Genomic DNA, 287713 nt, shown 5'->3' with positions numbered 1-287713 from the left:
CCGTGTAGCTCCTCTAACGGGCGCTGTTTGTAAAGCAGCACATGTCGAAAATTTTCTCACATTTAGCGCCACACATTGTTAAAAATGTGGTGTGAAATATTTACAGTCACTTTTTTTTGCACATTTACAACATTATTTAGCAACTTAAATATTTATTTTTAAATAATAAGTATTGGACTTGAATATTTAAATCCAGAACTAAATATATTTTTTAAATCTTAAATGTAAATCTTCAATTTATATTCTTTATATATATATTAAATTTATATCCTAAATATATATCCTAATCGGAATTTTATCTTAAATCCTAAATGTAAATGTTATATTTAGCGTAATATGCAAATTCGCATGACTGGAGACCGGAATTAACAAAATAAAATCTGGAGCAGCTCATTGGACTTGAATATTTAAATCCAGAACTAAATTTTTTATTTTTTCTTAAATGTAAATCTTCAATTTATATTATATATATATATATATTACATTTATATCCTAAATATATATCCTCATCTGAATTTTATCTTAAATCCTAAATGTAAATGTTATCTTTAGCGTAATATGCAAATTCGCATGACTGTAGACCGGAAGTAACTAAGTAAAAGCTGGAGCAGCTGAGACATTTGTTTACGTTGCTTGAAAATGAATAAAACCTACTTAATGGTGGCAGTCGGCTCTTGGACATGATTTATTGTGATAATAACAATATCTAAGTAAAATACACATTTAGGAGAAACCATTTAAGGAGTATTTTGTGCTTTTAGTGATACTCCCATGTTTCTCACTGGGAAACCCTTGTATTGCAGTCAGAATAGCTCTGCCAATAGTCTCGGCTAAAATTGACTCGCCTGACATATTTTCTTACAGCCCACCTTCACCGACTGTGAGAAACACAGGATTTTTGCAGTTGAAGTTAGAAAAGTCAACCTTGCTCTACAGTCCAGTCCAACAGAGACCCTTCATGGCTATTCTTAGTAACTTTACTGGGCTCATGCGTAAAAGTATCACTAAAAGCACAAAATACTCCTTAAATGGTTTCTGCTAAATGTGTATTATACCTAGAAATTGTTATTATCACAATAAATCATGTCCAGGAGCTGACTGCCACCGTTGAGTAGGTTCTATTCATTTTCAAGCAATGTAAACAAACAGTCTGAGCTGCTCCAGCTTTTATTTTGTTACTTCTGGTCTCCAGTCATGTGAATTTGCATATTACGCTAAATATTTAGTTTCAACTGTTTCCAGATTTAAGATTTAAATATAGCATTTAGATATAACATTTACATTTAGGATTTACCATAATTTCCCGAATATAACGCACACTTTTTTTCCCCCAAAATCCACTTGTAAAATCATGGTGCGCATTATACACGGGTACAGGGATGGAGACATTCATTCATTTTCCATGCAGCTTTAGAAATATATATATATAATATATATATAAACCAATTTTTTTTATTGACACGGCCATGTTGTGTTGAAGAAATGTATGCGGCGATCCGTTGCCGACCATTACGTTACGTGACGTTACCATTTTGTTTCGGTAATACTTCACTCTGATCGGTCGGATGATTTCGTCTGTGTTAAATTCTGCTTTTTATCACTCTTCATAAAGCACAATCCATCAATCCATGGAGGAAACATTTATTCATCATGATGAAACGAGCAAGTTATACAGCAGCCTTTAAAAGAAAAGTCACATCCATTTTGTTTTCTCCTGGATTCTGGTAAGTTGAAGAAGTTATCAGATCATATTATTACCGTACATATTGTCAGTTTACAGTAATGTTTTGAACGACCAATGTGCTATGCTTGTGCTGTGTTTCACCAGTCAGTAAAATGACATTTCTGACAGCTCTGTTTTGTTGTATTCTTCTATTTATCGGTGCTAAAATTAGGGTGCGCGTTATACACGGGTACAATAACTTTCCCTAGATTTTACAAGTAAATTTGGGGTGCGCGTTATACACGGGTGCGCCTTATATTCGAGAAATTACGGTAATATAAATTTCAGATTTAGGATATATATTTTGGATATAAATTTCATATATATATTTAGGATATAAATTTAAAATATATATATACAATATAAATTTAAGATTTACATTTAAGATTTAAATAAATATTTAGTTCTGGATTTAAAAATTCAAGTCCAATACTTATTATTTAAAAATAAATATTTAAGTTGCTAAATAATGTTGTAAATGTGCAAAAAAAAAAAAAAAAAAAAGTGACTGTAAACATTTCACACCACATTTTTAATACTGCGTGGCGCTAAATGTGAGAAAATGTTGTCGTAATTTTCGGTATGTGCTGTTTTACAAACGGCGCCCCATACTCCTCCTATCATTATAGCGCTCTGGCGCCTCCATATGGGTGATGATGTCGGTGGAGTAGTGATTTCAGCGGATTTAAATTTCAGCCCAATGGAGCGGGAAGCAATTTTCAGCGATTCTGGTTCAAGTGTGGATCTTCCAAGTGATATTGTCGATCCAGAGGAAGCCTGTGGCATATAGCCGTATATGTTTCAGTCGTGTTTGGAGGAGGAGGAGGAAGATTCAGAACGACAACAAACACGAGGCTGATGACTATGGTATACTGTAAATACATTCTGACTCAACAAGACATGGAAAAACTTGTGCATGCATTCATTTTCAGCAGATTGGACTATTGCAACGGTATATTTACAGGTCTTGATAAAAAATCAGTCAGGAAGCTGCAGCTAGTACAGAATGCTGCAGCCAGAGTCCTCACGAATACAAGGAAGCTGGACCACATTACACCGGTTTTGAAATCGCTACACTGGCTTCCAGTGAGTCAAAGGATAGACTATAAAATACTACTGCTCGTCTACAAAACACTTAATGGCCTTAGACCAAAATACATGCTTGACTTGTTAGATTCCTATGAGACATCTAGACCCCTAAGGTCGTCTGGAGCCGGTCTTCTGCATGTTCCAAGAACAAGAACCAAGCAGGGTGAGGCAGCATTTAGTTATTATGCTCCTCACCTCTGGAACAAGTTACCCGAACGTCTGAAGTATGCTCAAATTGTTAGCTCTTTTAAATCAGGGCTAAAAACACTTTTGTTTAGCACTGCATATCCATAACTGTCTATATATTTCAATCTACCTGCTTTCTATTCCATTTGTGCTTATCTCCATTGCTGATTTTAATAATTATTAGTAGTAGTAGTTTTTGTTTTATTTTTGTTTTATTTTTATTTATTTATTTTTATTCTGTGATTAAATGCGATCTTTTGTCTTGAGTTTTACGTTGTGTTGATTTAAATGTGATTTTTATGATCTTCATGTGATGTAAAGCACTTTTAATTGCCTTGTGTTGAATTGTGCTATATAAATAAATTTGCCTTGCCTTGCCTGTAAAATGTCAGTGTTTTTTCTCTCTACTCCGATATTTTTACAGGATATTTTTTGTATCAAATTATTTTTCCCCGAATGCTAAATTGTATGGTCATGACAAAAAACAGTGTTGTGCTAAATGAAATATTAAAAATGCATTTATTCAGTACGACAGGGCTAAATTAATGCATAATGGTCAAAACTGCCAACTTCTTAAACCTCCCGAATGGTATTTTATGCCACCAGAGTTAGTCCAGCTCTTGTCTTGTCTTGTCCCAGCGGGAACTCGAAGACGGAGGAAAGAGTGTGAACAAAAGAGGAGTGTGAGAGCTTTGCAACATGCTAACCCGAACCCAATGGCTCTTCCAAGTCTCTTCCTCGCTTTTTGAACACGAAAAATCACACAAAACTACCCCGACCTATGTCGCAAACGTCGGCGAGGGTCATTGTCTTCACCGATCAGCCAGCCTCCGGCGGTAAGCAAGTTTCATTTCGTAATTCCCCTGCTGCAGCCCCGGCAGGCAGGCAGTGCCCGTCGCGGGGACACAACAGGGGAATGAATACCAAAAATAGCACATTTTCAGTAGACAAACCGGCCGACGTCGGAGCGCATGGCTGCTTGAGCCCAAGCCGAGGATAGAGCTCTCTCAGCGGGCACACGAAAAGGGCCGAGAGGGGTGGAAGTCTCTACATATTCGAGAACCGCAGGCAAGAGCGCGTGGCTGCCTGAGCATGGGCGCTCATTGGCTGGCGACCATGGTGTGCGACAAGCCGCTGGTTGTCGGCCGATGTAGGCTGCCACTCCCGCCTTCTCGGTGGACAGGGACCATTGTCACCCAGAAAATGCAAGCCACCTCTTTATTAAAACCTGTGCCATGATCCCAGTATTCGACATAATATAACCCACATAGCTTACTCACTTCCTCGTCTGTCCAATAGTCACTCCATTGTCATAGTTGTTTAGCCTATTCTTTGTGATTTTGAAACCCAGAAAGGCTCACACCACTCTCCCCTGTGTAGCAACAAAAGCCTGCAGTATATTGGGCTGGCATGATGCAAAAAACAAATGAATAAATCTGCAAAATCAGCTGGATCTGCAGTCCTTTTTTATATAACAGTACGGATATATAGTGAAGATGATGTCTCCCATTAACGTCACATTCGCCTTCTTCCTCAATCCAAGACCGTGGCCGGAAGTCTCTCATTTTCATAGCGCGGACTTCAACAAATTGAATAAGTATATCTATCACTCCTGCACACATCCAAGTGGTCCATTTCATTCAGAAGCATAAAATACCACGGTAACACTTTATAATAACTATCCGTTCATGATAGCACTTTATAATAACTATCTGTTTTACTAGTTAATAGATTATTAGTAAACTGTTGATAAATGATTTATTGTTGATTTGTGAAGTATTTGTTTACAGTTTGTTAAGCATTTACAGGGTGTTCTTAACCTGAAACACAGTTTGTGTAGAAACGTTTCAGGTTTTGTGTGATATGTTTGGCATTTTGTATCTTTTCAGGTTAAGAAATGCCGTTCACTTCAAAAGAAAAGGCATTTTGATAAGACATTTTGCAGGCAGCGCTCATGTTGCACATTTATGAAAATCTGTCATAGAACCAACACATACAGTGCCTTGCAAAAGTATTCGGCCCCCTTGAACCTTGCAACCTTTCGCCACATTTCAGGCTTAAAACATAAAGATATAAAATTTTAATTTTTTGTCAAGAATCAACAACAAGTGGGACACAATCGTGAAGTGGAACAAAATTTATTGGGTAATTTAAACTTTTTTAACAAATAAAAAAACTGAAAAGTGGGGCGTGCAATATTATTCGGCCCCCTTGCGTTAATACTTTGTAGCGCCACCTTTTGCTCCAATTACAGCTGCAAGTCGCTTGGGGTATGTTTCTTTCAGTTTTGCACATCGAGAGACTGACATTCTTGCCCATTCTTCCTTATAAAACAGCTCGAGCTCAGTGAGGTTGGATGGAGAGTGTTTGTGAACAGCAGTCTTCAGCTCTTTCCACAGATTCTCGATTGGATTCAGGTCTGGACTTTGACTTGGCCATTCTAACACCTGGATACGTTTATTTTTTAACCATTCCATTGTAGATTTGGCTGTATGTTTTGGATCATTGTCCTGTTGGAAGATAAATCTCCGTCCCAGTCTCAGGTCTTGTGCAGATACCAACAGGTTTTCTTCCAGAATGTTCCTGTATTTGGCTGCATCCATCTTCCCGTCAATTTGAACCATCTTCCTTGTCCCTGCTGAAGAAAAGCAGGCCCAAACCATGATGCTGCCACCACCATGTTTGACAGTGGGGATGGTGTGTTCAGGGTGATAAGCTGTGTTGCTTTTACGCCAAACATATCGTTTTGCATTGTGGCCAAAAAGTTCAATTATGGTTTCATCTGACCAGAGCACCTTCTTCCACATGTTTGGTGTGTCTCCCAGGTGGCTTGTGGCAAACTTTAAACGAGACTTTTTATGGATATCTTTGAGAAATGGCTTTCTTCTTGCCACTCTTCCGTAAAGGCCAGTTTTGTGCAGTGTACGACTGATTGTTGTCCTATGGACAGACTCTCCCACCTCAGCTGTAGATTTCTGCAGTTCATCCAGAGTGATCATGGGCCTCTTGGCTGCATGTCTGATCAGTTTTCTCCTTGTTTGAGAAGAAAGTTTGGAAGGACGGCCGGGCCTTGGTAGATTTGCAGTGGTCTGATGCTCCTTCCATTTCAATATGATGGCTTGCACAGTGCTCCTTGAGATGTTTAAAGCTTGGGAAATCTTTTTGTATCCAAATCCGGCTTTAAACTTCTCCACAACAGTATCTCGGACCTGCCCGGTGTGTTCCTTGGTTTTCATAATGCTCTCTGCGCTTTAAACAGAACTCTGAGACTATCACAGAGCAGGTGCATTTATACGGAGACTTGATTACACACAGGTGGATTCTATTTATCATCATCGGTTATTTAGGACAACACTGGATCATTCAGAGATCCTCACTGAACTTCTGGAGTGAGTTTGCTGCACTGAAAGTAAAGGGGCTGAATAATATTGCACGCCCCACTTTTCAGTTTTTTATTTGTTAAAAAAGTTTAAATTATCCAATAAATGTTGTTCCACTTCACGATTGTGTCCCACTTGTTGTTGATTCTTGACAAAAAAATTCAATTTCATATCTTTATGTTTGAAGCCTGAAATGTGGCGAAAGGTTGCAAGATTCAAGGAGGCCGAATACTTTTGCAAGGCACTGTATTTGTACTTTTCTTTGTATATTTAGCCAATAAAACTTATGACCTTCAACATAAAGTATATATAGTTTTATTAAGATCCATCAACTAGAATGGGCATTTAGAATGGGGTCAACCATATTGGAACACCCTAAATCGGACATGTCCAAAGTCCGGCCCAGGGGCCAAATGCGGCCCTTGGTAAAATTTCATCCGGCCCCAGGCCTCTGTCATAAAATCAATAACGTCTAGCCCGCACACAGACTTAATAAATTGGTCAGCAGTACTGCTACCAGCATATGAAGTAGCTTACACACTAAATGCTGCTCCTTATTTACCCACCAAAAGGCAGCAGCACTCGAAGAAGCATTATCCCGGGTGACCCTTTATTCCCAATTTTCTAAAATGGCGACAATCAACAAAAAAAAGAAAGTTGACTGCGACGGCTGATGCTTCAAGGATAGGTAGAAACTGGAATATTTCTTCACTGAAATACGCAACAACTGTGTCTGCCTCATTTGCAAAGAGACAGTCACTGTTTTTAAAGAGTTCAATGTGAGGCGATATTACCAAACAAGACACGCTGACATGTACGACACGATTACAGAGAAGATACGTAGCGAGAAATTCAAGCAACTTGAAGCTAGTTTAATTTTACAGGTACAGTATTTCACAAGGGCCCGGGAGTCGAAAGAGAACGCCACAAAGGCTATTTGCGAGATTATTGAAATTATTAATTAAAAAATAATAATAATGCAAATGTGACACACGGAATGGCTTGCTAAAATTTGCTTAAATATATTGTTCCACGTAAAGGACGTCAGCCAAGGTCGGCCCCCAACATTTTTACCACACCAAATCTGGCCCCCTTCGCAAAAAGTTTGGACACCCCTGCCCTAAATGCTGAATGCTTAACAAACTGTTAACAACTACTTCACAAATCAACAATAAATCATTTATCAACAGTTTACTAATGATCTATTAACTAGTTAAACGGATAGTTATTATAAAGTGTTAACAATACCACATGTAATAAGGAATACACATGTTTTTATGTGTCACAGGCACTTCAATGTCACCTCAAAATAACTCAGACGTTAATGTCTCAACCGCTTGCAGCAAAAGTGAGTATACGCTCAAGTGAAAATTGGGCCTAAAGTGTCAATGTAAAATATCAGTCAGCCTTTTGGTCTGAAGAGAGTGACAAAGAGGCAGCTGTGTCCATTGTCCACTAGGAAGAGTGGAAAAACTGATCTTGCCTGACAGCAACAATGTCAGCTGAGCTTATGCAACGTGACTGTGTTTACAGTTGTAATAAGAGACACTAGTGTTACACACCATAATTTTGTGTTCAGAGCAAGTGGGACAGAGACCCAGTAGACTCGAGAGATTGGATTTATTACTGTTAATGTCATTGTTATATATATTGTATCTTTTTGGTAGTATAGAATTGATAAAAAGTAGTGAATCAAATGTAATGTATAAATAGAAGGTGCCATGAGATGTTAAAGTTAAATGAGTTTACTGGCTACACAATAAATTCAAAACGCTTGTGTCAAACAAATTTTCCAGAATAAAACGAAAGAAAATGCTGTTAATACTTTTGAACTCTCCTAATAAAAAAAAACTTCTTATTTTCTTAAAGGAAAAAACAACACTATGTTTTTGTATTGTTTTAAAAAAGCATTTATGTAATTAGTTAAAAATATATATATCATTGCGCGGACCATTTTGGTGTACGTGTTGTTGCCACCTGGCGGCAGAAGAGGACAAATAGATAAATTTGAGTCGTCTCTATACCACTCAGCTCATCAGTGCAGCACTAATACAAATAGTCATGATTCGCAGAGGGTAAGAATTGATTGTATGCCTGTGCTTGCTTTATATGCACGTGGAACCGGCTACGCCAGTTACTTTCAGAGATCTATTGCTTACAGAGTAAAAACACCACACAACACTAATTGCTAGAGTTTTATATAGTAAACCACAACTGAGAGTGGTTCTCTCAGTTGAACCTTCTTTTTTGAAGAATGATTGCTCATAATTACATGTACCAAACTGGTATTTATCAAAAGAGTTGTCTGCTGCTTTACCACAACATATAGTCTAGATGAGAATATTCTTGCAAATGACAGTTGTGGGATTTAAGGTATTATGCACACATTATTTCTTTAATTAAAATAAAGTGTCATCGTCTTTTGACACTCTCCGATGATAATACAAGCTAATAGCTGTACAAATACCAAATAAAAAAATTGCTATAACCAAAAATTTGAACAGTGTATGAATACACTACTTATGTTTTATAATAATCTAAATTATTTTGCAATCAAATACGTAGATGTGAATAATACAAGTACAGTATCCTTATCCTTTCGCCTGTTTTTCTTCATTTCTACACCATCTTCATGTTCCATGAGACTAATTAAGCTTTTATTCTGTGCCCTCTACCACCTCCACACACTCCCACTTCAATAGTGTACCACTCTAAACTCAGTATAATTATCACGTTTTTGATCATTAGCAAATGAGGCAAGTAGACACATAAGGATGAAGAACTTATTTTTTTTAAAACTGTATTAACATTATACAGTGAGGCAAATAAGTATTTAGTCAACCACTAATTGTGCAAGTTGTCCCACTTGAAAATATTAGTGAGGCCTGTAATTGTCAACATGGGTAAACCTCAACCATGAGAGACACATTGTGGAAAAAAAAACAAAAAACTGATAAATCACATTGTTTAATTTTTAAAGAATTTATTTGGAAATCATGATGGAAAATAAGTATTTGGTCCCTAACCCTAATACCAAAAGTTCATCTCAATACTTTGTTATGTACCCTTTGTTGGCAATAACGGAGGCCAAACGTTTTCTGTAACTCTTCACAAGCTTTTCACACACTGTTGGTGGTTTTTTGGCCCATTCTTCCATGCAGATCCCCACTAGAGCAGTGGTGTTTTGGGGCTGTCGTTAGGCAACTCCAGGACCTTGAAATGCTTCTTACTAAGCCACTCCTTTGTCGCCCTGGCTGTGTGTTTGGGATCAATGTCATGCTGAAAGACCTAGCCACATCTCATCTTCAATGCCCTTGCTGATGGAAGGAGATTTTCACCCAAAATCTCTCGATACATGGCCCCATTCATTCTTTTCTTTACACAGATCAGTCATCCTGGTCCCTTTACAGAAAAACACCCCCAAAGCATGATGTTTCCACCCTCATGCTTCATAGTGGGTATGGTGTTCTTCGGATGCAATTCAGTATTCTTTCTCCTCCAAACACGAGAACCTGTGTTTCTACCAAAAAGTTCTATTTTGGTTTCATCTGACCATAACACATTCTCCTAGTCCTCTTCTGGATCATCCAAATGCTCTCTAGCAAACTGCAGACGGGCCTGGACTTGTACTTCCTTCAGCAGGGGGAAACGTCTGGCAGTGCAGGATTTGAGTCCCTGGCGGGGCATTGTGTTACTGATAGTAGCCTTTGTTACTGTGGTCCCAGCTCCCCGTAAGTCATTCACTAGGTCCCCCTGTGTGGTTCTGGGATTTTTGCTCACCGTTCTTGTTATCATTTTGACGCCACGGGGTGAGATCTTGCATGGAGCCCCAGATCAAGGGAGTTTATCAGTGCTCTTGTATGTCTTCCATTTTCTAACAATTGCTCCCACAGTTGATTTCTTTACAACAAGTGTTTTACCTACGTATTGCAGATTCAGTCTTCCCAGCCTGGTGCAGGTCTACAATTTTGTTTCTGGTGTCCTTCGACAGCTATTTTGTCTTGGCCATAGTGGAGTTTGGAATGTGACTGATTAAGATTGTGGACAGATGTCTTTTGTACCGATAATGAGTTAAAACAGGTGCCATTAATACAGGTAACGAGTGGAGCCTCGTTAGACCTCGTTAGAAGAAGTTAGACCTCTTTGACAGCCAGAAATCTTGCTTGTTTGTAGGTGACCAAATACTTATTTTCCACTCTAATTTGGAAATAAATGGGGGGGAAAATCAGACAATGTGATTTTCTGTTTTTTTTTCTACATTCTGTCTCTAATGGTTGAGGTTTACCCATGTTGACAATTACAGACCTCTCTAATCTTTTCAAGTGGGAGAACTTGCACAATTGGTGGTTGACTAAATACTTATTTGCCCCACTGTATTCACCTATGACTAAAACTGCTGTAAAATCCATGGTGTGTCTTTTTCTCATCTCGTGCACATAAGATGAAATCATCCTAGTATTTAGTGAACTTTAACGAGAACACTCTTTTTATTTCATCTGGCTCTATAGCAGCAATAATTAAGCCAGTGATCAGTTTCCAGCCCTCAGGGACTGTCCTGCTCCTATTTAAGACCAATGTGGTGGCCTACATTTCCCACTAAAGCCCAACGTTATTATCACTAACGATCTAAACCCACTTAAATGCTGAAAGGCACATTAAGAATTTTCAATAGAAAATGTTCTCCCATTTTCACCTATTTTCTTTTTCTACTAACAACGAATACTTTTTTCCCCCAGAAGAAAAATATTTTAAATAACAAAATACACAATTAGTTTCTATAACTATAAATGACAATGACAACTATAAGATAAGAACGTTTTGTTGAACTATTCTTTGTAGAATCGAATTGGCGTTAATTGCTCTTAGCAGAAAAAAGCTACAAAGGCTATTTTTAGTTCACTAAAAGATCCCTGGGAAAACTGGTTATATTCTGCCCCAGTTTTTAAATAGAACCGCCAAAGGGCTAAAAGCATTTGTGTTGGTGTGTGCGTACGTCTGTATGGATTTGAACGTTTTTCTATTCTGGTGAGCCTAACAAACAGATCGTCATAGGCTCCAGGGAACAAACTTTGGACCAAATATGCAATCAATAGAAAACTGAATCCCCAGGCAGTCACTGTTCACAATTTAGTATATGCGTGTCCATGGGTGTGTGTTTGTGTGCATATGTATGTGCATGATTCTCACAATGTGGCACATATTTCATAATCCCCAGCACACTGACTTACACGCACACTTCACAGTATAAATTAATTAAATACCTATCCTAACGTAACTTTAACAATTCAGTTCATACTCAAAATATTATGAAAATCACTTCCAGCTAACACCTTGAAGCTCTTTAGTCTCCTAATTTTATGGCATGAAATTGATCACCCAACACTTTGCAGCCTCTAGTAATTCCATCTAAATTAAGCACCTGTTTGCATCTTGGCAGTCAACTCAGCGCTGTGCATGCAAACTTGCGCCAAATCATTTTCTCTGACTTACAGCTACATGCGTGTTGAATCAATGTCAATTTTAGATGAAAAACATCACTATAGTACTTCCCTTTACTATTTATTTACTGTACTTTTTTAAACACTAAATAGGTCATCTATTTGAAATGTTATATATTTCTTTGTCACATTCTTTCTTGTTTACCATAGCTATCAGGCAGAAAATACTAACCTCCAGGGGTGAAAAGAGTATCCAAAAAATCTACCGTAATTTTCGGAATATAAGCCACCACCCACCAAATTTGACATGAAAATGGCATTTGTTCTTACATAAACTGCACTAAGCTACAAGCCGTGGCTGTCCTCACTGTATTATGGGATATTTACACCAAAAGATATTAACGGGTAAAACTTTATTTGACAGTGGCATCATAAGACTGTCTAAGACCAAATGAACCACCGTGAAGCTTTGAACCAATGGGCTGCGAAGCTTCATTGGTTCAAGAACCTTCATTTGGCCATCACTGCTCGCTTGGCGGAGACAGTCAACCTCTGTTGCCACCTGCTGTCAATACTGTTGTCATCTAACATGCCTCCTTGCATGCATTGCAGCACTACAGATGTAAATAACAATCAACATTCATGTTCAGTGCTAAAAATTCTTCAGTTACTGTTCCAGTTGTTTCATTAATTGCCAGCTATAGTATTCAGCAACAGTTTATTTGACAGTGGCGCCATAGAACTGTCATAAGACCATCATAAATATGATATGACACTGCCATGAGCATTATTGAATGCTTATGACAGATGTCATTTTGTGTCATCCAGCAAATTATCTCACTTTTGAATGAATGTAAAACATTCTGAGCTGGACATTAATGGAGTTAGTGACATAATTTGCTGGATGATATTTAATGACCTCCGTCATAAGCATTCATTAATGCCTATGATAGTGTCACGTCATAATTATGAATGTCTATTGGCAGTGTTATGATGCTGCCGTCAAATAATTAAGTGTTACATATGAACCCAAATTAATCAAAAAATAAGCTGCAATGGACAATAAGCCGCAGGATTCAAAATGAGGGGAAAATGTTGAGGCTTATAGTCAGAAAATTACGATACTCAAGAAAAAGTACAGTACAGTTAAACTGGTGGGATTTCACTGAAGTGCTGCTGTAAAAATCTATCCAGTGTAAAAAGTACAGTAGCTCGTTTAAACTGTACTCAAAGTAAATGTTTTTTTAATTAATTTTTTGTGTGGCTGTATGTGTGGGGCTACAAAATTTTATTTTCTTCAAAGTGGAGAAGACAAACAAGATAACACACGTTTTAGCAACTATTTATGATATGAGCACAGTAGTAACAGCACTCATGTCAGTGTTGCAGCTAGACATTAATCATTTGAGTGCTAAGCCCCTCTCAACTTATATTAATGGGACACTGAGAGATTTGCAACAAGAAATAGAGTGTGAGAAGAAGGGCAGGAACATGGTATCTAGGAGTGGGGAACAAAGAGAGGGGATAATGACCATTTTCCCAAAATCCACAAGTCAAGGTTGTGATCACTATCTCAAAAGTGACGTCACCATGGGTGCTTCTTTGTGTGCCGTTCCCACACTCCCACAAACCTCCGTATGTTTTGTCGCCATGGTGGTAAGGCAACGTCAACACAGTCAAATGCAACGGGACATATGCTGCCTATTAGCATTAGAGCGAGATCAGGTGACACAATCTTAAGTCGGGTTGGACTTTCGCGACACACAACACTCACATATGTAACGATGGGCTTGGAGAGGAAACACTTTTCATCGCTGACAGCCTTGCCCAAAAATACTTTGATAATCTGTAAGCTAAAGTAGGGTAAGCACATGCTGACAATCTGGCAACATTTGAGCATTTTTCAAATAAAATGATGAAGGACCCTTTATGAATTTCTGTAACAGATTGTTCTTAGTGATTATTGCTTTGATGTGTCAGCAATACACAAATTAAGGAACAATTCATGACAAAAAAATTGTAATTTACAACCACCTTGTAGTTATCAACAGAAGCTAACCAACCGTTCACCTAGTTTCTACTTTTACTGCCATTCTATTTCTTATTTGTATTATCTGGTATGCCGTGGAGCAGCGTGCTTCTTGACGAAACAGATGAGTCTTAAACTGCTATTTTAAAGTGTCAGCTGAAGAAGTACCGATGTCACTATCAGTTGACGGGACACGGGAAGCAAAGCCGATCCATAGGGGGCCGATTTTCATAAAATATTTTCAAAACCAAAGCCGCTTGCGACCTAAAACCAAAACAGGCACCTCCCTTAGGCATATATGAGTCTCCATGAGCAGCGACATAAAAAAATCCAGTCTTTCCCTAATAAAATCCCAATTCTTTTTTTATATAAGTATAACAAAACTTAAAATGGCTATAAAATTTTACACTAGATGCACAAAAATCACCAAATGTAGAGATAATCACACATCAAAGTTTTTTTCCCGAAACAGCAACTTAGTTTTTTTTTATATTTAGTGCGTTCGTTCGTTTTATGGCTGGGTTGAAACAAAAGCGGTTGCGCGACATCTGTAAACGGGGGTTTCCAGGGTAAAACGGACAAATTAAAAATAATTATGGGGCTTAATGCGCCATGAATATGTTATGGCAGCATATAGACATATTGTTCTATCCAACACAACAGTTCTTTTGGCTTAAAATACAAGTTTATTTTAAAAAGGAGTGCAAGAGCAAAAACTGCTTTTTCAGTCTTGTCTGTTTTCCGCCATAAGTATTAACAAAACTTAAAATGACTATGAAATTTTCAAATATTACACTAGATGCACAAAAATCACCAAATGCAGAGATAATCACCTATATTTTCAGGATCAATAGCAATATTTATCATATCATATAGGTTTTTGCCTGAAATAGCATCTTAGGGTTTTTTTATTTAGTGCAAGTTTTCAACAGCTAATAAATCACTCAATTTTCACATCAGAAACTTCAACTTCATCAGAGTCATCTTAATTTTACTCAACAAAAACAAAATTTGCACTTTTCTATATACAATCACAAATTATTTTGGTTAGATTCCGATGTTACTATTGCCTCAGCGCGTCTTGCGGGCTATCTGGCCCTCATCAATTTTAGATTTAAATGTTTCATAAAATAAAACCCTTGAAATGCGATTTTATTTTGTATCGACGCAGAAATGTCTAAATTACTCATTTTTTGCCAAAAAAACACAGGCAGTTGGGCGAAAATTACCTGCTCATTTGAATGTAAAGTTACGCTATTGTATTTGAAGAATTTTGTTAAAAAGGCCCAGATGGACCAGTGCTTCAGCAATGTTTGTCGCAGCTCGGGTGAATACCCTCCAGTCTATTTTAAGGATATACATGTTTAAGTTTATCAGTCGTCTGAATGGTTCAGAAAATGTGATTGTGTTGGGCCTGACCAACATTTTGTACAGCTTTACACGCTACTTGTCTCGGTTTTGGAAGCACTGGTATACGTGCCTTTTAAATGTGGGTCGTTAGGAGACCCAGTGCTGTGTTATTGTTTTACCATTTCTTTATTTTATTTTGTCTTTTAATCTATTGTTGTGTTGTGTTGTTGGACCTTGAGTCTGTTAATAAAAATCTATCTATCTATCTTTCTATTTGGATACAGCATGGCAACCATCACAAAACAAAAAGCTTTTTAAGTTGAAAATTCTTGTAAATAAATGCGTACTTCACGGACTTTTAATAGATATAAACATAAAGCAGTCTAGATTATTGGTTAAAAGCAAAAAAACGGGCAGTTACCATTCATTTCACGTAAATATTTCAAACTAAAGTTATGCAAATTTTTTTCCCATTCATTTTTTTTCACGTTTCAAAGTGCATGCATGGTGCGATTTTTTATAACAATTACCTTGAATCCTCAACCAAATCACTCTTGAGAAACTCCTGCCTGCTTGTATACAGTGAAACTTTCGTCATTTTCCACCTAAATTCGGCGTTTGAATGCAGCGTGTTTGAGTTTATAGCAGTGAAACCTGCACGGCGTTCTGCCTGACCCGGCCCCCGATGGGAAGGTGTGGCGGATTTTCTGGAGGAGCTGTCGAGTCAACTGGTGCTGAAGTCTATGGAAGAAGTAACTTATCCAACAACTTGGGAGTAATATTTTGAATCTTAGAGCTTGTTAATATTGTGTGAGAGAGAATAAGTGAAAGGTGATCAATAGAACACAATCAAATAACGTGACAATGAAATGACACTCAATCCACCAAGTCATTATCGAGGAGCCTGACCATTGATGGTTGACGACTGAACCATTGAGGGTTTTGTAAAAGTGAAATGTTCTTGTGCAGTGGCGGACTTGGTAATTTTGGGGCCTAAGGCGAACATATCCAGGGGCCCTCTTCATGGGTCATGTGTTAAAAAGGTGAGAAGGGTGTGGAGGAAATATGTTCCGGTACACTAGGGCTGTCCTAAACGACAAATTTTCTCCTGATTATTCAGCCGACTAGTTTTACGATTACACTGACTTTGCCTTTCCAACATTATTTAAAACAATTCTTTAAAAAAAATTCTAGCACTATTATTGTAGTATACTACTATATATAATAGTAGTATAATAATTATAATAATTTTTCATTGCCAATCATATTTGTCATAAAGAGTGTCATTTGAAAGCTATTCTTAGTATAGAATCTGTATTCTGTAGTATTTACTCAACATATCATAATATTAATTCTGAAGTATGTGGGATTCACTCCAGAAATCGTTACTTATATGACGAACGTGACGTGCTTTTTTTTTTTTTTTTTTTTTAATGTTCACTGGAGGTAAGCTTTACACTGCGTAAAAAAACATTCTTTGTCATTGCTTGTGGTGTCACTAATAGATTTTATAAAAAATGTCGTTAGCAAATGCTGTTAATCAGCTGTTGAGTATTATTGTATGACTGATTGGAACTGTACTGCATTGTTTCACCACAAGGTGTGCTGTCGTGTATTTTATGTTCGGTGTGAAGAAGAAGAAGAAAGTTTAAAGAGGCATTAGCAGCCTGTTCTCAACTTCTCCCTCACTGCACTTTGGCTTTCATGGAGAGCACGTTTGCTCATGTATTCAAAATAAACGATAGCCGACGAGCAAAGCAGCAAGTGAGCTGTAAAAATAGCGAGCTTAGTGGCGTGAAAAACGCGGGAGTGCTAAGTAAAGCTAACGAACAGCTAAGCAGAGCTAAGCGAAGCTAAACGGCGCTAAATGAAGCTAAGCGACTGATACTCAGTCCATCGTCGTGGAACAGTCCATTGTGGTGTGTGTGTGTGGGGGAGAGATAATATGAATGCAGCATTCAAATGGCTTTCTTTTTTGTTTTGTTATTTGTTCGTTTGGTATGCTGCCATATAATAGCTGGGGGTGCTGCTGGCTCCGGTGGCCCAAGCCCTTGCTCATTGGGGCAAGGGCAGCTGGTTGGGGGCCCCCTACTGGTTGGGGGCCTAAGGTGATCGCCCACTTCGCCTGAATAGTAGATCCGCCTATGTTCTTGTGTATCCTAATTTGAACAGGTAGCCAGTGTGAGGACAACAAAATGAGGGGGATGCAATGTGGCTTACACATACAGTGGACACATAACTCGTTGTTTAGGGACTCACCTGTAGGGCATACCCGTCTTATGGGTGACGGTTTCATCTTTACCCAGTCCAAACATTTTCAGATACCAGTTGCTCTCCATCTCTCTAAGCAGCGCTGCTCTGTTTTGATGAAGCGTCCCCTGCCTTCCAGTGCAGGCGTTGCACCTGACCTCGGTGGAGTTTGCGTGGCCATGACCTTTCGTCCCGCCGGTCGAGCTCACCGAGTGTTCTCTGTGTACCAGGGGAGGCTGATGTCCCCCGACCCCTCCTCCACTGCTCCGGGCGGATAACATGACCCCAGGCAGTGCCCACTTTGACAACTCAAGTAAGGATTAAATTGGGTTTGACACAGCACTCTTGCCTACTCTTTTACCATCCTCTGTTGTCCTCAAACTCCCAACTTCCCGGGATTTGTTTGGCACATTCGTTGTCTTATTCTCCTCTTAGTATGTTACTGCAGAGTGCACTCAGGCCTCTTATAGCCTCGTCCACCCTGAAACAGGATCCCCGTTTTCTTGTCTCGTCACTGCTCTGTGCTGACCTCAAAGGAGGGAGACGAACATGCCAGGGTGTCGACAATACACACATACATAAACACACACACGCATGTGCCAGTTTAAGTGTACACAGGCAGTCAAGTGTTTTAACTTTTAACAACCATAGGTCTTACTTTAGTGACATGGAAAGACACACTTAAAGGTCTATAAATGATTATCGTTCTTGTTGGATTACGTTGTACACGACACGTACATTGACACACTTTTTTTTCCCAATGGTGACTCTATATATACACACCTTCTAGACTTCTTAGGGGTCTTGAGCTTTAAACACCATTCTTCATGTCATGAGACTCTGTGCCGGTATAAGTAGTAATGTGACATCACGCTACTGCATCTTGAAAAATTAAGGACTCTTTTGACTTTTAAACCCATCCCTCTGTAGAAAAGATATCATACCATAAACCAGTATTTCGTGTTGTCATAGATTACGTGAAAAAAGTCATTTAATTACTGATTATGCCTCAAAACGTAATCTAGTTACTTTACTGATTACTTTATTATCAAAGTAAGTTACTTTAAAAGTAATTTATCGGTTACTTTTTACCAATTTTTCTCCCTTTGCCGTCTCAACATAAGAATGACAACAGAAAAATGTCATTGCATGTAACTGACTTTCTGATCATTTAATTTAAAGAAGATCAGAATTTTTCACATAAAGCTTAATCTTCGAATTAGCGTAGGTTTAATTTGTCGATGGAGTTGGTTTCAACCACCATGGACTCGCACAAGCTTAGCCACTACGGAGCCCTGAAACTAACAAATAACTGACAAACTGCATGGAATTTGTTGAAATCAACTCCGCCGACTAATTAAACCTTGCTAACTCGAAGATTAACCCTATTGTCAAGAATTCTGAATGTCGGGTTAGGGTTAACAGCATATCAGTGTCAATGTAAAACAATGCAAATTGACTGCACAATAATCAACAACACACAAATGAATTGCACAGTGGAATAAACACAACGGTGGGGGCAGTAGAGGATGCGTGCGCACAATCCGGAAGTATGCCATACACACGCGGGGTCAATTTGGCCACAAAACGTGGCGGCAACTAAGCACTTTACACTGATCCGGACTCTCAACACATCCCAAAGATGCTAATCAAAAAAACACGTCACCTCACGGCATACAATAAATGTGCAACAAGAATGTAAAGCAAACAATGGTCACCGACTTAGCAGGTGCGACGACTACCCGCCATTGCATTGGAAAAGCTACGAAATGGCCATGCAAGTAGCGGCTCCAACCTATCGCTGGAGCCCTCCAGAATGAAGGAAAAATACTCAGGTTCATTCATGGACGCACACAGATCAACACTCCCTCTCACTGGGCTGTCAAAATTATCGCGTCAACGGGCGGTAATTAATTTTTTTAATTAATCAAGTTAAAATATTTTACGCAATTAACGCACATGCCATGCTCAAACAGATTAAAATGACAGCACAGTGCAATGTCCACTTGTTACTTGTGTTTTTTGGAGTTTTGTCGCCCTCTGCTGGCGCTTGGGTGCAACTGATTTTATGGGCTTCAGCACCCATGAGCATTGTGTAATTATTGACATCAACAATGGGGGGCTACTAGTTTATTTTTTGATTGAAAATTTTACAAATTTTATTAAAACGAAAACATTAAGAGGGGTTTTAATATAAAATTTCTATAACTTGTACTAACATTTATCTTTTAAGAACTACAAGTCTTTCTATCCATGGATCGCTTTAATAGAATGTCAATAATGCTAATGCCATCTTGTTGATTTATTGTTATAATAAACAAATACAGTACTTATGTACCGTATGTTGAATGTATACAGTATATCCATCTTATGTCTAATCTTTCCATTCCAACAATAATTTACAGAAAAATATGGCATATTTTATAGATGGTTTGAATTGCGATTAATTACAATTAATTAATTTTTAAGCTGTAATTAACTCTATTAAAAATTTTAATCGTTTGACAGCCCTACCTCTCACATCTCAACATGTGGCTGCACTCGGCTCGAATGTGCACCCACGTTGGCACACGCTAAGTGTCCCAAAACACTTAGCGTGTGTGACATGAGACCAAAACAGGAAGTAACTGTGAGCAGTTACCATGGAAACGAACACGTAATTGGAACCTTTCTAACATTTTCTATTCAAAATGCTCTTCGTACATGACTACAAGCTTCTTTATTCTACATACTGTACATTATGAGGCAATAACAAAATAGTAACTCACAGACACGAAGTAAACTAATTTTAATCAGATTACTGGTTTGGAAAAATGAACGCGTTAGATTACTCGTTACTGAAAGAAAGTAATCCAGATTACAGTAACGCGTTACTTAGTAAGTGTAAGTGACAACACTGCCAGTAATAAACCTGAAGGCAGAAGCTGAAGAATATCAGGATAAAGGTGCCATTAGTAAGACAACATGGTGGAATAATTGGTTAGGATGACTGCCTCACAGTTCTGAGGTTTTGGGTTTGAATACTGGCTTGAGCCTTTTGTGAAGGTCACAGTGCCTGTTCGGCCTGTATTTACGGTGTATTTCTTGGGGATATTCCAGCTTTCTTCCACATTCTTAAAACATGCATATGGTTTCAGTGAATACCCTTAACTCTTGATTCAGTAGGTGTTAATGTGGGTGTGAATGTTTTTTTTGTCTAAATGGGCCATATGATTGGCATGTTTACTATAAAGTGCATACAAAAAAAAAGAGAAAAAAGCAGTTACAGCAAAGAAGTTCATCTGTCAATTTACATGTTATAAAACCCAGTTTCTACTATTTAAGCTTAAAGTGCATATGACACCAAAAAGCATGTTTATTTCATATTTCACGCGGTATTTTATGCTTCTGAATGAAATGGACCGCTTGGATGTGTGTGGATGAGATGGTTTTATTTCTTCAATTTTTTTTATCCCGCGCCATGACAATGAATAACTTCCTCTTTTGAAGAGGAATGTGAATGTGACGTCACCCAGGTCAGCATCTCACAACACAGCATTCAATATAGCATTCAGATGGACTGCGGATTCAGCTGATTTTGCGGATTAATTTGTTTATTTTTCGCATCAAGCCAGCCAAATGTGCTGCAGAAAATTGTTGCTGCACCAGGGAGAGGCATGTGAGCCTTTTTGAGTTTGAAAAGGTTCCCATTCACCGCAGATATTGGCCAAAACAAGCCCTATTACTGTGGGACACTTGGACTTACGAGGACGTGAGTAAACATCGTATTTTGTATTATGTCAAATACTGGGATCATGGCACATGTTTTGATATGGCATTTTGTGGCTAGTTGTCCACCGAGAATGCCACTCGGCCGACGACCGCCCCCATCGGTCCTTCGTGTACCCGCCGGGAAAGTGCTACACTTGGCTTATTGCTTCTTCGTATGCCGGTGTTCTGTCAAATTTTCAGCCCCATCAGAAATTTCAACTTTGTGTTAAAATGGCCACGAATACAGTGATTACAAAGTAAACACTACAAACTTTATTTAAATAAAGGACTATTTACGTTTGATCATAGACGGACATGTAGAAATATTCTCAGACAAATCCTGCCATGTTAGCTGTACAACAACTGCACGCCACTCTCTCACTGTTTACGTCTTCGCCATGTAGTAAAGCAATACCTTACGCCATATTCATGGTGACCCTGTGGCAGCTACGCACTCCTCCGACGTCGGCCGGTTTTTCCAGCTGCTTCCCCGGCAAACGAGCTGTCCTACCTGCAGCAGGGGAATGAGTCCGACGAGCTGTAACTTGCTCGCTGCCGGGCGGGTTGCCGATTCGGCGAAGACAATCGGCAACTCCGCCGCTGTAGTTTTGTGTGATTTTTCGCTTCGAAAGCCGTGAATAAGACTTTGAAACATCACTCGGTTCGGGTTAGCATGTCAGCTAGCTGGCTCCTGGTTTGTTTACACTTTCTGAAGCCGGGGCAGGGAAATGACAAAAGCCGGATTAACTCTGGTGGTATAGAATATAGTTTGGGAGATGCAAGAAGTGTACAGTTTTGACGATTATGAAATAATTTTGCCACGTCGCACTGAATAAATGTATTTTTAATATTTCATATTTCATTTAGCACAAGACTTATTTGTCATGACCATACAATTCATTTATGATTATGATATACAATTAGGGAAAAGTACTTCGATAAAAATGAATATTCTGTAAAAAATATTGGAGTGGCGAGACTGCTGCTCTCTTCGTTGCATTTTCCGCGTTCTGAATAATTCTCCCTCAGTGGGCTGAATTCTATATCCGATGAAACCATGACCCTGCTGACATCATCCTCTTGTTGGGGACGCTAGAGCCCTATAATGGTAGGCGTGGCTAAACGGCAGATTAAAAGACTAATTCTCGTCATCTGCGCTTTGCCAAATTGTTATATATAGTCAAATCGTCTCAAAATATGATTTTAATTCACATAATAATGCTATTTAAAACTTTTTATATCCTGTCGTAGGCACATTAAACATTAACATTTTCTTCAGAACTTTTTTGGAACAAAGTGGAAAACAAAATTTACATCTCATTAAATGAAGCACATTGTCCCTGCAGCACAAGCTTGTGAAACATTGAAACACTGAGCATTGTAAACATAAACAAGTTTTGGTCTTTAGGTTGCACATCCCAGTAAACAAAACCACTCACCCACTAAGTCCAGGGCTCAAAAGATTCTTTACACTGTTGAGCCACGGAGAACACAGTATAAACGAAGCGTTACAACATGCCGCTGCACTGTGTTCGACGTGACCACTTTCACATTGAGCCCTTGATCTTGTTTACAGAGTGCTTGAGCATGCAAACAGGTGAGGATATTTTTTGTCATAACTCATCTTGTTCTGTAACTTGAACAAATGAGCGAAGGAACAAATTTGGATGAATCCAAGCAAGGCGTGAACGTTCTCCATGTGACTTCACCAGAATTAAAAACGTATTGAAATGAGTTGTTTTGACATTCATAGTCAAAAGTGTTGAACCCAACTGGGTATGCGTATAGGGGCGACGGTGGCACAGGTGTTTCAGCGGGTTGCCCTGACAGTAGGATCGGGAGTTCGATTTCAGCTCCCACCTGTACCCATTGTTGTTGTAGCCATGGGCAAGATATTTCACACTACTTGCCTGTGAGAACAAGTGGTCGGAAGGGCCGATGGCGCTGATTGGCTGCCTCGCTTCTGTAAGACTGCCCCAGGGCAGTTGTGGCTACAGTTAGGGTGGCTACCTGTCTGGTTTTAGGATGGACACTCAGCCTTTGTGCCCGGATTTTAAAGAAAATGGGCAATTTGTGAAGTTCTTCCTCTTATACCAAGTGTACTGATTTTCCCTATAAAATTCTTGTTCTTAAGAATTTTGTTTGGTACAAATGTTCCTTGTTAATACAGTTGTTCTGCCAAAATATCCTACGTAGGCAAAATGTCTATCAATAGCAAATTTGACACCCTAAGTACTACCGGGTGCTTTTAGCTTGTTTTGTTTTGATGCATACAGGAAGAAAGTACTAAAAAAATGCCTTAAGAAAATAGTGTACTACCAGGCGCTTTCAACTTGTTTTGTTTTGATGCATACAGAAAGAACATACTTTAAAAAATGCCTTAAGAAAACACTTAAACATAATAACATCAAATAAGCGTGGTTTAAATACACTACATGACTAAAGTGGTCAACAGATAAACACTCTGCTTTAAAGCTACAGCAAGAAACCATAATGCCAAAGCTATCAGAGGAAAACACGCCACAAGTGTTTTGAGGCAATGGGGGGAATCAATAAAAACGAAAATAATAAGTACTCGCTGCTTCTAACTGATGTGCGCAAGCACACTGGGCATTGGTAGGCATTTCGCCGTGTAGCATATTTTGACAGAACACCGATTCAAAATAAGATTCATTTTTGGGGACGTTGCAATTTGAAAAAACGGTACTGTAAATGAAATAAATTGTCAAAAAAAGTTTGACCTTTAATTGGTATTTTTTATTTGCCTGGCTTTGCCAGACTATTCTCCCTGTATTTTTCAAACACTGAGAGTATAGTCTGGGAACCAGCCCATTAAAGGCCTCTCGAGCAGGTACAAAATCAATCGACAAATCAGATTCGTTTATTTGCGTGACATGTTCTTAACGAGCAACGTCACTCTTGCGCGTCGAAAGTCGTCTCCACAACACAGATGGTGAACGGGAGAGCCAAGAATATGTTCCAATCCACGGTAAAATCAGTTTTAAATGACCAAAAACACATCGACACGAGTCATTGACAACAGTCTGTCTCGCGCTAGCCATGTTGAATAAACTCCGCTCTCTTCGTATGTTTACTTCCGCGCGCAAGTCCCTCGTCCTTCCCTCTTCATTTTACTAACGTCACGTCTGCCCGTCGCTGATTTGTTCACTCCGCTGTCTGTTTGCTGTGGCTTGCTCTGCCCTGGAAATACAGTGCCTTGCAAAAGTATTCGGCCCCCTTGAACCTTGCAACCTTTCGCCACATTTCAGGCTTCAAACATAAAGATATAAAATTTTAATTTTTTGTCAAGAATCAACAACAAGTGGGACACAATCGTGAAGTGGAACAAAATTTATTGGATAATTTAAACTTTTTTAACAAATAAAAAACTGAAAAGTGGGGCGTGCAATATTATTCGGCCCCCTTGCGTTAATACTTTGTAGCGCCACCTTTTGCTCCAATTACAGCTGCAAGTCGCTTGGGGTATGTTTCTATCAGTTTTGCACATCGAGAGACTGACATTCTTGCCCATTCTTCCTTGCAAAACAGCTCGAGCTCAGTGAGGTTGGATGGAGAGTGTTTGTGAACAGCAGTCCTCAGCTCTTTCCACAGATTCTCCATTGGATTAAGGTCTGGACTTTGACTTGGCCATTCGAACACCTGGATATGTTTATTTTTGAACCATTCCATTGTAGATTTGGCTTTATGTTTTGGATCATTGTCCTGTTGGAAGATAAATCTCCGTCCCAGTCTCAGGTCTTGTGCAGATACCAACAGGTTTTCTTCCAGAATGTTCCTGTATTTGGCTGCATCCATCTTCCCGTCAATTTTAACCATCTTCCCTGTCCCTGCTGAAGAAAAGCAGGCCCAAACCATGATGCTGCCACCACCATGTTTGACAGTGGGGATGGTGTGTTCAGGGTGATGAGCTGTGTTGCTTTTACGCCAAACATATCGTTTTGCATTGTGGCCAAAAAGTTCAATTTTGGTTTCATTTGACCAGAGCACCTTCTTCCACATGTTTGGTGTGTCTCCCAGGTGGCTTGTGGCAAACTTTAAACGAGACTTTTTATGGATATCTTTGAGAAATGGCTTTCTTCTTGCCACTCTTCCATAAAGGCCAGATTTGTGGTAAATGGTAAATGGTGTTACACTTATATAGCGCTTTTCCACCTTTCAAGGTGCTCAAAGCGCTTTACACTATCACGCCATTCACCTACTGGTGACGCAGCACCAGGAGCAACATGGGGTTCAGTATCTTGCTCAAGGATACTTAGGCGAGTTCATCAGGGCGAAGAATCGAACCCACAACCTCTGGGTTGGGGGGGCGACTACTCTACCAATGAGCCACGCCACCCCTGTGCAGTGTACGACTGATTGTTGTCCTATGGACAGACTCTCCCACCTCAGCTGTAGATCTCTGCAGTTCATCTAGAGTGATCATGGGCCTCTTGGCTGCATCTCTGATCAGTTTTCTCCTTGTTTGAGAAGAAAGTTTGGAAGGACGGCCGGGCCTTGGTAGATTTGCAGTGGTCTGATGCTCCTTCCATTTCAATATGATGGCTTGCACAGTGCTCCTTGAGATGTTTAAAGCTTGGGAAATCTTTCTGTATCCAAATCCGGCTTTAAACTTCTCCACAACAGTATCTCGGACCTGCCTGGTGTGTTCCTTGGTTTTCATAATGCTCTCTGCGCTTTAAACAGAACCCTGAGACTATCACAAAGCAGGTGCATTTATACGGAGACTTGATTACACACAGGTGGATTCTATTTATCATCATCGGTCATTTAGGACAACATTGGATCATTCAGAGATCCTCACTGAACTTCTGGAGTGAGTTTGCTGCACTGAAAGTAAAGGGGCCGAATAATATTGCACGCCCCACTTTTCAGTTTTTTATTTGTTAAAAAAGTTTAAATTATCCAATAAATGTTGTTCCACTTCACGATTGTGTCCCACTTGTTGTTGATTCTTGACAAAAAAAATAAATTTCCTATCTTTATGTTTGAAGCCTAAAATGTGGCGAAAGGTTGCAAGATTCAAGGGGGCCGAATACTTTTGCAAGGCACTGTAGTATCCGCATGAATGGTGGCCAGACTCAATAGCTGGAACAGCGGTGAGTCTGGTGTACCAGGCAAATTTTTTAATGTTTAGTAACACAAATATTTGATCTATAAACCGTGCAAAACTTTATTGTTGATGAAAATACACCGCAAGTCTGATGTTTATTTTTTTTTATTTTATTTTATTTTATTTTTTTTATATGTCCTCCCTTTTGACCTTATGGAAGTGGTCACACTAGCTACAGACAAGTAAGGGCTTACCACCATCGAGTGTGGAGTGAAAGAATAATGTAATGTAAAGCGTCTGTCAGTATCCAGAAAAGAGTACTATGTAAATCCAAGGCATAATTTTTTTTTTTTTTTTTTTGGGGGGGGGGGGGGGGGGGGGCAGGCCAGTGGCCATTCTCTGCTAGTACCAATGTTAATATAATGCATGTCTCAGCATTTTCTTATTTTCTTCTTGAGAAATGTAGAGCATTGTAAGTTAATTAATAATTACAAAGCTAATTCAAATGATAATTCAGGTGAACATAAAGACTTGTATACAGTAAGCAATGATCTCCCTGTGTTACATATACATCCCCTAACAGACACTAGTAGGCAGTGCTGTCGCGTAAATAACACAGCAATGACAGTCGCAAGAGCACTCTTGGTGGTGCATATGTACACCTTTAAATTTGAATTAGCAGCTGCCCCAACATGTCAGCGAGCCGTAAATTCAAAACACATTCCTTCAGCTCTCTGTCACCCATCGAATTTATTATTGTGCACACTGACAACTTTGATTGGGCACATTCACAGCTTTGCAGATTCTCAGAAAGCCAGATGCTCATGAACACGTGAACGTACTAATGTACTGTGGCAGTGGCACACAGTGAAAAACATTGGGGGAAAAAGTCCGGACTGGCAACACACATGAAGGCAGTTACAAATACAAGGTTCTAAGGCTGTAAAATATTGTAGTTTTAAATAAATGTAAGGTCTATTTATATAGCATTATAATGGTATATCCTGTCATTGTTTGTTCTTTAGGGCGCTTTCACACTAGAGCAAGAGGACGAGGGTCCGGTTGGAGAGCTACCTTGCAGCAACACTTGCAAATGAGTTGTTGAAAAAGTTCAGCATTCAAACTGCGGCAACTGAACTTTCCATGTAGCATCACGTAGACGAAAGACGCACTTGATTGGACTAATAGAATAATAAATACCTCCCTCTTGGAAGGGGAGGGAGCGTGGAGCATCACAGCGTCGTGTTGTGATGCTTTACGTAGTGAAGCAAAGCATTATTTTTACATTGTAAACTGTATATAGGGTTGTTTTTTTTTAGTGTCTTTCATTTTGCAATGATAATATAACAGTGCATCTGTATGTGTAAATTTTTTCTTCCTCCCGACTTAATGCAGAGCAAACTGACATATTTTAAAAATTCCAAGGGGAAAATTAAACCACGAAAGGGAAATACGTGGTACACCAAGTCACACAAGCACACAAGCACTCTCACTTTCATGACTTTTTGGTCTGTCAAGTTATCACTACTTCCAGGAGAGCGAGACTCACGAAACGGCTGCCTCGAGAGGCTCCGCTTGTCTAGACAAGTCACTTTCATACGGTATGGCATGTAAAACACAATCACCACATTAGAACCCGCTTCTGTGAATCAAATGCAACTGCTTAGCGCAGCACAACAACATTTGGCCATGGTTAATCGTCTGTCATCTTGCCATTGTTGATTTTTAAAAGCATCTGCGCTGTCGTTCCGCTTCCAGGACATATACGTGGCACCACACCATTTTTCTATTTGTTATTTTCCTTGTGGTGAGTGCACAACTGCGCAACGAATGTAACAACCCAAGTAACAATGTTAGACTTTCTTTGTCGTTTTCGCAAGTTTTATTTCAATCGCAACTCAGCGACTGCTCTTAAAAGCAGAGCGTGTCCACCTTCTACCTCCCATGTAATGCATTCAAATTCTTTTGGACTCGGACAAGCTGGCAAAAGAACATAGAAAATACAGTGCGTGTTTATATACATACAGTGGAGCAATTAAGTATTTAGTCAACCACCAACTGTGCAAGTTCTCCTACTTGAAAAGATTAGAGAGGCCTGTAATTGTCAACTAGGGTAAACCTCAACCATGAGAGACAGAATGTGAAAAAACGAAAATCACATTGTTTGATTTTTAAATAATTTACAGTATTTCCAAATCAGAGTGGAAAATAAGTATTTGGTCACATACAAACAAGCAAGGTTTCTGGCTGTCAAAGAGGTGTGACTTCGTCTGTCAAGGTCTAAAGAGGCTCCACTCATTACCTGTATTAATGACACCTGATTTAACTCATTATCGGAATAAAAGACACCTGTCCACAACCACAGTCAGTCACACCCCAAATTCCACTATGGCCAAGACCAAAGAGCTGTTGAAGGACACCAGAGACAAAAGTGTAGACCTGCAGCAGGCTGGGAAGACTGAATCTGCAATAGGTAAAACGCTTGGTGTAAAGAAATTAACTGTGGAAGCAATTATTAGAAAATGGAAGACATACAATACCACTGATAATCTCCCTCGATCTGGGGCTCCATGCAAGATCTCACCCTGTGGTGTCAAAATGATAACAAGAACGGTGAGCAAAAATCCCAGAATCACACGGGGGGACCTAGTGAATGACCTACAGAGAGCTGGGACCACAGGAACAAAGCTATCATTGTGTGTACTATCAGTAACACAATGCGCCGCCACGGACTCAAATCCTGCACTGCCAAACGTGTCCCCCTGCTGAAGAAAGTACACATCCAGGCCCGTCTGCGGTTCGCTAGAGAGCATTTGGATGATCCAGAAGAGGACTAGGAGAATGTGTTATGGTCAGATGAAACCAAAATATAACTTTTTGGTGGAAACACAGGTTCTCGTGTTTAGAGGAGAAAGAATACTGAATTGCATCCGAAGAACACCATACCCACTGTGAAGCATGGGGGTGGAAACATCATGCTTTGGGTCTGTTTTTCTGCAAAGGGACCAAGACGACTGATTTGTGTAAAGGAAAGAATGAATGGGGTCATGTATCGAGAGATTTTGAGTGAAAGTCTCCTTCCATCTGCAAGGGCATTGAAGATGAGACGTGGCTGGGTCTTTCAGCATGACACTGATCCCAAACACACGGTCAGAGCAACAAAGGAGTGGCTTCGTAAGAAGCATTTCAAGGTCCTGGAGTGGCCTAGCCAGTCTCCAGATCTCAACCCCATAGAAAATCTGTGGAGGGAGTTGAAAGTCTGTGTTGCCCAACGACAGCCCCAAAACATCATTGCTCTAGAGGAGATCTGCATGGAGGAATGGGCCAAAATACCAGCAACAGTGTGTGAAAAGCTTGTGAAGAGTTACAGAAAACGTTTGGCCTCCGTTATTGACAACAAAATACTTATTTTCCCCCATGATTTGCAAATAAATTCTTTAAAAATAAAACAATGTGATTTTCTGGGGGCGGGGGGGGGGGGGGGGGGGGTCCCACATTCTGTCTCTCATGGTTGAGGTTTACCCATGTCGACAATTACAGGCCTCTCTAATATTTTCAAGTGGGAGAACTTGCACAATTAGTGGTTGACTAAATACTTATTTACCCCACTGTACATACATACAGACAGACACACACTGTATGGCTCTTGTGGAATCACATTTTAAAATATGTTGGGTTTTGGCTCTCTCTGTATAAAAAGTTCCCGACCCCCGGCCCAGAGCATCACAGCTCTACGCTGTGACGCTGCACATAAAGTAGCAAAAGCGCACCCTGCTCCGGTTGCATTCACAAGCGAATCAGGGTGCGCTTGAAGCAGAACAAGACCCACAATTTTTGAGCGGACCAAAATTCGGTTGTTGGGTCCAAACTAGGGTTCCGAAGCGCGTGGACATCTACAAAATGACGCGGGCTATCTGAGAAAAAGAACTTTGGTCCGTTTGAAATGGGGCAAACAGTGCTAGTGTGAAAACGCCCTTAGTCATCCATACACCCCTTTTAATGGATATATTTGAAATTATCTTATAACACTTGCACAGAATAAGACGACAATATAAATCTGTAAAGTATACATTAACAAATGCAGTGCAAATTAAATAGAAGTCGAGCCACTTCATTTCATTGTCTTTATTGTTAACATTATGTTATGTAACATACAATCTAATGTCTCCTTGTCTATCTAAACCCTATTACTTGTCACCTATTCATCAATAGTGGTTGGTGCAATCGTAGCGTTGACTTCTGTAGCGGCAGTAGCGAGCGACGCCGAGGTCCCCGTTAAGGTTCCATCACGTGGTTTGTCGTGGGGTCTCATCATCTCCTCAGTATTTTGTTCAGGTTTTAGAAGAAGAATATAGCACTTTGGCAGGAAGATGCAGGTGAGCAGGCCAAAGCTAGAGGCCAGGATAGCAAAAATCTGAACGGCCACCATGAACTTGCCTCGTGTGCTGAGGTAAGCTGGGACAAAGGAGATCCAAACGATGAAAAAGACAAGCATGCCAAAGGTCACACACTTGGCCTCACTGGAACACAGCATTGGACATTTGGATAAAAGAAAATTGTTAAGAAAGGTCTGCATTTCCTGCTTTACATTAATGACTCTCCCACCTGAAGTGGTCTTCCAGTTTTCGGGCCAGGAAAGCGAAGATGAAGGCTAGCAGAGCCAGAAGGATGTCATAGGCAAAGATACAACAGATGAAGACAACAGAACCTTCATTGCACTCCAGAATGATTTTTATATTCTGAGCAGAGGTGTTCTTCACTGGATAGGGCGGCAGGATGATGAGCCACACAGTACAAGCTATAGCCTGAGTAAAGAGGTGTGTAGTCACAATTGCAAACTCGCTAACAATACAAGATCACAGTTAAGACTGACGATTTGCCCATCATCTAAATTGGACATGGCTTACTTTGTAGTGGTTTGTCAGAGTGAAACACTGCTACACTAGGGTGACCAAACGTCCTCTTTTGCCCGGACATGTCCACTTTTCACATCCAGTTTGGGGCATCCGTCCGGTTTTATAAATTCATGAAAATGTCCGGTTTTCATTATTTTTCGCGAGATCAATTAGCATGTGTTAAAATTGACTGACGCTTTGCACAGAATGCTATGGTACAGTGCTGCCTGTGACGTGTTCCCAGAGAGCCTCCCCTGTTGTTAATACTTTTATTACGACCAATACATATATCATCAAATGCTCATGCACCCAAAAGAGTAATTAAGTCGAAAATACCTTTATTCTACTTTGAATACAAATTTGCGCATGGATGCGCAGTCACAGACTGGCTTTATCATGGCATTAACTGTCATTTCTCATTCACAAATAAACCTTCGTTACAACTCATGACAGGAGCTCACAGGCTACCAGTATGTAGACTTGCTAAACTTACTTTTCGGCAACTGTTGACTTCTGTCGGAAATTTTTACTAGTGTGATCTGTAAAATCCCGTTTGGTGTCGCATCGTCGAGCTGCCGATGATTGTAAACTTTTATAGCAATGTTTGATTTTGTCTCGGCTACCGGTTTCTCGCTAATAGGGTATCTGTCAGTGAGCTAAGCAGCGCTAGGCATTATGGGAAATGTAGTTTTGAACTGCTGCGTTTGGAAACATGCTGGTTGAATCGTTCGTCAGTTTATTTTGGTTATTGTTTGCATGCAATCTTGAACATTTAATGAGAATAACAATTGAGTGGGAATAAAAATGTGTCAACGACAATTGTCATGATAGTGAGTTATGCAAATGTTGGCACATAGCCTACTGTGTGTGTGTATGGACTGGACTACTATTTCCATGCGTCTGTATTACATTATTTTTTTTAATCATTACTTTATTTATTTTACTTATTTATTTAATATTTTGTTGTTGTTGTTGTTTTTTTTTTTTTTTCGTTTTTATTGTTCTCTTAATTTTTAGGAATAATAAAGCCTGTTGAGTAACCTCTGAGAATTTTGAATCGTCTTCGGTTATATGCTATAGACCCTACTCACCTACGTCACAAAATGACGTGTCGCTGTATCCGTCCGCCATATTGTCCGTATTTTTTAGACCTATTCTCATTGTTTTCAATTAGTCGTGCAAGTTATAGAGCAATTCATGGAAGCCCCGGTGTTATCTGACGCTGTAAACTCATTGGATGCGTTGCATAAAAGGCGTTATGTGGAAAAGCTTCAGTTTATCCATTCGCCAGATCCATATTTGATGCCTAAATCGATGTTTTTCGACCCGCTGTCTTCGCCGTCTTTGCCTGACATTTGCTAACCTGATATTTACAACTATCTTGTCCACACAAAATCAGCCTATTCTCACGAAAGTTTGAAAAACTTTAAGAGCTTGGAGGCTTATAAATACTTCGTTGCTGGTTGGGTGAAACAGGTCCTCGTCCACGAAAATTCGGCAGGAATCTATCTTGTGCTCGGGAAGGTGAGTTACGAAATTTTCAATTCAAAATCTTTTGTTCTTGCTAACATCCACTGTCAAGTCTAATGTATTTCATGTCATTTGTCAATGGAGCTAGGGCTTTTAAAGTTTATATGGCTTAGCGATAGCACTCTCACTACATACATATATAATATGTAATAAATATGAAGTGCGATAGCACTACTCCAGATTGTCCCTAGTTGAATTTATTTTTTGGCTTTTGACCTCAATAGTGAAATTGTAAATTAATTGTATGACAACTGTCTTATTATCCTCTTATAATTATATATTTTCAGGTAGTTCATTCACAACGTCTGAGTGTATGTTGTCGGCGATTAGCCTAGCAATGATCTTAATTGTCAGCCCAAACCCCTCTAAATATATATTAAATGCATCTTACCAGATATAAAATGACTACTACATAATCTGTGGTAGTCGTTTGGAGCCCAATTTTCTCGTCAAATTGCAGCAGTCCATCTCGCTCTCCTCTCCGGGTCTCTCGGAATACGGTAAAACTTCAAGTCTCTCCGTCTATCTTCTCTGTTTTTGCAACCGACCGCCACACACGACTTCACCATTTTGATTATTAATGTTAACGAGCAGAAAAACACGCCATAATAGGAGGAATTTACGAAGCGCTAATGCATTAACATGACGAGTAGACGGACAACATGGCGCGGGGGCGTGGCTGTGACGTCACGTGAGTAGGGTCTATATGGCTATAGACCCCAATCACGTGACGTCACAACTCCGCCCCCCTGACTGGTGTCACCATATTGTCCGTCAGCTCATCGTGTTTACATATTACCGCTAGTACATTCCTCCTATTCGGCGTGTTTTTCTGCTTGTCCAAGGAATCACCGCCGAGTAAACGAACCCAAAAACCTTCCTGACAATCGTTAACATTGATTAATCAAAATGGTGAAGGCATGTGTGGCAGTTTGTTGCAGTAACAGAGAAGATAAACTGTCATTTTAGTAGTTGCTGTGTGCCCATTCTTAAAAGGGCCAATCTGGAAAGCAGCACCGTTTGTTTTATCTCGGTCCATGATGCGTTTGTATTGACAGCCGTTAGACAGCGGCGAAAACATCAATACGATGCCAACACGATCGCAGACATCATCAGACGGAGACAACGAAGCTCGTCGCCACGGCGAGCAGCAAGAAGGTGAGCGCAACAACAGGTGTTGTTCCGAAAGACAGACGCCCTGCGTGAAATGTCCCCCTTGACGGGAGCGCCCACACGGAAACGACTTTCTTGTACCGTGAATATGTATTATTTTACTCCGCTAATCTAACTCTAAACTCTAACTAATAAATGTCATACCTGTGTGATTGTCATTGGGATATGGTGGTGAAAACCTGTAGACTAATACATTTCTGTTCAAAGATGGTTATGTGACCCAGTCCACGATTTGTTACTAAAATACAGTACTAATATTTTGTGTGATTTAATTATTTAAAACTGATTTTACGGTCATAAATCCATTACTGTCCATTACTACATTTCACGCGGGGCAGCTATTTTTCGGCGCACACCGGCCCGTTGTCGATCAAGTTTCATTTTACAATCGTGACAACGGTGACGCTCAGCTGACCAAATGTCGGTTTATATTCGGGCCGGTGCCGATTTTGGGTACCCGACTCCTCATCGTGACATAAACTGGAGTATGATTGGAAATTGTGTGGTCTCAGGACGAGCTCTGACGCACGGGACGGGACCGGACGGGAGGAAACATCGGTTTGGGCATCAAATATGGATCTGGCGACTGGATCGACCGAAGCTTTTCCAAATAATGGCTTTTATGCAACTCATCCAATTAGTTTACAACGTCTGAAAGCACCGGGGCTTCCATAATTTGCAAGTGAATCCACCTTTAGAAACTACGATCAATGACAATACAGACACACAATGACGGACAATATGGCGGCACAGCACAGCGATCACGTGATTGTGTGACGGTGATTGGAGTCTATAATTCCTTCTATTAAACTGAATTTTTCTATCCAGACACAGGAGTTACGCTTTAAATATATTAAAGTTATATAGGCATCTTTGAGTGAAAATTCAAGTATCTCAATGCCGGGCCGATTGTCCTCTTTTTTTTTTTTTTTTTTTTCTTTTTCTAAATCAAAATATGGTCACCCTGTGCTACACCCTTTTTGTTCATCACCTGAATCAACGTTGCCACAGCTACTATCGCCCTCTGGTGTGCAAAGGTGAGACTGTCAGGCTTCAGCCAAGCAGCGGCGTCACTGAAGCTTGTTGAGTTGGTTGCTATGACATCTGGGCTACCACTGTTGGCAGCTGCTTCAGCTGCAGCTTTGGCAGCTTTGGCAGCGGCCTTGACCCTGGCACGGCACGCTTTCATAGCCTGTGCTCTCAACATCAGCAGCGCAGCCTTGCCTGGGGTAGAACGATAGTGGTATTAGAATACAGATAATCTGTCACACAAGAGACAGTACTGCTGTTGGCCCTAAAACGTCATGCATGCATTTTCTCTTCCCTTACCCAGAAGAGAGGAAAGGCACAAAGCGAAGCCCACAGCAAGAGCTACTTGGCTGGTCATGCAGCTCCACTGCTGCGGTTCTCCCAGGAAGACGATTGAGCAGAGGAAGGTCACCATCAGTGAGAAGAGCAGCGAGAAACTCAGCAGAGCATCATTGGCTTTAACAAGAGGAGTGGTGACGTGCAAAACAAACACCACCTAAAAATCAGCAGCATACTGTACATTTACAACTGCAGCCATTAAGTAAACATTATGTACTATATATAAAATGCTGGGTTTACATTGCAGTTCTTAATAGGGATTTTATGACAAACTAACTAGTATACAAATATTTAGAAATCACTCAAAGCATTGTTCCTCATTCGCATATCATCATTTACATACATAAGACTGACACTGTGATGGAATAAAAAATGAGTTACTTGTGAGAAAAAAATTTTAAATTTATTTTTCAGATTATAAATCACACTTTTTTCATAGGCTGGGCCTGCAATTTGTACTCATGTACAATGCTGGCCAAAAGTATCGGCACCCCTGCAATTCTGTCAGATAATGCTCAATTTCTCCCAGAAAATGATTGCAATTACAAATGCTTTGGTAGTAATATATTCATTTATTTGTCTTGCAATAAAAAATAAAAAAAACACACACACAAAAGAGAATGGGGGAAAAAATCATTATCATTTTACACAAAACTCCAAAAATGGCCCTGAAAAAAGTATTGGCACCCTTAAAAAAAAATCATGTTTGATGCTTCTCTAATTTGTGTAATTAACAGCACCTGTTACTTACCTCTGGCACATAACAGGTGGTGGCAATAACTGAACACTTGCAGCCAGTTAAAATGGATTAAAGTTGACTCAACCTCTGTCCTGTGTCCTTGTGTTTACCAAAAACTGTCTGAGGACTTGAAAAGCAAAATTGTGACAGTGTCATCAGTAAGTGTAAAGCCATGGCACTGTGGCTAACCTCCCTTGATGTGGACGGAAAAGAAAAATTGAGAAGAGATTTCAATGAAAGATTGTGCGGATGGTGGATAAAGATTCTCGACTAACATCCAAGCAAGTTCAAGCTGTCCTGCCATCTGAGGGTACAACAGTGTCAACCCGTACTATCCTTCGGCGCTGAATGAAAAGGACTCTATGGTAGGATAACCAGTAAGACACCACTTCTGACCCAGAAACATAAAAAGCCAGGCTGAAGTTTGCCAAAACTAATCTGAGAAAGCCAAAAACGTTTTGGAAGAATGTTCTCTGGTCAGATGAGACAAAAGTAGAGCTTTTTGGGGAAAGGCATCAAGTTTACAGGGGGAAAAAATGAGTCCTTCAAAGAAAAGGACACGGTCCCCACAGTCAAACATGGCAGAGGTTCCCTGATGTTTTGGGGTTGCTTAGCTGCCTCTGGCACTGGATTGCTTGACCGTCTGCATGGCATTATGAAGTCTGAAGACTACTAACAAATTTTGCAGCATAATGTAGGCCCCAGTGTGAGAGAGCTGAGTCTCCCTTTGAAAAGAACACGATCCCCACAGTCAAAGGTGGCGGCGGTTCCCTGATGTTTTGGGGTTGCTTTGCTGCCTCTGGCACTGGCACTGTACTGCTTGACCGTGTGCATGGCATTATGAAGTCTGAAGACTACCAACAAATTTTGCAGCATAATGTAGGGCCCAGTGCGAGAAACCTGGGTCTCCCTCAGAGGTCATAGGTTTTGCAGGGCAATGACCCAAAACACTTCATAAAGCACTAGAAAATGGTTTGAGATAAAGCACTGGTGACTTCTAAAGTGGCCAGCAATGAGTCCAGACCTGAATCCCATAGAACACCTATGGAGAGATCTGAAAATGGCAGTTTGGAGAAGGCACCCTTCAAATCTCAGAGACCTGGAGCAGTTGACCGAAGAAGAATGGTCTAAAATTCGTGCAGAGCATTGTGAGAATCTCATTGATGGATACTGGAAGCGGTTGTTTGCAGTTATTTTGACTTAAGGTTGTTTCAAAAGTATTGGCGCCCTCAGCCTAATACTTACGTAGCAGTATTAGGCTGAGGGTGCCAATACTTTTGTCCGGCCCTTGTTTGGAGTTCTGTGTAAAATGATTTAAAAAAAAATTTTTTTTTTTCATTCTCTTTTGTGTTTTTTCATTGCAAGCAAAATAGATAAAGATATTATTACCAAAGCATTTTGTAATTGCAATCATTTTCTGGGAGAAATTGAGCATTATCTGACAGAACTGCAGGGGTACCATTACTTTTGGCCAGCAGTATATACTCACGTATACTTTTTTTTTTTTTTTTTTTCACACTGGCATCCAAGAGAAGAATGCTTTAGGTGCCGATTTAGCCTGCTGTTCTCCATTTAATTGTTTTTTTCTATAGTGTTAATCAAGTATTCTGGGTCTCTGATAAAACAAAATTCTCCCTATCCTAGTATATGTAACTTATAATTCAGTCTGACTCGTATTATTTCTTCCTCTCTTCATTGTACATTTTATCCCTAATGCAATTTATACTTCAGTGTGAGTTATAGTCCAAAAAAATATGGTAAATCCAACTCTGTGGCTAATATATAGTTGTCTTGTATAGTTGTGTGATTCTCACGGCTACTGCAAAGGTGACAATCGCTCCAAAGGCAGAGATGACGATGAGAGTAATTCCCAGTGGCTCGCCAAAGGCCAGGAACTCAATGATCTTTGGCACACAGGCGTCATGAGCGTCATTGGACCAGTGATCACCGCTGCACAAGACACACTTACGAGCATCTGTATATGACAACAACGTAAATAGTACAAGATAATTGCAGAAAAAAACAAATTTTAGTTTGCAAAAAAATGCCACAGAGTTAAAACCTTAATAATGTCAGTTTTCTGAATAAGTGGCTTTTTATTTTTCAACAAAGACAGTAAAGAAAAGGGTAGACATCAGACAAAAGAGTGAAATTCCGAAGCAAACAAACCCATACTGTGAGTCTACAGAAATTACAGTGTATCACAAAAGTGAGTACACCCCTCGCATTTCTGCAGATATTTTAGTACAGTATATCTTTTCATGGGACAACACTGACAAAATGACACTTTGACACAATGAAAAGTAGTCTGTGTGTAGCTTATATGATAGAGTTAATTTATTTTCCTTTCAAAATAACTCAAAATATAGCCATTATTATCTAAACCCCTAGCAACAAAAGTGAGTACACCGCATGAGAACTACGTACATCCCTAAATGTCCAAATTGAGTACTGCTTGTCATTTTCCCTCCAAAATGTCATGTGACTCGTTACAGGAGTGCTGTCAGCATTGCTGCAGAGATTTGAAGAGGTGGGGGTGTCATTCCCACCACCATGCTTGACTGTAGGCATGACACACTTATCTTTTTATTCCTCACCTGGTCGCCGCCATGCATGCTTGAGACCATCGGAACCAAACAAATTAATCTTCGTCTCATCAGACCATAGGACATGGTTCCAGTAATCCATGCACTTTGTTGACATGTCTTCAGCAAACTGTTTGTGGGCTTTCTTGTGTACCGTCTTCAGAAGAGGCTTCCTCCTAAAAGGCAGACCCCCCAACTCTTCAATCTCTGCAGCAATGCTGACAGCACTCCTGTAATGAGTCACATGACATTTTGGAGGGAAAATGAGCCCACATCTGCGCCACCAAATCTCGCAAATAGCTCTTCTGGACAGTCCAGAACAAATGGCGAGACACCCTGTTTTGCCACAAGGAACACCTGACAACAAGAAGACTCCTCGCTCAGCGCTGAGGCTGACAAAATCTCCAACTCTGGTTGCCATGGCAACAGTGACACACGGACTTATCGGCCCAACCTGCAACGGAAAATTACCCTAAACAACGCCCAAACACACCCTTCTTCCGGACCATAGCCCATCTCACCAGAGCCTTCAAAAGACCGAACTCTTTAGCTAGCGCGGTCGTTTCTAGGAAAACTTTTGATGACTTGTGATATGGTGACCCTGGAGCCAACTTTCCTCCTCATCTGGGTCTATTTGCTGTTTTGCCTTGCTGTCTGACTGCTGTTGACTTGGAATAAATTGTCAACATGTGTTTCAAAGCCTTTTTTCAGCTTTTGGAATGGAGTCAATACAAGGGGCTTAAAACTAAGGTGAACACGCGGAGTTTGCCTTTTTGGCTGGGTTGTTGGGCTTGTGTCGGCCCGGGGCGTTGGGGTTGCGCTAGCGTGGTTCGGGCTGTTTGGCTGGCGTGATTCCGGCAATCTGATTATATGGTCAGATTCCAACAAAACCCAAATTGAGATTGAATATATCATATAATATGTACATGTATATTTATTAAACAGTCCGTATTTATGGTTTTACTTCCCCTCCGGAAAAGAAAAAAACATGTTCATTTGTACAGGTTATTGGTCCTATTAATAGTGGGAGTAAATTATATAACGAAAACTTTTGCATTTGCATTCAAACTAGGGCATGTAGACCTTTTACATCCCCTAATTTTCATATTTTTAGGACAGTGGCGATTGTATACAGACTTGTCATGTTGCTAATCTCGCCATCAGCACAGGGGATGCAGTCAAAGCAGCAGACCGGCTCTCCCTGTCGGATCCCTTTCCTGGTGCCAGGTTTGCAGTTCTCACTGCACACGGAACGAGGAGGCTGAAGAGTACAGATGCGCATATGTGACTTTCCACTACCACTTTGAACAAATTAAACTGTGATTGTGGCTAATTGAAACTATGTGCTACTAACCTCTAATGCGTCATTATTCCAGACAATAGAATCATTTATTATGGTCATTCGATCTTCTAGGGCCGCAGAACCATTGTAGTGCCCCACAGTCACATAAGCTATTTCCCCATTTCCTTCGACTACCCAGTTGATGATGTCGTAAAATCCCTCCACGTCTCCATCAGTGAAGTAGACCTCCTCGTCCGTGTGTGGCACTTTAAAGCGCACGTTCTTCAGGTAGTACATCAGCTGCAAATAAGTGTCGGGTTCATTTAAACACACACACAATGCCATCTCACTGTGAAAGAACCATGGAGGGGAAGGTGTTTACCACCCAATTAAAACATGTTTCATTACATCATGTGTTTACATTTCTGTCTATCTCTGTCAAAATGGGGACATCTTCAACTTTCCTTGAAATTCACAATGGGCCATGACGGGTGGGCTACGTAGTCGGCAAACTTTGAGATTTTCATAAGGAAACACTTTCATTTTGACTTGATCGATTTGAAATGAGCAAATACTGCACCTGCCACGGTTCAAAATTGGTGATGTCAGCACAGCCGATCCCAATGAACGGCCCTTGTCCCGGTTCGCAGTGCTCCAGATTGTGCAAGGCGTGGGCAACAGCGTAAACTGCTTTGTACACACTGTGGGGAGACATTACAGTCTACTATTACAATTCCACATACAAAATAGCAACTACATTGGGTGAAAAAATGCATTTGCCAAAACATTAAAAAATTAAGTGTTGGTATAAATGTATAGCGACCTGTAAGTGATTCGCAACTGGGAGATGTCAGAGTAGGTGTTGTTGAGCTGAGCCACGGACTCACTGCCAGTACACAAACCAACAGGAATAGCCAGTCCTTCTTCCTTAGACATTGTGCCGTTGAACACCATGGCCTGCTCTTTGGCCTTTTTGAGCGCTTTGCCATAGTCTAATGTGCAGTTGAACAGCTGTAAGACATATGTACATATAGTAGTAATCATTGTAAGGGGCATGGTAGTCACACCGTGAATCTAAGTAAATTCATTAATTTTTGATACTGCTTAAACTGACAAGGGCGCAGGGCTGTTGAAGCCTATCCCAACTATTGGCAGGAAGTTAAGAATTTGGAGTGTCCAATTAGCCTACCACAAATACTTCTGGGATGTGACAGGAAGTCAGAGCAACTGGAGAAAACCCATACAGGAACAGGGAGAACGTGCAAACTCCATACAAGAAGGCCAGAGCCCAGGATTGAACCATCGATCCCAGAACTGTGAGGAGGATGTGGTCATCCACCACTCTCGTCCTGCTTAAATTGAAGTTCAAATCCATAGACTTCACTATCAGTTGACGGGACATGGGGCTCGAGGCTGATCCGTAGGGAGCCTATTTTCAAAAACTTAAAATTCAAATATTTTAAAAACCAAAGCCGCTAGCGACCTAAAACCAAAACAGGTACATCACTTAGGCATATATGAGTCTCCATGAGCAGCGACACAAAAAATTCAAAGTCGTTCCCTAATGAAATCCCAATTCTTTTTTATATGAGGCGGAAAACACTCAGGCAAACTTTCAAATTTTTCCGATATGCGTGTGTGATACATCATTGGAAAGCTTAAAATCTCAATTTTCTGGGGGAAGAAAAATTTTAAACAGGAGAACTTTTAAAAAAATAAATAAAAATAAAAAATAAACAGCAAAACCCTATTTGGAGGTGAGAGCATGAAAGAGCAGAATTAAAGAGGCCATGACTTCTCTTGTTTCGATCCAAAAACTCCATGTACCATGTATCACTGAGTGTCAAGACACAGCTGTGAATGGCCACAGCTGGATTTTTGGGGGATTTTATGGGTGAAACATGGTAATATAACAAGGGTCGCGATGCAGAAATCGCATCATCAGACATCATCCTCACCCTTTTAAACGTTGTTTTTCAATTTTTCTTAGTTTGGATCGATTATTTATCATCTAACATATCGGAGAAAATGCGACAGTAACAAAAAACAAAAAAAATTAAGCAATAGTTATGAGGTAGATATCTGACTTTTTTGCAAACACAAATTATGGGGAAGATCTGATTTAGAGGTTTCTTATGTGTCGGTTTAACAAACCTTAGCCCCAACAACACAGCACAAGTAGTATGCACGGCAACTATTTGTTTTTCATACAGACGTACAATTAAAAATCATCATTTATGGAAATACAGGGATTCCCTTTCTCAAGTCACTGTTTTTTTGTTGGTCAAAAACAAAGATGGGCTGATAGAGGAGCTAGATTTCTCATTAATGTTAATAATGTAATTAAGTTTAGATCCAATTAGATCACTGTTCATCTTAAATTGAATATGGAAAAGAGTTATGTGCTGATTAGTTGTATGCACCATCTTGCCATCATGCATTCCAACCATACTATGTCAGCTATTAATTTCATTATGAAGTAGGATTCAACAAGTGTTGGATTGTTTGTCCATTAATATTGAACGTGACCTGCTATGACTTTACTGATAGACCTTATTGGTTGACTGTTGATTTTAGTGAGGGCAAATATACAAGCATTCATACGTTAGGAGCAGTTAACTGTGCCTCAAAATATAAACACTTAACTCTCAAGTTCGCTCCGATACCTAATAAATCTACTTCAGTACAGTTACCAAGCATTTGCCCATGCACCACTTTGTCTGATTGACTTAACATAACTCAGTATCTCTTATTGCACTGACCGTCTCCCAGAATTCCTCAGTTAGGGGGTCAGCATAAGGGTCAAGATCAAGTAAATGTTGGTGAAGACCCGGAATGTCGCCCCTCTTCACACCAAAACCAATGGCGCCACCCAACACAGAGCTAGCCTGGGAAAAAAAATAGTCGAGCCCATGTCAAATTAAAATAATAACTGGGATTCGTCTAACAAATTCCGGCTCTTACTCCAGGTTGGTTAATGAGCGCTGAAGTGATCCAGGCCTCACTAGCGATCCAAGTGCGGTTGGCCACGTTGTTTTTTATTAGTTCCAGCACCAGAGGACTGAGGTCTACGTCTGATGAAAAGATTACAACGATCATGGCTGTGGACTCAACAATGGTTTGGACAATTCGCTGGATGTCTTCAGGTGAATTCACCTAAAATTTTAAGACAAAATCATTAAAAAAAAGAAAACTAAACGGATACAAATGACAGCAAACTAAAGGTGAACTCAATCACAGATGCATACCTTCGGTAGGGTTTCAGAGAAGGAGATACAGACACCAGCCTCTTCTACCTGCTCCTTGAAGTCTTTGATACCGTACTTGCCATAGTCATCATCTGCGGCTATTGTGCCGACCCAGGTCCAGCCGAAGTGTAGCACTAGCTGGGCCATGGCGGTCGACTGGTGTTTGTCGTTGGGGATAGTCCTCAGGAAGGTCGGGAACTGGAACTTGCTGTTTAGGGCTGAGCAGGTTGAGGAGTAGCTGACCTGACAAACAGAGGGATAAACATAAGCTTGTACTTTCAAAGGTCGACCACAGCTTTGTCAAAACTTAGCCATTTTAAATACACAAAAACCCATGTTGTTTTGCATTCTGTATAAGGCATTTCTCTGTATTGTCATCTCTCTCTTACAATACCTGTGGGAAATGGTAGAGTCCCAGGATCCTGGCAGTGGCAATGGACAGGTCAGAGCCACCCGCACCCACGAGTGCAGCTAGGGGAGCCCCAGTGCCACAGCGGTAATTGGGCACTGCCTCATCTTGGCCTGTCAGATATGTGAGAGTGCCCTCCACGGCCTTAGAGATGGTGAAGCAAGAGTCATAGATGACGTAACCCAGGTTGGTGTTAGGTAGAAGATCATCCATGTTGTTTATTTCATTGATGGCAAACAGCATGGTCTGCGTCCAGCGGAAGGTGCGGTAATTCATTCTAACGTAATGGAAGGAAGAAGCCCATGTTATGGAAGAATTTGACCATGCCAAAAAACTTATCCTTCCATTCATGAAAACAAACATACTGTAGCTCGACTCACCCCTCACACCCTGAGGACGCAGGCAGCCTTGAAGTGTTACCATCATTGAAAGCAATGCTCATATGGACAGGAAACATTCCACCGATGATGACCTTCTTCTTCTCTACATTTTTGTAGCCGCTCAGGTTGAACTTTGCCTTCAACTTGCATGTGGCCTCCGCAGAGACAGAGATGTAAAACTGGAAAAAGACGCTTAATCCAAGCAAAAAAACACGGGACTCCATGCTAAGGCGACACAGACGAGATTAAGAGATGGTTTGCCGTGTCAATATGGTGAGGGAAGCGAGGTGCATCAGGTGTATCTTGGATCCTCTGGGGACTAGTGGTGGCTGGAGAACTTGCAAACGGTGGATAGAAGTCAAGAGAATTGTGTCTACGAATGTAGCTCTATTGTATCTTGCAAGAGGTCAAAAGGAGAATATTGGAGTCCAACATGAGTAATTTGGGGCAAAGGACAACCATATCCACTATTCAAATAACATACAGTAACTCAAGTGAGGCACACACATAAGGAAGCTGCGCATCAAGCTTTAATTGGCCGCATTTTGCCTCTACATGCGCATGGAGTCAAGCAACTGTTCCAAACGTGTCCCCTGAGTTTGACGGTGTGTTGTGGTGACTGACAAAACTTGTCTGCTCTTGTCTCTCAGTCAGCTGGGACAAAGATACACCTGTCACTACACACAAACACTTCCACTGGGTAAGACAAATTTCAGTTTCAAGTTAGGAAATGTACATGGATATTTTTTTAATACACATTATTAACTGCTTTGAGATGCACTGACATTCCAAAAAAATATTATGTTTACTAAAGAGTCTAAATCGATTGTACTCAAATATCATCCACCAAAAATATACAATGAGGAAAATAAGAATGTGAATACCCTGTGATTTTGCAAGTTCTCTCACTTGGGAATGATGGGCGGGTTTGAAATGTTCATGGTAGGCGCTTGTCCACTGTGAGAGACAATCTATTTTAAAAAATCCAGTAATCACTGTGAACGATTTTAAACAATTTATTTGCATTATACTGCTGCAAATAAGTATTTGAACACCTGAGAAGATCAATGTCAAGATTTGGTTCAGTAGCTTTTGTTTACAGTTATAAAGGTCAAACATTTCCTGTAACTTTTCTCCAGGTTTGTTCGCATGCAGCAGGGATTTTGCTCCACTGCTCCACACTAGATCAATCAGGTTTCTGGACAACCACTGAGAAACGTGGAGTTTGAGCTTCCTCCAAAGATTTTCTATTGGGTTTAGCTCTGGAGACTGGCTAGGCCCCCTTCAGAACCTTGATATGATTTTTACGAAGCCACTCCTTGGTTATTCTGGCTATCTGCGTCGGGCCATTGTCATGTTGGAAGACCCAGTCACGACCCATTTTCAATGCTCTAACTCACAGGTGTCAAACCGATTCCAGAAAGGGCCAAGTGGGCGCTGGATTTTGTTCCAACCGATACCGTGCTGAGAGTTTAACCAATGAACTTCCTACTGAAACAAGCAGCACCTGACAAAGTTTAACTGATTACACATGTAAAAGATCTGATTGGTGAAAAGGTGTCCTCTTCATTGGTTTGAAAGCAAACCTGCACCCACTTGGCCCTTTCTGGAATCGGTTTGACACCTGTGCTCTAACTGAACTGAAGGTTATTCCCCAAAATCTTACAATACATGGCCCTGGTCATCCTCTCCTTAATACAGTGCAGTCGGCCGGTCCCATGAGAAGAACACCCCCCCCAAAGCATGATCCTACCACCCCCATGCTTCACAGTCGGGATGGTGTTCTTGGGATGGTACTCTTCCTAGAACACTGAGAGGAAAAAAAGTTTTGATCTCATGACCAAATGACTTTCTCCCATGACATGATCATTCAAATGGTCATTGGCAAACTTAAAACTGGCCTGGACATGTGCTGGTTTAAGCAGGGGAACTTTCCGTGCCATGCATGATTTTAAACCATGACGTCTTTAGTGTATTACCACCAGTAACCTTGGAAACGGTGGTCCCAGCTCCTTGACCAGCTCCTCCTGTGTAGTTCTTGGCTGATTCCTAATAATTCTTAGGTTCGTTGAGACCCTACGAGGTAGATCTTGCATGGATCCCCAGTCCGAGGTGGATTGACAGTCATGCTTAGCTTCTTCTATTTTCTACTAATAAGTCTAAGGGTGCTTGGGAATTGCCCCGTAACTCTTTCCAGCCTTGTAGAGGTCTACAATTCTGTCTCTGGTGTCTTTGGACAGCTCTTTAAGGTGCATGGTGTGGACAGGTCCTAATATGTAGCTAACCGTCTCGAACAGGTCAAAAAGTCAGACTGAAAAAGTCCACCTACACTCCTTATTTTGGAGAATAAGTGGAGTGGAGGTGGACTTTTTTTAAAGGCGACTAACAGGTCTGACAATTCTAGCTAATAGACAGGTATTCAAATACTTATTTGCAGCAGTAAAATACAAATAGTTAAAAAAAAATTTTTTTTTTTTTTTTTTAAATCATACAATGTGATTTTTACATAGTCTCTCAGAGTAGACAAGCACCTACCATTAAATTTCAAACCCGCCCATCATTTCTAAGTTGGAGAACTTGCAAAATCGCAGGGTGTTAAAATACTTATTTTCCTCACTGTATATACAGCACCTGTCCAAGTGCCACCATTATGACCAAAGTACCGGTACAGTTGCATAGTAGGCAGTAGTGCTTATCTACATCAAGTCTGGCCTAAATTCCACGCGCCCGAAGTTTGCCAAGTCCAGGATAGAAAATGAATGCAATAATGATAACCTTGAATCGGTAGTGCAAGTTGTATTCCTCTATGACATGTGTTAAAACCATGAGGTAGGAATTAAATATGCAGATTAGAACAAGGTTACTGCACCCTACAAGGTGATAGTCAATAACTGATTTTTGACAAAATATACTTTTGACAATATTGTTCAATTATTTTTGCCCCATTGCAAATTTGTGCCAGTTCCAGCTAAAAGACCTCAAAATTAAACCATATGCAATGCACCATTACTGCATCTGGTTCGATATAGTATATGCATATACAATATACTGCAGATAAAAGAACAGAGGATCCATATGATAGGTTTCAACACAGAGGTCTTTATTAAAGCTCAGTTTTTATAGTATAAATTTCATCACTGTTGAAACTGCATGCAAGAGGCTTGTTTTGAGGCACATTACTAAGGAAAGAATGAGCATGATGAATTTGAAAAATAATCCCCAGACATAGGATTGCATAACTTAACCATTTGGATATTGCAATTTAATTCAAACTACAAAAGTATGTTAAAGATATCAAGCCACTCTTTTTCATGGGGGCATAAGACAAAAATATACATTTAAAGGCAAGTAACAGAGACAATAAGAAACAAAATGTCATCAAACCATTTGCTTTAAGGTAACATTGCAATTTAAAGTAGAGGCACATAAATGCCTTGAGCTTGTGTTTTTGCTCCAACTCAGTTAAACCTGAGCCAGGTGACATTTAGATGGCAAGATTGATATATAATAATTCAGAGTAGAAAAACATTTAGAGTTAAAAATGGAGCAGGAGACACCACTCAGTGAAGCGTTTGATATGGCCACACCTCCCAATGACTGGGTTATCTTTATAAAGCTCTGAGGCTCTATGTTAAAAAAGAACAATATGTGCAAAGACGCACTCTTGCTCAAAACAAGAGCAGCAACAAAAGACAACCACAATTTACAAGTGATTATGTACTAGTTCTGTCGTTATGGTTTAAAAAGCATACATATTGCAGCATGAGAAATTGTTATACTATGTTCTGGAAATATCGAGGTCCAGAACTTGTCACATTAAAGAGGAAAAAAACAGGCACATACAAAGTTATATATGATTTTGGCCTCCTGCACAGTTTAACACCAGCCATAAAAGTTAGAATAACAGTTGTCCGTGATGACCACTAGGAGACGCCAAAGACAAGAGCGTCTACTTTTGGCAAACCATAAAGTTTACAAAATTGGTCACTCGAGGTTGTCTGAGCTGCTCCACTTCGAAGAGGCAACAGTCTTCATAGCACAGTATGCAGGTAGGAGGTGAAAAAAGGTGGATGAACACATTCAGACTCCCTACTGTTAGACACAACCTTTGCCCAAAGGGATGAGGAGGAATAATCCCGCTTTCTGTTCTTCTCACGGGTATTCCGTGTTTATCCCGCAATGCACCGTTGCACAACAATCTAAAAATGTTCACAACATCTCAAAATGACTCAAAATGAAAGTTAACCGTTAGCTTCTTTTTAAATTCGTTTTTGAAATTGGACAAAAAATTAAGTATCTATAATCAATCTCTGTCACCAAAATAATTAAGACAAGGGGATGTAGGGCACTGTACAGAGCCTAGTCTGTCGTCCATGGGAATGTTGACGAAAAAAAGGGGTGAAAGGGTGTATGGAGGAGATGAAAGGTTGGGAGGAGTTCACCAACCTTTTGAAAAGTTGTTTGTGTGGATGTGTGTCTCCTGTCACTGCTGTGTGTTTTTTACTCCCACTCTGTGGTGCCTGGTGGCTTGGAAGTCAAGTCGTACATAACTCTTGAGATACCTGGGATCTTTCTGATCTCGTTGACCATCTTTAGCACCACCTGGGAAGGGAAAGATATCAGGTTACTAGGTTACCATAAACCTGTGCGTAATGTGTCGCTACTCCTTGTCTGTCACAAAGTAGCAAATTTCGAGTCCGTTTGTAACCCTAAACCTTGCTGTACCTCCTCTGGGATATGATTCCCTGGTGTGGCGGGGATGCCGGTCATGAAGTCGCTGGTGATGAATGTGCGGATCACAACAGAACGTCGGCAGGAAGGCTGCTTTTGCAATGGGTCGCGATCAAAGTGCAGGGGAGTCAGGATAACTGGCATCTGGCTGATCTTTCCAGAGTAGCCTGAAAGGAGTAGTACTGGTTTTGCATTCTAAAGATTTGGTGGTGGACTAGAAGTAACCTGACTGATCTGAACTAATCTGACTCAGTACAGTGGCACATGCATGTTCAGGTTATTCTCATGTATAAACAAAATATCTATTGAACCATGCAACTCAACACAACCATTCAGGGCAATTTAGTGGAAAATGAAAAGAACGTTTGGAGTCTGGAAATTCACATTATGATTTCTCTGCCTTGCTGTGTATATGCAGTGATTTCTCCAGATTCTGGACCTTTTGAGGATGTACTAGACATCATATGATGAAATCCATAAAGTCCCAGCAGTTGTACTTTGAGAAACATTGACTTTAAACTGTTTGACTATTTTCAACGCATTGGTTCATAAGCAGGGTTTCCACTACACATAAAAGATTGTAGCGCACCGCAACAGCAAACTAAAAGCCGCCACGCCTTGCAAATGAGATGTTTTTTTTGTTTTTTTTTTGTTTTTGTTTTTTTAAGATTTAAAGACACATTCTAATTTATAATTTGTATAATTTAACAATACGTCTAAATGAATACATACAGTGTAGCGCATTATTTAGCACTATTTGTCAGAAGTTGTCTGAAATAGCACGTCAAATACAAATTCTTCCTTTACACACTTTATTTCGAAAATCACATCGGTTCTCCTGTTGCAAACTTGTGCCTGACTACTACGGCACAGAGTTGGAAATTGGGAGAAAAATCCGCAGAAAGGTATTTCAAGTTAATGAATGTAATTCTGGTTTAAGCCTATGAAAACAGCCTTAATATTGACATTGACATAACGTTTAAGTCCTTTACGTGTAGTGGTTGACCTGAATAGTCACGTCCTAGCATAGCATTCGTTCGTTGCTGATGTCACTGGTTGTAATTTCAGATGAGTATTTTGATGCATTTAGAAAGGATTTAAGTTGTCAACGGACAAGGGTCCGTTAACAGGAGGACTATTATTGTTGTGGTAATTTAGTACGTATTAGGGCCAAATATCGAAAAAGAAAAAAAGGGGAAAAAGGACTACGAGATGGAACTTGTACAATTGCTATGAGGGAAAAAAAAAAAGTATTATTACGTAGGGGTAATATAGCTGTAATCAGGTACCGTATTTTCACGACCATAAGGCGCACCTAAAAGTCTTTTTTTTTTTTCAAAAATGGGCGGGGCGCCTAATAATGCGGTGTGCCCAATGTGTGTACCGAAGGCAGACGTGAGTGAAAGCAGCATGAGAACCATGAGAGGTGTGAATGGTGCTCGTCATAGGGGGTGGGCCGCCATTAGGTACCGTATAAAACTGAGTTGCGTGCATTGGGCAAATCAACTTCTGTTTGAATCAAGACACCCGAAAATGGCAACTCCGACGAAAAGACGCTTACAAAGCCCAGTTCAAACTCCAAGCTATCAGCTACGCGAAGCAACATGGAAATCGAGCCGCGGCGAGACAATTCAGCATCAACGATTCAATGGTTCGCAACTGGAGAAAGCTGGAAAACGAGCTAAGCCAAGTCAAGAAAACAAAACTGAGTTTCCGCGGAAATAAAGCGAAGTGGCCTCACCTGGAAGACTAACTCGAGAGGTGGATTCACAACCAAAGAGCAGCCGGGAGAAGCGTCTCGACAGTCACCATGCGAATGAAGGCACACATGCTGGCGCAAGAGATGAAAATTGAACATTTTCGAGGAGGTCCGTCGTAGTGCTTTCGACTCATGAAACGGCGTCATCTTTCCATCCGGACAAGAACTACATTGGCGCAGCAACTTCCAGCTGATTACAAGGAAAACTGACCATCTTTCGCTCCTACTACAGCAAAAAGATTGCCGACAAACGCATCCAGCCGAAGCATATCACGAACATGGACGAGGTGCCACTCACTTTCGACATCCTGGTGAGCCACAGCGTGGAGAAGAAAGGGGCCAGCACGGTAGCGATACGCACAACGGACCACGAGAAGTCATCTTTTACTGTTGTGCTTAGCTGCCATGCTAATGGACAGAAACTGCCACCGCTGGTGATTTTCAAAAGGAAGACGTTGCCGAAAGAAAAGTTTCCTGCCGGAGTTGTCGTGAAAGTCAATCAAAAGGGCTGGATGGACGAGGAGATAATGAGAGAGTGGCTGAGGGAAGTTTACGTGAAGCGACCGGATGGTTTTTTCCATGTTTCGCCGTCCCTATTGATCTGTGACTCCATGCGCGCACATCTCACACCCGCTGTGAAAAACGAAGTCCGCCTGATGAGCTCGGAGCTTGCCATCATTCCGGAAGGCTTGACAAAGGAACTATAACCGCTGGACATCGGTGTAAACAGGGCGTTTAAAGTCAAGTTGCGTGCGGCGTGGGAGCAATGGATGACGAATGGCGAACACAGTTTTACAAAGACTAGAAGGCAACGCCGGGCAAGTTACGCCACAATTTGCGAATGGATTGTGGATGCTTGGGCTAATGTGTCGGCCTGCACTGTTATTCGAGCTTTCGCCAAAGCCGCCATTATTTCCGAGGAGGAGCCTCATGGCAACGAAACTGACTCGGACAACGAAGAGGGGTAACCTGGCGTGTTTGATGGAGACCTAGCCCAGCTGTTTATGTCAGATACAGAAGATGGGGACTTTGATGGCTTTGTGGATTGACAAAAATGTGAGTGCTTATTAAAATTCTTTAATAAGGTACAGTCGAACTCAGTTTTGCTTCCGCTGCCTTTTTTTAATACGTTCGTGTGTATGCTAGCGTGCAAGCTAGCGTGAATGCTACTGTATGTTTTAGCGTGAATGCATGCATGCACGCCCACGCGCCCAATAATCCGGTGCGCCCTGTGTGTCTGTTAAATACAAAAATAGCACACAAGAATTAGAATGCGCCCTTTAATACGGTACGCCGTATAGTCGTGAAAATACGGTATGTATTTTACGTACATGTACTGTAGCTGAGAGCTACGACGAAGCATTAGTATAAATCCTTCTACTGATTATAATTTGATGTAGATGAGGCATAATACTAAGGATTTCCTGATTTGTTAAATCGATTTTAAAACTTACTATTAATATTGTTGATTTTAACGGAGGCGGCAAGGCACTACATAAAGTACGAAGCTGCTTATTCAGCTACAATAGCACTAAGAAATATACGTTTTTTTCTCTTACTATTAACTCGACATTCATTCACGCAGTAATAGTTTGACTTTTTTCATGTATTACTATTGGGATTTATTGATAATTAAGAAAAAAATGAAACCAAGAAAAATTGAGAAATGATTTCATGCATACAATAATTAAATTAAAACATTAGCAATAGTACGACTTTAATCTCATAGTCCTTTTTTTATTTTTTATTTTTTTAATTTGGCCCCAATACTCCATCGTAAATGTACACCATCAGGTTTAGTTTAGTTTATTGAGTTTGAAGATTAAATACCATGTCTTAGTAAAAATAAGTTGAGCTTGATTTGCAAATCGTAGTATTTCCGTTTTTAGTTAAAACAGTTCCAACTTTATTTGTTCTATATTAATTATTTTTTATTGCATTGTATTCTAATTTTGTGTAATTATTAAATGTTATATCATTTGTGACATTAACAGTAGATGATTAAAACAAAGTTTCCTTGTTACACAATGCTTACTGTATAACGAAAATATTGCAGGTCAGTGATTATGTAAAACAACGATCCCGCAAAGCGGAGAAACATTTTTTCACATAAGTTGTTCGCTTGCGTGGTTATGAGACATTCCCCTTGTGGGTGCAAATATGCTGCAAGTCAAGTTACAGATCTCCTCAAAGCCAAACTTTAATGTCTCTGCACACATTCCTGGGCAAGTACTGTATATGCTCCACTACGTACAGTCATCTCTATACTAACCTATAACGCACAGTTTCAAAGAGCTACCGCAGACACTCACCAGACTCTCTGAGTATAGAATGAGCAACAAAGTCCGCCTGTCTGAGGGTGCCTAGGACGCCTGTGGTCAGGAAAGTTGGAGTTATGTCTATTGGTGGCTCTTTCACATGGGACCCAAACACATAGACAACTCTGAAAAGGGGGAAGAGTAATAAAAAACATGGTGTAAGTATGCCACTTATAACAGAAGATTAATCATATAAGAAATCCGTTCAGTTGCTTTGTGTGTTACCTATTGATGCTATGGCACATGCGTGGGATCAGTCTGGCTAGGAACATTAGAGATTCCCAATGAGGTGATTCTTTGCTTGTGACACCACACACATAACTGTAAGAGCGGCAATCTCCCTGTATGAAAAAAGCTCTCATTTAGTCATGAAGGAACACACACACACACACACGCGCACACACACACACACACACACACACAAAAACATAGCATGTGTTAAAGAGGTATACGAGCTAAAACTGAGTGTTTGTCTACTGTCTCACCACACTTTTGAGGTTTACGCTAGAAACAAAACAAGTGAGAAAACAGGACGTAAAAGGGAAAACACCCAAAAAGTGTCAGACTTAAAAAAAGTTTTTTTTTCAATATTGCTAAAAACATTTAACGATGATGAGGTTTTTAGAAAAGTAACATTTCAGCATGATTTCCACTCTTTGCGACAAAGAAAATGTTAACCACACCTCTCTCAGTCTTCAAAGGTGGAGTTGGAACATAAAAACACTGAAAGAATTTGTGTGTGGAAGAGACATGTACATAGGTCATCAACCACAAGATGAACAAGAAGAAGCAATGAATATTTTCAGACTTAACTACAGAACACCTGGCTGTGACCGAACAAATGACAAACTGATCACCTGGACGCCAACAGTTTTGATGGGCAGCAGGAAGGCATTTAGTGAATGAAGGCTGGTGATGTGCATGAGCTTCTCTTCTTCTTCGTCTGATATGCACGACTTGACTCTCTGCAGCAAGGCATGTGGCTGGAGATGAAAGAAACAACATGAGATCCATGAAAAGTATAATTAGGCATAACAATTTACATGGAAGACATTTTAAAGAGGCATATATTTTATATGGCTTTGTCTTTTTATTACTAATGTCGTTGTGAGAAAATGTATAGAACACTGACCTTTTTGACACTAGCAGAGAAGTCTGTTATGATTTTGAGGATGTTGTTCGTTTCAGCAAAGTCTTTGCAGATGTATGGCTCCTCTGCACAAATAACTCTGATTGACAGACCAGGACCTATGTGTGAAGGAAGGGGAAGGAGATATCATAGCAAATAAAGTTGGGAAAAACATTCTATCGTTTTCATGACTCCCAATGACCTAAATTTAAATGTGCTATAATTTATTACCAACCCAAGCTAATGTTGTTCTTAAGTAATAATTACAGTAAATATTTAGATGAGCTATAAAACAAATCTCAAAACGCAAGTAATGCTCAAAACGTCAGGATAGTTGAAAACCAAGGACCCTCTGTAAACATCTTAAGTCTAAAAAAATTGATAGTAGGATGGGTGCGTCTAAGTGCACGAGCGTATGCATTAACATTCTTACCGGGGAAAGGGTGTCGTGAGACTATTTCCTCTGGCAGACCCAATTCTCTCCCGAGTGCTCGAACCTCATCTTTATGAAAATCTTTCAACGGTTCGATTACTTTCCCCTGGGGATCATAAACCAGTAAAATCAGCAGTGATAGAAAGAAAATGCACTTAGATTTAAAAAGGGTGGAAAAAAGATGAGCAGTAAAAAGAAAATAATGTTTGTCCGAGCGACACTGTTAATCTTCTACTTACAGGCTTGTAAATTAACCTCAGGGTCAAGGCAACACAATGGTTGTTATTTGACAAAGTCTCCATGTAATAAGTGCTCTTGCATTACTTTCTCCTTTATATATGCGGTATATACACATTACGCAACAAAGTATACGTTAAAACATTCTTTATCTCCAGGTTACCTCATCTCTAAGCTTGCGGATGAGCTCGGTGTCATTATGATGTGTTTTGATGACCTCTGCCTTTCCACTGGCAAGATGAGAAGCACTCTCTATGAGATCAGGTCGCAGTGTACCCTGTGCTAAGAGAACCTCTTCTGGTTTTAGATTCATCTCTCCGATCACCTCATTTGCCACCTACAAAACAACAATCCACAAAATGTCAAAGTAATAACCAATTAAAAGTAACAGCAAGCGGTAAACAAAAACAAAAAAAAATCAAGAAAGTCAGACTGTTTAATGTGTAAATTAGACTAAAACAATTAAACCAACTTGAAAACCCACCTTAACAAATGTATCACCAATTATCTTCCTTTTCTCTTCGGGGTTGGTGGTCATATTCAAGGTCTTACTGATCCGTTTCCGGGGAGTCCTGTCCTCCTCTGAGATGGGAAGTGTTGTTGTTCCATTGTAGAAAGTGTGTGATGCATTCACCACTGAACATATTAGAAAAGTGTATTCGACACGTAAGGTTAAATGACAAAACATCCATCTTTCAGACAACCACTACCTTTGAGTTTGATGCCCAATTTGGTGAGGGCCTCCTCAACGCTCTGGCTCTCTCTTTTCCTCATGAAACCATTGTCAATGTGAACTGCAATCACTTGGTCCTGGTTCAAAGCTTTGTTGAGGAGGGCCGTGCACACGGTTGAGTCGACGCCACCGCTCAACAGCACCTGACACAAACAAGGATGCACGTATAGAAAGACTTGTAGTTCTTAAAAGATAAACATTATTACACCATTGGCCCAAATATAAGACGGTGTTTTTTGCATTGAAATAACACTAAAAAAGAAAGGTTCATCTTATATTCGCGGTCTTGTCATTATACCCATTTACGACGCTAGATAGCGCCAGATATCAGTGAAGCGATGTTCTGTCATGACAGATCTCACCTACTCGCAAGTTTAACCAGTTTGCATTACTTTATTGCAGTGTTTTTCCTTATTCAGATTTGTTTCAAGACTACAGTTATAGTTAGACTTCACTTTGATGGTTAATGCAGTTATTGCAATTTTGTTGTTTTATCACAATAGATTGGTTTATTTACATTTCAAAAACCAGAAGCCATTCATTTACGAATGTGATTGCACTTTAATTTACATATTTAAATGTCCAGATATGTCCAGAAGATTTGAATGAGGTAAAATAACATGCTTTTTCTCTCAAATATATTGTTATAATCATTTGTTTCAAATGTACGGTAATTATTTTGTGTATAAAAACAAATTTGGTGTTCAAAAAGTCTTTTGTCAAACTCGAATCTTGAAAAAGAGGGGGTTGTCTTATAATCAGGGCCGTCTTATATTTGGGCCGATACGGTAATAGTTAAAATAATTTGATATTGAAACACTTCTTGATGTTTTCGTTTGTAAAATTTAACTTGTAGGTCGCCATCTCGCCATTGTTGTTGACGTCACAGGGTGGTGATGTCACATGGTTATGCTGTCGGGCTTCCAGACTATCACAATAGTGCAATATTTTATGTGTTTCAAATAACATATTTTAGTAAAAGAGAACAATTGTGGCTTATTAGAGCCTACTAGTCTTTAAATCTGAGGTTCTCTTTCAGACAGTGTTTTCTGTTCACCTGCTTGGGCACACAGAATGACGGATGTGAGCACCTCCAAATGCTGCAAGTTTTTATGTGCCACAGAGGAGTTTAGAAAAAATTGTACAAAACATAACATTTTATGGGAGAGCATTTCACTGTGCTGCCTGCTATGCGTAACAAAGACATTATTTGTAGTAAATCACTATGCTTAACAAAGACATTATTTGTAGTAAGTAACCATTTTCAGAACAATTAAGAGGGATTGGATAATTTCCCACTGCGTACTTAGTGATTAATCACACCAATATACTGTGAGAGTGGTTGGGTTGGGAATTGTTGCCTTAAGACACTAACACCAACTAATGCCTTATACCACGATTGTTCTGAAACTACGGTACATTAGATTCAAGCAATACAAACAATAACAGTACAAACATACCTAACATTAATCAAGAAATATGACAAACTTATTTAAGTGGAAACCTTACTTTTAGCATGCCTTTATTTTAATAAAAACAACCAGCAGTAGGGTCCCTGATTGTGTCATGGTAAACTAATCTGACTTTGATACAAATAAGGTTCAGTTCCCTAAGCCCCTTCTGGGAAAAAAAAAAAACCAAACCTTGAGATGTGACCTCAGATGGGGGGATCCCCACCTTCCAAGCTGCAATGGATGCCAAGTGGGAAACATTTCTCACAGTGAAAGTTGCTATTCAATGTTAACCAAAACACCATAAAAGTCAACCTAGCAAGACAGCCCACTTGTCTGAATAGTGAGGGTACTCTTTAAAACAAACGTTATGAGCTGCTCTCATCTCACTCCCCAGAGATGAAGCCTAGTTTATAAAGGCACTTAGGAAGTCACCAAGCACTTTTCAGAAAGAACAGTTTCATCTGAGTGTTTAATTGGCTCCACTGATACTGTCACTACACCCAAGTGGTTATAACACCTCACACGCACACTGCCTTGCCAGTGGGATTGTCTAGTGTTTTCCTTTTTAACCCATTTCTGAACTTTTCACAATGGTTACACTCACCAAAACCTTTGACTTGCCAACTCTTTCTATGATATCACTGATGCAAGCCTGCTGGCGGTTCTGGACAGTAAAGTTACTGGTGCATCCTGCAATCTCAAAGAGGAAGTTGCGAAGCATCTCCATACCACGCTCTGTCAAGTCCACCTCAGGGTGAAACTGAGTTCCATACAGCTTCTTCTGCTCATTGGCAATACCTGGAAGCCAAAAATACATGCAGAGTCTGTTAGAGATATGTATTATCTAAGAACACCCTGAAGTTCTTGAAAACACGACAAAGTACTATTTGCCTCTCATTGTAATATTGGCCCCCATTCACTGTCAGTGTGTATACAGATCTGTGCGTTCCTTAAATTTGTGCATGCTACTTAGACCGCGTGTAAACACGAACAACCAGCTACAGAAAAAAACATTGAGAACACATCTGTTACCAAAGGTGCACAACGCGTTGAAATGAACCATTTATATATATAAAAAAAAATTAAATACAAAGCTAATAGGTAGAAATGGAAATTTGCTTGTGATTGCTGAATGTTTTGAACAACTAAGAAATGGACACACATTGCTTGTGTATGTGCATATGTATAAACAGTTGAAAAAAGAAATATATTACACAATGAGAGTGAACCTTTATTATTTAGGTTCATTACGATTAGCCAGACTACTGATTAATGACTTTTTAAAGACCGCTATTACTACAATTTGAGTTTGGATTTTAAGATCATTAACATTTTTATTATATGTTCACAATTACAGTGCAATCATTCTGATACAACCAACCTTTAGAAAAATAATCATGTGCCTCGAGTCTGAGAGGGATTTTGCATTACACCTGTAATTGCTCTACCTTTATGCGCAGAGTAAGAACATGCAATATTTATTAGAGGATGAGGCCTCATTGTCCTTATCCTTAAATCAAACAGCATTTGTGAAAAAGATCAAATTTGGATTAAGTATAAGCTTCTCACACTCACCTGCGATTATTTGTCCCGATTGGGCCACCACTTTAAAGCCATCAGCTACTTTATCAACACTGTCTCCATGAGTCAGGAGAACCACTTCTTCCTTCTGAAGACCTCTGATTAAATACACAGGAACAGGTAATGATACAGTCTGCAAACTTTTCATGAAAAGCATCAATGTGAGTCTTTTCAAACTCCAATCAGCACAGCAAGCGGTCAAACAACTTTTTTTTGTCAGCCGCAAAAGAGTGAATACATTGGAAGGAAAAGCAAGGCAGAGGGCAATCGGAATAGATGGCGCACCGCAAATCTATCGCGTAAACCTATCACAAGACATTAAAATAAGTGAAATAAGAGAAAATAATGGAACAGCTAAGAAGCAAATTAAGAAATAAAAAAAAAACAGGAAACAAATAAATAAGGATTAATCTCAAGTCTCATAATGGAAACGTTCCTTTCTCATTGCGCCTCAAATCATTGAAAGCGACCCGTAAGTTGCTCTCAAGCTTCTATAATAAGGAGCGCAATAATTCTCCTAATACGCATCAAAGAGAGAGAATCGAAGAGCTTCAACAGGGTAGCTTTTATTGTGCAAAATCAAAAAAAAAAAAAAAAAAAAGGAAAACTTACCTGAAAAGTGAGCAGCCGTTATCCACTCCAATACTGAAGACCCCATCTTCCCTTACACATTTTTTGTGAACCGTACCACCAAAAACTTTATTCATCATCTAGAAATAAAACACATACCATTAATTGTCACCATTTTAGTTTGATGAGACAACTGCATGTGGTGTGGAGAAATATGACACAGCAGATGGTTTAGACCTCCAAGCTGCCTGGGAAAAGAGAACTAATGATGCTTTTATGTTCCTCAGTTAGTCTCAATGTGCCCTTGAAGCAGGATGATGAAATCCCAGCTGGGCCATGACAGCAGAACACCAGCCAGGAAATCATGGTCAAGGAGAAGGAACTCAGATATTTAGCGTGAGCATATAGAAAATCTCCCAACTTCATAAACAAATGCTTAAGCATGTTGATTTTCAGTGTAATATGCATAGAACTATTCAAAATGACAGCCTCCCTTGGTTGGCACGCAAAAGAAACACTGTAGAGTTCAGTTGTTTATAACTCTTAAATTCTGTAAATTTGGATTTAATCTTTGGTAACAAATCTTCAACAGTTCTGTTATACAATCACTTATCTGCTACAGTGTTAAAATTCAAACTGTTTAATGTTGGTCATGAAGATGATACAGTGGGGCAAATAAGTATTTAGTCAACCCCCAATTGTGCAAGTTCTCCTACTTGAAAAGATTAGAGAGGCCTGTTATTGTTAACATGGGTAAACCTCAACCATGAGAGACAGAATGTGAAAAAAACAGAAAATGACCGTTTGATTTTTAAATAATTTATTTCCAAATTAGAGTGGAAAATAAGTATTTGGTCACCTACAAACAAGCAAGATTTCTGGCTGTCAAAGAGGTCTAACTTCTTCTAACGAGGTCTAACGAGGCTCCACTCGTTACCTGTATTAATGGCACCTGTTTTAACACATTATCGGTATAAAAGACACCTGTTCACAACCTCATTCAGTCACACTCCAAACTCCACTATGGCCAAGACCAAAGAGCCGTCGAAGGACACCAGAGACAAAATTGTAGACCTGCACCAGGCTGGGAAGACTGAATCTGCAATAGGTAAAATGCTTGGTGTAAAGAAATCAACTGTGGGAGCAATTATTAGAAAATGGAAGACAAACAAGACCACTGATAATCTCATTCGATCTGGGGCTCCATGCAAGATCTCACCCCGTGGCGTCAAAATGATAACAATAACGGTGAGAAAAATCCCAGAATCACACGGGGGCAGTGAATGACCTACAGAGAGCTGGGACTACAGTAACAAAGGCTACTATGAGTAACCCAATGCGCCGCCAGGGACTCAAATCCTGCACTGCCAGACGTGTCCCCCTGCTGAAGAAAGTACATGTCCAGGCCAGTCTGCGGTGAGCTAGAGAGCATTTGGATGATCCAGAAGAGGACTGGGAGAATGTGTTATGGTCAGATGAAACCAAAATAGAACTTTTTGGTAGAAACACAGGTTCTCGTGTTTGGAGGAGAAAGAATACTGAATTGCATCCGAAGAACACCATACCCACTGTGAAGCATAGGGGTGGAAACCTCATGCTTCGGGGCTGTTTTTCTGCAAAGGGACCAGGACGACTGATCAGTGTAAAGGAAAGAATGAATGGGGCCACGTATCGAGAGATTTTGTGAAAAAATCTCCTTCCATCAGCAAGGACATTGAAGGTGAGACGTTGGTTGGGTCTTTCAGCATGACAATGATCCCTAACACACAGCCAGGGCAACAAAGGAGTGGCTTCGTAAGAAGCATTTCAAGGTCCTGGAGTGGCCTAGCCAGTCTCCAGATCTCAACCCCATAGAAAATCTGTGGAGGGAGTTGAAAGTCTGTGTTGCCCAACGACAGTCCCAAAACATCACTGCTCTAGAGGTGATCTGCATTGAGGAATGGGCCAAAATACCAGCAACAGTCTGTGAAAAGCTTGTCAAGAGTTACAGAAAACATTTGGCCTCAGTTATTGCCAACAAAGGGCACATAACAAAGTATTGAGATGAACTTTTAGTATTGACCAAATACTTATTTTCCACCATGATTTGCAAATAAATTCTTTAAAAATCAAACTGTGATTTTCTGGGGGGGGGGGTCCACATTCTGTCTCTCATGGTTGAGGTTTACCCATGTTGACAATTACAGGCCTCTCTAATATTTTCAAGTGGGAGAACTTGCACAATTAGTGGTTGACTAAATACTTATTTGCCCCACTGTATATGGGGACCTACATTCTTTTTTTATTAGGTGAAAAGTGTAAAAAGTTTTCCATGCCTCTTCACCAATCATTTAATAGTCTGACAAAAGACTTGTACAGTACTATGTTTAATCATGGGGAAAAACACCGTACCGTGGTGTTGCGATTGCAGCACTAAAATGTATTTTTAAATATGTGGGTAAATAAATGGTAAACCAATTTTCCTCATTGAACAAATTTTTCATTTTTCATTTTAAACAGAAAAAAATCTTTGCTACAGCAAAAGTATGTTAGTTGAATATAAATAAATGTATATATGGAAAAACAAATCTTATGAACCTTGTACAGGCTGCAAATTCCGCTCCAGCAAATTTGAGTGGTTTTACCAACCGTGATTTTTAAAAACCACGGTAAACCTTCAAACCAGTAAGATGTACATGCCTACCTGCATTCCATAGCAAATCCCCAGGACAGGCTTTCCTATAGTGAATATAGCAGGGTCAAACCGTGGTGCATCCTCTGCATACACAGAAGCAGGGCCTCCTGAAATGATGATTGCCCTGAACAAAAAGGCAAATGGCTAATTGTGGCATAGCAACAAAATTACAGTGGACGTTACAACAAAAATTAAGACTGCCTCTGAAGTAGAACAATTCTAAATTAGTTCAATCAGAATCCATCAATTAATACCATCAAATTAAGTTTATACACGTATTGTATACATAATACGTTGGTTGTGCTTTAATAAAATATTTATTTAAATTTTCTTTAACTGTGGTGTGGATTGACTAGTGAAGCATTGCCACCACAATGTGTGTGAAAGATATTCTAGGTGGTAATGTCAAGTGATTACATGTGAGCCACCGCTACAGGGTTTCTACAGGTATCAGCAAATCTTATTGAATGCTTTTTAATGCCACTTTTAAAGCCACATAAAACAAATTTAATGCCCATGCCCAACTGCAGATAGTTTCTCACACATAACTAATGACTTTTTAACCGATAACCCAATATTGTCCAGCTCCAAAAATCTGATACCGGTATCAAACCGATACAGATATATGAAGTCATAGACTTGACATATTATGGCTAATTGTATTGTGATGCCTCACTGGATACTTTGACAATAAAAAAACGTAACAACTTCAAGGTTTTTCAATAAGCATTCTGTGAAACATAAGGGAGCAACTTCAACTGAAGTTATAGAAAAAAGTGCCTATATTGCACTACTATATTAATTGTTGAAATCAAAATAGTGCAAACATCATTACACAACAACATTATTTTCCTCTAATAAATTATGTACAAAAATAAAAATAAAGTTTTTTTAACTGTCACATTCACATATTTTTGAATGCCTCGAATATTTTGTGTAATGCTTTTTGAAGCCTGAATTTTGACAAAATCCATTTAATGACTTTTAGTGCTTTTTAATGAACCACATAAACCCTGCTCTAAAAACTTGTGAGCAGTGGGGGAAAACTTGGTTACGTAATTATGTTTCCCAATTGCAACACCACTACTAATACCCCACACCAAATGATCAAAATGAGACGTTATAAACACATGCAATTTCTGCAAAGATCTCACCAACAACAAATCAGAGCAAAGTGTTTTCTTAAATTTAGGTTCCATCTTGTCAGTTGTAGTCTTGAACTTTGTCAAAAAATTACCACAAGAATAAAAACAAGGTTTAAGAGGGCAATTGTTTGACCCTTATTACTGAGTCTAATTACAGGTAATTATATTATCAATATTTTGAAGATATCGGTGCTGCACTGTCCAAGCAAAATCCTACTACTGCAAGTAATAGATTAGACAAAGAGAAAGACATAAACTTATTCACCTGTAACCTTGTTCTCTAATAGCAAAGGCAGGGGTCTCCAACGGGAGGATCTCTGAGCGCACGCACAGCTCTCGCACACGTCTGTCAATGACTTTGCCATACTGGGCGCCAGCATCCAGGATGGCCACGGCGCCCTCATACGACCCATTCTGCTCCACGCTGCCAATCTGCAGCTGAGTAGAGGTTACAAAATTACACATTTATCCTTGAAACCCAAGTCTCCATTATTGGTCACTTAATGGATATGTTCTACCCTTACCAGAGTCAGTTGACTCTTTTAAGATTCAGCTCATCAATGACATGTGACTGGCAAGCACTTAATAAACGTGCTCAAGCTATTTAGCTCATCAGGGTAATCACATGCAACTCATGTGAGTGGTCATCAAAAATATTACTTGGAATTTAAGATGCATTTTCTTCAAAATTGAGAATGGGATTAAATGCTTTAGATTTTTGTTAAAATGATTGAAATAGACAGTATTTTTGAACGCTCCACACAATCTCTTTTTGCTTTTGTATTGTTTCGAGCTACCCATGATTCAACAAGCACATCCCCTTGAAATGTGCTAACATTGTTGATTTCTTAACCTGTAGTTACATTTAGCTCAGAACCATTTCCAATGTCTAATAAGTTAATAACTGTATTGTGCATGAAAAAGTAAGAAATGTGACTTTTTTAACAGCTGACCATTGTAAGAACCGTACTGGTTGTAATAATGACTCAAAATAGCTACTGTGAAAATGTTTGTAACCTTTTCTTGGACTAAGGTTTTTTCTTTTTTTTAACCCTTACAGGGCACTCATTTAAACCATTGCCTGCCATTGATGGCGCTGGATGTCCAATATATTCAGCGGGGCCTCCCAGTCAATATGGATTGGCATGAGTATTCATAGCCAGTCTTCCCAGTTTAAATGAATTGGACACCTATGGCCGGCAACGGCAAGCAATACATATAAATACGATGAAGAAAAAAAACAACTTTATTGTTACTTCAGCCGTAGCCAGTGTGTATTTTTTTATTATTCATTTTCATTGTATTAATTATGGTTTTATTAAAATTACATTAATTTATTTGCAATTACTTAAAAAGAATTAAATAAATACAATGATTTACAGTATATACAAGATATATGGCGGAAAATAAAGACAAGGCTGAAAAAGCAGTTTCTGCTCTTGCATCCCTCTTTAAAATAAACTGCTGTATTTTAAGCCAAAAGAACTGTTGTGTTTGATAGAACAATATGTCTATATGCTGGCAAAGCAAATTCATGGCGCATTAAGCCTTCAAACTATTTTTAATTTGTCCGTTTTACCCTGGAGATCAGACAGACGTCGCGCAACCACTTTTGTTTCAACCAAGCCATAAAAAGGTAAGAAATTATAGTTATTATTCGAAATGTCTTTCATTTTTAGCTTAGAATCATTAATTGATGTCTAATATTCAGTTTAAAAAGAAAAAAAAAGTCTTCACTCGCATATTTTAAAATTTTAAATTAAGTCACAATGAAAAAAACAGTGTCTGCAAATACTTTTTTTTTTCTCCAATTTTTCTTTGTTGTGACTGATTATCAGCTAAAATATTTGGGGAAAATGCGACAGTAACAAAAAAAATAAAAATAAATACAATTAAGCGATAGTTATGAGGTACATATCTGACTTTTTTACAGACGCCATTTTTTTCATTGTGACATAATTTGTTTAAAAGTTTAAAATATGTGAGTGAATAATTTTTAAAGTCGTTTTTTTTTTCAAATGAAATATGAAACATCAATTAATGATTCTAAGCTAAAAATGACAGACATTTTGAATAATAATATAGTTAATAACCTTCGTGTTATGGCTGGGTTGAAACAAAAGCGGTTGCCCAACGTCTGTAAAAGGGGGTTTTCACGGTAAAACGGCCAAATTAAAAATAGTTCGGGGACTTAATGCGCCATGAATCTGCTATGGCAGCATATAGACATTTTGTTCTATCAAACACAAAAGTTGTTTTGGCTTAAAATACAGCAGTTTCTTTTAAGGAGGAGTGCAAAAGCAGAAACTGCTTTTTCAGTCTTGTCTTGTGTTTTCCGCCATATATATATATATACATTTTTTTAATAACCCCAAAAAAGTCACTTGCTCTATAAAGGGTTAAACGTCTTCAGTGTCAACTTTTGAATAGTTGTCCACTGTAGTGACCACCTCTTTGAGAGGGTTAAACCTCACTCGCTGCCATTAACAACGAGAGACATCCAATCCATTTGATCTGGATACTGCCAAGTGCCAACCATTCCAATTAAAATGGGTTAAGGCGTCTATCACCTTCAATGTCAACCAATGAAAAACAATATTCGACTAAATGTCAATGTTATGAAATGGCTGATGTATTTCACTCTTTCTCAGTCTCCAACAGGAAACATTTGGGAAGCTTTTCACAGATGAGATGCTCGAATCGATTAACCTTAAACAGCATATGCCTGCGTTTGACAAATGACATACTGTTCGGTAATTCGATTAAAATAGGGGGGAAATATGAGCGAGAATAGGGAAGTGACATGAACCCACGTGGGTTATTACTACGCTCAGTTTTCTCATTATTTGAGAAGTGTCCTCCAAAACACAATCATTAACAACGATAAGGGACAGCCCGCTTTGGACAGGGATACAAAGATAAATAGTAGAACGGCGATGAGTGTGTATTTACCTCTATCAAACCCGCAAACCACATAAAATAGCTGTGGACTCAGAATGCTTACATTTCCTCCAAGTTTCACAGTGGCCAAACGAAATCATTTAGCTAGCTAAACGTCACGATCAAAGGAGTAGATGCAATGCTTTCTTATTATATATTTGTTCGCAAACGGTTATTTAATTCATGTCGCTACTCGACGTAACACATAATGCCAGTGTCGCATCCCTGCGGGCGCTCAAAAGAGCCGACCAGCAATGAGCTTTTAGCATGTTAGCACGTACTGGAAGGAGCGGAGCTAAATTAGCGGAGCTATGCTAAACCCACGCGGTGACTTCATCCGGTGGGGGTCCGGCGTTGAAGTAAACTAAGCGCCGTGGAGTATGGAGTGTCAAATAGCCATATGTGCTGGACCTCGGCTAGTAGACGACCCTCGGTTTGAGCAACCGAGCGCGACATGTTCACTAAAAGCGGCAACAGGCGCAGGTCACCGAATACATTCCTCCCACCGATGGTCAATGTTAACACATCTCCTAACTTTCTACGCAAATCAACACAGGCCGTAGTTCAAGCGAAGGGGAGTGAAATAACGATACTAGAGCTCCTTATGTCACAGCAGCAGCGGATGCTATACCGGCTTCACCGACCTTGCTGTCTCCGTTGCACATAGCCATGGAGGACCGCCGTGTGGTGGAATGAGCGCTCGCCTTTCGCCTTGCTTTCCTCGGTCGGACGGAGGGAGGGAGGGGAAAAGAGAGAGACTCACTGCTTAGTCCCTGGCTGAACACAACACACGCCGACTGACTGGTGAAAACCAACACACTGGCTTCTGTGGCTGGGAAGACTGAAGACTGGGACTGACAGCGTCTCTCCTCCACCTCCTCCTGAGGACTCATTTAATTGTGGCCAAAAGAAATGCGCGTGCGTGTTTATTGAGTTGTTGTACAAATGCGCTTGAATGAACTACTGAAGACTCAAAGCGTGCTAGTTTTTAAATGACTATAAAGAATGTTAAATAAATGCTTAACCCATTTATAGGGCTTGTGACTATTTTTGGTAATGCACAGTCACTTAACTTCAATAAGACATGGCGTAGACTTGGACATCACATTTTGGGTCGGATAAGATACAGTATTATTTGGTGTACAAGTTTAGCCTACAAGGCCCAAAATGTGATAGCCAAATATGGACGCTAGGTTTCAGTTATAAAGATACATTTTAAATAATAATGTTAATTGTTATATATGGCGGAAAACACTCAGGTGACTTGAAGTTCTGCTCTGAGACCCCCAACTTGGCCAAATTTCAAATTTGTCCCTTTTGCATGAGTGATACATCATATCTCTATTTTCAGCGAGAAGAAACATTTTGAACAGGAGGGCATTTTTTTGACACCTTAAAAGTGGGTCAAATCAGGTAAGTGAAATAGACAATTTTGAGACCTTTGAAATTTTCTTTAAGTTTCTCTTTAAAAAAAAAAAAAGTTTTGGACACCCAACCTTGTACATAATAAATAACAAACACTTGAAGATGATCCCCCTTTTCCCACTGCCGGGATTGGCGATGGGGTGGCATAGGGTCGGTTGCCGACGGACTTACACTCACACGGGATTCACACGATTACTGGTTTCTAGCTCACAGAGCTGATTTGTGTACACCCCACCCCTCCCAATCAATTAGCTTATAGACTCCCTCACCCCCTCCCCTTCTTTCCCGGGTCAACGCCCCCCCCCCCCCCACCACCACATGATGTCAACCGGAAATGCATCTAGCTGACGATAGCACCAACATATTCATAGTTAGTGTAGGTGTTCAATGTATTTCTTGCTGTGGTGTTTATTTTCTTTATTTTCTTGTGTTTCTTTTCTTCATTTCCCCCATAACCCCTCTCTGTTTGCTGCTTTGTCATAATGAGGTATGCTGAATTATCACAATGGGAGTATGTCATACTCTCAATGTGAAACATTAAAACTGTTCAACTGTTCACCAACCGGACACTTAGACTTCCATTCTCCATGTCAAACAGCTGAACAGGACAGGTTTAAAAAAAAAAAAAAAAAAATCCCCTTTATCTACTCCAGTCTTTAAAAATAGTAATATCATTATGTATGCACTAGGACATGTGGGTGGATGTAAAATAATAAAGGAAATTGGTGTGTGAGTAAATGTAGATTTAATTTAGACCTGTGTTTTGTTTTGTAAATAAACATGGCTAAACGGGGAGTTGGCTGTATAGTTAATGATAACGTTACTGCATACAGTTTTTTGATTTGGCTTGATTTTAATCTGTGCAAAGAAAAAACTGTTCCAAGGCAATATTAGGGGTAATTCCAATACCATAATATTTAAATTTTTGTAGTGGGCTTTTAAAAAATGTTTTCAATTATGATTAAAGAATGTGAATTTGAGATACTGAGAATAAAAGGCTTAATATCGATAAAGGAAACATATAATGTGAGTACATAACACTATATTATTTTATTCATGCCTTGAAGCCTAGGACCTAGGCTTTAAGATTTAAGCATCTAATGTATCTCATACATCAATATCATCCCATAATAAGCAATTCAACAAGGGTCAAAAATATAATGGATAGCATGATAGGAAGTTAGCTTGCTGTGTCCATAATTCTTGCCCTCTCGTTCAACTGCAATGTATGTCTTTTTGTGGCTTTCCAGTAACCCGCGGTGCGAGCATGAGAGACTATAATTAAAGGATACGATGATTTTAACGAGATGTTATCGGGTACTTAGCTTATTTCGATCCAAAAACTCAGTGTAGCATGTATTACCGAGTGTCAAGACACAGCTGTGAATGGCCACAGCCGGACTTTTGGGGGATTTTATGGGTGAAAAATGGTAATACAGCAACGGTCGAGATGCAGAAATCTAAGACATCAAGGACTGTTCGAGATTTTCTTTTTCAAAAATTTACCCTATTAAACTTTTTTTTCCCCCTTTGGATGGATTATATATTAAGTAAAATATCAGGGGAAATGCGACAGTAACAAAGAAAAATACAATTAAGCGATAGTTATGAGGTAGATATCCATGACCTCTTTACGGACACTATTTTTTCATTGTGAAGTAATTTGTTTAAAAGTTTATCATATGCGAGTGAATAATTTTTTAAAGTTTTTTTTTTAAATTAAATATTAGACATCAATTAATGATTCTAAGCTAAAGATCATATACATTTTAAATCATAAATACTAGTATAATTATTTACCTTCTTTTTATAGCTGGGTTGAAACAAAAAGCGGTTGTGCAGTGTCTGTAAACGGGGGTCTCCAGGGTAAAATGGACAAATTAAAAATAGTCCAGGGGCATAATGCGCCATGAGACTTATGGCAATATATAAATATATTGTTCTATCAAACACAACAGTTCTTTTGGCTTAAAACACAGCAGTTTATTTTAAAGACGGGTGCAAGAGCAAAAACTGTTTTGTCAGTCTTGTGTGTGTTTTCTGCCACATATATAAAATTAATAAACAAATGGTAACAAAAATTAATACAATTTAAATAAATAAAAATAGAAAACACACTGGTTATGGCCCCCAACAACACGCTAAAGTTTTTTTTTCATAGTGCTGTACTTAACTCATTGCCTGCCATTGAAAACGATAGATGTCCAATTCATCTAAACTGGGAGGCGTGGCTGTAAATGCTCATATTTCAGTGTCACTAACAGCGCTAGGCATCCAATTCATTTTGAATGGGAGGGTTGGCAGCAATCATTCAAAATGGATTCAACATCGAATGCTGACGATGTCAGCCAATGATTGCCCAAAGGGTTCAAACACCTTCCACACACTACTGTTTTCTACTGATGTATGACTTTTCTGCATGTGTTTGTACAGTAGTTGAACCTTGGCAACCTAATAGAACAGCTACATCACCTACATGTTACTCAGGTTGGGGAAATTTGTGAGCTACTGTAGTCCATGTACTACTAGTGATAATTTTTTTCTAGTCACACCCAGTCAAAATGAGTAAAAATTTATTTGGGTCGCTCAACATAATGGCCCCCTAAATGTAACCACAGCTACGATGTGGCCCATGACATAGATGAGTTTGACACCCTTGGTGTAAATGTTACCTCGCCTTGCTGCCATGGACAGCGATAGATGTCCAATCCATTTTGACTAGGATCATTATCATCCTAACGCTGACAGCTGTGGCGCCTTGAGAATTTTTCACATGTGTGGCCAGATAGGGACATATAAAATCTTAAGGTTCCACTTGCACAATAAAACTAAAAGCAATAATGCAAATTCAGTATATTAGAATAGTTTTATGCCATTGTCATGTTATATTGGGAAGCAATTCAAGGAGTCAGTTGGAAATGGGCAAAGAACATTGGAGACAAGTTTACTTCGAAGCAGAATGTTCTAAAAATCCCATTTTACTCAGAAGTGCGGCAACGTGTCAGTGCAAAGAACTCGATGCACTCTAACACATTGCAGTCAAATGACACAAATTACAGAGCGAGGGAGAGGTAATCACTTGATCGCTAGCTGAATTTTCAAGTTAGCCAACTTACATAAAAATGAACAGTTCTCTACATTTATTAGATATATCAATTTTATCATGAACAATATCAGTCAAAAACACAATTCAAAATTTTGTTTAACATTTCTTTGCTGTAGAAACTTTTAAACCCCTTTCGCATCCACCTAAACACTGTTTAAATGCAAGGATCCCTTGTCTATAGATGTAACTTTTTCTTAAAAGTGTTTGCATGAGGAGACCAGAGGCGAAATTCAAATACCAAATTTTAAACTTGTATGGTAATGTAAGTTCTATTTTTAAATAATTATTAATAATATATTAATAATTTTAACAAAAAATGAGGGTAGCAAAATACGTAATCATTTCCCACCATTTTAAAATGGGTCAATTGAACTCAAAACATACTAGGAGGAATAAACAGTAGGCATTAAAACAACATAAAGCACTCCATGTCCTGTATTTAATGTAGCACTGATTATAGGTAAAATACACATGGCCACATGGTTACAATTGAGCTTGTTCCCATATCACATGGTGATCTTCAATTATGCCTGCGACTTGTCACATGCCATCTGTGGTGATAAGCAGCTTCACAAGCACTCATGGAAACCACAAGGCAGAGCGTGCTGCCGTTAATTTCCTCCGCCTTAAGCATGGTGACAAGGCTACGTATATCGCTGTGCCTTGTAAAAACCCTTTCAATACTGAGAATGTTTCTACGGACTCCGGACTACGGAGCCGTTTCTGCTTGGAATTAAACCTGGTGTGATAATATTCTATAGGATGGCATTGTTAGTTTGGAAAATATAAGCATGCATATATTCACCAGAGGCAACACACAATTTATACATGCTCACTATGTCTTACCTCAGAATTGAAATCTCAGATTGGGTATAATTTCTTATCTTTATGCAATGTTATTCAACAGTCACATTAAATTTGTTACCTGAGTTGACCTTAAAAATGGAAAAGGAATGTTAAATAAGTGTAATATACAAAAATAAAAAATGTAATGGTATTTCAACAACTAAACTATAGCTATAGGCGTCAAATGAATAAAAAGTATACATTCAGATGAAAACGGGGGGGAATTATCACCACAAAGTTGAAGAAGGGGGTTTCAAACTTTTCCACGCTTATTCAACAACAGCAAAAATCATTATGCTCTCGCCAGTCATAGTGGCAATGCTGTCAGTGTCAGCTGAGGAGGATGCAGTTGAGATGAGGTAAAGAGCAACCCGAGTGACATTTTCGTCATGAAGCTGTAATTAATAAAGTTGTCGAAATGGTAAAATATATTAAATTGTGCTCAACATTCTCGTGATTCACCTGTTGGGTAATGGGAAAAAGGTAAATTTTCACGCTTCACATTTTAGCTGAAGTAACTTGAAGACTAGAAGGTGATTGTAATGTATACTGTATCAGTGGTTCAGAGTGTGGGCCTTCAAGGGTAGGCCTTGTGATTGTTTTAACATCATCACAGATGAAAAACTAAAGGAACAACGAAACATTTTAGAAGATAGAGGAAAGTGACATTTACAGCTTTGGAATGAATGTGCATTTTGTTACCAACAGAGGAAATACTGAAGTGCATGTGTTTCATGGCCACAATTGTGAGGGCATTAGATAATTTCGAAGCAATTAAATAAGCTGTGAATGTTTTTTTTTTCTTTTCATTTTTGTAAACTATAACTCTTATCTTTAACCCTTTTAGGGACAGTGGTCACTGCAGTGGACATCTATTTATCTTATCATTAGCTTGACTCATTTACTATACCCACTGCCTAAGTTATAGAGCAGTGGTTCTTAACCTTGCTAAAGTTACCGAACCCTACTAGTTTCCACATGTGCATTCACTGAACCCTTTGAAAGTTAATTAAAAAAAGCATTATTTTCAATTCAAAACCAATACAACTAAGCAAGCAAGCCAATATTTAAGTAAATTCCCGTTTAAATTTATTCAAATTTCCACTAAAAATGTTCAATTGAATAATAAAGATACAAATGTCTTAGCCAAAATTTGGCCCAAACGCAAAAAATTACCTCAATCAAAAGAGTTGTTTCAATAGAAAAAAAAAAACTTGACTTCAATCAAAAAAATTCAAAGAAAAAGTACTTTTTTCGTTTCAAATTTATTTTTGCATTCAAACATTTTTATTGAAGTGACTTTTTTTTTAAATTGAAAATATATACTAGTATTTTGATTCAAGCAACTTTTTTTTTTTTTTTTTTGATTGAAGCAACTTTTTTTTTTTGATACAAACCTACCTCCATATTAGTCATCCAACATTTTACTCAGGTACTTGTAAAAAAAGTATTTGCTGAAAAGAACACTCAAGTTAGGAGTAACATTGTGAGTAACTGCATACAATCAGGGCTGATTTTTTAAAAATACAGTAATGGTATTTTTTTTCTCAGAACAACTTCATCTTTATGAACTGTTATTATTATACTGTAGTATAGTTGATAACCAATTACATGACCATATTAGGCCAAAATGATTACACAAAAATCATCGAATTCAGGCCAGAACAACACAATACGGTGCCCTCTAGTGGAGAAAAAATATTGTTACTTCTGAATGGTACAACGGAGTCATGTGGTAATTATTGTGACGTCTCATTGACAGGCACTGTCTAACGTAGAGGACTGTTTCTTCTTCACAAATCTACTCAAGTAAAAGTAAAAATTATTGTGTGGTAGAACTACTCAAAAAATTACTCAAGTAAATGTAACGGAGTAAATCTAATGCGTTACTACCCACCTCTGCTAATTGGTTGTCAAACGGGGGCCACAAATAATTGTCCCGTGGGCTGAATTTGGCCCATTGGCCAGACCTCTGTGCTGTATGAATGTAATAGACAATTTTCCTGAGCGAAATATGGGTGGCGCCATCTTTGAAAATGTCTGCTCCTAACTTCCGGTTTAGAAAGAACATGAGTTGCGGTTGAAGTAAGGAGTGTGATGACAAAGTTAAAATGGCAAAATCAAGCCAGAAGAACCCACTGAATCTCCAAAAATGGATTCAGCACGACATAGATGAGATTGCATGACTGTTCTTACCACTTCGTTGATCATTCGTGGACAAAATTATAACAACCTGTCAGCCTCTGTTGACATGAGGTATAGATTGATACGCCGGCAACTTCAGTCACCAAAATGAGGTGAAATTACAAATTCTATTACATTTGCCGATTGCAGAAGGTCTGACACGGATTTTGTTGTTACAAGGAAATACTACAAGGTATGTACAATGGGGCAAATAAGTATTTAGTCAACCACTAATTGTTCAAGTTCTGCCACTTGAAAATATTAGGGAGGCCTGCAATTGTCAAAATGGGTAAACCTCAACCATGAGAGACAGAATGTGGAAAAAAACAGAAAATCACATTGTTTTGATTTTTAAATAATCTATTTGCAAATCATGGTGAAAAATAAGTATTTGGTCAATACCAAAAGTTCCTCTCAATACATTGTTATGTACCCTTTGTTAGCAATAACGGAGGCCAAACGTTTTCTGTAACTCTTCACAAGCTTTTCACACACTGTTGCTGGTATTTTGGCCCATTCCTCCATGCAGATCTCCTCTATAGCAGGGATGTTTTGGGGCTGTCGTTGGGCAACACGGACTTTCAACTCCCTCCGCAGATTTTCTATGGGGTTGAGATCTGGAGACTGATTAGGCCACTCCAGGACCTTGAAATGCTTCTTACGAAGCCACTCCTTTGTTGCCCTTGCTGTGTGTTTGGGATCATTGTCATGCTGAAAGACCCAGCCATGTCTCATCTTCAATGCCCTTGCTGATGGAAGGAGATTTTCACTCAAAATCTATCGATACATGGCCGCATTCATTCTTTCCTTTACACAGATCAGTCGTCCTGGTCCTTTTGCAGAAAAACAGCCCCAAAGCATAATGTTTCCACCCCCATGCTTCACAGTGGGTATGGTGTTCTTCAGATGCAATTCAGTATTCTTTCTCCTGCAAACATGAGAAGCTGTGTTTCTACCAAACAGTTCTGTTTTGGTTTCATCTGACCATAACACATTCTCCCAGTCCTCCTCTGGATCATTCAAATGCTCTCTAGCGAACCGCAGACGGGCCTGGACGTGTACTTTCTTCAGCAGGGGGACACATCTGGCAGTGCAGGATTTGAGTCCCTGGCGGCGCATTGTGTTACTGATAGTAGCCTTTGTTACTGTGGTCCCAGCTCTCTGTAGGTCCCCCCGTTTTGTTCTGGGATTTTTGCTCACCGTTCTTGTTATCATTTTGACACCACGGGGTGAGATCTTCCATGGAGCCTCAGATCAAGGGAAATTATGTCTTGTATGTCTTCCATTTTCTAATAATTGCTCCCACAGTTGATTTCTTTCCACTTAGTGTTTTACCTATTGGAGATTCAGTCTTCCCAGCCTGGTGCAGGTCTACAATTTTGTCTCTGGTGTCCTTCGACAGCTCTTTGGTCTTGGCCATAGTGGAGTTTGGAGTGTGACTGACTGACATTGTGGACAGGTGTCTTGTATACCGATAATGAGTTAAAACAAGTGCCATTAATGCAGTTAACGAGTGGAGCCTCGTTAGAAGAAGTTAGACCTCTTTGACAGCCAGAAATCTTGCTTGTTTGTAGGTGACCAAATACTTATTTTCCACTCTAATTTGGAAATAAATTTTTTAAAAATCAATGTGATTTTCCGTTTTTTTCCCCACATTCTGTCTTTCATGGTTGAGGTTTACCCATGTTGACAATTACAGGCCTCTCTAATCTTTTCAAGTAGGAGAACTTGCACAATTGGTGGTTGACTAAATACTTATTTGCCTCACTGTACATATAAACAAAAATAGTACGTCATTCTTTTTTATTTCAGATATTGATCACAATAAAACATTTGGACAAGATGATTCCATTTCTTGTTTTATTTAAAACGATCTGTGCATGTGCAAAACAGGTCAATATATAACAATTTATAAAATTATTAGATAAATATTAATGAAGGTTGAGCATACGAGGAATGTGTTATCAGACAGCAGAGCTTCCGACATTACAGAGACCCTTGGCGGCATCTAGACGGACTTTCTCCCGCTGTCCTCGGTAATTCCAGCTCTCATAGTGTATCTTAAAGTTGCTGGGGTTAAAAAGCTCGTCGTTGGATCTCGGGATCGAGCTGACAGTCTGCCGCGAGGCGAGCCAAAGCCTTCAGTCCTTGCCTCTCGGCCGCCCCGGGTAGAACGACGTAGTGTCAATATATGTCCATCATCGTACAGTAAGTGTTGCTGTGAGGCACATCAACTTATCTTTCGTTGCCTAACAGGGTTTTCCACCTGTAAACAAACTAACAAAAAACATGTAAAACTTGACATAGTTGTGACATATACACGTACTGATTAGCAACAGGCTAGGAGCAGATACAGTAGTTGTAGTGAACAGAGGCGTAGCAAGGGTACCCGGGGGCCCCAGGCAACAAGCAACATGGGGCCCTTCGAGCGTGTGCAATTAAGGGGGACAGTTGGACTTGGAGCAATAGCATATTTAATAAAAGTATAATAACGCCTCTGTCTCATAGAGCGCTTTTTAGGACACTCAAAGTGCCTGGCTTTTACTACATTAGGACATAAAACTACAGTAACATAGTACACTCACCGCTGTTTTGCTTCCTTTTCTCCTCTTCTTTTTTCTTTCTTTTGTCGCTTCCAGAAGGATAACTTCTCTTCATTTTGGATATATGCCAATTTAAAAAAAGCCAAATCGCCGCTCACTCTCACTCTGACCAACATGAGGGGGATGGGGTGTAGAGCAAGTGAAGGGGCCTCTTCAGGGAACTCAGACACAAGGCTTTCACTGGCACTGTCGCACTTGTCGCTGCGACAGTGCAGTAAAACTGCATGTGATAAATCTGTTGGCCCGTCTGGGGTCCCCTGCTGGCTGGGGGCCCTAGGCAATTGCCTGGTTTGCCTGGTATTCGACTCTGGTAGTGAATAATATTAAAGATCAATTCCAATCATCATCGTGATAACAATATGAAAGGCAACAAGTCGTTTCATGCGCAAGATTTTAGCTTTAGTATTTTTTGAGCACCAGACACTTGAAAATGCAGGGATAAGAAGACTAAACATTCAAGAGCACAACGGCAGCATGGCCACAAAAACACCTGGTCTTTGTGGTGGCACGAGCTTGGTTCCACATCTGCCTTCATGAACATTTTGTCCTCTCCTGTCGTGATGATGGCAGATGGATGCGGTATTTCAAATTGTCTTTTTAAGGTATCTTGATGAGTAATGTTACTCCAGCTCCACTGTTGTTTTGGATGGAGAAATTCGAAAACGGAAGTTGCTTGCAGACATAAGGAAGTAAAGCGGAAGTACCTCGGAAACTTGTCTGTACAAAAAGAAAGAAAGAAAAAAAACAACTATAATTCGTGCACGAACGGGTTAATATTCATTCTATAATTTATCAATTCTTGAAACAAGTAAAATTTTCTGTATCACCTTATGGATTTTATTTGCTGTAAACTGTACTGTACGTAGAACTACAGTTATTACAGCACTGTCCGCACCCGGAATAGCAACAAAACGGAACAAAATATTCAGCAATGTTTTGACACGTCAGCTGTAGTGAATCGGACATATTTGAATGTTGCGCACAGGTTTACTTCCTGGAATATCCGACGTCCGCCTTGTAAAGTTTTTGCCTAATGTGACTTGTCGTACGTTCACGGTAGACTTTTTATGATTCGTGTGTGTCTGACACCGCTTTTTTTTTTTTTTAAATCGCCAACAAATTGACATTCAACCGCTATGTATAATATCGCTTCTCGTGGCTGCTTTTTTGTTTAGCATGACGCTTCACTGTCGTCACAATCAGGTACGCATGCTGTCATTTAAACGACCTTAGGTTTCTCATGATTATGGATTTGGTCACCATTCCTTGTTTTGCTGTCAATCCACGTGTTCCGTTATGTGTCATATGATTGCATGCCGTGTGTGCTTCCGATTTACTGTACTTTACTGATGGGAGCGTGGATTTTGGTTACTTTTTCTTTTCGTTTATTCGCAAGCTCATTATTCATATTACTTAATTTATTATTCAAGCGAATTTAGATTAATTTTTATGACTAAAATGTAATTATTTTAAATTCTCTTTCAGATTTCTTGAGGGCACCGCACCCTTCAAGGCTGACGGTGTTATTATGGATATCTACGATCCAATCATACATAGGAATGGGCGGCAGAGAAAGCAATTAGATGGAAGCCGGTACAGTCCTGAAAGTATGAAAGATAGTGACAGAACAGACCTGCTGGACATTTCTGACCCTGAAGTAGATGGGGTAGCAGACAACCTTATCGCAGGGTCTGACTCCGAGGAAAGGATGCATCCTAAAGTCTACCGAAGTATTCGTGCTGAATTGGGGAACGTGTCGCTCCTTCTCTTCCTTTATGTGCTGCAAGGAATTCCACTTGGACTAGCTGGTAGCATTCCATTGATTTTACAGAGTAGAAATGTAAGCTACAAGGACCAAGCCGTCTTTAGTTTTGTATTTTGGCCATTCAGCCTCAAACTTTTATGGGCGCCTTTGGTGGATGCGCTCTACTTCAGCAAGTTTGGTAGAAGGTAATAGGACAGCTTGGATTTGATCATGTGGTATACAGTGAGGAGCAGAAGTATTTGCACCCCTTGGGATTTTTGCAAGTTCACCCACTTAGAAAATACAGTGGGGAGAACAAGTATTTGATACACTGCCGATTTTGCTGGTTTGCCCACTTGCAAAGCATGTAGAGGTCTGTAATTTGTATCATAAGTTCTCTTCAACTGTGAGGGACGGAATCTAATACAAAAAAACAGAAAATCATGTTGTATGATTTTTAACTAATAAATTTGCATTTAATTGCATGAAATAAGTATTTGATACATCACAAAAATCGAACTTAATATTTGGTACAGAAACCTTTGTTTGCTATTACAGATACCAAACGTTTCCTGTAGTCCTTGACAAGGTTTGCACACACTGCAGCAGGGATTTTGGCCCACTCCTCCATGCAGATCTTCTCCAGAGCCTTCAGGTTTCAGGGCTGCTGCCGGGCAACACGGACTTTCAGCTCCCTCCATAGATTTTCTATCTGGTTCAGATCTGGTGACTGGCTAGGCCAGTCCAGGACCTTAAGATGCTTCTTACGGAGCCACTCTTTAGTTGCCTTGGCTGTGTGCTTTGGGTCGTTGTCATGCTGGAAGACCCAGCCACGACCCATCTTCAGGGCTCTCACTGAAGGAACGAGGTTGTCAGCCAAGATCTGGCGATACATAGCCCCATCCATCCTCCTCTCAATACGGTGCAGTCGTCCTGTAGCCTTGGCAGAGAAGCAGCCCCCAAAAAATATTTCCTCCTCCATGTTTCACGGTTGGGATGGTGTTCTTGGGGTTGTACTCATCCTTCTTTTTCCTCCAAACACGACGAGCCGAGTTTAGACCAAAAAGTTGAATTTTGGTCTCATCCGACCACATGAACCTTCTCCCAATGCTCCTCTGGATCATCCAGATGGCCAGTGGCAAACTTCAGACGTGTCTGGACATGCACTGGCTTCAGCAGCGGGACTTTGCGTACGCTGTAGGATTTTAATCCATGACGGCGTAATGTGTTTCCGATGGTTTTTTTTCGAGACTGTGGTTCCAGCTCTCTTCAGGTCATTGACCAGTTCCTGCCGTGTAGTTCTGGGCTGATCCCTCACCTTCCTCATGATCAGTGATGCCCCACGAGGTGAGATCTTGCATGGATCCCCAGAACGAGGCAGATTGACCGTCAACTTGAATTTCTTCCATTTTCTAATAATCGCTCCAACAGTTGTTACCTTCTCACCAAGCCGCTTGCTTATTTTCCTGTAGCCCATCCCAGCCTTGTGCAGGTCTATTATTTTATCCCTGATGTCCTTACACAGCTCCTCTTTGGTCTTGGCCATTGTGAAGAGGTTGGAGTTTGTTTGAGCATGTGCACAGGTGTCTTTTATACAGGTAACAAGTTCAAACAGGTGCAGTTACCTCCGGTAATGAGTGGAGAACAGTAGGGGTTCTTAAAAAACAACTAAGAGCTGAAATATTTACTAGTTAGTAATGTATCAAATACTTATTTCATGCAGTTAAATACAAATTTATCATTTAAAAATTATACAATGTGATTTTCTGGATTTTTGTATTAGATTCCGTCTCTCACAGTTGAAGAGAATTTATGATACAAATTACAGACCTCTACATGGCTTGCAAGTGGGAAAACCAGCAAAATCGGCAGTGTATCAAATACTTGTTCTCCCCACTGTAAGTAGAGGTCTGAAATTACAATCATAGATGCATTTCCACTTACAGAGACGTAATCTAAAAAAACCCGGAACTCACATTGTATGATTTTTCAATAATTTGTAATTTACTTGGGTTCATAAGTGCAACTCGGATTCGGTTGAAGTTGGGAAATTGTGTAAAATGTAAATAAAAACAAAATACAATGATTTGAAAATCCTTATCAACCTACATTCAATTGAATACACTACTAAACAACATATTTAATGCTCAAACTTATAAACATTTTATTTTTCAAATAATAATTAACTTTGAATTTCATGTAGGAGTGGGAACCTCTTGGTACCTCACGATACGATACGATACGATACCAAGCTCACGATAATGATCTGACAATATGGCGATACAACGATTATCAATACATTGGTCAGGAAATCATTCTAGAATATTCTAAAAACAACTAATAAACAGAAAAACAAGCTTCTGTTGTGAATTGGAATGAGTTTATCACGAGTAGACGTCCAATCCACTTGAACTGGGAGGGATCCCTCCCACTTCAAACGGATTGAACGTCTATGGCCCTCAGTGGAAGCCAATGCCAGGCAATAAGGTAATTTTGGGCTATTTAAGGTCATTTACCCGTTGCTTTTCAGTTACTTCCTGTTGATTTTGGGGTATTTTACAGGTCATTTCCTTTTTATTTTGAGTTACAGAACAGGAAGTGACCTGGGAATCACCCAATTGAATAGGCAGTGACTCAAGCTCAATGGAAATGACCTGTAAATGCCCTGAAAATTGGACAGAATGACTGAATGCTCTGGATTGGGCGTCGTGCACCGTTAATGCAGCCTTAGAGTTAACTGAGACATTATTATGGTGGAAGATTTTGGTAGCAACTGGAGCATATCGTTAACCTTTTGTGATAGAAAGTATCACGATATATCACCATTTCGATATTTTGTCACACCCCTATTTTCATGGCAACACGTGCAGTAAAAGTTGGGAAAGAGCATGTTTACCACTTCGTTACATCGCCATTCAACATGACTTCTGAATTTTTTTAGATTGTCTCTGTGAGTGGAAATGTATCAATGATTGAATTTTCAGACCTCTACCTATTTTCTAAGTTGGTGAACTTGCAAAATGACAAGCGGTGCAAATACTTCTGCTCCTCACTGTACATGTGAGTTTATGCAAACAAGTTCAGCCTCTCACTTTCTCTGCAGAAAATCCTGGCTGGTACCGACGCAGTACCTGTTGGGCCTCTTCATGCTCTGCCTTTCTGCTAAAGTTGACTCTCTGCTGCAGAGAGAGGAAGGTCCTAACATCATTGCATTGACCTCGGTCTTTTTTATGCTGACCTTTTTAGCAGCAACGCAGGTAGGCATCCATGAATGTCATGACTTGACTCTTTATTGGGCAAGTGACTATTTGTGGTAACTTAAAACACTCATAAAGATCACGTAGGTCAATATAGAAACATTTTGTATCGTACAAGTGTTGCCTATGTGACCCAAAACCTGATGTTCTCCTCACTCTTCCTTGTCAGGACATTGCTGTGGACGGCTGGGCTCTAACGATGCTATCTAAAGAGAACGTAGGCTATGCATCAACGTGCAACTCTGTGGGCCAAACAGCTGGCTATTTCCTCGGCAATGTGCTCTTTTTGGCCCTGGAGTCTGCCGATGTCTGCAACAAACTCTTTAGAACGGAGCCCAAGGAGACCGGAATCATCACCTTGTCAGGTTTGTCGGTCACACATACATTTCATAATGATATTGACGGGACACATTCCACAGATACTGCGCCACACCTTCAAGTAGGGGGCCGTCCCACACTCCGCTTCAGTCGGTCGCAGTTATTCTCAAACACATGCAGCGATCCAACGCCAGATTTAGGTTGAAAAAGTACGAAAGCTGTACCGCATACAAATAGGAAGGATTGTATCAGGAGTGATTTGTTCGAGGATTTAAGGTAATTATTATATTGTTCGTACCATGCCTGCATTTTGAAATGTAAAAAAAAAATCAATGGGAGAAATTAACCGCTACGGCATTGGCGTCATAATTCGCAATACTTACGTAAAACAAATGCTAACTGCCTGTTTTTTTTTTTTTTTTTTTTGCTTTTAACCGCAACTCGAGTAACTCGAGTTTAAAAACTGATCCGAGTAATTTTATTCACCTAGAGGAATCGTTTAATTTTGCCAGCTCTAAGCATCACGTTTTGCCCGGACTACTTTTAATGCGGGACAACGCGCTGACGTCACGTGCGTAGAGGAAGAAGCAATAAAAAAATGCCTTATTGCAGCCGACAGCCGTTACAAACTGCGCCGACATTGCTAAAAACTACGCCCGCATGTTGCTACTGTGGTAGCAGCCTAGCTGGTAGCGTCTGATGCGTGTCATAGATATCACATGTGCGTAGAACTAGATACGAAATGACCGACTCGGCGGCTTTAATAAAACAGCCGCCATCATAAAGCAGTACACTTCTCGGCGCTCATAAATAAGATTAACGTTACTTTCACTCGCTCACGTAACGTTATCCCTGCGGAGGGCTAGGTTTCTATTCATTATGACCACTGTCGATGCGTGGCTAACTCTTACATACAGGCTTTATTTAATCTGTGAAAACAGCGCTGTAGAGTTATTAGGGTGTAAAATAAAAACATAATAATGCTAACTGTCAATTTTAGCTCAGTAGTCATTGCTGGATAAAACACCAAGTAGCACTGGTGCCTAATGTGCTCCAATACAGCACAGCATTTATTTTGAACACTGCAAAATCTCAAAATCCTATCAGGACTTACAGTTTAGACTAACTTAAAACTTAACTAGAACTTATAGCTTGACACAAGTGAAAATTCAATTGAAACACGTAGGAAAAACACATAACTTTTAAGTCATGTGTGTTATCAAGCGTAATGACATTTTTAGGTAAGAAATATATATATATATATATGTTTTTTTTTTTTTTTTTTTTTTTTTTTTTTTTACAAGATCTAAAAGTTTTTGGAGTGAAAGCAGTGAATTAGTCTTTTTTTTTTTTTTTTGTCACATTTGAGATGAATTTGTTGGCTGTTTTCAACAATGTACATCGAAAATAAAGACATTGATTGACTGAAAATGGTTCAATATTACATGAAATGTCGTTTTCTCATCTATATGTATATTTGCTCTTTACCTAAAAAAAATGTTTTATCCGATTACTCGATTAATCGATAGAATTTTCAGTCGATTACTCGATTACTAAAATATTCGATAGCTGCAGCCCTACTTTTAACCAAGAATCGCGATTGTCTTACGTCCATATCTATAAAGAATTCAGGGATTTAAGCATTTACAAAAATTTTCAACGGAAAAAGCTCTTTGTGGTGATAAGGTGGCGCCACAGTGGCTTACAGACGAGCAGCACATTTGACATATTTACACAGAAGAAATGCTAACTGCCCTTTTTTTTTGCTTTTAACTAAGAATCGAGACTGTTTTACATCCATATCTATAAAGAATTCAGTGATTTAAGCATTTATTCACAAGAATTTTCAACGTAAAAAGCTCTTTGGCTGTGTTTCCACTCGTTCAGTTTTGATGGATAGGTCCCCTATTAATCGGCCCCGCGCCCCGTGTCCCGTCAATATATTATGAAGTATATGGGTCACCATTTCTCTGAAGGACACACAGCTGCGATTTTCAACATATAGTGTTTGTTCTTTGTCGATAGACTTCTTGTTTTTCTGGGGCGTGGTGTTTCTCATCACCACAACGCTGGTGGCCATCTTGAAAAGCGAGAAGGCGGATGGCAAAGGCAAGGGAAAAGACCCAGAGAAGACGCAGGGTGTTTTGCAAACCTACAAGTTGCTCTTGAATATTGTCAAGATGCCCGCAGTCCTCACCTTTTGTGTCCTGCTTCTCACTGCCAAAGTAGACCCTCTTTAAACACATTTGGAGGAATTAGCCTTTTTCAAACGCGCCGCTTACTTTCTTTGCTGCTTGTTTCAGATCGGCTTCTCCGCTGCCGATGCAGTGACAGGTCTAAAGTTGGTGGAGGGTGGTGTTCCTAAGGCACAATTGGCATTGCTTGCAGTGCCAATGGTACCTCTACAGATTCTTCTACCGGTGGTCATCAGTAAATACACGGCGGGGCCCAGACCACTGGATGTTTTCTACAAGGCCTTCCCTATAAGGTTGTAACGCACACACAAACGCAACATGCTATGGTTTGCAGATTTTGTTGAGTGTTACATTTTTGCAGGTTAATTTTTGGCCTGGAGTTTGTTCTTCTTGTTTGGTGGACCCCGAGTGTAAAACATGAAGGAGAGTTCCCTGTTTACTACTATATCATTGTGCTGCTTAGCTACGCCATGCATCAGGTGAGCTGTTTCTCAGATGTGATTCCTTGAAGAATTTCGCACATTTCCTGTGTAGGCCAACAGATGTCACCGTTGACTAGTTCTAGTCCAGCAACATGGATTTCGTATTGTGCGTTATTTTTGAATCACTTACATTTGAGCAGTATTGGTAATCTTACTTAAAAAGTCATTAGTTAATTACAAATTACTTCCCAAAAGTAATTGCAGGCATTAAAATTTCTCACCTTTCGGCGAAATTCGCCATTTTGAAGTCAAAAAGGTTGACCTACGTAAATTGTGTAGATCCGAGAAAATGTTTAAGGGGGGGGCGGTAGATTTTTTTAATGTCGGACGCTTGGCGTGCAAGCGGGGAAAGCGGCACAAAGCCAAAAAAGCGCTCCAGAGTAGAGCAGGGCGGTAAACCGAAAATTTACCGTTACCGAAATTCTTCACGATGACCGACGTAATTTTGACCATGTCGGTAAATTCGGTAATTTAATAAAAGCAGAAAATATAGTCTTTTCATCCCGCTTTGACTCTGTGTTGTTCGGCTATGTTCATTCCCCTTTAAGAAAGCAGACAGTGTGCTTACGTTTGGAGTCACATGGTTGTCAGGAAGCCAATCAAACAGAAGCCCAGTAGGCTAACGCTAGCAGCTAACGCTAGCGGCTAACGCTACAAAGTAAACGGGATGAAGTCGGGCTTAAGTTAGCTTCGCCAAACTTTCACCCGACATTAAGTAAACTTTTGACGGGTTCCAGATAGGGATGGAAAAACCGAGGCTTTCTGAAACAATGAACCACTTTTAAGACAATTGCCCTAAATTGAATCACTGTTTGACACACTGCAAGAGCCCCATCTACTGGATAAACAGTGCACGTTTCTTTTTAAAAGTAAAGTTGACAAATTGCCTCAGCATTACATATCTTCAATAGAATTAAGTGGATGTCGTCTATTTCAACCAGGAGATCGTGTCGTTATTAAGTGTGATTTACACAATTAAAGTTGACCTCTTTAAGCCTGTGTCATTGCTTTTGTCTGTGAAGATGTGTTCAAAGCAGTATTTGTAATACACGACAGTGCTAGTCTTGTAAGTGGCTCGTCCTAGATGACGGGGATTAACTATGTATTGTTTATTTTTTGTAAAAATTACAGTACAGTAAGCACAGTGGTTGGGAACAGGAATATTATTTATTGCATACTGTAAGGATTTCCAAAATCATAAGATGTAAATAATTGAGCCGAATAAAAGAAATGAAAGGTTTGTGAAACATTTTATTTTCTAATTAAGTATAATTTCTGGGGGGCGGGTGGATGTGTCGTATTTGTATCTATTCTAAATATCTAAACGTATGCCACTATCTAGTGTATAACAATGCGGAATGAATTTAATGAAATTCAAGTGATGATATTTTTCAAGTCATACAAGCTGTTATAAATGTTCACACAAGAATTCTTATTGTTTACAAGATTTTTTTTTAATACTTAATGTTTAGACTGCATGTGCAATTGTTAAATTGAAAGCTGGTAAATAAATTTAATGAGAAACTTAATTTGTATTCCATGCATTGATTCAAATGTTCAAATTATATAACAGTTTGCTTGGGCGAATTTATCGTCATTTATCGTTATCGAGGTAAATCTGCTCAATTTATCGTGATACGTACTTAAGGCCATATCGCCCAGCCCTACTCCAGAGTGGCCAAAACATTGACTTATTTCAATAAAACAAGGGAGGGTTCACTGTTGTGTCCTGTCTCTTCAATGCCAAGCTTGGCTGCACGTCGGCCGTGAATAAACACATAAAGCGCAGTCATCCAGATGTAATTTTGGAAGACGACAGGAGACCGTTACAACCTGGCAGATTGTAAGTCCATCTAACTAACTAACGAAATGTTTTATGGAAGTTGCTAAGCCTGTCGCGATATGCAGTGAGTCAATTTATCGCACGATAAATAAAAATGAGGGTGGTAATTCTCACGGCTGTGTGCGCGTGCATACATTTGTGCATGCTGATGGCACATGACAGTTCCTTTAACAGATGTTTATTCGTCATCAACACGCTGTAGAATTAAAGTCCAGACATACAATTTAAGGAAACAGATCTATATTAAACACTGTTAGCATTGCTACATTGAGGCTAATGGGGGGAAAAAGACAACCTACTTTAGCGTGCTATTAAAACATTGGCAGTCGTCTCCAAAACGCAAACTTGTAGTTAAAATGTGACACTTCAAACATGAAAAGTCGCTGGTTAACAGCATTTGCAAATGAAGAAAAAAGGATTACTGACACCACATGCAATTGCCAAAAGAGCTTTTTTTTGCGGAGTGTAAAGCCTGCGGTTAGCAGTTTAGCGAACGTACTTTCGGTGAACATTTCAGAATAAAAGCACGTCACGTTCGTCATATAAATAACGATTTCTGGAGTTAATCCCACATACTTCAGAATTCAGATTCTACACCAAGAATAGCTTCAAAATGACACCCTTTATGAAAAATCTGATTGGCAATGAATAATTATTATAATTATTATAATACTATTATATATAGTAGTATATTATAATATTAATGCTTGATAATTTTTTAAAGAATTGTTTTGAATCATGTTGGAAAGGCGAAGTCAGTGTTCTAAATCTGTTTACATTCCACTCTTTTGCACTAGTTAATGCTATCAGGCTATCAGCATTTGACATAATTGTTTATTTGTTGTTATTTATGTGTTTATTTGTACTTTAATAAAGAATTTAAGTGTTTCAAAATGTTTTTGTGACTTAATAAGCGTCATCAAAAATTTCACCGCTAAATTAGTGGGGGGAAAAAAAAAAAAAAAAGGGAAAAGATTAGATTAGTTGAATAATCGGGAGAAAATTAGTCGTTTGGGACAGCCCTAGTTGTACAGTGTACCGGAACATATTTCCTCCACACCGTTCTCACCTTTTTAACCCCTGACCCATTTTCATGCCTGCAATTGAGTTAGTAATGCAGTTATATCATTGTAAGAGTAATTAGTTACACATGAAAATAACTGATATTAGTTTTCATTTCCACACGTTACTACTTCATACATTCTATAACATCTTTCACATCAAATATGTTTATATTAACTGATTGAATAATAAAAACACCGAATGCAGTATTTATTTCCGTCAAATATATTAGAGTCCCCTAAGAAAACACAAATGTAAACTGACAATTAACCAGTGCAAATCTCTGAAACTGTATGTTAGGCCTACTGCACACTAACTAGAACACTACCCTTATATATTGTATAAAGTAAGAATATTAAATATTAAAAATAATTCAAGTTTGAGAACACTACTACACACTACTTTTGAAATTCATGATCGCTGTCTTATTGTTTTTGCCAGGTGCATGATTTCTCTACCTCCCCACACTCTGCTCTCTCCAGGCAGACAGCTGATGTGTGACAAAACTAGACAACTCACGCTTCATTCAACCAAATTGTAGTAATGTGCCCCTTTATATCCTTAGTAACGGTAACTGCGTTGCAAAGACTAGAAAAGTAATGAATAACTCACTACTAAAAAAATAGTGCCGTTAAAAACGCCGTTATTACCAACACTGTATTTGAGGGCCACAGCTTGACTTCAGAGGCCAAAAAAGTGATTAGAAATGATACGGTACAAATTAAATGAGAGAAAATTGTCTACGTGACATAGTGGTGAGCTTGTATGCTTCACATTTCCATGTTGTTTTGGATTGTTCATATTCCTGGTCATGACCCAAACAAGCATTAGAAAAAAGTTCTAATCAAAGCTTCCTTCCTACAGGTGACCTTGTACAGCATGTACGTCGCCGGAATGGCCTTCCACGCCAAAGTGAGTGACCCGCTCATTGGCGGCACTTACATGACACTGCTGAACACAGTTACTAACCTGGGAGGAAACTGGCCCGCCACTGTGGCGCTGTGGTTAGTAGACGCCCTCACCTGGAAGGAATGTCAGGGTGCTGTTGGGCATACGTGTGCCTCACCAGATGCGGCAGGGGTAAGTTCATATGTGTTAGACCGGTTGCCGTAAACAGCGACTTACTGTAATTTTGGTGCTTTACAGCAGGGGTCCCCATCTGCCGGGCCGCGGACCGGTACTGGTCCGTGACGCATTTGCTACCGGGCCGCATAAAAATAATAATTTAATAACGACCGCATTCTGGCTTAATTAACCCTGTGCCCCCGCTTAACACACCAATATCACTGTCTACTCTAGATATAATACTACGGGATAGATTAGAAAGTCATAGAAATCCATTGATTGGACTGCTAGAAGTACATCTTGTTTGTGTATATAATATATCTATGTGCGCTTGTCCTTGATAATAACGTATTGCTAGGCCGCGGGCGCAGCACATTTGTTCCCGGAAATAATTAGCCCCCACACGAGCGAAGATGACTGGAAAACAGATGTCTTTGGAGATATTTTTACGGCGAAAAGGGCACCTGACGAGCTACAACTTCGAAGACCCATGAACTGCGAAGGAGTGGATTCGTGACCTGTTTGTGAATAAACCGAGTGATTCGAGCATGTCTGTGCAAAAGGAAGATCAACTTGTAGAGATCGCAAATGACGGCGACCTTATTAAACGTACATTTGAGACAACAACTCTACCGAGGTTCTGGATTAAAGTCGTTCTGGAATATCCTGACATTGCTACAAGAGCATTGAAAACGTTGCTACAATTTCCAACATCGTATCTTTGTGAAGCGGGCTTCTTAATAAATGTTTAACGACAAGGTCTTCCATGATCAAATGTAAGTTAATATTCCTATCTTTCAAGAAAGGTTGTAGTGTTTACTTTGGAATCGCTGCATTTGCGCATTTTGCAGCTATGTTTAACGTTGCGCGCATGCGCAGAACCGCATCGTTGCAATTTTTGATGGGTTGCAAAATTTGTCAGAACACCGGTCCGTGAAAAAAAAGGCCCAAATAACACCGGTCCGTGGTGCAAAAAAGGTTGGGGAACCCGGCTTTACAGTAATTGTAAGATTTACTGTGATTAAATATTAGTAGAGCAAACTTTCAACTACACTGGAAAATAAATTATTGACTACGAGTACAGTGGTACCTCGACATACGATTGCTTAACACGATCTTTTTGACACCGGACGTAAAATTTGTATCACCATTTGTTTCTACATTTGACGACAATCTCGAAATACGACGATTTATGACAGAGGCGCAGTTTCTCTGTTTTCCCGCCAGATGGGCGTACGGCAGATTTTCTTGTGAGAGAAATCAACATAGGGTCCAAGAAGGTTAGTGCAGGTGGTGAAAAATGGAAAAGGGCAGGGCCGTGCAGAGACCGATGGAGGGGCAGGTGCTTATAGATCAAAAGGGGCACATAAACAAAAATTGAATACACATTACAACAACATAACTTCCAGTTTAACCAGCTTTACAGTATAGTTGGCTGTGACTGTGACAGACTCTAATTGGTAGGGGGAACAGTGACTATAAATTAACTTTCTGGTTGCGACTCACTCTTTGCCTCTTTTCTTCAACCTCTATAAAAAAAAAAATCCTTAATCAACTTTTTGTTCATCTGAGAACAAACCAAATGAGATGTTCACTGAGCCACCAACAGCAGTTTTTTTTCAAAACCTGTATTTCATTATTAGTGAATTAAGATGTATACCTTTCTAGATAACGTTGTGAAGAGAACGGAAAAATATGGTTGCCTATAGAGAGTAGAGACACAAGGATCGAAATAGTCTTAGAGCGGGGGGGTTATTCATTATTTAAGTAGAAAACTATAAGAGAAAGTTACATTTTAATATTTTTTAAAAATCCCCACAAGAAACCTGATGTAAGGATTTTCACTACAGTATTTGCTCGAACACGGTTTAAGAGTGAAACACAGTTTGTTTTCAACTACCAGAGGTCCTCAGACTCCTCAGCACACACCCAGGTCACAGAGGAACAGCGTGCGCTGGCTTAGCGGCACACAGACGGCTTTTTATTTATTTGTTTATTTAAAGGTGTTTTCGGTGTTTAAAGTACTCAGTGGTGTACCTGCACAGTCGGCCAGCACACACATACGCACAAAAAAAAGCCCAGTCAAAAGGGGCACTTTGGGCATCTAGGGCCAAAGTGGCAAGTGCTCAAGCACCCTCCACCACCCCCGTCTGCACGTGCCTGGAAAAGGGTGACACTTACTGTTGAAATGAAGATGGAAATGATAGAAAAATATGAGCTTAGTGTGCGCATCCGTGAGCTAGCTCAACAGTACGGCCGTAGAATTTCTAGGGTCTCGACGGTCCTCCTCCGACGACCTCTGTTCGCCGGTCTTTGAGTTAAGGTGACAATTATTATTGTGGTAACATCACCAAAGAAACGGCCATCTTCGTCAGGTTTTTAATCATTAATTTCAGCACTTGTGCAACACAACACGTCTACTGTCTGCCGCAGTTGACGCCAACAACAGAACATTAAAAGAGAAAGTAAAATCTCTACCACACCTTTCTCACTCTGTCATGTCATCCACACGGTGCATTCAGGTACAGCACGCAAAACGCATCCGACACATTAGAACCTGGTTTGTTACATTATTACAGGAATTCTAATTAGTAATATTATAACGATTTTTATTTATAATTGAATTGTTTTGCTATGTGTAATTGCCCTTTGTAATAGTACCAGCAGTATTTATGAATGATTTAGTGTAGGTTTCCGGGCTGTAGAACAAATAAATGGAAATATAATGTATTCTTATGGGAAAATCCTGCTCGACATACCACCATTTTGACTTACAAAGTCCTGGAATGAATTAACTTCAAATGTAGAGGTACCACTGTATATTGTTTTACTCTTGCCCCAAATGTGTTAAATATGTGCTGACTGTAGTGTTACTGGTCATCTTTTTCAGCTTTGTAACAAGGAGGGTGGCACCTGTGTCACATGGCTGGATGGCTACTACGTGGAATCGGTGATCTGTGTGCTGATTGGCTTTGTCTGGTGGGTGTGGTTGGGGAAGAAATTGAAGAGGCTGCAGGAGCACAGTCCTGCTGCATGGAGATGCAGAGTCCCACATTATTGACCAGTGCTTTTTTTTTTTTTCTTAAATGTTGTCCAAAGAAATATTTAAAGACTGGAGGGGGTATGTTGCTGTGACTTGTTTCCAATATCTGATACACATCTGCTATCTAATTCTAAATGTCTGGTAAGATACAGTAATTGTATATATATATATATATATATATAAAAAAAGTCATGAAGATAATCACCATCAAAGGTAATATTGGAACGATTTGTTCGTTAATGTGGTTGTAGTTTACAGTGGTATAGAACTGCACTGAATCCTATTGGGTGTCTTAACCCTTTCACGGACAGTGGGCAGCTAGGTAATTATTTCTGATCATGCCTAGAGTTATAAAAACACTTGGGAAAAGAATCCTAATTTAGGGTATCATAATTCGTGCATGAATGGGGTAATATTTCTGTTGCCTCAGCAGCATCAGTAAAACAGAAAAGCTATTGTTCTAAATCAATAAAAATTAAAACCACATTATTAAAAAGTTTCAGTCCAAACTTTATATTACGTATTTTTTCTCAAAATTCTGAACATAAGTGTACTGTATAATCCAATTATAGAAAGTTTGTATTTTAATTTTGCAAACCTAATTTGAGGCTTTTTTACAATTCATAATGTCATAATTGTCATAATTACTTATGACCTGATTGCTTTTGGTACGCTTCACTCAGACCTGATTCAATATGTGATAATGCAGTTTTTCATTTGAAGACATGTGCCTTGCTCAACGTGAAGACTGAACAGGAAGTTATGATGCTACCCATAGGTTTTTGCACCTCACATTACTGCTGAACAGCTGGATTTCTTTTTAATACATACTTGAAACCCTTTGTCAAATACCAGCACTTACCTCTGTTAGAAATGAAGTGATTACAGATTTACACCAATGGAACATCAGTTTAAAATTACGAATCATGACAAAAACTCACTAAAATTACATTTTGCTAGCAAACTGTAATAACCATGTTTTTAATTTCAAAGTGCACCCATGTTAGATCCCCAAATCAAGTACTTATTCCTATTAAACTGTGACTTGACCATGAGTTTGGGCATTAACAGTCCTCTAATCTTCTGAACTATAGTTTTTGCAAGTCATTCCACCAAATTTCTTTTGTCAATAGTTATTTCCATTTCTCCTACAAAGCCTGATGTTTTAACAGCTGTTGACTGCAAAAAAATGTATTTGGGTGGATGTATTTTCAGTTTTTCTGGTTCCTTGGTTAAGCCGTTTAAATTGGCCAATAAATATTTGCCATTTTAAATGTCAAGTATTTCCTAAAGGTTTCTGTATATTTTGAAATGGCATTCAACAAAATACTGTATATAGTTATATTTTGAAAATATGAATATATTAAGGGAATGAGGTTGAGTTGTGGAAATGTATAGCCGATTTGAAACCTGTCAATAAACAAATTGATGAGTTTGAAGTGCAGTCATACACTGAAGACACAACACAATAATTTTTGTTTTATTGTAATTCCCTTTAGTAGGAATTTTTAAATGTCCTCCCAAACAAGTTCGCTTGATGCAAACAGGCTAGCTAATAATGAAGCCCAGCTTTTTGAGAGCATTCAAACAAAGCTGCCCAGATCAACTGGTGGCACTGGGGGCAGGGATAGTGGGGTGGTGTTTTGCATTAATGAAATACAACTCCCGTTGGGGCCTTCAAGCACACGTCACCCATGATGAACCCCCAAAGGTAAAAAGTTCACTTTTTCAAACATTTTTAATTTTGGCTCTCCGATTCATAATTTATGCATAGCATTAGATGAAAGCTGAAGCCATCAATATATCTGTTTTGTACAATAAACGTAATTTATGTTTCCAAGCAACATGAGTAACTTCTTGGATGTCTTCTTGTACAGCAGAATTTTGCACAAATCTCATTTAGCTCCTTAGAACATCTCCAGGTCTGGACATTTGTGGGCTGTGGTGGGAGGGGGTCAAATGTGAAGAAATCTCGCAACGACAATGCGAGACCGTAACACTGTCTAAATGGACCAAGGCACGCTGGCATCCCGGGCCAGCGTTCCACCGCCAGGCTTTGACAGCACGTAGTGTGTGGATGGGTAAGATTTGATTGGCATTGTCTCTAGCCTTTTTGCTTCTTAAAAATATCAACATAATGAAAAAGTCAAGAAATAAACTTAAGGATGTGAGCTGGGTCATAAGTTCATACGTAAATGCTCGGGCCGTTTGGCCACAACAGGGTACGCTTGCTGCTTCATCTGAGCCAGGTTAACCCCAGCAGGCTGGCGAATTGGAAGAGGGGCTGAGGCTTCAGAGTTGGTGGTCACATCCATCTGCTCCGGGGTGGAGACTTCCATGGCCTGTTCCTGAGGAGACTGGAGGACACTCGGCCCACCGCTGGGGAGCAGGGCACTCCGCGGCCAACAGTCCCCGCCTGAAAATTTCACTGGGCTGGAAGAGAAGTAAGAAGATACCCAGTTAAGACAATTTAACCATTAAATCATACCTGAAGAGCTCATTCATTAGGGAAATTAAAAGTTACAATGTACTCTGAAGGCAAAATTGTGTGACGTTTCATTTAGCTTCACCTCTAAAAACAACCTAAATCTCACAAATGGAAAATGCCGTAGAGTACTTCATGTACTGGAGTAATCTTTTTTTTCTCATATTTGTGTGTGAAGGATTTTAAAATCTGTAACATTCATGATAGCAGTTTACTGGCAACAATTTAAAGTTTAACACGAGTACAGTAACTATTTTCACAACTATAAGGCGCTCTTAAAAGTCAACATTTTCATATAATGCATACAATGCATATAATGTAGGGCTGTCAAAATCATCGCGTTAACGGGCGTTAATTAATTTTTTAAATTAATCACGTTAAAATATTTGACGCAATTAACGCATGCACTAAATGACCCGCTTGCACATTGCCTCAAAAAGATTACAATGAGGCCGTTTATGGACATTAAGAGTGAAGAGAACGCCACCGGCCGCTTGGGGGCAGCGCCGTTCCATACTCATGTTATTTCTTCTAAACGCGGGAGAATCAGTAGTTGTGAGACGTTCATGCTGTATTCACAATGCAATGCAAATTGCTATTTGTGCTCCACACATATTTCGGTAAGTTTTCTTTCTTTTAGTGGCAATTATGTGTCTCTTGTTGTATTTTGGGTAAGATAAGCACAACAAAAATAATATTCCCATCTCTCCCCAAAAAATAATGTTCACAAAAAGAAAAGCACTTCAGTCGATAGTAACGAGGCCCTATTCTGACACACAGTTAAACAACAATGCAAAATGAACTGGCATTCCATATCAAAATAGCTATGCAAAATACACGTAAAACTTAGACTTTGGTCACTCTATTTTTATTATTGTTATTTTTATTCTTATTATTATTATATTAACACTACTTTTGATTGAAAATTTTACAAATTTTATTCAAACGAAAACATGAAGAGGGGTTTTAATATAAAATTACTATCACTTGTAACTATAACAATTATCTTTTAAGAACTACAAGTCTTTCTATCCGTGGATCACTTTAACAGAAAGAATGTTAATAATGCCATTTGTGGATTTATTGTTACAATAAACAAATACAGTACTTATGTACAGTATGTTGTATGTATATATTCGTCGTGTGTCTTATCTTTCCATTCCAACAATAATTCACAGAAAAATATGGCATATTTTAGAGATGTTTTGAATTGCGATTAATTAGGATTAATTAATTTTTAAGCTGTAATTAACTCGATTAAAAATTTTAATCGTTTGACAGCCCTAATATAATGTAATATAATTCCTTATAATGCACAGCGCCTTGTGTATGCACCAAATTAAGAACTGCTTGGGTGCATTTCCTGCAGACACGCAACTTTATATAGAAGACCGGCTGACGTAAAAGATGTATGGGTGGGCGTGAAAGGGACGGCCCCAATAGGTACATATAGAGTGCTGGTATGGCACCTGCGAAGAGACTCTTACGAAGCAGTTTAAACTGGAAGCTATCAACCACGCAGAGATAGAAGGGAATCGAGCAGCTGCGGGACAAATTAAGATATACGAATCCATGGTTTGCAAGTGGAGGGAAGCTGGAAAATAAGCTTCGGCAAGTAAAGAAGACAGCTGAGTTTGCGCCGAAATAAGGCAAGGTGGCCTGAGTTGGAAGACCAATTCAAGCAATGGATTGATGATCACAGAACAGCTGGGAGAAACATCTCTACAGTCATGGATAGATGTCCGACGGCGAAAACAGCTTTACCAAGACTTGCAGGTGGCGAGTTATGCCACATTTTGTGGATAGACTGCGGCTGCTTGAGATAACGCTTCTGTTGAGGGAACCTGGCATGTTTGATGGTGAACTTGCCCACTTGGCCGAACTCTTCATGTCAAATACAGTGGTGTAAAAATATATCTGAACCTTTTGGAATTTCTCACATTTCTGCGTGAAATCACCACCAATGTGATCTGATCTTTGTCAAAATCACACAGATGAAAAAACTCTGCTTTAACTAAAACCACCCCAACATCTCGGCCCATTCTTCTCTAAAAAACTTCTGATTCCTGGGATGTCTGGCGTGAATCGCTGTCTTTAGGCCATGCCACAGCTTCTCAATGGGGTTCATGTCTGGACTTTGACTTGGCCACTCTGGAACGTGTATTTTGTTCTTCTGAAACCATTCTGAAGTTGATTTACTTGTGTTTTACATCATTGTCTTGTAGAAGCATCCATCCTCTTTTTAGCTTCAACTGTCTGACAGACGGCCTCTGGTTTTCCAGCAAAACACCCTGATAAACTTTTGAATTCATTCCTCCATTATGATTGCAAGTTGTCCAGGCCCTGAGCTACCCATACAGACCCAAATCATGATGCTCCCTCCACCATGCTTCACGGTGGAGAAGAGGTGTTGATGTTGGTGAGCTGTTCCATTTTTATTCCGCACATGACGTTGTGTCTTACTCGCAAACAATTCAACTTTGGTTTCATCAGTCCACAAAATATTTTGCCAAAACGTCTGCGGCGTGTCCATGTGCCTTTTTGTGAACATTAAACGAGCAACAATGTTTTTTTAGACAGCAGTGGCTTCCTCCGTGGAGTCCTCCCATGAACACCATTCTTGGCCATAGTTTTACATATAGTTGATGTGTGCACAGATATATTGGACTGTGCCAGTCATTTCTGTATGTCTTTAGCAGACACTCTAGGGTTCTTTTTTTACTTCTCTTCTTCTGCTTCTCTCTATTCGGTGCTGAACTCTCGGCGCCATCTTCGGTGGACGGCCACTCCTTGGGAGAGAAGTAACAGTGCCAAACTCTCTCCAATTGTAGACAACTTCTCTGACTGTCGATAGAACATCCAAACTTTTAGAGATACAAATCAACAATCCTTGATCACAGGTCTTCAGACAGCTCTTTTGACCGAGCCATGATGCACATCAGACACTGCTTCTAATCAAGACAATTTTTACCAGGTGTGTGTTTTATAATGGGCAGGGCAGCTTTAAACCGCTCATCGGTGATTGGGCACACACCTGACTTAAATTGTTTGGTAAAAATTGCTTTCAATTGCTCTTTAATCTCCTTAGGCAGAGGGTTCACTAATTTTTCCCCCTTCTCTCATTGTTTGCATGCTACCGTCATTAAAATATGAAAACCTATAAATGTCTGGTTGGTTTTAGTTAAAGCACTGTTTTTACATCTGTGTGATTTTGACAAAGATCAGATCACATTTGATGGTGATTTTATGCAGAAATGTGAGAAATTCCAAAAGGTTAATATACGTTTTCATACCACTGTACAGAAGGTGAGGACTTTGATGGATTTATCGATGATTGATCAAAGAGTACAATAAAGCACATTCAAACCTAGTTTTGAATGAACTGACGCTACCATGCATGCAAGTGTGTGTGCGTACTAGCGCATGTTTCATGCTAGTGTATCATGCTTTAGCGTGTATGCTACCGATTGTTGCGCCAAATAATACAGAGCGCCTTATGTATGTGTCAAATACAGGAATTGGCACCCGCAATTAAGACTGCTTTTTAATACGCTGCACCTTATAGTCGTGAAAATACGGTAATAAAGTTACTCAAAAATCTTAATGACAGATTAGTTTTACATGATGCTTACATTGCATTACGAAAGTATTCAGGCTTACTTTTTCCACATTTTTTTAATAATGTGTTTTGCCTCAAAAAACACCCCATACTGACGTGTACATGTCATTTCTTTTTATCTACTCAATTCAGTACATGACACCAAATAACCTTAGTCATTAGTGTGTAGAATTCAGAGGATTTTTGTAATCCATTTTGGAGTAAAAACGGCAAAAAAAAAAACATTGGATAAATAATGTGTTGTGAATACCCACAAAATCAAACAACTTTAAAGTGCATGTGACAGCATGAAAAAAATCTTAAATAGCATTATTATGTGAATTAGAATCACATTTTGAGACGTTTCGACTGTATACAACAATTTGGCAAAGCGCAGATGACGAGAAATTAGTCCTTTAATCTGCCGTTTAGCCACGCCTACCATTACAGGGCTCCAACGTCCCCAACAGGCGGATGACATCGACAGGGTCATTGTTTCATCTGATTTAGAATTCAGCCCATTGAGGGGGAATTAGAACGAGGAAAATGCGACGAAGCGAGCCGCAAAATGTCATTGTTTCAGTCTCTCTACTCCAATATTTTTACAGGATATTATCTAAGTATGTTTAATAAATGGTATGGTCATTACAAATAACAGTTTTGTGCTAAATGGAATATGAAATATTACAAATTAATTTATTCAGTACGACAGGGCAAAATTACTGCATAATGGTCAAAACTGCCAACTTCTTAAAACCTCACTAACGGTATTTTATGCCACCGGAGTTTGTCAGGCTTTTGTCATTTCCCTGCCCCCGCTTCGGAGACTGAGGAAAGAGCGAAAACAATGGCCCGCTGGCATTCTCGGTGGACAAACTGCCGATGTCGAAGCAGGGAGCTGCGCGTAGCCAAGCCGAGGAAAGCACATTCTCGGCGGGCGCACGAAGAAGACCGAGCGGGCTGGATCAGGCAGCCAAACCGGCCGAGGTCAAAGCGGCGGTCTGCTCGTCGCCAAGCCGAGGTAAGCGCATTCTCGGCGGGCACGGCTTTATCGGCCGGCGACCATGGTGTGCGACAAGGTGCCAGTCGTCTGCAGTGTGGCCCTCTTGGTGGACAGGAGGTATTTTCACCAATGAAATGCAAGCCACCTCCTTATTAAAATGTGTGCCATGATCCTAGTATTTGACACAATATAAAACACGTAGCTTACTCACCGCACAATGGTGCCACAGTTGTCGACTTGTTTTGGCCATTATCCATTAACGGGAACTTTTTGAAACCCAAAAAGGCTCACACGCCTCTCCCTGGCACAATTGGCTGACGTGATGCGAAAAATAAATGAAATAATCCGCAAAATCAGATGAATCCACTGTTATTCTGCATACTGTAGTATTAGCTGTATACGAAAGATGATTATCCTGCTGACGTCACATTCGCAAACCTCTTCAATCCAAAATCAAAGTCGCTCATTTTCATGGCGAGGGATTCAAAAAATTGAATAAATATATCGATCGCTTCCACACACATCCAAGCGGTCCATTTCATTCATGAGCATAAAATACCGTCTGAAATATGAAATAAACATGCTTTTTGCTGTCATATGCACTTTAAGTCACAAGAAAACAACAGGCAAATAGAGAAGCTTAAACGATAATGCAGTTCAGTCCTCATGGGGAATTTGTGCATCAGCTGTTACATTATTACATTATTGTGATAGCATAGCGATAATTCTACATCCAGTCACTTGGGTACACTTATAATGGATCATTGTCATTTTTTTTATCTGCTAATGTTGCTTAGCATTGACAGTGCATGAACGCGTTCATATTTTGGGCTAACGCATTCATAACCTCGTCAATGAGTTCAGAATCAGAGCAGTTCCAACAAAACTACAGATAAAGACTTGGGCTAAAAACACAATAAAAATAAGCCTTAATAGTGGAAACTATCCAACCTGGCAAACCAAGCTGCCTGTCACGGCTGTATTGTTTTAGCAAATACAGCAGCTTTTGCTTTTATTCTTTTACATTCAGTCGGACTCTCAGTATTATCCAAAGGTGCTAAATAAACAAGTTACATTATAAACATTTATGTCATGTGCAACATGAATTTGGTGTAAATAAATGCTTAACGGCACGGGGAAGGCGGCAATAGTGAGCGCTCGGTGTGCAGTCGAGTTGAGCACACCCACATGGTCGGATGTGTGTGAGGAGAACCTTCCTTCGTGTGCGTCAATGGCTAAACATAAGTACATATTTCTTTCTTTATGAAAAGTTTTTGGTGTTTACCTTGGAATCGCTGCATTCGTGGCCGTTTGTAACGAGTTGCCATTAGTGATGGGGTGAAAAATCTGATAAAAGAACTGTGCAGTACAAACATTTAAGTAAGCTTTACGAAGAGGTCAATGCCGACACGGATTTGAAATTAAATATGAATCTGACACAGTTTCGGTGTTAAAGTGGATTAAAAAAATTGCTGTCATTGGTTCTATATCAACTCTGTCAACAATAGCATGCAGCAATTATTGGGGGGGAAGAAAGAACTACAAAAGTACTTTTTGAACCATGAACTTTAGTTAAAAGAACAAAAAGAATTATGAACCAGTATTTTAAAGTTTGTGAACTGCAATTTGCACAATTCATGTAGAAAATTACCTTTCCCAACACTCAGCATCAATACCACACAATGACAAGCATCTACAAATGGTTGGTTTACCTGAGAGGCGTTCTCGGGCTGCCGATGAATCGTCGAGGTGAACGGATTTTTGGCTCAAAGGAGAACTTCTCTTTGATATTTTCCAGGACTGAAGGAGCCACATACGTAAACCCCTGTGGGATAGTATAGAAGACACCAGAGGGAACACACTGAATGATTCCTATTCAACACTCAATGAGTGAAATGAGCAGAACTTACCAGGAAAGCTTGATTGGCACTCTCACTAAGTGTCGAGTCATCAGGGCTGTCTACTGGCGTCTGACTAGTGAATTTAGAGTCAAACTGACTCACATCTTCAGCTGATTGCTACAAAGTCGGAGAGAATTGATTGGATCATATAAAATAATAGTAGAAATAGTCATGACTTGACTAAGCACCAAATCTGGTGCTTTTTCTAATCAACGAGCTGTCTTTGCTCTCTTTGTTTTGTATTGCAAAACAAAGAGAGCAAAAGACAGTTTTGTATTGCAAAACAAAGCTAACTCATGAGACAGGATTGACAATTTATCTATTTCATTGTTTTGTATTCACAGCTCTGACGAAATTGCGGAATTTTAAGGTCATGAATGGTGCACAATGACCTAAATCTTAAACCAAAATTAATACAAACCGATAGGTTTGAAACACATTGTGGTCCTTTGCTTACCAGGAAAGGTTTGAAGGGAGGCTCCACTTTACGAGCCAGCAAATCCTCCCAGTTAATGTGTCGGAAGAAGGGATGTGCCTGTGGGATGACAATGAGGCAAAAGAATGGGTTATATTGCTTCTGTGTATTAATAGAAATACTGTATGGTAAAACCCAATGAGGTTGAAAATTCTTGAAACAACCTCACCATTGTTAAAGCTCATGCAAGTGTAAGAACATTAACTCTAATAGCTAGTTAAATCAACAAAACACTATCTTTGGCTCTTTTTACACTGGCTTGTGAGTACGGCAGGGGTGTAACAGAGTTGGAATTGATTTCAGAGAGAACTCAATGAAGTGGGGGAAACTGTAAGTGAACATTCCCACAAGAAGAGGATGAAAGTAGACAGGCATACAGATGTACAACATGTATCTTATATTCAACATTATGTGCAAAAAGACGCTAACCACTAATGTTAAAAAGGAAATGACTGCCCTTTTGATAACAATTATCATGTGAAGGAGACCATGTCCTCCTCTAGTGAGGTTTATGGCAAGGTCTTCTAACTGGAAGTGTTGCTCACCTGCACCTCTGTGGCATCCCCTGCACCCGCCCCCAACCGCGATGAGGCATTTCTCTTCAGCAACTGCATGCACATTTAAATTAATCAGAAAAGCATATCTAACATCATATGTAACATCAAAGAATAAATTAGGTTGAAAATCGCTACCCGTTTCAGGAGGTCTCTTGCTTCCTGTGTGAGGTAGGGTGGGAGGCTGAGCTTGCACTTCAAGATTTTATCAATGGTCTTTTTTCGGTTTTCGCCAGTGAACGGCGGCTATAAATAGAAGATAGAAAAACAATCGCTCAGACACTGCACGACTAAGATTCCACAAGGATTTTGAAAGATAGGAGAGAAACGATTCTTTGTGCCACACTAACCGCCCCAGTAAGCATGTCATACATCAGAGCACCCAGACTCCACCAGTCTACAGCTCTGTTATGTCCACTTCGCATTAAGATCTCTGGTGCCCTGTATCAATGAGAAGTCATGGCATATCTAAAAAAAAATGCAGAAGTAATTCCGGCAAATTCGGTGTTGAGAAGGGACAACTTACTTACATGTATTCAATGGTACCACAGAAAGTGTGGGTGACTGTACCGTCATGAATCGACTCTTTGCACAGTCCAAAATCTGTTAACTTGACATGACCTGCAGGGGGCATACAAGTGTAGATGGTTCGATTTCATATCATATTGTTTTAGGTTGTATGTTGTAAAACCTGTATTATTGTATAATACAGTAAAGTGTATCCCAAACCTTATTGAGCTATTAACATGACCTGGAGGGGACATACAAGTGTAGATGGTTCGATTTCATTTCATATGATTTTAGGCTTCATGTTGTAAAACTTGTATTATTGTATAATACAGTAAAGTGAATCCCAAACCTTATTGAGCTAAGACAGTGTTTTTCAACTGGTGTGCCCATGAGAGATCGTGAGGTGTGCCACGACAAATTATCCAATATCGCATTTTTATTATTTTTTTTTTTTTTTTACATCGTCGGGCATAGTTGCAGTAGAAAGGAAGGAGTAATTAGAACGTTGCGGTCGTGTGCAGATGAGCGAGGTATTTCTCGTGTCGCGTTCAAGAACTGCTCAGATTTCTAGCTATAAGCCCACCTTGCAGTCTTTACAGAAAAAAAATTTGGTTTGTGGTGTGCCGCGAGTTTTTTTCCCCTAATATAAAAACGTGTCGTGACTCAAAAAAGGTTGAAAAACACTGCTCTACAGGTAAAAGATTTGGACTGCAGGCTGGCCATTTTAATACCTGGAACATTTTTTTGAGTAACAATGATTTTGTTATTATTACTGCATATGGTCCAGCATCATCATGTTGAAAAATGCAAGGTCTTCTCTGAAAGAGACGACGTCTGGATGGGAGCATATGTTGCTGTCGAAACTATATATTCATTTCTGCATTGAAGATGCCTCATCAGATGTGAAAGCTGCCCATGCCACACACACACTCATGCAACTCTATACCATCACAGATGCGGGCTTTTGAACTAAGTGCAGTAGCATTCCTGTTTAAGGGTCTGGAGATCACAGGCATCAAATATGATTTTATGGCCTACATCCCTACACAGAGAGCTTGTCCAAGATTCTCTGAATCTTTGGATGATGTTATGCACTGTAAGTGATGATAACTTCGAACTCTATGCAATTTCTCATGGGGAAACACATTTCTAATATTGTTAGGATATTGTTGTATCTTTCTGCGCAATACTGGGGGAATTGGTGATCCTCTAACCATCTTGGCTTCTTGAAGACACTGACCACTCATGTTATACCGTATGTACAAATTACTTTTTCCAACCTCTTATTCCTAACTTATTTTTAGATTTGTTGACAGCATGAAACTTAAAATCAGTCATGTCTTCTCATCTAACCAATATCTTCGAGCGCTTTCGTTCACGTGATGCTCCTCGTAAAGTTCGGTTGGCGCAGTGTGAATACTGAACCTTTTCACAAGTCATTTGCAAGTGTTGTTGCGAGCTAGCTGTCCAACTGGACCGTGTTCCTCTTGGTCTAATGTGAAAGTGCCCTCAAAGTTCACACAAACCTTGATTGTTTAGCATGATGTTCTCAGGCTTTAGGTCTCTGTAGATGATGCCCTTCTGGTGAAGGTGGCCCAGAGCCATGGAGATCTCTGCTAGGTAGAAACTACAGGACAAGACAATTTCCTGATTGTCAAGTTTCACATTAAAGAACAGCCTAACATCAAAGATTCTTTTTCCCTTCTCACCAGGCTGTGTCTTCCATGAAAATGCCTTCCCTCTCCAGCTGCATGAACAGTTCTCCTCCTGCAAGTAAAAACATTGCAGCATGAGTAAACACATGCCTCATCAGCTAGTGTTTTACCCTTCTGTAGACAAGAACATCTTATTGTTTTTACACCCCAATAGACACTTTTTATGTAAACACAATCTATATTTGAAACTTTAAATCTAAATTTCCCCAAACAAGAACAATTTCTCATCATTGCCCTCATTTGGGTCAGAGGGTAGCTACAGCCTATCCTAGCTGACATGGCACGAAAACACAATGTGCATCCTTGATTGGTCACGAGCACATCGCCGATATGCAACTGAAATGTGAGAGACATGGTGTTTGTTTTGAAAGACATCACGTGTAATATATAACACATAAGTGATGCATGCGAAAAGGTGAAGTAGGCATACCTCCAAACAAAGCAGTGAAACGGCATCTCAAAAATAAATGTTGAGTGTAGGTGGAACTGTAGATGTTGAATAGACACGAGTACGGCTAGCTGTTGTATGCAATGTCACTATAGTTTGTGGGTTTGTGTGTGTGAAAGGTGTGTATAACCTCGCACTGACCGCTCAGGTACTCCAGGATGAGGTACAGCTTCCCGCCTGTCTGAAAGGCATAGATGAGATCGACGATGAAAGGATGCTTCACCTCCTCCAGGATGTTCCTTTCTGCCTTGGTGTGGGCTGTGTCTTTGGCGTTGCGTACAATCATTGCCTGTCACACATCCAACAACAAAAACAAAAAACATTAAACTATATTCTACAACCTAATAAAACCGTTTGTTCACTGGACCAGAAGAGTGAGAGGTGTTTGCCGAGCTAAGTCATTGATCTACCTCCATATAGATAATGATGTTTGTTAATGATTGCTAATGTTGGTGGCAGAACAAATGTTTATCCTTGTTTTGTTTTTTCAACCATTTTACACACCGGTTAAAAAAAATCATATAAGCCTAAAATCAGTATTGCACAACCTTTACTGGGCAAAGTCACATATATTCACACGAGAAAAATCCTCTTACCATTCAAGAAAAATGTCACAAAAGACAAAACGTAAATATACGGAAATATTGGTAGTCGAAGAACATTATTATTATTATTAATATTTTTTTGTAAATACTCACATTTTTGGAGCAATAAAATGACTGCTACTGCACACCTGATGTGTCAACACACAATGGGAGGCACTGAATCATCGGATTATTAGAAAGCAGCTTATGCTATATGATTACAGATATTAAATTGTGGCTCAAAACACTATTTGTGAAGTTATTAAAGTTCTATGATAGCCAAAGTGAAGCCTACGACTGAATATATCTAATTCCATCATTTCCTTTGGAGAAAATTCACTGAACAAATTGGAGGGCCAGCAAAGATTCAATTGATCCATCTCTTTACTGTATTTGAAACGTTGATCTACATGGATGGCATCTTATTGCAGGACAGTGTAAAAATTCCCTGTGTTAAACATTACACAAGAATTTAACATTAGTTGAGTATGTTCATTGAAGGACTGAAACCCAATTTTTTTCCCATCACACTGATATTATGATAAGTTTGGTGGCACAAATGTTCATTAGAAAAAACACTATTTACAGTGGCTTTAATTATTGTATTATTAAAATTAGGGATGAACTAAAAATGTGGTCACCAAAATATTTTGTCTAAAAGTGCATGTTTGGTTTTCAGCCTCTTTTGCCACTGAAGCAACACGGCCAAAACAGTTGACTTAAAAACCTTTTGATAAACCGTGCTTGGTGAGCTAACCAGCTTGAACCATTTTTTTCTTTTTTTACAGTATTATCTTTCTGTACTATTATAATTATGTAAGATTGTTTCTGCCCGTATTGCTGCACAGATTTTTATTTATATCAACCTTCTTCCATAATAGTGCAGTCTGGAGTAAAAGGACTCCCATTCTTCATCTTTACTAAATTTAAGTGTCACTCACAAAAATCTGAGCCAAGTTCTGACCACATTCCAAACAGAGAGGCTTCAAAAATGCAGGCCAAGCTTTTATCGCACACAGCTCCTAAGACTATGCTGCACAAGAATGCTTTGCAACATTACAAATAAGGTCTTCTACAAGTCACTGGGGGTGTTGGGGCCATTGAAGGGGAAACCACTTGAGCATCACGCAGAATCCCTCCTGACGAAAGCGTGTTTACAGTGCCAAGGCTGCAGCACAGCAGCACACATGGCAGATTTCCAAACTTGCCCCAAAGTTTTACCACCACAACAACTGGCCTCAAGGACACAAAAGTGAACCTCAAAAGTTAACACTCGCGATATTGTAATATTTGGAATTTCACATTAGTTTTTTTTTTGTGTGTTTTTTTTTTTGCACAAACAGGTAAAAGTCAAACAGCACCCTATTTGAGACTTCCCTCAACAATGATATCAAACAAAACATGAGAAAATGCTTTAGACCTCAGTTCAACTGTGCACGTATTGCTTCATCCTAGGAATGTGGTAAGGAAATGTAAAAGGAATATATTGTAAATCTAAATTTTACAGCCTAAACTGTCATGCAGTAATACAACAGCATCACCATATACACTGTCACTTGTTCATCAAACTTAAGTTATTTTAAAGTGTGTTTTATTTCTTATTTTATAGTGCTCAACGTCTTTTTACACTTGTGTGACAAGTAATGGAGGCAAAAAGACAAAAACAAAGTCAAATTGTACTTCATTTGTTTTTGTCTGACAACGAATTCCAGCTCTGTATGCGAATATTATGCAATGTTAGACAGCCCCATTTTTTATAGAAGTAAAACTTATTCAAATGTGACTTGAAACATTCCTTATTTAGTTAATATAAGTTTTACGATTGAACCTGGAACAGATTGTTTCTATTTCCAAAAGCAGAAATGAATGCAAAGTCTAAATTAACTGGAAGCCAACCAGCACCTTGAAAAAGATTGTGTTCGGTTACATCTAGAGAAAGAAACTCAATCGTAACTATCCCAAACAAGCAAGCAGTGTTGTTTCTGGCAGCCCTTTTATAATTTAGTCTTAGTCATTTGGACGAAAATACTTAACAGTCTCAGTCATATTTTATTCATTTCAAAATGTGTTCGACTTCGTCTAGTTTTAGACGATGTAATCTTATACAAATTTCTTATAGTTTTAGTCCACAGTTACTCATGATGTTTTCATCTGTAAAATTCAAAAGTTTTTGTCCAAAACTAAAGGTTTCCAACAATTTGAATGAACATAGACAGATGAGCACATATTGTAGCGTCTGCAAGGAGAACGCCAAGTTGGTGATGATAATACAGTACACGCTCAGCAGGAAAAGCAGTACACAATTTTCAATTAAACCCACCCGGAAGCCACGAACTGTATGCAAAATATGTCTGAGTATTTAACACGGGGATGTCAAATTTTTTGGGGGGGGCTATTCTTAGTCTTGCCAGAAGTTGCAAGCAATCAGTATTTCCCAGTAATTGCAACTTTATCAAACAAAACAGCTGAAGTGGGCTATTAGAGCCATTAAGCGAAGTTGCTATGCTTTAGACTTGCTAGTATTTTAAGAGGACGCTCACCATTCTGAAGCGAATGCTACACCAACGCTAGGAGTTATGTACATTCACCGTCTGATGATAATGCAGCAAGACCTTTAAATACTAAAGCAGCATTGCATATGCTCTCTTGCAAAGAAAAGAAAACAAATTTTACCGTGTTTCCAAACAAGCAAGATGGAGCGCAACCTAATTTTAGATGCTACCTACACACCAGTAAGAAGAGAGGGAGGCGCAGCACATCTCACATGAGCGACACGACGCAAACACTCTTAAGATGACGTACTCCACATACCGGTGTTGCTTTTGTCAACAATGACGATGACGAAAATATTTTGTCAACGAACACTTTTTTCATGACAATGACGAGATGATAACAAGCTAAAATGTGTTTCGGGAGACTAAAACGTAATGAGACAGATGCAAGTTTTCGTCTGACGAGACAAGAACGAAATGAAAATGAGGAATCATTTCTGTCATGTTTAGAATGTGTGACATTTTATGTGTAGTTAGCCTGCACCGTAGCAGTGTCTGGTTGTGTCACTTGTGACGATCTGTGCCCCACACCCCACCCCGACTCACCAGTGTCCTCTCTAGTCACTCCAGCTTGCACACACGGTAAGATTTGTTTTCTTATCTTGGCCAGAGAGAATATACAATGTTGCTTTAGCCTTTAAAGTTCTGTACTGAGTGATCATCACACACTAAATGTAACCTCTAGAGTTAGCATAGCATTCGTGTTAGCATTAGACAAATGCTAATGGCGAGCGTCCTCTTATACTCTCGGATAACTTTTTTTTTTTGCATACAGTTCGTGGCGTCCAGGTGGGTATAATTATTTGAACATACTGTACTGTTTTCCTGCTGAGTGTGTATTATCACCAAGTTGGCGTTGTCCTCGCAGAAGCTACAATATGTGCTCGTCTGTCAATGTTCATTCGAAATAGTTGGAAAACTTTATTTTTGGAGTAATTTTTTTTACAGAGGAAAATTATTTTAGTAAAGGTAGACTAGAACTACACTAAGGATGCAAAAATACTCGGTTTTATATTAAACCGTTCGATACGCCCTCTTCGATTCAATACGCAAAAACATTCAATCCGTATGAAAAGCTCCCAAAATATATTTTCCGAATTTATTTTTGTCGTCTCGCTCGTTAAAATGTCCGGCGGAGCTTTGCCTTGATTAACAAACTCTGCCGCTAGCAGCACCTCTCCTCCATTCCACCCCCTAACTACATGAATGGTGGGAGGTGTGATGCACGAGGATCATTGCTCGTGAAGAAAGACCGAAACTTACATATGGCTTGTCAGCTTCAGTATCGCACAGATCCGATGTTTAGCAGCATTTTGTGTGTGCTGTTATACTTCCCCACTCGTACATATTGAACAATAACTGCCTTTACGGATATGTAAAACAAAGTCCGCCACCATATTGTTGCCGACTTGGGTGCTGTGATTAATCTCGCTTTGTCTAAAGACAGCTAAAGACCGTGGGTCACAGAGGGCTAACTCACGGTTAGATGATGAACAATGAGTGGCAAATTAAACTTGTCCTGTCTATGAAAGTTGATTGTCAAATGCTGGTGTTGTGCAGTTATGAGCAGACGTGACTTCTGTGGCATTTGTTAACTTTTTTTAATGCCCGACAACACTTGCGCGCACACACTAGATATCATCAAATAGCAACCTAGATGTGCTACGTTAGATCCCATGCCATTGGCTGCGTGAGCCGAGAGTGATCATGGGACGCGTAGTCCATATACTAACTACATCGATGAATTAAAAACCTCCATGACTGAATGGAAGTTAAGCAGGCAAAATCAATCCATACCAGTGACTATAGATAATGCTGTAAATATTGTTAATTCAGTACGTAACACAGATGGACTCAGACCACAAATAGGATGTTTTTCTTATGTGGTAAACATACCTGCTAAGAGAGTAATAGCAATCAACAGTGTGTCCCGCCTCACTTTACAAACAGTAAAGATTGTTCTCAGCACTTTTATACAAAATTTCTTTAGATCAGTAAGAGGTAAGCACATAAATATTATGCACTATAATGCATGTTTATATGATGGCATTGTTATTTTTGCGTGTTAGCAAAATAAAAAAATAAAAAATAAAAAAAACGTGTATTTTCTATTTCAGAGCATTAAATGTATTGAATCGAATATCGTGTCCCTCGTATCGAAAATCGTACCGAACCGTGACTTAACAGTATCGTTGCATCCCTAAACTACATGGAATTGGACTTGAGTTTTTGTCAACAAAAACTAGACGAAGACAAACACATTGAGATGACTAAGATATGACTAAGACTAATAAGTATTATCGTCCAAATCGTTATCGCCAGACGAAAACTGGCTTTTGTCTTGTTATGTTCTAGTCTCCAAAGCCACGTTTTTAGCTTGTCATCGCGACTTCTGCGTCGTGAAAAAAAATTGTTCGATTAAATATTTTCGTTATCGTCGTCGTTTTTGTCTTAAACAACACTGCAAGCAAGCATATAATAATTATGGCAGTTGTATCTAAATTAAGAGACTCAAGCATACCTTTTTTAAGACTTTCATGGCAAATATTTTGCCTGAAGCAGCGCCGACGACTTTTCGAACTTGAAAAACCTGCAAAAAAGGATTATAAGCTTGGAAAAAAAATAAGTATTTGTGCCTCTGAAAAACATACCTTTCCATAACCGCCTTTACCCAGAACTCTTAACAATTCAAAACACTCTGGCCTAATATTCTCAGTCCCCTGATTGACATTGTCCTCTGATATCTCGATCTTCTCACAACCTTCCATGTTGCTAGAAAGAAACATTTAATCGATAAAAACATGTTGCAGTCATAATCTCTGGTGACATTAAATACTCACAATTCAAATCCGCTGCACTGGTCCATGATGTCATTGATTTGTGCCTGCAAGTAAGTGCAGAAGCTGTTGTCAAACATAAACAAAGGAGCAAGGCAGACAAAATGTATTTTTTCCACAGCATGACTGTCAGACCGTTTTTCTCCATTTCCTCACAACTTTTCATGCACTGGAAAGAAAAACATATGAACCTAATAAACGCAACACGGTATGGGTTTCACTATGGCGAGGCTGGGGTTAGAAGCTTAACACGTTCGTTTGCAGAAGTGTTGCTCTTCACATGATAAAAATGAGCTATTGAGCAGCAACACTGTTTTCTGAACATCACACGTACGAATAGATGAGTAGCAATATTCCAAATCTAAACATCAGTGGAGAAGAAAAAAACAATACAAAATGTGATGTTTTTTAAAACACAAAAAACATTTCCATCACGTTACAACTAGAAATGATAACAATACAGTATGAGGTCTAGAATATAGTATACGCCACACAAACACTCGTATGCAAATTTGTTGTTGTTGTTTTTTTAAGACTTGTGCACTACTAGTTTGAACACCACACACAGAGCCACTCTGTCACAGTACTGCCAAAATAAACTGTTGCACACTGAGACACATTTATCACAACTAACAACTGGCCAAGTAAGGCTGTGCTTGCACAATTCCTACATGACAGCTATGGCATTTAAACGTGACAGCGTTGCAGTTCCAATAGCTGCGGATATCTGGTTGAATAAAAGTAAACTAATTTGGCAGTTCTTAAAGGAGTGCAGTTTAAAAGTGGCGAGCATGTTAGCTTGTGCTAACGGCTCCCGTGAGGAGGCCCTGGAGCAGGGGCTGCCGGTGTAGGCCCGCTGTGGCTGGAAAGCAGACAGGCGGGCAAGCAGGCTAAGCGGCTAACAGCTAGCTCAACACCTACTGTGCAGACAGTTTATGCTGTGACAAGTCGAACGGTTTCGCGCAAACGCTTTCTTTAAATACCTCGTCAGTCTCGTCATCAGAGAGATTTTGCTCCGGCTGGTCCAAATCAATGTCAAACACTCCAGCCATGGCAGCGCCGCGCTCGGTTCGCTCTGTCACAGACGGCAAGAATTATGTCCCTCACCTCATGGACAAACACACACCGCCGCCATGACCGGCTACTACACTGAGCATGCGCAGTGCATTGCACATTCAAAGGGGCGGTAACTCAAGGTTTTTGCCCCATTGTTTGTAACACAACAATAAAGAATAGTACACATTGGTATTAAAATATTTGTATCATACATAAAATGTTACTATCAATATATAAATTGGTAAATACCATATTATCTTTTTTCTTTAATAGGACTTGCACTCTTAACTTACATCATGATGATGATGAAGATGAAGTCATGAAGTGATGATGACGCTCCATTCCGAGAAACAAGAGTCCCCCCATCAAAGGGATGAATGAATGAATAAATTGATCAACAAATAAATAATTTTACATATATAAATAGTAAATTGGCAAATATTTTTACATATATAAAATTCTATAATTGTTTTCATTTATATTTTCTATTGTCATTGGAAGTTTGGATCAGCAACTTTATTTTGCTACATCATAAAAACTGATGGACTTTATTTTTACTTGACCAAAATTAAGACTAAATTCATTCGTCATCAGTGGTAATAAATTACAGAAAAGAAATGAATTTTCATCTGGTGAGAGAACTTAAATTGCGACAGCAGCTATGATGATGCATATACTAGTACGTACCGGTCCTTCTAAAAAAATTTGCATATTATGATAAAGTTCATTCTTTTCTGTAATGTACTGATAAACATTAGACTTTCATATATTTTAGAATTATTACACACAACTGAAGCAGTTCAAGCCTTTTATCGTTTTAATATTGATGATTTTGGAAAAAAGTCAAGAAAAAACAAAAATCCCTATCCCAAAAAATTACCATAACATGAAAAGGTACTCGAAAGAAGCTACTAACCTAATCATCTGAATCAACAAATTATCTCAAAACCCCTGCGAATGATTCCTGAGGCTTTTAAAAACTCCCAGCCTGGTTCATTACTCAAAACCGCAATCATGGGCAAGACTGCTGACCTGACTGCTGTCCAGAAGGCCATCATTGACACCCTCAAGCAAGAGGCTAAGACACAGAAAGAAATTTCTGAACAAATAGGCTGTTCCCAAAGTGCTGTATCAAGGCACCTCAGTGGGAAGTGTGTGGGAAGGAAAAAGTGTGGCAGGAAACGCTGCACAACCAGAAGAGGTGACCGCACCACCGTGAGAAAGATTGTGGAGAAGGGCCGATTCCAGACCTTGGGGGACCTGCAGAAACAGTGGATTGTGTCTGGAGTAGAAACATCCAGAGCCACCAGGCACAGGTGTGTGCTGAAAATGGGCTACAGGTGCCGCATTCCCCAGGTCAAGCCACTTTTGAACCTGAAACAGCGGTAGAAGCGCCTGACCTGGGCTACAGAGAAGCAGCACTGGACTGTTGCTCAGTGGTCCAAAGTACTTTTTTCAGATGAAACCAAATTTTGCATGTCATTCGGAAATCAAGGTGCCAGAGTTTGAGGGAAGACTAGGGAGAAGAAAATGCCAAAAATGCCTGAAGTCCAGTGTCAAGTACCCACAGTCAATGATGGTCTGGGGATCCATGTCAGCTGCTGGTTTTGGTCTACTGTGTTTTATCAAGGACAGGGTCAATGCAGCTAGCCATCAGGAGATTTTGGAGCACTTCATGCTTCCATCTGCTGAAAAGATTTATGGAGAGGAAAATTTCATTTTTCAGCACGACCTGGCACCTGCTCACAGTGCCAAAACCACTGGTAAATGGTTTACTAACCATGGCATTACTGTGCTCAATTGGCCTGCTAACTCTCCTGAAATGAACCCCATAGAGAATCTATGAGATATTGTGAAGAGGAAGTTGAGAGACACCAGACCCAACACTGTGGATGAGCTTTAGGCCGCTATCGAAGCATCCTGGGCCTCCATAACACCTCAGCAGTGCCACAGGCTGATTGCCTCCATGCCACGCCGCAGTAAAGCAATCATTTCTGCAAAAGGATTCCCGACCAGGTATTGAGTGCATAGCTGATATAATTAATTGAAGGTTGACTTTTTTTGTATTATAAAAAGCTTTTTTTGTATTGGTCGGATGAACTATGCAAATTTTTTGAGATAGAGATTTTTGTTTTTTCTTGACTTTTTTGCCAAAATCATCAATATTAAGACAATAAAAGGCTTGAACTACTTCAGTTGTGTGTAATGATCTAAAATATATGAAAGTCTAATGGTTATCAGTACGTGACAGAAAATAATGAACTTTATCAAAATATACAAATTTTTTGAGGACTAGTATACATTAGTATTATCAGTTCTTGTCATCTACGTCATCACGACCACCTGAGCTGCCATCTTTCGTGTATCTCAGTGACCAGGACTACATTCGCCACAGTCATGTTCGTTTTGTTGACAATTTTGCGGGTAAGCAGTCACACGAATGTCACATCAAAATGGAAAAAAGCTAGAAGAACGAAAAGACTCCTTATGTGGAGAAGCTTGAGAAGGAAGAGAAACATCGGTATTTGACAGTTATGACGTCAGTTATGGTGCCACTGCCGTGGTCTGGAGACCAAAAATGACATGGTTGCGTGGGAAAATGAGAACTGCTCCATTATGTGGTACCATTTAACCTGTGTTGGTCTACAGCAGGGGTGGGCAAACCGGTCCTCGAGGGCCGCAGTGGGTCCTGGTCTTTGTTCCAACTGACCCAGCACAGATAGTTTAACCAATGGGGTTAAAATGAGAAGCACCTGACTGCAACTGAGTGATTGCACTTGTAAAACAGCAGATTGGTGAAAAGGTGTCCTCTTATTGGGTTGCAACAAAAACCCGCACCCACTGCGGCCCTTTGTGGAATAGTTTGCCCACCCCTGGTCTACAGCATGACACAGCTAAAGACATGTGTTGGTTCTGCTCTCTGTGCTCCACTTAAGTAAGTGATATTTGGTAGTGTGTGATTTGTTTTACACAAATGTCTGTCAAAATTATCGCGTTAACGGGCGTTAATTAATTTTTTGGATTAATCACGTTAAAATATTTGACGCAATTAACGCAGATGCCCTGCTCAGAGAGATTTAAATGACAGTACACAGTGAAACGCTCACTTGTTGTGTTTTATGGAGTTTTGCCGGCCTCTGCTGGCGCTTGGGTGCGACTGATTTTATAGGCTTCAGCATCCATGAGCATTGTGGAAGTAATTATTGACATCAACAATGGCGGGCTACTAGTTTATTTTTTGATTGAAAATTTTACAAATTTTATTAAAACGAAAACATCAAGAGGGGTTTTAATATAAAATTTCTCTAACTTGTACTAACTTTTTTCTTTTAAGAACTACAAGTGTTTCTATCCATGGATCGCTTTAACAGAATGTTAATAATGTTAATGCCATCTTGTTGATTTATTGTTATAATAAACAAATAGTCCCTATGTACCGTATGTTGAATGTATATATCCATCTTGAGTCTTATCTTTCCATTCCAACAATAATTTACAGAAAAATATGGCATATTTTATAGATGGTTTGAATTGCGATTAACTGCGATTAATTACGATTATTTTAAAGTTGTAATTAACTCGATTAAAATTTTTAATCGTTTGACAGCCCTAATATATATATATATATATATATATATATATATATATATATATATATATATATATTTGGTTTGTATTATTGATTATTGTTTGTCTATTTTAGTGTTTGTATTGTTGTTTATTCTGTAGTGTTGTTGTTGTTAATTAAAAAAAAAAAAGGCAGCAACCGATAAAGCAAATATAGAAGAAAAATATCATCATCTCTAACCATTTCAAAATAAGAGAGTATGTTTTGAGGCAGGTTTAGAATAAAATATTATAAGAGAAAAAAACGAATCGTTACATTTGTAAAGGAATAACTTTTGATACAGCTTTTAAGAATACTCTCCATGATGTACCAAAGTTGTTTTAAAACTTACAAGTCAATTATTTTGAAAGTTAAACACTTGCGTAACGGAAATCCGTTGTCAAGGCGGCCTCATTGAAACGTTTGTCATTAAATAAGATATGACCTGTGCTGGTCAATGTAGGAATGTTCATACTTCGCTTCGAAGAAAATGTCAGTGGTGACTGTCCAATTGGGTCAGTGCGGCAACCAGGTGGGTCTGGATTTGTTTGACACCCTCTACAATGACGCTCAGGCGGGCCAGAAGAAATCATATGCTACTGCCAGCTATGAACGCTTCTTCCACCAAACTAAAGATGGAGGTAACATGAACTTGCATTTTTGTGTCACTACTTGTTTCACATAACACTTAAAATACTTCCCGATAGATACAAAACCGGAATTTACCGAAAGTTACCCAAATTCCACACTCAACTTCTTATGTCATGGTCAATGATATATAAACACAAATTTTCACCACATAGATATTACATTTGGAACAATCAAGATATACTATATCGAAAAAAATCTTTATACATTGAAAGATGGGTCATGAATAAATTTTCTTAGTCAATTATTGAATGATGAAGGTCAACTTTTTACATATGAAGAATGTTGTTTCGCTTATGGTATAGTTGTTACACCTCGTGAATATTCTATTGTGTTTGATGCAATACCAGAGGGATCTCGAAGATTATTACAATGTTCACCTAAAGGTGGTAATTATGACATTCCAATCTTTGATTCAAAGTCCCTGTTTATTGGTAACGTGTGAGGGGACTTCTTCAAAGGGAGATAGTTTCCAAAGCTGCTGCAATTTTTATTGGAATAATTTATACGAAAATATTGAATGGAAACAGACTTTGCTTTTGACTAGAAAATATCTATTGAGAAATACAGTTAAAAGAAATCACTCAAAATACTTCACAGGTGTTATCCTGTAAAAACAACAATGGTGAAATTTAAAATTAATATCGATACGTTATGTTCTTTTTGTGCAACTGCAGAGGAAACTCCCATTTGTTTTGGGAATGTACATACTCTCACATATTTTGGGTTGACTTGAATAATTTTATCAACTCCAAAGTTGAGCCCTCTTTGAAATTACTTTTTAGACATGTTTTGTTTGACCTATCTAACATTGACAAACTAGAAATAGATAAAAGATATGTTATCAATCTTATTTTAATTTTGGCAAAATTTCACATTCACTGTGTAAAATATGCGAAACAAAGACCAAATTTTTATGTTTTGGGGAAAATGTTTTCTTTATATTTGAACGATTTAAGTTCCTCTTTGAACTCAAAGGCTATGAGGACCAAAGGACATTGCAAACAATACAGCTTGTGTTGAAAATAACCCCGACCCTTTTATTTATTTTGTTGTTGTTGTACATTGTTGTTTATATGTGAAATTTCTCGCCCTATGTTTGTATATGTGTATTTGTTGTTAATAAAGTTTGTTTATTAAAAAAATGTGTTAAACATTAACACTAAACTATACCTAACCTAACCTAACATACATACATTGTGGTGACCCTTTATTATGTGACATAATTCACCCACGTAACTTTTTGTGTACATTTGGCCGAGCGCGTTACCGGCTACGTCACAATCACGTGACAGATACTTAACAGCCATGTGCGTTCCGGCTGAGTTCAGAGTTCACAGAGAGTCCCAAGCGGCCGGACACAGCAACTCGTCTGCTCAACGGGCCAACAAGACCCCAGCATCGCATTCGCCACACATTAACTATTACTTTTTTGTTTGTTTGTTTGAATTAGATCTTGTTGCCAGGGCAGTGCTGATTGACATGGAGCCAAAAGTTATCAAACAGAATTTTAGTAAAACTGCCAAATCCGGCGTATGGAAATATGACAGTGCATCGAGTTTCAGTCAAAGCCAGGGGAGTGGCAACAACTGGGCAAATGGGTGAACTGACTTTGATTTCCATGATTTATCTGTAAAATACGCTGAACCCCACACATAGTAACCAATACAATGTTTTGTTACAACAAAAATAGTGTTCATGGTTCTGAAGTGGTTAACCCAAATTTGTCATCAGGTTCTGCATCCATGGCCCCCGACACAGAGAAGTGATGGAAGACCTCATTAGACGAGAGGTAGAACGCTGTGACAAACTGACTGGATTCATGGCCATGATGAGTGTGGCAGGTGGGACTGGCTCTGGAGTGGGCACCTACGTCACTCAGTGTTTGCGGGACGTCTACCCCAAATCTTTCATTGTCAATCACCTCATCTGGCCGTACGAAACTGGCGAGGTATGAAGACTTTTTGTCACACGTGTGAGAAATTTGAGAAATGTATAACTGCTCTCTATGTTCAGGTGACTGTCCAGGACTACAACTCAGTGCTGACGCTGGGTCACATCTACCAGCTGTCAGATGGCATCCTGGTTCATGAGAACGATATGGTAAACAAGATCTGCAGTCAGCTGCTTCATATAAGCGACATCTCCATTGCCGATTTAAACAAGGTGATCGCGCATCAGCTGGGCGCCATCTTTCAGCCAGTGTTCACTGCTGACTCAGATGGACACTACAGCAGGAATTTTCTGGGTGAGAGAGGCCAAGCCACTGCATGATTACCAGCTTTGGGATTAATTAATGCATTAGTCAACCTTTTACAAAATTGCATTTTTTGCCTCGGAAATTTTGCATGCTAAGAAATGTATTTTTGGGAAACTATCCCCTAATATCTGCTGAAAGTTTGTACTTATTTATAGTTTCTCGTCTCATGCCAAAGCAATTAAACTTGTTGCAATCTTGGTGCTGAGGGGAGTATGCTAAAGTGAAGTGCCTCTTTAATACAACAAATGGCGCATATTTTATTGGTCCAAGTGTAAAAAGTTCCTCCAAAACTATGTTGAAATTTTTTTGTAGTCCATCCATTTTGAATGCTGCTCATCCTATTTGTTCACTGTGTGGATAGCGAAAACAAAGATCTCAAACAAGTAGATTATTTTCTGACAATCTACAATCAACAGGTTTAGTGAAGTTATTGTGTTTGGCTGTTGGTATGGATAGGGGCTTTTTAGAATATTTAGAATTGATAAAACTGATGAAATTAGCATTATCAGCTATCAGTCGTCACTAAATTTTAAATAGACAAATTTCCACTGCACTTCTTAACAAATTTCAAAATGATTTCTGTAATTTGAAGGACAGTATCATTCTACACTTCATGTTTGCGTCAACTTCAACGGAGCAGTTTATTTTTATTCCTGGAATGGTTGTCCTTTTTGTCATGTAGTTCAGATCTCCAGACGTCATTTGGAATAGGCGTTAGCCTCCGCCTCTCCCTTATGGAACACTTTTGAAGATGAATGGGATCATTAAAAAAAAAAAAAAAAAAATCTCAAATTGCGTAATTATGATTTCCTTTGATTACTCACTGTTCAACCGTTAATTGCATGCTAATATTGCCCCCTCTCAGGAGAATTTGTGAGTGCCCTCGCATGCCACCCTGAGTACAAGCTGCTCAGCATGAGCACTGTACCTCAGATGCCGAGTTCTTACATTCCATACACCACCTTCGAATGGCCTTCTCTGATCAAGCACCTGCGACGGATGCTCATCTCCAACACCAGGATGGAGGAAGGCAAGTTTAACCATTAATCCTGTAGCATGTTAACTAAAAAAACTTCCCCAGTATGTTAAACACATGAATTATGCTTGAAATAAATACTCCAAAGCAAATGTTCAAAAAGTTCTTGCCATGGATAAGTATAACCCAATGGATTTTAAAACCTTGAGTTTCCTTTCAGAATCAGTATTTTCTGTGGCATCCTATACTTAAAACACCATCAAAACGTTTTGGTAATAAGATTTGTAACACAAAAAAAATCCTAATAATGAACTTGAGTTCCTATCAGGAGTACACGCCAATGGCAGGCTAGTGAAGCTAAATTTTAGATCACTAGATTTAACTCACCCCAAAAATGCACAGGTAAAATCACATTTCAATCACAAGTTTTCTGAGAAATTTTGAGAGAGGACATTTGTTTTACCTAGACATTTATTTTGTTTCATGGGTACAGGGTTTGGTAGAGCCCTCACTTAAACTCATCAACCCTTCGAATTCAGGAAAAGAATCTTGTCAAACATGACTTTAAATATATATATACAGTGGTACCTCTACATACAAAGTTAATCCGTTCCAGGACCTTGTTTGTAAGTCGAAATGGTCGTATGTCGAGCAGAATTTTCCCATAGGAATACATTATAATTCCATTAATTCGTTCCACAGCCCAAAAACCTTCACTAAATCCTTAAAAAATACTACTGGTACTATTACAAATGGCAATTACACATAGCAAAACAAATAAATTATAAATCAAAATCGGAATAATAATTCCTGTATTAATGTAACGAATCGGGTTCTAATGTGGCGGACGTTTTTTGCTGACCCTGAACGCACCGCGGGGCTGACGTGCCAGAGACAGACCGGTGAGCTGGAGTTTCACTTTCACTTTGAATGTTTTCTTGAGAACACCATCAATTGCGGCAGACAGAAGGTGTTTTTGTTTTGAATAAGTTGTGAAATAAATGATAAAAACGTGGCGAAGTTGGCGATTTCTCTGGAGATGTTACCACAATAAGAATTGTCAGCTTAACTTATAAAGACTGGCGAACGATGGTCGTCGGAGGACCGTGGAGATGTATTGTTGAGCCATTTCACGGATGCCCACCCTACGCTCATATTTTTCTGTCATTTGCATCTTCATTTAGAAGGTAAGCGTCAACTTTTTCCTTGTTTCACCACCTGTTCCAACCTTTTCTGAAACCACTGTTGATTTGTCACACAAGAAAATCCGCCGTGCATTCGTCTGCGGTGCTGCCATTGTCGTCGTATTTCGAGCATGTCGTTGGATGTAGAAACAAATGGAGAGTCGAATTTTACGTCGGATGTCGAAAAGTTGGTGTGTCGAAGCGATCGTATGTAGAGGTACCACTGTATATAGACCCTACCCACGTGACGTCACAACTCCGCTCTCCTGAATGGTACCGCCCAATTGTCCGTCAAAACATAGTGTTAACCTGTTACGGCTACGTACATTCCTCCTATTTACGGCGTGTTTTTCTGCTCCTTAACATTAATAATCAAAATGGTGAAGGCGTGTGTGGCTGTTGGTTGCACTAACAGAGAAGATGGAAGGAGAGACTTGAAGTTTTACCGTATTCCGAGGGATCCAAAGAGGAGAGCGAAATGGACGGCTGCAATTCGACGTGAAAACTGGGCACCAAAAAATCACCACAGACTATGTAGTCGTCATTTTATATCCGGTAAGATGCATTTAAGATATACTTAGAGGGTTTTGGGCTGACAAATAACCACAATTAAGATCATTGCTAGGCTAATCGCCGACAACATACACGTATGTATGTAGTGAGAGTGCTATCGCTAAACCATATAAACATTAAAAGCCTTAACTCCATTGACAAACGACATGAAATACATTAGACTTGACAGTGGATGTTAGCAATAACAAAAGATTTTGAATTGAAAATTTCGTAACTCACCTTTCCAAGCACAAGATAGATTCCTGCCGAACGAGGACCTGTTTCACCCAACCAGCAACGAAGTATTTATAAGCCTCCAAGCTCTTGAAGTTTTTCAAATTTTCGTGAGAATAGGCTGATTTTGTGTGGACAAGATAATTGTAAATATCAGCGTAGCAGATGTCAGGCAGACAGGGCGAAGACAGTGGGTCGAAAAACATCGATTTGGGCATCAAATATGGATCTGGCGACTGTATAGAACGAAGCTTTTCCACATAACGCCTTTTATGCAACACATCCAGTGAGTTTACGGCATCAGAAAGCACCGGGTCTTCCATGAAATGCGTTTTAAATTCCTCGATCAATTGAAACCAATGCTAATACAGAGACAAAATGACGGACAAGTGGGCGGAACCATACAGCGAGCACGTGGTTTTGTGACGTCGGTGGGTAGGGTCTATATATCATAAAATGCGATGAGAAGCCAAGAATTGATTTCCACTTTTTGTGATAGTGTCTTGTTATCACTAATACTTTTAGCACAAAATATTGTTAACGCACAGTATTATTAATGTTAATTAATGGTGCGTCCATCGGCAGTCACAGGTAGTACACAGAGTCTGACTGGATCTAATCTCAACACCTCCTTGGCCAATCTGCTCATACTGAGAGGCAAAGATGTATTCACCGCCAACACAGGTTTGCCAGACCATAGTTGAATGTACATGTTTGACACCAGCAGATATCCACTCCTATAACTAATATGCGTATAAATACTCAACCAGGGGACTTCAGCGAAACATCACTTTACACCTCATGGCAATCACCAAAGGACGCTTTCAACGTGTGGAAATGTCCTGTCCCATTCAGGAAGTACGAAAAAATGGCTATGCTGGTTAGCAACAGTCAAGCTTTGATTGAACCATTGGACAATACATTGAGGAAAGCTTGGAGTATGTTCGCTGCAAGGTGAGTTTGCTCTGAGATTGCTTCTAGTATTATATTAAAACGTTTAGAATATCCATGCTAAGAGACCAAGCGTGAAATGTTGTGAGAAATAAAATATTTTGTGACAATTATCCCCATTTTATTTTTTGTTACAGGGCTTATGTCTATCAGTACACAAGGTTTGGGATGTCAGAAGAGGATTTACTTGAAAGCTTCACATTTGCAGAGCAAATAGTGTCCAGCTACAGTCAACTGGGCTGTAAGGGATAAAACTGACAGCGGTCTTATACCTTAAGAACTCTAAACATGATCAATAGATGCTTGCTGCCAAATACTGCCCTTGACCAGTTATTCCATGACTTTTTTTGTTAAACTATTTTTGGATCATACAATGTACATTGTAAAGGAACAGCACTACACATGTAATAATTTTCATTAATTTATTCACTAACTCCATACGATGCCATTTTTAAAGAACAGGTTGGATTAAAAACAGTCCACCAATCCAAGTGCAGATTTTGTACACTTCCACATGAGCAAAGGTTAGGTTGTTGACCCACAACTTCAGTGAGCTTACAGACCACTGTTGCCATGTAAGACTGAACAGCCAACACCAGTCTGATAAGCTATCTGAAGAGGTGGAAAAGAGGATCCAGATGCACACTGCTAGGCTGAAACAAAAACCACATTGAATAGAATCGGATGCCAACATGGAATCATTCAGTACGTACCAATAACCCAAATCTGAATGGTTGTGGCAAGTTGTTCACTTACCTGGAAGACGTCATTTCTTAGAATGAGCTATACAGCACAGCAAGAAAACCAATGACTCACACTTGGATACAAGTGTCCTCATTAACGTGTTTATATATGATCCAATCCAAGATCCAATCTCTCAGTACAGAATTAGAAATGGGACTACTTGCCTTAAGGTACAGTGTCACTACAAATGATGTCACTTATTGTTGGAATTTATATGACTCCTGTCCACAAACTGTCAGAATAGAAATACATCAATGCATAATGTCCATGATAGGATACCTACACAATGTGCAAACCATCTACAACACATTTTACATTAATATTGCTTTTTCCTTTTTGTGTGTGTGGAACGTAATTGACAAGTCCAGGTGCAAATAATTTCGAACAGATCAAAACCATGAAAATATCCCAACCCTGAAAAGAGAGCATCTAGAGGCAGTTATCCAGACGTTACACTGTAAAAACAAATCAAAATCCATTCAAACATTGTTAGAAAATTAAATAAACATTTTCGAGGGAAATCGCGGCATTCCCATCTTTGCATAAGGCATCGCGTCTGACAGGCAGTGCCCACGCACAGAAGACATCACTGAACTCCGCTGCATCACTCGCGAGGTCAAAGTAATGGAATCATCGGAACATAAGACAATTAATTGCCAGGATAACCAGGCGCTTTGCACACACTGAGAATTTAGGACGAACTACAAAAATTGTGGACAATGGAGACATACGTTTAAAAGCGGACACCCACATACCAAGGACAGTCTGCTTTGGAACGCATAGCCTCTGAGCGTGGAGGGTGAGGTTTGTCGGCAAGTCATGAGTGGACACAGGCTAAGCTGCAGCAACAGCTGCTGCAGATGCGTAGTCACTTCGAGGATGTTAGTACTGCTTGGCCTGTCATCACTTGGTCTTCTCAACCAAGTGCTTTTGCTGCTGAAGCCGCTTGGCATAACTCTGAGCCATCGAGTTGACAATGGAGATGACAAAGTAGCAGACCATGACCAGCACCAGCTTCTCGAACAGCCAGGATAGCCAGTTCTCATCCTGGAAAGCCAGTGAGTTTTTTTTGCCAATCAGCTTGCAACAAATTGAAGAGTTGAAATAACTATATCAGTATATACATATGTGTCAAAATAGAAGGCAAAGTTTGCCTAACTGCACACTACAGACAATCCTTATGGAGAGAATTTCCTATGCATATTGTGCCTAATTAGTTTTTGTGTTTAAAACACACTAAAGTTTTTAAACTTTATGTTAAAAATAGTTATTGCATGGCGGGAGTAACTAAAATCGTTTTTATCATATGTACTGATATATATATGGCGGAAAACACTCAGGTGACTTAAAGTTCCGGTGTGAGACCCCTAATTCAGCCAACTTTCAAAAGTGTCCGATATGCATGTGATACATCATTGGAAAGCTTAAAATCTCAATTTTCTGGGGGAATAAAAATGTTTCTTAAACAGCAAAACTCCATCTGGAGGCGAGAGCAGAATTACAGACGCAATGACTTTAACGAGATATTATCGAGTGCTTACCTTGTTTCGATCCAAGAAATCCAGGTAGCATATATCACTGAGTGTCAAGACACAGCTGTGAATGGCCACAGCTGGATTTTTGGGGGATTTTATGGGTGAAACATAGTAACATAACAAGGGTTGCGATGCAGAAATCGCAGACATCAAGCAGTGGTCGAGAGTTTCTTTTTCATATATTTACCTTTTTAAACGTTTTTTTCAAATTTTTTTTGTTTGGGTCGATTATTTATCTAACATCGGCGAAAATGCGACAGTAACAAAAAAAATTAAGCTATAGTTATGAGGTAGATATCAGTGACTTTTTTACAAACGGCATTTTTTTCCATTGTGAGAATTTGTTTTATAGTTTAAAATATGTGAGTGAATAATTTTTTAGTCTTTTTTTTTTTTTTTTTTTTAAACGAAATGAGACATCAATTAATGATTCTAAGCTAAAAACGACAGACATTTTGAATAATATAATTACCTTCGTTTTATGGCTGGTTGAAACAAAAGTGGTTGCGCAATGTCTGTAAACGGGGGCTTTCAGGGTAAAACGGACAAATTAAAAATAATTCGGGGGCTTAATGTCCCATGAATCTGCTATGGCATCATATAGACATGTTGTTCTATCAAACGCAACAGTTGTTTTGGCTTCAAATACAGCAGTTTCTTTTAAAGAGTGCAAGAGCAGAAAATGCTTTTTCAGTCTTGTCTGTTTTCCGCCATATATATTTAAACCCATTTATGATGAAATGGGGGTTAAGAGTATTAAAAACCCTAAGGCTGGGAAAAACAAAAAGTTGGGAAAAGCATCTGACAACATGCGGTTTGCACCACAAAAGCTTCCTTTGTAAAGAGCAGTATTTTTTAAATGATTATGGCTTTTAACATTTAGGAATTACATAAATTTAGTAGCCTACTTTGATTTGCATGTAGTGACCATAACTTTGAAGGAAAATCCTTAGTTGTCCATGGACATTACAATAAGCCTGAACAGACACTGCAACTTTCAATTGCTACCGTACTTGTCCAGTCATTTATTGTCATTAATGAGGTATTCAATGTTTCTATATAGTTACCGGTACTTTAGTGAATTTAATATTGTTAAGTGCCGTAATTTGTTTACCTTAATGGTTTAGACAACCTATATTTCACTTGTTTTAAAGCAAAAATAAATAAAAATCAAAACCCCCTTCAAGTACTTTGGACCAAAGTGTTAATTAGAATCAGATTAATTAATCCATGACCAGGTAAAACACACAAGAAATTTTCTAATTAAATTAATAGTACTTACAGATGATTTTCTTCCTTCTCCATGATGCAGCTTGTTCCTTTGTGCTTCCAGATAATGACTGAAGGGCTTCTGAAGTGATGATCCTACTTTGGGTATAGACCTGGCAAGCACAACAAGAAAAGACAGATCAGAATTACTTTATTTACTCACCCAACTATATATTAAGGTGGAGCCCCAGCTGTCAGAGCATGAACACAAAGACTTTTTCTATTCAAAATCAAGCAAATCCTGAGACCAGCCATCCTGCATGTGAGTACAGTAAAGCAGGAGAAGAGGCAACTGAAGCACTGGGTCCTCAGCCCTCCTTTTATATTGCTTAGCTCTCCTCAGGCACTTGTGTCAGCCCCTTCAACCGGGAAGTGACTCCATATGATGTCATCACCCTTACCACCATCTGGGTGCAAAGACATCTAATAAGGGTGTACTTGCATCCTTATTAGGCAGGGCTCGCGATCTCACCAGGGGGTAGGGAAAAGCACAATGGACTCATGATTTCTGTGCTTTAAAGCTAATTTAGAAAAAAATGTTTTTACTGGTCAGGACAAAGACATACTGTCTAGACTCAACTAAGCACATTAGAGACGCGACTCAACTAACATCAATGACTGCTGATTTCAGTTTGACGAGCTGTCACATCTCCATGTAGTTATGTTAGTGCACGGGAATACCATAGATAGATACAGACTCCATATTACGGCGAGTCACCATATGTCTCTTAGAATGTCACTGACTTTGCAAAACAGAAGCCCCATTCTCATTCCAACCGTGAGCTAAAGTTCCAATGTCATTACAGTATCCATTTTGTGTATGGTATGTACAGTCATTACCAGAATGTATTTAATTTTGGGTAAATTCTATTTAAGAGTACTTTATACCAGGGTTTTAGATTTTGGTGTTGACCTAGTCTAGCTCAGAAAATAACCAAAGCATATTTTGTTTTGCATTTTTTAAAAATAACTACTGTATTGCCTCAATAGCCATTGAACAATCAAATATTCACCAAAGCATTTCTGGTACGTGACTTTAAAAAAAAATTATTTAGTGTACTGTTTAGATCAGAAATTAACTAAAATATCAATGTATTTTGTTGTTTTATTTTAAAAATGAAAATTTTTTTGAATGACAATAGAATAACCAAGACATGCATTCAAAGGGACTATACTGGATTTTCTGAGTTAATGTGAAATACTTTTCTTCTCAATGCACATTCCACAAGTGAGGACACAGAGCTTTGACATTTTGACCGAGACTGCCCTAAAAAGCCCTTTTCTTAAATCCAATAGAGAGGGTTCGGGTCGACCACTCTGGATGAACACACGCTTGTCCATCACCATCCACATCCCCGCGGCAGCAGCGCTGTTTCACATAATCTCCACGTCACAAAAACACTTTTCTAACCCACTTTAAAGACTCGCTACTAGCCGTTTTCACATTTCTGGTGCTGATTTGATACGCCAAACGCTCATTGCTTTATGTCCTAGCTTGTACAAGCATGCGCGCCATGCACGAGCTACAGTTACAAGTTGCGAGTAAAAAAGTGACAAACTCTGGATATTCTCTTTAAGAAAAAAAAAAAAGTTTTAACTTTGATAATTCTTTGTAATTTTTTTGTACCATTGTTTTAGTATGTGTTTGTGTTTTTATGTTTGATATCCTCCATGGTGGGTTTAATCCTGCCATTATCATAAAAGTATAAACATGTACTCTGATTTGCATTTTTGAAGGTATGTTATTAAACTCGAGGTAACCAGCGTCATAAAAGTAAAAACAGTAAATACAATATACGCACACACATACAACATTGTGGTGGTCAGTAAATGTTACTTTTATAGAGCAAGTGCAGGGAAATATATATGGAATCATGAGAAACGAAGAAATTACAATCAAAACACATCTCTTGTATTTATTGCACCACCTCTGGCTTTTATGACAGCTTGCATTCTCTGAGGCATGGACTTGATAAGTATTCTTCATCAATTTGGTGCCAACTCTCTTTGATTGCAGTTGCCAAATCATCCTTGCTGTGGACACCCCCCCACAATTTCCACCACAGGTTTTCAATAGGGTTGAGATCTGGGCTATTTGCAGGTCATGGCATTGACTGGATTAATCTTTCTCTAAGGAATGCTTTAACAATTTTAGCTCTGTGGCATGATGCATTGTCATCTTGGAAAATGACACATATTTTCAATTGAAGGGATAAGAAAGCTTTCTAAAACTTCAATGTAAACTTGTGCATTTATTGAAGATTTCACCACAGCCTTCTCCCCAGTGCCTTTGCCTGACATGCAGCCCCATATCAAGGACTGAGGGAATTTTGATATTTTCTTCAGGCGGTCATCTTTGCAAATCTCACTGGAACAGTCCAAAACAAAATTCAAGCATCATTACATTGTCAAGAATCTGCATTGGACAAGGTGTCAAGAGTCAAGAATCTACATTGGACAAAGTGATGATGCTGGAACTTTGGTTTGTTGCTGTTCCAGTGAGATTTACCAAGATGACTGCCTAAAGATCAACATCAAAAATCCCTCAGTCCTTGATGATATGGGGCTGCATGTCAGGCAAAGGCACTGGGGAGATGGCTGTGGTTAAATCTTCAATAAATGCACGGGTTTACATTGAAATTTTAGCTTTCATATTCATGAAATTCATATATCCTTCAATTGATAATATGTTTGGGGATAATGAAATCATTTTCCAAGATGAAAATACATCATGCCACGGAGCTAAAACTGTTAAAGCATTCCTTGGAGAAAGACTCATCCAGTCAATGTCATTGCCTGCAACTAGCTCAGATCGAAACCCTATTAAAAACCTGCGGTGGAAATTGAAAAAAATGGTCCACAGCAAGGCTCCAACCTGCAAGGATGATCTGGCAACTGCAATCAAAGAGAGTTGGCACCAAATTGATGAAGAATACTCATCAAGTCCATGCCTCAGAGACTACAAGCTGTCCTAAAAGCCAGTGGTGGTGCTACTAAATACTAGAGATGTGTTTTGATTGTAATTTCTTCGTTTCTCATGATTCCATATTTTTTCCTCAGAATGGAGTGATTCCATATATATTTCCCTGCACTTGCTCTATAAAAGTAACATTTACTGACCACCATTATGTTTTTAATTAATTTATTTTAGTGTTTCTGAATGCTAAAGAGTTGCACTTTTGAACTAATTCATTATTTTTTCAAGCTTTTTATCTGAGTTTGTTCTACATGATAAAATGCCTGAGTGAGTGCTTGTTCGAGACTGGTGATTCCATACTTTTTGCTAGGGGTTGTAGTATACATACACAGTCTAGTACATCTACAATTAAAAAAAAAAAAAAAAAAGTTCGCTGGAGAACTCAGTCATCATCCATTACATTAGTTAGAACTCAAATATGAAAATACAAAAGTCAATTATAAAATAAATAAAATATACTGATTAGTTTGAGCTCAACAACTAGACAACAACAACATCAAGATTAATTGGATTTTACATTTGATCGCTGAAACTCTAAAATACGAAACTAAGCTATTCTATCACTGACAGTTTTAAAGATCTAAGTCTAGATTCAAGTTTCCCACATTGGTGGAGCACTTTGTTTTGCTGAACTTTGTGAGTCATATTAACATGTCTGAATGGGACCTCCAACGCTGTTGAGATGTAAATTTGCAGCGTAGAATGTGAACACCCTTACTGTATCCCCCTTCTGTGAAAGCACTTACAAATGATCATCAATCAAGATCAGAAAGTTTGGGATACATCTAAGTAACTGCAGACGGACCTAAAAAGTAGTGAACCTCCAGTGGTGGTTCAGAATCAGAAGGTGTGGGTTTCAGAACAGAGCTGTACTGTGTTCCTGCACGGAACATATTTGGTATGGGATAGAAAACAACTCCAGCTCAACCTCTGTCTAGCAATATGCTCATGGTGCACATCTTTAAAATGCCTTGCTAATTTCAATATCATCTATAGTGTGGTAGAAATAACGCCATTTTAAACCCTTTCTGCAAAGCAAAAGCACTACCGTGGGCCTTTGGTGTTTTTATTGCTTCAACATTCAGTCTGATCTGCCTGTTCCTATTGCAATTATCAACCTATTTTACTTCCTAAAAAGAAGGCAAACGTTTGATGAAAAAGATCCAAGATGAAAATCAGTATTCAATTTTATGTTAACTCATATGCTCTGAATTGCCCATCAAAATGTAAGTACGGTTACAGTAAGTTTAAAAATAAAAGATACAAATGTTTGAAAGCTATATTATCTTTTAATTATGCATTTTCCTTATTGTACTTAGGATTCATAAAATAATGGGCCAGGTTAACAGCCATGCAGGACCACTCGATTGACCTCAAATTAAGACACTTACCCAATCAGAGACACCATTTGCTCCACAATGTGCTTGCTGAAGGAGATGATAACAAACAGCTTCTGTTGACAAATGACAAACAGAACAAATGCTCTAAAGAAAGGGAATACACTATAAAATGTTTGCATATGTTGAAAGACATCTGACAGAGGCTGAAACAGACGTACCGGTGTCCACTAAGTACAAAATCTAAACATAACAGACATTTGACAATATGTTCAATTTTAAGCTGCAATGAGCTTTTTGTGGTTCAGATTGGGAGGCAAACCACAATATTCTTCCCCGGTCATGAAAGTGATCAGCATTTCAAGGTCTATGACACATGGACCCCCTGGACAATTCCAGACAGGATGTGACGTGTAACGTCCACCGGGTTCAAAGGATACACACGTACAGTACAAATAAAGCCTCAAGCAGTTCAAGACATTTTATTGGACTGGACTATGTTCAGTAATGTCCACTTCACATACTCTTGAACCCCCCTACTGTGTGATCGTGACGGGACTCTGTCTGAAATTGGCGATGGGGAGGTTACTGGCAGATACCACCCAGGGATGGAAAGGTATAATACTATCTGACTCGCATACACACAAACATGCTCAGACATGGGTCATATTAGTCACTTGTGAAGTAGGCAGATTTTTTTTTTTTTTTTTTTTTTTTTTTTTTTTAAATTAGCGGGACATTCTCATCTAGGAGAAAGTGGAAAAAGTCCAAACTGTTTTGGAATGCATGTTTTTAGTGTTATACATTATTTCTGTACAGTTGCTGTATTGGTGGAAGTAAATGTTGATCTTTACTTGCCAACCTCTGACAAGCGTTTTACTTAAGTTAATACTGACCTGGATGTGCATCTTGATGATGGCTTTACCGATGAGCGTTGCACCAAAGAAGGTCCAAAAGGGAACAAGGAAATGCCCACATGTGATTCCCGCCAAGTCAAAAAGCGGATTTGGGATCTAAAAGATAACATATGGTTAGAAAATTCTCACAGCGTTAAGCACAAAAGACAAATCTTAAAATCAAATTTTATGACCGAAGCACAAGCCAAGATGCCAAAGAATCCCACTTTCTGCACCATATGTTGGACTCCCATTTTTGCTCTGGTGACAAAATCCTGCAAGGAAAAAAAAGGACAACTATTTTACAAAATTGGGATAGAGGCTATAACGTTGTGAGCAGATGCATTCAATTCTGTTTGAGCTTCTTCCAATTCTCATTGGCTGCCATTGAACGCGATAAACTTCCAATTCAATTTGAACCTCTTAGTTCATATCAATTCTACTAGTATGTTTAACGATGCCAATGTTTGGATTTTGGTTGACTCGTCATGACACTGAGTTTTTTTTCTTTTCTTTTTCCCCCAAAAGAGAATAGAATTGTTGAAAACATGACTTTTGACAATCTTACATTAGTCATCTATCAAAAGAGTCTGTCAAAAAAAACTGGCAAAATTCATAGCCAATGTGTTTGTCCATATAATAATAGTAATAATAAATTACATTATATGCAACCTCTTTGTCATGATAGCATTGACAGACCTTTTTTTTTTTGGATTATCAAGGCATAATCCAAACATTAATGTTTCAGATTTTGACAGAAAAGATTAAACAAATTGATAATAAAACAGAACAAACAACTCCACAATAAATGACAAAGCAACACTTATGTGCCATGAGAAAATTGTGGTACGTAATGATCATCGTACATGATAGAGGGCACGCTCAGTTATTTGTCTTTGATGCCGATCAGCTGTGACCCAGCGAGGTAAGATCAGATGATGGCGATTGTGACAATATACGGCACACCAGGTTTCTCCGATTACCGTCTCGCTGACTCAGCATCTGATCTCAGCAGTGTCCAGTCATGTGAACCTGCTTCCTGACAGAGTTGTCTGTCATTCAAATTAGAGACCCGTGAAAAGAGAGGGACGGGCGGGAGAGATGCAGACAGCACAAAGCCCGGGGGATGATTAAAGGGGGAGCAGTGCTCAGCGTGACTCACGCGCACACACAAAGATTTACTGGAAGCGTGAGGAGGGAGGGGCTTCACTGAAGTCATGTGGCACTACTGGACCAATTACTGGACAGTTGTTTCATGGTCAGTTGGCATTATGAGGCCACGCAGGTACCCGTTTTGCTCCGAGCTGCATATATGTTGCGAACAACACGTAAAATAGACAATGGATTTGATGTGAAAGATATCAATATTTATTGTGGATTTAAAAAGTTTCCACACTTCAAATACCGGGTTTTTGTGCCCCCCCCCCAAAAAACACTTTTCTCCCAAGTGCATGTGGAAAAATGAAAGATAGGCCAATGAAACTTGCAAAAATGAATAATAGGCCAATGAAACTTTTTTTTCCCCATACTTCAAAAATCTATACAGTATGTTACAAACATAACACTTGCTCGTTACCCAAAAAAATGCAGCATACCTACAGTGCTGGCCAAAAGTATTGGTCCCCCTACAATTCTGTCAGATAATGCTCAGTTTCTCCCAGAAAATGATTGCAATTACAAATGCTTTGGTAGTAATATCTTCATTTATTTTTCTTGCCATTAAAAAAATACAAAAGAGAATGGAAAAAAAAAAAAAAATCATTATCATTTTACACAAAAGTCCAATAATGGGCCGGACAAAAGTATTGGCACCCTCAGCCTAATACCTGGTAGCACAACCTTCAGACAAAATAACTGCAAACAACCGCTTTTGGTATCCATCATTGAGTTTCTTACGATGCTCTGCTGGAATTTTATACCATTCTTCTTTGAGCTACACTGGTTATAGAGTCGCACAAATGTCGGAACAGACAGCTGACAAGCTTTCCAATGTAGATTTCGGATCGTCATTATGGGAGACGCCTAGCTTGCATCTTCTGTATCTAAGTCAGGCTGCACTTATGTTTGGTTTGGATGTTTTTTCAATTTAACACATTTAGAGACGAGTGGTACAGTGGGGCAAATAAGTATTTAGTCAACATCTAATTATGCAAGTTCTCCCACTTGAAAATATTAGAGAGGCCTGTAATTGTCAACATGGGTAAACCTCAACAATGTGGATAAAAAAACAGAAAATCACATTGTTTGATTTTTAAAGAAATTATTTGCAAATCATGGTGGAAAATGAACTTTTGGTATTGACCAAATACTTATCTCAATATTTTGTTATGTACCCTTTGTTGGCAATAATGGAGGCCAAACGTTTTCTGTAACTCTTCACAAGCTTTTCACACACTGTTGCTGGTATTTTGACCCATTCCTCCACGCAGATGTCCTCAAGAGCAGTTATGTTTTGGGGCTGTCGTTGGGCAACACGGACTTTCAACTCCCTCCACAGATTTTCTATGGGGTTGAGCTCTGGAGATTGGCTAGGCCACTCCAGGACCTTGAAATGCTGCTTACGAAGACACTCCTTTGTTGCCCTGGCTGTGTATCTGGGATCATTGTCATGCTGAAAGACCCAGCCACGTCTCATCTTCAATGCCCTTGCTGATGGAAGGAGATTTTCACTCAAAATCTCTCGATACATGGCCCATTCATTTTTTCCTTTACACAGATCAGTCGTCCTTGTCCCTTTGCAGAAAAACAGCCCCAAAGCATGATGTTTCCACCCCCATGCTTCACAGTGGGTATAGTGTTCTTCGGATGAAATTCAGTATTCTTTCTCCTCCAAACACGAGAACCTGTGTTTCTACCAAAAAGTTCTATTTTGGTTTCATCTGACCATAACACATTCTCCCAGTCCTCTTCTGGATCATCCAAATGCTCTCTAGCGAACCGCAGACAGGCCTGGACATGTACTTTCTTCAGCAGGGGGACACGTCTGGCAGTGCAGGATTTGAGTCCCTGGCGGCGCATTGTGTTACTGATAGTAGCCTTTGTTACTGTGGTCCCAGCTCTCTGTAAGTCATTCACTAGGTCCCCCCGTGTGGTTCTGGGATTTTTGCTCACCGTTCTTTTATCATTTTGACGCCATGGGGTGAGATCTTGCATGGAGCCCCAGATCGAGGGAGATTATCAGTGGTCTTGTATGTCTTCCATTTTCTAATAATTGCTCCCACAGTTTATTTCTTTACACCAAGCGTTTTACCTATTGCAGATTCAGTCTTCCCAGCCTGGTGCAGGTCTACAAATTTGTCTCTGGTGTCCTTCGACAGCTTTTTGGTTTTGGCTACAGTGGAGTTCGGAGTGTGACCGACTGAGTTGTGAACAGGTGTCTTTTATACCGATAATGGGTTAAAACAGGTGCCATTAACACAGGTAACGCGTGGAGCCTCGTTAGACCTCGTTAGAAGAAGTTAGACCTCTTTGACAGCCAGAAATCTTGCTTGTTTGTAGTTGACCAAATTCTTCTTTTCCACTCTAATTTGCAAATACATTCTTTAAAAATCAAACAATGTGATTTTCTTCTTTTTTTCCCCCACATTTTGTCTCTTATGGTTGACGTTTACCCATGTTGACAATTACAGGCCTCTCTAATTTTTTCAAGCAGGACAACTTGCACAATTGGTGGTTGACTAAATACTTATTTGCCCCACTGTATATATCATGTTGATTAACTTGACTAAACATCTCGGATGTGCGGATGTTCTTTTAAAGGCTATAACGGCATATCATGCAGTTTTGACTTTTCAAGTATCTTTAAAACACTCCAATTATAATTGTAAGCACGGAAAAGAATACATTCATACAGTGGGGAGAACAAGTATTTGATACACTGCCAATGGGTTTTCCCATTGACTGTGTATCAAATACTTGTTCTCCCCACTGTATATGATAACGAGTACAGGGTGACCCAAAAAAAAGTTTACACTCAGTTGACTGCTTGTTTAAAAGCCATTGAAACATATCTAAATAGGTTGTCATGCTTAAGTGATTCATTAAGGTCACTCAATGCAGCTGGTAATCTCTCGTCTCTACAATTCCTGTGCTTCTGCTGAAAATGAAGAAAACTTTAGCTGTACATGAATTGCTGCGTGCCGGTCTGACACCTACTGAGATTGCAGCAAATCTGAGAATATCCAGATGTGCAGTCTACAAAGTTAAAAAGAAGCTGAAAGATACTGGAACAGCCTCACGAAAACCTGGGTCTGGAAGTGCCGATCTGTGCGGACCAAAAAGTTGATTGACAAGGTGATATGTGGCCACCCCAGAGTCCAGATCTCAATCCCCTGGATTATAGCATTTGGGCAACTGTGGAGGACAGTGCCTGTAAGAAGCCACAAACTTCTGTGGCAGCCTTGGAGAGGTCCATTGTTAGATCTTGGGAAAAGATGACAGCATCCTACATAAAGAAGACCTGTCAAGCGTTCCGCAGGCGCCTGGAGGCTGTTGTGACACTTAAGGGAGGACACATTGAAAAATAGAGTGTACTGTACATGTTCTTTACAATAATGTATAAATTGTGATTAAATTCTCATTCTAAGCTGAATAAACATGGCATTTAAGTTGTATTATGGCAGTGTAAACTTTTTTTTGGGTCACCCTGTAATGTGATAAGCAACCTCAAAAGTCCCTTGGTTTTAACATCTTTATGGTTATAAGCATCATATAAAAATGTGTGTGCAACTCTTACCTGTGCATTCTCAGCCTGCTCCAGCATCTCCTCAAACTCCTCATATTCTTCATCTTCAGGATCAGTCCCAGACTGACGTGCTGCTCTGGCCATGAAATATGGAGGCAACTCTCCAATGGCAGTGCCTGCACCCTGAAGAGATACAAACTTATATTTGTGCTGCTGCTTTCTGAAGAACACACACTTGATGTCTTTGGAAGAATGAAGCATTTGTGATGAAGCGGAAAAGCTGGACTACTTGCCCCTTTGAGTTGCAACATTAAAAAAACAGTCCACTCACCCACATGCAGGCTTCCAGGCGGACCTTTGACATAATGGAGAAGAGGGAGATACTTCCCTCAGATCCTACAAGTTGAGGACATACAATCTGGTCTGGGTATGGAGGCTCTGGGAAATCTGTTGAGTTGCACTCATACGCTGCTAATGTCACAGATGCTATATGAGGGCCCTAACAAAAAAGAAAAAGAAAACATACATTTTCCATATTCTACAATTAACACACTGGCAGTATTCCACATGCGATCTAGCTCTGAGTACACCACTCGGCACGTTTGTAATAATGGCAGCAGGCCAAGGATATTTATCGGTCTTAATTTTTGAAAATAATCTTCAGAGTGGGAGGACATCAATTTCTGACATTGAAAACTTTTTATTCCATAACCAAAATCAGTTTGTTGCTACCAAAGATTGTGGCACATGTTTCCACTAAGTTTTAAATTGACTAAAATTGCAGCCACACACCCCAGCCAGTTGTACCTATCACACTCAAGCCACAAGTCACCTGATATTTTTCAGCCAATCAGATGTGGTTGACTCCATGCATTGAGAACAGCTTTGTTGTTTTCAAGAATCATGAGAGCGAAATTTCAAGAATGGACTCTGCAATTGGGAAATCATGGATACTTTTTGGAGTCAAATTTCATTACATTTAATACTTAATACAATTCGAATTGAGATATATTTTTTAACTTTTACGCCCATTTCCAACATTTAGTTTATTAACTTAAAAATACTTATTTTTAGACCCTGCAAACACTGATCTCCTACCTACGGGTAGAAACAGACAGTGGCTGAGTCACAAGGTGTCTGAGAGGTTGTCACGTCATTAATAATGGCTGATATATAGTTAAGCTTCACCACCTGCGCTCAATAAGGTCAGGCCCACCTGTACCCTCCTCACAGCAACTCCATTATACTATAGCATAGGACCTTCCAAGTCATTGAGGCCAAGCTGACATAAGATGGACAGTGTACAATTATGCAGTAGTGATGGCAATCTGTTCTTCAATCTGAAGCTGCACTATGCACAACAATACCGGGCATCCTTTTTCAATTGACACAATCCAATAAACAAACTTTCCTTCACACAAGACAAAATAATTTTTCAGAACTCTTCTATTCATAGGGGAAAGCAACACTCATGTACAGTGGTATGAAAAGGATTCGGCTCCCCTGACATTGTCCATTATTTTCATTTATAAATCATTGTGTGTTTGGACTCCAGCTTCCACCCACAAAAAACATGCATAGTAGGCTGATTGAACAGTCCAAATTGTCCGTAGGTGTGAGTTTGTGCGTGGATGGTTATTTGTCTCTATGTGCTCTGCAACTGGCTGGCAACTAATTCAGGGTGTAGCCAGCCTTCTGCCCATTGTTAGCCGGGTTAGGCTCCAGCACCCACACGACCCTCGTGAGGATGAGCAGTCCAGAAAATGAATGAATGAATGTATATATCAAAGTGAAGTTGCTGATCCAAACACCCAATAATTCATAAATGCAAATAATGGAAATTGTCAAGGGTTTAAAAAATTGTTTATACCTCTGCATGCTCTGCAACAATCAACTGGAAAGTTTCCATTTTCACTGAGTACTTCAGCAGAATTAAGAGTCAGACTACAATTAAACACAATATCATAGTTTGATTAAATCTCCTTTCGCATCCTCTGGGAAAAATTAAAAAATATAAATGGGATTTTTGAGCCACACCATCCCACCACCACCAAAAAAAAAAAAAAAGATAATGGAGTCCATGTTCAAACCCCCCTCAACACACAGATGGGAGAGCAGATTAGGTCACTTTCTCCATATGAATCACATAGCCACTAAGAAACACATTGACATTTTCAGATCTCCTGTACTTTTAAGATAGAAACAGTGTGTGAAACAAGAAAACGAATAAATATAAGGATGGAAATAGCTGAATCATGTGCCCATCATAATTAGAAATTGCCAACCAAATTTATAGCCTCTCCTTCTGCTTGCATCTCTGGATTTCTCATTTTTCCCCAAAAACCACAAAAAAACCACGACCGCTTTAAAGTTATGCATGGTCATTTAGAAACTGTCTATTGTCGGACATGACATTTTGTTCTTGGAAACAATGAATATGGAATAAGGGAGTCAATGTCAAAGTGAAGCAAAAATACGAACAGCCAATCCAGATATTTTAAATTCGTGTAGGCATTGTGTAAAAATGATTCAGACGCTGTGCAATGTAAGCCATAGATAAAAAAAAAAAAGAGGCTAAAAAAAACTTCAGAGAAAAAATATCTTGACGACAGCCTAAAAAGTAACAAGAAGCACAAAAACCTATAATACACTGCAGTAGGAAACAAGTTGGTATCTCAGAATTACATACAGTGGGGCAAATAAGTATTTAGTCAACCACCAATTGTGCAAGTTCTCCTACTTGAAAAGATTAGAGAGGCTTGTAATTGTCAACATGGGTAAACCTCAACCATGAGAGACAGAATGTGGGAAAAAACAGAAAATCACATTGTTTGATTTTTAAAAAATTTATTTCCAAATTACAGCGGAAAATAAGTATTTGGTCACCTACAAACAAGCAAGATTTCTGGCTGTCAAAGAGGTCTAACTTCTTCTAACGAGGCCTAATGAGGTCTAACGAGGCTCCATTAGTTACCTGTATTAATGACACCTGTTTTAACTCATTATCGGTATAAAAGACACCTGTCCACAACCTCAATCAGTCACACTCCAAACTCCACTATGGCCAAGACCAAAGAGCTGTCAAAGGACACCAGAGACAAAATTGTAGACCTGCAACAGGCTGGGAAGACTGAATCTGCAATAGGTAACATGCTTGGTGTAAAGAAATCAACTGTAGGAGCAATCATTAGAAAATGGAAGACATACAAGACCACTGATAATCTCCATCGATCTGGGGCTCCATGCAAGATCTCACCCCGTGCCGTCAAAATGATAACAAGAACAGTGAGCAAAAATTCCAGAACCACACGGGGGGACCTAGTGAATGATCTACAGAGAGCTGGGACCACAGTAACACAATGCCCCACCAGAGACTCAAATCCTGCACTGCCAGACATGTCCCCCTGCTGAAGAAAGTACATGTCCAGGCCCGTCTGCGGTTCGCTAGAGAGCATTTGGATGATCCAGAAGAGGACTGGGAGAATGTGTTATGGTCAGATGAAACCAAAATAGAACTTTTTGGTAGAAACACAGGTTCTCGTGTTTGGAGGAGAAAGAATACCGAATTGCATCTGAAGACCATCATACCCAATGTGAAGCATGGAGGTGGAAACATCATGCTTTGGGGCTGTTTTTCTGCAAAGGGACCACGACGACTGATCTGTGTAAAGGAAAGAATGAATGCGGCCATGTATCGAGAGATTTTGAGTGAAAATCTCCTTCCATCAGCAACAGCATTGAAGATGAGCGGTGGCTGGGTCTTTCAGTATGACAATGATCCCAGACACACAGCCAGGGCAACAAAGGAGTGGCTTCGTAAGAAGCATTTCAAGGTCTCAACCCCATAGAAAATCTGTGGAGGGAGTTGAAAGTCCGTGTTGCCCAATGACAGCCCCAAAACATTACAGCTCTAGAGGAGATCTGCATGGAGGAATGGGCCAAAATACCACCAACAGTGTGTGAAAAGCTTGTGAAGAGTTACAGAAAACGTTTGGCCTCCGTTATTGCCAACAAAGGGTACATAACAAAGTATTGAGATGAACTTTTGGTATTGACCAAATACTTATTTTCCACCATGATTTGCAAATAAATTCTTTAAAAATCAAACAATGTGATTTTCTGTGGTTTCTTTCCACATTCTGTCTCTCGTGGTTGAGGTTTACCCATGTTGACAATTACAGGCCTCTCTTATATTTTCCAAGTGGGAGAACTTGCACAATTAGTGGTTGACTAAATACTTATTTGCCCCACTGTATAAGTAACATTTTAAGTTTCCGCATCGATGGTATAAACTTTATGCAGTTCAAAGCATAATTCTAATTTTTCACCAACAGATAACAAGCATGCACAAATTAGCAAAGGTTGAAGAGGCACTGCATTTCAGTGGTGTATTACACACAACTATGGCATTAATAACAACTAACTTAACTGCAAACTGTTAAAAAGTCCTGGAAAATCAGTGGATTCTGTCATAGCATATGTACGCATTGTGATAAACCAAGGTGCAATGATGTAGTTGCTTGCTGCAACTTGCAGCCAACCACACGGTGGTCTTTACCAGACAGATTATGATGGATTCTTCTAATGGATTCTATCTCATACATTCATGTTCAAGGTATAGACTGCTTTCTGCTTCATGAACTTTCTCACCCAAAAATAGTACAAGTGGAATCTTACCAGATAGAGAAGGAAGGTGTGCAGACCAGTCCCAAGCCCAACAGATGACAGAATTCCGAGACCTACCCAGTACGCACACCAGAGGAACCTCTTCTCTAGGTACTTGACATACTATAGTACAACAAGAAATGAAAATAACAAATGATAAATTATATATGTATATATACACACACATTATAAAACAAACATGTTGCACAATAATCATCAATAATAATTCAACAAGCTATGACACAGATAAATACATTTGCAACACTTAATTTCTACAAATCTGTCCAAGTATGTAAATATTCAAACTATGCATCACTTCTACAACAGAGATGAGGAAACCGCAGTGTCCAATAACTGGTTAGCTATTCTTTTATTAGAGATCCGTGGGTTACTCATGTGGTGCTTGCAAGAGATTCAAAGTTTGAGGGTACCATGCAAGAGATTCAAAGTTTGAGGGTACCATGTTTGCATGGAAATAGTGTAATTTAAAAAGTGAAACCCGTTTTATACGCTTTAAATTACATTTGAGCTCATGCTCAATCAGCTTTCATTTAAAACTCATACAAACAATTTTGTCACTAAACTTTGGGCAAAGCTCTTTACTTTTAGAAATAGATCTTGCTTCTCTCAGGGTCAGAAAAAAAGTGACAGTGACGTTTTTTATGCTTTATTGACTTTGAAGACATTCTTTGTTCAAATGCATTATCCAACTGTTTCCAGTCCTTAGGCAATTATTTTTCTTTTTTATGTATTTTTTTAACTGCACTCTGAGATTTGTCACTGACTGTAGTCCTTTCATTTAATGTTATGAATTGCATAAGAAATTCCAGTTCCTGACAGCACAGGTACATATGCACACTGAAAGACCTGCATCTACAAGGCTCTTTTAGGCTTGACTTATTCACTTATGTGCATTTTATCATATAAAACAAGTAGTTGCTACACCCTATATTTTTTCAGAACCCTTGTTGCATTCAAGTAAGGTGTGAATTTGGGGGGGGGGGGGGGGGGGGGGGGGGGGGACTTGACTGAAAACCCAAACCCCTGCAGCATGGAATACGCTAAGTGAAAATAAATTAAAGAAAATTATTCCACTTGGAGTTTTCCATTCTATCCTGAGGGACTGCTTGAGACCACTGGAAAGCAACAGCGTTTTCAATCCTAAAGTGTATGTTGTTGTTGTACTTTCTGTCGTTATAATTTGATGAAAACACTATTGCACCGAAAACATTGTATTTTATTTTAACCAAACTGTCAATTTCATTTTAACAATCCAATAAAACCATGAATGTTGGAAGGTTAAAATATTGTCCTTCTATCACTCTTGGTTTTATTAGATTGTTAAAAAGTTTCCGGTTTTTTCTTTTTTTTTGGGGGGGGGGGGGGGGGGGTGTCACCCTGTATAAGCAATATTTAACATTCTTGATTGCCATTCATCTGTAAAAATAATTCAGCTAGTATCAATTCCTAAACTTAACCCTATATTTTAACTAGTCATAGTTCACTCAAATCTTTTTCTGAATTTTCACTGTAAATGCAAAAAGCTGCTTATTTTACCTAACACACATTTTGAGGGCCTTTCTTTAGCTACAACTGAAGAAAACGTGCATGCTGAATAGCACCTCATACCCACTGTGAAGTATGGGGGTGGGTCAGTGATGCTGTGGGGCTGTTTCGCTTCCAGAGGCCCTGGGAACCTTGTTAGTAGAGGTGTGCAAAATTTCCGATTCTTAGATTATTCGCGATTTGGCCGTGAAAGATTCGAGAACGATTCACAAACATCTAAATTCCGATTATTGAAATATGCCAAGTAAAGCGGAAGTACAACACTCTCAGCGCGCCGCGCGGTCAATGAGGAACGAAGCGAGAGTAGCTAAACGTCATGCTTCTCATTACCCGGCCCCTCGGGTAATGCCACTGCTCAACTTACGGCTCTAGCTCAACTCATGCTACGAGATAAAAAAACACAACAACATACCTGACTGCTGCCGAAAAGCTGCTACAAAGTACGTCCACATAATGTTACGGTAGATATCATTTATATAGGACTAGATGTAATATAGATTAGGTAGCATTGGCAGCACACCTACAAAAAGCTAGATGCGGGCGTTAGTAAACGGCCGCCATCTTAAAGCAGTAAACTTCCCTGCAAGGCAGTTGTAGCGAACCTTCCAAGCAAACCTAATTAACTTTTTATCTAAAATACTCCTAAATCGGTAAAATATTGACTTGAATCTATCTTTAAAATAGTTTTAAAACTTTCACATGTCGAAAGTAGACAAAAGGGAAATTATGGAATAACGGGAGCAATTTTAACAAATTTAACGGTTGATTCACAACATTAAATTAATTGAATGTAGTTTAAGGCTGCTGATACAGAATGGGGACTGGAGTTTTTTTATTTACTGTTATTTTTGTACATTTTATTTACTGCTATATGTTAACTTCATACTGAAATAGTATTTTTGAACAATTTTGGAACTAATGTACAAAATATTTATTAAAAAAAAAAAAAAAAAAAAAAAAAGGAGGGGGGTGCATCAATAATCGTTTTATAATCGAATCCGAGCCTCTGAATCATAATCGTAATCGAATCGTTAGGTGCCCAAAGATTCCCAGCTCTACTTGTTAGGGTGCATGGCATCATGAATGCTTTGAAATACCAGGACATTTTAAAACAAAATCTGTTGCCCGAAAGCTGAAGATGGGTCGTCACTGGGTCTTTCAGCAAGACAATGACCCTAAACATATGGCCAAATCTACACAGAAATGGTTCACCAGACACAAAATCAAGCTCCTCCCATGGCCATCTCAGTCCCCAGACCTTGTTTTGTTGGCAAAAGGGGGGGTTGTACAAAGTATTAACTCCAGGGGCGCTAATAATTGTGACACACATTATTTGATGTCAAATAATTTTTTCTTTATGTGGGATTTTTCCCCCACTGAATGAATGCACTTGTATTGAAGGTTGGATTTTGCTCTTTTTTTCCATTAAGGTCCCATATTATTTGAATTAAAAAAATATTAGATGCTAAAAAACATCTTTTTCAGGTGTGCCAATAATTATGGAGGGCACTGTAGCATGTACTTCAACTGTATATAATTTGACTTACGTTTTCCTCATCTCTTTTTAGAATTTGATCTTTTTCAAAATATATATTGCAGAGTTGCAATTCATACTTCCACAACAAAATGGACAGGTTTTAACTAGAGAGCCAACTACTACCAGAATACAGTGCCTTGCAAAAGTATTCGGCCCCCTTGAACCTTGCAACCTTTCGCCACATTTCAGGCTTCAAACATAAAAATATAAAATTTTAATTTTTTGTCAAGAATCAACAACAAGTGGGACACAATCGTGAAGTGGAACAAAATTTATTGGATAATTTAAACTTCTTTAACAAATAAAAAACTGAAAAGTGGGGCATGCAATATTATTCGGCCCCCTTGCGTTAATACTTTGTAGCGCCACCTTTTGCTCCAATTACAGCTGCAAGTCGCTTGGGGTATGTTTCTATCAGTTTTGCACATCGAGAGACTGACATTCTTGCCCATTCTTCCTTGCAAAACAGCTCGAGCTCAGTGAGGTTGGATGGAGAGTGTTTGTGAACAGCAGTCTTCAGCTCTTTCCACAGATTCTCGATTGGATTCAGGTCTGGACTTTGACTTGGCCATTCTAACACCTGGATACGTTTATTTTTTAACCATTCCATTGTAGATTTGGCTTTATGTTTTGGATCATTGTCCTGTTGGAAGATAAATCTCCGTCCCAGTCTCAGGTCTTGTGCAGATACCAACAGGTTTTCTTCCAGAATGTTCCTGTATTTGGCTGCATCCATCTTCCCATCAATTTTAACCATCTTCCCTGTCCCTGCTGAAGAAAAGCAGGCTCAAACCATGATGCTGCCACCACCATGTTTGACAGTGGGGATGGTGTGTTCAGGGTGATGAGCTGTGTTGCTTTTACGCCAAACATATCGTTTTGCATGGTGGCCAAAAAGTTCAATTTTGGTTTCATCTGACCAGAGCACCTTCTTCCACATGTTTGGTGTGTCTCCCAGGTGGCTTGTGGCAAACTTTAAACGAGACTTTTTATGGATATCTTTGAGAAATGCCTTTCTTCTTGCCACTCTTCCATAAAGGCCAGATTTGTGCAGTGTACGACTGATTGTTGTCCTATGGACAGACTCTCCCACCTCAGCTGTAGATCTGTGCAGTTCATCCAGAGTGATCATGGGCCTCTTGGCTGCATCTCTGATCAGTTTTCTCCTTGTTTGAGAAGAAAGTTTGGAAGGATGGCCGGGTCTTGGTAGATTTGCAGTGGTCTGATGCTCCTTCCATTTCAATATGATGGCTTGCACAGTGCTCCTTGAGATGTTTAAAGCTTGGGAAATCTTTTTGTATCCAAATCCGGCTTTTAACTTCTCCACAACAGTATCTCGGACCTGCCTGGTGTGTTCCTTGGTTTTCATAATGCTCTCTGCTCTTTAAACAGAACCCTCAGACTATCACAGAGCAGGTGCATTTATACGGAGACTTGATTACACACATCTGGATTCTATTTATCATCATCGGTCATTTAGGACAACATTGGATCATTCAGAGATCCTCACTGAACTTCTGGAGTGAGTTTGCTGCACTGAAAGTAAAGGGGCCGAATAATATTGCACGCCCCACTTTTCAGTTTTTTATTTGTTAAAAAAATTCAAATTATCCAATAAATGTTGTTCCACTTCACGATTGTGTCCCACTTGTTGTTGATTCTTGACAAAAAAATTAAATTTCATATCTTTATGTTTGAAGCCTGAAATGTGGCGAAAGGTTGCAAGATTCAAGGGGGCCGAATACTTTTGCAAGGCACTGTAATTATACGTAATCGCTCACTTTTGTGGTTAAAAACAATGTATAAATAAATGAGATCGACCATCTCGATATCAGACGTCAGAAACTTTGGGGTTGCCTTTATAGAAACCTTTGCTAACTTCGCTAACTTCGATCTTCACACAGAAGAATTTGTAAACAACATTTATTCCAGTGCTAATAGGTTACTGAAAGTCAGGCTCACGCAACAGAGTGCCTTATCATTAACCTTTGGACAAAATGGTGTGGTTTATCTATCAGTCACACGCAGACAAAACTGTCCCTTACTTTTTGATGTGATCCCTCTATGGAGTAGGCAGCAGAGAAAAGACTACATAACACAAAAACTAAGCACACAATCCCCCGTCGTTGCCAAAGCCTGAGCAAGAAAGCAAAAAATTAAGACAAAAAACATGACATTGTTATTAATTCTTAGTTAACAGACATGATTTTTTACAAGAATAGGGCAAAATGAATCAGCTGACAATTAAAGGTATAAAGCAAGTATGAACAAACAATGTCATTCAAAAATAGGCCAAGGATGAAAACCAATTGAGCTTACTTAATTGTCCACTCCCTTAGCTTGATTAAGGTCTCAAGGAGGAAGTAATGGAGTGTAATAAAAGGCCTCCTCCATAACACAAGAGACAGGCGCTCTTCTTTATCTCTCTGTCGCCTCTCTCTTATGCTTGAGTCTGCAAAGACACCACAACTGCGATAGTCCTTACAGTTTGTAATACTTGCATATATATCAATTATTACATTAGGTTCTACGGCCATAGCCGAATACATAGTAAATAAGGTCTAATGCTGTTCTCATACGTGACTCTCAAAACCTAAAATTTTCCTGCTTGCTCACTTCTATGACTACGTAATCAGCAATAAAACGTGCAGTCACGTGATAAGCAAAGAGTTGTTTGAAAGCCATTATACGAAGTGACTCCAACAAGACATTAATGGGAATAATAACCAACCTGTGGAGTTGCCATTCTGTTTCTCTTTCATTCCTGTGCGTCTCTGAGTCTTATCACAGCTGTCTCCATTGGCTGCCATGTCAGTCAACGTGTAACTCACCGGGGAAATCTGTGGTGGACCGAATATATGATGAAAGTTGTTGTTTCAAAAACCATTACTGTGTCGGTTTACTACTACGGCTCCCTGTCTTATATCTGTATGCTTACGTGGTGTTTCACGCTACAAAACACGGTGACAGTTTTTACGTTCTTCAGGCGTGAATAGTTTCCACAAATAACCTTGCCGGTTAAGCAAGGCAGCATTCATTATGGGACATGATTGCACCACAACGCTTCACCTCCCACATGCTAACCGGTTAGCCAACACGCTAAATCGGGGACGTATGAACTCGACAACCAAATACACATTTCAAAGTTCAATACAAACCTCTTACTCATGATATGTAAACCACTCCTTTATAACCAGAAGATACAATTTTGCCCAAGATAACGCGGTATCTAAGGAGACAATTAAGGGTTATTTATTCCGATGAATGACAGCCGTACCTATTTCCTGCCTTCTTCACCCGGAAACAATCGTGGAATGTCAGAATAAAAATAGAAATGGTTGGTTGTTGGCAATAAATATATGTATTCGAATTTCTGAGTTGCTGGAGTTATAAGGATTAAAACCGGAGAAAACTGCCAATTGATCTGCTTGTTCAAGAGTAATGACCCTAAGGCCTATTAAGAAACGCGCCTTTAATGTGAAAATGGTGTGACAGTTCCTCCAGCTATTCTTTATGATCCAATCGCTGTTTGACAAATTTGCCAACAGAACCGACTGCAGTGCAGGCGTAAATTAAACATTCGATTATTGTTATTTACGTCAAAGAAAGCCAAATAAAAACCTTCAAGTAAAAAAAAAAAAAAAAAAAAAAAAAAAAAAAAAAAAAAAAAAAAAACATAATAGAAACAGAAAACAAGTGTATTCCAAGACAAAAAAAAAAAAAAAAAAAAAAAAAAAAACATAATAAAAACAGAAAAGGTGAATTCCAAGACAAAACAAAGTTTCTCAGATATACAGTATATTTAATCAGTCAGTTTGCAAGAATGCCCGTTTTATTGTGCAACAAAAATATAATCCTTTAGTGTTCCAGGACCGATACATATTGTACAGTTATTTTGCTTCCACAATCAAATGCTTTATTTTCAGTCATTTCTTATTTATATTTAGCAACATAAACGAATTAAAAATCACATTCCAACTGATGCACACGTGTTAGAAGAATAGTACAAAATGTATTTTTACACAGCAACATGTATTACTGTTAGTTGGTTTATTCAAACCAGTCAAATATTGACCAAGGAAATGCAGTTACCCTTGAAAACAAGTAGGCCTACTTTTTCAGTATTTAAACAAATCTATCCATTGTTGCGAAATACAATTATTATAAACAAGGGCGCGGATGGGAGGAAAAGTGCCATGTTTATGGGGCGCCGTTTGTAAAGCAGCACATGCCAAAAATTACAACATTTTCTCACATGTAGCGCGACGCAGTGTTAAAAATGTGGTGTGAAATGTTTACAGTCACTTTTTCTGCACATTTACAACATTTTTTTAGCAACTTAAATATTTATTTTCAAATAATAAATATTGGACTTAAATGTTTAAATCCAGTCCTAAATATTTATTTAAATCTTAAATGTTAATCTTAAATTTATATATATATATATATATGAAATTTATATCCGAAATACATATCTTAAATCTGAATTTTACATTTAAATCTTAAACGTAAATGTTATATCTAAATACTGTATTTAAATCTTAAATCTGGAAACAGTTGAAACTAAATATTTAGCGTAATATGCAAATTCACATGACTGGAGACCGGAAGTAACAAAATAAAAGCTGGAGCAGCTCAGACTGTTTACGTTGCTTGAAAATGAATAAAACCTACTCAACAGTTGCAGTCGGCTCTTGGACATGATTTATTGTGATAATAACAATATCGAGGTAAAATACACATTTAGGAGAAACCATTTAAGGAGTATTTTGTGCTTTTAGTGATACTTTTACGCACGAGCCCAGTAAAGTTACTAAGAATAGCCATGAGGGGTCTCTGTTGGACTGGAGAGCAAGGTTGACTTTTCTAACTTCAACTGCAAAAATCCCACGTTTCTCACAGTCAGTGAAGGTGGGCTGTAAGAAAATATGTCAGGCGAGTCAAATTTAGCCGAGACTATCAGCAGAGCTATTCTGACTGAAATACAAAGGTTTCCCAGTGAGAAACATGGGATTTTTGCAGTTGAAGTTAGAAAAGTCAACCTTGCTCTCCAGTCCAACAGAGACCCCTCGTGGCTATTCTTAGTAACTTTACTGGGCTCGTGCGTAAAAGCATCACAAAAAACACAAAATACTTCTTAAATGGTTTCTCCTAAATGTGTATTTTACCTCGATATTGTTATTATCACAATAAATCATGTCCAAGAGCCGACTGCCACCGTTGAGTAGGTTTTATTCATTTTTAAGCAACGTAAACAAACAGTTTGAGCTGCTCCAGCTTTTATTTTGTTACTTCCGGTCTCCAGTCATGTGAATTTGCATATTACGCTAAATATTGAGTTCCAACTGTTTCCAGATTTAAGATTTAAATATGGTATTTAGATATAACATTTACATTTAGGATTTAATATAACATTCAGATTTAAGATATATATTTCGGATATAAATTTCATATATATATTTAGGATATACATTTTAAAAAAAAAATATATAATATACATTTAAGATTTACATTTAAGATTTAAATAAATATTTAGTTCTGGATTTAAACATTGAAGTCCAATACTTATTATTAAAAAAAAATCTTTAAGTTGCTAAATATTGTTGCAAATGTGCAAAAAAAAGTGACTGTAAACATTTCACACCACATTTTTAACACTGAGTCGCGCTAAATGTGAGAAAATGTCGTGATTTTCGGCATGTGCTACTTTACAAACAGCGCCCCATACATGTTTGCGCAACTGCAACACCACCCAACAGCATTGGTGAAATTTAGACTTAAACAGAGAAAAACAAATGTATTTTAGTAGATAAAGTGTAGGGTTAGGAATAGGATTATGAAAAGGAATATGGGCACTGGTTCGGCAGACTGCTTGCTTGTTCTATTCCTGGAAGTAACTCAAGTAGGTCATGCTATAGCAGCCTTTTCTGTTGGCGAGTCCAGCCTTCATTCATCGTAATGAAGTGAAGAAAGAAACTTATCCACATCGAAGTCCTGGGGGAAGCAATTCATGAAGTTCTTCCTTTCCTGCAGAGTTCAAAACATAGTTAGAATTAGATGACGGGAAGAAAAAAAAGTCATAAACATTGTATAACCATCTAAGTCTAAAATAAACCCCATCAAATTAAGCATTGTTTGCAGGTAAGTCAAAACTGTCATAAAATGCCAAAATTTGATCTCATTCATAGTAACCAAATCAACCATAGTGCCTCCATCTGGCGTAGTTGGTTGTTTGATCACTGGCAGCAATCTTTCATGTTTCTTCAACCAAAATCTATTTTAAATCCAAGTCAGCACTTTGGAGTTCAGTCGGAATCCTCTGATGAGGTCGAGCACTACCTCTTTTGGTCACTTGTATGATCTGGTGACAATTTAAATTTGACTGGCTAAGCTTTCAATGGCTGTACAGGTCAAGACAAATAGTTGACATTAAAATGTATAATAAATCTTTTCTTCTTCTTTTTCTTTCAGGGGTTGCCACAGTGATAATATTAGATTAAAATGCCAAAACAAGCAACTGAAAGGGATTTGTATAGTCATTACAAAAAATAAATAAAAACAGTAAGAGTAGAACTGAAAATCTCTTATCTCACCCGTTTCTTCTTTTTAGCAGGGGACAGTTTTGAGGACTTCTTAACAGGAGGGCTAGCAGTGGGAGTGGACAGTTTGCGCTTCTTTGAAGTCTTCAAACTTGTAGGAGACTTTTCGCCTGCTTCCTGGCGCAAACTGTCTTTGAGCGGACTGCCAGTCCTGGCAATGGCGGCACGCGACAGGATCATTAGGGTGTGGGCGGCCATATTGATGCTGTTTTCGCTGCCAGCCTCACTGGCGGGGCTGCAGGTGGGGACTTCTGAGGTATTATGGCGAGGAATATTCTTCGGCGTTCCCTCTGCATCTTTACCTTTCTTCTGTTGCAGAGGAGTCTTTGGACAACTCATAGCCTCTGTCCGGTTGCCACCTGTTCCCGGGGTTCGAGGACTAGTAAGTTCTGGGTTGTTGAGTCCTGTTGTCTTATCAGGTTTGGGAGGAGAGTTGAGCACTTGAATGTTTTGCAGCATCTCGGTTGCCTGTATAGCCAAAGAGCTGGTCTTGGAGGGAAATTTGGCTATTTTGAATTGGGAACTTGATGTTTCTGTGACAGCTGGAGGGATTAGGTCTGCTAGTGTTGTAGATACAGGTGTGTGCAAAGATGGCGGCTGCTCTTGTAAGCAATCTATCAATTTATTTTCTTTGTCAGCTATATTAGGCTTGTCTTTAGGCTGCGTGTTGTTCTCTACCTGCTCTTCTGCGTGCTCCTTGCCGCTGCTCACGCCTTTGTCTTCACTGCTTATTGATTTTAGCACAGAATCGGAAGTCGTCTTTGAGCTACCAAAATCCTTCTGTTTGGCTTCATCATTTATTGCCTCCTTATTGTGACTGTGTTTCTTAGCTGCAGATTTCAATTTAGGTCTTGGTTCTGAGCTTTTAACAGACTCAAGCTGAGACAGTTCAGCCATGGTCTCATGTGCAGTTTGAGGATCTTGACTGAGGATGTCATCTTGTTTAACGGAGTTAGTATTGACATGGTTTTGTTTTTGAGGAGGAGAAATAGGCGTAACCAAATTCCCTTCAGCTTTGGAATCTCCTGAGAGCCTGACAGTCTCAATTTTCCGTTTAGGCTTATTTCCACTGAGGATAGCTGGCCTTGTACAAGGACGACCTCTCTTAGTCTGTGTAACACGTTGGGAAGTTGATGTATTTGTAGCTGAGGTGGTGGCCATTGTTGCTGTTTTAGAAGTTTGTGGTTGATCCTTGGTAGATGGCTCAAAACATAGAATTCTCTTATGGCTAGAACTGGAATCCTTTGGTTCATGTGGCTGAATTGCATTCTGAAGGTTCTGCGTCGCCCCATTGGGTACAATTCCTAGAATTCACAAAAACAAAGTCAAGTAAATGAACACATGTGCTGAATTTGCATTGTGTTGTCTCTGTGGTCGATAGTCCAGAGGGAAAATAAGAGCATGTATAGCACCGTAACGGGGTAAGACCTTTTTTTGACATTTTTAGGTATGCATCCCAAATTGTGATAATTAGTTGTCTGATAATTACTTTTTAAACAATAACCGATATTGTCCAACTCCAAAAATCCGATACCGATATGAAAAACGATACAGTGGAGCAAATAAGTATTTAGTCAACCACTAATTGTGCAAGTTCTTCCACTTGAAAATACTAGAGAGGCCTGTAGTTGTCAACATGGGTAAACCTCAATCACGAGAGACAGAATGTGGGGAGAAAAAAAAAAAAACAGAAAATCACATTGTTTGATTTTTAAAGAATTTATTTGCAAATCATGGTGGAAAATAAGTATTTGGTCTATACCAAAAGTTCACCTCAATACTTTTTTATGTACCCTGTGTTGGCAATAACAGAGGCCAAATGTTTTCTGTAACTCTTCACAAGCTTTTCACACACTGTTGCTGGTATTTTGGCCCATTCCTCCATGCAGATCTCCTCGAGAGCAGTGATGTTTTGGGGCTGTCGTTGGGCAACACGGACTTTTAACTCCCTCCACAGATTTTCTATGGGGTTGAGATCTGGAGACTGGCTAGGCCACTCCAGGACCTTGAAATGCTTCTTACGAAGCCACTCCGTTGTTGCCCTGGCTGTGTATTTGGGATCATTGTCATGCTGAAAGACCCAGCCACGTCTCATCTTCAGTGCCCTTGCTGATGGAAGGAGATTTTCACTCAAAATCTCTCGATACATGGCCCCATTCATTCTTTACTTTACACAGATCAGTCGTCCTGGTCCCTTTGCAGAAAAACAGCCCCAAAGCATGATGTTTCCATCCCCATGCTTCAAAGTAGGTATGGTGTTCTTCGGATGCAAGTCAGTATTCTTTCTCCTCCAAACACGAGAACCTGTGTTTCTACCAAAATGTTCTATTTTGGTTTCATCTGACCATAACACATTCTCCCAGTCCACTTCTGGATCATCCAAATGCTCTCTAGCGAACCGCAGACGGGCCTGGACGTGTACTTTCTTCAGCAGGGGGGCACGTCTGGCAGTGCAGGATTTGAGTCCCTGGCGGGGCATTGTGTTACTGATAATAGCCTTTGTTACTGTGGCCCCAGCTCTCTGTAGGTCATTCACTAGGTCCCCCCGTGTGGTTCTGGGATTTTTGCTCACCGTTCTTGTTATCATTTTGACGCCACGGGGTGAGATCTTGCATGGAGCCCAAGATCGGGGAGATTATCAGTGGTGTTGTATGTCTTCAATTTTCTAATAATTGCTCCCACAGTTGATTTCTTAACAGCAAGCGTTTTACCTATTGCAGATTCAGTCTTCCCAGCCTGGTGCAGGTCTACAATTTTGTCTCTGGTGTCCTTCGAAAGCTCTTTGGTCTTGGCCATACTGGAGTTTGGAGTGTGACTGACTGAGATTGTGGACAGGTGTCTTTTGTACCGATAATGAGTTAAAAGAGGTGCCATTAATACAGGTAACGAGTGGAGCCTCGGTAGATGAAGTTAGACCTCTTTGACAGCCAGAAATCTTGCTTGTTTGTAGGTGACCAAATAATTATTTTCCACTCCTCTTTAAAAATCAAACAATGTGATTGTTTTTTTTTTCACATTCTGTCTCTCATGGTTGAGGTTTACCCATGTTGACAATTACAAGCCTCTCTAATCTTTTCAAATAGGAGAACTTGCACACTTGGTGGTTGACTAAATACTTATTTGCCCCACCGTATATGCGGTCGTGGACTTAACATTTCTCTAATATCAACTGGATGCTTTAATAATGATAATTAGTGATGCACGATAATGCATTTTTCAGCCGATACCGATAACCGATAATTTCCTCCTCGTTCCAACCGATAACCGATAATGTCAAACCGATAATTTTATTAAAGATTTATGTAAAATTTTAAAGTATACACAAGAGAAAATATTGCTGTGCAAAAATAATATTGCTCTTTTTTTTTCAACATCAAATGTGAACAAGTAGTAGTAGTAGTAAATTCCAACATCTAAATAAAGACAGATTGTCTGACATTGTGTAATGGTAAACTTTTGGCAACAATTACTTACAGAGTAAATACATAAGTTGCACAAAAATGGCTTTAAAAATATGCCATTCCTAAAGTATAACATTACTACACAGCAAAAACACAGCTCCTTAAGACTAGTTAAAGTCCCTTGTTTTCAGTGTAAATCTATTGGAAATAAGTTAAATTAACTGCCAGCACTTCAAGTATATTTTACTCAGATTTCTTGAAGAAAAATGGCCAGCTGAAAATAAGATTAACAGCCTTATTTTAAGCAATAAATTATTATATATAATCCAAAAAAAAAAAAAAAAAAAAACCTTGTCAGATATGTTCTTTATTCAAGAATATGTATGGTTCAAAACATTATTTGAAAGCAATTTTTTCTTGATTTAGGTGAAAAATGACCTTATTTTTTTTTTAGATGTTTGGGCTTAATAAGAACAAATTGCAATATTTAGTTCAAGTAAGTGGAATAATCTGGCGCATTCAACTAGTCTTCAACACTCAAACAAGATAGGGAAAATTATTTGACTAGATTTAAGAAGAATCATCTGATTAAGACGTCATAAATTTAAAGCGTACTGAATGCATTACTGACTGGATGACTTCTTTGTGTCGTTTGGTGCATGTTACAATTATCAACTAACCACTGTGCCGTCATGATAAACATGGTTTGTTGACATCACCTGTGTAAATGTCCGTGGTAAAACTGATGTGATCGACATGTCTTTCACGAAGAATCGTGGTCGTATAAACTGCATTATTTTTTCATCCAGGGGTTTGGCTATCGGGTCATTTCGGGAATTTCCTCCCGCCTGTGCCCTTCAGTCCGCCCGGCTGCCAAATTAGCACCCGCGCCAGGCCTCTGTCTTGAACCGGAGTGGCGGCGGCAGCAAAGTTCGTACCGTATATCCGCCCGCCCCGGCCGGTGTTCTGTCAACCGGCTCGCTGCGGCGCATTCGGTGCATGGCTCTGCTCTCATGCTCTACCTGCCTAGGGTGAGGCGGCGGCCTGCCGGATCGGCGGGCTCCGTCGGAAGACAGCTACTTGTCAACTATCGATCTCGTGAGGTGTTTAGCCATAGATGGGAGTTTACCACTCGCTTTGGGCTGCATTCCCAAACACCCCGACTCCGGGAGGACCGCAGCGTATCTGTATCGTCACAAGCCCCGTAGCTTCCTTTATAGTTTATTTGTTAACAATAGCTTTAGCATTCGTGCTAGCAGCAGCATAATCGTTCCAAAAATCATTGTGATGCAGTTTTAAATGGCTGCTGGGTTAGTGCTAGTGGTGTTCAATGAGGACGCTTTCTTTAGGCCTTGAGGAACTGTTTTGTAGATGGCGAGAGCGTCGTTTATTTCATTTCACACACGGGAAAAGCAACGCACGCTAGTGAGAGCGCCTCAACACTGATGTGTAACACCGCCTCCTCTATGACGCCGTACTCCTAAACCCCTCCTCCCACAGGGGCTTCAGAGAGGGGAGGGGTTGAGCAGGCGGCAGTGAAGAAGTGGAGAAAACTGCTTGTTTGCGCACATTTGGAGGCTAAATTAAGTATATAATTATCGGATTGTATTATCAGTTGATTTTTTTATTATCTGTATTATCTGTGTGACGTCATAATTGCCATTATCGGCCGATAATTATCGGCAGCCGATATTATCGTGTATCTTTAATGATAATGCTCACATAACAAATCCCAAGCATCTTAGTTTGGAGACATCTAATGGTCAATAAGAATTACTGCTGTGCCAAGGTTCGACCAGTACTTATATAAAGGCAGAAGCCTTCTACATTCATTTTGAAGGCAACATGCGTATTGGCCCAAAACCGATCATGAAAAACCGACGTCGATATTATCCAATATAATTTTAAATGCTTTTATCAGCCGATATTATCAGACACCCGATAGCATCGGACAACTCCAGTTATAATACAATATTGATGAATCAGTACAACCACTGCAGTTTAAAAGTGGCATTAGATCCTTTCCTTTAGATCCCACAAACATTTGCAAAATCAATGTCCTGTGCAACAATTACAATAATGTATTCGGCTGACACATAGGGCAGCAACAACTTACCAAGATTTGTGGAATTTTTGACAGCAAATGTGGAAAGGTTCGACTCGACAGTTAGAGTCTGTTGCAATGGCACTGGGTTTGGTATTCCAACAAACTGGAAAGCAACATCCTTTATCAATAAACAATTATAAGTCACAAAATGATCATGAGAAGAATTAACAGAAGCCCCAATCTGTGGCATTTAAGCAAATTAGTAAAATAATTCTTTTTTTTTTTACTTGATTAGCCATCATTTGGACATTTCCAGGAGAATTCTGCCCCACAACGGACACGGGAAGCATCACTGGCTTCACGGGTGATGGCAAGATGAGTGCTGATCCTGTGAAGAAATTACCAAACATATTTGTTTTTGCAGTAATGTCAGCATTGACAGAGTTGACAAAAGGTAAAGCAAGAGGAGTGTCTCTCACCAGTAACAAAGCTTTGCGCTGGACTTGCTGTGGAAACATTGAAGTGGCTATTTTTGGGTAAAATTGGTACTTTTGAGGAACTTGTCGGCACTTGCACCTGTCTACCTGAACTATCTGCTGTCAGGGGCTCTGTCATGAGGAAATAGCTTGCGGTTCCTGCTTGGAGCCCAGTGCTAGCAGTGTCTAAGGGTAGTTGAATAATGTAGCTTTGTTGAGTTTGTGTTGTTGTTCCCATGAGATGAGATGGAACTAATGCTCCGGGTCTACTGGGCGAATTAGCTATTGCTTCTGAGCTTTGTAACCCGCGGACAGCAAGTGCAGTTTCATCCAAGTTATTGCCTCTTGGTGTGCCAGGTCCTCTGGGTGACTTGACGGGGGATGAAAGATAGATCGTGGGTAGCTTTTCAGTAGAAATGCTGGAAATTGGTTGACTAAGAGTTTTGTCACTTGGGGAATCCTCATCTGGGTTATCACTGATGATGATCTTCAAAGAAACAATGTTATTCGAATCAGTTGCAGCTTTACTTGGGGGCTTGTAATTGCTGGTCGTAGAACTAGATTCAGCAGGGCATAGTACACTAGAATTTGAAGATGCGGTAGAAGTGAATGTGGATGAGCCAAGCAAATATGTATGAGTTGTGCTGAAAGAGTGAGCTAGAGGGGAACAAGTCGATACTACATTCTTTTCAGTGGTGTTGGAAATGGTGTCACCTCCAAAAGAAAATGTGGTCGGGGAAGTCTGGGGTGTTACTGTGAGACTCATTTGAGGTTGAGTTGTTACACAACTGACTGGAACAGAAGTATGAGAGTTGCTTCCAATTAAAGTATCGTGTGCAGGAGATAAAAATGCAGGCTGTGAAGGTAAAGATTTAGCAGATTGATCAAGAGATATTTGTTCTTGTTTACTTTTTCTTTGATTGTCAACATTTATGACTGGCTCCACTGTTGCACTGGCTCCAGGTAAAAGGACAGATGTTGAGTCAATGAGGGACATTGTGGTTGGTAAGATGTCCTTACTGACACTCTCCAGTTCCCTGAAAGTCTGTGTACTCTTTAAAATAGCTGAAGTATCCAATGTTGTGTCAATATCCATTGGTGATACATCAACACTGTGATTGAAAAGTGAGGCTTTTTGCGTTCTGTTTTGATCAGGAAGATCCTCAAGCGTATTTAGCACTTTAATAGTGCTATTTTCTATCAGGGAAGACTTGCTGCTCGACCCGATAACAGCCTTCTTTAACATAGAGTTCGGTTTTCTGGTCTTGCGTTCTGGTACAGCTTTGTTCTTCACCATTGCTGCTGTTAAATCTGAGGTGTCTTGCAGTGTAGCACCTGCAAATAACATGGATAGCCAATAACTCATCTGTCTAAACTGGATGGATTTGAAGCTCATGCCTGAATTTTGTTCAACAACTACCTGGATCATGGTTACTCTGGGGCTGCCCAACTGTAGATGAAGTTGACGGTGGTCCGTCAGTATCACTCTCCGCTGGTGTATTGTCAATAACTCCTGGTTCTCCATCAGTTCGAGTTTTGTCTGCAAATGGAAAATTAACATTCATAAATCAAAAGAACATAGGCTTTAGGCATATTTATTAATACAGTATTTCCACTACACTTCAAGTACGAATAAGGAAGGTAATGGTTACTATAGTCAAAGAGGTCAAACAGGGCTTGAAAGGCAGGGTCGGATTCTGTTTGCTTCAAAATGTCATGGATTGCATCCTCACTCATATGTATTTCTCCCTGAATAAAAAAAAACAAAACAGAGTTTTTGTTTATATACTGAGGGAATTTAAATGCTGAAAAATATAAAACATTACAAAAATTCAGAAAAGTTATGAAATTAAGTACCTGTAATCCGAGGATCTCATCAATTGACTGGTCATCTTCCATTGAACTTGACAGGGGCTTTGGTGTTTGCGGAGTTGGTTCACTTAGGTTTACAGGAACAACAAATCAAATACTGTCACAAATACGCTTATAGAGCAAAACATCACTATGAAAGCCATTGATAACAACAAAAACTAAATGAAACACTTACTTTGCAAGTATTTTGTTGATATTTTCAGCAAGCTTTTCCTGCAACGATCTGTCTCCCAATATCTTGTCCCGAGCATTTTGTATCACTAGTTGCTGTGAACATACATATCTGGTGTAAAATTCTCACTTCCACAACAGTACATAAATTTATTCAAACAGAAAGTGTACATTTACTGACAGGAAAGTTTTCATCAACAACTTCCTCTGGTTGAGGTTCAGCAGTGATATTCGTAGCAGGTGCGGTAGACTTGCCAGTACCATTTGAGCATCCCAGGGCACCGCTCCTTTTCCTTGGTGTGTCCCTGATTTTGCATCAAAGTTTAACATAGTAATATGAATACACATTTTCATCAGATATGGATAGCAGAGAGGGAAACAATCTAAGTATCAACTTCTTGCGTTTCCAAACACAAAATATCCCTCATATTACTATTTAATCATAACACACTTTTTTAAGTCATTGCGCTTGTTATATGTCTGTGCAGATAAAAATAACAGCTCTACCATTTCCGTCGCCCTGGGGACATTGGTCCTGGATTTGATCGCTGTTCTGAAATGATTATCTGTATAGGGGAATCCCCTGGAACAGACAAGTAAGATGAACCTTTTTTAGCAGCTTGTTGCTAAAATAATACGAAATGTACACACCGGATTCCCAATTCCCAACCATTTCCACATGATTGCATTCAGTTTATATTTACAAGTTGTATTGCGTCAAACTTCTTAGTAATCCTATATGTTCAGATGTTAAGAGATACGTACTCTGTATATTGTTCAATCTATTGCCATCATGGAAGACCTGACGTGTTGCACTGCCTGGAGGTGCTCTGATTTCTGGTGCACTGTAGCTCTCAGGGGTGGAGTGGCTCAGCATACTCTGTGAGCTGATTGCTGGGCTGCTGATTAAGCTTGTTTGAGAGGAGCACACAAGACTGCTTGTTGAAGTGCTTGCTGAAGACACGGTTAAAACCCGTTGTTTTGTCAAGTTTGCCAGTCCAACACGAGAACGTGCTGTTGAAATGAAAAGAACAGTTTTATAATTACTGTTTAGTTTTGATCCCGGGCACTGAAATTTGACTAGATCTACCGTGTCATTTCTGTATGATCTTACAATCCCAATTCAAATGAAATTGGGATTTGTCATAAACATATATAAAAACAGAATACCATTAATTAGCAAATCATGTTCTACCTATTTTCAATGGAATTACTTCAAAGACAAGAATATTAATGTTCAAATTGATGAACTTGATTGTTTTGCGCAAATAATAATTAACTTAAATTTTAGGCATCAAATGTAAATCACCGAAATGGATATACTGTTTGGAAACCAAGGGCCATTTTTTGGGATACTCTTTCAAGTTAAACAAAAACTCAAACAGAAGGGAAGCAGACTTCTGCTTAGTTGGCATTCAAAACATTAACTCAGAATGTTTCGTGATGCCAACATGCAGTGAGGAAAAGTTTTTTGATGACCACTGGTAACAGAACTTCAAATTTAGCAGACCAGAAATGTTAACACACGCTCATTAAAAGTGTTATTTATACCAAATGCATCACTTCACAAAGTAGCTGTTAGCTTACATTTGTAACAAAATTGTATAGTACTAGTTAAGAGCATTAAAATCGCAGCTAGCTTGTGTTCAATTATCCCTTCTTCAAACTACAACTCAATCAAATCAAACAAGTAATGCTAATTGTTTTTCACCCTATTTAACAAAAATATATGGCGTTGTTGATAAAATGGAACCATTTAAGTCTCTCCACTACCAAATAAAAACCCAAAGAAAATGGTTCCGTAATTTTGTTGTTTGGCCCTTTTTCTAAAAAAAGGTTAAAAGAATGGTTTTGTCCTTCCATAACTTTTGTATGTCACCCAGGCCAAGTCTACACATAGCAGGGTATTTGGCAAAGAGAAGGAACTTCTGCGGTTTGTCCTATCATCCACACGCAAACGCACATTTAAACAAGGGTTCTTGAAAACTTCGGTCTGAGTGAAGATGTGCGAATTCTTCATTTGTGGCTCCATCCTGTGGACACTGATAACCGAAGATTTAACTGTTGAAACGTCACTGGCTGCAACAAACTTGGTCCCTACGTCACACATGAGACCAATGTTTACATTTGGAGTAAATTAGACAGGCGTTTTGTTGCTTCCATTTATTTACAAACTCTTGCTGTGCTTCATATTGAAGAACACATGCAAATGATGGAGGTATTATGGACAATTATTTTCCGCCCTTTGTTATGAATGTACTTAAAAATGAATGAAGGCGGTTGGCTGTGGAAGCTTTTTTTTTCTTCAAACGTGCTGGTGTGGACGCAATTATTTTTTCCCCGACGTATTAGTGCAGGATCCTCAGTTTTAAAAAACCCTGCTAGGTGTAGACATGGACAAATACTCAGCTCCGAACCCCAACTCCACGGTAACATCCACTCTCCCGCTACTCAATCCTCCGCAAACACATTGAACTTTAATATAAGCATACCATACATTATATTGTTTCATTTACACGACAGGTACGAAAGTTTAACAATAAAACGCATTTTGAAACCTTAGGTAAACATTCCATAGGAACATATGGGATGGGTGTCCAGTGTATATGGCAGAAAACACAGACAAGGCTGAAAAAGCAGTTTCTGCTTTTGCACCCCTCTTTAAAATAAACTGCAGTATTTTAAGCCAAAAGAACAGCTGTATTTGATAGAGCAATATATCTATATGCCGCCATAGAAGTTTCATAATTTGTCCGTTTTACCATGGAGACCCCCGTTTACAGACACTGCAAAACTGCTTTTATTTCAACCCAGCCATAAAAAGTAGTAATTATATTTATTATTCAAAATGGCTATCATTTTTAGCTTACAATCATTAGTCGATGTCTAATATTTAGTTAAAAAAAGAACAACTTTGTAAAATTATTCATTCGCATATATTAAAACTTTTTAAACAAATTCCACCAGAATGAAAAAAAATACCGTCTGTAATTAAGTCACAGATATCTACCTCATAACTATCGCTTTATTGTATTGTTTTTGTTACTGTCGCATTTCCCCCGATATTTCAGATGATAATCGATCCAAACAAAGAAAAAAAAAAAGAAAAAAAAAAAAAAAAAAATTTGAAAGGGTAAATATTTTATAATTACCGTAAAATCTTAACCAGTCCTTGATGTATGCGATTTTTGCATTACGAACCGCGTTATATTACCGTGTTTCACCCAGAAAATCCCCCAAAAGTCCAGCTGTGGCCATTCACAGCTGTATCTTGACTAAGGATGCAACAATACGCGTACGACTAAAACCAGATATTACTCATCCTTAATAGATGAAAACAAAAATAATCCTAGGTTTCTGTTCAGCACTGTAGCAAGGCTGACAAACAGTCACAGCTCAATAGAACCTTATATCCCAACCACCCTTAGCTGTGATGATTTCCTAAAATTTTTTAACAAAAAAATCGCAACTATTAGAAATAAAATAAATGAATTACTTCCAACTATTAGGTCTGATAAAGTGCAGACTAAAAATTCAGAATCTCCAATAAACCCCTCTAAAATGCTAAATAACTTTGCCACTGTAGACCAAATCGATGTAATTTCAATTATAATGCCCTCCAAACCATCAACGTGCCTCCGAGACCCGATCCCAACCAAACTTTTTAAAGAGACCCTGCCTCTAACTATTGATATTATCTTAAATATAATAAATACCTCATTAGTTACTGGCCACGTGCCGCAGTTCTTTAAATATGGAGTTATTAAGCCGCTTTTGAAAAAACCTACTCTTGATCCTGATATCTTGGCCAATTATAGACCTATCTCTAATTTACCATTTCTCTCCAAAGTCCTTGAAAGAGTGGTAATAAAACAGCTCTGTCAGCACCTACAGGACAATAGTTTATTTGAACATTTCCAGTCTGGCTTTTGAGCTCATCATAGCACTGAAACTGCATTAGTCAAAGTAACTAATGACTTGTTACTAGCCGCTGACGTTGGATTAGTCTCGATCCTGGTTCTGTTGGACCTGAGTGCAGCCTTTGACACAATCGACCATAATATCTTATTGCAGAGACTAGAATGTGACATAGGCATTAGAGGAGCAGCCCTCTGCTGGTTTAAATCATATTTATCTAAAAGGTACCAGTTTGTCAATGTAAACCAGCAATCATCACCGTACTCTAGAGTTAGTTATGGTGTGCCGCAAGGATCGATCCTCGGGCCCATCTTGTTTACGCTGTATATGCTTCCTCTAGGTAATATCATCAGAAAACATAGCATTAACTTTCATTGTTATGCTGACGACACAGAACTGTATTTATCAATTAAACCTGAGCAGATCAGGCAAGTGGACAAACTAAGCACCTGTGTCCGAGATATAAATACCTGGATGAGCACTAACTATCTTCTACTTAACCCTGAAAAGACAGAAGTCCTTATAATAGGCCCGAAAAGTGTGAGAGACTCTTTAGCTGCCCAGATAGTCACTCTAGACAATGTAAGTGTAGCCTCCAGCACCACAGTTAAAAACCTAGGAGTTTTATTCGACCCTGACTTATCGTTTAAAGATCACATTAAACAAACCTGCAGAACGGCCTTCTTTCACCTGCGCAACATAGCCAAAATTATAGAGATGCACGATAATATCGGTCACCGATAATTATCGGCCGATAATGGCAATTATGACGTCACACAGATAATCCAGATAAAACGAAATTCAACCGATAATGCAATCCGATAATTATATACTTGATTTAGCCTCCAAATGTGTGCAATCAACAGTTTTGTCCAACTCTGCTAGTTTTAAGGAGATGTTTTTGCAGTGTAGTAATGTGATATATGTTAGGAATGGCTTACTTTTAAAGGCATTTTTGTGCAACTTGGGTGTTTACTCTCAAAGTAATTGTTGCCAAAAGCTTACCATTACCCAATGTTATTGCCATTGTTTAGATGTTGGAATTTACTACTTGTTCATATTTGATGTGGAAAAAAATAGCACTAAATTACATTTTTGCACAGTAACATTTGATCTTTGTATACTTTAAAATTTTACATACATATTTGAATAGAATTATCAGCGTGACATTATCGGTTATCGGGTGGAAGGGGCAGGAAATGATCGGTTTTCGATATCGGTTGAAAAATGTATTATCGTGCATCACTACAAGATTAGCAATAATTTATCTAAAAGCGATGCAGAAAAATTAATTCACGCGTTCGTTACATCGAGATTGGATTACTGTAACTCCCTACTTGCAGCTTGTCCTAAAAGTTCTCTAAAAGGTCTTCAGCTAGTCCAAAACGCAGCAGCAAGACTTTTAACAGGAACCAATAGAAGAGAGCACATCGCCCCTGTGCTCCAGGCCCTTCACTGGCTTCCAGTCGAGTTTAGAATTAAATTTAAAATCCTCCTTCTTACATTTAAGACCATTAACGGGTTGGGGCCATCTTATCTCACCGATGCTCTGGTTCCATACCGCCCCAACAGAACACACCGCTCTCAGAATGCAGGTCTACTGGTAGTAGAGCAGGGCGGTAAACCGAAAATTTACCGTTACCGAAATTCTTCACGATGACCGACGTAATTTTGACCATGTCGGTAAATTCGGTAATTTAATAAAAGAAGAAAATATAGTCTTTTCATCCCGCTTTGACTCTGTGTTGTTCGGCTATGTTCATTCCCCTTTAAGAAAGCAGACAGTGTGCTTACGTTGGGAGTCACATGGTTTTCGAGAAGCCAATCAAACAGAAGCCCGGTAGGCTAACGCTAGCTGCTAACGCTAGCTGCTAACGCTAGCTGCTAATGCTACAAGTAAACGGGATGAAGTCGGGCTTAAGTTAGCTTCGCCAAACTTTCACCCGACATTAAGTAAACTCTTGACAGGTTCCAGATAGGGATGGAAAAACCGAGGCTTTCTGAAACAATGAACCACTTTTAAGACAATTGCCCTAAATTGAATCACTGTTTGACACACTGCAAGAGCCCCATCTACTGGATAAACAGTGCACGTTTCTTTTTAAAAGTAAAGTTGACAAATTGCCTCAGCATTACATATCTTCAATAGAATTAAGTGGATGTCGTCTATTTCAACCAGGAGATCGTGTCGTCATTAAGTGTGATTTACACAATTAAAGTTGACCTCTTTAAGCCTGTGTCATTGCTTTTGTCTGTGAAGATGTGTTCAAAGCAGTATTTGTAATACACGACAGTGCTAGTCTTGTAAGTGGCTCGTCCTAGATGACAGGGAGTAACTATGTATTGTTTATTTTTTGTAAAAATTACAGTACAGTAAGCACAGTGCTTGGGAACAGGAATATTATTTATTGCATACTGTAAGGATTTCCAAAATCATAAGATGTAAATAATTGAGCTGAATAAAAGAAAGGAAAGGTTTGTGAAACATTTTATTTTTTAATTAAGTATAATTTCTGGGGGGCGGGTGGATGTGTCGTATTTGTATCTATTCTAAATATCTAAACGTATGCCACTATCTACTGTATAACAATGCGGAATGAATTTAATGAAATTCAAGTGATGATATTTTTCAAGTCATACAAGCTGTCATAAATGTTCACACAAGAATTCTTATTGTCTACAAGATTTTTTTAATACTTAATGTTTAGACTGCATGTGCAATTGTTAAATTGAAAGCTGGTAAATAAATTTAACAAGAAACTGTTAATTTGTATTCCATGCATTGATTCAAATTTTCAAATTATATAACAGTTTGCTTGGGCGAATTTATCGTCATTTATCGTTATCGAGGTAAATCTGCTCAATTTATCGTGATACGTACTTAAGGCCATATTGCCCAGCCCTAACTGGTAGCTCCCAGGGTTTCTAAAAGTACTGTCGGGGCTAGAGCCTTTAGCCACCAAGCCCGTTTTATGGAATCAGCTTCCAACTAATATTAAAGAAGCCGAGACAGTCTGCACATTTAAGATTAGACTAAAAACGTTCCTATTCGACAAAGCTTATGGTCAGGCTAGTTGAAGTCGGAGTAGACTCACAGTTTAGTCTAAGCTGCACTATAAGCTATAATGCTGGGGGAAGTACAGCCACTGAGTTCTATCTCCTTGTCTCACTCTACCTACCACTTGTCTTACTTTATTTCTATTTTCCAATGTTAATATCTAGTTGTCTAGTCTCTTCATCACTAGTCACCCGGTGTCCCCTTTCCCCCCTCCCCTCTGGGGAGGGGCTATTTTTCAGCTGCAGCCTCCTGACTGTCCGGACCCCTGGCTGGATGGACGTCCTCGTTGCTACCCCCGTCTCATCTGGCTAGATGGACCTGTTCTTGTTCCTTTACACCACTGCATCTTTACGGACTGTAACTTCGCCTGCTAATTGCCATTAGCAGTCCTAGGGCTTCCTGTCTATCCGTCCTGGGAGTGGATCTCTCCTGACTGTGGTACTCCCCAGGGTTTCTCATTTTCTCCCAAAGACTCTGGAGTTTTTGGAGTTTTTCCTTGCCGACATGGAAGGTATAAGGATGGGGGATACCCAGGACTTGAACTTTATTTATTCATCTTTGTTGCTTCATTTGCTGTTTCTGATTGTGTATCATATTGCCTCTGCAAAGCCTTTTGAGACAACCTTGTTGTGATTCAGGGCTATACAAATAAAATTGAATTGAACAATACTCGGTTTTATATTGAACCGTTCGATACGCCCTTTTCGATTCAATATGCAAAAACATTCGATCCAATTGAAAAAGCTCCCAAAACGTATTTTCCGAACTTTATTTTGCGGTCTCTCTCGCTGTAATGTCCGACACATCTTTGCCTTGTAAATAAAGCTATCAGGAGCCTTATCCCCGTGAGTAGCCCTCCCCCTCCACACTCCTCCCCCAAACTGCCTGAAGTGCGGGAGCCGTGGTGCACGAGGACTATTGCTTGTGAGTAAGCACAGAAACTTATGGGGGCTGCTTGTCGGTTTCAACGTCATTCAGATTTGTTGTAGGGCAGCAATTTGGGTTAGTGATACACTATCCCCACCCCACACGTAAATAATTGAATTCAACTGTTTTATGGACATGTGTCAGGGAAATTCAACTTTGAACTCCAAGACAAATGTTACCTCGATAGCTCGATTAGAGAAATGAATATGACCCCAACCATGGATTGCTTTTCTTCAAAGGCTTTATGAACAAGCGATATAACATTGATGCTTTATGCTACAATGTTCTCATGCAAGCATAACAAAAGCATACAAAATATAATGTATAATGGTTGTGATTTATTCATTCATTAATTCATTTTCCATGCCGCTTTTCCTCACGAGGGTCGCGGAGGTGCTGGAGCCTATCCCAGCTAACTACGGGCAGTAGGCAGGGGACACCCTGAACTGGTTGCCAGCCAGTTGCAGGGCACAAAGAGACATACAACCATTCACGCACACACTCATACCTACGGACAATTTAGAGTGTTCAATCAGCCTACCATGCATGTTTTTGGGATGTGGGAGGAAACCGGAGTTCCCGGAGGAAACCCACACAGGCACGGGGAGAACATGCAAACTCCACACAGGAAGGCCGAAGCCCGGGATTGAACCCTTGATCTCAGAACTGTGAGGCAGACGTGCTAACCACTCAGCCACCGTGCCGCGGTTGTGATTTAAGCATGAATAAAATTCTCTCACAATATGTACAACATTGCCCGTCAATATATTGTTACCGACTTGGCTGCTACGAATAACCTCGCTTTGACAAAAGACAGGTTAAGACCGTGGGTCACAGAGAGCTAACTCACGGTTACATGATGAACAATGAGTGGCAAATTAAGAGCGCTGTTCTTCAAACTCATCCTGTTTATGAAAGTCGATTGTCAAATGCTGGTGTTGTGCAGTAATGAGCAGACGTGACTTCTGTGGCGTTTGTTAACTTTTTTTTAATGCCCCAACAACACTCGTGCGCGCGCGCAGACACTAGATATCACCAAATAGCAACCTAGATGTGCAACATTAAATCGCCCTCAAGTCCCATGCCATTAGCTGCGTGAGCCCAGAGTGATCGAGAGACGCGTAGTCCATACACTACATCGATGAATTAAAAACTACTATGACTAAATGGAAGTTAAGCAGGCCAAATCAATCCATACCAGTGACAATAGATAATGCTGCAAATATTGTTAATTCAGTACGTAACACAGATGGACTTGAACCACAAATAGGATGGTTTGCTCATGTAGTAAAAATCGTGTCCCTCATATTGAAAATCGTACCGAACTGTGACTTAACTGTATCGTTGCATCCCTAGTCTTGACACCAGGTGAGACATGCTACACGGAGTTTTTGGATCGAAACAAGGTAAGTACGCGATAATATATCGTTAAAATCATGGTGTCTAATTATGCTCTCAGCTTGAGTTTGGGTTTAGGTTTTTTTTTTTTTTTTTTTTTTTTTTAAATGCCCTCCTGTTCAAATTTATTCTTCCCCCAGAAAATCGAGATTTTCAGGTTTCCAATGATATATCACACATACATATAGGACAATTTTGAAATTTGGCCAAATTGTTTTTTTTTTCTTCTCAAGTTCCTTACCTCTCTGACTGGCTGATGATATAGTTGGAGAGCTCTGTAAGGACCTGAATGGAAAAAGATATTTATATCTCGGTTATAATTATTGCCTGAAAAAAGACAACATATTTATATCTCGGTTATAATTATTGCATGAAAAATAACATTTATATGACAATTCCCCACGACCATCCTTTGCATTCTTTTAAGTGCATGTCATTTAAAGTCTTTGGTGACACTAAAAACACCCTTTGGGACAGTGCGAGGAAGTAGAAGGTGCCAAAGCAAGCCCAGGGAGAACATGAAGCCATATTAAACATGCAACATGAAGAATAGAATCTAAATTCAGATGTTAGAACTACATTGTGACAAAGAAGGTGACCAACTACTCATACATTGTGGTTGTTCATAATTCAAAAGCATTACTTTATTTGTTTGAGTGTAAAATCCAGTTTTTTCCACAATGATGTCATCACGGCAGGCACTTCATGGCAAGTCTCTAAAAAGACGGAGAAATTGTTAAAATTAGGCAGGACGCACAAGCTGGTCATACAATAAATATGATATTATCACCTTTTGTTTTTACAGCCATATACTCATTTAAAATGGTTGTTAGTCCCTTTCCAAAGACAGACTGTAGGAAAGAGAAATAGCAGTCATAATGTGTTCTATGTTCAATGTAGTATTTTTTTATTTGTATAATGTTCTTTCACATCTCCGTGCAACTTACAAACACACACGCAGGAAGCGCTCCATCTCCCAGGCTGTGTTCTTTATATTCTTTCAGGTTTGGGCTCTCCTGGATGAATGCTACGCTTGTGGCCGACAGACCTTCTTCCTGAAGATAGTCTGGTGACAGAAATAGTTATAAATTTAGATACGATGTAAACCCACGATCCCAAGAGAAAAAAACTAATGCGCAATGTTCAACATTGCTTTAGTCTTAGTACTTCAACGTAATTGCCGAAACAGTCGGCTAATGCTACAGCTACTGCTTGTTTTCTCGAGTTGAACTGACTTACCCAGAACGAGACGAGCGACGTCAGATGGCAGCAGCATGACTGCCAACTGGTTCATCAAAACAATATATAGCCTGCAATACCTAAGCTACATGTTCACTGACAATGATGCTTTATAATGTCAAAATAAGATTTCAGTCGGTTGTATTGTTGTGAAGGTGTCGCACTCAAAAGGCGGGGAAACGTAACCCGGAAATAACTCGTCATGACAGTCATAGTAGTGGGAGTTGTAGTTCTAGTTTGTTTTGAGATTGCATTCATTTTTGTGGATTTAATTATTCAAACAATATTGATGGGAAAATGTTAATTAGTTATTTGTATTACGCGCATATATGAACATGAGTCAATATTGTTGTTAAATAAATTAAAAAATATCATTTCCGGTGCCTGGAAATGACGCAGCATTCTCGATGGCATCAGAGGCGGGAATTTCCTGCAATTTTCACGCGTGAGAAGATGGCAAAGTTGTGAGGGCTAGAGCACGCTCGTGTGTACCACCCCAACTGTCAACAGCGTCATAATATGTGACTGCTCGTTGAAAATAGTCAATTTGCCGAGTAAAGGTGAGCTGGGAGCATGGCAATTTGATTTGATTAGCTCGATTTAAACTGGTTTTTGGTGTCCAGGTTATTCGTTTAAAGGGCAAGGCCTAATAGTTATCTGTTTTTGTGAAGTGAAGTGTCCCCCCTGACGGGAACGCTTAATTATAACGCTTTATTGAGCGTTAATTTTATTTATTTGTCCATTCATTTTATTATTGAGCGCTCACACGTCACTCGAACATCTTTTTGGACATGGAAACGATTTTCTTGTACCGTGAATATGTCTTATTTTACTCTGCTTGAATTAATAAATGTCATACCTGTGTGATTCTCATTGGGATATGGTCGTGAAAACTTGTAGACTAATACATTTCTGTTCAAAGATGGTTATGTGGCCCAGTCCACTATTTTTTTTTACTAAAATACAGTACTAGCATTTTGTGTAATTTATTTATTTAAAACTGATTTTACAGTCCTAAATCCATTACTGTAAAGCGTCCATGAAAACATTTGATGTTTTCACCTCAATAAAGCATTATAAATAAGCATTCCCGTCAGGGGGGACACTTCACGCGGGTCGGCTATTTTTCGGCACAACACCTGGACGCACAAACAGCATATTGTGTATCAGTTCAGTCATAATCTTACACATTTCGTTCAAAAGTTATTGATTGCCATGGATTTTCACATATTGTCAATTTGAGTGAGTTCATTGTATCAGTTGATGTCCAAGTAGGTGAAGGGAGGGAAGAAGTGCAAGTGTTATGTCTTATTCCCTGACCCTGACATTTAATCATCCTTTGCTGTGAGAACATCTTATCTGTGATGTGTGTGCGTTCTACAGTTACGATGGATTTTGGTCAATGTACTGTTTTATTATATTTTGTTTATACATTTTTTTGAAGTAACTTAATGAATTTATATTCGTTAGCGCTGCATCACATGTATTCGATAGGCAAGCCCCAGTGTTTACAATCGAGAACGATTTCATCGTAGTCCTAATGGTCTGATAGGAAAACATTCTGTTTCCTCTCAGATCGTAGGAGGATCCTCTTAGTTGGAACAATGCTTGCAGGTTAGTCGGGAGACTGTTTGTGTTGGCCTTATACATCATTTGAGCTATTTTGTAATTAACCAGGTCGTGAAATTTTAATAGCTTGGACTTGATGAAAAGTTCATTGGTATGTGCTCTGAACGGTGCTCCATGAATAATTCTAATGGCTTTTTTTGAAGGATAAAGAGTGGGCATAGATGTGTTGCATATGTGCGTCCCCAGATCTCCGATGTGTGCAGTAATTCGCACTGTATGTACACTTCATGATCATCTGTGCTAGTGACATATTGTGACAAACTGAGCAATTCTTTGCCATCAGATGACCTTTGTCATAGATGCATTTAGTGCTGCAACGATTAATCGATTAACTCGAGTAATTCAATGAGAAAAAAGATTTGAATTATATTTTGCTGCTTCGAGTATTCGTTTAATTCAAGTGGCGTTGTAGTGGTTTGTTTTGAAAGTGTTTGCATTGAGTTTTATTGATTTTGGGTGAATACACTGCCCTCGAGTGGCCACAGTGAGTATGACATAGCTCATTTCACATGTCTGAATCCAGCTGCTCCCTGTAAAGACCAAAATAAGTTTTTGTTTGAGCAAATGTTTTTTTAATGCATTCGTAATTTAGTTTACGGTATAGGTTTATTTAGCTGTTTTTTGGGGGGAATATGTGTTTGAACTAAATATTTCACCATCACCTTCTGAGGCTAAAAGAACACAGCTACTTTCAAAATGCTGCATAATGTATCAGGTCATCGATAAACTAAACTATAAATTAAGTGATCTCATCCCAATCTATACTCCTCAGCACACATATAATACCAGAACAAAAAAAAAATCACATTACAGGGAAAAATAAAAGGCTAAAGTCTACAAGCTTTGGCATTGTGTGCAGAGGACCACAGATCTGGAATGAACTGGATGAAACAATTAAAATGTCACACTCCATCCCCATTTTTAAGAAAAAACTGAAAACTTACCTCCTTGCAATGTATGCATAATACGCTGTCTTGGAAATAACATTACTAAGGTATCACATGTCAAATCCGATGTAATGAGAATGTTTACATTTTTCATAGCTAATTGTATGGATGTGTGTATGTGTGTGCTGTTTGACTGGGCCCCTACTAAAAGCTTTAAATAGCTTATTCGGAGTGTCCCTGTCTTGCATCTTGTCAGATGAACTGCTTGTATATATGACCATGTTCTTGTGTGTATCATGTGATACGATGTGTGAATAAACTGAAACTTAAACCATTTGTGAAGAGCATTGTTAAAAAAAAAAAAAAAAAAAAAAAAGTTAGCATTTTATAGCATTTAAACTAGTGGTCTTTACCATGTAAGTTTGCTAATTGTTCTTTTGTTGTACTTAGATCCTCATTTATTTATTTCTATACTGTTTGAGGCTCAGCTCAGGTATTTTTTTATGTTCCTTATCCGATTACTCGATTATTTGAACTAACTAGTTCATCGATTAAACGACTATTAAAATAATCGATAGCTGCAGCCCTAGATACATTCAACAAGATAAGCCATGATTTACTGTGAATATATCAACAATATGTTCAAACTTGCATTATGTTGGGTACTTACTATGTACTTTGTACGCTTATATAGCAGTTAATGTATATTTTATGGTTACATTAGTGCTTTTTAACTGACCATGTTTTCTCAGTAGATGGGTGTTTTTTTTTGTTTAGCTTTGTGATTATGTGTTTTCTGAAATTGAAGATTCCCCATTGAAATTAATTTTCAAGTCCCAGATTTTTAACTGAGTACCGGGAAGTTATTTTAAAAACCGATCATGACAATATCATAATCTTTCAGTGTTTCATGCTTTTGGGGACATTTTAATTGGTGGTGTAAATTTTTTCCAGCGTAGATTTGATTTGTTGCCTCTATAAGAGTTCACATTATTCCTTGAAAACAGAAATAATGTGGAATTTCATAACGCTAAACATCCTATCCTTATAGGGTGATTTATCTGCTAGTGGCATCATCTTCAACAAGTGAAAATGAGTTTGGCTCTTTCTGATCTCTTGGTGTGCTGCAGAGGACTAGCGAATGACAAGGTTACAGAGAGGAAGGTACTTTAATCAATATTACCATGCCTACACAATCCTTTCCCCACAGCTGCACTGGTGTTGCTAGCCCACCTGACAGCCATTGTTTGTGTTCATGCTTTATCCTTTTAGAAAGAAGCTGAACGCTTCAGAAAGCTTATTAGCTCCCCAGAAATTGTGCAAGAACTTGATCGTAACTCTGGTCCTAAAACCAAAGGTTCCAAGCAACTCACATGGGATGCCGTTTTCAGGTACTCTGATTGATTTGTTCTTTGTGCTTGAGCATTGCAGTGATTATTCTTGAAGTAATGCAATATTTCCCCTGATATTTGCGGAGGATGGCAAATTAGCAGACATTAATGAGTGTCGTGACGCCACTCTCCATAAATGTATGATTTCCTTTCAATGCCACAAAGTGATGAAAACTTTGCTAGCATAGTTTGTTGAAATCAAAGTTCCACAAAGTAATTGGAAGGTACAACTTTTGTCTAATAGACGCTCCTCAACACAAGAATAGTTTTTGGCACCAAAACAATGATTGTTACGATCTGGGAAAAAAATGTTCAAAGAAATTGGTGAGATTTTAGGAAATAACTGTACATTGTTTAATTGTTGTTTATGACGTATACTATTTTTTACTGAATTTGCCAAGACTAGTAGTTATACAGTACTGTATGTTATCTGCCAGAATTTGACAGCACATGTTCTGTAATTTCTCCCAAGTTTTCTACAGCGTTACCTCCAAAGGGAGACTGAGACCATGAAATCCAGTAAATCCAATGTCACAGCCACAATGCTGGCCATCCGCCAGAAGAAGATGGCTGAAATGGGCAGCTTGATCAGATTTTTTGTATGCCACGCAAACAAACGTAAGGTGTTTAAAAAGGAAGATGACTTTCATTGTTTTTTTGTTATTTTGCATGGTGCTTAGTATACGTACGACATATTACATGTTGGTTCCATGTGTAGCAGGAATTGTGATGTAATTTCTTTTGCTTTTCAGGTGGACCTCGTCTAAAGTGCAGTGAGTTACTAAAGCATGTGATTGAGGTACTTCAGAATCCGTACAGCTGTTCAGCTTACGGCAAAGACTACAGCAGCCTGCTCCTAAAGGAAATACTGTCTGTTCGCAAGTACTGGTGTGACATTACTCCACAACAATGGCACAGTTCGTAGAAAAATTAGTGGATGTTAAACATTTTATTAACTGTTTTGAAATTTGTCAACAAAATTTGCTTGATGTTCGCTGCAGGTCTTTTGGAATTGTACTGTAGCTTGTTCAAATCGTCCACATCCATTAACGATGCTCTTGTAAGTCGGGTCATTAACACGGTGGTGCAGGGCTGCTGCGTCCAGACTGATGGATTCAACAAAACAATGTTTAGCTTCTTCTCCAAAGCATTCCTCAATGCAAGGTGAACGTCAAAATTCTCTGAAACTACTGTGATATATATGTGTTGCCTTTTTTTAGTAATGTGTTTACATTATTACCTTCGATATAGTCCACTTAAAGGAAAAAAACGAGACCTACTATAAATAACCTTCAATGGAAACATGCTTGCTCAAAGCATATAAATGCGCAAATCACAATTTTTTTAGAACTATGACAGAATGTAAAATAATATTAAACACAGGAAATGACATTGCTTGCGAGGAAATCCATTGTGTGACAAACGCTACATGCGTACAGCATATAAACACTGATACACTGATACGTGAAATATGTCTCTGACTCACACGAAGCCTGATTGACTTCCTCAATCCATTAAAGCGTGTATAGGCCATTGACGGGACGGCTTACTTAGCACAGTGAGTAGCCAATGGGTAACGAGTCAGAGGGACACAGCGACTTTTAAAAATGTCTGACAATGGCTATTTTGCCTACTTACGGGAAATATTAGCTTTTATTTACGGTTTTTCCCCAGTCATTACACATCGAAAAAATAAAATTGTATTTTCTCTTTAATAAACAAGATTCTTCCTGCTTAAATACCCTTGATCAAGGTCTTGTCTTATGCTTTAAATATATTCTGCACATCCACTTTCACACACACCTACTTTTTGCCATTTAAAATGGTAACAGACATAAGGTTGAGATAATTAACAATAGTAGCTCACACTACCTCGGTTTGTGGAAAATGGCATGAGCAAGTGACCTTCAGAAAATTATGAGAACATAAAGATACACTATACTATACTATACTGTTCTATATAACCCATCTGCTGTTATCAACAGGCATGAAAAATGTTTGGCTGTTGTGGAGCATGTCATCTTGGCACTGAACACCTTCTTGAAAGCCGTGGCAATGAACTGTCGGATGAGGGTGTGTGGGCTGGGGGAGAAACTATTACCATCAATCCTGTATGTTTGGACTGACATGAGGCCCAGTGCTGCTCTCAAAGAGGAGATACTTGAGTTTTTCCAATTACAGATCTGCATCCACCATCCTGAAGGAGCGAAAACCCAGGACACAGGTCATTAAATTTTCTTCTTTAAGAAGATTTTTAGTGTCACATGAACATTTTATCCACCAGGGAACTGTCTAACCATTATCCGCGCGTGATAATAGTCAGTGTTTTTTTTTTTTTTTTAATTGGTTCGATAGTCGCTGATAGTATAGTGGTACATGCGCCTGACTTCAACGCAGGCAGCGTTGGATGGAAATACCACTCAGTGGCAGATGTTATTTATGGTTCATGGTTGATTCATTACCCTCCTGACCAATTTTCTCTCAACACCAGGTGATGTTACCTTAGAATGTTTCAAGCTAACCGAAAATTTCAAGATAACCTAAAATTATGTCTGAAGGTAGGCTCTTAAGGGCGATTGGGTGTTTCAACAGGACAGTGACCCAAAACGCACATCAAAAGTGGTAATGGAATGACTAAATCAGGTTAGGATTAAGGTTTTAGAATAGCGTTACTCTAAAGTCCTGTCTTAAACCCAATTGACAACATGTAGCCAATGCTGAAGAAATACATCCATATTAAAAGGCCAACAAACTAAATGGCAAAAGGAAATTAAACTTAACTGCACCAATTCTAAGATGTTATTTTGCCTCATTCAAATCTTAATATCTTAACATTTAAATATGTAAACTAAAGTGCAATCACATTCGTAAATGAATAGCTTCTGGTTTTTGAAATGTAAATAAACCAATCTATTGTGATAAAAAAGTAAAATTGCAATAACTGCATTAACCATCAAAGTGAGGTCTAACTGTAACTGTAGTCTTGAAACAAATCTGAATAAGGAAAAACATTGCAATAAAGTAATGCAAACTGGTTAAACTTGAGAGTAGCTAAGCTCTGTCATGACAGAACATTACTCAAGTTCAGCATTCGCTTCAATGATATCTGGCGCCATCTAGCGTCGTGAATGGGTATAATGTCTAGACCCCGAATATAAGACGACTCCCACTTTTTCAGTCTTATTTCAATGCAAAAAACACTGTCTTATGTTCGGGCCAATACGGTACATAACATCATGTTCTTTATAAGTGTATGTAAATGTTTGACTACAACTGTGTGCAGTAGATCATGCTTGTATTTGTTAATTATTTAACTTTTAGGTGCTCATGCTGAGGACTGGGCTAGGTGGCGGGCTTTGCTATACAGCCTCTATGAAGCAATGGTGAAAGAAATCAGCCATATTGGTAGCAGAGGGAAGTACGTCACCGGAACGAGACCAATTGCTGTCAAAGATAACATCATTAAGCTCACAGCTGAAATCTGTCACCAGGTAATAACAATGACGTCAGCCATGGAATAAATTAAATAGAGCTTTACATCTGGACAAAGTATGTACAACCCCTGGCAAAATTTATTTAATTACAGCCTAGCAGTTGTTCACTCAGTTGTTTTATTGTGTGAAAAAATACATTGGCACTCACACAAAACTAAATGATTTCAATTGGCATGTTCTGGCTTTAAGATACATTAAAAGAAGTAAGTGTAATGTTTGCTGTTACAGAACAAGCAGAGGTAAAAAATTAATCATTCAATTCTGGGGAAAATTTTGGAATCACTCAATTCTGGGGACAAAAATATGGAATGATCAAGCAAACACAACTAATACTTTGTTGTTGCACCACCTCTGGCTTTTATTAACATCTTGCATATTCTGAGGCTTGAACTTTAATGAGTGCCCTTCATCAGTCCGGCTCAAACTTTCTCTGATTGCTGTTGCCAGATCGTATTTGCATGTTGCAAGGAGCCTCGTCATGGACCATTTTCTTTAAATTCCACCATAACTTTTCCCTTAGGGCCTGGTTATTTTAGGACCATGACATTGACCTCACATGTGTGTTTTCAGTTTTTTATTAATAGAAAGGTACATCTTCATCTTGAATAAATTCTTCATCCATTAACATCTTTTCAGCTGATGGGATAAGAAAAGTGGACAAAATAAACCTAACTAACATAAACCTGTGCATTTGTTGACGATGTAACAACAGCCATCTCCTTTTCCTGGAGATGCATGCATATCATTAATGACTGTGTAGTGTACATATGCATGTCTTCTTTAGGCCGATGTCTTTGTAATGTACATTGGAATGGTACCAAACCATTATTTTGTAGAGTTAGTTTAGTATTTTCTAAACCCAGAAAATTGCCATTTGAAATCATTTTCTTTTGGAGTAATCTCAATGATCAGCTTTTCCTTATATTTGTTTTTATACAATTAAACAAGTGAAACTAGCAATTCCATAATTTATGCCAGGGTTTGTACCGGTATTTACGAAGTTGTCTTTGTGTGTTTGCTTCATTTTGTAGCTTTTCAGTGCTGACAATAACTCACCGATCTCAGAAGTAACGCAAACCTCTATCAGATCCTCCCTGATGGATAATCCTCTGTGTGCAACACCAACTAAGAGGCGACGAATTGATCTTAGTTGGGAGGTTCTTATGGACCGTCTACAGCCCCAATGCAGTGATTTTGATCTCATCCCATGGTATACAATTACAACACATTTTACTGTGTAGAATTTTGGAGGAAAACTTTTTTTTTTTTTTTTTACTCTCAGGCTGCAGGTCACCGAAGAACTTATATCGAAGTACCCGTCCATGGTGCCCACCAAAGTGGTTGTCCCACTGCTGTCAGTTTTGCACCAGTTTTTAGTTGAGCACCGGCGAGGTGAAAGGGGAAGATACGCTTTGCGCTGTTTACGAGCGGTAGCTCATTGTCAACCCCTTTTGCCAGAAAGGATCAGAGTTTATAAGCCAGATTTGGACAGGCTATGGAGTCGGTTTTGGCCTCTGGTACTCAGGGGTGTGGGCTCTCCTCTGTTAGAAGCTCTCAGCCTTGACCTGCTGGTCGCCATTGTCCACAACGGACTGGTCAAAATGAATAGAGAGTTGTGGAAGCTATTCTCAGGATCAGGATGTAAACCATCCCTGTGAGTCACTCCTATTTATCATCCTGAAACATTATTCATCTGTCCATTTTTCATAGTAAGTCCCATACTGTCCCATTGAGTCCTCTTTCTTTGTTCACTCTGAGCAAATCACCAGTCAATCATAGAGCTGACGTGTATCAAAAATAAAGACCTTGCACCTAAGAAACACCTTAAACCTATTCCCTCAAATTGACTACCACTAAATATGACTAAGTGAGTAAATATGGTATAATGCTTTTGGTCTGTGAAAAAAAGCTGGGAAGAATGTCTATCCCACATTGACTTCACCTGATGTCAGAGAGTTAGGACATATCACAACATGATATCGTTACATTATGACAATCACTCATACAATGTGTTGCACCCCATGTTGTTTCTGATTAGGAGCTCTGTAATTTGCCTGGCTCAGGCCCTTCTAATGTATCCAGTCCCCAAAGATGATCATGGGGTCCTAGATGGATCAGGGTCATCTAACCTGAAGGAAACCCTCGTAGACTGGTTGTTGATGACAGATCAGCACGACGAGATGGAGGATAGGTCAAGACCTCACCCCATTATTTGCAGGTTGCTATTTTCTTTTTTTCTCAGTGTTCCCTTTCTTGTTTTTATGGTTTAATCCTTAAATTGTTATTATATTTTGGTCTTCCACAGTGATTTCCCTCAAAATCTAATTGCAAACATCTTAGTCTCTTTAACTTTGAAAGACACCCGGGCTGGAATTAATTTCCTTGTAGGTTCTGAGGAACTAGAGAGGTGAGAAGAAATATCCTCTCAGCAGAAAACAACATGACAGAACATTGTGTGTTTGATTGATGTATTCCTCTTTGTATTTTTAAGATCCTTTTTTCAAGAGTCGACATCACTCAATGCTAATGCCGACTTGAAGGAGATTGAGAGATTGTACTTGCAATTCACCTTTAACATGCAGTTAGAACAAAGCAGAATATCTAACAAGGGTTTTAAGGAGGCATCAGCAGGCAGGCACTTCACAGTCATAGCCAGTCTCAGAGAGAAGTTGGAGCAGTCTCTTCTTTGTGTCACAGACAATCTCCTCAACTGCTACGTTCTTGATGTGAGTTTTGAATCTGTCCTTATGGTTTTTAGTGCAGTCATAACGGTAAGACTTAAACTGACTGACCTGTCCACAGAGTCAGTCCACTCCGCCAGAGTGTCTCTTGCGCTGTTCCAGTTTATTGACAGGTGTTCTAGCAGGTTACGTATCCACAGGCTGTCTGACAGAAGATGAGGCAGTACGGTCGCAGCTCTTCACTAAAACTAAGGTGAACATTCAAAGTTTTTCACCATTAAGTGATTGCATATTCCTCTCGTTTGGTGTCTTAATCAATGTACGTACTGTATCTCGTTTGAAGACCCTGGCCCAGGAATTACGCGGATTTGTTTCTAGTGTCAAAGTGAAGATGAGTGATGAATTAACAATGACCACAGTGAGGTCTGTTATGAAGTTATGCACACTTTCTGCCACAACAAAAAAGGTATATAAAAAAAGTTGACTGTTTATGAACGTATCTCATTAATCATAATTAAAATGATTTGTTTTTTGGAATTTTAATAGGAAAATCTTTGCACATTTTCCTCTCGTCTGTTCATGATGACTCTCCCAGCCAGTCTTATCAATGAGCTGGCAGAAATTTACAAAATTATGGTAAAAGACAGCCTCCTTTTTAATTTAAAGTTATTAAGGCTAAGGGTTCTTGGTGTAAGACGTTCATTTAAATAAAGATCCTCATATCTCCAGCTAAGCAGTGCTTCACCAAGAGCTATAGTTGTGGAGGAAGATGAACCTATGGATAATGACTGCGAAATGAGCAGAACTCAGCATGGGGATGAGGATGCTTTGTTTGATGAGGAGTCCCACAGTGGGACGCAGAGACCCAGGGGAGGAGACAGCAGCGAAGTGTCAAGTGTACCAGGTAAGAGGGAATTTTTCAATTCCACATTTAGGTAAATTAACTGATTTAAAATATATATATATATATATATATTTTTTTACAGGCTAAATGCCTGTCGTGGCGCCACTCAAGCACAGTAGTTGTATTTGTTGTTGTTGTTAATCTTTAGGAATTTAACTTTGAATTCCAACATCTCCGTCAGTCATGAACTGATGATGAACTGAACATCTTTAAACGTGGTAGCTATAGCATCTGCCAGTGTCTATCGATCCTCGGGCCCAATTTATTATTTTTTTGTAATAGGGCCTATTAATTAATTGCAGACTTATTGGTGCCTGTGTTGCCTGTATGTTACAAATTACCCAGTAGAGGGCATGCGCACTCAGTCCTCAGCCTTGTGTGTGTGTGTGTTTTTTTTTTAAAATAATAAACTAAGCAGTCAACAAATTAATACACTATTATGATATCCCTATTTTATATCAATACTATAAATACACTAATAATAAATGGGTTTAAAACAGTCAAACAATATTTAATTGTGTCTTTTCTGTAGGTGCAAAAAGCCTTATAAATGATGAGAATTTGGTTAGCCAGGACCTTGCTCTCCTTGCAATCTTGGAGTTCTTGTGTGAGTGTGGCTCAGTCCAGCCGGTCCACGGCCACCTTTTTAAACCCTACGATGTAAGACGCAGACTCTTGTTGTTGGTTGAGCAGATTGACCCGAGCAAAGCTCTGCATGTCAACATGGTTGGTATCATGAGGCTGTGGGCATTCTACCCTGACTATTTGTGAGCTCAAGCAATTGGGAGTAAAAAGGTTTCCATTCTCCTTGTAGTATCTTGTCCTGTTGAAGAAGCTGCCAGAGGAGGACTCCCTGACTCCAGAGGAGTTTGATTCTCTGCTTCGTCCTCTGGCGTAGGGAAATATTTTTGCCTTTACTCTTGGTGTTGTTTTCCTCATTTTTGTAAAACTAGAGTCACAGTTGAAATTACAGTTCTTTCAGCACCACCTTCTGGTGGTTAGAAGACATGAATGGGACTGAAGGAATACCACCGTTCATCATGGAGTTTACTTAATGCACTTTGCTTTCTTTACAGGGACCTTTGTTCTCTGTACCGTCAGGATCAGGAGGTCTGTGTTGAACTTCTTATGACTTTATTGCCCTCCATCAGGAGCTTGGGAAGAACTGATTACATGCAACTGGAGATGAAACATGTGCAGGGCTCCCTGCTAAAAGTTGTATCAGGGTTCTGGTCTGTAGCACTGTGAATTTGATTGATATCTCATGTGTCATGTTTGAAATAGAAAAGGTTTATACTAGTATTCTGTTTTAGTTACCTGAGCCAAACAGGGAAATGCACAGCTGCTGTCCGAGATGCTTTGGTGCAATGTCTTGTTGCATTACTAGAAGTAAGCCTTTAGTTGATGAAAGAAAATTCATGCATTCTGTCTGTTTAATAGAAAATATTTCAACCACTAATATTCTTTAATGTTTTAAGATTCAAATTATCACTTGTGCTCCATGTAAGGCTGACCCATGTTGCAAATGGGCCATCTTGAGTATCAGGGCGCCTGAAAAAGAGGAAGACCGTCCAGTGTCCATCGTTCTTCCATCTCTTCTTGCAGATTCCCATCACCAGGTCCGCATGCATGTGGCCATGTCACTGGAAAGGTATGCCAGAGCTTTTCACTGTCCTCAATAAATTGTAAAGTATAATTATATTGCAATCGAGATATGGATTCTTCTTTATTTGTGTTGTGTTATTTTCCAGATTGTTTCTGGACTTGACACCAGAACATCGAAACGGAAGAAAGATGTTGTTGCACCAACAAGCAGCGTTTGAAAACATTTACTTAAAAGCTCAGGAGGGCATGAGACATGTGGTATGATACTTGATTGTTCCGATCAGCCCTTTGTTTTTTATGTTTGTTTTATAACGTTGTGGTGACATCAACTACAGAAAAGCAAATCAACTGATCACGAGCAGGATGAGATGTTCAACCGGAAGGCCACCTTACTCAAGAGTTTGTCAGTTATCCTGTGTTGCAGTCCAGTCTGTGAGAAGCAGGTCCTATTTGCACTCTTCCAGTCGTATAAGGAAAATAATATAGAGGAGCACCTTATTAAGAAGGTAAAATATCATGAATGTTCTGTTTGTAATTTAATCTTCAACTCTTGCACTATACTAATTAACAGACAAACATCCAATAACCAAATGAGGGATGAAGGAATTTTAAGGACATTAAATAATTGTAGTTGCTAGTTCGGGTTGTTATTCTCGTAGATTTTTTTTTTTTTTTTTTTTTTTGAGGAAAGAAGATTTTTTTAAGAATAGTTGCAGCACGATGACTGAGGGGTTAGCATGTTCGCTTCACAGTTTTGAGAACAAGGATTCAATCCCAGTTTTACAGTGTAGAGTTAGCATACTGTCCCCGTGCCTATGGGGTTTCTCTGGATACTGTTTTCCTCCCTCATCTCAAGAACATCCATTGTGGGCTTATTGTACCTTCCAAATGGTCCGTAGGGTATGGGTATGTGCGTAAATGGTTGTTTCTCAATGTGCCCTGCGATTGGCTGGCAACTTATTCATTGTGTACTCTAGGGGTGTGACAACATATCGAAATGGTGATGTACCGTGATACTTCCGTGATTGTCGATATGCCCCTGCCAAGAATCGAGATATCGTTTTAAAAAGGTGTCGATGTCTAAAAAAAAAAAAAATAAAAATGAACCAACAAGTTGCTACCAAAATCTTCCACCATTATAATGTCTCAGTTAACTCGAAGGCTGCATTGACGGTGCTCGACGCCCAATCCATTTAGACTGGGAACGTTCGTTCATTCGAAACTAGAGCATTCACTGTCATTCGGTCAGATTTTCAGGGCATTTACAGGCCACTTGCTGTTCATTTTAGAGCACTTACAGGTGATTTTCTGTTGAGTTTGAGTCACTGCCTGTTCATTTGGCTTATTCCCAGGTCACTTCTTGTTCTGTAACTCAAAATAAACAGGAAGAGACCCATAAAATACCCCAAAATCAACAGGAAGTAACTGAAAATCAACAGGTAAATGACCTTAAATGGCCCAAAATTACCTCATTGCCTGGCATTGGCTGTCACTACCGGCCATAGACGTTCAATCCGTTTGAAGTGGGCGGGCCAACCTCCCAGTTCAAATGGATTGGACGTCTACTAGTGATAACTCATTCCAATTTACAGCAAAACCTTGTTTTTTCTGTTTATTAGTTGTTTGTAGAATATCCTAGAATGATTTCCTGACCAATGTATCGATAATCGTTTTATCGCCATATCGTTAGATCATCGTTATCGTGAGCTTTGTATTGCAAATCGTATCGTATCGTGAAGTACTAAGAGGTTCCCACTCCTAGTGTACACTCCTTGAGATGTAACAGTTTATGAAACTGTATTGCACCATTTCACTTTTTCATGTTTGATTCGGTTCACTTGCGTCCCTTTTTGGTTTATGCATTTTTTTTCCCTCATAAAATTATGAGCCTGAAATGAGCGCTTCATGCAGAACCAAAGTCCTGTATGAGGGAACGCCTTTAGTGTCAGACACTAAAACGGACAAATCTTTAAGACCTATATGAACTGTTATTATTACACTATTACATTACCATATGAGGCCAAAAATATACTAAAATCATCAAATTTCGACTGGAAAAATATACAGAAGTCAAGCGTCAGCCGTGCCCTCTAATGTCGAGCAATCATGTTTCCGGTTTTATCTGGCCTGTCCATGCTAAATAAATATTGGACGCTGTTAAGTAAGATTAATTTTATATGTTGGGTTCTCTTCTCTACTTTTCAAAGCATACCCATGGATTGACAATGACACATTACCAAATGCTTTTTTCCATAGATGTTGGAAAGTGTATCCAGAGCACTTGGCTACAAAAACATGAAGATATTTGTCAGCTCTCACCTGAACTACTTGGTTGCTGAGTGGCTCTCCCAAAAACAGTCTGATGACAGCTACAAGCTTGAGTCTTTTCCTTTCGCCCTACTTGACCATGGAACTCTCAAAGATTTCTATAGGTTAGAAAATAGAACTGCATTATAGTATTAACAAGACTGTTAAACATTCTTTTGGCTGCTTGCAGTGTCTCCTACCAGGTGCTTATCCCACATCTTGTTTTCTTGGATGAATTTGAGCAAGTGAAGTCCATTGGGCGGGATCTTGAACGGGACTGGAAAGAGCTAGTGGCTGACTGTTTTCCCAAGATCATGGTTAACATCCTGCCATACTTTGCGCTGTCTGGCCAGGAGACACAAGTGGCACAACAAAGGGAGAAGGCCCACCGTGTGTATGACCTTCTCAAAGATGAAAACTGTTTGGGAAAACAGGTGAATTATTAATAATTTGCCTAAAATAAAATGTTGGATTTGACTTTTTAATATCAGCAGGTTTTAATCACATTGTGATATACTATACATAATAGTTCTTGTGATATTTGCAATAGAAAATTGATGGCCTGATCCACAGTAACCTACCCGAGATTGTTGTCGAACTGCTAATGACTCTCTATGAAGGGGGTGCAAATACAGAGGAAAGAGGAGACTTAAAACGCTTTGTAGGGTAAGTATGTTCATGGTTGATATTGATTTTTTTTTAAACCCATTTAATTTCAAATTGGTTTGCATTTTTCTGTGATCACTGTTTTCTTTTTTTATTTGATGAGGAGACTCACCTAATGTATACACACACGTGCGTGCCCCCGCCAACTCCCCCCCCTCCCACACACACACAACAATCCTAAAAGTTTTCACCTACCTCAGTAAAGGATGAAGCAGGGATTGTAGATTTTTTTTTCTTACAAATTTTCTTCAGAGTGTTAGATTTTATGATAGTTTAACTTTGTTTCTATTTGCCTTAAAGTTTTAAAAAGTTGACTTGGGTCCTTATGAGAAATGGAGCACCTATATTTAGACCTGTATTTTGTACGACAATTGAATATTTAGCAATTATGTCTCTGATTTTAACAATTTGAATAAACTTGTTGCCACCCGTAACATTATTGTGTCCAGCTTCATAAAAGGCTTATTAACAAATACCATTGTAAACCTCTTCCAAGGGAATTGGACCCTGTCCCGAATCCGCCATACTTCACCTCTCATGTCATCAAAGCTACACTGGACTATCTGAGCAAATGCCACAGTGCAAACCACAAGTCACTGGTGGCCATTTTGTCAAAAACTCCAGTAAGACTTGTCCCTCTGATTTAAACACTACTTAGCCTGCTTATTGTACTTTGCTAAACTGTCTTTTTTTCCCTCATCTTCCTCAGATATCGATACAGAAAATTTTGCTGGCAGTGTGCGAGAAGACAGCTGTGACGACAAATCGTTATGAACGCCATCGCATCCTCTTGATGTATCACCTCTTTGTCAACTTGCTGCTCAAGGAGGTGAAAGATGGTCTTGGAGGTGCCTGGGCCTTTGTCCTCAGGGACATAATCTACACAATCATCCACCATATCAACAGCTCGCTGGTGCACGCAGACACACGCAGGTTATTTCATATTATTACACACGCTACACATACAATACCCCAAATTTATTGAAGGAAATGTTTAAACAAATGTGTTATATTTTGCCCATTCATAGACCAGCTCAGTGGGATGAGGTCTCCAACCGAAGCTTGTCTCTGTGCTGTGACCTCCTGACCACTGTTTGTAAGGCTGCGCTGCAGTTCTGTGGTGATGCTCTAGACTCCCATCTACAGGTCATTGTTGGGACTCTCACAGCACAGGTGACCAGACAGTCGGTCATCTCACAGCAGGTAACACTTTCATATTAAAATAACTTTCTCGTATAGAATGAGATCAATGCTTAGAAAATGTTTTATATTGTACCTTCTCACACTTTAAGGTAAATGCAATACTTCAATTGTTAAATATAAATAATGATGTACATTTTTGACAGGTACTGATACTGCAAATTATTTCAATAATCAGTAGTTTAATAGTCATTGCAAACTACATAAACAAAACTTAAAACATGAGTGTAAAAGAAGGAACTATATCTAAATCATCAAATTAAAAACTGTTTCTATTTTATTAGTTTCTGTACATGTGGCAAAATGGGATCACCCTCAAATTGAAAGACTAGTCCATTTTTTTCCATTTAAAAGACAGTATGTAATTAAGAGAATTAAAAAAAAAAAAATAATTTGGACAATACGTGGAATGCAAATATGGACATGGAGGGGGTCACAATTGTGAATTATGGAACACCTCTATCAAAGATTTTTTTTTAAAAAATGGCTTTTAGATAATATTACTATATCTTGCAGATGGTCACTGAAGCAAAACTCGGTTATGTTAAACAACTTTCATGGTGTAGTATACTAGTATATTGAAAAATGTGAGGAAGAAATGTTTTACAGTGATTCATAGATTTATACTTAATGTTTGTTTTTTCTTCTTTTTGAAACATTATCTTCGTTATATGTGTTTCCTCACTGGTCTTCTAGGCGCTCAATCTGCTGCAGTTTCTAATGATAGAAAATCAACACAAACTGAAGGAAGCCATTTGCAAGTTGGAGCCGTTTCCTGACCTCCCTGAATTCCAACAGTTGCGCTCAATCCAGAACAATCTCAAGTACAATTCTGGGACTGTCACACTGAGACAGGTAATGTTTTTATCGATTTCTCAATGTTTTTACAGCAGTAGAATTATAGTCCGATAATGCCTTTTTATTCAATAACAGATATCCCGATATTGTCCAACTCCAAAAATCCGATACTGATACCAAACCGATACCAATTTACTGTATGTGGTCGTGGACTTAACATATTCATTAGTTTTCAATCATATATTGTTCATTTAATGTTGGCACCATGAATGCAAATGTTATGCTCACATAACAAATCCCAAGCATCTTTGTTTGGAGACATCTAATGGTCAATAGGAATAACTGCTGTCATAAGCTGTGACCAGCCCTTGTACAAAGGCAGAAAGCTTCTACATTTACTTTGAAGGCAACATGCATATTGTCCCAAAACTGACAATGAAAAACTGATGTCGATATTATCCGATATGATTTTAAAATGCTTTTGTCGGCCGATAATATCGGCTACCCGATAATATCGGACGATTTTAGTGACTATGGTTGGAGCAATACATTGATCTGAGTCAGTATATTGATTGGTTGAGCAACGATTCATTCAAATCAATCAACATCATCTTTTAGAGTTGCTGTTTTGTGAAAATGTGTGATTTTCATTTAAATGTCTGCAATATTTTAACAAAAAAAAATATCAAGAACATTCTAAATTCATTCACAAGGGTCGCAGGTGTGCTGGAGACTATCCCAGCCAGCAATGGGCAGTAGGCAGGGTATACCCTGAACTGGTTGCCAGCCAGTCGTAGGGCACATAGAGACAAACAACCATTCACGCACACACTCACACCTACGGATAATTTGGAGTGCTCTATCAGTCTATCATGCATGCTTTTGGGATGTGGGAGGAAACCAGAGTACCGGGGGGAAACCCACGCATGCCCGGGAAGAACATGAAAACACAGGGAGGCCAGAGCCGGGATTGAACCAATCTCAGAAGTGTGAGGAGGACGTACTAAACACTCCAAAATTGCTTTGTATTTTTTATTTTTCTTGGTGAAATGTAACTCATTTGGTATATATCGTATTGAATGGACTCAAGGCCTTTGAATTGAATTGTGGTAGACTGTAATATTGTGTTGTTCTCTAAAGAATCTGTATCTTATCATCATGAAATGAGGGATTTGCATTCCTCAGAGTAAAATGATTACCGTATTTTGTATTTATCTGCTGGAATGACTGGACATACTTTGAGTAATACAGTCTCTGTAATATTGTGTTCTTGTGCTACACTCCATGTATAGGAAATATCACACTTCCTGTCTGTGACAACCTTTGACTCATTACCACTGACTAGACAAGAGGGACTCAGGCAACTTTCCCAAAAACTACATGACGGCAAAACGGAGATAAAAGAGATGATCAAAGAGTGCCATGGTAGGCAACCAGGTGCATTCACTGTTAATTTGGACAAAGTTTGGTAAACACTTCTCAAATATATTGTTTCTGCTCACCTTAGCTGAGCCCACCAACAGCACTTTGTTCAAGCTGGTTCTGAACCTGCTGCAGCTCTGTAAGATAGCAACCAACCACCCTTCTGGAGCTGACATTCTAGGTACAGTATACTGATTTATGTGATTGGCAAAGCAGCAAGCTTTTCATATTCGATCTGTTATGCATCTACCAGAGGCTGCAGGAAGTTGTCTTGGAGAATTGGGGCCAGTAAATCTCGCCACCATCGCCTTGCTCCACGGCAGAGACCCCCTTTATGAAAAGGCAGTGACTTACCAGTCCACTGACTCACAATGTGTTTACATCATTCTTAACTGCATGAATGATGCCCTAACTCATCAATGGTAAGCGGCATCCTTAATCTTTGCGAATGTCTTTACGCGAGATGTCTTATAACTCCTGGTGCTGTTTAATTTGGTGCCAGTATTGAGGTGAGGCAGGCAGCAACTCAGTCTGTGAAGGACATCCTTGCCACTCAGTCTGGAATCAACTTTTGGGAGAAGCACAAACAAAGTCGAGACCCGATGTTGACATACTTGAATCCATTTAGGAAAGCCAGCAAGAAGGTGGGTTTCTGTCAACTGAAAACACACGCTTCTAATTACAGGGTTTTACCATGGCGACATAACTATCAAGGGTTATTGAAATCAGGGCAGTTCTATTTCCTGTTGCTCTTAGATTTCATACATCACGCGTGGAAGGGTGGATTCATACTATTCCCATAAAGTTGTAGCTTTTTTTCTATTTGATTTTATTGTGTCACTGAAACATTTATACGGTCCTGGAAAAAAAATAAGTGTTTGCCTTTATGGGGAAAAAAGAAGTTTTCAATAATTCCCTTTCGATATTCCCTTGGTTAGCTGACTTTGCTTGTTGTGGTGTCCTATGTTATAGGATTGAATCCTGATTTAAAAGGGTTCCACCATCTCTGTTTTCAAACATAAGCATTTTCTGACTGTTTCCAATTATCAGGGAGTTGCTGTAGGTACTGATAAGTGTTCGGAGGCCATTGAGAAGCTTGAGAATCAAGACTTTTGGATCCCACAGATTGGCAGCCACACAGTTTGGCTAAAAGCTTTGTGCACTGCCCTGCTTGACAGTGGAGGAGTCAAATCTGAGGCTCTTCTACTGTCCCGACCTCTTTGTCTGGTAAACAGCCTGTGAAACAAAGTTCCAAACTTCTTCTGACATATCTGATGACCACCAAAAACTGTACTATGCCATTGGATTATGTTCATGTCCTTCCTATATGTCATAAAGGTCAATTTGGACTGTTGCCAAAGGCTGTTGCCACTCATCATTCATTCCATCCTCCTGGATGACAATGAGGGCACATGGAGAGAGTTGCTATCTTCCCACATTAGGGACTTCTTCAGTTTTTGTTCCAGAAGTGCTCATGCGTCAAGCCGATCCACCACACCACTTCTCCCTGACTCCGGTATTGTGACTTTACTGTAGATGTCAACAATAATTTTATATGAGAAGCATAAATTATTCCTTTCAGAGACTGACACTGCTAGCCAAGGCTTGTACGACAAGGCATCTCTGCGTACCATGCTGGCAGTTATTGACTACCTGAGACACCAGCAAAGAAATCTTAGGTCTGATAGGTTTGTATTAAAATAGCAAACTAGTGCTCTCAAACTTGCGACACGTATACAGTTCTTTACAAGGAATTGAAAAATAATATTTCCATAATGTCTGCTTTTTTTAATACCACATCTGTCTGAAAATGCTCATTCTATCACTTTAGCAAGTCTTGTGGCACAGTGTGTGATTCCAACTTCTGGCTGGAGCTCAACTACCTGGAAGTGGCCAAATCTGCTCAGTCATGCTCTGCTCACTTCACCGCGCTGCTCTACACGGAGATATATGTGGATAAGATTCAGTCTAATTTGGAAGACATTCGCAGGTGTGTATATCATTAGGAAACTGTGTGTACGGTAACTACTGTACATTTCACTTCATTAATTTTCAGAGAAAGTTGCTACTTATTTTATAGGTTGCTGTTTTGTTAATGCATCTCAATTGAATCAGCAGAACCAAAGGCAGGGCAACCCGTAAAATCAACTTCGATGAGAACAGCCAGAACCTCTCCTTCGCCAGACTAAATGAGAAAAGTATGGAGGACTCCAATATCAGCTTACAGGTCAGTCATATATGTCAAAAATACAGCTTTGAATTAACATTATTCAGATTTTTTTTTTCTTTACCACATTGTCTTCACTTGTTGAATTTATTTACTGTGGTAGGACCAAATACATAACACTGGCTGGAGAACAAAGGTCATTGTATAGGTATCATGAAACGTAGAACACTTACTGTATTTGCATAATTGTAGGAACTGCTGATTGATGTCTACCGAAGCATTGGAGAACCTGACAGCCTTTACGGCTGTGGAGGAGAATCAAAGACCAGTCCACTTACAAGGTAGTCCGAAGTCTTATAATCAGTCATTTTTAACTCTTTCCGTGCCATTGATGATAACAGATGTCCAATCAGGGGCTTGCAACATGCAGCTCCAGATCCACAATTGGCTATGTACGTTCTTCATCTGTAAATTACTTTGTCACTTGATAGATGTCCACTTCAGGGATTCGATGCCTATTGTCAAAAGCAACCACTGATTTGATGCCCCCCCCCCCCCCCCCCCCAAAGCCACATTCACTGCTCAGTTATCATCTCACAGAACTCTGTCAAACCAATTATGCATGCAGGATTCGAACATACGAACATGAAGCTATGTGGGGGAAGGCTCTGACTTCATATGACCTTCACTCATCCCTGCCGGACGTCATTCGACAAGTGGGAATTGTGGAGGCAAGTTAGACATCCTGGTTATTTCAGTTTTGCACACCTGGTCTCAAACTTTAAGTGAGGTGATCTACATAATTTATGGGGCATGCCATAATAACCATTTGCAATGTTTTCTTAAAAGACTTCAAACCAGAGTTCAAGGACATTATGCCTAACAACCCTGCTTACAACAGCCAATTTAGCCTTTAACTCGTTATGTTGTTGGCGGGCTGTACTTGCCCATCCCTTGGATACTGTCGAGCCATTGTTCCATCCTTGAATGACAAAATTGTAGACTTCTGGGAAAGTTCCAAGCTTCTTTTTTATTAACAGAGTTTCAGAAAGACACAGTGCATTAAATGATATCCATAGAATGCATATTCTTGGATGAGGTAAATGCAAAAGACACACTTTGGTATAAACTAACAGACGGGGGGCTGGAAGTCACTCACAGCAGTGGGTGCTGAGCCGTTTCGGTCCCAAGTTGTCATGCTTGCGCGTTTTTTCCATATAAGGCGTGCCCAATGGCAGCACACGCATGCTGGATAGTTTATGTCAGGGGTGTCCAAACTTTTTGCAATGGGGGCCAGATTTTGTGTGGTAAAAATGTGGGGGGCCGACCTCGGCTGACGTCCTTTACGTAGAACAATATATTTAAGCAAATTTTAGCAAGCCATTATGTATGTCACATTTGCTTTATTTTTTTAAATGAATAATTTCAACACTCTCACTATTTCGACTCTCGAACTCTTGCGAAATACTGACTCTGTGAAATTAAACTAGCTTCAAGTTGCTTTAATTTCTTGCTGCGTATCTTCCCTGTAATGTTGTCGCACATTTCAGCGTGTTTAGTTTGATAATATCGCCTCACATTGAACTCTTTAAAAACAACGACTGTCTCTTTGCAAATGAGCACACAGAGTTTTTGCGTATTTTAGTGAAGAAATAGTCCAATTTCCACCTATCCTTGAAACGTCGGCCGTCGCAGTCAACTTTCTTTTTTTGTTGATTATCGCCATTTTAGAAAAATTGGAAGTAAAGGGTCACACGGGGTAATGTAGCTTAGAGTGCTGCTGCCTTTTAGTGGGTAAATGAGGAGCAGTATTTAGTGTGTAAGCTACTTCATATTCTGGTAGCAGTACTGCTGACCAATTAAGTCTGTGTGCGGGTCAGACGTTATTGATTTTATGACAGAGGCTGGGGGCCAGATGAAATTTGACCACGGGCCGCATATGGCCCCCGGGCCGGACTTTGGACATGTCTGGTTTATGTACTACTACTAGCCTACTACAAAGACAGTGTTTGATTGCACTTACAGTGTGTGTTGGAGTTTTTGTATTGGAAATAAAAGCGCCCCTGTAATATAATGCAAATCCCTGCAAAACTTAAATGGCCAATAAGCCTTGATTTAAAACCCCCTTTTCACAACACTACAATAAATTGCACACAAATATCCAACAGTGCTCTGAACGGCTGCAGCTCAACAGCAACAACTAACAATAATATGGCTACAATGCAATGCAATGCTATGTCTTACCTATTTAAAGACGCTGAAGGACAATCATCTTCATTTTTGACTTGAATTTAGAAAATGTGCACTGCTTTTGTAAAGAAAAAATCGCTTATTCGTTTTTGTGCCATGTTAACACCTCCTCTGTCGAGTTTACTTTTCTGTTCCAATGGCGCCTTATTCAACATGACTTGGTAACAAGCAAGGTGTCAGGTGGTGTTATATACAAAAAAACTTTTTCAACATATATATTTAATCTTCAAAATTAAATCTATAGTGTTTCAATGTTTTATTTTTTGTTTCACAACAAAAAAAGAATCGACCAAAACGTTTTTTTGCTCCCCAACACCAGGGGGTGCTGCAGCTCCCTCAGCACCCCACATAACAGATATGGGTTATAAATTTTCACTTGCACAAATGCTGCTCATAACTAGAGGGAAATCCAAATGTAATGCAATACAGGTGTATACTGTATATAAAATGCAAAATGATCTTCCTAGAAAAGGAGAAACTTTTAAAGTTACACTACAGTATTAAGCTAAACCAATTACATATTGTCCTTTATTTTCATTTACTGTGGTTGTAATTACCAGATGTCCTACTATTTTTCTCCTGCAATGTATTTCTCTCACATACAGTATGTGTTGCCCATACAGGGCTTGCAGAACTTTGGTCTGGGTAGCATCCTCACCACCTACATGAGGGGTTTGGAGAGTGAAGGGGTGGAGTGTGGAGCTGAGCTGAGGGAGCTCCGTTTCCAGGCTGCCTGGAGGAACACCCAGTGGGGATGTGATCTGTCTGAGAGGTTTGGAGAAGAGGGGGGCCTCAATTGTACGTTATCAATAATATGCACGTTAACTCTGTATTCATAATGAATGTCAGGAGTGACAAGCACAAGCCAGGATTCCATGAATCCGTGTTCTGTGCGGTGCAAGCATTGAAGGACAAGGAGTTTTCTGTGTTTGATGAAGCTCTCAAACAGGCCAGGTAAGTTGCCTTTTTCAACACCTAAAATATATAATACCATGATGCAATGTTTTTGCTCAGGGGTCGAGAAGTAGAAGAGCTGTGTAAGGGTAGTCTGGAAGCAGTGTCGTCATTGTATCCAGCCCTGAGGAACCTTCAAAGCATGAGAGAGCTGGAGAGCATCAAACTGCTGTTTTCTGGGTAATAACAGAACGTAGTGTAAGAGCTAATTATCTAAAACATACTGTCAGTCATAATCTCTTTTTTTCTTATCCCTGTTCTATATCAGTCGCTTCTCACAAATGGCTTTGAGGAATATATGTAACCAGTGGCAGCAGCATTCCCAGCTGCTCGCAGACAGTGAGTTTGCTTTGGTGGAGCCCGTCTTGGCCATTCGCTCTTTGTCCCACAACACCCTGATGTCCAGAGCGGTGGACCCCGACAGCACTCAGTATCTCAGATCTGTGCTCACTGACCACTTATTGGAGCTGTGCCGACTGGCTCGTAAAGCAGGAAACACACAGGTATTGTCCACAGGAATCTTGAGCCTGTTTTAGGTCACTAAGTAGTGCAATTCTCCATGTTTAACCCTTGGAACAATAAACCCCACTATGGTTCATTAATCCTTAGGCACAAAGACATAAATTGTATGTTTGTATATTGTGACAGTCTACAGTAGGACCACAGTTGAGTATCACATTTCTGTTTTCTGTTGCTGTCTACCAATTGACTTTCAGGATATTTGTCTACACATTCATCACTTTAAATGGCAAAAGTGGTGTATGCAGGCCTACATATTTTCTTATGTACCCTTCAAAGCAATTTTCTCTAAACTTTTGCAGCAATCTTACTACTCAAAACCTATGACCATACGTTAGTATTCACTCTGAATATTTGTGATGCCATTTGTACAATATGTAGCATGAGCCGTCACCTACTTTCACAATGCACAATGTCACAGTTTTAGCAGTCCAATTATTGTCAACATGGTAACCCCTGAGTCCAGGTGGCAGAGCGAGCAGTGTTTCAAATGAAGCTTCAGGGAGTTGAAGGATCCTGGCCATCATCCCCCATATCACCTTGGCAATTAGAGGAAGCCCAGGTGTTCTGGGCTAAGGGAGAACAGGGCCTGGCTCTGGACCTGTTGAGACAGATTATATGCAAGCTTGAGGATAAGGTAAGACAACTGAAAACAGCTTTTTACAAACTGAAATGTTGATTGCTGTAATGAAAGAAACATTACTCATTTCAACTTCCTTTTTGAACACATGGCAGCACTTTGTTTTCCATTTTAATCATTTTGTGCCTGTTCAACAGGTGGACTTAAATCCTGCTCTGGTACCGGTTTATGCCGAGTGCCTCAGGCTTTGTGGTAACTGGTTGGCTGAAACGTGCCAAGAAAGTCCTGGTGTCATTTTTGAAAAGTATTTGGAGAGGGTGAGAGCTTGCCTATATTTTTACCTAATTAGCCCAAAAAAACCCACACACAAATATACATATACAAGGACACAGTGAATGTCTAATGTAATTTTGTTTTTAGGCTGTTGAGGTCGTTAAGGGCGAGTCAGGAGTGCAGGACACGCGGCTTCAGAACGTGCGAATTGAGGCCTTCCTGTCGCTGGCTCGTTTTTCAGACGCCCAGTATCAAAGCATTGATAAATACATGACTTCCTCTGAGTTTGAAAATAAGCAGGCCCTGCTTGAAAAGGCCAAAGAAGAAGTTGACTTAATGAAGGAGCATAACGTGACAAAAAACAGGTTGGCATAGTTACCATTATTTTTATTATGTGAATGCAATCAGTAAAAACGTTGACTTTTTCTGACAGAATGGAAAATGTACAGCACCTATTAATTTAAAAAGATAAGTAAAAGCTAACATAATCTTCACAATTGAAATAGCTGGACTCTCAACAGACTAAATAATGCCAAATGTCAAACAGACAAAATGCCACATGAATACAACGTACTATATATCTCAAAATATAATGTTTAAAAAGTCAAATGCAGGTTTCATTCAGGTGAACTGTTATGTTGTGCAAAAATAATTGTATAGTGGCTCTGCTGGTCACTATGCAAAGTCAAATTGGCCCATGACCTTTCTAATAATACAGGTAGTCTCCGGGTTACGAACGAGTTCCCTTCCTACGCTGGGGACGTAACCCGAATTTCCACGTAAATCTGTATTATCCCTTTAAGTACCTCTAAATCTCAAAATAATCATCCAAAAACATGTATAATACATAATTGTACTGTCCTCGCCAAGACGTTGTAGCTAAGTCCTAGCTAGACAGTGAGCTAAGCTCTGAAATGATGTCAGACGTCTGTGTGGTTGCCTGACTTTATTCAGCTGCTCATGACATCAACACTTGCAGAATGAAAAAAAAAAAAAAAAAAGTTTCATCTTCAATAACAGCAATTCAAATTTGCGTTTATGACTAGCTGCTGATACAACAATACAGTCCACACAAACGATTAGCATATATCAGTTAGCGTTCGCTCATCATCGCCCCAAGTATACGACCACAATTGAAAACGCACAATAAGCAGCATAAAAGCTGTTCTATCCAGGCGTTGCCTTTGTGGATGCTTCACAAGCAACAAATGTGCGCGCAGGATTGTAGATGTAAACTATCCACTTTCTTTCTCACTCGTCTCTCACCCACTTCTTCGTGGGCGTAAATGCGCTTTTCCTCGTGTGTGCATTCTTCTTTGTGTGTACATGCGCTCTTACTCGGGTTCGGAAGTACCACCTGCTCTGCAGTTCATGCGCCAAAATAAAAGCATGCATAAAAAACAAAAGTCAACATCATACTCTACATATATATATATTTTTTTAACCGACTGGAGTCAAAATGGTGGACGAGACTCTGGCGTCGTAAAGACAAAATCAGTAAGTCGGGTACGTCGTAGCCCGGAGACTACCTGTAATAATAATAATGTGAAACCGGTCAAACAGACCTCAAAACAGAAAATTGCACAAGTGAAATTTAATTGCAGCAAAAGTGAAATTATTAATATTGTAAATCTACACTGCAAGTTCCCATGTAAATTAGGCATGTGCCGGTATCAGATTCTGACGGTATGTTAACCTTAAGCCAAAATATCACATTTTTACTGTATCACGGTATTGCAATTACAGCTCTAAAATGTGTTACTTTTAGTAGAAAAAAAATTCCATTGAACAAGATTTTTATTTTTCAAAACATTAGCAAATTGGAACATAAGTATCATGTTAATGTTAAGTTAAAATTAATTTAAAAAAATAAGTGAAATATTCTAAATAAAATTAAAATAAATGCAGTCCTTCAGGTCAGTGGTCTCCAACCCGGTCCTCAAAGGCCCGTTGTGGGTGCAGGATTTCATTCCAACCAGACAAATGACAACACGTTTTCACCAGTCTGGTGTTTTACAAGTGCATTCAGTTGATTGCAGTCAGGTGCTGCTTGTTTTACCAGAAAACTCATTGATTCAGCTATCTGTACTGGATCGGCAGGAACAAAAACCACGACCCACAGCGAGCCTTTGAGGACCGGGTTGGAGACCACTGCTTTAGGTGACTCTAAACCCACAGCCACAGCTCAACATTATTACCATCAGAACAATGTCATGTTTACATTATACACACACTCTCTTTCTCAACACATACAGTTGCCAGAGAGAAAAAAAACACGTTTTACCACGGCTAGACACACTAAACATGCTGGCGTTAACTCTCGTAGATGGTGAGAAACGTTCATGTCAGTGTTACTAATCTTTAATTTTGTGTAAATGCAAATTCATTTTCGAGGTATTGCCTCCTTGGCAGCCAGCCTCCGCAAACATGTTTTACATGTCGGTTGGGCCTCCTCCTCTAAGCCGTGGCCGTCTGTAACTTTTCTGTTGCAGAAGTATTCCCATACCAGTAATTACGTTTTATTCGATGGGGGGAAAAACTTCAGGAGTTTCACCTCCTCCAGCCATCGTGTAGCACGGCTGACTCACTGACACTAAGCAACAATCGGTGGGGGAGGGTTGAGCCTTGCAGCTGCAAACGAGGGATTTCTCCTTGCATTTTGGGGACATAAAAAATAGCTGATACCTTAGGGACGGTATGACGGAAAATTTTTGCGGTTTTGAAACCGTGACGTTTTCATACCACATTGTACTTTGAAACCAGTAATCGGCACATGTCTAATATTAAATACACACGCTAGGGAAGATGCTATTGTGCTCCACTCACATGCCAGGCAAAACTCATTAATTTACAAATCTTAGCTCTCAGTCCAGGTGTATCACTTCAATTTACTTGAACAATTAACTATGTTACCCATCCATTTCAGCAGGGCCTAGGTGCCAGCCAAATTGTGAAATTGATTGGAATCTCACTTGTATTATATCTGCATCCAGGTATACAGTGAAGGTTGAAAGAGAGCTGGAGCTGGATGAGAGAGCACTTTCCAACCTGCAGGCAGACAGACAGCGCTTCCTGTGTAAGGCAGTCGAGAACTACATACAGTGTCTAGAACAAGGAGAGGAACATGACACCTGGGTTTTCCGTTTGGCTTCCCTTTGGCTGGAAAATGCTGACATTAAGGCAGTCAACGAAATGATGAAGGTTTGTCAGTCACACCTGAAATTCTTGTTTCTATTAGTAGTTTTTTTGGCTCATATGCCCTGGTGGTTAATTTAGAATGTTTTTAATTCTCTTATATGTTGCAGAAAGGAGTCAAGAGGATTCCCTCCTACAAGTTTCTGCCTCTCATGTATCAGCTTGCTGCCCGTATGGGAACCAAGATGGCATCTGGAATAGGAGAGGATGTGGGCTTTCATGATGTCCTTAATGAAGTGAGACATTACTCTGCAGTCGATGAACCCTATGATTCAATATGCATTTCCTTGGTTACAACTTCTTTTTTTCCCCTCCCCACAGTTGATACTCCGCTCTTGTCTTGAGCACCCGCACCACACACTATTTATCATTTTTGCTCTGGTCAATGCCAACAAGGACGAAAAGTTTTGCACCAATAGGATGATGAAGAGTGCTCCACGGCAGTCATCACCATTTGACTTGGTATGATCCCAATGAAGGAAAGGAAACCTAATGTGTGCTGAATACTTGAAAGGGAACCTCGGACTTAAGACTTTTAGGCTCTAATATGTCACAATTGTTCTGTTTTACTAATAAAATATGTTATTAGAAACACATAAAAGATTGCCATAGATTTAAAAAGCTATAATATTTAGTAGAGCTGAAACGAATACTCGAGTAACTATAGTTTAAAAACTGATCCAAGTAATTTTATTCACCTCGAGGAATCGTTTAATCTTGCCAGCTCTAAGCATCACATTTTGCCCGGACTACTTTTAATGCGGGACAACACGCTGACGTCACGTGCGTAGAGGAAGACGCAATTAAAAAAAAAAAAAAAAACGTACTGCAGCTGACGTTGCTAAAAACTACGCCCGCATGATGCTAGTGTGGTAGCAGATAGTGTCCGATGCGTCTCATAGATATCGCAAGCATTTAGGACAATGCGAAATGACAGACTCGGCTGCATCTGGGCAGCGTTAGTAAACTGCCGCCATCTTTAAGCAGTAGACTTCTCAGCGCTAATAAATATAACTTTACTGCCACTCGCTCACGTAACGTTAACCCTTCGGAGGGCTAGGTTTCTATTGATTATGACCACTGCCAATGCATGGCTAACGTGTCTTACATACAGGCTTTATTTAATCTGTAAAAACACAGCGCTGTAGAGTGATGAGGGTGTAAAATTAAAATATAACAAAGCTAACTGTCAGTTTTAGCTCAGTAGTCATTGCTGAATAAAACACCAAGTAGCACTGGTCCCTAATGTGCTCCAATACAGCAGGTATCATACATTAATTTGAACACTGCATAAACTCAAAATCCTATCAGTACTTACAGTTTAGACTAACTTAAAACTTAACTAGAGTTTAAAAATAGCTTGACACAAATGGAAATTCAATTGAAACACATGAGAAAAACATGTAGCTTCCAAGTGATGTGTGTTATCAATCGTAATTACATTTTTAGGTAAGAAATGTTTTTTTTTTTTTTTTTTTTAATAAGGTCTAGAAGTTTTTTGAGTGAAAGCAGTGAATTTTTTTTTCTAGTCACATCTGAGATGCAATTGTTGGCTGTTTTCAACAATGTACATCGAAAATAAAGACATTGATTGACTGAAAATGGTTCAATATTGGATTAAATGTCTTTTTTCTCATTTATATGTATAATTGCTCTTTACCTAAAAAAAAAAAAAAAAAAAAATGTTTTCTCTGATTACTCGATTGATCGATAGAATTTTCAGTCGATTACTCGATTACTAAAATCTTCGATAGCTGAAGCCCTAATATTTAGTACATGTTTTGACTTACGGAGGGCGCCATGTTTTATGGACGCTCAATGTGATGACGCAGATTGTCACTGTCACTCGACGAATACTACCGGGTTACCGCAATTCCTTCTATGCGGCGAGACGTCGAACACATGAGCTCATCGGTTAGAAGCAGCAAGAACTTACTATTTGTGTTTTTATTGAGTCTTTTCTTACCTTTTCATTGCCTCAAAATACTTTTGCATGTGTTTCCCTCTCATACATTTAAGCATCATTTTCTTGAGGTAGTTTTAAAGCAGATTGTTGATCTGTTGACCACATTAGTCACGAAGTTTATTTAAACCACCCTTATTTGATATTACTACGCTTTAAGTATTTTCTTAAGGAATCTTTAGTATGCTCTGTCAGCATGCATCTAAACAAAACAAGCTGAAAGCGCACTGTAGTACTTTGGGTGTCAAATTCGCCTATTGTATACGTTTCGCCGGTGTAGCACATTTTGGCAGAACACTTTTTTTTTTTTCCGACTCTTGTCACGTCTCATCCCGTCTTTCCTGTTCATTTTGCTTTTTCTGCTTGTTTTGTGAAATATCAACAGTGCTCTCATGCTCATTAATGTTCCTCTCGGGTTCAAATGGAAAGACTTGAACAGATGACATGTTTATTGTTGCTAGAGTCATACTCTGGAAGTCCGGCAGCGTAACCATGTGACGTCACTGCCCTGCGACGTTAACAACAATGGCGACCTACTAGTTAAACTAATTTTACAAATTGTATAAAAACGAAAACATCAAGAGAGGTTTCAATATCATTATTTTAACTCATAATAACTATCTTTTAAGAACTACAAGTTTTTCTATCAGTGGAACCCTTGAACACCTCAAAGTAAGCAATTAATTGCACATTCAGAACATGCTCCTACCAAATAATTGGATAGAACAGTATATTGTTGTGAAATGCAGAACTACCATAAACAAGTTTTTCTTTCATCTGAAAACTGTGCATAAAATATTATTTGCCTTGCAGGAGCGTGCAGATGTTGCCCAGAAGATCATTGGTGCGGTCAGGAAAAAAAGAGGCGAGATGATCCGCAGTATTGAGCGCCTATGTGACGCTTATATCACACTGGCTTATCTGGATACAACCAGGCACAAAGCAGAGAAGAGTGAGTACAACAGTTAGCCGTGCAGTATATGTCGGGATTCTACGCGGTGAATTCGGATAGATGCAGATCACATTTCATTGTCTTTCATATACATTGAGGTTACATTTGAAATGTATGGTAGTGGTGCATTAATTAATTGTTTTCTGTACCATTAATTGTAGGGTCCATTCCCATTCCTGCAGATCAGCCCATACATCAAATCAAGGACCTAGATGAAGTTGCTATTCCTACTGTTGAAATAAAGGTTCTGCAACTGATATTGATCTTTTACTGATGGCTGATTTTTTGGATTTAAATTAGTTTCTTGTTAGGAAATAATGTTAAAAGTTTTTTTTTAAAAAAAATCCTTTCATAAAAAGCATACTTGAAGTTTCTTTATATTTTGCCTCAACTAGCTTTGCTTGAACTAAAGCTTTTTCATTGAAATGTACAAGTTCCAAGGGTCAATTACACATTTTAACTGATAATCATTGTTGTGACTATTTAAATCGCATAAATTTTACACATGTCAGATTTGTTACCCCCTGTTCATTTAATGTAACAATGCGTTTTGTGCTTTAATAGGTTGACCCTTCAGGTCGTTATGATGACGTGGTTACAGTCCGTTCCTTTGTGCCTCAATATCACCTGGCTGGAGGAGTCAATCTGCCCAAGATCATAGACTGCGTCGGCTCTGACGGCAAGAGCAGGAGGCAGCTGGTCAAGGTGGGTGGATGTTTATTTTCCAGGTGTGGTCCCGTGCTTTGTTTCGACTCATTTAAATCCAGCTTTGATGTTCAGGTTATGTTGGGTCCCCGTCACAAATATGTACTAGTTTTTTTTCCTTCTCCGAAATGTTTATTCTTGGTTTAGTTAGACGCACTCGTCTGTTTGATTGGTGACATCTCTCCTTATGGCTTTGGTTAATAATTAATGGTATTTCTGTGTGCAGACAAACACTAAGTTTGTAGATCACAAATAGGCTTTTGCACCTTTGTAATCAATAGCAGGGGTGTGTGATTTAAAATGTGTGTGAAAAACATGAAAGCTAATCATTTACTTGAAACAGTCATAATGAAATAGTGAATTTCCAAAGTTGTGCAATTTGTGTGATTTTTTTTTTTTTTTTTCACGATAAAAAAATAAAAAAAATACAAGCATGGAAGCAGATGATCATCACATCATCATCTATTTGGACAGGGAAAAGATGACTTGCGGCAAGATGCAGTGATGCAACAGGTGTTTGGCATGTGTTCCATGTTACTGCAGCGCAATGCAGATACACGCAAAAGGAAGCTCAACATCAGGCGATACAAGGTTGTGCATGTGTTTCATTTTTAAAACCTTATTATTCACAGATAACGTCTAGAAGCCATCATAAGAACAAAAATCCATTGTATTTTTAGGACATCCCCCTGCATTTCCTCTAGTCATAGTTCGATGAGAATGATGGTTTTCTGTTTGTTTCAAGGTAGTGCCATTCTCCCAGTGCAGCGGGGTCTTAGAATGGTGCTCCGGTACAGTTCCCCTTGGAGAATTCCTGACAGATCCTGTCAAAGGGGCCCACCAACGATTCCGACCTCAGGATGTGTCCACCTTGACCTGCCGCAAGAAAATGATGGTACGCCAGTTAATGTATAGCAGCAGTTTCAAATAAGGGCAATCTTATGTAATTGAAATGTTTTAAAAACTATATATGGGCCAGTGTACAGAATTCGTGGAAATTGCTGTCCCACAATTGAAAAAAATCTAACAATACAATTAAAAATTAAAACCTTCAATGTTTACCGAGATTGTGGTATGATCTAGTTAAACACAATGCTTGTAACTAGGTAGTAATTAAGCTAAATTCATACAAAATCAAAATTTATTATTCAGTCCTAGTTTCTACTGTATGTCATATTCGCTAAACCCTACATTTCAATCCATGAAATAATAACGGGTGTATTTTAAAATTGTTTGGTTTATATTAAACAGAATGGAAAATATTTAAATTTTAAGTTTTTTTTTTTTTCAAATTACATGTCACAATCGTAACACGAGCCATTATACGACATGGGAATCACAGTTGGAGTTTGACTCTTGTGGCAGGGAGGCAAACCATGTTGATGACCCCGAAACGCAGTGTCAGAAATAAAATTAACTTACACGATATATGCTTAGCCCATGCTCGTGAATACAGGAATCCCAGTTGTGGGTGTGCATGTGTTAGCTTGAGCATTTTTCTGTGGAGAAGTAGACGCCGATTTTTGCGTTCCGCAGAGTTATCCAATTTAATGCCAAGTTTTGCCAGTCACTCACACCCCTGAATATGGTACCCCGGTTGTGGCTCTGTTATACAATTTGTGTCTTTAGTGGACAAACTGAAACTCCGCTCACCATTTTGACGGTACTCTCCGGCATTTCATGGTCCACATTTTTAATCCTTGGTTCTCGCTCAGTAGTTGTTGTCGATTTTGAAAGCTTAGGTTAAACGACGTAGAAACTATAAACTACGTATATCGTTCTTGTATCAAGACTGTCATAAAATTAAGAAAATTATAGGTTAATTAAAAACGTATATTTAATTAATTGTCAATGTATTATTTCTTTAATTATTATTATTATTAATTTATTGAAAATAAAACATTGGCTAAATTAAGTAGCCTTAAATGGTGTATATGTTCGGGGCATGTTGGGTGTCGGTTGTTTCGGGTGTTGAATAGGGTTGGCAAACCTCTCCCTGAAATGTGTTTTCGGAATTTGGGATGTCTGAGAATGTGCCAAAATCATCACATGATAAAACAAAACCGTGAATGTTTTACAAGTGCTTCAATGAGGCAATGCCCAAGCAATCAGCATGTTGCGGTCCGTCCTGTTCATTAAAACTGCTAATTTGATCTTTCATGTCATGTCAATATTTTCTGCAAGTGGTGGAACATAAACATATCACAATTATTTTATCACAATCTTTTTTAATCACACAGTACTCTTAAAACATAGTAACGATACAAATTAATAGTTGGATTTGTAAAGCATACTGTATTTAATTGTTAAGAATCTCAGAAAATGTTGCTGGTGCCATTAATACAGGTAACGAGTGGAGCCACGTTAGACCTCGTTAGAGGAAGTTAGACCTCTTTGACAGCCAAAAATCTTGCTTGTTTGTGGGTGACCAAATACTTATTTTACACTCTAATTTGGAAAAAAAATTCTTTAAAAATCAAACATTGTGATTTTCTGCGTTTTTTTTTCCACATTCTGTCTCTCATGGTTGAGGTTTACCCACGTTGACAATTACAGGCCTCTCTAATATTTTCAAGTGGGAGAACTTGCACAATTAGTGGTCGACTAAATACTTATTTGCCCCACTGTATATTCGATGCATCAGACAAAATTTAAATTTGTTGTTTATGAACTTGTTTCACAACTGTTTTGGCTGTAGGAGGCTCAGGCACTTGAGTTTGACGAGAAGCTGCATGCTTTCCTTGAGGTGTGCAAAATCTTCAAGCCCGTTTTCAGATACTTCTGCATGGAACGCTTTCTGGACCCAGCTGTATGGATGGAGAAACGGCTGGCCTACACCCGTAGTGTGGCCACGTCTTCTATTGGTACTAAGAACCAAAGTGATTTTTTTTTTCGTTGACGCAGACATCAATCACGTCGAAAATAATCATGCACACCTGTTTGGATGTGTTAACATTTGACAAGAGTTTATTGTAATTAACACACTCTCTTGTTACCTCATAATGATCTAAATATTCATCGTATTATCAATACTAATGCTTTTATGGTTTGAAATTATGGGTTAACGATTAGACCTTTTTGTGACCAACAGTGGGATATATTGTTGGCCTTGGTGACCGACACATTCAGAACATCTTGATTGATGAGCAGACTGCGGAACTGGTACACATTGACTTAGGTAGGGAACATCATCAGTTATTGCTCTATACTTAAATTCTACAATCCAACATTGTGGGTGAATTGCATTCTAACCAAGAAATGACCTTTTGGCCCTGTTCTTTTGGTTTTATGCAGGTGTGGCTTTTGAGCAGGGTAAAGTTCTGCCCACCCCTGAGACTGTCCCCTTCAGACTCTCCAGGGATATTGTGGATGGTATGGGCATCACTGGAGTGGAGGGAGTTTTCAGGAGGTTAGTAGGAGGCAGGAGGTGGGGAAAATATGGATGTGGAGTACCTTATAATGTGACTGGTGTTTGTTTTTATTTTTTAAATTCAATAGAGTGGAAAAATGAAAGTTACGGGATTCAGTGAACTGTAGTTACATCTGTATGACTGCCACTGGGCGGTGCTGAGAGCACTGAATGAGCTCTTCGCACATGCTCAGTCCGAGTATGCGTACCAAAAAAACGTCACCAGTGACCTTGAGTTGACCCCCGGAATAGGTATTAGGCTCGAGCGTATGACGTGGCACTCGCGAGGTTTCCGCCCCTATTGCCTTGTTGGGAAGCGGGAAGTTCGGTGTCAGAACTCAGCGAAACATAAACAGTGAGGCATTTCGACTCAGTTTGCTCACATATCTGTCCTTCGCCATGGTAACAAGTTTGTCTCTGTATCGAACTGGCAAGTTTTCCTTACTTTTTTTCCGTCTTTGGCACTCATTGTTGAATTGTATTTGCCGTTAAGTTTAAATGTCCCATGATGCAGACGTGCTTCCAATATGGCTGCGTTGTCGCAAATCTCGCATGATCCCATGTTGCTGTGACGTAAACGCTCGAGCCTAATAAATTCCAGTGGCATGACAGCTCCAGTCCTTACAGAATCTTCTCACGTGAGCACAAGGATTCTGAGTGACACAACGCTATGGCTGCCATATGGGATTCATAGAACTGTAGTTTCGTAGCTTCCATTCTATTTCATCCCTAATGACCGCCAGAGGGCGGTGCTGGGAAAAAAAACTAGTTCCTGGGTGAATATATATATTGACCCAATTAGGTAGTACAATTCACGAGGCAGAGGATTGGCACTGAGCCTTGTAGAAAGAGAGGGATCCATTATACGATTTTACTTCCGGGTGCTTCAATGTAATGGAGCCTCAAATAGTTCCAAACATCGCTTCTACGAGTGCGGACCCCACTGAGACGATCAAACAAGTATTTAGATATGTGATTTTACCAATTTTTACCATAATTGTTGCAATAACCGCTGTCAGTTCCATCGAAAACAATTACAGCGCTTCTTGAGGTCGGAACTGCATGAACCATGTGACCATCCACAGCAAGATCAGAGAGTGTGCAGCTCTCTTTCTACATGGCTCTAGACTGGCATGCTAAGCTAACAAATCACATGATAGTTTGCCGTTGCCACGGCAACTTGGCAATGTCTCACCGTATACCCACAACCTACTGAAATGGTTCTTTCATTGAATGAAGTAAACATTTTTCTTACGTGTTGGCTCCGCTGCATGAGTTACATGTAAAAGCGGAAACACTAATTCAATGCTCGTGCCCAGTATTTTATGGAACCCCAAAAAGAGTCATAATTAAATAAATAAAATCAAAATTTTGAAATAAATACAATTTTGATAAATACCAACTTATGTAATATGGCACTTAAATGGTAAAATATGATTATATATGAAAATCTTATTGTTTTGAAAAAGATTTTGCAAGATAAGCGTTTTACAAAGTATTTATTTCAAACAAGATTCTGAGATTCAGCCAGTCACTTAACTGAATCTGCCTTATGTATTTGATTGACAAAACACAATTTATTGTGCTGGAAAAAGACATTATAAAAAAATTCTATTGTGGAAAAAGACATTATGAAAAAAAGACCTTGTGAAAAACGTTTTTTATCTTATAAAATATTTTTCATAATAATATTACCTTATTTTAAAATTTAAGGATCATATCACATAATTTGTTATCAAAATTGTATTTATTTCAAAATGTGACCATAGGGCGCAAACGTATTAAAAGGCGCAGACTCGTTTTCGTGTGATATTTTTGTATTTAACACACAGACAAGACACATTATTGGGCACATGAAAAACATGCACTAGCATGCAAGAATTTAACAAAATACTCATCAATCCTAATCAATCCACAAATCCATCGAAGTGCATGTTTATTGCATATGAGACTTCCTTTTACAGATGTTTCTTGGTCATCAACATGTCGTATAATTAAAATTCAGACATACAAAATAAGGAAACACATCTATATTACACATTGTAAAACGTTAACATCGCTACATTGAGGCTAATGGAAAAAAGACAATGTACTAACCACTTTAGCCTGCTATATAACATTGACAGTCTTCTCCAAAATGCAAACTCGCGGCTAAAAGGTGACACTTCAAACATGAAAGCATTTGCAAACGATGCGGAAAAAAAGTTAAAAAAAATCTGTTACTGACACCACATGCATGATGAAAATTGAAGACAAGTGCACATTTTTTTTTTTTCAACTGAGTTTAAAGCTTCCGGTTAGCTGCTTAGCTAACGTACTTCCAAGTAAACATTTCAAAATAAAAATCATGTTTAACATGTCAATAAAGATTTCTGGAGTTAATCTGACATACTTCACATTATGAACTAAGAATTGCTATAAAATTATACCCATTATGAAAAATCTGATTGGCAATAAAACATTTGGTTTCAAATTTGCCATCATGTGCACTTTGCAGGACATGATGACAGTCATTTTGGCTCAAATAAACACTTTTGATTGGGCTCTAATTGGCAGAGAACAAATATAGCGTTGGGTTTCTCACCTATTTCATACTCTGCACCTAGCTAGCTTTTAGATACTGTAACTCCTTATGCATTGTGTTTGTGTGTTTTTTTTTTTTTTATATTATTTTTTAAATAGTTTGTTTTATCTAGGAATAACAATTAATTGCATTTGAATGGGTGAGTTATTAGGATGTACAGTGGTACCTCTAAATACGAAGTTAATTCGTTCCAGGACCTTGTTTGTAAGTTGAAATGGTCGTATGTCGAGCAGGATTTTCCCATAAGAATACACTATAATTCCATCAATTCGTTCCACTGCCCGAAAACACTAAATTCTCAATAAATATTGATGTTACTGTTGCAAATATCAATTACAAAGAGCAAAACAAATAAATTATGAATAAAAATCGTAATAATAAGATAATAATATCAGTAATAATAATAGCTGTAATAATGTAACAAACCGGGTTCTAATGTGGTGAATGTGTTTGCGTGGTGTACCTGAACGCATCGCGTGGATGACTTGATAGAGTGAGCCTTTTTAGTTTTACTTTCACATTGTTTACATGCTGCGGGGGACACTGGGCACAAGTTGATTAAATAAATGATTAGAAACCTGACGAAGCTGGCGATTTCTTTGGCGATGTTACCACATTAATTGCCACCTTTTAATTTATAAAGACTGGCGAACGGAGGAGGACCGTCATAGACCATCTACGTCTGTATTGTTGAGTGAGCCATACTACGGATGTGCACCCCACGTTCATATTTTTCTGTCATATCTGTCTTCATGTCAATGGTAACTGTAAACATAAACTTTTTTCCTTTTTATCACCACTTGCACTTCTATTGTTAGAACCCATGTTGATTTCTCTCACAAGGAAATCTGCCATGCGTTCGTCTTGTGGAAAAACAAAGAAACTGGGGTGCTGTCATAGATCGTCATATTTAGAGCATGTCGTCGGATGTAGAAACAAATGGCGAGTTAAATTTTGCGCCGGCTCTCAAGATCGTGTGTCAAAGTGATTGTATGTTGAGGTACCACTATATTGTCACTACATTAGTGGTTGAATTGATTTTAAAAAATTGACAATAAAATCACATCTCAGCAATAATTTATGAGACAATAAATCGCCTACTAAAATTTGCTATCTCGACAGGCCTAACGGTAATTATGCCTCTTTTGGGGTTCCATAGTATCTATGCCGCCTCGACATATTCTGTCCTCAGCAATATTGCGGCTCATTCAATGATCATTAATTAGACAGTTGGAGGAGGTGGCAACGCACCATTTGGTTGGTTTGGCAACTGTGATTGACTCCCAAAGAAGAAAGAAACACCAAAGAAGATTCAACCAATCAGAAGAAATTGACTCTAGTCAAAGTTAAACATGTCTGTGCGGGGGAGGAGGGTGGTTGTGAGTGTATGGGTGGAGGGAGGGAAGGAAGGCGGGACCTTGAAGTTGGAGGTGGGATCTCGGTCTTTGTGACAGAAAAGCTATGGAATTTCGAAACCCCTGGTTTTAACTTTGTTTATGGAAAAGGTGCCAAACAGTAAAATTACTAGATTTCGATTTCTTTGTGTTTTTGGGGCTTCTAAAGAGTTCCCCATTGTCGACAATGCTATAAAGTAAGGTTAAATAGGATGGGAAAAAACATAATATGGAGTCTTTAAGCATGCTTTTGTAGTTTTGATTTGATATACAGTACCTTTGAGTTGGTATTTCAGTCCCTTTAATCATAATTACAATTTTAAAGAGCAAAAATATTTAAACTGTTATGTTTGATTCCCTTCCTGTTCAGGTGTTGTGAGAAGACCATGGGGGTGATGAGAAGCTCTCAAGAAGCTTTGCTGACCATTGTGGAGGTACACAAAAACTCCTTTACACGCCAGGAGTTGATTTTTCTCAATTACATGCGTGCAGTTCTTTTGGGGAAACTTAAACAATGCTCGTGTGTCCTTTTTGCATCCTGCAGGTTCTGCTTTACGACCCCTTGTTTGACTGGACCATGAACCCTCTAAAGGCCTTTAGTTTGCAGCATGACGAGCTCAACGCCACGCTTGGTTCAGCCATGGGAGGAGATGACTTTGACAATCACCGTAAACACAGGTGCTCAACAGATTTGTTAGGTGTATGCAAAAAAAAAAAAAAAAATCAAACATAACTGTCAAGTTGTACGGTTTTGGCGTAATTTGTACAAGTGAGCACTGATTTTTAAATGTGTACGCCGTACGTTCAAAATCTGTACATTTTTCGTGCATTGTTTTTTTTTTTTTTTTCTATGTTCGGATTTTGTCACCATTTCAGCAACGAGACACGGAGAGAGAAGAGTGTTTGTTGTGGCGCTTTAGCAAACGCGATGCTAGGCTAGGTGGCTCCAATATTTCCTGACTGTAACTGACAGCCTACAGTCTACGCCTAGATATCACATGCATATAGAACTACATGCGAATGACAGACTCGGCTGCGTTAGTAAACAGCCGCCATTTTAAAGCAGTAGACTTCTCAGAAAGGCTCTGTTGTAGTGAAACTTCCTAGCGAACCTAAGTAACTTTTTATCTAAAATACTCCTAGATCGGCAAGATCTTGAATCTATCTTTAAATGATGAAACAGTTTTAAAACTCACATGTCGAAAGTAGACAGAAGGGAACTAATGCAAAAACGGAAGCAATTTTATCAACTTTAACAATTAACTCACAACATTAAATGACTTCCAAACATAGAAAAGGTTACTGTTTTTTTTTGTTTTTTTTGTTTTTTTGAAAAAATGAAAAAAATAAATAAATCTGAAAGGTAACACCAGTTACTTTGCCAAGTAACTTATTGCTCTTACATTCAGGTAACCGAGTTTCTAACTCAATTACTTTTTGGGAGAAGTAATTTGTAACTGTAATTAATTACTTTTTTAAAAGTAAGATTAACAACACTGGCCATAAAGATGAAGTCTGCAGAATGAAAAGTGACGAAAGTGTAGATTTTATTCTGCCAATTTGTTGCCGAACACAATTTGCCTGCAACTATTGCTAATCACATTCATCATCACATCACCTCATCTCAGAATTAACAAAAGAAATGTTCCCTGACTCAAAGATTGCATCGGTAAGTTAATTTTATCAATTGACCTTTTTAATTTGTAATTGGACACACTAACGAACTACGTTCAAATCAAACTGAATTACGAGCTGAAGTGCCATGAAGTGCAGCCATCGAGACATGAGAGAAGTTGCCAAAAGTGCTACATACAATTGTAACAAACGTCACTGTTAAATTTTAGTAATCATGATGTAGCTGAAGATATTGATTGTTCTTTGATTGCACCAGGTTATATGTTACAATATTACCAATAAATTCATACTATTTTAAAAATTGAGTTTATGTTTCATATTGCACGATATATACAACGTTGTAAGATTAGTCACCAATTTGTAAGGGCATACGTCACTATTTGTAAGATTGCCAACGACCTCGGGTTGACAGGTATGATCAAAGGAGGAGCCTTCTTCATCACTTGATTTTTTTTTGTCCCACAGTGACAGTCAGAACTTCAACAAGGTGGCAGAACGAGTGCTGCTGCGACTGCAGGACAAACTGAAAGGAGTGGAAGGGGGCGCGGTACTGTGCGTGAGTGGTCAAGTCAATCTGCTCATCCAACAAGCCATGGACCCTAAAAACCTCAGTAGGCTGTTTCCAGGCTGGCAAGCTTGGGTGTAATTGGCACACATGAACATGTTATTGCCTTATTTGTATTGTCATTTTTACATTAAAAATGTAAACCTATTCTTGATTAAGGCTGCTAATTTTGAAGGTATTTGTTGCATTTTTTTATTCTTCAATGCAATTTTAATGTTTTTACATTGACTTCAACAGAATTTGAATGTTTTTAAGTTTAGTTCATGGTTCATGTCATAAAATAACATTGAGTTTCCAGGACTTACTTACTCTGTAGTTACTGTGTTATATAAAGCTGAAATATAGCTGAGTGTGAAAAAGAAAACTAATTTGAGTGTTTGCATGGTGTACTCGATCATGACACTGACAGAGTGTTTAGACAAGTGAACAAAGTTGATTGTGCTTGTTGTTGGTTCAAGTGGAAAACTTCAGAAGATGTCAGAGAATGAGGTGTGTCCACATTACTTCGCCATCACTCATTAGATCACTAGTGGTGACACAGTGACAGAGAACTTTGTAGATGGAGCAGCTAGACAAAAATAACACTTTGCATCTATTGAAGTAGTGACAACAAGTGGTGAACAGATCTAAATGTTGGAAGTTTAAGTCATCCTTGAAGAAAAATATTGCGAGTGGACACCTTCATAAGGAAAAACGAAATGAGCACCAATCCGGTAAGTTTTTTTTGTATTGTTCTTTTAATATTTAAAGATTTGAATGCCGAGATAAGTCAGTTTTGTGTGACACAAATATTTCTTCAGCCTTCAAATGGTAATATTCAGGAGATATTTCATCATAGAATCCATATTTTTACATTCCATCATTCGTTCTCTCTGTAGTCCTCTTTGGCATCAGTTGATCTTTATTTTTTTATCAGGCATAAAGCAGTCTTCTATTTCTGACCCTTTTCTATTTCAACTGTAGAAGCTACCTCGTTACATTTGGTTAAGGTGTCTGACTGCCAAAGGGACATTTGTAGGAGTTTTTGACTTGGGCGTTCTGTCTCCATACTTCAGCGGATTTTCCTTGCATGCTCCAACTTGTCAAAATGTTATGTTAATTAATTGTTCTAAATCATATATGTGGGTGAGTGTGAATGATTGTTGGTCTATAAATTAGCTGAAGACTCGAGGTAGAGAATTAATGGCTGGATCATACACCACCTTCATATGTTGTGGGTTTATGTCAGGCTTCTTCAATTGAACTGGCATGTTTTTGAGTTTTACTTTGAATTCTTCAGTGGGTGGCCGTTGACAAGATGCGGTCAGAAGTGAGGCCTCAGTATGTTCAGCATTTGGCCCCAATATCACTGCCTGAAATCACTGTTGCGGCTCCACAACGAAAAGGTACTTAACACTCAAAATGAAACTTGCTGAAGTTAAGTCTCTAAAATTATGACAAAATCACCTAAATTTGCCAAAACAATCGAGTTACTACTGTATTTTTTGGTGCTCTTAAAATTATTTTTTTCTCACAGTGCACCTTATATGTAAATTCTGGTTGTTTAATGTGCTTATCAACTTTTATGTTTTATTCCTTGAAAAAGGCACATTTGATACAACCACTGCAATATTAATAATGTAAGTACTTATATAGAATCTAATAAAATACATTTTAAAAACCACTTAAGTACTGATATAATTAAAATGTAATGAAGTTAAATACAGCTGAACAGTACTTGGGCATCAGGCACGTGCGGGGGGGGCGCAGGGTGCTTGAGCACCTGGCCCTTTGCCCCTACATGCCCAAAGTGCCCCTTTTGATTTTTTTCCCTTTTTTTTTGTGTGTGTATATGTGTGCTGGCAGACTGTGCAGGCACGCCACCGTGTACTTGAACACCGAAAACACCTTTTAAAAAAAAAAACAAGCCGTCTGTTTGCTGCTAAGCCGGCGCATAACTGTGCTGACAGTGGCTCAATGAACATCTAATTTGGTTTGTTCTCAGATGAACAAGTCGAGTAAGGAAGTTTTGATATAGAGGTTTGAGGAAGAAAAGAGGCATAGACTGAGTCAAAGCCAGAAAGTGTTTATGACCGTGTTTATTTCTAATTACTGTTCCCACCTCCCAATTAAAGTCTGTCACAATCACGGCCAAATATACTGTAAAGCTGGTTAAACTGGAAGTTTGTTAAATTTTTGTTTTTGTGCCCCTTTTGATCTATGAGCACCTGCTCCTACATCGGTCTCTGCACGGCGCTGTTGGGCATTGATACTTTTGCTTTCCACTTTTAGAATCAATTCTCAGGAGCATATTTGTGTGAAAGAAATTGGCATGATGTACGACAGAAATTTAGAATTCATACATATTGCAGTTTATGGTTTACTATGGGATTTAGGTGTGTGACAAAATATCGAAATGGTGATATATCGTGATACTTTGTATCCCCAAAGGTTATCGATATGCTCCTGCCAAGAATCAACGTTTTAAAAAGGTGTCAATGTCAAAAAAAAAATAAAAAGGAACCAACAAGTTGCTACCAAAATCTTCCACCATAACAGTGTCTCACTTACATGTAATTCAAAGGCTGCATTGACGGTGCTCGACGCCCAATCCATTTAGACTGGGAATGTTCGTTCATTCGAAACCAGAGCATTCACAGTCATTCTGTCCGATTTTTAGGGCATTTACAGGTCACTTGCTGTTCCTTTTTGAGCATTTATAGGTCATTGCCTGTTGAGTTTGAGTCACTGCCTATTCATTTGAGTGATTCCCAGGTCACTTTATGTTCTGTAACCAAACAGGAAGTGACCCGTAAAATACCCAAAATCAACAGGAAGTAACTGAAAATCAACAGGTAAATGACCTTAAATGGCCCAAAATTACCTCATTGCCTGGCATTGGCTGCCACTGACGGCCATAGACGTTCAATCCATTTTAAGTGGGAGGGATGGCACATCTACTAGTGATAAACTCATTCCAATTCACAGCAGAAGCTTGTTTTTCTGTTTATCAGTCGTTTGTAGAATATCATAGAATGATTTCCTGACCAATATATCGATAATCGTTGTATCGCCATATCGTCAGATCATCGTTATCGTGAGCTTTGTATCGCAAATCTTATCGTATCGTGAGGTACCAAGAGGTTCCCACTCGTAATGGGATTCTTATACTCTTTTTCTTTAGTACAAGCATATCAAATTTTATAAAGTATATCAAATGTGAACACAAAGTATATAAAACAAACCTTCAAAACCTACTGTTTTAATAATCAAACTGTTTGCTTTGTGAGAGATTTCAAACAAAGGTGTGCGGAGTGTATCGTGTTTGCTGTGATCTGCGCACTGTACCTCATGCTGCCAGCTGGCATCCTCCTGGCCTATTACTGTAAATATACCCTTGCGCATTCATCCCCAGGGGATTAAACAATCATCTGGACAAAAACCGTAACACTCCTACTTCAAATCACCCTTTCCATTTCGGCAGATTCCTCCACATGTATGCATGGATTACCATGCGGTGGTAATACAGGCTGTGTGTGGAAGTCCCAGTGGTGCGATGGGGTGCAGCACTGTCCAGCGGGCCAGGATGAAGCTTACTGTGGTAATATTATTAAAAGAATAAAAACATGCATGGATCAAATGGACTCAAATGGACTGAAAATTGTGTGGTTGTGATATGGCATTCATTCCCTGAAACTTTTTTGCTTCCTTTCTGTGGTCAGTGCGGCTTCATGGCTCCAGTTTCTTACTTCAGATTTTCTCAACTCAGACCAAACAATGGAGGACAGTTTGTTCTCATGGCTGGACAGCCCAACTGGCCCAAGCCAGCTGTCGGGAAATTGGATACAGCAGGTAAGAAGCTGTGAAGAGCATTTAACTTTTAGAACTGCAAAGATGTCTTTAACATCTCCTTGTGTTTCCTGTTATTGACGGCAGCACAAGCATTATATCAGGTCTGCAAGAGGCCCATTCTGATGATGGATTCTTAATGGTTAAACCTGATCCGAAGCCCAATGTCCCAATAGTTCAACAGCTTGTTCTCAGGTTAGTCGAATGTTGAACTTGAAAACAAAAAATAGCTGCATGTCAATTGTCATTTTCTTCACCTTCTACAGCAATTACTGCCCCAACAACACTGTGGTGACACTGCTATGTACAGGTATAGTTTATAATACTATAACTTTGTAGTTACATTTTTACAAAATAGTCAACCACCAATTGTGCAAGTTCTCCTACTTGAAAAGATTAGAGAGGCCTGTAATTGTCAACATGGGTAAACCTCAACCATGAGAGACAGAATGTGGAAAAAAAGAAAATCACATTGTTTGATTTTTAAAGAATTTATTTCCAAATTAGAGTGGAAAATAAGTATGTGGTCACCTACAAACAAGCAAGATTTCTGGCTGTCAAAGAGGTCTAACTTCTTCTGACGAGGTCTAACGAGGCGCCGCTCGTTACCTGAATTAATGGCACCTGTTTCAACTCATTATCAGTATAAAAGACACCTGTGCTGTTTTGCCATACTTTGTATTCCAATAGGTTATCAATATGCTCCTACCAAGAATCAAAATATCAGTTTAACCCTTAGTTGCACAAGTTACTGGACCCTACACTCTTCCATAAGTGGGTCAAAAATGACCCATATTAGAGCTAATGTGTTTTTATGCCATTTTGGTGAAGAATAATCACTTGTATATTAATTACTATGATATTTAGGGCCACACAAGAATGATTTCATGAAATATCTTATATGATTCAATTAACATAAAAAATAAAAATAAGAATAAAAAACAGCAATAGACTTCATTCTTCTTTGTATTTTATCATCAATACTCCCATGCATCTTTATGGTGAGACAGCGGTGCTAAGCCCTTGTGGAGGCACTGACCGATTTTTGAGGATAATGTGGCTCTGTGTTCTACCCTGGGTGGGAGGTAATTCTCTCTAATAAGAGCCCTACCAACTCATTCTGTTGGCCAATGATTTGGACACTTTCTTCTTCAAAGGACACATAAGTGGAATCTTATGAGTCAGATTAATTCTGTTCAGCTGGATTTCCAGGTGGACAACTGCCACTGCCACCTGGACAATAGTCTGGGTCCTCATCATCAGACATTTCGGACACTTGAGTCCAACCCCGTCACTGCCTCCCTATCATCCAACATCTGTAGGATCATTTCAGCTGTAAATCTAGCACAAATCCGATTTTTTCGTGTTTTTCCGACTCGGCTGAACAGGAAAAGTCGCATAAAAGTGGACCATTTTCAAATTCAATCCAGATCAATTTCGTATGTAGCCAAAATCCCATCCAGGCCACATTTTTCCAGAATGTGGCTGCGGTCCGAACTGTCAAGTCCCCCAAATTGGAATTAATGCAGCAATTAACATCAGCAAAGAGCGAGAGCGTCAGGGTGCTACGGTAACTGTGCGTTAGCGTTAGCGCCTAGCTTGAACGCGGCTTTTGAGGAAGGAGCAGGCTTGACAACAGTCATAAAAAAATAAAATGGGTGGAGAATAAGCCTGACAATGCTCGGTTTTCTCTCTGCTCCAATGCTCTCGCGCATGCAGGCCAGTTTGCTCAGCGTATCTCGGACTGCGAATTAGAGCGCAATGGACAAAGGCAGTCTGAACGGTTACGCCAAAAAAAGATGTGACAAAAAAAATCGAAATTGTGCATTAGGACCAGCGGTATGAACCTAGCCTTAGTTAGCTAGCTGGTTATGAAGTAAGTTAATTTGTTGATAAATAATAATAAAGAGTCATGAAAGAGACACAAAATACTATATGGACATAATACTTACAGTACACGTTATCAGTTCTTGCTGTGTAAAATCTTCTTAAGGGATGTCACTTTTTAGATACCTAATCTGTGTGGTCCAGGGTAAATTTATTCCTGACAGCCAAAGTTCAAAAGAATGAAAGATTCCCATTGGATTCTTTAGAAACTGCATGTGGGTCATTTTTGACCCACTTGTGGAAGCTTAGGGTAGTAATACAAAAATGACAATTTATTCAAATGTATAAAAGGTTCATCAAAAATTTGAATGGCATTATATCAAAAAGATGTTTTTTGAGGAATACCTGGAATATGAATTGATAACAATTTTTCATTCTGAAGATATCTCAAGAAAACAACCTTACTGGGTCATTTTTGACCCACTTATGCATCTTAGGGTTTAAAAAGGTGCCTCTATTTAAAAGTGTCTATGATAAGAAATCATATTTGTGATGTTGCAATAATGTAGTTTTGCCTTATTTATTTGAAGAAATACTGCACTGAAATATTTTCGTAGTTTGTGAGGAAGGCAATAGTTTCTGAAAGATTGTCTGCAATAAAAGAATTTATATTTAGAATCGGCTTGTGTTTTTTCTTTATTTGTTGTATCGTAGAATATTGGAGATTGATTACTTGATCCATGCATTGATAATTGTTGTATCACCATATCGTGAGATAATTGTTATCAGTAGCCTTGTATCGCAAATTCTATCATATTGTTAGGTATCAGGGGTTTCCACCCCTATTCGTGATATCGCAGTGATAAAAGTGCTTCAATATCAACAGGGTCTTGTCTCGATATCGACTTGGTTTCATCTCTGAATAAAATTATGAGCAGTTGAGTTTAAATGCCTTTTTGGGTCTGGTATACTATGTAATATAGGCATGCGTTTAGTAGTGCAGCAAGACTGGGCAAGCAGACTCACTTGGCCTAGTATACGTTGAATGCACCAATTTTTGGATTTATGGAAAAAGAATTGGCTCTGTAATATAAACAAATAAGCATATAACTTGATTTTACCTGTGATGCATTGGTATGCTTTTATTGCCATCTCAGTTTGGTGGCAAATGCTATTGTAGTTTGTATTATTGTTTTATAATGTAATTTGTCACACCAGAAACAGTCTGCACTATAATAACAATAATGATGGTTTGACACCAAACAATCCCTACAAATTTACAATATCGGGGGACAGTTTCAGCCTTATTAACATGAAATGATGATGTGATTACATTACATGCAGCGTTAAATGAGACACTGTCTAAATGAGCCACTAATTGCCGCATCTGTTAGCATGTGGCAGAGACATGGGGTGATGTGTCGGCTGTAGAGCTTTGTATCTGATAATTGGTACAAACAGGTGGCAGATGCACATTGTCAACACATAGATGCCACCAATTAAACAGTGAGACTTGAATTGTATGTGACTTCATGCCGCTTAAGCTTTACAGTGGAGATATCTGCCTGAGGTGGAGTAGTCAAGCTGAGAGAGGAAAGAGTGACTTGAAAATGTAGGCGTTGTTTTGACCAGCTAAGGCCAATGATTGTGGTACCAGGTACACAGTTGGTATTTTACATGGCACATTCACAGCGTGTGGTTGAGCGCCAGTGCAGTTGGGAGAATGTGATAAGCAACACATTGTTGATAACAACTTACGTCAAGGAAGTTCGGTTTTAAGTGTCAAGATAATTTGCAAAAGGTGGACAGAGAAGGAACAAGGAAATTTAATTGCATTTTGGTGGAATAACTTAAAACTGCATTCAGTATTTATATTTTGCCTATTGGCATTGGCCTTAGGTCATTGGTAATCCACAAAGGTTGAATTAAGGCAAATTAACTTTTCTTGTTTCTTAATCCGTAGTACGTGCGCATGCCTTTGATGAGTGTCCCCTTGGGGTTGTCCCAATATAGTGTTCTTGTTTTGTTGGTCGACGACATACACAACCTCCTGTTTACTTGACCGGTGGCGAAACAGCTCACGGGGACCAATTTTCTTCTGGAATAGGGACTTTTTGTATGTGTTTTTCGAGGCAGGCAGGCAAACAAAGCATTTTTCTCATTCATAACCATATGTCTTTAAAATTATTTGAATCATAGACTTTATAACCTATCGACATGACACGGGAAACGGGGCCGATTCGTAGGGGCCCTATTTTCAAAACCTTCAAATTCAAATATTTTTAAATCCAAAGCTGCTACCCACCTAAAACCAAAACAGGCACCTACCTTAGCCATATACAGTTGGGAAAATAAATATTTAGTATACCACCAATTGTGCAAGTTCTCCTACTTGAAAAGATTAGAGAGGCCTGTAATTGTCAACATGGGTAAACCTCAACCATGAGAGACAGAATGTGGAAAAAAAGAAAATCACATTGTTTGATTTTTAAAGAATTTATTTCTAAATTAGAGTGGAAAATAAGTATTTGGTCACCTACAAACAAGCAAGATTTCTGGCTGTCAAAGAGGTCTAACTTCTTCTAACGAGGCTCCACTCGTTACCTTTATTAATGGCACCTGTTTTAACTCAATATAGGTATAAAAGACACCTGTCCATAAACTCAGTCAGTCACACTCTAAACTCCACTATGGCCAAGACCAAAGAGCTGTCGAAGGACACCAGAGACAAAATTTTAGACCTGCACCATGCTGGGAAGACTGAATCTGCAATAGGTAAAATGCTTGGTGTAAAGAAATCAACTGTGGGAGCTATTATTAGAAAATTGAAGACATACAAGACCAGGGGTGGGCAAACTATTTTACAAAGGACCGCAGTGGGTGCGGGTTTTTGTTCATACCCATCATGAGGACAGCCTTTCACCAATCCGGTTTCTTACAAGTGCAATCGGTAGATTTCAGTCAGGTGCTTCTTGTTTCCACTGATACCTCATTGGCTAAACTGTCTGTGCTGAATAAGTTTGAACAAAGACCAGGACCCACTGCGGCCCTCGAGGACTGGTTTGCCCACCCCTGTACAAGACCAATGATAACCTCCCTCGATCTGGGGCTCCATGCAAGATCTCACCCCGTGGCGTCAAAATGATAACAAGAACGGTGAGCAAAAATCCCAGAACCACAAGGGGGGACCTAGTGAATGACCTACAGAGAGCTAGGACCACAGTAACAAAACGTGTCGCCAGGGACTCAAATCCTGCACTGCCAGACGTGTTCCCCTGCTGAAGAACATACACTTCCAGGCCCGTCTGCGGTTCGCTAGAGAGCATTTGGATGATCCAGAAGAGGACTGGGAGAATGTATTATGGTCAGATGATCATTTTTCATTTTCCCCCCTCATTCTGTCTCTTATGGCCTCTCTAATATTTTCAAGTGGGAGACCTTGCACAATTAGAGGTTGACTAAATACTTATTTGTCCCACTGTAGAGTCCAAGCATTTTCAATTTTTTACTACCTATTTAGGGTGGGGGGCTAGTTAAAGGGATCCACAGATAGAAAGACTTGTTGTTCTTAAAAGATATTTTATCATGAGTTTTTTTTTTTTTGACAATTTATAAAAATTAGTTTAACTAGTAGTTGTTGACGTCGCAGGGCGGTGACGTCACTGTGTTACACTGCCAGGCTTCCAGAGTATGCTTCTAGCGACATAAACATGTCATCTGTTCAGACCATTTAATTTGAACCCGAGCGAAACATTAATGAGCATGACAGCACTGTCCATATTTCACAAAACGAGCAGCAAAAGCAAAATGAACAGGAAAGATGGGATGTGACGATACGAGAGGAGGACACAAGTTTTCTGCCAAAATGTGGTACAACGGCGAAACGTCCTACAAGGGGCGAATTTGACACCCAAAGTACTACTGGGTGCTTTCCGCTTGTTTTGTTTAGATGTAGGAGTGGGAACCTCAGGGCACCTCACGATACGATACGATTCGCGATACGAGGCTCACGATAACGATTATCTCACGATATCACGATACAGCGATTATCGATATTTTGGTCAGAAATTGGATACATGATATTCTACGATACAACTGTTGAAACGGAAAAAAACATGATTCAACAGTGACACCTTTTCTGTGCATCATTGCTGTAAAATATCAATCTACTGCAAATTGTGCACCTACACATAGAGAGGAAACAAACCACAACCACTGATATCTCTTGGAGAGATTATGATGAATGGCACCCTTAATTTCCTTTAAGTTTTAAATCTTAAAAAAAAAGCATCAGTGCTGTAGGTGTCAGTCAGCAGTTGAGCTTGGGGAGGGGCAATGATAAAATTGATGGGCCTTTTCTTCGTATATGACCTTTGTTGCCAAAAGCGTTGGTTTGAGCATTTCCACTATCTGCTTCAGCATTTGAGATGTCAGACTTGGTCAGTCACATTCTTCCTCACCTTAAAAATGACAAAATAAAACAAAAAATATTAGCAACTTAATAGCTTTTGAGTTGGAATCCAGATATATATTTTTTTAGTGGAAATATTGAGTGAATTACAAAAAATATGAATTGAATCTATAGAAATTAAAAATGCAATAATGACCTATTTTTAATATGTAGGCTACATTAATTATCAAGCACATCACTTTATATATTTTGGAAGCTATTCTAACCATTTTTGTAACTTATTGTATCAAAATGGCAGTAATAGGAGTTTGTGTAGTAAACTAGATGGAAAGTGGTTCTCAAATAATATCAAATAAATCAGTAAATTCATGTGGGCTTGCTCAATATTCATTTTCATCCAGTTTAGGGTCCTGGTTTATTTTATATCATTCAACACCAAATGTCATCAAAATAATACATGAAAATTAAAAAACAATTACATTGCAAAACTTTCTTACCTCAAGTGATGAAAGCAAAGCAGTGAAGAAATCGAGAGGCTGCAGCCCAGCCAGACTCTCTTGGGGAAATCCGATGTGCAACTCGTCACCAGCTCCCAGTGAACCTTATTTTTGTTAGACAGTTCTTGCATACAGCAAAGTCCTTGTTCACCTTACTTCCTTTCTGGTTGGTGTAAAATCTGAAGTGTGTCCCCATGTATGATTTGTAGCAATATTTTCTCGTTTTTTCCTCCACCATTCTCACGAAGCTTTTTTATTTTTTCAACCCACTTGGAGCCTTCTCTCTTCTTCTCTAGACGACTTTTGCGCACTTTACCTTCACCGCTACTCCCGAGCGCCCCTAGTGGACCGCCAAGGAATTGCTCAACAAACACTGAGGAGTTTACAGCATCCATACTCCATTGTATGGCCAATATGTTAAATAAAAGTATCGATACTTGGCGGGAGCATATCGATAAACAATCGGGTTGCAAAATATCGCGATATATCGCGGTATCGAGATATTGTCACACTCTTATTTAGATGCATACAAACAGAACATACTAAAGTTACTTTAAAGTGCATATGACACCAAAAAGCATGTTTATTTCATATTTCACGAGGTGTTTTATGCTCCTGAATGAAATGGACCTATTGGATGTGTGTGGAAGCGATCGTTTTATAAATTCAATTTTTGAATACCGCGCCATGAAAATGAGTGACTTCCAGCTCCAGTCTCGAGTTGAGAAAGAGGGCTCTGTGACGTGTACGGTGGAAGGAGTCCTCTTCACTATCCAGCCGTACAGTTGAATGAGAAGGACTAAGGATTCAGCTGATTTTGCGGATTAATTCGTTTATTTTTCACATCACGCCAGCCAAACGGCTGCAGAAAAATTTTGCTGCACCAGGGAGAGGCGTGAGCCTTTTTGGGTTTCAAAAGGTTCCCATTCACCAATTACTGTGGGACCATTGGACTTACAAGGAAGTGAGTAAACATTGTGTTTCGTGTTATGTCAAATACTGGGATCATTTTAATATGTAGGTGCCTTGCATTTTGTGGCTGACATGCTCCTTGTCCACTCGGCGAACGACCAGCGGCTTGTCACACATCCCCCTGCCGGGAGAGCACTATACTCGGCTTATTGCCCTCTTCATGTGCCCAGTGTTCTGTCAAATTTTCCACCCGATCAGAAATTGCAACTTTGTGTTAAAAATAGCCGCAAATACAGCGATTACAAAGTAAACACTACAAACTTTCTTTAAATAAAGGACTACTTACGTTTGATCATGGATGGGCATGTAAAAAGCTCTCCTCATACACATTCTGTCATGTTAGCTGCACAACAACTGCAGCCGCTCTCCTATGATTCTCTCACTTTTTACGTCTTCGCCGTGTAGTAAAGCATTATTTTGCCATATTCGTGTTGACCATTTGGCAGCTACACGCTACTCTGATGTTGGCTGGTTTGTCTGGCGGTCATTGTCCAGCTGCTTCCCCGCAAACGAGCCCTCTGCCCTCAGCAGGGGAACGACGAGCTCTAACTTGCTCGCCGCCGGGCGGGTTGTCGATCGGCGAAGACAATTGACAACCCCGCCATCGTGTGAAATGACCGGGCTAGTTTTGTGTGATTTTACTCTTCGAAGACTTTGAAACATCATTCGGTTTGGGTTACAATGTCGGCTAGCTCTCACTCTTCTCGGTTTGTTTACATTCTCCGAAGCTGGGGGAGGTAAATGACAAAAGCCTGACTTAGGGGGCATAAAATGTCGTTTGGGAGGTACGACAGTAAAGATTAAGTCGACATTTTTGACTAGGGATGGTAATTGAAATCCGATTCCAATTCCGAACTGGTTCCGAGTGTTTCGAGGCCTTGACATCACAATGAAAAAGCCTTAACGATCCCTTTAACAATCCCTTAAGATGCATATTGCATCGTGACGTGTCTTGTTGTCCAGACGCATCAAACTAGCATGGTAGATAGTTTAGCATGAGCATTGCCGCCGTAAACATAACAATGACAGCACATAGGTTTAAACGCTCGAAAGTGTGTCTTCACTTCACGAGGAAAAATTACAACAAAGCGACTTGCAGTCATTGCAAGGTGGAGATAACTGCATCGGGAGGGAATAGACTGCACCGTCCTCACCGAGACGCTAAGGCTCAGTCCTGGTTATACAGCTAGCTAAACTCCCAAATGACGATGCAGAAGACGTTGGTATAATTTATAACTTTATTCAACCATCACTTGAAGAGTGAAACTAAAAAGAGAAATGAAACCAATTTCGTCCCCAATAACAAACAGGTTTGCATCAACATAAATCAGCGATAATTAGCTGCTAAAACAGTTAGCATGCGTTCGCTAGCATTAGCACATCGTTTAAACCACTACACAACTGGATTTAAGTGTCCGATCGCGAGTGGAAACACACAACAACAACACAAAAGATGATACATACAGGCGTTGCCTCTGCAGATATTATACAAACATTAACAAAGAACGTAGGCTTGTGGCAGTGTTTCCCTTTCTCACTAACTCGCTCACTTGCTTGGATGCGGCATTTCTTCTTCTTCGCGTGTAAGCGCGCTCTTCTTCACGTGAGCGCGTTCTCCTTCGCGTGAGGAAGCGCAAGGGCGCCACCACACCTTATAAACTAAAAGGCATGCATTTTTTCAATATACTGGTAAATAATACACTTTAACAGGGGTCCCCAAACTACGGACTGCGGCTCCACATTTGGTCCGGCCCCCTGAACAAAACAACAGAGCATTTTGAATTTTTTTTATTCCTCCCTCAGTAGTGTTATTTATTTCCTGGCCTTTTTCAGTGAATACGGTAACTCTTGTTATTTTTATTTTATTTACTTTTGCTCAGTGAAAAATCCACAGAGGGTTATTTGAGTGTGGCTTTCTGAATTTTTTTTTTTTTTTTACATTTAAGCACTTCTGCAATCGTCACACTTTTTCTGTTACAAACTGACCCCGGCCTCTCATTAGAGAAGGGAAAAGTTATGTGGCCCTCACAGGAAAAAGTTTGGGGACCCCTGCTTTAACACATATTGCCAAAGGCAGAACAACGACCTATATGCCAATATATACCAATATTTTTCATTTCTATTAGAAAAATGTTTCAGTAAAATGTTACACATTCTTGTGCATTTGCCACTTATTGCTACAGTTAACGTTGAGGCTTTGGGCCTCTTTTGACCTCGATGTGAGTTTGTAAGGTTGTGACTTCTGATTAAACAAACTCGATGCCAATCAAAATGTTTGTTCTTCTTTTTCCCGAAATTAGAATCGATAAAGAATTGAATCGTTAAGCAATATCGATAATGGAATCGGAATCGTAAAAATCGTATCAATTCCCATCCCTAGTTTTGACCATTATGGTGTAATTTTGCCATGTCGTACTGAATAAATGCATTTTTATTATTTCATATTCCATTTAGCACAAGACTGTTATTTGTCATGACCATACCATTTATTTACCTATTGGGGAAAAATACTTGGATAAAAAGAATATCCTGTAAAAATATTGGAGTAGACAAACTGAAGCAATGACATTTTACGGCTCTCTTCGTCGTTTTCCTCGTTCTCTACAGTATAATTCCCCCTCAATGGGCTGAATAGTAAAACAGATGAGAACATTCTCCTGCCGACGTCATCCACCTTTTGGGGACGCTAGAGCCCTATAATGGTAGGCGTGGCTAACCGGCAGATTAAACGACTAATTTCTCGTCATATGCGCTTTGCCAAATTGTTGTATATAGTCGAATCGTCTCAAAATATGATTATAATTCACATAATAATGCTATTTAAGACTTTTTTTTCTCCTGTCGTAAGCACTTTAAGAAAATACTTAGACGTAGTAATATCAAATAAGGGTTGTTTAAATACGCTACGTGACTAATGTGGTCAACAGATCAACAGTCTTCTTTAAAACTACTACAAGAAAACACAATGTTTAAAAGGATGAGAGGGAAACACATGCAAAAAATATTATGAGGCAATGAAAAGGCAATAAAAGACTCAATTAAACCAAAAATAGTAACTACTCGCCGCTTTTAACAGACGTGCACGTGTTGGATGTCTCGCCGCGTAGGAAGGAATTGCAGAACATGTTCGTCTAGTGCCAGTGACAAACTAAATCATCACCCCGAGCGTCCATTGCGCGCATAAAACGTGGCGCATTTAAATTTTTAAATCAATGACAAAATTTTATGTGTTTCTAATAACATATTTTAGTAGAAGAGAGCAATTGTGGCTTATTAGAGCCTATAAGTCTTCAAGTCTGAGGTTCTCTTTAAGAGCAGTAGAAGAGGGTGAATGGACAATTAAAAAAAAAAAATCTGCATTGTTGAACACGTTGCTGTTTCTGTGTTGCTCAATCTCCTCAGATTGTACAGCTGGGGTCAACTACAGCAAGGCCTCTACAGCCCACCAGGCTGCTATCAGGGGGTGGCCATGGCAGGTGAGCCTACAGCTAGCTGGCTCTCACCGTTGTGGGGGGGCTGTTCTTTCCCCGTACTGGATTGTGACAGCAGCCCACTGTGCAATGATGTAAGTCCACGAAGGCCCAGCTGTTATTAGAAGTTGTGGTCTGTTGTATCCTTGATTCAGTACCTGTGTCATATCTACTCTGCAGGGCATCCAGTCCTGGAGATTGGTCGGTATATGCTGGCATTGAGGATCCTTTGGGCACTCTCTTTAACCCCGCTCACTCTGTGAGGCACGTAGTCACTCACGAAGGCTTTGACAGAGTCACTCACAAAAATGACATTGCTCTTATGAGACTGAGCAAACCTCTTGATTTCACAGGTAAGTCAACAAAACAATCTAAAATTTCAGTTTCTTCTCTACCATCTCTACACTTTACTAGATCAGGCTGTTAAAATCATGTATTTTTAACATATGAATTTGCCTTGGTAGCCTCAAGCAATGTCCGTCCAGTGTGCCTCCCAAATGTTGGTCTTAACATCTCGCTCCCTCTTAGTGGCTGGACAACAGGGTATGGTGTTTTAGCCAATGGAGGTAAGGCATTGCAAATCATTTTTGTTTTTGGGGTAGGGGGTTCAAGATAGCAATTTCAACCTTTTGCCCAAGTTCACATTTATGTTGTGCTTTAGATTATCCATATCTGGTTGAGGCACAGGTCTCTGTCATGGATGCCGTTGAATGCAACAGCTCATCAGTTTACTATGGAAAAATATCAACGGACATGCTGTGCACCAAAGAGGTGCAGACTGGACAGGACGTATGCAAAGTGAGAACTGCCATTCCAGCTACCAGACACTGCTCCTATAATTTAATAATAGTGTTGTGCAGATCAATAGTAATACATCATTATCTACTATGCCATATCTTTGTCTAAAACTGATTCTCTTTGAAATGGCACATGCATCAAACATGTACATGATTGCAAATAGCTGCATGAATTCAACTTGTTTGTATCACTGATATCATTCCACGTAGGGAAAACAGCTTAGATGCATTCAGGTAAAAGCAGGGGTGAAAGTGGGCCAGAACGGTCAGGAACGCAGTTCCGGTATAAGATTCAGGGCCGAAGTGCTGTTCCGGTACACGGTGCTTTGATTTCGAAAATATGACGGCAACTTTCAAAACGCTATGTAAAAAAATAAACAAAAAATATGCTAAGATGCCACACATGCATTTCATCTCCAAGAAGAAAATCTACCAACATCAGATTTACATACACAAGTGTTAACAACAAGCATATTAAAGTGCTTGTGTAGCGTAATCCGTTTCTACCAATATTTATTATCTATTCTATTCCCCAACTGCTGCAGTTATCAGAGTCTGACGATGATGAGTCACGTCAATGTGCAAATGCATGCAGCAAAGCAAAATGCCTGGACTCATTTATCCGTTCAATTGGCTGACATACTGATATCTGATCAGCAGAGATAGTTAGCTCTGACTGGTTTAAATGTGCATGTTTTCTGGAACAGCAAAAAAAAATTTTTTTAAATGTTGGAATAGATGTGATAAAAAAGGGCAATGCAACACAAAATGGATCAAATCTTTAAGAGCAACGAAAGAGTTGAGGAGGCTTATTTATCATATTTAGTTGTATTTGCTCTGATGGGGAGGTTCCGAACGTCTTAGCTGTCAATGTGCACTTTGCACTTATATTTGTTCATTTATGTTAGGCTACTTAGTCAATTCCTTATGATTTAAAAAAGTCAATGTTTGCGTGATCTTCAAAATATATTCCATTTCACTCTGCATAATATGAGTCATTTGTACTTATTTTTCTGAATGTATGTTAAGTATATCTTTATTATTATTAAAAAAAAAAAAAAGTAAATGTTTACATTAACTTCAATTTTTATATACACCCTATGTTCTTAAGTAGTTCAAATTGAGATTTGGCATTTAGTATGTGAGGAAATGAGGGAAAATGAAAATTAGGAGATGGAGGTTGGGGTTATTGCGGTTTTTGTTTACTTTTATTTTGCAAATCTTTGAAAAAAATACCATTTTGAATGAAAATCAGTTTTTTATGTGTTATAGAAATAATTGTGCTAAAACAGTTTTCTATGCATTTCAGTAGTTTAAGAGGTTTGAACCCCCATCCCCCCAAAATGAAAGAAAAAAATAATAACAATTTCTGGCTCCGTGGCAACTTTCACGACGGGGAGTTCCGGCAAGAAATTCTAGCCACTTTCACCCCTGGGTAAAGGTTTCCATAAAACTACATAAAACTTGACAAGCACCAGTAATTCAATTATCAAGAGCAATTGCAATAGAAAAGCAAAAGCGAACTTCGAAAACAAAAACCTACAAAAGATTAAAAAAATAATAATAATAAAATAAATAAACAAACAAACACATGTACCCCAGTGCTTACTGCTAACATATATCAACAATGTCTGTAATTCATTAATCAGATCCATTAATCTGATACAAATAAAAATATTGTGCCCTGAAGATTAATGGATAGTGGTCCTTGCTACATGGCTACCAAGTTTCAAGATGATTGGTACACGAATGATAGAAAAGTAAGACTTCAAGGTTAGTGTGCACAAGAACAACAACAACAACCTGAGTGGCAACTTGACAGAACTTCAGCCTTTATGACCTTTATGTATCAAGGATATTTTTTGTTCTCTATTTTTGCAGACTGACAGTGGTGGGCCTTTAGTGTTAGAGATGGGCAACCTGTGGTGGCTTGTGGGAGACAATATTTGGCCAGAAAGTTGCACTGACCTGAACAAACCAGGTGTTTATAGCAATGTCACCTTTTTCTTGGGATGGATATACCATCAGATGAAGGCATCTATGAAGACAGACCTGCTTGACACTGGTACACCAAAAAGCACCATCATTTGTTAATACAGTGGTACCTCTACTTACGAAATTATTTGGTTCTGAAAGTAGTTTTGTAACTTCAAAAGTCTTTAAGTAGAGACACGTTTTCCATGTAAATTCCCTAATCTATTCCAAGCCCCCCAAAATTCAGACATCTTTTATAAAGCATAAAAATGCATCAAAACATGTAAGAAATACATGTTACAATTACTTTATTGCACAATAAACATAAAATCTGAGTTGTGCATTATATAACAAACCAAGAATAAAAGGTAATAAACTCATGTAAAACTGTTGGAACACAATGGGCAAATGTAGGACACTTGGATGCACACATACAGTGGTATGAAAAGGTATCTGAACCTTTTGGAATTTCTCACATTTCTGCAAAAAAAAAATCACCATCAAATGTGATCTGATCTTTGTCAAAATTACACACATGAAAAGACACGGTCTACTTCAACTAAAACCATGCAAACATTTATAGCTTTTCATATTTTAATGAGGATAGCATGCAAACAATGACAGAAGGGAGGAAAAATAAGTATGAACCATCACATTTAATACTTTGTGCCCCCACTTTGGCAGCAATAACTTCAACCAGATCCTTCCTGTAGCTGCAGATGAATCTGGCACATCGATCAGGACTAATCTTGGCCCATTCTTCTCTACAAAACTGCTGTAGTTCAGTCACATTCCTGGGATATCCGGCATGACTCGCTGTTTTTAGGTCATGCCACAGCATCTCAATGGGGTTCAATTCTGGACTTTGACTTGGCCACTCCAGAACTTGTATTTTGTTCTTCTGAAACCATTCTGAAGTTGATTTACTTCTGTGTTTTGGATCATTGTCTGGTTGCAGCATCCATCCTCTTTTTAGCTTCAACTGTCTGACCGACGGCTCCAGGTTTTCCTGCAAAACATCCTGATAAACTTTTGAATTCATTCTTCCATTAATAATTGCAAGTTGTCCAGGCCCCGAGGTAGCAAAACAGACCCAAATTATGATGCTCCCTCCACCATGCTTCACGGTGGGAATGAGGTGTTGATGTTGGTGAGCCATTTTTCCTTCACAAATGACGTTGTGTGTTACTCACAATTCAATTTTGGTTTCATCAGTCCACAAAGTATTTTGCCAAAACTTCTGTGGAGTGTCCGAGTGCCTTTTTGTAAACTTTAAACTAGCAACAATGTTTTTTAGACAGCTGTGGCTTCCTCCGTGGAGTCCCCCCATGAACACATTTACATACTAGTATAGTTGATGTGTGCACAGAGATACTGGACTGTGCTGATTTCTGTAAGTCTTCAGCAGACACTCCAGGGTTCTTTTTTACCTCTCTGAGAATTCTGCGCTGAACTCTTGGCATCATCTTTGGTGGACGGCCACCGTGCCAAGCTCTCTCCATTTGTAGACAACTTCTCTGACTGTCGATTGATGAACATCCAGACTTTTAGAGATGGTTTTGTATCCTTTCCCAGCTTTATACAAATCAGCAATCCTTGATCGCAGGTCTTCAGACAGCTCTTTGACCAAGCCATGATGCACATCAGACAAAGCTTTTCATCAAGATATTTCGTACCAGGTGTGTGTTTTATAGCGGGCAAGGCAGCTTTACACCACTTATCAGTGATTGGGCACACACCTGACTTAAAGAGCAATTGAAACAAATTAATACCAAACATTTTAAGTCTCCTTAAGGCAGAATGTTCACCAACTTATTTTTCCGCCTTTTGTCATTGTTTACATTTATTCTCATTAAAATATGAAAACCTATAAATGTTTGTGTGGTTTTACTTAAAGCACTGTATTTTCATCTGTTTGATTTTTGGCAAAGATCAGATCACATTTGATGGTGATTTAATGCAGAAATGTTAGATATTCCAAAAGATTCACATACTTTTTCAGAACCCTGTACATTAGAGGTCCTTCTTAGCCAATTGGATGCCAGGAATGCTAGGCAACAGCCAATGGTAGAGCAGCTATAAGTGTGGTATATTCATTAAACTCTAGGAGCTGCGAGTACCAGCCAGTACTGTATTTTTGCCTTGTATATCCTGAAATTTTTGTTGAAGCATGTCTTAACCTGAAAATTCTGTATGTAGAGACGTTTGTAAGGAGAGGTACCACTGCGTATGTTTTGACAATGGCAAAATTTCTTGTTCACAGTCACATTTTATATTTGCAGAAACATCAAGACTGAAGGCATGACCATTTATCGAGCAAGATATTGTTTCCTCTTGGATTAAGTGTTTTTGTATCATTGCCAACTAAGACACTGGGAGTTATTTCCATAGTACTTTCTCATTTTGTATTGAAAATAATTTCATCTTTGCAGTCTTTGTTTTACTAACAGGTGTGACATGAAGTGAATGATACATATTCTATTAAAGTTGATAGTTATCCCTATTTTCTTAAAACATATTAATCAAGTGAGCAGCCATAATCTTTAAAGCTGCTTAGTCCACAGTTCCAGTAGTTGCAATACCCAGACAGAAGTTTTCTACATAAGATTCAGGTGCCATCAAAGTATAATCATATTAAGTGGAAATTGTTTCATTGCTTTACAGCCCGTTATGACACATTGAGGGAAGGGTGATGCTTTTTTCCCAACCAACTCCCTGCTAGAAAAAAAATATAACAACCCAGTGTGCTGTTTAGAACAGCACAAAACATCACCAGAATATTCAGATTACCCAATGTGTTTAGTAGGAAGTATTTAATGTTTTTTTTTTTTTAATGAATTCCTATGCTAGTTTCATTACAGTGAACTCAAACTACATTAAAATCTTTAATGTGGTCATAATTCCTTTATTTGCAACAATTACATACATTTGGATTATTTTTCAAGCAAGCGCACTTGGTTTTGGCTTTCCTCAGTTTCATTCATAAATCAGTTGCTTGCAATGGCCATCTATTCCGCTAGATGGCATTAAATAACACGTTTGGCTTTTCAAAGAATCAAAGCCATGTTTCAGGGTCCTGCAGCTTTGATTGAATTGAACGCATAATATTGCTTAATTATGATAATCAGCATGTGCCAAAATTCAGAAATAACCTCACCTTCAAATTTCAATTTTACAGTGGAAAATAGCCAAAATTATTAACAACAGAACAGCATTGACAACAGATTTGGACACCAATTCAGGCTGTACAAGTGCAAACCATAATTGGTCTTAGAAACAAAGTAATCTCACCCATTTTGCATCGTTTCAGGTCAAAATGTAGAGGCACTCTTATTTTTTGTACAAGCGACTGAACAAAATGTCAAGTGCTGAACCCAGTTCATTGTAAATGGACTGGACAGCCTGCGTGGTGAATCAGTACATCCAAAAACATTCGTTTCATCCAAAAAGCAAATGTTTTGGCGCAGCCCTGACACATACTGCCAGAACAATACAATAACCCCTCGATTGGAGTCCGTGTAAACAAGTATGGACTGTATGTGCATAGTTGACTAGTGACATTATTGTAAAAAAAGTGCACAATCTTAGTTATGTTGTCTGAAGGCACTATGAGCAATGTAAACATTTCAGTTTCAATAATCATTAGAGAAGTGTCAGTAGTTGTCAGGTATCCGTTGAACTTTTTTTAAGTAAGGTTGTAAATGTTTTGTTCAAGAAAAACATTGATTGCTTGGTCCACAGCGCACTATTAGAGTTCAAATAAAAACAAGTTCACTTTGCACCGTTAACAGTGTCTTTTGAATGTTTATACGAAGGATGGTCCTTCTCAGAGGTGGTGGATGCCTCCATGCCAACCCTCTTTTGCAGCCTTACCCCTTTTTCCATCTCATTGGTGGCGCCTTGCTCGTTGGCGTCCAGCCCATTGGTTCCCGTCACCCGCACCTTCCCTCTCAGTCACTTGATACGGTGCCGCACCAGAGAGGACTGGTCGGTAATCTCGCCGGAGTAGCCTCGCCGTCGACAGGGCAAAACCAGCAGCAACAGCAGGATGATAAGAATGATGGCGCACACGGCCATGAGGGTGTAAGAGAGCACCCAAAGAAGAGGCTCCTTCAGCGCTTTGCCAGAGCAGTCTGACGCAACATCTGACACTGAGAAGGGTCCATCGATTTCGGATAGAGCCACTCCCCCGTTAACTGTGTAGAAATATCACAACAAAGTAAATCCCAACAAAATAGCACCTCATAATTCATACCCTATGTTGCCTATTTTTAAGCAAGCAGTATAAACAGACTCCAGTCTCAGTCAAAGCAGTTGGTTCCTTTTTTCCCTTCATCTTTTAAACGGTGACACCTTTTTAAAACTATAAATCGATTCTTGGTGGGAGCATATCGATAACCTTTTGGGATATAAGTTGCTGAAATAGGCTACGGTTGAGGACAACGTGCCGTATAACATACTGTATATTAATCCTAAACCGTCGTATTTAGTGCACGGCCATTAATAAAACAAATACACACCAGTAGAAGTTTTACGGCAGTAATTTCCCTGGCATTAAACACATGGTCTGGAAATTTTATTTCGACTGTTATTTATCATTACATTTAAAACCTTGATTATCTGGATTTTAAATTTAAGACTTTTTAAGGACCCGCGGGAACCCTGATTGAATGATCATGTTTTAGTGCCATTGTTTGCGATTGACTTCCAATACAATGTGACTTTTTTTGTTGTTGTTGACAATGGGAATCATAATGGCCCTTCCAGTCAAAATGGATTGGGGATTGATCACAGTCAGTGGAAGCTAATGAGTAAATTTATGACATTGTGACAACATTAAAGCCATTACAAAGCTCTGAAAGTTGTTGATCTATTTACTTAGTTTGGGTGATTTAAGTGGTAATATTCGTTTATCCATGTCAATGGAATGTTTTTGTCTACACACTTGGAATTCACAATTTAATTGCGTCAGACATTTGCAAAAATGTATGGTTGATCAAAGATAATATTCTTTCATTGAAACGCGTCAAACAAACAGCTAGATGTAAGAACAATTTGCCTCTCATTTGGACAATTTGTTAGCTAGCTACAAAACTAACCACTGCATGCTCAGGGAGGGCATAACAGACAGACCATTAAAACCACTAAGAATAAGAATTAAACTTAAGTGGAAACAGTACATAGAAGTGAAAATGCTCCTGCACATTAAAATATTTACAACAACAATAATAATCAGAGGTGGGTAGTAACGTGTTGCATGTACTCACTTACATTTACTTGAGTAACTTTTTGAGAAAAAAGTACATCAAAGAGTAGTTTTACTAAGTCATACTTTTTGCTTTTACTTGAGTAGACTTGTGAATAATAAACGCTGCTCTTACTCCGCTACTTTGGGCTACACAAGAGTCGTTACAGTTTTCCTCTTTATTCAACATACTAGATTTATTATTGTTGCGATGCCAAGAGTAGCGCTACTAATTTCACCAATGAGACGTCGCAACAGTAATCACATGACTCCATTACACCAATCAGATGCAAGCTTGCCTTCTATTATCACGCCAGCCTGTTCAAGAGAGCGCTGCCCTCAACATGACTCGAAAGCGTGGATTCAAACTTCTCTACCAGTTTTTATTTGGCACCGAATGACCACAGAAAACCTTTTAATTTCATAATAGTAAATTTGAAGGAACCTTTCACTATTCAAACGAGGAACTATTTTCTCCATTAGAGGGCACGCGTGCTCTTGGGTTAAATAATGCTTTACTTCCGATTTTTTCCTCTCTCTCGCCGGATTTCAATGTTTTGGGTTTTTTTTGTATTTCTTTGGCTTAAAGTGCCTATGACAGCAAAAAGCATGTTTTCTCATATTTTGCGCATTATTTTATGCTCCTGAATGAAATGGACTGCTTGGATGTGTGTGCAAGCGATCGCTATATTTAATTAGTTTTTTGAATCCCGCGCCATGAAACTGAGTGACTTGCGGCTGCAGTCTCAAGTTGAGAAAGAGGGCGCTGTGACGTGTCCGGTAGAAGGAGTCCTTTCACTATCCAGCCGTACTGTTGTATGAGAAGGACTAAGGATTCAGCTGATTAATTTGTTTATTTTTCAAATCACGCCAGCCAAACGGCTGCAGAAAAATTTTGCTGCACCAGGGAGAGGCGTGAGCCTTTTTGGGGTTTCAAAAGGTTCCCATTCACCGATATTGGATATATGGATATTGGCCAAAACAAGCCCTACTACTGTGGGACCATTGGACTTACGAGGAAGTGAGTAAATATCGTGTTTTGTATTATGACAAATACTGGGATCATTTTAATGCTCTTTGTCCCCTTGGCCGACAACCGGCGGCTTGTCGCACATCCCCCCGCCGGGAGAGCACTATACTCGGTTTTTGCCCTCTTCATGTGCCCGGTGTTTTCTGTCAAATTTCCCACCCGATCAGAAATTGCAACCTTGTGTTAAAAATAGCCCCGGATACAGCGATTACAAACACTACAAACTTTCTTTAAATAAAGAACTACTTACTTACGTTTCATCATGGATGGGCAGGTAGAAAAGATCTCCTAAGACACATTCTGCCTGTCATGTTAGCTGCACAACAACTGCATGCCACTGTTTGTTTACGTCATCGCCGTGTAGTAAAGCATTATTTTTCATCATATTCCTGTTGACCATGTGGCAGCTACGCCTTCCTCAGACGTCGGCCGGTTTGTTCGCCGGTACTCTCCAGCTGCTTCCCCGGTGAGCTCTCCTGTCCGTAGTAGGAGGAGAACGAGTTCTAACTTGCTCTCCACTGGGCGGGTTGCCGATCGGCGAAGACAATCGACAACCCCGCAGGCAGTGTGACATGATCTGGTCTAGTTTTGTGTGATTTTTAACTTCGAAAAGCGAAAATACGACTTTGAGATGTCACTCGGTTCGGGTTAGCATGTCGGCTATCTGTCACGCCTCTTGGTTTGTTTACATTCTCCGACGCGGGGGGGCAGGGAAATGTCAAAAGCCTGACTAACTACGGCAGCATAATTTAGAGTTCAGGAGGTTCGACAGTAAAGGTGAAGTCGACAGTTTTGATCATGATGGAGCAATTTTGCCATGTTGTACTGAATAAATGCATTTTTATTATTTCATATTCCATTTAGCACAAGACTGTTATTTGTCATGACCATACAATTTATTTGGCAATTGGGAAAAACACTTCGATAAAAAGAATATCCTTTAAAAATATTGGAGTAGAGAGACTGAAATAATGACATTTTGTGGCTCTTTTCGTCGCATTTTCCTCGTTATGAATTCCCCCTCAGTGGGCTGCATACTAAATCAGATGAAAACATTCTCCCACTGACATCATCCACCTGTTGGGGACGCTAGAGCCCTATAATGGTAGGCGTGGCTTGACGGCAGATTAAAACACAAATTTCTCGTCATCTGCACTTTGCCAAATTGTTGTATATCGTCGAATCGTCTCAAAATATGATTTTAATTCGCATAATAATGCTATTTAAGACTTTTTTTTTTATCCTATTGTACGCACTTTAATGTGGTAATGTAATGGGTTATTGAACAGTATCGTTATAACAACAGTTCATATAGATAGGTTTGTGCTGAGAGAAAATAAAATACCATTATTTAAAAAAAATAAAAAAATAAGCAGTTACTCAAAATGTTATTCATTACTGGAGTATTCTTTTCATTGGATACTTTTTACTTGTACTTGAGTACATTTTTGGATGACTACTTTTAAGGGCTGCAGCTATCGAATATTTTAGTAATAGAGTAATCGACTGAAAATTCTATCGATTAATTGAGTAATTGGATAAAACATTTTTTTAGGTAAAGAGCAATTTTAAATATACATGAGAAAAAAAGACATTTAATACTAGAAATGTCCTGATCCAATATTTGGATCGGATCGGACGCCGATATGGGCAAAAAAATGCGCATCGGTATTAGGCTCGAGCGTATGACGTGGCACTCGCGAGGTTTCCGCCGCTATCGCCATTGTGGAAGCGAGAAACATAAACTGAGGCATTTCAAGTTACAGGTCGCTCTTTAAAAATGGTCGGAAATTATTGTGCGGTAAAGAATTGCAACAACCGATCGAATAGAAAGGAGAATGTACAGCTCGACGGAACACCATTGAGTTTCTTCCGGATCCCTACATGGAGAAAAGGCGAGGGAAAGCTCATATCTGAACTTACCAAACGTCGAAGAATGGCATGGGTGGCCTCGATCAGAAGGAAGGGCATAACGTTTGATTCTCCAGTTACACACTGAGTTTGCTCTATGCACTTCCACTCCGGTAAGTTAATTTCGTTTGCTTACGCAAATTTCAGTAACTTTACGCCCTAAGTCGGCCTGTTGTTAGCTATTGCCACAGCTAAACAACTAGCATGCATACATGTGCATTGTCTTCATAAGACATAATTCATGTCGTTGCTAAATGAAAAAGCTGTAATATTTTGACGTGAGAGAGTGGCAAAGAATTTGTACACAGGCTACATTTTATGCAGCAAAAGATTTGTACATCCGTGTTCACAGACGAATGTAAACACACATTGCCTACCTTTGCTAGAAAGATGGTGTTGCTGTTTGCTATGGTCATAAAGTGAAGATCCTGCACCCATCCGCAGCAAAACTGTTCGTAGCTTTGTAGCGATTTGTAGTTTCGGAATTGCTGATGAGTGTAGTAACATATACCAAACACTAAATACAGCATGATGTCCATTTCGCGTAGTGGTGGAAGCTTGTCGACATCTTTATTCCATTTGTGTTCGGCTTGCTCGTGAGGGTCAACATTGTTCACATCCTTAAAATTGCTCACATATCTGTCCTTCGCCGTGGTAACAAGTTTGTCTCTGTTTCGAACTGGCAAGTTTTCCCTACATTTTTCCATCTTTGGCACTCGTAGTTGAATTGTGCCGTTAAGTTTAAATGTCCCGTGATGCAGACGTGCTTCCGCAATGGCAAATCTCGCACGATCCCGTGCTGCTGTGACGTAAACGCTCGAGCCTAATTGGATCGGCCGACACTGAAAAATTCCGATCCAGACTTCCGATCCAGTTTTTTTTTTTTTCAAAAGTCTGGTCCGGGTTTTCCAGAGCACCGATTTACATAATCCATTCCAGTTTTTGCTTCGGTTTCCCTAAAATCCGGTCCGCATTTTACGGCACACCTTCAACATACTACATTACCGTCTCCTAATTTACCGTAAAAATGTCAGCTGTGTGGGATCATTTCACCTTAAAGGACGACAAAGACGAAGAGGCAGAGTGCAACATATGCCATAAAGTCAAGCGTGGAGGTAAAGCTGTAAGAAGTTTTAATACAACCAACCTAATCAAGCATTTAGCGACATACCACCACAAACAATATAAGGAGTAGGTTAAGAAAACCGAAGACAAAAAGAAAGGTCCTACGCAACTAACACTGGCAGAAACGTTTGCTATGCGTGACAAACTGGCACTCGACAGTCCCAAAGCCCAGGGAATAACAAGAGTCATTGCAAGAAGAAGCATCAAGAATTCATTCTGGATGACGAGATTATCTCTCGTGAGTAAAGGCGCACCATCCAACACATTATGTTGCATTCCAGAGAAGTGGGAAGTCGGATTTATCCCACTCGGATGGTACTAGTTCCGACCTCAAAGCGTTCCAAGCAAATGTAAACAACAAAGATGGCTGATCGCGACGCGGTGTTTTTTATTTTGGGCATCCAAAGACATTTTGACCTCCAGCGAACATGCCTTCCTATAAGCGATCAAATAGTAGAGGAAAAACGACGGCTGCGTTAACGCCCACACTGTAAACGGCCTTTTTTTAAGTTACATCCTTTGCTGATCGTCAATATAAAAACATAGCACAACAAAGATAATTCACTGTATGAGGAAAAAAATACATGGCGTCTCAAATAAACTTGATTTACTTCATTATTGTGTTATCATTCGTGTTCTTGAGCGCCATTTTGTCCAGTGACGTTAGATTGAAACAACTTGGAATTCGGGGTAGTTATTTTTTCTCCGACTTCGCGACTTGGACCTCCCAGTTCGAGTGGTGTTCCAATGATATTTTCCTAGTTGGAGGTCGGAAAAGTCCGACATCCCACATTTCTGGAACGCAGCATTAGAATCACGGTACAACATGCCCAGACGTCATTCCATCCTTAAGTGATTCTGCCGTGGAAGATTCGAGAACGATTCACAAACATCCATATTCCGATTATTGAAATATGTCAAGTAAGGCGAAACTAATACACAGCGAGGTCTTCGCATTGCGTCCCGAGAGTAAACGTGCTTGTCTAATAGATATCATATGTATGTAGAACTAGATGCACAATGACAGACTCGACAGCGTGAGCAACACTTGCATTGAAAACTAGGTGCGTTAGTAAACAGCCGCCATCTTAAAGCAGGAGACTTCCCTTGTAGGCTGTTGTAGTGAACCTTCCAAGCGAACCTAATTAACTTTTTATCTAAAATACTCCTAAATCGGCAAAATTGTGACTTAAATCTATCTTCAAAACAGCTTTAAAACTTTCACATGTCAAAAGTAGACAGAAGGGAAATTATGGAATAACGGGAGCAATTTTAACAACTTTAACAGTTGATTCGCAAAATTAAATTAATTGAATGTAGTTTAAAGCTGCTGATACAGAATGGGGACTTGAGTAGTTTATTTACTGTTTTAAAATGTTAACTTGAAACTGAAATAGTCGTTTATTTAAACCTGAGAGGCTTTTTAAACAATTTTTGTAACTAATGCACGAAGCATTAAAAGCATCTAATAGCTTGGGGGATTTGTGAGATTTTCCACTGACAGTTTACAATATTATTTGCACGTTTTACTAACTGACTTTGCCATTTCTGTTTGTTATTTATAATCTTTTGTGTTTGTCACTGAATAAACAGGTCAGTTTCTTGTTACCAACCATCGTGTGTTATTCAAACTCACCTAATTTAGCTGGCTAGTTGTTATAAAGAGTACTAAAACCCTTTTCAACATGAGTCTGACAACTAAGTAAGGAGGCTAAATAACTTTAAACTTTATTACATGCTCAGATAGGCCGGTATCGGCCAGTATCGGTATCGGATCGAAAGTGCAAAACAATATCGGTATCGGATCGGAAGTGCAAAAACCTGGATCGGGGCATCCCTATTTAATACAATATTGAACCATTTTCAGTCAATCAATCTCAGATGTGACTAGTAAAAAAAATTCACTGTTTTCACTCAAAAAACTTCTAGATCTTATAAAAAAAAACATTTCTTACCTAAAAATGTAATTACGCTTGATAACACACATTACTTGAAAGCTACGTGTTTTTCCCTCGTGTTTAAATTTAATTTCCATTTGTGTCAAGCTATTTTTAAGTTCTAGTTAAGTTTTAAGTTAGTCTAAACTGTAAGTACTGATAGGATTTTGAGTTTTTGCAGTGTTCAAAATAAATGTATGATACCTGCTGTATTGGAGCACATTAGGGACCAGTGCTACTTGGTGTTTTATTGAGCAATGATTATTGAGCTAAAACTGACAGTTAGCTTTATTATGTTTTAATTTTACACTCTCATCACTCTACAGCGCTGTGTTTTTACAGATTAAATAAAGCCAGTACGTGAAACACGTTAGCCACGCATCGACAGTGGTCATACCCACGTGACGTCACAACTCCTTCCTCCTGACTGGTGCCGCCCAATTGTCCGTCAACACATCATGTTTACCTGTTACGGCTACGTACATTCCTCCTATTTACGACGTGTTTTTCTGCTCGTTAACATTAATAATCAAAATGGTGAAGGCGTGTGTGGCGGTCGGTTGCAATAACAGAGAAGATAGACGGAGAAGACGGAGAGACTTGAAGTTCTACCGGATTCCGAGAGACCCGGAGAGAAGAGAGCGAGATGGGCTGCTGCAATTCGACGAGAAAACTGGGCTCCAAACGATTACCACAGATTATGTAGTAGTCATTTTATATCTGATAAGATGCATTTAATATATATTTAGAGGGTTTTGGGCTGACAACCACAATTAAGATCATTGCTAGGCTAATCGCCGACAACATACACGTATGTATGTAGTGAGAGTGCTATCGCTAAACCATATAAACATTAAAAGCCCTAACTCCATTGACAAACGACATGAAATACATTAGACTTGACAGTGGATGTTAGCAATAACAAAAGATTTTGAATTGAAAATTTCGTAACTCACCTTTCCAAGCACAAGATAGATTCCTGCCGAATTTTCGTGAACGAGGACCTGTTTCACCCAACCAGCAACGAAGTATTTATAAGCCTCCAAGCTCTTAAAGTTTTTCAAACTTTCGTGAGAATAGGCTGATTTTGTGTGGACAAGATACAGTGGTACCTCTACATACGAAGTTAATCTGTTCCAGGACCTTGTTTGTAAGTCGAAATGGTCGTATGTCGAGCAGGATTTTCCCATAGGAATACATTATAATTTCATTAATTCGTTCCACAGCCCAAAAACCTGCACTAAATCCTTAAAAAATACTGCTGGTGCTATTACAAATGGCAATTACACGTAGCAAAACAAATAAATTATAAATTAAAATTGGAATAATGTAATAAAAAGAATAATAATAATTCCTGTAATAGTGTAACGAATCGGGTTCTAATAAGGCGGACGTTTTTTTGTGTACCTGAACGCACCGCGGGGCTCACGTGCCAGAGACAGACCGGTGAGCTTGAGTTTCACTTTCACTTTGAATGTTCTCTTGAGAACACCATCAATTGCGGCAGACAGCAGGCGTTTTGTGTTGAATAAGTTGTAAAAGAAATGATGAAAACGTGGCGAAGCTGGCGATTTCTTTGGAGACAATAAGAATTGTCAGCTTAATTTATAAAGACTGGCGAACGATGGTCGGAGGAGGACCATTTCACGGATGCCCACCCCACGCTCATATTTTTCTGTCATTTGCATCTTCATTTCGAAGGTAAGCATCAACTTTTTCCTTGTTTCACCACCTGTACCAACCTTTTCTGAAACCTGTGTTGATTTGTCACACAAGAAAATCCGCCGTGCATTCGTCTGCGGTGCTGCCATTGTCGTCGTATTTCGAGCATGTCGTCGGATGTAGAAACAAATGGCGAGTCAAATTATACGTCGGATGTCGAAAAGTTCGTGTGTCGAAGCGATCGTATGTAGAGGTACCACTGTAGTTGTAAATATCAGCGTAGCAGATGTCAGGCAGACAGGGCGAAGACAGTGGGTCGAAAAACATCGATTTGGGCATCAAATATGGATCTGGCGACTGTATAGAACAAAGCTTTTCCACATAACGCCTTTTATGCAACACATCCAGTGAGTTTACGGCATCCGAAAGCACCGGGTCTTCCATGAAATGCATTTTAAATTCCTCGATCAATTGAAACCAATGCTAATACAGAGACAAAATGACGGACAAGGGGGTGGAACCATACAGCGAGCACGTGGTTTTGTGACGTCGGTGGATAGGGTCTATAGAAACCTAGCCCTCCGAAGGGCTAACGTTACGTGAGCGAGTGACAGTAACGTTATATTTATTAGCGATGAGAAGTCTACTGCTTAAAGATGGCGGCTGTTTACTAACGCTGCCCAGACGCGGCCGAGTCTGTCATTTAGCATCTAATCCTAAATCCATGCGATATCTATGAGACGCATCGGACACTACCTGCTACTACACTAGCATCATGCGGGCGTAGTTTTTAGCAACGTCGACGTAGTTTGGAGCAGCTGTCGGCTGCAGTAAGTTTTTTTTTTTTATTGCTTCTTCCTCTACGCATGTGACATCAGCGCGCTGTCCCACATTAAAAGTAGTCCGGGCAAAACGTGATGCTTAGAGCTGGCAAAATTAAACGATTCCTCGAGGTGAATAAAATTACTCGGATCAGTTTTTAAACTCGAGTTGCTCTAGTATTCGGTTCAGCTCTACTTTTACTTGAGTAATATTATTTTGAAGTAATGCTACTTTTACTTCAGTAAATTTTTTGGCTTCTCTACCCACCTCTGATAATATTAAACTATTGGTTCAAGTTGGTCATTGTGGTGGTACTTGGCGAACCAAGTATTTTGTGAGGTGGTAATGGGGTTTAAAAAGTTTCAGAAATGAGTTTACATGAAGGTGCACTATTTACTGTAGTAACCTTACCTGCACAGTTGCTGAGGGCAAATCCCAGCCTGCGCTGGGCACGATCAAACACCACATAGAAACCCTCCATAACAGTCGCGCCAATCACAAGGCCGTTAGCAGATGAAGAGACACCGAAGCGGTAGCAGTCCAGCGTGCCGTCCACATCTGTGATTGGCTGGATGTACATCTTTAATACAAAAAAAACAAAGCAAAAAAGAGTGGTGATCTTACATTCGAGAGGAATGTTTCTCAGGTATGTTCATGCTTGCATTTTCGTACCTGAGGGAGGATGGTGATGCGGAAGGACTCGCTGGTGTTCGTGTCTCTTAGGTAGATTGACAGTTTGGGGAAAAATCTCCAAGGGGTATCTCCCCTAATCCAGCATGCAAGCTTGGTCCCATCCCAGAACCCTGATGAAAACTCCTGGATCTAAATAGATTTATTGATAGAATAGTGGTGATGAGTTAAATCTGTAAAAGTGAGCTGGCATTGACACACTATTATGTAGCTCTGTTTCTTGGCACTTGCAAGTAAGAAATAATAATAGGTTTAATGCAGTATAACCAACTCCCATACAGCATATTCCATATATGTAGAAAATTTGAAATTTTGTCAAAGGAACAGCATCCTTAAACAGTGTCTCTTTGTACTGATGTTCATTCATCATTGCCTGTCGAGCGATGCTGGCGTACCAGAGAGCTGCGTGTGATGGCGTCCACCACCGCATTGAAGACGTTGATGGGAAGTCGCAGAAGTGTCGTGCCGCTGTCAACTATAGCTTTATCCATGTTATACTGAAAAGAAAATGCGAGTTAGAGAGGTTCGGCTTGTCAGTTAAGAAAACTCTAGAAGATATTCAGTCAGCAGAAAGAATGTGCCAATTGGGTGAAAGATTCCGAAGGATCCCAGAAATGTAAGTGGCCCCCACCCTCACACTATTATGTTTTTTAAGGAATGAATTATGACTAAATAATGGTACTGCTTTTGTAGATTGTCGAATTGAGAGGACAACTCTTGTCTATCCTTCAGTTCAAACCAAATATTTTCATCTGGATTTTGGCATACGCAGAGATTAGGGGGGAGCCGGTGGCCTAAAATGTCATTGCATATCATTGACTTTCCAATATAAGAATTTGAAATTAAAACTTAAAATAAAATGTTAAAATGTTCTCTATAAAAGTTGTAAAAAACATAAAACAACAAAAATGAATGAAATGAACATTTTATTTTGTTTAGAATGGGTCAAAATTATTTTTCAAACCGATAATGTGAGTAGCACCTTAGAGTCCTCATTTGCTTTGCTTAGCCCCCCCCCCAAAAAAAAACATGAGGACAGAAGAGGCAAGAATAGACACAGTATACGTAATTTTTTCAAACCTAAACTTTTAAAAGTGACAACAACTCCTGAGCGAGAACCAAAAATTGAAGATGTGGACCATGAAACACCGGAGAGCGCCGCCAAAATATAATATAATATATGTATATATATATATATATATATATATACATATACATATATATATAATAAACAGAGTTTCAGTTTGCTCCACTAAAGATGTTAACCCTAAATAATGATAGGAAACAAAAAAAACAAAAAACAAAAACAAAACAACAAAAAAAAAAAAAAAAAAACGCTCATTTTCAACGTATTATTATAAATGTTCCTGGCTGGAATATTCAGCCAAAACGAACGCAGCATCTACTTCTCCATTAGGTAAGACAGAAAAAGGCGCATGCTCACACACGCACGCGCGCACACACACACACAGCTGGGATGACTGTGTGTACAAGCATGGGCTAAGCTACTATCCGAGCATATATCTTGTAAATTAATTTTATTGCTGACACTGTATTTCGGGGTCATCAACATTTTTGCCCCCCTGCCACAAAAGAAACTCAGCCTATGGACTTTGTTCATTCAAAAACTTAAATTTTCCTCTGAGGGGTTTCTTAATGTCATTGTGTGTTATTCAATGTGAAAATTTCTTTAAGGTGGTATTCTGAATTTAACTTAGCTTTTTGCGGGCGCATTGTGTTGTCTGACAAAATCTGACAATCACCTCTCTGCAGTCCAGATCCAGGTTCTGGTTGCCAACCTCCAGCTTTAAAACTTCCACTTGGTAGTACCATTCCTCAACAATAGGGGTGTACCAGATTGAGCCCCGATAGAGAGTTGGTTCAGCCCCACCCATGATCTACAACACAAAAGAACACCAAATAACTGGACATTTAGCAATAGCTCATGGCTACAATCACACATCCATTTCCTCCCCATGAATTTGCACATTGTTTGGTGACAAACATGAAATACTAATAGATATGCACTGTTGAAATACTTGACTAGGTCAGTCGATTTTGACGAACACAATGAGAAAAACTTATGATAATCCATTCCTTTGGAAGCATTCTCCCTTTTTTTTTTCCTCAATGAAATTCCTCTATTTGCAGCCCCAGCTGACTACTCACAAGACTACCACCCGGAGGGTCAGCTACGTTGTTAGTCAAGATTCCAGTCCCGCACATCTGGAGGGAAAATACATCAGGAATACCAAGTTGTTTCACCACAGAGTTGAAGAAGGGTTCCACAGATGAATCTGGCTGTTTGACAAAAAACAAAAAGAGGAACATAGCCTCATATTTACACTGCTCAAGGTAATTTTAGCTTTTCACATTTTGCAATCTATGACTTCATTTTTTTGCGGAACCAGGAAATTTCCAAAATGTTTGAATAATAGTTGCCTTGTTTTCACTCCATTTCCTATTAAATGTCATCAGTGCAGTGATATGCAAAGGCAATATAACTAAATCAAATCTTCTATAATGTATACAGTGGGGCAAATAAGTATTTAGTCAACAACTAATTGTGAAAGTTCTCCCACTTGAAAATATTAGAGAGGCCTGTAATTGTCAATATGGGTAAATCTCAACCATGAGAGACAGAATGTGGGGAAAAAAAACAGAAAATCACATTGTTTGATTTTTAAAGAATTTATTTGTAAGTCATGGTGGAAAATAAGTATTTGGTCAATACCAAAAGTTCATCTCAATACTTTGTTATGTACCCTTTGTTGGCAATAACAGAGGCCAAACATTTTCTGTAACTCTTCACAAGCTTTTCACACACTGTTGCTGGTATTTTGGCCTATTCCTCCTTGCAGATCTCCTCTAGAGCAGTGATGTTTTGGGGCTGTTGTTGGCCAACACGGACTTTCAACTCCCTCCACAGATTTTCTATGGGGTTGAGATCTGGAGACTGGCTAACCCACTCCAGCACCTTGAAATGCTTCTTACAAAGCCCCTCCTTTGTTGCCCTGGCAGTGTGTTTGGGATCATTGTCATACTGAAATACCCAGCCACGTCTCATCTTCAATGCCCTTGCTGATGGAAGGAGATTTTCACTTAAAATCTCTCGATATATGGCCCCATTCATTCTTTCCTTTACACAGATCCGTCGTCCTGGTCCCTTTGCAGAAAAACAGCCCCAAAGCATGATGTTTCCACCCCCATGCTTCACAGTGGGTATAGTGTTCTTCAGATGCAATTCAGTATTCTTTCTCCTCCAAACACGAGAACCTGTGTTTCTACCAAAAAGTTCTATTTTATTTTTCATCTGACCATAACACATTCTCCCAGTCCTCTTCTGGATCATCCAAATGCTCTCTAGCGAACCGCAGACGGGCCTGGACGTGTACTTTCTTCAGCAGGGGGACACGTCTGGCAGTGCATGATTTGAGTCACTGGCGGGGCATTGTGTTACTGATACTGTTACTGCCTTTGTTACTGTGGTCCCAGCTCTCTGTAGGTCATTCACTAGGTCCCTCCGTGCGGTTCTGGGATTTTTGCTCACCGTTTTTGTTATCATTCTGACGCCACAAGGTGAGATCTTGCATGGAGCCCCAGATTGAGGGAGATTATACCTAACCCTTGCATGTCTTCCATTTTCTAATAATTGCTCCCAAAGTTGATTTCTTTACACCAAGCGTTTTTCCTATTGCAGATTCAGTCTTCCCAGCCTGGTGCAGGTCTACAATTTTGTCTCTGGTGTCCTTCGACAGCTCTTTGGTCTTGGCCATAATGGAGTTTGGAGTGTGACTGACTGAGACAGTGGACAGGTGTCTTTTATACCGATAACGAGTTAAAACAGGTGCCATTAATACATGTAATGAGTTGAGCCTCGTTAGACCTCGTTAGAAGAAGTTAGACCTCTTTGACAGCCAGAAATCTTGCTTGTATGTAGGTGACCAAATACTTATTTTCCACTCTAATTTGGAAATAAATTCTTTAAAAATCAAACTGTGATTTTCAGTTTTTCTCTCATGGTTGAGGTTTACCCATGTTGACAATTACAGGCCTCTCTAATCTTTTCAAGTAGGAGAACATGCACAATTGGTGGTTGACTAAATACTTATTTGCCCTCCTGTATGAATTGATTGTGGCAAAGTTCATCCTAATACATGCCTGGCTTTTTATTTTATTTTTTTGTAAACTGTTCAACAAAACAATCATATTCAATACCTCAAGTGAACGCAATTTAATCGCTTCTGCTACTTTTGAATGGTTAAATCCAAAAGACAAAGATATGTCTCACTAAATGATACAGTTGAGAACTATGTTTTTTTACCAAAGTGAAAAGTAGAACTTTTTTTTGTTGTTGTTGATTGATTGAATCATTTTGACCCAAATGACGCACTTCTCTATTGATCAGACATGTTTGAGTGACAAGTGGCTATGCCATTGGGGTATTTCTGAAAAGCATGAAGAAGCAAGAGTCATGGCCACCACTCGTCGTTGGTAAGCTTACCACTGTAAGGGTAGTGGAAGCTTCTCAATGATGACCAAGACGCTCGCTTTTGAACTTGAACATTTACTGCTTAAAATGCTGCAGTTTAACATAAAACAAAGGCATTGTGGCCATAACAAGGGCTCATTCAGCATAGCTTGCTTTCTCTTTTTTTCTTCTTCTTCAGGTAACACAAATACAACAGCTCCCTCTGTCGCAATTCAAAATAAAAGCACTTCCTGTCAAATCTCTAGCAGTATATTAACTGTTCAGGAAATAATAATCAGAATAATTTTAGCTGTGTATTTATCACTTTTCAATGTAAATAATGTAAATAGAAACGTTTTATATTGTAACTATTTCTTTTAGCTTGTTTTACAATGAACTATTATTCACGATGAATTCAATTATGCATTTTAACCAAACATTTCACAACATTCTCCCCCCCGATGGACAATTGTTCATCACAAGCAAATAAGTCAACAAATCTCCAAAGGATACATTAACTGAATAGGTCTTCTCAACACACTTCCCGTAGAAGTACGAACAGTACCGGAACGTATGAGTCCATCTCTTCCAGGAAACAGTTCAGTTATCCTGCCCATCTTCCACGTTTGCCTTGGAACGTTGTCATCGCCAATCAGAACAACATCTCCCACCTTCAACGTAGTGGGTGTCGGCAGCTGACACTTGTGGGCTGACTTCAAGTCCATCAGGTAGTCCTTTCTCCATCTGCTCCAAAACCCGGATAACAGTCTCTGTCGATACTTCCATCTTCGACCTATTTCTTCTCTTGTCGCAGTGGTGACTTGAGACGGTGTTAGCAAAGTCTTTGGTGGTAGAGACGTCAGTCTTTTCCCAACTAGGAAATGAGAAGGTGTGAGTGGCTGTGGCTCTGATGCGTCACTACTCACGTATGAGAGGGGCCTGGAGTTCAGTACGGCTTCCACTTCTGCAAGCGTGGTTGTCAGCTCCTCGAAGTTCAGTGAAGTCTTCCCCAGGATCCTCTTCAAGCATGTTTTGACAGATCTCACTAGACGTTCCCAAAAGCCGCCCCACCAAGCAGCTCGCTCGGCTATAAACTTCCAGGTGACTCCTTTGTCCGTGAAGAACTCTCTGAGCTCTGCTCCATTGAATGAACGCCATAAGTTCTTGAGATCTTGGTCAGCTCTTTTGAATGTCTTTGCATTGTCTGAATAGATAACTTTACACAGTCCTCGCCTTGCAATGAATCTCTTTAAGGCTAAGAGAAAGTGTTCCGTTGACTGATCTGAGACCAGCTCCAAATGTACTGCCCGTGTAACAGCACACGTGAAAAGAGCAATGTATGCCTTTTTGGGCTGACTGTTGGATCTGACATACAATGGCCCTGCAAAATCTACTCCAGTTACTTCAAAGGGTGGGGACTCAGTAACTCTGTCTCTCGGTAACGGAGCCATAATTTGCTGAGCTGGTTTCACTTTCAGCTTTCGGCAAATGTAACACTGTGACACGACCCGTTTGACAAGTTGTCTCCCTCTTAGAACCCAGAAGTTCTCTCTCAATTGAACTAGAGTGTCTCTGACCCCAGAATGCATTACTCTCTCATGGCAGGACTTAACCAGTAGTTCTGAATACCGGTGGTTTGTCGGTAAAATCCAGGGGTGCTGTTCCCTGAAACTGAAATCAGAGTGTTGTAGCCTGCCTCCTACACAAATGATGTGCTCTTCATCTAAGAAAGGCTTCAAGTCTTTGATTTTGGAGTCATTCTTAATATTCTGTCCAGATTTTAGCTGACAGATTTCTTGACTGAAACTCTGCTCTTGAGTCACTTTAACCCAATATTTTTCTGCTGTATTGAGCTCTTCGGTTGTCAGTTCGCCATGCACTCTTTCACTTGAGCGTGCATTATCTATGAATCTTTTCACCCATGCAGTAATTCTCAGCACTGTTTTTAATCTGCTGTGCTCCTCGAGATCTAGCAGTGGTTCTGCTGGTTCTGTGCTAGTCAGCTGCACTACTGCTTGAAAATTAGACCTGAGCTCAGCATTGACTTCATCTGCCACATAATCTCCATTTTTAGTCTCCGCTTCATTACCTGCTGACATTGAAGTGGGCCCCTTCCACCACAGCTGATTGTGGATGATGTTCTTGACACTCTGGCCTCTGGAAGGTAGGTCAGCAGGATTGTTCTTGCCGCTGCAGTGTGACCAATGTTCGGGATCCGTGAGACTTTGTATCTCAGTCACTCTGTTGGCCACAAATGGCTTCCATCTTTGTGCTGTGCTGCGTATCCAATGAAACGCTATCATGGAATCTGTCCACATCTTGAGCTGAGTTTTTTCCATGTTCAGTGGCTTGAGAAGGTTATTTCCTAGTCTTGCTCCAATCAATGCTCCCATGAGCTCCAGACGAGGTAGCGTCAATTTCTTCAAAGGGGCTACCTTGGATTTGGAGACCACAAATCTAGTCACAACTTCTCCTTCTTTGTTCTTTCCTTGCAGATAAGCAACAGCACCATATGCCTTTTCACTTGCATCACAGAAGATGTGCAGTTTGCTTGTCTGTGGGTTTTGTTGTACTTGGTACCACCTCGGAATGGACAGCAGGTGGAGCTGAGGAAGCTCTTCACACCATTGATCCCATTTTTCTGTCAAATCTGGAGGCAACTCCTCATCCCAACCAATTCCTCTTTCCCACATTTCTTGAAACAAGCATTTTACCCGTATGGTAAATGGAGTGAGGAAACCAATTGGATCAAAGATACGTGCTGATGTCTGCAATACACTTCTCTTTGTGTTCCTTCTTTCTTTCAAAATGTCCAAAAGTCCATTTAAATCAAACACAAAGTCATCACTTTCTGGTTTCCATACTAAACCCAACACCTTCAGCACATTTCCACAGGCATGAGTTTCTGTTGTGTGTTCCAATCCGCATTCTGTCCATTTTGCTCTCAGTTCCGGTGAGTTGGTCACCCACTTGCACAAATCCATGCTCGCATGAGACAGGATGTTCTTCGCTGTTGTGGTGACTGAGAGAGCTTCATCCACATTACACGAACTGAAGATAAAATCATCCACATAAAGTGATTCTCTCAAAGCTTTCACTGTCGTCGGGTGTTCATTTTCATACTGCTTTATGTGTTCTCTTATTGTTGCAGCTAACAAGAATGGGCTAGGAGAAACTCCAAACACCACTCTATTCATTCTCAAAACTCGCAGTTCATTTTTTGAGTCTTTCGTTGGAGGTCCATGAAGCCACAAGAACCTCACAGCATCTTTATCCTTTTCTGCCATGGCTATCTGCAGAAAAGCTTTTGTAATATCCGCAGTGAAGGCTACCTGGTGGAGTCTGAACTTGATTAGCACATCCAACAGGTTCGGGTTGAGGTTTGGTCCAATCAGCAAACAGTCATTCAGTGAAGCAGAACCCTCCTCGTGTGATGATGCATCAAATACTATTCTCAATTTAGTTGTCACCTTGTCTTCTCTGAGAACAGCATGATGTGGCATGTAATATTCCACAGCCCTGGGTTGCTTTGTTGCTGAAGGGTTTTCTGACACGTCCTCACAGATGCCTTGTTGCAGATAATCCTGTATCACATCATTGTACCTCATGTAGAGCGTGGTATCATTCTGCAGTTTCCTTTTAAGGCCTTCCAGTCGTCTCTTTGCCACTCTAAAATTGTCTGGGAGTTCTGGTTTTTCTGGTCGCCACGGTAACTCAATTTGGTAACGGCCATCTTGGTACTTCAAAGTCTCTGCAAATTTCTGAAGAACCTTGGCTTCATCTGGGCTCTGGATTTTCTCATTAACAACGCCCAAAGATTCAACCTCCCAAAATGCATGAAGCTGTTTTGAGATCTGAGCACCATCTTCCAGACTAATATGCATGCAAGTGGCGTCTGTAATACTGGATGTTGATACACGTCCTTGTAGAGCCCAACCAAAGATGCTTTCAATGGCAACTAGTGATTCTGTAAGTCTCTGGACCTTACCAGTCACCACGTCCCAATAATAATCAGCTCCAATTAACACTGCCAACTCTGGATCAACAGCTCCCTCTTGTGGGAAGTCCGAAAGTTGCAGTCCTTCTTTCTTTAACTGTTCTTGGAGAGGTTCACTGGGAACTTTTATCACAGCGCTGCACACTTGAGGCGTCTCCACTGCTTCGATGTCGATTCTTTGTCGGTTATTCCACACGTTCTCCAGTGACACCTTCACGATGTTACGCTGCGCTGTTACAGGAATGGTGGATCCAAAGACATGTAGACGCAATGTTTCTTGTCTCAAAACAGGCAGCTTTAAAGTCTTAACAACAGCTTCATGAACAAAGCTTCTTTGGCTGCCGCCATCCAGCAGACAACGTATTACTTTTCTCCCTGCTGGACCCACTGTTTGTGCTTTTACTGTTTGCAGCAGTACTGTGTTATGCGTGTTAGCATTCGGTTTTGCGATACTGGACACAGAGGAAACAACAGCTTCCGTGCCAACTTGTTCTGCATCTGCTTTGGGTTCTTCTTGTTCACAAACGGACTGATGATGTCTGCGACCACACAATGCACAGGAAACACCTTTAATCTTGCAGTATTTTGCAATGTGTTTTGGACCAAGGCACACATAGCATCTTCCCAGCTTTCGAAGTTTCTCTTTTCGAGCAGACACAGTATTTTCTGTACAATGTTCTGGTTTGTGATCATGACCATCACAATACACACAGGTCTGGGGAACGTTACTTGCTGTGTGTAGCGCTGTCGCTGATGGCACATTCCATTTTTTGGACTTTTCACTATGGTGTGCTGATTTACCACAGGTCTTGTAGTTCGATGTGATGTCCCGTTGTATGTTGCCAGGTCTGCAAAGTTGAAGCGCCCTTTCTCTGCTCTGAACCTCATTTTGCAGGAATTGGATGAGCTCGTCCAGCTTCCATTCACCGTCGGAGTCTGATTTGCGTGTGTAGGTCAGTGCCATGTCCTCCGGTAGAAGCTGTAACAACACTGGGCATAGCAAGCATCCATATGTATCACTGGAAACTCCTAGTGATTCCAAACTGCGAATCTGTATTTCACATTCATCGTACAGGTGCCGCAGAGCAGTAACATCTGATGATCTTCTTACAGGAGTCAAGTTCAACAGCTTGGACATATGCGCACTGATGACAATATCTTTTCTTCCAAAACGGCTCTGGAGTAATTTTACTGCCGTATCATAATTGTCATCTGTCATAATTAGTCCTGTAACAGCTCTGGCTGCTGCTCCAGTTAGATAGGACTTCAAATAGGTGAACTTCTCCCTTTTACATAGAGCATCATTGTTATGAATGGCGGTTTCATACTGAGACCAGAATTCCTGCCATTGGCTCACTTCTCCACTGTATTTTTCAATAATGAGCTTAGGCAGTTTAACAGTCTGTGAATTTAGTGATCTGAATGAAGTATCACTTCCATTACTCACTCGCACGTTCACAGATGTTTCTGTCTTCTGAATTAGTCTCTTTGAGCGAGCTGTACACGTTGTGATCCGATCCTGATAATCCTGTGTACCCGCAATCTCCGCTTCCAATGCTTCGGTCGGAGTCTCATCTTCAATGCCTTTATCCAAGTCAATCAAGCATTCCTCTTTTGTCTTCAAAACTGACAGCATTTCACGGAGTTTATCACAATCAGGCTCCTCTTTGCTCACCTCCACTTCAATCCGAGTCAAAAGCTTTGTCGTTGAGGCGCGAATTGTTGCCCGTTTCTTTCTCATCCGTTCAAAACGCTCAGCCATCTTAGCGGTTAGCATTAGCCACCGTTAGCTCCCAACTTCGCCAGCTAAAAGTCCCTCAAAGTCTTTAAATCCCGGGTTTCGGCACCAAAATGTAAGGGTAGTGGAAGCTTCTCAATGATGACCAAGACGCTCGCTTTTGAACTTGAACATTTACTGCTTAAAATGCTGCAGTTTAACATAAAACAAAGGCATTGTGGCCATAACAAGGGCTCATTCAGCATAGCTTGCTTTCTCTTTTTTTCTTCTTCTTCAGGTAACACAAATACAACAGCTCCCTCTGTCGCAATTCAAAATAAAAGCACTTCCTGTCAAATCTCTAGCAGTATATTAACTGTTCAGGAAATAATAATCAGAATAATTTTAGCTGTGTATTTATCACTTTTCAATGTAAATAATGTAAATAGAAACGTTTTATATTGTAACTATTTCTTTTAGCTTGTTTTACAATGAACTATTATTCACGATGAATTCAATTATGCATTTTAACCAAACATTTCACAACAACCACCAAGAACTCCACCACTGCTCAACGGCTTGCTGGGCGGTCCACTTGGCGAGTAGATCAAAGAAAACATTTTCAATTAAAAATCACGTGTTCAAATGCAAATTTTTTTCATTCTCAAATATTGTTTTGCATTCAAAAACTTTTCTTTCTATGATTGAAAAATGTTTAATTTTTTTTTAATTCAAGTGATGTTTTTTTTGGGAACATATATATTTTTTTGTTTGAAGCAACTACTTTTTTGAGTTATGAAGACACAAATGTCCTACCCAAAATGTGGCCTCACCACAAAAAGGCATTACTTCAATCAAAAAAGTTGTTTAAACCCCCCCCCCCCACCCACACACACACACACACACACAAAAAAATCTAATCAAAGCATTTTTTGAGTCTTAAATTTATTTTTGCAATCAAACACTTTTTTTCTTTGATTTAAATATTTTTTGATGGAAAATATATATTTTGATTGAAGCAACTGTTATTCATTTATTGAATAATAAAGGGCTTTCACACTAGCACTGTTTGGTCTATTTTAAACGGACCAGAGTTGTTTTTGCCATATACAGTGATCCCTCGTTTTTCGCTGTTAATGGGGACCAGAACACGGCGTAATATGTTAGCTTGAAAACGATAAACCGATTCGACCGGATATCCGGTTTTGCAGGTGAAAGATACAGCTGTATCGATAGTAAAGTTACCATTCGACAGTAATTAGCCATTAAATATTCAATGAACCAATAGTAGAGATACAATTCGGCTATCGCGAACACAAGAATCGGCTTCTAATGCCCAGTTCAATGCATTGCTTAATATGATAATAATTTAACTTTTACTTCACATGCTGCGGTTGTGTCATTCACCACACAGTGCACTTAGATCGAGACCACACGCATGATATAATATGGACAAGCACTACTCACAGTCGTGGTTGCCTCAACTTTCCATGCATTTGTGCAGAACCGCTACTTGTCGCCGTCATTACCCGATCGTCACGGGCGTGTCATAACAACGGGAGAGCTAACAAAACCACTGTAACGCACACTCCGTAGCGTTTTCTTTAGAGCCCAAAACGAAACTAGTAGTGGCAATGAAGCAACATGCTAAAACAATGGACAGTGTGATCACCACGCTAGCGACGTGCAGCGATTGATTTTCAACGCACCCAGGAAAACAAAATTCGGACTTCGAAGTGATGAAGGCAGCCAGATCTGTTCGCATGGGACAGAGCTAGTGTGAAGTGTGGAGCGGTAACGAGATCGTGCGTTTTTAACCCTGAAAAATAACCCACTACAATGGTGGTAAGGGCGGCATATTGTTTCCACGAAACGCAGTCTACTTAAACATGAACATTTGGATGGTCCTCATGAAAAATCTGCCCTTCAAAAAAGATATGGACAGTGATGAGGAATAAAAAATGAGGAAGCACAGGCATAAGTGAATGACTTTGCTGTGCATAAGGTTAAAAGTAATGTCTAAAATGCCAATTTTTTATTCCCCCAATTATGCCAGTCGTAAAGCATAATTTATTATTTATTTATGATAACACTAGCAGGTTTAATTCTTTTTTTTTCTAGAGCTGCTGAATATAATTAATATTTTTTTTTGTAAGATGTTTACATTGAAAGTTTGCACTTAAGTTATTTACCTCTTTTGTTAAAAACACCAGGAAATACAGTAATTGAATTATTGCACTTTATTGTTGTCTGTCACTGGAGTTTTATTATCAATCCCATCCAACAAAATGACGGTCATATAGTAAGCCTTATTATTATTATTATTTTTCATATAAAAATAAAACAACATTGGTATGAAATTTTGTTTAATTTTGCTATATTAGAAATATGGTCTTTTTTATTTTTAAAATACTGTACAAACACACACAACAAATGTTTACTATCGTATCGTTTTCACTATCGAACAGTATCGTTTTTACAATGTATCGAATCGTATCGAATCATTTGGCCTTAAAAAGTAGCGTTTTTTAAATCGACTCGTAACCTGTGTATCTAGATACATATCGAATATATATATATACAGTGCCTTGCAAAAGTATTCGGCCCCCTTGAATCTTGCAACCTTTCGCCACATTTCAGGCTTCAAACATAAAGATATGAAATTTAATTTTTTTGTCAAGAATCAACAACAAGTGGGACACAATCGTGAAGTGGAACAACATTTATTGGATAATTTAAACTTTTTTAACAAATAAAAAACTGAAAAGTGGGGCGTGCAATATTATTCAGAGTGAGGATCTCTGAATGATCCAATGTTGTCCTAAATGACCGATGATGATAAATAGAATCCAACTGTGTGTAATCAAGTCTCCGTATAAATGCACCTGCTCTGTGATAGTCTCAGGGTTCTGTTTAAAGTGCAGAGAGCATTATGAAAACCAAGGAACACACCAGGCAGGTCCGAGATACTGTTGTGGAGAAGTTTAAAGCCGGATTTGGATACAAAAAGATTTCCCAAGCTTTAAACATCTCAAGGAGCACTGTGCAAGCCATCATATTGAAATGGAAGGAGCATCAGACCACTGCAAATCTACCGAGACCCGGCCGTCCTTCCAAACTTTCTTCTCAAACAAGGAGAAAACTGATCAGAGATGCAGCCATGAGGCCCATGATCACTCTGGATGAACTGCAGAGATCTACAGCTGAGGTGGGAGAGTCTGTCCATAGGACAACAATCAGTCGTACACTGCACAAATCTGGCCTTTATAGAAGAGTGGCAAGAAGAAAGCCATTTCTCAAAGATATCTATAAAAAGTCTCGTTTAAAGTTTGCCACAAGCCACCTGGGAGACACACCAAATATGTGGAAAAAGGTGCTCTGATCAGATGAAACCAAAATTGAACTTTTTGGCCACAATGCAAAACGATATGTTTGGCGTAAAAGCAACACAGCTCATCACCCTGAACACACCATCCCCACTGTCAAACATGGTGGTGGCAGCATCATGGTTTGGGCCTGCTTTTCTTCAGCAGGGACAGGGAAGATGGTTAAAATTGACGGGAAGATGGATGCAGCCAAATACAGGAACATTCTGGAAGAAAACCTGTTGGTATCTGCACAAGACCTGAGACTGGGACGGAGATTTGTCTTCCAACAGGACAATGATCCAAAACATAAAGCCAAATCTACAGTGGAATGGTTCAAAAATAAACGTATCCAGGTGTTAGAATGGCCAAGTCAAAGTCCAGACCTGAATCCAATCGAGAATCTGTGGAAAGAGCTGAAGACTGCTGTTCACAAACACTCTCCATCCAACCTCACTGAGCTCGAGCTGTTCTGCAAGGAAGAATGGGCAAGAATGTCAGTCTCTCGATGTGCAAAACTGATAGAAACATACCCCAAGCGACTTGCAGCTGTAATTGGAGCAAAAGGTGGCACTACAAAGTATTAACGCAAGGGGGCCGAATAACATTGCACGCCCCACTTTTCAGTTTTTTATTTGTTAAAAAAGTTTAAATTATCCAATAAATTTTGTTCGACTTCACGATTGTGTCCCACTTGTTGTTGATTCTTGACAAAAAATTAAAATTTTATATCTATATGTTTGAAGCCTGAAATGTGGCGAAAGGTTGCAAGGTTCAAGGGGGCCGAATACTTTTGCAAGGCACTGTATATATATATATATATATATATATATATATATATATATATATACATACACATATATATATACATATACACTCACCGGCCACTTTATTAGGTACACCTGTCCAACTGCTCGTTAACACTTAATTTCTAATCAGCCAATCACATGGCGGCAACTCATTGCATTTAGGCATGTCGACATGGTTTAAGACAATCTTCTGCAGTTCAAACTGAGCATCAGTATGGGGAAGAAAGGTGATTTGAGTGACTTTGAACGTGGCATGGTTGTTGGTGCCAGAAGGGCTGGTCTGAGTATTTCAGAAAATGCTGATCTACTGGGATTTTCATGCACAACCATCGCTATGGTTTACAGAGAATGGTCTGAAAAAGAAAAAATATCCAGTGAGCAGCAGTTCTGTCGGCATAATGCCTTGTTGATGCCAGAGGTCAGAGGAGAATGGCCAGACTGGTTCGAGCTGATAGAAGGGCAACAGTGACTCAAATAACCACCCGTTACAACCAAGGTAGGCAGAAGAGCATCTCTGAACGCACAGTACGTCCAACTTTGAGGCAAATGGGCTACAGCAGCAGAAGACCACGCCGGGTGCCACTTCTTTCAGCTAAGAACAGGAAACTGAGGCTACAATTTGCACAAGCTCATCGAAATTGGACAAAAGAAGATTGGAAAAACGTTGCCTGGTCTGATGAGTCTCGATTTCTGCTGCGACATTCGGATGGTAGGGTCAGAATTTGGAGTCAACAGCATGAAAGCATGGATCCATCCTGCCTTGTATCAAAGGTTCAGGCTGGTGGTGGTGGTGTAATGATGTGGGGAATATTTTCTTGGCACTCTTTGGGCCCCTTGGTACCAATTGAGCATCGTTGGAACGCCACAGCCTACCTGAGTATTGTTGCTGACCATGTCCATCCCTTTATGACCACAATGTACCCAACTTCTGATGGCAACTTTCAGCAGGATAATGCGCCATGTCACAAAGCTGGAATCATCTCAGACTGGTTTCTTGAACATGACAATGAGTTCACTGTACTCAAATGGCCTCCACAGTCACCAGATCTCAATCTAATAGAGCATCTTTGGGATGTGGTTGAAAGGGAGATTCGCATCATGGATGTGCAGCCGACAAATCTTCACCAACTGTGTGATGCCATCATGTCAATATGGACCAAACTCTCTGAGGAATGCTTCCAGCACCTTCTTGAATCTATGCCACGAAGAATTAAGGCAGTTCTGAAGGCAAAAGGGGGTTCAACCCGTTACTAGCATGGTGTACCTAATAAAGTAGCCGGTGAGTGTGTATAAATATATATATATATATATGTATAGGTTTTTTGAGCACTTCAAATGTACAGTAATAAGTTTTAAACATGCTATTGTCCCAGTGAATTATTTTTAAACATGAATAAAGTAGAAAAATGCTCGTCTTATTAAATGCTTCATTGATTGAGTCCACTGAAATCCGCTCAAGCTGCTCACTTACACACAATGAGTTGCCACAGCAACTGTTTAACAAGCTAAACGATGATTGACGCATGTGAAGCTTTGAAGTTTTGACTTCCAAGCATCTCTGGCAAAATCAAACCTTAACATCTGTCAGTCATCGTTAACTTTAATAACCAACTCCAGTGCACTGCGGCAGGAGGGAGAGTGAGACTACGTGACAGGATTGGGACAGCTCATCTGTTTTCATTTTTTAATTGGGGAAAAAAAAATTCGCGATAGACAGAGGCGCTAAGTTTGAAGCGCGAAGTAGAGAGGGATCACTGTAGTCTGCTTCGTTTTGTAAATTTGAAAGCGCTTCCGAACTCTTAATTTGGACCAAACAAAGTGGTCTGCTCAAAAATCGTGAGTCTCGGTCCACTTTAAACGTACCCTGCTTCGCTACATGCAGAGCATCCTTGGAAGCGGAAGTACAGTGCGCACGCTATTCAAAATCAACAATGGCAAGATGACAAACGATTAATCATGGCCAAATGTTGTTGTGCTGCGTTCAGCAGTTGCATATGACACACAGAATCAGGTTCTAATGTGGTAGCTGTGTTTTGCATGACATTCCTGAACGGACCGTGTGAGAGTGACAGTGGCCAAGACAGGCGGAGCCTCTCGGATGGGTCCAAATTTATTGAGCTTTTCAAAAAGGTTTCCGACAAAAACCGTAAGTATAATACTATATTCTACAAGAAAAACAAACATGTCTCATATAGCCCCTCAGACCCCTTACATTAACTCAATTTAATTTCGAAGATATATATTTTTTTATAATCTTTAGTGGAATAGTCATTTTTTTTAAAGTTAGGCTGATAGATGTCTGCATGCTCCTTGAGTATTTGATATAACTGAATCCTAACTTGGTGTAACACAGTGCCTTAGCTGCGCTGTATTGGTATGCTTTATTCGGTATACCAACTCTGAATTATTCATCTGTGCTTATAAAAAGTATGTGATTTGTTTGAGTGATTTTCACAAAGGTAGAATCTTGGCAAAATTTAACCAGACAAAAATCAATGGATGTTGTATGAAACAAACCAATTAAAGAGTTTAAATACAACGCAGTCATTGAGTGAGTGTAACGATGAACCTTGCTACTCGTATTTCCTATCAGCATAGTGCAGTGCTTCTCAATTATTTTCTGCGACGCCCCCCCCAAGCAAGACGTAAATGTTTCGCGCCCCCCCCCAACTCTCTGCCGCCACTGTAAATAGTATTATTTGTCTATAAAATTACTATCATAAATACGCATCTGCCTAATATTGTGTCCCTTTTTTCTAATAAAGAAAAAAGGTAACATAGATCAACTTATAATAAAGTATAACTTTATTAACATTGTTTTGTTTGTAACAGAAGACTTGACGTGCATCAATTTGCCCGAATTAAAAAAAAGTCACATTCAAACTGTAAAAATACACTCAAGGTACATTTTTGACCATTTGATACTGAAAAATAAAATGTAATAAAATCAGTAAATAATAACAAATTCAAATTGATTAGAAACATTCACTCATGAGGACAATATGCCAAAAAATTGGACCGAAAAAACAAAAATGAATAAAGGAAAAAAAGAGTGTCCTTGGACAGAAGGACAGTTTTTATTTTTGCTGCTCACACTCAGTATTACCTCCTTTACAATGGTGTGGAGTCATTTTGCAATGAGTATGCTAACAATGCTCACTGGTTTACTGATATAACACTGACAAAGCAGGACGATTGTTGGCAATATTCGGCACGTTTTCGCTGAAAAACAATCAAGCGGCTTATCAATGAGATTAGGGTCGAATGTCTTTAAGTGGCGTCTTAATTGATTTGGCTTCTGTCGGTCCGCTATAATTATTTTTAGACACAGTAAACAGTCTTTCCTCATCACCCACAGTATTAAAAGTCAAAGCTAAAAGGCAAACGGCACGAACAAAGCGCATTCTCGGCGGCCGAGGTAGAACCGTAGGTGAGGGCGTTCGTCGTGACGATCCCAAGCCGAAAATGGCACTTATCGGGCGGCGGCGTGAGAACCGGACAAGACAGTGGGTCGCTGCGTGAGTGAGTCCGGTCGGAAAACGGCGGCGGCGCACTGCTCTTCATATTTGTTTTCTGTGTGATGAGTGCTCTTCCTTAGTTCAAAAACACTGCACGCACTCTGAAAATGAGAGCGCCACTGCCACCCACTGAGTGGATGCGCAAGTACACTTTATTCCAGTACGGCAGAAAAAAAAAAAAAAAAAGGTCACATGCGCCCCCCCTGGCATCGCTCTGCGCCCCCCCAGGGGGGCGCGCCCCACTATTTGAGAAGTACTGGCATAGTGTATCCTGACAAGATTCTCTGAATGCCTTAGCCATTTGTAAAAGCTTTTACTTGCACCCAGCTCTGTTCAACCTTCTCCAATTTTAACTCTGAAGAGAAATAGGAGTATTGTATGATATCAGACCATTTTTGCCGGGCTTTTGTAATCATGATTAGAAACAGGTCAGGTCATGTTAAATTCAAAATGCATTGACAGTATTTCAATACTGAACCCTCTCCCATCTTTTTGTAATATACAGCTGGCCTTAATATCAGGAATGAATTTGCTCCAGATGTACAGTACTGTACATGAAAAGTCAAATTTTAATGATAAATTAGCATTGCTCACAATATGCCTCAAAAGAGAAGTACCTTTATTACCGTATTTTTCGGACTATAAGTCGCAGTTTTTTTTCATAGTTTGGCTGGGGGTGTGACTTATACTCAGGAACGACTTATGTGTGAAATTATTAACACATTATGATATTATTTCACGTGTTATTTTGGTGTTTTGGAGTGACACTGATGGTTTGGTAAACTTGTTAGCATGTTCTTTATGCTATAGTTATCTGAATGACTCTTAATAGCTATGGCCACGTCGCATTCTGCCTTTGGCAATGTGTGTTGGATTGTATTATTGACTTTTTTATATTGAAATGCATGCTTTTAGTTTGTGGTGCTTTAATGCCCACGTGGGGGCGCACTCGCACTTGTTTACGTGAAGAAGAGCACTCACACGCCAGAAGGAGACCGACAGCTACGTAGCTCTGAGTGAGTGGGCGAGTTAGCGAGAGAGAAACACGGCTGCGAACCTACGTTCATTGTTTATGCTTGTAAAATATCTCTACAGAGGCAAAGCCTGTGTATATCATCTTTTCTGTTGTTGTTGTGGTTTTCCACCCGCGATCGAACACTTAGAGCAAGTTGTGTGGTTGTTTGCACGATGTGCTAATGCTAGCAAACGCATGCTAACAGTTTGTGTCATTGCTGTAAAAGCACCTAATTATCATTTATTTACGTTGATGCGAACCTGTTTGGTATCGAGGACGAAATTGATTCAGCAAATTACACGGACGTCCAGCATTGTCATTTGTTAGTTTAGCCCCCTGAATAGCCAGGACCGAGCCGTAGTATCCCGGTGAGGACAGTATATTCGCATTTCGTTGTTCATGCACTGTACACTGTACACTTATTCAGCATGTTGTTCTCTATTGTATTTTTATATTAAATTGCCTTTCAAGATGACATGTCTGTTCTATGTGTTGGATTTTATCAAGTAAATTTCCCCCAAAAATGTACTTATACTCCGGTGTGACTTATATATATATTTTTTCCCCTCTTCGTTGGGCATTTTATGGCTGGTGCGACTTATACTCAGGTGCGACTTGTAGTCCGAAAAATACGGTAAATCCAGGGGTGAAAGTGGGCGGGAACGGTCAGGAACGCAGTTCCGGTACATGATTCAGGGCCGGAACGCAGTTCAGGTATAAGCTTCAGGGCCGGAATGCTGTTCCGGTATACGGTGCTTTGATTCCGAAAATATGACGGCAACTGTCAAAACGCTATGTAAAAAAAAAAAAATAATAATAATAATAAAATAAAATACAAAGCTGCCACACGTGCAATTCATCTCCAAGAAGAAAACAATCTACCAACATCAGATTTACATACACAAGTGTTAACAACAAGCATAAAAAAGTGCTTGTGTAGCATAATCTGTTTCCACCGATATTTATTATCTATTTTATTCCGATATTTATCATTTATTTTATTCCACGGACGGCATGGAGGTCTCCCCAGCTGCTGCAGTTATCTGAGTCTGACGATGACGAGTCACGTCAATGTGCGAATGCACGCAGCAAAGCAAAACGCCTAGACTCATTTATCCGTTCAATTGGCTGACATAATGACATGTGATCACCAGATAGGTAGCTCTGATTGGTTCAAATGTGCATGTTTTCTGAAACAGCAAAAAAAAAAAGAAAAAAACAAAAAAACAAAAAAAAAAAAAAAAAAAAACAAGGGCAATGCAACTGAAAATGGATCACATCTTTAAGAGCATGGAAAGAGTTAAGGTGGCTTCTTTATCATATTTAGCTTTATTTGCTCTGATCGGGAGGTTCAGAACATCTTAGCTGTTGTAACTTATATTTGTTCTTTTATGTTGGGCGACTTATTGATTTCCTTATGATTTAAAATAAAGTAAATGTTTGTGCGATCTTTAAAATATATTCCATTTCACTCTGCATAATAGAAGTCATTTGTACTTATTTTTCTGAATGTATGTTACTCATATCTTTATTGTTAAAAAACACGACAAAAAATAAATGTTTACATTATCTTCAATTCTAATATACATCCTATGTTCTTAAGTAGTTAAAATCGAGATTTGGCATTTATTATGTAAGGAAATGAGGGAAAATAAAAATTAGGAGATGGAGGTTGGGGTTATAGCTGTTTTTGTTAACATTTATTTTGCAAAAATTTTGAATGAAAATCAGTTTTTGTATGTGTTATAGAAATAACTGACCTAACAGTTTTCTTAGCATTTCAGTAGTTCTGCCCCCTACAACAAAAAAAATAACATAAAATAAAAATGAAAAATAACATTTCTGGCTCAGTGGCGACCTTCACGTCGGGGAGTTCCGGCAAGAAATTCTAACCACATTAACCCCTGGGTAAATCCATCCATTTTCCATAACTTATCCTGTTAGGAGTCACTGATGTTTCGTGACTAAAATGTAGACTAAACAGACTGGAATAAATATCACTCTTATCATTTTTTTCTCTCTGACAATTGCATAGAAGTGCAGTTTATCTGAATTACCCGAGCCAGCATGGGATAGGCTAGTCCGAGGATGCCCTGCCAGTTTATCCCAGGTAGGAAGAAGCCTTCAGAAGACAAGATGGCAGCTATGTTGACGTTGATGGTACCATTTGGGCCATTAGGGATGGAGATAAGGTCAATGCCAAGTTCACCCATCCAGTTACCCTGGGTGTATCTGACAGCTACAGTCTGGCCATCTGATCTATAAGAACTGGAGCTACACACAGACAGTAGCCACATTAAAACAGACAATATAATGTTCCTTAACAGGTTATTTGTAAATCTGACTTTAGGTCACTTATGTACTGTAAAAAGTGGTGACATCACAACAAACTTATAATGAAGTATTATGCTTAAATAAGTCATCTTAAGTGTCAAATATATCTGAATGCAGTAAAAGGTCATTTTCAAACATGTTTAAGCCACTTACAGTGCAGTGTTGAAGTAGCGAGTAATAAATGGGTGTGAATCTGCAGCCACTGCAAAGTTACTGCTTCCGGTATCCACCAGGATGTTGAGCTGAAAAGACACAAAGGCGGAGCCTTAATTCACAATGTTACCCTTGAGTCAACTACAACATTAAAGACTGCACGACCTGTCCAGAACCTGCTGGTATGCGTCATGCACACTCTGGTTAGCGCCTAACACAAACTCTAGTGGAGATAATTTGGTATTCCTGGCATGACATTATTGAGCAGGAAATAATTTCCCAGTGACGTCTTTAGCTTTCATTACTAAATAGAGACTAAAAAGAGGCCACATTAACACTCTCGTGCAAGTATCCCTTGCCCTGAAATGGCCATTAACCCAACACCTCACAACCACCTGAGGCTTTAACCACAAAGCACTCATCTGGAGACTCAGTGATGTCGTGCCAGGAAAACAAGTTTAAAAATTCTATCTATCAATCCCTCGCCAACCTTGTTAAAAGCTTTGATATTTTTAGGTTTGAAGTCAACAATCTATTGAAAGGGTTTTATGTTATAATGAGTTTTGTTTTTAAACCAAAGAATGTCCCAGAGGTGGGTAGAGTAGCCAAAGATTTTACTCAAGTACTCAAGTAGTGTCACTTATAATTAATATTACTCAAATAAAAGTAGCCACCTAAAAGATTTACTCAAGTACAGGTAAAAAAAAGTATTTTGTGAAAAGAATACTCAAGTTATAAGTAACTGCCTACAATGCCAGATTTTTTTTTTTTTTTTTTTAAACAATGGTATAATTATTTTCTCAGTACATCATCTATCTGGACTGTTATTATTATATTGTACAATAAGATATCCAATCCCCCCAAAATACACAAAAACCATTGAAATCAGACTAGAAAATCTATTGCACTTTGTATTTGTTTATTTTGATTTTATACTTGCAAATCACTTTTGAGATTTTAACATCATGCACTGCAAAGGGAAATAAAGGCATAGTCCAATATTCATTTAGATGCAATATTCTATTTGCAATACTTACTCCCCTGTAATATTCAAAGCCTTAACTGTCAAACTGCTGCTACTTCACTTCGATTACTTGCAATGCCTGAAAATAGGGCTCAAACACATTTTATATTTGTTTATTTAGATTTTATACTTGCAAGTCACTTTTGAGATTTTAACTTAACATGCACTGCAAAGGGAAATGCTCCACAATTTCATTGTACAACTGTATAATGACAATTAAGCGCTATTCTAATTGATAAAAGTTGTGATTGTATATAGAATTTATTAATAATCTATTTATATGTTATAATCAGGGGTGAAAGTGGGCCAGAACGGTCAGGAACGCAGTTCCGGTATAAGATTCAGGGCCAGAACGCAGTTACGGTATAAGATTCATGGCCAGAATGCTGTTCCGGTACACGGTGCTTTGATTCCGAAAATATGACAACAACTGTCAAAACACTATGTAAAAATTTTTCAAAAAATACTAAGATGCCACACATGCATTTCAGCTCCAAGAAGAAAAAAAATTAAAACAACATCAGATTTACATACACAAGTGTTAAAGGGTATTAAAACACTAAGGGGCTGTGAGATATCAATAGAACTGTTATGTGGCAAGATAACAAATATTAATAAAGCTAACAAAAAAAATAAATCGCATTCATGAGCAATTATGGAAAATAGATCGAAAATTACGAACATTTCCGAAAGTATTCCGGAAACAGCCGAATGGGGTGGAGACGTCATAACAAGGAAACGAAAGGTCGAGGCAGGTGCAATCGTTGTTTATCGACGAGAGAGTTGCGTTCGTGTTTTATCAAAAAATCGCTAAAATGGTTCAAACCTGTCATGCTATGTGGTCTACAAATAGCCATTTGTCGCAATGTAGTACCCATGAGTTCCCGAACGCGAGAAAAAGAGCTGGACCACACAGACAATGAGTAAAGTTTGTCCGTGCTAAGAGGGCTAATTTTGCAGACCCAGCCTCCGGCACGGTTTTGTGTGGTGCGCATTTTACACCTGAAAGCTATTCGAACTATGGACAAATGAAATCTGGTTTTGCTAAGAAATTGCTGATGAAAGCAGCCACCATACACGCGCAGCCACCTAAATGTCCCGAGATATCAAGAAAGAGGACGACTGGCTCTGATGAGACCACCCTAGGCAAAGCAAGAAGCGAAGCAGCCAAGCTCGAAATGGCCAGAGTGAGTACTCTTTTATAATAAAAACATATCACGCATTGGATATAGGACTGGACACATGTATAAATTATCGCTCGTAAAATACATAGAACAAATCCTCGAATCCCATTCATATTTGTGTCTGTTGGCAGAGCGAAAACCTATGATAGCACAATAAATGACAATTATTCTATACATGACATTATTTTGCGGTCACAGTGTATCAGCTTCACAAAAAGAAATGCAAAACAAACCATTCGGTGTTTCCCACACGATGTTGCCGGTGTTTCATCAGTGTGATTGCTCCTCTCAATGATCCTTTCATTAGGCTGCATTGGCTTTCGTTTGGGCTCAAATTGATAACCCAAAACACCAAAGAAAGGTTCATAACGCTCCTCGTCACCATTAGAAGACTGTTCGTTACGTCGGATTCGTCGCTGCAACTAGAAACAAAATTGTCCGCTATCATCGCCGCCATTCAGTACTAAGCACTGAGCCGGTTGTTTCCTTGTAGTGACGTCACGCACACAATATGCTAGATTTCCGGGATCTCGTGGGCGGGTCGTTTTAGCTTGACAATCGATCCAAACTTCTATTTCTATCTATATTTTCTTGGTGTTGCGATGTGTGTGATTACACGAAGTGGCATGATATGAATCCAAAAGGCATGCATTTATGGATAAATGATTGAATATTAGCATTTCCCCAGGTGTTGTCATACCCTTTAACAACAAGCATAATAAAGTGCTTGTGTAGTGTAATCTGTTTCCACCAATATTTATTATTGATTTTATTCCATGGACGGCATAGAGGTTTCCCCAGCTGCTGCAGTTATCCAAGCCTGATGATGATGAGTCACGTCAATGTGCGAATGCACGCAGCAAAGCCAAACGCCTGGACTCATTTATCCGTTCAATTGCCTGACATACTGACATGTGATCAGCAGAGATGGTTAGCTCTGATTGGTTCAAATGTGCATGTTTTCAGGAACAACAACAAAAAAAAGCTTGTTGAATTGATGCGACAAAAAAAGGGCAATGCAACATAAAATGTAAATCTTTAAGAGCGACGAAAGAGTTGAGGCTTATTTATCATATTTAGTTTTATTTGCTCTGATGGGGAGGTTCAGAACATCTTAGCTGTCAATGTGCACTTTGGACTTATATTTGTTAATTTATGTTAGGCTACTTATTCATTTCCTTATGATTTAAAAAAAAGTCAATGTTTGTGCAATCTTCAAAATATATTCCATTTCACTTTGCATAATATAGTCATTTGTATTTATTTTTTGAATGTATATTACTTCTATCTTTATTATTAAAAAAAAAAAAAAAATGAATGTTGACATTAACTTCAATTTGAATATACTAGCATATCGAAAATAAAAATTAGGAGATGGAGGTTGGGGTAATTGCTGTTTTTGTTAACTTTCATTTTGCAAATCATTGAAAAAAATTTGAATGAAAAATAAATAAATAAAATTTCTGGCTCCGTGGCGACCTTCACGTCGGGGAGTTCCGGCAAGAAATTCTAGCCACTTTCACCCCTGGTTATAATTGAGTCTACATGCTTTCCTCAAGTATTAAGTCACTGATGTGAACATTGAGTGATTTATTAGCTGTTGAAAACATGCAGTAAATGAAAGAAAAATAAGTTGATATTTTGCGCAAAACTTATATATGCTATGCTAAATATTGCGATTGAGCCTGAAAATATAGGTGATTATCTCTGCATTTGGAGGCTTTGTGTATCTAGCGTAAAATCTGAGAATTTTATAGCCATTCTAAGTTTTGTTATACTTAAAGAATAAAGAATTTATTATTTGCAAATCATGTTCCCCTTTCCCACTGGCCAAAAAACCCGTGTCAACCCACTAACAATCGGCTTTTGGTGGCAGTGGGAAAGGTGCAGCGACTCGCCTCGACCCATGTCAATCAACCCGCCAAGCGACCCGCGTTAAAATCACCTTGGCTCTGATCGTGATGCAGTGTGAAAGCAAAACCCCGGGTCAATAGTCAACACCCTAATCTACGTGGTGATGTAGGCTCTTATGTGATGCGTCATAACAACGTGCTATTCGCCTCCCATTTAACACGCCCCACAACCGTAGTTACATCAATGTTCATAACAAAGCTAGTAGAAGAAGAAGAATTCACGTCGCCTACGTTGCCTCAGCACAAGCAGAGTGTTGATCCTTTGCTGCATTTCGATCATTTTGAGGGCAGTAAAAAGCATGAAAACGGAGAACACAAACGGAAAGGAAGCTTCCATGTTGCTCTGCATTGTTTACTTCCTTGATCTGAATGAATTGTCGACGCACATTTTAGCGTGGTGACGTCACCTTACGTAACCTTACGCACGGCTGAGGAGGGGTGGGGGGTTAGACGGGTGAAAAAAAAAGAAAAAAAAGACATGGCTTTTTTTGTCAATGGGAAAGGTGCCAAATGCCAATTGCTAGTGGGTTGCATCAGCTTGGAAAAAAACGCGTGTTGACCTACTAGTTTCAGTGGGAATGGGGCAATGGTGGAAAATAAGTATTTGGTCAATACCAAAAGTTCATCTCAATACTTTGTTATGAACCCTTTGTTGGCAATAACGGAGGCCAAACGTTTTCTGTAACTCTTCACAAGCTTTTCACACACTGTTGCTGGTATTTCGGCCCATTCCTCCATGCAGATCTCCTCTAGAGCAGTGATGTTTTGGGGCTGTCGTTGGGCAACACAGACTTCGAACTCCCTCCACAGATTTTCTATGGGGTTGAGATCTGGAGACTGGCTAGGCCACTCCAGGACCTTGAAATGCTTCTTACGAAGTCACTCCTTTGTTGCTCTGGCTGTGTGTTTGGGATCATTGTCATGCTGAAAGACCCAGCCACGTCTCATCTTCAAAGCCCTTGCTGATGGAAGGAGATTTTCACTCAAAATCTCTCGATACATGGCCCCATTCATTCTTTCCTTTACACAGATCAGTCGTCCTGGTCCCTTTGCAGAAAAATTCTCCCAGTCCTCTTCTGGATCATCCAAATGCTCTATAGCGAACCGCAGACGGGCCTGGACGTGTACTGGCTTCAGCAGGGGGACACGTCTGGCAAGCCGGGACACGTCTGGCAGTGCAGGATTTGAGTCCCTGGCAGCGCATTGTGTTACTGATAGTAGCCTTCGTTACTGTGGTCCCAGCTCTCTGTAGGTCATTCACTGGGTCCCCCCCGTGTGGTTCTGGGATTTTTGCTCACCGTTCTTGTTATCATTTTGACGCCACGGGGTGAGATCTTGCATGGAGCCCCAGATCAAGGGAGATTATCAGTGGTCTTGTATATCTTCCATTTTCTAATAATTGCTCCCACAGTTGATTTCTTTACACCAAGCGTTTTACCTATTGCAGTTTCAGTCTTCCCAGCCTGGTGCAGGTCTACAATTTTGTCTCTGGTGTCCTTCAACAGCTCTTTGGTCTTGGCCATAGTGAAGTCTGGAGTGTGACTCACTGATACAGTGGACAGGTGTCTTTTATACCGATAATGAGATAAAATAGGTGCCATTAATACATGTAACGAGTGCAGCCTCGTTAGACCTTGTTAGAAGACGTTAGACCTCTTTGACAGCCAGAAATCTTGCTTGTTTGTAGGTGACCAAATACTTGTTTTCCACTCTAATATGGAAATAAATTCCTTAAAAATCCAACAATGTGATTTTCTGTTTTTTTTCCACATTGTCTCTCATGGTTGAGGTTTACCCATGTTGACAGTTACAGGCCTCTCTAATCTTTTCAAGTATACTTGAAAAGATTAGAGAGGCCTGTAATTGTATTTAGTATAGTATAGTGTAGTAGTATTTAGTTAACCACCAATTGTGCAAGTTCTCCTATAGGAGTACAATTATTTGCCCCACTGTATATGGTTAAGGTAGGTGCCTGTTTTGGTTTTAGGTTGGTAGCAGCTTTGGTTTTAAAAATATTTGAATTTGAAGGTTTTAAAAATAGGCCCCCTACAAATCGGCCCTGTTTCCCGTGTCATGTCGATAGGTTATAAAGTCTATGATTCAAATAATTTTAAAGATATATGGTCATGAATGAGAAAAATGCTTTGTTCGCCTGCCTGCCTCGAAAAACACATACAAAAAGTCCCTATTCCATAAGAAAATTGGTCCTTGTGAGCTGTTTCGCCACCAGTCAAGTAAACAGGAGGTTGTGTATCGGGACAACCCCAAGGGGACACACTCATCAAAGGCATAAACACGTACTATGGATTAAGAAACAAGAAAAGTTCATTTGCCTTAATTCAACCTTTGTGGATTACCAATGACCTAAGGCCAATGCCAATAGGCAAAATATAAATACTGAATGCAGTTTTAAGTTATTCCACCAAAATGCAATTAAATTTGCTTGTTCCGTCTCTGTCCACCTTTTGCAAATTATCTTGACACTTAAAACCGAACTTCCTTGACGTAAGTTGTTATCAACAATGTGTTGCTTATCACATTCTCCCAACTGCACTGGCGCTCAACCACACGCTGTGAATGTGCCATGTAAAATACCAACTGTGTACCTGGTACCACAATCATTGACCTTAGCTGTTCAAACAAACAACTTTGAAAAAGGCAAAGCTTGACGCAAAGGGGAGAGAAAGGGCCTACAACGCCTACATTTTCAAGTCACTCTTTCCTCTCTCAGCTTGACTACTCCACCTCAGGCAGATATCCCCACTGTAAAGCTTAAGCGGCATGAAGTCACATACAATTCAAGTCTCACTGTTTAATTGGTGGCATCTACGTGTTGACAATGTGCATCTGCCACCTGTTTGTACCAATTATTAGATGCAAAGCTCTACAGCCGACACCTCACCCCATGCCTCTGCCACATGCTACCAGATGCGGCAATTAGTGGCTCATTTAGACAGTGTCTCATTTAACACTGCAGCAATGTAATCACATCATCATTTCATGTTAATAAGGCTGAAACTGTCACCTGACATTGTAAATTTGTAGGGATTGTTTGGTGTCAAACCATCATTATTGTTATTATGGTGCAGGCTGTTTCTGTTGTGACAAATTACATTATAAAACAATAATACAAACTACAATAGAATTTGCCACCAAACTAAGACGGCAATAAAAGCATAACAATGTATCACAGGTAAAATCAAGTTATATGCTGATTTGTTTATATTACAGAGCCGATTATTTTTCCATAAATCCAAAAATTGATTACAGTCAGTCATCGATTTACCAGTTTATATCCCTTGACGTGTTCACTTGGCTATACACTACTAATCAGGTGCATTCAACGTATACTAGGCCAAGTAAGTCTGCTTGCCCAGTCTTGCTGCACTGATAAGCGCATGCCTAAATTACTGTACATAGTACACCAGACCCAAAAAGGCATTTTAACTTCAACTGCTCATAATTTTATACCGAGATGAGACCAAGTCAATATCGAGACAAGACCCTGTTGATATTGAGGCACTTTTATCACTGCGATATCACGAGCAGGGGTGGAAACCCCTGATACCTAACAATATGATACAATTTGCGATGCAAGGCTGCTGATAACAATTATCTCACGATATGGTGAGACAACAATTATCAATGCATGGATCAAATAATCAATCTCCCATATTCTACAATACAACAAATAAAGCAAAATACAAGCCGATTCTAAACATAAATTCTTTTATTGCAGACAACCTTTCATAAACTATTGCCTTTCTCACAAACTACGAAAATATTTCAGTGCAATATTTCTTCTAAAAAAAATATGGCAAAACTACATTATTGCAACATCCCAATTAAGATGTCTTATTATAGACACTTAGACACGCATTTTGATTCTTGGCAGGAGCATATTGATAACTAAAGATGCACGATAATATCGGTTACCGATAATTATTGGCCGATAATGGCAATTATGACGTCACACAGATAATCCAGATAAAAAAATTCAACCGATAATGCAATCCGATAATTATATACTTGATTTAGCCTCCAAATGTGCGCAAATGAAGCAGTTTTGTCTACTTCTCCACTGCCGCCTCCTCAATCCCTCCTCTCTCTAAAGCCGCTGAGGGGGGAGGGGTTGAAGAGTATGGCGTCATAGGGGAGGCGGAGATACACAACAGAGTTAAGGCAATATTATGGCGGATCTCACTAATGTGGGTTGTTTCCGTGTGGTAAACAAACGTCGCTCTCGCATTCTGCAAAACATGCACTGCAGAAGTTCCTCAAGGCGGAAAGAAAGAGTCCTCGTTCAACACCACTAACCCAGTAGCCATTTAAAACTGCATCACAAAGATTTTTGGAACGAATACGAGGTTGCTTCTACGCGAATGCTACAGCTAAACACACATACATAAACTATGGGGCTTGTGACAATAGAGAGGCACTGCGGCCTTCCCGAAGTCGGGTTGTTTAGGAATGCAGCCCAAAGCTGGTGGTAAACTCCATCTAAGCCTAAACACCGGCAAGTACACCGATAATCGACAAGTAGCCTTCTTCCGACGGAGCCCGCCGCTGTGGCCGGTCCGGCAGGCCGCTGGCGGGGCGGGCAGGCGGCCCGAGCTCGATTGCCCGGTGGCAGGACCTCCGGCGAACACCCCGGTTTCTCGAGTGTTCCCCTGCAGCGTGCGGACGCGAGGCGCGTGCCTCTGTCCGGAGCAGAGCCATGCCCCGTATACGCTGCGGCGAGACGGCCAGGGCGGGCGGATATAACACCGGTACGGACGTAGCTGCTGCCGCTACTCATCTCTGGTTTAACTCATCGTGTACTACAGTGGCCGGACGGACTGAAGGGCACAGGAGGGAGGGGGATGCCGGACGAGATTTTTTTTTTTTTTACCGAAGTGACCGGAGAGCCCAAGCCCCGGATATAAAAATAATGCAGTTTATACGACCACCATTCTTCGTGAAAAACATGCCGAATACATGAGTTTCACCACGGACATTTTGGACAAGTGATGTCAAGTAAGCATGCTTCGGCACAGTGGTTAGATGATAATTGTAACATGCACCAAACCACTCACAAGAAGTCTGCCAGTCAGTAATGCATTCAGTACGCTGTAAATTGATAACGTCTTAATCAAATCATTCTTCTTAAATCTAGTCAAATAATTTTCCCCATCTTGTTTTGAGTGTTAAAGACTAATTAACAGATGAATGCTCCAGATTTTTCCACTTACTTGAAGTAAATATTGCCATTTGTTCTTATTAAGCCCATACATCAAAAAAAAAAAAAAAAAAAAACTTAACCCTTTTCACCTAAATCAAGGAAAAAATGCTTTCAAATGTTTTGAACCATACCTATTCTTGAACATTTTTGAACATTTCTGACTTTTTTTTTTTGGGATTAAGTATAATAATTTATTGCTTAAAATTAGGCTGTTAAGCTTATTTTCAGCTGGCTATTTTTTTTCAATAAATCTGAAATATAACTGAAGTGCTGGCAGATAAGTTCACTTATTTCCAATAGATTTACACTGAAAACAAGGGAATTTAACTAGTCTTAAGGAGGTGTGTTTTCGCAGTGTAGTAATGTTATATGTTAGGAATGGCTTACTTTTAAATGCATTTTTGTGCAACTTAGGTATTTACTCTGTAAATAATTGTTGCCAAAAGTTTACCATTACACAATGTCAGAAAATCTGTCTTTATTTATATGTTGGAATTTACTAGTTGTTCACATTTGATGTTGAACAAAAGGAGCAATAAATTATATTTTTGCACAGTAATATTTTCTCTTGTGTAAACTTTAAAATTTTACATAAATCTTTTAATAGAATTATCGGCTTGACATTATCGGTTATCGGTTGGAACGAGGAGGAAATTATCGGTTATCGGTATCGGTTGAAAAATGTATTATCGTGCATCACTACTGATAACCTATCAGAATACAAAGTATGGCAATACAGTACATCATCATATTGATATTCTGTCACACCCTTAATCACGACAATGTGAATATTGTGACATCCCCTGTCTTCATTTGTTCTGAATATTTAACCAATGCAAAACAAAACAAACAAGAAAAACATAAATCCAGCACTTCCAGAATGTGGCCACCTGACACAAGAGGAATTTTACAATGGTACTATTTTAACTATTAACAATGGTACTATTTTAATCAACCAAATGTGAGTATCACAGATGGATGCCACGTGGAAGGGCGGGCATTCTCATACTCGTTATGACATGCACCTGTGCTTTAGTCTATCAGTGTGCATGTGAGTGGATATAATTGACATCACAAAAATTCTATGCGTTCCATTATCAGAGGTCTGAAAATGTAGCAATTTGACCACTTAAATACTTTTACCAACTATCTTTCCCAAAGAGGTCATTTATACAAGGGATTGTCTGTCCCTTTAAATAGTTGTATGCGAACTACATTCTAGAAAGTGGTGGTGTTGCATTGACAAAAAACGCAATGACACTTTAGGCTATAGAGTCAAGCCTCTCCAAAAGCACTTCTGATCTGTGTAACGAGACAGTTGAGAACACGGTGTGAAGTTACTAATGAGATAATTCACCAATGGTTTAAATGGTCTATCAAATACAGAATGATAAAATGTCTGTTAAACCTACAACACCCTAAAGCATCATGTATTTTTAATAGTCCAATCCCCCTGGGAGCATTCAGTCGCCCTTAAACATTAATATGATCTTGTTAGGCACTTTACATATCAAGCGGGCTAAATGAAGTCGTTCACACAAGCATATTTCTGTGTAATCATCATTAAAATGAGCAGGCTAAACCAAGAATGGTGAGTTGCTGCTCAACAGAAGTGTGGGGCAGCCCTATGCTATTGGGAGCCTCGTAATCCCAGTCAGCTGCCTGCTAAGAAACAGTGGTTCTCACAGGCAGGCATCATGTGAGCGCATGTGAGCGGGGTTGAGCCTACCGACACACCTCTAGGCTGCCAAGAGCTGCTGCCGCATGCACTCCTCAGACACCACAGTAGCCCATCAGTCGGGCTAAACTGATTAATGAAAGAATCATAAAACAATATTCCACTGTGTTGCATCAACAAACGATACCCTGAGTCGTGTAGGCCTGAGCTCTCAAGGGCAACAACACAGCCATCCTCTCAGGGCATCACATGATGCCAGCATTACAGAATGTGCAGTGCACCTAGCGGCAATGTGTCTAACGATGAAGCCACAGTGCTTTACAAAACATCTGTCTGACTGAAAAATAATCTAAAATCTGATTTTTGAGCTACAGTTCTAAACTTATGTGTTGACAAATTACCAGTTTGAAAAATGAATCTCATTAATAGAGTGTGAACATATTAGAATGAATTACATAGTGGCTGTAGAATTCCAAAGGCATTTTTCTTTCAGCAAACAAATGCCTCAAAAGTCACAGGCACACAAACTATAAGGTGGAACATGACTGAACCTATGCACACATACACTTGATGAAAAATAACATTGGTCTCAGAAATTTTAGTAACTAAATAAAAGATAAAAAAATTAAATGAGTTTTTTAAAAATTCTATAGTTTCAGTGGTGTTCTCCTTGGTCATTTCCCATTAAGTCCCCATTAGCTCAAACACCAATGGATGGTGTGATCTGAATGATATACTTTTGACGTTGGAGATCATCTTATTTTGAGGTTGGTCTGGGTGACACTGGGACCATTTGAATTATCCATCTCTTCAATTCTTCATCAACATTTCTTTTAATGGTCAGTGCCACAACATGGAAGGTTGCTACCATCCTGTGGATTTTTCAATTTCTGAATATGTACTCTAGTCAGACGAACATCAAGCTGCTCAGAGATGGTCTTAAAGCCTTTACATTTAACGTGCTATTCCTCTTTAAAAAGCATACGACAGGAGAAAAAAAAGTCTTAAATGGCATTAGTATGTGAATTTGAATCATATTTTGAGATGATTCGACTATATACAACAATTTAGCAAAACTCAGATGACGAGAAATTAGTCTTTTAATCTGCCGGTTAGCCACGCCTACCATTATAGGGCTTTAGCGTCCCCAACAGGTGGATGATGTCAGCGGTAGACTGGGCTCATCGGTTTTACTATTCAGCCCATTGAGGGGGAATTATTCAGAATGAGGAAAACTCGACGAAGAGAGCCGCAAAATGTCATTGTTTCAGTCTCTCTACTCCAATATTTTTACAGGATATTCTTTTTATCCAAGTATTTTCCCCCAATAGCTATATAAATGGCTTGAGAAAGACCAGTCAGCCCGTCGAGGGGGAACTATTGACAACGAGGAAAACGCGACGAAGAGAGCTGCAAAATGTCATTGTTTCCGTCTCTTTACTTCAATATTTTTACAGGATATTCTTTTTATCCAAGTATTTTCCCCAATTACTAAATAAATGGCATGGTCATGACAAATAACAGTCTTGTGCTAAATGGAATATGAAATAATAAAAATGCATTTATTCAGGATGACATGGCAAAATTACTCCATAATGGTCAAAACTGTCGACTTCACCTTTACTGTCGCACCTCCCGAACGATATTTTATGACACCTAAATCGGACATATGTCATTTCCCTTCCCCGGCTTCGGAGAATGTAAACAAACCAAAAGGCGTGAAAGCTAGCCGACATGCTAACCCGAACCGAGTGATGTTTCAAAGTCTTCGAAGCGGAAAATCACACATAACGATTATTGACATGACGACTGGGTTGTCGATTGTCTTTGTGGATCGGCAAATCGCCCGGCGGAGAGCAATTTACAGTTCGTTCCCCGGAGGAGGGTTGCTGCAGTTGTTGTGCAACTAATGTGCTGCTAATGTGCATGAGTAGAGCTTTTTACATGCCTATCAATGATCAAACGTAAGTAGTCCTTTATTTAAAGAAAGTTTGTAGTGTTTACTTTGTAATCACTGTATTCGTATTTGACATAATACAAAACAAGATGTTTACTCACTTCCTCGTAAGTCCAATGGTCCCACAGTAAATATCCACGGTGAATGGGAACCTTTTGAAACTCCCAAAAGGCGCATACGCCTCTCCCTCATACAGAATGATTTTTCTGCAGCAGTTTGGCTGGCGTGATGCGAAAAATAAATGTATTAATCCGCAAAATCAGCAGAATCCTTCGTCCTCATACACAACAGTACGCTGTATAGTGAAGAGGACGCACAGCGCCCTCCTCCTCAATGCAAGACCGAAGCCGGAAGTCACTCATTTTCATGGCGCGGGATTCAAAAAACTAAATAAATATTGCGATCGCTTCCACACACATCCAAGCGGTCCATATTATTCAGGAGCATAAAATACCGCATGTATTATGAAATAAACATGCTTTTTCGTGTCACATGCACTTTAATCTCCTGTGACAATACATACTATCCTTCGCTTCGTTTGGTCTATATTTGTTTTGGTACACAGCGCGTCATCGAACAGATGACTACTTGAAATTTAAAAGGAATGTCTTATTTTCAAGGAAATAATTATTATTAATTATTATTTTACTGACGTTATTTCTGTAATAACTACGAGTTTATTTTTATCTTTCTCTGCTCAAGAATTTTGAGCACATGTATAATACATAAATGAATACTATACTGTCGAAGTGCATTTATAGAATTATCATTGTTGTGAACACCTTGATTGTCGCAATTGTAGCATTTCAGATTGAAATACATTTTTAAAGACACTAGGAACCACATTCCTCATTTTCTCACAGCAAGTGTGTGAGAGTACAATGGAATAACCAAACAGGTTTCTTTAAGGTAACAAACAAGTTGGAGAGGAAATAGTTGCGGTTTATTGTGTCACGTTGGATAGCAATGCAGACAGGTTGGATTTTTGTTTCGAGAACAGAATATCGTTTTTATTATGGACTAGTCCTGTGTTTTTAGATTAAATGAAACATTGATGAGTCATTACTGTAGCACCTACTGATGTATCAGAAACGTTTCAAGACCTCTGTCACAAGATAATCAAATTCCAATTAAACACTATTCCCATTTTATTACCCCCACTGGAGTCGAACACACTTTTCACTCCCTTTTGCTTCTCAAATACTCCTGAAGGATTCATCCAGTATCTTCCGCAGTTCCGTTGATACAGCCATCTTGATGTCCTCCATGTCTTCATAACAGGTCCTGTTAATTACCTCACTGATCTTGGGAAAGAGGGGGTAAGGATCATATGGTGCCAAGTCAGATGAGAAGGAAAGTTGTGCCATCACAACAAAGGTCTTGGCCAGGAACTGATGGATGCTCAGGGCATTTTGAGTAAGTGTGATTTCATAATGAAGTAGCCGCAGGTCGACTCTCACATCTTCTAAAACACGAAATGTGCAAATGTCGCTTTGAAGACGTGCTGGTTGACTGTCTGGTCCACAATGAAGTGGAAAACTTTTATTTTGTGGTTTGGATTTGAAACAAGTCTTTGGTGACTTGAAGTCTGATATTTCTTTCCTGACACATCATGTACTGTACATTAGTAGCAGTACTCCAAGTAGCTACGCCACGCAAAAAAATGGCAGTCAAATACATAATATTATGCAGAAAATAAATTTTTCAGGTTTGTTCTTGTATGGTGTATATTTTTTAAGACTTCCTACTTATTCCTGATTTGAAAATATACACCTGTTTTGGCTTGAAATGAAAACCTCTCGAGGCAATATTAAACAAATAATCGAGAGGGATAAAGTAAATCGCTGTTGAGACCTTAATTAGGATCTTGGGGACTTATGGAGGAATGTGCCGTGTAAACAACACCATTAACGAGACTATTTTCCAGAGAAACAAGCTACTCCCCATCCTTGGATTTACAAGATTTAAGACAGATATTTGACAGGGTGTTGTCTAGAACATGTTGTTTTATACCGTATTTTTCTATGTATATTCTATATACAGGAGTGAATAAATATGTTTAATTTTACCAATCTCTTATTTAAACAGCAATATCTACATTTCTCCCTATGTACTAGTTTCAGGAAAGGGTGTAGGTTTGCACAGGGACGGTAGGGACATAACACAACCAAATTTTTAGGATGTTCAAATTGTCCCCACCAACTTTTGAGCAACCTGATTTACATTATATAATGCCTTCAGTTATATAGGTCATTTAGATTTTCTTCCCATATGTTAAAAGGGTAGAATTGACCCTACCATTATTAAGTGAATTATTTTCATTATGTTCAGACTTACATTTACCCCTTTTGACCTGCTGAATGTGGCAGTCATTTTTTCCCCCACAAACACACGTTTGATTGGCTGATGAGTTATACAACATGTTGACAACATGCCATCTCCTAAGCCCTTTTTGAATGGGAGGAAAATTACGACTTTTTTTTTTCCGGCCAGCAGCACTAGCAGCCACTGCAAGTAATATAAAAAGACATCAATGTTGTGGAGGTGGGGAACATACCACACATTTTGCGACTGAAAATCCGACCTTCGTCAGAGTTAGCATAGCATTAAAATGTGCATTTTCTAACCTGTAAAACTCGAGTAGGAAACTGCTTAGAGAGAAGTGTCCTCCTATATGTTTTCTACTTTGAACATTAATTAAATTGTGAGAAATGTAGTGAACCGAGGTTTATCCCCTTCTTCCCAATTGACATTTTTATTACATCTATGTGGTCTTAAAGCAGCCCAAAGGAGTTTTCATTTTTTGTTGAGTTTGGCTGTGCTTACTTGTGGACATAAGCAGCCGTGTTTTACCTGAAGGAAGGCTTCATATTTATTTTTGTTATTCCCTTACGAAGAGTTTTTTTCCCCAGTTATATTTAATTTCTTTATTTAGAAAGACAATGTTGAGTGGTCTTAAGACAAATGTTTTTTTTTTTTTTTGCATTCCTGGATAGTTAACGAGGTTATTACCCAGATAGCAGACCGAAATTGAATAAACATTGATTTTCTATCAAAATCATCAGTATGGTTGACATCGAAATTTTCGCCGTCAAGTGACGTTGAAACAACGAAGTTCTATGGTATGTCAGTCGATGGTTGGGTTAACATTGTTTTACATTTGATGAACTGATGTTGACAAACAGTTGATTTATGATTGACCAGGAAATATGAAAAGTCATTGAATTATGGAGGAGCGGGCATTTTGGTCGAAAACATAACATTGATTCAGCGTTCCTCCAATATTATTGATAATCGAAAGGACTTAGGTTTAGGTTTTGTAAGGATTTCAATGTTGAAACAACATTAATTGAGGGTGCAAAAATGACGTTGATTCAACAATATAAGATCGACAGCGTAATGTTGATCCAACATCTTTTCAACGTCTGTCTGCTATATGGGTAACAAGTATGTATTTATTGTGTTTGTTCATAAAATTCAAGTTATGAGCAAATATTGCAATTTAAATGTGTTAATAAAATCCAGACATTTATTCTGGAAATTTTCAAAATGTTTCTTTAGAAGTTTTTGAAAACAAAACAAACGTTGTCTCACTTGAACCAAAAACTGAGGAAAGTTATCACTGTATTCGATACAGATTTATTTTGCATTGATCATTTAGCCTTTCAATTAATTATGTTTATATTCGTGAGAAATGTAGCCCTGACAACCGTTCACTCAATCTGTTCGGTTTTATTAATGTCTCGTCCCCAGCAAAAAGTGTACATGCAAGTTATGTTGCTTTGTAATCCTTACCAATGTAGAGACCAAACCTACGCCCTTGGTTTCAGGTGAGATGAATGAGCATTAACATGATACGCATTTAAATTGTAACTCAAACGAGTGAACATCTTAACACACACTACCTGCTGTCCGGGAGTGCCAATTAACATTTCCATGTAGTAGCCTCGGCCAGAGTCCCCTTGCAGGTTTCCCACCATGTCCATAAAGTTGACTTGACCGCTGGGGTCAGAGGCCAGAGAGAGACCCGTCCCATCAGGCGGGAGTCCGACGAGACGAGTGACAGACAAACCCACCGCCGACGACACGTTGTACTTCCCCGGGTACATTTTCAGAGGTATGGACAGATAACTCTTTGTCACGCCAAAGAGGCAAACGCTGCATACAAACGCCAAAAAGGAGCTGTAAGCACAGTTTGCCATGGCACTTTAGTTTTTCCTACGTAAGAGGCAGCAAATCTGGTTGGGAAAGATTCCAGGTACAAAGGTTTGAGTCCTACGTTTGTAGTTTAGCCATTATTGAAAAGCCATGACCATCTAATTCTGTAATCCAAGTCGAAACTAATCATGTCATATTTGAAACAATGTGACCGAAGTTTTAAACTGCAGTAAAAGGGAAACTTTAAGATGCTCCCCCTCTCTACGTGGAAAAGAATGAGCCAAAACTCTAAATTACTTCCGATTTGTACTTTCAAAATAAAATACGTACTGATATGTTGACGTAGACTTGGGAGCAAAACGCACACGTGATTAGTCGTGGACATTTACTAACGGTCTTGGAATCATCATTGATGATAATTTAAGATTGATTTAGTCAAATACACTTATTAATCTAGGTATTCTGTTCATCTGTGCGGCTTCGTATTTATAATGTTTTATTTTGTGTATAGTGGCGGAACCATCAATCTCATTTTCGTATGCTTATTTATCATTATGTTCGTCTTGAGTTGGGGAGTAAACCAAACCATGTGATTGAACAACTCACGCCACATTTCGCTTGCACACGCCCACGGGCAACACCATTTACTTCCTGGCATTTATTAATGGTTATTTAAAAATATCTTCAAATGAATACATTTTTTTTTGCTTTAGTCCATCACTCATGGGAAACTCGTACACTTCTGAATCATTATTCCTTTATTAAGATTGGGAAAGAAGCACAACGAATTTGAAACAAACAGCAGCTCTCCTGAAGAGTACAATATGTCAATAAACAAAGAGCGAAACAGCGGCTCGCTGTTAGTTGGCTTATTAAAATTAATTTTTGATTGAAAACCTTCCAGTTTCGTCAGTCACAATTTGCTTTATAATTTGAACAAAACAAACCATTTTTTGAACAACACAGTAAGCACTCGAACGGGGATCGGGGCAACATTTCTCACCAATATGAACCTAATTAATTTATAGGCTAAATGATTAAAGCAAAAATAAATCTGTATTGAGTGATACTAACTTTCACACTGCAAATTTATAACGTCCTAATCTGATATTTTTCTTAAATCTAGTCGAATAATTTTCTCCAACCTTGTTTTGAGTGTTAAAGGCTTGTTAACATATGTGTCAGATTACTCCACTTTAAGTAAATATTACTATTTGTTCTTATTAAGGCCATACATCTAAAAGTTGGACATTTTTCACCTTTATCAAGAAAAAATAGCTTTCACTAAATGAACAATATCTATTCGTAAGAACATTTCTGACACACTTTTTTTTTAGATTAAATATTCAAAATCTTTGCATAAAATATATATGTTAAACTTATTTTCAGCAAGCTATTTTTCTTATTTCAAGAAATCTGAGTAGAATTTACTTGAAGCACTGGCAGACACAGCAATTTCACTCATTTCTAGATTTACACCGAAGCCTAGGTTTTTTCCTCCTAGTTTTAAGGAGGTGGGATTTTGCAGTGCATATACAGTATACTGGTTCATGTGATACACGGTTCAATTCAAATTTTTTGTTTTCAAAAACTACTAAAGAAACATTTTGAATACTTCCACAATAAATGTCTGGATTTCATTAGCAATATTACGTACACAAGAAATACAAACTTGTTAATCATCTCTTAACTATCCAGGAATGCAAAAAAATAAACATTTGTCTCAATATTATTCAAAATGGTGTGTCTAAATAAATATCACACAGATTAATTTTGTGCTAACTGATGAAGGTCGGACATCCTGTAGCAAAATTAGTAGTGTGTTTCCCACCTCCATAACATTGACATTTTTTTACATTACTTACAGTGGCTGCTGCTGGCGGAAAAAAACTATTTTAATACCCCTCGTATTCAAAGGGGGTGGAGGAGGCGGCATGTTGTGTTTCTGTCGGGTTGTGAATGCGTTTGTGTGTGTGTGTGTGGGGGGGGGTCATTCCATCAGCCACTCAAACGTGCGACTGGGGTCAATGTAAGTCTGAACGTAATGAAAGTACTGTAATTCACTTAATAATGGTAAGGTCAATTCTATCCTCACAACATATGGGAAGACAATCTAAATGACCTATATCAATTGAAGTCATTTTAAAATGCAACTAAGGTTGCTTTGATGGAGACAATTTCAGCATCCGGAAAGTTGGTCGTGTTATGTCCCTACAGTCCCTACGCAAGCCCTTGCTTGACACTCAACCTTCTCTCCCAAATAATGTCTCGCCTTTCTCTTCTGGCAACTTTTCTTCCCACCAGCATGGAACATGACGCTATGAAAAATATAACTGAAATATTTGAATAAAAGAAAAATTCATTTAAAACTACAATCTGTTGCTTGTTGTGAGGTTTGCTGCTACAAAAGCTCAATCTGAAATGTTACGCCGAACTCTAATAAAAAAAAAAAAAAAAAGTCCAAACAATATCTTTAAAATTCTCTTATAAATCAAAATGTCAAGATGTAAAAGAAAAATGCCAATGAACAAATTCTGATCGTAGATTTATGAAATTAACCAAAGTATGTCAACTGCTCCTATTTCTAACAATTTGAAATGTTTTTGATATGTAAAAGGTTATGTAACAAATAAAAATAGTATTACTCGTCCCTGTTCTTATCAGTATTGCTCTCGTGTTCCCTCACTCTCTCTCTCTAAAACATTTTCTTGTCAATTTTTAATATTAATCTTTACTTCAATCTTTAGACACGGTGGTTATCCAAATCCTTATCTTCCAAAGTTTATTTTTCCCATGTAAAGAAAATGCAAAGGAAGCAAACAAGGTTACAGCAGTTAAACAAGATCAATGTCACAGTCCTTTTTCTATGCTGTCTGTTCCTCACAGAGGCATCCACTGTCTCGCCATGAATTCCTCATGAGTCTACAGTTAAACTTGTCACATGTTCACCCTTCACTCACCCACTCTTTGGAGTCAACCACTACATTTACAACAACCTCACTAATATGTGAAAGGCTGTGACATTTTTCTTGTGTAGTGCTTGTCATGTATTGGTCTTGTGAATGAAACAATCTAAGCATACTTCCTGTTAGATTACTGTGATTATGTAGTTCTTCCATGGTCTGAAAGCATCAAAATGAAGGGGAATCTGGAATGCATCACTTTATTGCGTTACTGATCACTGAACACATGATCTTGTGTTGAACTATGGTTTTGTGTCTGAGCTTTTTGCTTTACAAGTTCACAAGTTAATTTTGATAGGCACTTATGAAGTATGGCAGGGTTGAAATTCCGTTCTTCATCTCATAGTCAATGGGTAATGGGTTTGAATCTCTTCCCTAAAGATTTGCCTGTGGTACTCTGACATTCCAAAAACACTCAAAGGCTCTATATTGTCCTTGTACACGTGAATATGAATTTTTGTTTATCACGATGTACAATTGGCTGCTGAACAGTCCACATTTTCTCTGCCTCTTTCAAAAAATGAAATGTGTTTGGCTACAGCATGACATTCATGTATGGACATCTAACATTGAGTTGGGTTGTATTTCATTGCTTTCGATTCTTCCCAAGTCTCCATCATCAAAAAAAACTATTGTTTTGACAGATTAGTAATACCCATTGAGAGTTTAATTCACTGTATTGGTATATTATAATTAATCATTAGGAGGTTATCTAGCACCTTTTTCTGGTGCAAATCTTCTAAAAAAAAACATATTCATATTCTGTAATAATTTAACAAAAAGGTCATTATTTAAGTAAATTGGAATTAGGATACATTTTGAATGAAGTAATCAATATATACAGCCCATGAGAGTGACATAACATTTTTGACAAATGCCTTTATGATTGCAATTCAACAGTTGACCACAACAAGGCACTCTAATCCATTCTTACTCCAAATTTTGGAGCGTCGTCTGTGGATGAGCAAATTAAGCAGATTAGTGGAAACAGTGGTCCTAGATTTGTTAGTGCAATCATCTTTACTGGGACAATGGCGCTCAATCAACTCTAATCATTACTAACTCAACTTTATTTTGCCCAGAGCGAGCTATGATGGGCTAGTGATTGAATGGCACTTTGATACATATGATACATTTTTTTATAGGACAGTGCTCTTTGGTACTAAGGATCACCTCTGTGGCTAATGTAGCTTGTAAATAATTTCCCTACTTACTGTATTCCACGTGAATATGTGCCGAATATTCATTACACAATGAAGGTGTCACAAAACATGTTGCCTGAACAAATACTGTAGATGGCCCAACTTGTTAGAGTTACCCAAAAAGGGCCAATTCAGCAAAGATGATCTAGTGTAAAACAAACAAATAAATAAATAAAACATGAATTGTTATTGTGGAAACTTATAAAGCTTCATTGTGCAACCCAAACCATATTGTTGATTAATCCTCTTTTATTTTCATCATTTAGATTAGTTCCCTATTTATTTATTTATTTAGGATGAAAATACATAAATGTAAGCACAACCAAAATATTCTGTTCATCCTGATGATGTGTGAGAAATACTATTCTAGATATTCGTGCAGACAGTATCTGTCTTGCTGTAGTGTAACATGACAATATCCTGAGCAGTTCATGTCTCCAACAAAAAAAACAACAACAAAAAAAGCATTAAATTCATCCATGCTAAAGAGTATTGTTTTAGAATAACTTTTTTTTCTAATTACCTATATTACAAATACACACATTTTATGTTAAAGTTACTGTTAACTTTTTGTAATCATTCAAGCATTAGATTACAAGGTTATATGGAAGTTCTTCTTGCTGTCTCACCTAAGTGGGAGGTCAGCAACCTGTGGCTCTAGAGCCGCATACGGCTCTTTAGCCCTACTGTAGCGGCTCCCTGGAGTTTTTTCAAAAATGTTTGAAAATGGATAAAGATGAGGGAAATATTTTTGTTTTAATGTGGTTTCTGTAGGAGGACAAACATAACACAAACATTCATCTAATTCATTAATACTGTAATGAAGTTAAAACTTCAAAACAGGTGGCATCGTACAACACAGTAGTCACTTGGCACGTCATTCTCTATAGGATGCACTGCAGGAAAATAAACATTTAATCATGAGGGCTCACGTATTTCTAGCCAACTTAGTCATTTTGATAATTGGGAAATATAGATACATACAGCATATGTTGCCTTCATTATGAGGCCTTTATATGGCTTCTATTTTTTTTGCGCCTCCAAACATATTTGCTGGTTTTTCTGGGAGAAATTGAGCATTATCTGACAGAATTGCAGGGGTGCAAATTAGGGGTGTAACGGTACACAAAAATCTCGGTTCGGTACGTACCTTGGTTTTGAGGTCATGGTTCGGTTAATTTTCGGTACAGTAAGAAAACAAAATGCAAAATATAAATGTGCTAGTTGTTTATTACACACCTTTGTGCTTTCAACAATAGGAACATTAGCTAGAATTCTGCTCAAATAGTAGCGGGTATTTAAACATAATCCAACAACTATTTGCCTTTCAGACCCCGTGTATTGGTCAGCTTTTTTTCTTAAAGAAAGAAGAAAAAAGAAGTCCTGTGCTAAAGAGAAAAGCAATCCCAATGACAAAGATTTTAACATGTATTTTACAAATGAAATGCCTCAATGAATCATTTTTTCCCCTTATGAACGGTTTTCAAAAGCTTTACTGGTGGATTTTCTCAAGTTAAAGCGCCACACAGAAATTAGTAAATTTAATTGTGTAAGCAGGATATGTGTATTATTCTTATTATTTAATTACAGGTGTTATAGCTCATTTCAATTTATTTTATTTAAATGGGCTATTATTTATTTTATTATGTGTTTATATTTTACAAATGTGACATAGTATTCGTTTATATTGCATATTTTATTTTGTATAACTTTAGTTCCTATGTGAATATTAGTTCCTAGTTGTTTTGTTGTGGTAGGAGAGTTTTGTATTGAACACGGGATCGTGTTGGTTATTATTATAGCAGAGAAGACAGCAGTAAATCAAATAAGACAAGTCAACTGTGCCCCGATCTACTACTCAAGAGATCTGATGGACTCAAAAAGTGGGTTACGATTGCATATTAGTTTGAAAATCGACCGGATCCACCGTATTTTTACACGAGTGACTTACGGTCTGCCCGATCCTAACTAAAGGTAGCAGTATTGACGCATCAAATAATAAACTCTGCCGTTCTTTTCGCATGCGTCGTGTTGAGCCGCTTCTGGGACGCGTCTAACACGCGGCCGCACTGCGACTGGTGTGCTTTGGCTGGTTGACTTTAACGCCCGCGTTTCACTGCGTTCTCGCGGCGGCCACGTTGTCGCTCCGTTGACGTTTCTGAGTTATACTGTCCTACCATGTTGGTCCTCATTATAGTAGAGAAGACAGAGTAAATATAATCTACACAAAGAAACTGTAACCCGATCGACTCACAGCCTCGAAAAGTAAGGGTTACATTACGTCAGAAACTCGTTCGGTACGCCTCCGTTCCGAACCGAGCACCACGTACCGAAACTGTTCAATACATGTACCGTTACACCCTTAGTGCCAATACTTTGGCCCAGCAGTGTGTCTGTCTGTCTGTCGGTCCGTCTGTCTGTCTTCCTTCTTCTCTTTCTTTTTCCTTCTTCTTCTTCAATCACACTGTTGCATGATTTTATTATTCCTCATTGACATCAAGGCATAGAATCAATTGCAACTGGACTTCTCTGGTTGCCTTCAAAGTCGTTCCGCCTCTCACCCGAGCAGGATTCATCAGTTCATGCATCAAGGCTTAGTTGGAAAAGCACTCGTAAGGTAACTTGAACAGTCCACTTGGGATCGATTCAATGCACTGAGAATGAAATGACCTGGATTAATCTGAATATTTACTGGCCAGATTCAATTCTCATAAATATCCCTTGCATTTTACTTCATTGCTGTGGTAGTACTATGAGTTTTCTGCTCTTGTAAATACAGTATTATAACTTATAACATTAATTCCTGTATTATTATCATCGTAAGTAAAGCAAAGCAATTAATCATCTTAAACTCTTAAAGTAAAGAAAAAAACTGTGGAAATAAATTACTGTCCCTAAATATATTCTTTATGCTATTGCTCTAAATAATATAATGATAAAATGAATTCCGGAATGCAACCACTAGTTTCTTTACCGCTCGAGCTGACCTACGGAAACTGTACAATATCCTACCCGTTGTTGAACATAAACAAAAACCTATACTCTTCAAATGCTTACTTCAAGTCAGGTTGGTGTGTAAAATAATGTAATTGAATTTGCAAATGGAAAATTCAGATTTTTGTGTGCATACAAATATAAACTGCATGGTTTCAGAATTTCTAATTCAATTTGAGATTGCACTGCGCTGAGCTTTAGATTTAGTTGGAGCCTGTGGTGCCATTGGCACAAAAGCCTGTTTGTTGTGCGCTGATAGCCAGTGCTTCCTTGTTGTTGTTTTTGTTTGTTTTTTTCTTTCAAGTCACTTTATTATTATGTCTCCGTATGTACGGTATTCTTTTTTTTTTTTTTTTTCCCTCTTTGTTGGTGTGTGTGCGCTATGGACCCACTGTGAGATTCCGGAATAAAGATCACATATATTGCATAGTTTAGTACTTAATTATTTGAATTTAATTTATCTATTTTCTGTGAATGTGTCATTGCCTAATTCAAGAAAGTCTCATTTTATCATC

At 39.2% G+C, this 287713-nt stretch overlaps 10 protein-coding genes across 22 annotated transcripts; 4 read left to right on the top strand and 6 right to left on the bottom strand.

Annotated features, from left to right (window-relative positions):
* Positions 1-30439: 30439 nt before the first annotated feature.
* LOC130917043 (vomeronasal type-2 receptor 1) lies at positions 30440-44700 on the bottom strand. Its single transcript, XM_057838092.1, has 14 exons — positions 43876-44700; positions 43481-43772; positions 43087-43329; positions 42803-42994; positions 42601-42726; positions 40662-40849; positions 40419-40539; positions 39911-40138; positions 39694-39817; positions 37786-37946; positions 35194-35389; positions 34856-35088; positions 30872-31071; positions 30440-30786 (listed from the first exon to the last, which is right to left on the bottom strand). The coding sequence occupies exons 1-14, from the start codon at positions 44097-44099 to the stop codon at positions 30465-30467; spliced, it is 2850 nt and encodes a 949-aa protein (XP_057694075.1). The 5' UTR covers positions 44100-44700; the 3' UTR covers positions 30440-30464.
* Positions 44701-46954: 2254 nt separating this feature from the next.
* Positions 46955-66487, bottom strand: gmps (guanine monophosphate synthase). 2 transcript variants are annotated; one of them, XM_057839917.1, is made up of 16 exons: positions 66224-66487; positions 62905-63077; positions 61504-61618; positions 58863-58960; positions 58245-58348; positions 57274-57467; positions 55193-55358; positions 54967-55118; positions 54646-54819; positions 54246-54351; positions 53816-53931; positions 53541-53666; positions 52909-53024; positions 52678-52808; positions 48601-48773; positions 46955-48477 (listed from the first exon to the last, which is right to left on the bottom strand). In XM_057839917.1, exons 1-16 carry the CDS (start codon positions 66470-66472, stop codon positions 48376-48378), a joined length of 2295 nt encoding a protein of 764 aa, XP_057695900.1. In that variant the 5' UTR covers positions 66473-66487; the 3' UTR covers positions 46955-48375. The 2 variants fall into 2 exon arrangements, with proteins under 2 accessions (XP_057695900.1, XP_057695901.1); XM_057839918.1 differs by lacking the exon at positions 66224-66487 and adding an exon at positions 65592-65710.
* A 10209-nt stretch (positions 66488-76696) lies between these two features.
* Positions 76697-92531, top strand: slc33a1 (solute carrier family 33 member 1). 2 transcript variants are annotated; one of them, XM_057839431.1, is made up of 9 exons: positions 76697-76946; positions 77229-77693; positions 80591-80744; positions 80914-81109; positions 83088-83287; positions 83366-83550; positions 83619-83736; positions 87509-87724; positions 90600-92530. In XM_057839431.1, the coding sequence occupies exons 2-9, from the start codon at positions 77272-77274 to the stop codon at positions 90768-90770; spliced, it is 1662 nt and encodes a 553-aa protein (XP_057695414.1). In that variant the 5' UTR covers positions 76697-76946; positions 77229-77271; the 3' UTR covers positions 90771-92530. The 2 variants fall into 2 exon arrangements, with proteins under 2 accessions (XP_057695414.1, XP_057695415.1); XM_057839432.1 differs by having other exon boundaries at positions 76740-76788; positions 90600-92531.
* rps6kb1b (ribosomal protein S6 kinase b, polypeptide 1b) lies at positions 92488-110560 on the bottom strand. The gene is made up of 15 exons (XM_057839433.1): positions 110398-110560; positions 109418-109461; positions 109229-109349; positions 109099-109167; positions 103583-103730; positions 102988-103045; positions 102805-102905; positions 101299-101389; positions 101119-101209; positions 100907-101014; positions 100760-100822; positions 100197-100274; positions 99749-99856; positions 99551-99663; positions 92488-93185 (listed from the first exon to the last, which is right to left on the bottom strand). The coding sequence occupies exons 1-15, from the start codon at positions 110464-110466 to the stop codon at positions 92930-92932; spliced, it is 1518 nt and encodes a 505-aa protein (XP_057695416.1). The 5' UTR covers positions 110467-110560; the 3' UTR covers positions 92488-92929.
* Positions 110561-114470: 3910 nt separating this feature from the next.
* tubd1 (tubulin, delta 1) lies at positions 114471-123385 on the top strand. 3 transcript variants are annotated; one of them, XM_057839280.1, is made up of 8 exons: positions 114471-114718; positions 116179-116326; positions 116460-116676; positions 116742-116973; positions 117851-118015; positions 120523-120615; positions 120702-120885; positions 121020-123378. In XM_057839280.1, the coding sequence occupies exons 1-8, from the start codon at positions 114568-114570 to the stop codon at positions 121132-121134; spliced, it is 1305 nt and encodes a 434-aa protein (XP_057695263.1). In that variant the 5' UTR covers positions 114471-114567; the 3' UTR covers positions 121135-123378. The 3 variants fall into 3 exon arrangements, with proteins under 3 accessions (XP_057695263.1, XP_057695262.1, XP_057695264.1); XM_057839279.1 differs by having other exon boundaries at positions 120517-120615; positions 121020-123375; XM_057839281.1 differs by lacking the exon at positions 116179-116326 and having other exon boundaries at positions 114573-114718; positions 120517-120615; positions 121020-123385.
* On the bottom strand, positions 121503-145552 carry vmp1 (vacuole membrane protein 1). Of its 5 annotated transcripts, none has more exons than XM_057839277.1 (12): positions 145258-145378; positions 144824-144932; positions 144412-144544; positions 144138-144228; positions 139002-139112; positions 134656-134823; positions 134376-134507; positions 129835-129915; positions 129641-129757; positions 128799-128860; positions 124444-124543; positions 121503-122673 (listed from the first exon to the last, which is right to left on the bottom strand). In XM_057839277.1, the coding sequence occupies exons 2-12, from the start codon at positions 144900-144902 to the stop codon at positions 122530-122532; spliced, it is 1218 nt and encodes a 405-aa protein (XP_057695260.1). In that variant the 5' UTR covers positions 144903-144932; positions 145258-145378; the 3' UTR covers positions 121503-122529. The 5 variants fall into 5 exon arrangements, with proteins under 5 accessions (XP_057695260.1, XP_057695257.1, XP_057695259.1 ...); XM_057839274.1 differs by lacking the exon at positions 145258-145378 and adding an exon at positions 145031-145223 and having other exon boundaries at positions 121504-122673; XM_057839276.1 differs by having other exon boundaries at positions 121505-122673; positions 145370-145552.
* A 1919-nt stretch (positions 145553-147471) lies between these two features.
* npat (nuclear protein, ataxia-telangiectasia locus) lies at positions 147472-167374 on the bottom strand. Its single transcript, XM_057839787.1, has 17 exons — positions 167199-167374; positions 166907-167025; positions 166750-166810; positions 166603-166675; positions 166201-166244; positions 157424-157672; positions 157166-157241; positions 156840-156963; positions 156663-156754; positions 156473-156554; positions 156268-156364; positions 156036-156155; positions 154619-155950; positions 154427-154527; positions 154209-154302; positions 148686-149995; positions 147472-148119 (listed from the first exon to the last, which is right to left on the bottom strand). Exons 1-17 carry the CDS (start codon positions 167251-167253, stop codon positions 148039-148041), a joined length of 4110 nt encoding a protein of 1369 aa, XP_057695770.1. The 5' UTR covers positions 167254-167374; the 3' UTR covers positions 147472-148038.
* A 237-nt stretch (positions 167375-167611) lies between these two features.
* Positions 167612-209571, top strand: atm (ATM serine/threonine kinase). Of its 5 annotated transcripts, none has more exons than XM_057838592.1 (63): positions 167612-167758; positions 170766-170878; positions 170987-171105; positions 171578-171723; positions 171858-172022; positions 172107-172269; positions 173091-173329; positions 174427-174596; positions 175631-175809; positions 175882-176253; positions 176638-176817; positions 176905-177006; positions 177091-177325; positions 177402-177533; positions 177624-177746; positions 177827-177916; positions 178010-178184; positions 178717-178910; positions 178999-179078; positions 179261-179416; positions 179498-179573; positions 179693-179835; positions 179936-180047; positions 180125-180295; positions 182046-182221; positions 182287-182530; positions 182647-182762; positions 183259-183385; positions 183472-183695; positions 183791-183965; positions 184659-184817; positions 186053-186185; positions 186268-186363; positions 186436-186604; positions 186685-186826; positions 187233-187409; positions 187521-187698; positions 187765-187861; positions 188014-188172; positions 188301-188409; positions 188602-188690; positions 188978-189080; positions 191223-191371; positions 191449-191553; positions 191614-191733; positions 191822-192056; positions 192539-192709; positions 192850-192969; positions 193073-193290; positions 195919-196126; positions 196231-196356; positions 196442-196582; positions 198897-199035; positions 199197-199279; positions 199600-199740; positions 200215-200331; positions 200486-200635; positions 202439-202604; positions 202832-202918; positions 203035-203149; positions 207498-207561; positions 207672-207805; positions 209228-209571. In XM_057838592.1, exons 2-63 carry the CDS (start codon positions 170807-170809, stop codon positions 209406-209408), a joined length of 9237 nt encoding a protein of 3078 aa, XP_057694575.1. In that variant the 5' UTR covers positions 167612-167758; positions 170766-170806; the 3' UTR covers positions 209409-209571. The 5 variants fall into 5 exon arrangements, with proteins under 5 accessions (XP_057694575.1, XP_057694574.1, XP_057694573.1 ...); XM_057838591.1 differs by having other exon boundaries at positions 188298-188409; XM_057838590.1 differs by having other exon boundaries at positions 187765-187870.
* Positions 209572-209754: 183 nt separating this feature from the next.
* Positions 209755-230928, top strand: LOC130917320 (transmembrane protease serine 2-like). Its single transcript, XM_057838596.1, has 12 exons — positions 209755-210712; positions 212599-212691; positions 212791-212907; positions 213029-213158; positions 213243-213350; positions 213422-213465; positions 224265-224427; positions 224513-224685; positions 224797-224898; positions 224994-225130; positions 227011-227194; positions 229386-230928. The coding sequence occupies exons 1-12, from the start codon at positions 210625-210627 to the stop codon at positions 229406-229408; spliced, it is 1362 nt and encodes a 453-aa protein (XP_057694579.1). The 5' UTR covers positions 209755-210624; the 3' UTR covers positions 229409-230928.
* Positions 229591-280326, bottom strand: bace2 (beta-secretase 2). Its single transcript, XM_057838595.1, has 9 exons — positions 279787-280326; positions 262905-262993; positions 262475-262691; positions 243695-243826; positions 243289-243423; positions 241921-242022; positions 241508-241657; positions 241247-241415; positions 229591-231299 (listed from the first exon to the last, which is right to left on the bottom strand). Exons 1-9 carry the CDS (start codon positions 280081-280083, stop codon positions 231058-231060), a joined length of 1533 nt encoding a protein of 510 aa, XP_057694578.1. The 5' UTR covers positions 280084-280326; the 3' UTR covers positions 229591-231057.
* Positions 280327-287713: the final 7387 nt, after the last annotated feature.

The sequence above is a fragment of the Corythoichthys intestinalis genome, chromosome 6, assembly GCF_030265065.1.
Source record: "Corythoichthys intestinalis isolate RoL2023-P3 chromosome 6, ASM3026506v1, whole genome shotgun sequence".
Lineage (NCBI taxonomy): Eukaryota > Metazoa > Chordata > Actinopteri > Syngnathiformes > Syngnathidae > Corythoichthys > Corythoichthys intestinalis.
This window is presented reverse-complemented; position numbering and strand designations above follow the sequence as displayed.

Bases quoted from the DNA above. Each gene is read 5' to 3' on its own strand.
- LOC130917043 (XM_057838092.1), bottom strand. From the start codon at position 44,099: ATGGAGTCCCGTGTTTTTTTGCTTGGATTAAGCGTCTTTTTCCAGTTT. The intron at 40,540-40,661 runs GTCGCTATACAT...GTCTCCCCACAG, and splicing joins CAGTTGCGAATCACTTACAG to TGTGTACAAAGCAGTTTACG. The intron at 35,390-37,785 runs GTGAGAATCACA...GCTGATTTTTAG, and splicing joins TTGTCACCTTTGCAGTAGCC to GTGGTGTTTGTTTTGCACGT.
- gmps (XM_057839917.1), bottom strand. From the start codon at position 66,472: ATGAGTCCTCAGGAGGAGGTGGAGGAGAGACGCTGTCAGTCCCAGTCT. The intron at 55,119-55,192 runs GTAGTGGTTGTC...TAATATGTTCAG, and splicing joins ATTGGGCATCAAACTCAAAG to TGGTGAATGCATCACACACT. The intron at 54,352-54,645 runs GTAACCTGGAGA...TATGATCCCCAG, and splicing joins TCCGCAAGCTTAGAGATGAG to GGGAAAGTAATCGAACCGTT.
- slc33a1 (XM_057839432.1), top strand. From the start codon at position 77,272: ATGGATATCTACGATCCAATCATACATAGGAATGGGCGGCAGAGAAAG. The intron at 80,745-80,913 runs GTAGGCATCCAT...CTTCCTTGTCAG, and splicing joins CCTTTTTAGCAGCAACGCAG to GACATTGCTGTGGACGGCTG. The intron at 87,725-90,599 runs GTAAGTTCATAT...CATCTTTTTCAG, and splicing joins CCTCACCAGATGCGGCAGGG to CTTTGTAACAAGGAGGGTGG.
- rps6kb1b (XM_057839433.1), bottom strand. From the start codon at position 110,466: ATGGCTGGAGTGTTTGACATTGATTTGGACCAGCCGGAGCAAAATCTC. The intron at 101,390-102,804 runs GTTTGTGTGAAC...TGCCCCCTGCAG, and splicing joins CATCATGCTAAACAATCAAG to GTCATGTCAAGTTAACAGAT. The intron at 100,823-100,906 runs GTAGCGATTTTC...ATGTGCATGCAG, and splicing joins CAAGAGACCTCCTGAAACGG to TTGCTGAAGAGAAATGCCTC.
- tubd1 (XM_057839279.1), top strand. From the start codon at position 114,568: ATGTCAGTGGTGACTGTCCAATTGGGTCAGTGCGGCAACCAGGTGGGT. The intron at 116,677-116,741 runs GTATGAAGACTT...CTCTATGTTCAG, and splicing joins GGCCGTACGAAACTGGCGAG to GTGACTGTCCAGGACTACAA. The intron at 120,886-121,019 runs GTGAGTTTGCTC...TTTTTGTTACAG, and splicing joins TGGAGTATGTTCGCTGCAAG to GGCTTATGTCTATCAGTACA.
- vmp1 (XM_057839274.1), bottom strand. From the start codon at position 145,126: ATGCTGCCTTGCTTAACCGGCAAGGTTATTTGTGGAAACTATTCACGC. The intron at 134,824-139,001 runs GTAAGATTCCAC...CTTTTTTGTTAG, and splicing joins ACACCTTCCTTCTCTATCTG to GGCCCTCATATAGCATCTGT. The intron at 129,916-134,375 runs GTAAGAGTTGCA...TTTTCCTTGCAG, and splicing joins AGCAGGCTGAGAATGCACAG to GATTTTGTCACCAGAGCAAA.
- npat (XM_057839787.1), bottom strand. From the start codon at position 167,253: ATGAACCAGTTGGCAGTCATGCTGCTGCCATCTGACGTCGCTCGTCTC. The intron at 156,365-156,472 runs GTACTTAATTTC...TTTTTTATTCAG, and splicing joins ATGAGATCCTCGGATTACAG to GGAGAAATACATATGAGTGA. The intron at 154,303-154,426 runs GTAAAAAAAAAA...GTTGCTTTCCAG, and splicing joins TCCAAATGATGGCTAATCAA to TTTGTTGGAATACCAAACCC.
- atm (XM_057838589.1), top strand. From the start codon at position 170,807: ATGAGTTTGGCTCTTTCTGATCTCTTGGTGTGCTGCAGAGGACTAGCG. The intron at 175,810-175,881 runs GTATACAATTAC...TTTTACTCTCAG, and splicing joins GATTTTGATCTCATCCCATG to GCTGCAGGTCACCGAAGAAC. The intron at 202,919-203,034 runs GTAGGGAACATC...GGTTTTATGCAG, and splicing joins ACTGGTACACATTGACTTAG to GTGTGGCTTTTGAGCAGGGT.
- LOC130917320 (XM_057838596.1), top strand. From the start codon at position 210,625: ATGCGGTCAGAAGTGAGGCCTCAGTATGTTCAGCATTTGGCCCCAATA. The intron at 212,692-212,790 runs GTAAATATACCC...CCATTTCGGCAG, and splicing joins CATCCTCCTGGCCTATTACT to ATTCCTCCACATGTATGCAT. The intron at 224,899-224,993 runs GTAAGGCATTGC...GTTGTGCTTTAG, and splicing joins TGGTGTTTTAGCCAATGGAG to ATTATCCATATCTGGTTGAG.
- bace2 (XM_057838595.1), bottom strand. From the start codon at position 280,083: ATGGCAAACTGTGCTTACAGCTCCTTTTTGGCGTTTGTATGCAGCGTT. The intron at 243,827-262,474 runs GTAATTCAGATA...TTTGTCAAACAG, and splicing joins CCTATCCCATGCTGGCTCGG to CCAGATTCATCTGTGGAACC. The intron at 241,658-241,920 runs GTACGCCAGCAT...AAATCTATTTAG, and splicing joins CCATCACACGCAGCTCTCTG to ATCCAGGAGTTTTCATCAGG.